We start from the raw sequence: 288358 nt of genomic DNA on the forward strand, positions 1-288358 counted from the left end.
CCTTCTCAGTGTTCCGTTCAAATCACATCGGAATAGCCACACGTAAATAAAATGCTGATTTTCGATCTGTCCGCTCCCTGCTCCGGCCCATTCTGCAGCGTCAATAGCATCATCCCTCCAGATCAGTTCTCCCTTCACCATGCCTCAGTGGATAATGCAATAAAGATGATCAAGTTCACAGGGCACGGAGCTCGGCTCTCCAAAGCGGACATTACCGATGCCTTCAAATCATCCCCATTCATCCGTCTCAGTGGAACTTGTTCGGTATTAAGTGGGAGTCCAAACTCTATCTTCGCGTTCGCACGACCTTCGGGTGCAGAAGCAGCCCCTGCATCTTCAATTCCTTCTCGGAAGCGCTCTATTGGATCCTGCTGAACATCGTCAGAATCCCCTCCGTCCTTCACCTACCGGACGACTTCCCTCCCCATAAACCCGCCACAGGACAGCTCAGGGATCTCACTGGCCAAGCTTAAACACTGCTTCAGGAGTGAGGTGTCCCTCTCTCCAAAGAGAAAACGTTAGGTCCCGTCACACGCTTAGAGTTCTTAGGCATCATCCTCGACTCCATAGACATGAAGGCGTCTCTCCCCTCCGACAAATCGCAGCGCATCCAGGACATCACCAAGTCATACTGCGAGCAACAAGTTATCACAAAACAACAGTTGCTCTCCCTTCTCGGACACCTCAACTTCGCCATGCACGTCATCCCCCAGGGGCGCTCGTTCATCTCCCGCCTCCTGGACGCAGCATCAGCGGTCGACAACCTCCATGACTGCGTTTTCTTAGACGAAGGCTGCCGTTCAGACCTTCGGTTCTGGTCCCTCCTGCTCGCCCACTGGAACGGAATTACTTTATTTTACGATGGCCTCGTGCGTTCCTCTGACTCAATGAGGTCTTCACGGATGCCGCCCATCCATGGGTTTTGAGGGGTTTCTTCCAGGGAGAGTGGTTCGCAGGGTCATGGCCCCGTCAATTTCTACCCAAGCAAGTTCTCACTAAATCCAGCCTATCACCCATATCATACCCGGGCATTCCTTCAGGATAGGTGCAGCCACCTCTGCTGCTAATCAAGGTCTCTCTACCTCATCCCTACAACAACTAGGACGGTGATCCTCCTCCGCCTTCACAACCTTCATTCGTCCGGACATCAGCGCCGTACGGGCTTCCCAAAGATCTCTCAGACCCTAACTATGGTAGTTATACATATAACTGGTGGTGGCTCAAACACATTCACAAGTATACATGTCTCACTAAGGTTCCCGATATTCAAAACTGCATTCCTGTCCTAATTCCGCGGGCCCCGCCCACAGGGAATAATGTCTCGTCTCACGCCGCAACTACAGGTAACGGGCTTCATCTCCGGCACACAGGTATTTCATTCCCAGGCCTTGCTCAAACGCATCAGTGTAAAATGTATTTCCTGCAGTCCGCGTGGACTCGGGCCACCGTACACTCCGGTGTCAGTTACAAAACAAAGGAAATAAAGAAAGAGTAAAGATATATATATATATATATATATATATATATATATATATATATATATATATATAGCCTGCGAAGTCAGGCGTGGCGGAAGGCCACCGTACACTTCGGTGCCAGTTACAAAACAAAGGAAAATAAATGAAGAGTAAAGAAAAAAAAAAAAATAATATATATATATATATATATAGCCTGCGAAGTCAGGCGTGGCGGAAGGCCACCGTACACTTCGGTGTCGTAGCGGAAGGCTACCGTACACTTCGGTGTCAGTTACAAAACAAAGAGTAAAGAAAAAAGATACATATATATATATATATATATATATATATAACCTGCGAAGTCAGGCGTGGCGGAAGGCCACCGTACACTTCGGTGTCAGTTACAAAACAAAGGAAAAAGAAATAAAGAGAAAAAAAAAAATATATATATAGCCTGCGAAGTCAGGCGTGGCGGAAGGCCACCGTACACTTCGGTGTCGTAGCGGAAGGCTACCGTACACTTCGGTGTCAGTTACAAAACAAAGGAAAAAAGAATAAAGAGAAATATATATATATATATATATATATATTAGGGCCGGGACTTTAACGCGTTAATTAAGATTAATTAATTACACAACAATTAACGCGTTAAAAAAATTAACGCATTTTAATCGCACTTATTTTTGCACCGCGGAACGTTTCTCACTGGATGAGTTTCAGGCGTACCGATTATACTGGAGCACCAACTAACGTTCATGACTTCAGACAACAACAAACCACAGTGAACAACAGTGGGAAATGTTGTTTTAAAAAACGGACGGATGGAAGCGTCGATAAGAGCACGGTTGTGTGCAAATTATCCAAAAAGGAATTCGCATATCACCGCAGCACATCAAGCCTCAAGTATCACCTCAATGCAAAACATATAGCAGCTAGCGTGGACGTTAGCCTCTTTTATCGCGTTCACACCAAAAAGAGCCGGTACTAAAATTAGTTCATGAGAACCTTTTTACCCTCACGAAAGTCCCTGCTAGAGAGCAGAGAGCTGCTAGAGAGCAGGGACTTTCGTACGGCTCTCTTGTGAGAAAAGAGCTATATTTCTGATTGGCTGGGCGGATTGCAAACCACGCCCCGTAAAACTCCCAAAAAGTTTTGTGAAGCCGCCATTTTATTATCCTCGCATTAGCATTATTAGCATTAGCCCAGCGCAGAAACGCAGAGAGACTAACTTATGGCAACACAACATAAAACATGGGAGCGGTGGAGATGAGGAGGTGTCGGCGTTCTGGCGATTTACTCGGAAGGCTGCTGGGACTCCCAGCAGCTTCTACTGAAGCCAGTCCCCAACTCCGGGGACTTCCGGCCGGGGACTTTGGGCGGCAGTATACGCCGTGAAGTGGTTTGCGGCCTGCCAGTAAACCCAAAGCAGAAGAAGAAGAAGTGACGTCAGCGGCTTCATTTGCCTAATCCACCCCCAGGTTCAAAGAGTTCTCATGAACTAAGTTCTCATGAACCTTTGTGGGAAAAGTACTGCGGTGTGAATGCGCATAATGGTATACTAAAATCCATGTGAAAAAAATTGCTTCTCACTGTTCTCAGGTCAAATATTTATATGTGATTAAAAATGCGATTAATTTCGATTAATTAATTACAAAGCCTCTAATTAATTAGATTAATTTTTTTAATCGAGTCCCGGCCCTAATATATATATATATATATATATATATATATATATATATATATATAGCCTGCGAAGTCAGGCGTGGCGGAAGGCCACCGTACACTTCGGTGTCGTAGCGGAAGGCTACCGTACACTTCGGTGTCGTGGACGTTGGGCCACCGTTACAAAACGAAACCGCTCGCTCCTCGGCGTAGTCAAGCCCTGCTGGTCAGGCATGCGACCCGCAGGTCGTTTTCAGATAAGACCGGCACTGATTTCGGCAGTCAGAGTCTCAGCATGACCAGTAAGCTCCGGCAGTGATTCCGGCAAAGTGTCGCTCATATACGTGTTAATCTATTATCTCTCCTCCCCAGATCACCAGTCACCCCACAAGGTAAGCAACTCAGTTCATCTCAGTATTCATACTTCACTGGTTTTGGGGATTTCATCGGAGCGGTGCTTTCCCTCCTGAATGATTATCCTGCAAACCGGGGGCCTAATCGCCAAACACCATTACATTCTCCTGTTGTACTATCATGGCAATCATTTCATTCATATGACGTGTAAACAATAAATATGTAATTCTTACATCACGTCTCTCCGGTTTGAAATGAAAGCTTTAGCGCAAGTTCAATAAGGAAGACCTAACTCGAGTCACTCACACGTCACTCTATGGCTCCCTTCCCCCCTCATTAAATATGAGGGCGTCACGCCTCAGCAGCCAATCGCTGCACATGCTAAATGCCTTAAATACCTGCTCTTCCTCCCTGTCAGTTGTCATTGCAGATGATCACACGCAACCCGCCTCCACCCCTCTCGCCTCCCGTCTCCTTCAGGACAAAGCTAAACCTTCCTCCTTCAGACTGGTCTCACCTACTCATCACCACCACCAGTGTCTAGACCCCGGGGATTTCATCGGAGCGGTGCTTTCCCTCCTGAATGATTATCCTGCAAACCGGGGGCCTAATCGCCAAACACCATTACATTCTCCTGTTGTACTATCATGGCAATCATTTCATTCATATGACGTGTAAACAATAAATATGTAATTCTTACATCACGTCTCTCCGGTTTGAAATGCATTTCTCCAGGTTTGAACAAAAACATTAATTTGATGATGTCATCCAGGGCTGTGGGAAGCACTGATCAACATTTTGCTGATAGATTGATCAAGAAAATGATTGACAATTTAAGATATCAATAGATGGGTTAAATCTCCCTTTACACTTATAGTAAGGTCTAATGTAATTTCATTGAGGTAAATATGTTAAGAGCAATTCTACAAATGTTTATTTAGCGCTTTTTCAATTGCCAAACAGAACGATTGCAAAACATGATTATGAATCATCAAAAACAACTACAGCATAGTAACACCAGTAACCTTGAACCAGCCACTCGTTATGCTTATACGCTTAGATTGTCAGGGGACTTTCACCTTTCATCTCTCTTCTCTTTATTTGTATGAACTCATGTCCTCTCTATCTCTTTGCACTCATGTCCCAGAAATGCATATTACTAACCCAGCTTCCCTCGGAGTTTGTGTCTCTCACCTGGCAGCTTGTCAGTATTAAAGGTTGTGGTTATGAGTCATGGCTGTGCCTGTTGCCGTGGTCCTGCCTGACGCACACATGCTTTTGGCAGCACCTGGAAGATTAATGACATCGACTTAGATCCATCTTCTTATGATACACATTATCTGTTCTAACATTTGGACTGAAATGTTTTTTCTATTTTCAGTTTTTAAACATCTATTGCACGTCTGTCCATCCTGCGAGAGGGATCATCCTCTTTGCTCGTCCTGAGGTTTCTAAAATGTTTCCACAATAATTGTGGGGATTCATGGCTTCATACGCTGCAAGGATATTAAGACATACGCTGTACACACTGTTAAGTCCCCTGAGAAAATGTGTAATTTGTGATATTGGGTTATATAAATAACGTTTGATTGATTGATAAGAAAGATTTGATTATATCTCTTTTTGTCATGATTCATCTATAAAACCTGTCTGAAAATGAGCTCATCAGATTTTGCCACTTTGTGATGTCACAACGTTTTATGGGTTGTGCAAACATTAACCAATAACCAACCAACGTAACACTTGAATCTCCTCGAGCATCATTGTGTATTTTTAAACCAATCACTTCTCAGAGGGGCGTGGCCAGCAGCAGCTCATTAGCACGTAAAGCTACAGGCACAGAATCAGCCCTTTTGGAACAGGGCTGAAACAGAGGGGATTACGGGATGCTGCAATGATCTGTTCAGCATTTCAGCCAAACACTTCAGAGACCTGTTTTGTATATATCTGAGACTTATAATATATTGAGTTTAAGTTACCACTGTAAAACGTACAATTAAGGTAGGCTATATACATACATTCTGAATACTTTCTTTTACATATATTGCAAATCAATAATATATAAATCTTAACATATTATCTTATAATGCATTTTTTTTTTTAAATACATGTACCCCGGCCCTTACAATGCAGCTCAGTGTTTTATAAATTGGCCATATATTTGTAACAATTCCTGCACATAATGGCTAGTCTGGTTGTCTTTTTTATCTTGCTGTCCTTGTTTTATCTAAAGGTCTTCTGCATGTGTGTCCCTGACAGGCATGTAGTATACATTCAGAGCTCCTGGAAACATATGAATGTGTTCAAACATAGTGAAAGCTGATTCTGTTTCTGAATCACGAGCTGGTGTGGAAGAATTCCGACGTCCGTGAAGGCAGCAGGGATGATGCTGCCTTACATCCATGATATTACCTTGTGAGCAGGTTGCAAGCTAGCAAGCGGTGCAGAGCAGCTAACAGGGGATGTGCCGCGTTCGTGTTAACACAGGCTGAGGACTCCAAGGTGTTTTTACAGGCTCTAAACAAGAGGGACTCACTCCCAAACTTTGGCGAAATGACGACCCGCTCAGAGAGAGAAAAAGCCCAGAAACTGAACGAGCAGCATCAGGTCATTCTGTCTCAGCTGCTTAGGGAGGAAGCAAACAAGCACTGTGCTGACTGTGAGGCGAAAGGTAAGGAAGACAGTGTTTTCTGTTAACCTCCATGTTAGATGTGTGAACAGGTGAAATTATGTGGCAGCTAACGGCTCAAGCTAGCAATATCATAACGCTTTCCAGATGGGAGTCACTTATGAGGAGCTATGCTTTCCTCTTAGCCTATTGTTTAATACCCAGAATGTGTCATTTCGATTAAAGATGTTTATTTTATTTTTATTTTCAATATATGTATGTTGTACAATGCAAACAAATACATTGCCGTTCAGTTAGGGAATCAAAATGCATACTATTAAGCGACATTTGTGCAAGCAATCCATGAAGCAATCTTAACAACCAACAACTTCCGTTTAAGAATTTCAAAATAAAATACCCATTGCTGTTTGATTTGATCTGATAGTTAGGAGAACAAATAATATTCTTAGGGCAATCAGTACTTTAATACATGAGCTATTACAGGATGTTATCTGCATAATTATGTCATACAATTCAGATGGAAGGTTAACACCTTATTTGTCCTTTTTGTTGTTTGTCAAGTTATTATTATTTACATAATATATGCTAAGAAATGTTGGGATTTGGATTGACCAGTAAGCATACTTTGTTTATCTTTTTATTTCTCACCATGTTTGCATTTATGTGGTTTTCAAAAATGTTGACTAAACAATTCATTCTTATTTTGAAATCAGATGGCCTCTACTTCCGTTTTTGTGTTTGTAGGGCTGCGGCTAACTTGACGAATGTGTTGCTGACGCTATCGATGTCATGTCCTTGACTGTTTTATTTATGACCGGAAAACGTGCGTGTGTTGCGTTGGCAACATTACATTAAAGGTGTCGTTTTCTCGTTGAATCTCTCTTTGAGAAGCAGAAGCCAACATGAGATGCTGTAGGTATGTTGCAGCTGCAGAACAACACCTTTCTGCATCTGACATTCCCTCCTTGGCATATGCACCCCAAAACCCCATACACAAAATCTGATAGTTTCTGATTCTAACGCACATATTCACAACATACATATTCCTCAAAGAGTGTGCTTTAATCTTAAGGAACCACGTTCAATTCAGCATACTTCTAATACATTACATATCAATTTCCATTTTAGAATTTGCAAGCCATAATTTGAGAATTCCCAAATATCAGCGGCATCAACTTAAAAATAACATATTATAGTAAATACATTTTCCACAATTGATCTTGCAAATTGCCACAGGATCGTAACTGTTACTTAAAGGGGACATATCATGCTATATTTGAACAATATATTGTAGGGCTATACCTATAAAGTATATAAATATATATATTTTTTCAAAATACCAAACAGATCCTGCATTTTAGCCATGCCTCATTTAGCTCTATTTGCTCTTTCCAGCGCTGTTTTTGCAGGGGGCTGATTCTGTGAGCTGCAGCTGATCACGCCCCCCTGCAGGAGAGGGGATCTGCTTTGAGATCAGCTGCTGGGCTGTCAGAAGAGGGGGAGCAAAAGAGATCTCCGTCCTCCGTGTTTTATTCTTATAGAAGTAAGAAGAGAAGTAACGGGGCAGAAACCCTCCTTTTTACGCAGCGGTCCAGACATAGACATCATACGGCGACACATATTCAGTTGCCAGTTCCTTTGGCATTAGGGCAGGGATATCTAGATACTTTCCAAGGTTTGACATAATGAATTGTGCTACTTTTAAAGCAAGCAACGATGTTTTCAAATCTGTAATCAAAAAGCTCCTCAAAAACGCTATCGAAGCAGTTCCTGCAGTTGCTACGTTAGTTCAAGCAGTAACAACGGACTGCTTTTCTTAGCGGATGTATGTCAATTTAAATCAATATACAACTATTTTTTTAAATCAATAAAATCATTTTCTAAATCCATAAAAGCATTTCAATTAATATTGGGAGTCATATCGTTACTTTGTTGAGAATGTGGCCATGTAATAAGCGGGATAATGTGCAGCTTCGCGTCGGACTCCTGATCAGCCTGTCTGTGTTCTTTTCCCCATAATGACTGCGTCGCTGCACATTATCCCTTACATATGATTATATAGAGTCATTATTCATTTGTTTTAAAGCAGGAGGCGCAAACGCTTGCCTCGGGGAGGGAGAAAAAGAGCCACAGCGGGGGATAAACAGAAGGGCAACCATGGCAACCATGCAAGTGAAGTCTTCTTCGCTGCTTTTGTGGCAGACTACAGCGCCACTTACAGGCCTGGCATATGTAGCTACCAGCAGGCACAAAGTGGAAGGTTAAGACAATTTCACATAAATCACACAGCCTTTTTGAAGAATATAGTTCAATAATCGTTTCAGACTTATATTTAGTGCAGGTATCAGGTATTGCAAATCAACCATATTTTAAACTCTTTCCTTCTGTTACTTTTCTTTGGTGTGTGTGTGTGTGTGTGTGTGTGTGTGTGTGTGTGTGTGTGTGTGTGTGTGTGTGTGTGTGTGTGTGTGTGTGTGTGTGTGTGTGTGTGTGTGTGTGTGTGTGTGTGTGTGTGTGTGTGTGTGTGTGTGTGTGTGTGTGTGTGTGTGTGTGTGTGTGTGTGTTGTGTGTGTGTGTGTGTGTGTGTGTGTGTGTGTGTGTGTGTGTGTGTGTGTGTGTGTGTGTGTGTGTGTGTGAAGGTGCAGCTTTTCGATGAACTGAAATAATCTGTATTTGAACTGTACTGTACTAGTACCTAAGCAGCCAGTTTGACATAATGACTTGCTTGCTTGTCATTGTATTTTCATGTTTTTTTTAAAGAAAAGTTAACTTGTCCACATTGCTTGCCGAAAGGGCAGATCTGCTGGCACTAACAATGTCGGCTCGTCCTTGGTCCGCTCTGCTGTCACACACACAGGAACACTGCCACCGGCCTTCACACGCTAATGTGGAGCGAGCAGCTTGATACACACCTGTAGGGACACACTTTAGAGGCGTGAAGGACGAGTTAGCATGGCACTGTCGAGGGAAGAGACGTGCATCTGTGAGAGGCTGTGATAGAGGCTGGAAGGCTCAAAGGGCTTCATGCTGCAACATTATTAAACATTACTGCTAGTTAAGATCATATGGCACATCTGGAGATTTCTCTAGAGAGACCATCCCAGTGTTTTCTTACCCAGGTGTGCTGAATGATGAATCCAACTTTATCATAAATTACAGGGACATTGCAGATGTTTTATTATTGAGAAAGGTAACACCAGTATAACACTATATAAGAGCAGTCGTGCAGATGCTCTGGCACATGAGATGAGTGATGATGTATTTTTGTTGGCCGACCCAGAAGTTAGCATCCCAAGGGTTTCCTTGAAAAAAAGCAATGAGATTTTTTTCTGTTAGATTTCAGAGAATTGCAGAAAATAACATCTGCTGCAAACGTGCTTTGATCAAACTCACTCGTTTTGTTCAGCAGGATAATCGCCACATATTAAAATCACGTTTATATTAGTCGAATAGTAAATGAAAACACAATACAGTAAGTAAGAGGCTAACAGTAGGCTATAAACAAACTAAAAGCGGCTAATGTTTATCGTCATGACGTAGTCTCATTTAGTCAATTGTTGGCAACCACCGTTTTTAAGACGCATACAGGTAGCAGCATTTAGTGAAACACCGTACTAAGTACAGTTTTTAAGAATATACTAAACTAGTGTATTCTATCAATATCTATATTATATCAATATTTCCAAATGTTGAAATGTTTTTTAACTTAATATGTTATATATAAAGTGTGCTTACAAGGCCCTTACACTTATATGAGGTTTGAAAATATTTTGAAGGAAAACCAACTAATAAGCTACTGTAATTGATACTTTGTGTGAGGATAGCTTGTGGAAAAAGAAAGAAGATGACTCATTTGCATTGTTCGCCAGGTCTAAAAAGAAACGCAAACATTTCCAAAACGCTTCAAAATTGAAAATGGTGAAAAATGAAACTTCCTTCCCAAGGCACATTTTAAAATTACAAAATGTTACAAAATACTTAACACCATGTGTGTGTTTTGTTATGTTTCGTTCTGTTTTTTGAAATGTTGTGTTTTGAACTAATAATAATACTACATTGAGCAAACCTGTTTGTAGTTCCAGTAATCCAAAATGCGGCTCACAGATAGCAAATAAGCTTGACTCGGACAAGATACGTCTCAGGATAGTTTGTTTTTTACTTCCATAAAAGGGTATCAAATACAAACACATATTCTCTCAGTTCAAAAAACTATGTTGCTCGGTGCTTCTTTCTCCTTCTCACACCCCCATCACCACCAGCAGCTGCCGTCGGCTATAACGTCTCGTAATCACGAACAGCTGCGGTCGTCTATGCCGTTAATTTCACACGGCTGGTTCCAATAAATGATATAATAGCACTAACAACAAAGGATTATAATATTCAAAATATCAGACTATACATTTTAACATATGGCTCCAACATTTCCAGCCCCTAATTGGCTAGGCGGGGAGCATACCAATTACTAAAATTAAACTTAAATAGGACCATATCATCTAAACATAATCAAGCAACTTTACGAACTTATATTCTTTTTTTTTACTGGAGGTCCGTTTTTGTGTCCTTGGGGGGGGGGGGGGGGGGGCATCACACTGCTTCGAGAAGCAGACAGAGCTTCGTGATCGGTCTCACTAAGACACTGGTCTTGGTCTTCACGCTGACGCTGCGTACAGCGCCTTTGGCGTCTGACATGGTCTTAAGGACTCTTCCCATCACCCACGAATTACGAGGGGCTGAGTCATCCACAATTAAGATGATGTCTCCTGGCTGGAAGTTTCTCCTTGGTGTGGTCCACTCTTGGCGCTCTTGTAGGAGAGGTAGGTTTTCCCGTGTCCATCTTGACCAGAACAGGTCAGCCAGATATTGTGATTGTTTTCATCTGCGTCGTGAATACACATCCTCCTTCCTGAACACCCCTGGGGGCACGCTTGATTTAGACTTGAATAACAACAAGTGGTTTGGTGTGAGTGCCTCAAGGTCATTGGGGTCATCAGAAATCTTTGTGATGGGGCGATCATTGATAATGGACTCCACCTCACATAGCACGGTCTGAAGGCCCTCATCATCCATGGCTTGCTGTTTGAGCACTGAATTAAGAATTTTCCTAACAGTGCGTATTTGTCTTTCCCACACTCCTCCGTGGTGGGAAGCACCTGGGGGATTGAAGATCCACTTGACACCTTTTTGTAACATTGCATTGTGTATTTTGGACCGATTCAGCTCTTCAATGGCTTCACGTAGCTCTCTTTCTGCTCCAACAAAATTGGTGCCGTTATCAGATCGTATCATCGCCACCTGTCCTCTTCTGCTGATAAAGCCGCGCAAAGCATTGATGCAAGAATCGGTATCAAGGGAGTAGGCCACCTCGATATGCACTGCTCTGATTGCCAGGCAAGTGAAGATCACGCCGTACCGTTTCACCAGGCTGCATCCCCGCTTAATTTCAAAGGGTCCGAAGTAGTCTACTCCGACGTTGGTAAAGGGGGGTTCATCTGGCAATACACGATCTTTGGGCAGGTCGGCCATTTTCTGCTGTCCAGCCTTGGCATGTAGTCTCCTGCACACTGTACAATCAGTTATGATCCTTCTTACTGCTGCATTAGCCTTTGGAATCCAGTACTTCTGCCTTAACTTTGAGAGTGTATGATTCCTGCCTCCATGTCCAACTTCTCTGTGGATGTGTTGCAAAAGAAGAGTAGCGACACGTTGATTTTTAGAGAGGATGAGAGGGCGCTTAGCCTCTTCTGGCATAGCAGAGTTGTTTAACCGTCCACCTAATCTAAGTACGCCGTCTTCCAGAACAGGATCGAATCTGCTGAGTGGACTACTCATCTTGACATGTGTCTGTCCTTTCTCCAAAGCTTTGATCTCCTCCAGATATGCCTGCCTTTGGCTGAAGCGAACAAGCGATTTTTCAGCAAACTCCAAATGTTCCACGGTGAGCAGATTCTTGTTTAGTGTGGCTCTGTATTTCTTCATCTGCTGATTTAAGAAAGGTTTCTTGATTTGCAGGGTTGTCTTCTGACTTAATACAGGCGGCTTGGAACACTTTCCTTTTTCCACTGAGTTGCAGCAGCAGATCTTTAATCCGAAGAAACCATCCCACTGCTCTGTTCAGCTTACACAATTTTGAATAATGATCAATGAGCTTGTTCACTGTGGCAACTCCTTCGTCTATTATTGTAAGACAGACTGCAGGTGCCTTCTTTAACTCATCGTCATCTTCCAGAACATGGCTTGACAGATCTGGTCTTTCTGGCCACTCCCTTTCATTTCTCCACAGGAAACGTGGGCCGTGTATCCAGTTCTCACTTTGGATAAAACTCTCAACTTTCAGACCTCTTGAAGCTTGATCCGCAGGGTTCACAGAGGTGTTCACATATCTCCATTGGCTTGGTGTAGTAGCCTCACGAATGATTGAGATCCTGTTTGCGACAACAGTTTTGAAGCGAGACGTTTCGTTCTCAATATATTTCAGTACAGTAGTACTGTCTGTCCAGAAGATGGATTGCTCCAGCTTAACCTGAAGCTCTCTTCTTAGCATCTTGTCGACCTTGACGGCGACGACTGCTGCTGTCAACTCCATTCTCGGAATGGTGATGTGTTTCAGTGGAGCGACTTTGGACTTTCCGATCAGCAAGGAAACCTTTCTTTTGCCTTGGTTGTTTGTCTGCACGATGTAGGTAGCTGTTCCATATGCATCCATGCTGGCATCGGAAAAGTGGTGGAGCTGTGCCATCTTCATGGGTTCAACCTCTGCCGGTTTGACGCATCTCTGCACATACAACTTTGACAGCTGCTCAAGGTCGGCCAACCACTTCATTCATTTCTGGGCCTGCCCACTGTCTATCTTCTCATCCCAACCTCTCTTTTCCCTGCAAAGGTCTCTCAGAAGGAGCTTCGCTGGCAGTACCAATGGGGCCAGGAACCTGAGGGGGTCGTAGATGGAGCTAACGATGGACAGGATTCCTCGTCTTGTAGCTGGTTTGTCCTGTGGTTGCACTTTGAACCTGAAGGTGTCTGATTCAGTGCACCACTGAGTACCAAGGGCTCTTTCCATAGGAAGCTGCTTATGGTTCAGGTCAAGATCTTTGACTTCTGTTGTTCTGTCTTCTTTAGGGATGGACGACAAGACGGCCCTACTGTTGCTGACCCACTTTGTAAGCCTGAAACCTCCACTGGCGCACAGATGTCTGAGGTCCCTGGCCAAAGCAACAGCATGATCTTCTGAATCCACAGACTTTAAACAGTCATCCACATAAAAGTTTCTGAGAACCGTTTCCACCACCTCGGGTGTTGTTTTGCTTCCTCCATCCTGTGCTGTTCTTCTTAGTGCATATGATGCACAGCTGGGAGACGAGGTAGCGCCGAACAGATGCACTGTCATTCGGTAGTCTTCCATCGGTTTGTTCAGATCACCATCCTGCCACCTTAGGAAATGCAGAAGATCAGCATCTTGGTCAGGGACTTTGACCTGGTAGAACATCGCCTCAATGTCGGCCATCAAAGCAATAGGCTCTTCTCTGAACCTCAAAAGGACACCAACAAGGGAGTTTGTGAGGTCAGGTCCTTGTAGCAGCTGATCATTAAGTGAGGTTCCTTGATATGTGGAGGTGCAGTCGAACACTACTCTTATCTTGTTTTTCTTTGGGTGGTAGACCGTGATGAGGTATGTACCACACGCATCCATCTTCTCGGCTTAACTGTTCTATGGGGATTTTGACAGCGTAGCCTTTTGCAATTATACCCGTCATGAAGTCCTTGTAATCTTTGTACAGGTCCGGGTTTTTTCTGAGCTTTCTTTGGAGACTTGCGGCACGCTGCTCTGTAGGGGTGTAACGGTTCACAAACATTTCGGTTCGGTACGTACCTCGGTTTTTAGGTCACGGTTCGGTTCGGTACGTTTTCGGTACAGCAGAAAAAATTATCACAAAACATAAAATCTATATATATATTTTTTAATTATTATTAAACTGTGAATAATGTATTCACTCAAATAAATATAAAATATAATAAAATAAACATTAAGGTGAAGCATTTCGATGAACTGAAATAATCTGTATTTGAACTTTACTGTAGGCTACTAGTACTCACAAAACATAAAATATTAGTTTTGGGTTTTTAATTATTATTAAACTGTGAATATTCACTCAAATAAATACAAAATAAAATAAACATTAAGGTGCAGCATTTCGAAATAATCTGTATTTGAACTGTACTGTACTAGTACCTAAGCAGCCAGTTTGACATTAGGACTTGCTTGTCATTGTATTTTCATGTTTTTTTAAAGAAAAATGAACTTGTCCACATTGCTTGCCGAAAGGGCAGATCTGCTGGCACTAACAATGTCTCCTGCTGTGGAGAACACCCTCTCGCTAGGGACATAGGTAGCAGATACAGCCAGGTAGCGCTTTGCTAACATGGCAACATAAGGATATTTGGCGTTTGTAATAGCATTGGCTCGGTCTGAACTTTTTGCGAGTGGTGGAGGCTTAAATGCTAGCGGGAGTTGGGTTTGCACTTCAGTCTTTTTTCTTTTGGTACCGGTGATATTCATATTCAGGTGATGCCTTTTCAAATGAGTGTGAAAGTTTGATGTATTGCCAGCCGCGTAACCAACAATGCCGACAAACAGCTTTGGTCCCTGTCTTTGTCCGTCATCCTTGTACGTAACTGCAAAACCAAAATGTTCCCAAACCGGAGACTTCAATGATGCTGGAGGATTTTCGAGCTCAACTTTATCTGCGTTCGCTATTTCGACAGTTCCTCAAATTACTGACTACATTTGAACGCATCCCTGTGACCAGCTCTCATAATATGCCTCTCGTCCAATGAAATGACTTGCTCGCTCTATGACGCGTTGAACCCAATGTGAGCAAATTACTCTGAATGCTGCGACGCAGCACCTGAGATTACTTCCAAAAAGTTGTTCACGTTCTCAATTTTTTACGTTTAACGTTATATTCGTTCGGGACACACGTGTACCGAACCGAAGGGCCCGTACCAGAATAATTTCTTCTTTGTCTTCACAGCTGAGTTCTGAGAAGTCTGTGTTATATGCTTGATCAACAGTTCCTCTATGTTAGCTATGGAGATGTGGTGGCTGTAATGTGGCTCACAACTCCATCTGCTGCCTTGCTGCCAACATCTGTCCTTTTCGGCCCATTCACTACCCATCCAAGGGCGGTCTTAACTGCATAGGGCCCATCTCCGATGCTGTTTATCACTTGCCATGGCTCCAAGCTTTAGGGGTGTTGGTTCCTATAAGCATGGTGACTTCTCTTTTTATCTTTGGGATTTTCACCTCCTTCAGATATGGCCACTTCTTTAGGTCTTCCTGCAGGGGGATATTTTCTTTCTTGACCGGTATATCTTTACATGTAAAAACCTTAGGGAGTTCAATGTACTTCCTTTCTTCAAGTCCACACACTTCCAGGTCCGACAAGATACAACTTTGGGCTGGCTTCTCCTGACCCATAGTTCTGAGTAGGATCATAGTTTTCTTGCCTCGAACGTTCAGCTGTGTCTTCAGTGATTCAGTGCAGAAAGTCGCCGTACTTCCTGGATCCATGAAGGCATACGTCTCCACAACCTTCTCACTTTTATCGGACTTGACTTTTACCGGTACTATAGCAAGTACACATTCTCCGGCCCCGGTGTATCCACATGTTTCCTGCGTCAGTGACACAAGACCATTTGAGATGTTCTCATCTGGCTTTCTAAATGTAGCACTGTCCTTCTCAACATGCAGAATTCCTGGGTGTCTTAGGGAGCAGACTTGACAGGTCATCCTTTTATTGCAGTTTCTGCTAAGGTATCCCTGTGTAAGACATCCAAAACAGAGGCCTTTAGCTTTCAGAAACTCAATCCTGTCTTTCGGTTGTTGCTCTTTGATGCTTCTGCAGGAATCGAGTGTGTGGTCTCTATGGCAGAACAAACGGGGTTTTTGAAAGGCATTGATAGGATTTGTAGCTGAGGAGCTGTACTTTAAGTTTGAGGGCGGTGTTTTCTCTTCACTCATTGGAGCGACAGCTGTGGCAAAACTGCTTCCCCTTTGCCAGCCTGACTTCAAAGCTTTAGAGTCTGTGGCCGAAGCTTTTACTTTTCCCTCCGTAGTTGTCCTGGTATCATGCATGCTTCCAAAAAGGGGGTCGTTAGCCATTTGTGACTGTCTGTATATATAGGTCACTAGGTCTGTAAACCTTGCTCTTAGTCCCTTTTTCTCTTGAACCTCGAAAGCAGCACTCCTCCATCTTTCTTTCACTTTGTATGGGATCTTTGAGGCGACGACTCTCATGTTAGTTGGATTGTTCATTTCGTCCATACACTCTATGTCCTCCATGGCATTACGGCACGTAATCAGGAAAAGGGCATAGGCATTCAGAGCTTTTCCATCTTCAGATCTGATCTATGGCCACTTTAGAGCTTTATCCATATGCGGTAGCAATCTTAAATTCATCACCATAATGTTTCTGGAGTAGAGCCCTGGCGCTCATGGAAGCACGGCATTCGTTTGTGTCGGCTGCCCTTAAAGGCAATGGGAGCGTCTATTCCTATTGGTTAACGGAGAATTGTACACCCTGAAGTAAGTATTCCCCTACTGTCGATTGTTTTTACAGTGATATCTGCACTACTCATCGACTAAAAAACACCAGATTATCCTTGTTAATTACACAACATTGATTGGTTTAAATTGTGTGCAATGCTTTTGTATTTTTCCCCTTCGATTCTGAGAAACAACTATTTTTTCGGAGTAAAGGATGGCAGAATATACTACCCAGAATCCCCAGCTATCGTTTAGGACAGCGGTGGGGAACCTTTTTCCTCTCAAGGGCCATTTAAATGTTTTCAACATCCTCCGAGGGCCGTACAAATTATTGACCTCTGCTTAAAAATACTAAAATCACAGCCCATTCATTTCGCCTTTCTTTCATGCTGTGCAAAGAAAAAGCAACCTCTTAATCCAGATATTTTACCATGACTCGCGCATGCATGCACGTGCACGGTTGTGGCATGACCACCAAAACAGAAATATATGGACACAAGATGTGTGCAATTTAGTTTCCTATCCATGTGAATATGATTTAAGTGTGGGGGGGGGACCTAAGTTAAAAGCATCAATCTGGTGCACTTTAAGAGTTAAGAGATTTATGGATACATCTCTCAACACCCATATGAAACAGAACAGTAAGCAGATTTTCTTTATGGATATTTTACAAATCACTCCCCTTTCAAACTGTATTGTTTATTAATAACAACTTTTTTTTACTGTCATATAGTAGCCTATTTTACACCGGTTTACATTATTCTCTTATTTTTTTATAACTATAATGATCATATAAAGATGTGCCTTTACCTCACTGGTTTTAGAAAAAGCGCCTTATATTCGTTAGCATAGCTAGCTAACCAGATGCTAATAACAACAAAGTTATTGACTGTATGATCAGTATGACAGATGAACAGATCGCCACTGGGCTTACAACTAAAGACACAGCCACGCAAAAACTGCGGCATGTGTACGGCTCCTTATGGGTACTGACATTTGTGAAGTCCCGGCCAGAGCGACGTCCTGGTGCTCTCCGGCAGCTCTAAACCCCTGTCGGACGAGACATATACCACGTGATGACACGTTAGGCTCGTGTTGTGTTCAAGGACCCTGACCTTGGCCTTGAAAAACAGGCACTCGCTTGTTTAATTATTTTGCGGTCTAGATTTAAAAAAAAAAAAATCTTTTTTGCGTGAGTTACCTCGAGGGCCGTATCGAATTGTCTCGCGGGCCGTATACGGCCCGGGGGCCGGAGGTTCCCCACCCCTGGTTTAGGACTACACCATGTGCTCTGTTTGACAAGCCCCGTGATTAGTTCTCAAGCTCTGTGATTGGTTGACCTCCAACTGCATTCCATTCATTCCAATGGCTGGCGTCTATGTCACGTGATCTTCAAATTTCTCCCTGCAGAAAAAAAAAAACATGGCCGAACTTCGTTTTATTCTCGGTGGAAAATGCCTATTTTAAAGTTAGTTTGGCCATTAAAATGCGTTTTGATGTCATTTGATGCGAGAAATACGAGTTAGTATTTCAGATTATGTGTGCAGTGGATGTTCATGATCTTTAGTTTGCTAGTTATTACGAAGATTACTTCAGGAAATTGCGTCCATAGAACGTTCTCATTGTTACCAAGGTGGTTGCTAGGGACGCTGCTATCGATAATATTTCTGTTATGTTGTGTAACTGTTTAATGGTGTTATCTTTATTGCTACCCCCTTCCCCGTCAATGTATAGTGTTGGTCCACTGCGCAAACGTATTAGTTTAATAAAATCCGCATCTAAAGATACGTTATTTTCCCCTGTGCAATTCCAGTCTCACATCTCACAGCACATCGTCATTAACAAATACCGGAAACAGACCGAAAACATTTAAAAAAAATAAAATAATACTTTATTCCGAGTGTGCTTGCTTTTCTCTTTGAAAGTCATCACATAACGGCATTGTAATACACGGTTCAGCTGCATTAAATATTACATATCTGCCGTAGTTCTCTATTTATAGAGCCCTGATGAGAAGACTTCTAGACAAACATGAGGAACTGCAGCCAACACTGAAAATGAATATATAAGCAATTAAACAACATCTTACATTTCTTTTCACACAATACGTCTCCTTGCAGTATCAACACTAATTCGGCTGACTTTTATATTTGATCCAATTGGTAGATAGGCTGTATTTACACCATAAAGGTGCACAGCTGATATAAAGGGACACCTAGTGGTTAAAGCATGTTATTGAATTTCATTATTTTTATTATTAGATATTAATAGGATCCCTATAAAGTATATTCATTACTCGTTATTCTCTACTAATTAAAGACTGTATATAATGACTATTTTGCACATCCCTTTCAAGATTTCAAGATTTTCTAAGGTTTATTGACATATCATATTCACAAACGGTGTAGTTATGCATTGAATGAAAAACTTGGGTCGCAAGTCATCTATCAATATTTGTGCATACCTCCAGCAATGTTAACTATGTTGAAGCACTTATTTTAACTGATATTATACATATGTATTATACTCTTATAAGATGTATGTAGATATTTCATCTCCGGCCTTGTCAGGTATTGAACAATCAATAAATAAAGAACACAGAATTGTTAAATATAAAAAAACAGAATTTGTGTGATTATACTAAATGATGTAAATAAACACCACTGCATATTTACAACTGCTATACATGCTGATGTAATGCAAATGTTTCCAACTTGGGATCAATAAAGTATATCTTATCTTAAGCTGATTTGCAAAATTTGCCTCTGAACCTTGACAAGTGCATGTTTCAGGCTTATCAATTAATGTAATGTAATGTTATCAATTAACAACAGGAGGGGTCACAAACATAAGACCAGCTGTTAAATAAAGCTCTTCTGACCTTAGCTAGCATGTGGGTATATATATATATATATTAATGCTATCCCCTAAACCTCCAGGGATGTACACAGTTTAATACTGACAACTTCTTATTATGGGAAATACGAAAACGTCTTTTAAAACTACAACTCCCAGTAGAGACGTGCCATAGATAGAGAACATGTTGCGAAACACAATAGCCAGCATGTGTAGTTCTGGGGATGGGGTGGACCCGTTCAAATCCAGTTTTGGACAGTCTGCCGTGGTTCCATCCCATTTCAAGTGCTGTTCGACGCTCGGCGTAACCCTCGGAGCACACTCTCCAATCACAGAGCTTGAGGACTATCACGGGGTTTGTCAAGCGGAGAGAATACTTACTTCCCGGTGTAATATTCTGTAAAGCAAATGAGCTGCTCCGACCCTCGGTCCTGACGGACTCCAACTTGTGTTTATTAATCAAACAAATAAATAAACACAAGGATAATAATGTGTTATTGTTGAGTAAATGGAGAATTGCACAGGGGAAAATAACGTAGGCTATCTATGCCACAATTTTAGATGCGGATTTTGTTAAACTAATTCGTTTGCGCTCTGGACCAACACTATACATTGACAGGGAAGGGGGTAGCAATAAAGATAACACCATTAAACAGTTACACAACATAACAGAAATAATATCGATAGCAGCGTCCCTAGCAACAAGTAACAAGTAGTTAATAATAATAAAATACATTAAGAAAAAGGCATTTTAAACAGTCATTAAAAAGCAAAACAATCTACCTGCATTGCATTACTCTAAACGTGTAATAACGTGCTTTAACCAGTAGGTGGTTTGGGTTAAAAAGCTGTCAAGTTTACAGTGTTAACAAAATAAAATATACTGCTGTTTCTGGTTTAGTTTACGACGGATATATTTAGTTATTGTTTTGATATTTGTAACACAAAAGCGATGGAAAAAACCCACAGCAACACAGAAAAGATGGTCTTAACATGACCCAGCGGTCTAGTAGTTAATACAAAACAATAATATCAAAACAAAATATTACTACTAACTTTATTGTGAAATTCAAGAATTCAGAATAGTTTCCAGTCTATTCTGAGCCCGATCTCTGTAGATAAATAAAAATAAAGAACTATGACAGATGTGTATCTTTATTGCAGCCGAGCCATTTATTACAATGCATTCATGTGATGACTTTCAAAGAGTAAAGCAAGCACTGCTGAATAAAGTATGATTTTATCTTTTACGAAACGTTTTTTTTCATATGGAATGCAGTTGGAGGTCAACCAATCACAGAGCTTGAGAACTAATCACGGGGTTTGTCAAACAGAGCACATGGTGTAGTCCTAAATGATAGCTGGGGATTCTGGGTAGTGTAGTGTTTTATGCCATCCTTTACTCCGAAAAAAATATTTGTTTCTCCGAATCGAAGGGGAAAAATACAAAAGCATTGCCCACAATTTAACCCAATCAATATTGTGTAATTAACAAGGATAATCTGGTGTTTTTTTAGTCGATGAGTAGTGCAGATATCACTGTAAAATCAATCGACAGTAAGGGGAATACTTACTTCCGGGTGTACAATTCTCCGTTATCCAATCGGAATGGACGCTCACATTGCCTTTTTAAGGGCAGCCGACACAAACGAATGCCGTGCTTCCATGAGCGTCAAATCCCGCCGCAGATGGAAATACGTTGCAATCAGTTGAAAGCTATTTGCGTCCCTTTATGAAGCTGAAGGAGCCTAGGAGCGTCACAACTGCACACCACGGACACTGACCAAACGTCGCTCCTGGACGATTATGGAGTGAGAGTGTGTTGTCTTTGTAGCCTCTCTGTGCTGCCATATGCTCACAACTGCGGACGAGCTCTTGAGGTTCCCCTCCGGTGAACTGTTCCAAGTAGTACAATTTATCGCTGCTGCTCTCTGCCTTGCTGTCGATTACATGGTTGAAGACTCTTATAAAGGACTTGTAGGTGAGCGGGTCTCCCTTGAACACCGGCAAGTCTCGTTTAGGAAGATAAGACAGGTTATGCTGCTTTACTAGCATCTCAGTAATCTGATTTTGACGCTGCATCACATCGTAGCTGTCCCTCTCCTCTCCTCTACAGTGACTTTCCCTGGGGCCCGGTCTATGTGCTGCATCAGAAGCTCTATCCTGCGTGTCCATCCACATGCTTGACTCTGTTGGGCGTGGCTTGACAGTTCCTTTTAGCAGGTGTGCTGAGGCAAGTTTCTCACCATATTTAGTTCTGGATCCGTTGCCAGATGTCTCTGACTTGACATGACGTTGGCTGCGATTGAGGTAGCTGTTCATACCATCCTGCTGGTCTTCATACCCTTCAAGCACCTTTAACTTTGCATCACATTCAGCTACAGCTGCATCCATCTCTAATTGTTCTCTTTGAGTTTTGAGCTTTGCTTGCTGCTGTATTAGAGAGGCTTCTTCTACCTCAAGAGCCTGCTTCTTCTTTAAAGATGCTGCTCGAGCTAGCAGTACTGCCTTTTCAGCTTCCGCCCTTCTGCGAGCAGAAGAGACAGTAGAAGAAGCCACTGTGTGGTGACTGGCTCTGGAGGCGCTGTCTTCAGGCCTGATATCATCTACTTCAGACGAGCAGGCTTCCTCTTCATGGTCCTCTTTTGTGCCTTCGCATACTCCTTTAATCAATTTTTCAGTTATGCGTACAAACTGTTCAATGTTTGCTGACTTGGGATTAAACCAGTGTTGCTGGTCTTCAGATGCCTCATCTTCAGGTAAGAGAGTTACAAACTCCTTGTTAATGTCATTAAACTCTCCATATAATTTAGCAGTCATTCAGGATTTCTTCTTCCACTTTATCCACATTGCTATCATTTTCTTTAAGACGTTTCAGCTCATTAACCTTCTTGGTGAGCTGGCCCAGCTTCGCTCTCCTTAATCCATTTAGCCTGTGGAGCCTCTCCTCTTTGGCCTTTTCTGTGGGCTTTAGCTCCCTCTTGTGGCTCCTTTCGGTTAGTTCTTCCATGGCTCTTTCAAATTAAACTTACTACAGTGCTTAAACTCAACTAAAGGTGTCCAACAATAAACTCTTCGTTTTTATAGAAAATGTCTTTGTTGCACTGTCTTTCTTAAAGAACAACTTATTTAAATGTCTTTTACAAACCAAAAGCAAAAGGTAATCAGCTGGTAGTTGGAATCAGCTGATCCATTCAGACTCCCTCTTCTGTCTTAGCGATCTCCCATCCGTCTTCAAACATTAACATAACAACAGGCCACTTCACCGTCTTTTGTTCCTCGGATGTCCCACTTAATGCGCCGATCTCCGTGTGTGGAAGAGCAGTCTTTTGCCCCGGCCACACGAGGACGAAAACGGTCGTTTGCGTTACTGTTTAGTGTCATATAGACCGTTCGGCCACACGAGGACGACCGAATACGGCACTAAACGACTGCGGAAACGATAACGGGTCCCAAGGTGGATAGAACGGCATACGCAACGCTCTGGGGGGTCCAACGGCTCCGTGTGTACGCCCTATACGATCATTTTCTGATAATGATGAGGCAATAGCCCCGCCTCTCCCCACCTCTGCTGCTCACCCCCACGTCAAAGTAAACTGCACACTGAATTCAGATTATTTGTCTTTCTCTCGATATGGACATAAACGCGAGTGAAGTCTAATCTGACAGGACGGAGACACCTCTCAAATTACCTAAACTAGTTAAATATAAAATATAAATATGTTTATTTTTACTGTCGGCCGGGTCACTCATTACTGGATCAGCTGCTGCATGAAACAGACACTGGCGCTGTCCAAGAGAGGGAGGAAAAAGAGAGGCTCCGTGTATTTTATTATTATATTATATAGAGTCGTTATTCATTTGTTTTAAAGCTCAATAAATAACAAAGAAGACCTTGACCGGCACTTTTATAATTTTGTCCGGAAGATTTAAACTTTAATACACGTTGACTGGCGAAAAAACTCTGCCCGGTTCCCTCGGCCCCCACCGCGGAGAATAAACAGAAGGGCAACCATGACAACCATGCTTCTTCGCTGCTTTTGTGGAGGAAGTTACAGCGCCACGTACAGGCTCCTACATATGTACTGCAGCTTCTCCAGCGGTTGGAGCTAAATGGAGCGGTCTCGTGTGGACAGACACTATCCGGATGACTATTGCGTGTGGACGGAAGCTTTTTTGCGTTTGCGTTAATCCTATGCGTTTAGCCGTTTTCGTCCTCGTGTGGCCGGGGCATTTATCTTCACCTTTCATGCATGCCGTCACTGGAATCCCTCCTTCATAGCTTGGCTTCTCCAGAGCATAGTTTTTTTGACAAATGTAGTTCCAGTAATCCAAAATTCGGCTCACAGATAGCAAATAAGCTTGACTCGGACAAGATACGTCTCAGGATAGTTTATTTTTTACTTCCAAAGATAAGCCAGCGCCTGCATTTTCTGCGTCGGCTCAGGGTTCATGGAGTGGATAAATGTATCACGTTAATGTTCTACAGGGCAGAAATTGAGTCTATTATTCATTATGGCATCACAACATGGTTTGGTAACTTGTCAGTTAAATCTAAATCACAACTCCAGAGTTTGATAAAAAGGGCTGGAAAAATAATTGGCATGCTTCCACCATCCTCTCTTCAGGAGATATTTGAGGAGATAGTGAGAAAGCAAGGCCGTAAAATCACATGCGACCCCAAACACATCCTGTATAGAGAGTTTGAGTTGCTGTATTTGACTCAAACCATGTGTCAAATACTGATCAAATAGTCAAAACAACACTAAAGGTTTCAACAAAAGCTGATTATAATAATCTAAAGGAAGGGCTGATGTGTTGGCAAGGTGTTAAGCTCCTTACACACCAAGCCGATTTTCGGCGTCGATAGATGTCGGGCCGTCGATGAGCGTCGTGTCGCCCTACTCAGGCCCCGGCCACACGAGGACGAAAACGGCTAAACGCATAGGATTAACGCAAACGCAATCGCAAAAAAGCTTCCGTCCACACGCAATATTCACCGGATAGAGTCTGTCCACACGAGACAGCTCCGTTTAGCTCCAACCGCTGGAGAAGCTGCAGTACGTATGCAGGAGCCTGTACGTGGCGCTGTAACTTCCTCCACAAAAGCAGCGAAGAAGCATGGTTGACATGGTTGCCCTTCTGTTTATTCTCCGCGGTGGGGGCCGAGGGAACCGGGCAGAGTTTTTCGCCAGTCAACGTGTATTAAAGTTTAAATCTTCCGGACAAAATTATAAAAGTGCCGGTCAAAGGGCTTCTTTGTTATTTATTGAGCTTTAAAACATATGAATAACGACTCTATATAATATAATAATAAAATACACGGAGCCTCTCTTTTTCCTCCCTCTCTTCGGTCTGTCTCATGCAGCAGCTGATCCAGTAATGAGTGACCCGGCCGACAGTAAAAATAAACATATTTATAACTAGTTTAGGTAGTTTGAGAGGTAATTAAAATAGATAAGGGTGATGATCTGACTTGAAGTGTGTGTTTTGCTGCATCACAGCGGGAGGAGCTGCAGGTGAGCAGAGCTGCGTATCTCCGTCCTGTCAGATTAGACTTCACTCGCGTTTATGTCCATATCGAGAGAAAGATAAATAATCTGAATTCAGTGTGCAGTTTACTTTGACGTGGGGGTGAGCAGCAGAGGTGGGGAGAGGCGGGGCTATTGCCTTATCATTATCAGAAAATGATCGTATAGGGTGTACACACGGGGCCGTTGGACCCCCCAGAGCGTTGCGTATGCCGTTCTATCCACCTTGGGACCCGTTATCGTTTCCGCAGTCGTTTAGTGCCGTATTCGGTCGTCCTCGTGTGGCCGAACGGTCTATATGACACTAAACAGTAACGCAAACGACCGTTTTTGTCCTCGTGTGGCCAGGGCCTCAGATTGGTGTGTACTGCACCGTTGTGTCTTTTCGGCCGTGCCGACACCTTCCGCCGACATGTTGAATCAGGAGGCCGACGGCCTTTGGCTCTGATTGGCTGTTCAGCTTAGCAAATCAGTGCATGAGAAGCGAAACGGAAGTGAGGGACTCAAACTATTAAGAAGGCAAATCTGAGATTTCATTTAACTCCAGCTCTAGACACAGGTTCGGGAAAGCCCCATGAGCTTCTCGCTGTAGAGTGAAAATGGAACACACGCGCTATTTGTTGTTTGTTTATATCACGCAGTCTGTTCTTGTTCTCTCGGTTATCACGCAGTCTGTCTTCCGGTTGCCTCTTTTGAATCGTGAATACACACTACCGCCGCCTGCTGGTAAGGAGAGTTATTGCCACTCACGCATGCGCAGTTAGTACGTGCAACTTGGCCGTCGGCTGAAGTCTTTGCGTTGTGTTTCAGTGCGACACATGGCCAAGACGACGGAGACGTTAATATAGCTTTTTATTTAAATTAAATAAATAATATTTCACATAAAAAGAAACAACAATGTTTTAACAAATCGTATTAAAAATAATGTGATAACATAATTGTAAACAGAATAGCTGAAACTTTAACAAAATAAATAACTCAGTTACCTCTAATCATTAACCCATGTTTGTATAATTTTGTTAATTGTGTTGCTGACGTGGAAAAGTTACTCGTGGATGGGGGGGCTACAGAGCAAGACAGTCGAACCCGGTGCATTCCTCCATCTGGATGTGGAGCACTTTTTCTAAATGTTTTGACAAATTGCTCGTGTTACCGCCCTTACATGCTAAACTCTTATTGCACTATTGGCAACGAGTATTGTCCACATCGAGACGGGTAACATTTAACCCCACCTTGGAGCGCTTCTCTCCGCCATCCCCGCCGTGTGTTGCATGCATGTAGCAGCCGTGTGTGTGTGTTGCTGCATGTAGCAGCCGTGTGTGTGTGTTGCTGTATGTAGTAGCCGCGTGTGTGTAAACTGCCCCTCCCCCTCCCACACATACGGGGGAGAGAGAGATCTCGTCTCGATTGGAAAGATCGAAAATACACCATAGATGCATTTTTTTGTCTTTTTGCATATTATAAACTAGTTGGTGACACTAAGACTACGATATAATGTTTATGTAGCAATAATACATATGACATATCTTTTTTAAATGTCTCCAGCACCGATAAAAATACCAATAACGTTGGAGTTTAACGGCGCGTAAAACACACGTGATGACGTCACCAACGAATCGACGACTGAATTCGTTGGCAACTAATTTGGTCATTGATTTTAATCGATTAAGTTGATTAGTTGTTGCACCCCTACTGTCCAGGGTAAACATAGTCTGGCTTTATCCACTTTTCTGTATTAAGCAGCAGGTGGAACTATCACTATCTCTATGCATCCATCCAAGATGCTGAATCCTGTGGCCCACAGGCTCACTAATGCTGCTATAGTATCATTCATCTCCTTCCTATTGAAAACATTCTGAGGGTTTTGTCTAAACCAGGTAACAGGGGCGTCCTCTTAACAAAATACACATTTCCCCCCGTAAAAATGTAAAGGGATGCGAGAAAACAATATCTCTGTTAGTCAAAAGCTGTATAGTCATATCGTGTCAAATAGACCATCAAACGGCATAGACATATATATATCTTATAAGATCAGCGCCACAGTATTGCCCTCATACTATATTTTTCTAGAAAAGCCCCTGAATCTTACAGACATAATAAACCATGTCCCAGATTGTAGACTAAGTTATTTTATTCCCTCAAACACTCTAGCTGTTTCAGTATTTATTTCCTCCGATAATGTTTCCTCAGTGTCCATGTGTTGTGATTTATAAACTGTGTGGACCATAATGTTCCTCTATTTGTTACAATAAGACTAGATAATGAGTTTGTATCTGTAATAATAGAGAGAAAAGCATTTAGTCCCTTTTTATAAAAGCAGTCTATCATCCCCATTACAGCCTCACTGAATCACACTACTGGACCAGCAGAGAGCAGCACTGCGCTTCTTTATTTCCCCTCATCGTCCTGCTCCTCACTCAATGTTTCTCCACTCTTCTCCGGCATGTTCTGTAGATTTTGGCAGCCTTCCTCTCAGTGACCTGCAGGTTAACCTTTTTAAAGAAGCATAACACTGAATCAGCGCAGCGAGGGTTTATTTTCTGGCCGGTGGAACCATTCAGCCTTGAGATGCTTTAATCATTTTTGTTGCTTATTCCCAGAAGTAGAAAGTAGATATATTAAATTGAGTCATGAGTCATGGATGAGTCCATTCAGACAAGGTTCAAGTCCACAAAGCCTTCAAGCTTTAAACTTTGTACTCCCTGAGCTATCCCACTACAGACTTTTTATTCTTTTTCCTCTAATATTTATTGTACAAGCTTGCAGGAATCACATCAGGAAATTCAGATGTTTCTTGCTTATTTTTTTATTTGTTGCTTGAGAGCATTTTCACAAAAAGCATCAGCGTATGTTCTGCAGGATAAGGGCAAGAAACGCTATGACACATAGTGAGTGAAGATGGGGGATTTATTAATGCATAGCCATGACCTCACCAAATCTGTCTACACAATGAAAAACATTTCTAATTCTCCTAATGTTCATTTATTTTTTCTAGTATAGAACATCCCAAAAACGTGTAATGCATGTTGTTATCACGCTCTCTCTACTGGAGTGTGTACATGGTGCGCTCTAGTCCCTGAAAGCAATTTGGCTTCATTATCGGCAAAATGTACAATTATAGATTTCCCTTATCTGCATACCTAAAAATTATTCAGTGAAAATGATATTGCCTATATTGACCTCTATAGACTGGTGCAGGGACAACGTATTTGTATGCCGACCTGAAAGATAGCATCGCGAGGGCTCCCTCGACTAAATCTAATGGGATTTTACTAGGGATGCACGATATTGGTTTTTTGAAACCGATACCGATAACTTACTGCTTCTCAAGACCGATACCGATAACCGATAATAAAAACAAATGTACGCCACTAATTATTTTAACGCGATTAACGCATGTGTATTTTTTTTCCTCGGCCGCCCCGTAGTTTCCGAGCGCATCGAGTTTAAAATACCATCTACAAGCTGATGCTGACAGCCCCGCTCCTGTCGCCCGCTTGTGGCAGACCACACTTCCACGCTCACCGGCAGGCACCGACTGGCCATCTGGAGGACCGGGAGGGTGTGTGTATGTGTGGCCCGAGCGAGCGAGAGAGAGACCTTACGTGCATTGTTGTTGTTAGCATCTGGTGCTAACTAGCTGCGCTAACGGAAATACGGAGCTGTTTAAATGAAAACAGAGGAGCGACATTTCGCCACAACTGCGCCGAGCACTTGACTTTATGCAGGAAGCCAGACAGTGGGACATTGTACGAAAAGTCAGCACACTCAGCACGGATAGTGCGCAACATGATTGCAGCGTCCAGGCAGCTCCGGTTCGAACATATGCCTTGAGTTGCACATAGCTCCAACGCCCATACCACCGACGACATGTTTGTTTACTGTCCTGGCTTCACGGCCGCACACCATTTACGTCACAGCCAGGCATGAGTTAGGGAGCGCTGGATTTGTGAAAAACTCCCCTCTTCCTAAACCACTAATACCACAGTACAGGCAAAACGGGAGGAGCCGAGTGAAAAACAAGCGCCCCTCATCCCAATCCACCCACACCGCAGTATTTTTTTCTTTTTTTTTACCCAAAAAATATATTGTATATTATCGGGGCTATTAATACTGGTATCGGGTTTATCGGGATGACGTCATAATTCCTAATATCGGACCGATAATTATCGTGCATCCCTAGATTTTACCATTGGATTTTGGAATATTGCAGAAAATAAGCTGTGTGGCAAACACACATTTATTATACTTGCGTCTGGCCGAGAAGGATCATCTCCACATATAGACACCACATTGTAATTTTTGTAAGCGTAAATGCAATCTCGACAAGTAAAAGCCAACGCTAGGCTACATCAAGGTCACATGGCTGCACATCACCACGGCTAAGCTAAAGGCGGCTAATGTTTGGCATGATGAAATTTAGTCGTCTCATTTAGTCACTTGGCTACTTACATTCTTGAGTGGGGTAATAACTGATATTTCATGTCCTAGAGAACAAGCTGAACATTTGTTCAGGTTTGTTTGAACCAAATACCCTATTTCAGGCCTTTTACCCAAAAATAAATTTAAAAAAAACGTTGACTTCAAGACAAATAAACTGGATGTGGTAGAATGCTAAGTAATTTCTGGGTTTTAGGACTTGTTTTTCCACTGTTCTGAGCAAACATTTTAGCTAATTTTCTAAAAACTGAAATACTTTAGCAAATATGGTTTTGTTATTACATGAAACATCACTCAGTATCATTTTAGTTTTGAACAGAAAGAGAGCAAGTGTCTATCAGAAAAAGACAAGCTCTCCCTTCCACACAGTACAGTACAGCATGTGTCTTCATCCTCTCCTCGGGATGACAGTTGGGACTTTCATGTCATGCTTGGCCGCCCCCCCCTTCCTCTCCCAGTTGGAAAGTTCCACTGTCACTCACCCAGACTGTCTGTCAGTCTGTGTCTCAGCTTGGAGGACTCTGTCTGCTCGTGTCTGTGTGTTTTTGTATATGCAGGTAAAATAAAAATCCATGCTGGAATGTTGTTTCTACCCCAAAATGATTGATGGACTGGTTTAGAAAGGTCAAGAGATAATCAGCTGATCCACAGTACGAATGCATCCAAACAGACAATGATGCAGTAAACTGTAGGTTAATATACAGACCAGTGCAGTGGGTCAGCAGTCATAAATCAGAAGGGCTTCTACCAACCGAAGTCAAGGCTCCACTTTGAAGGAATCTCTATCATATTGCACATGCCTCCACATTACACCAAAGTGCATGTCATTAGATAACAACACATTGTTCACCCGACTATAAGTATTGTTCACACCATTGTTAGAAACCGTTCACATTTGATTCAAAACCTGTACCACCCCCTACTTCCCCTTTATTTGTCAGACTCTTTATTATTGAGGCATTTTAACCAGGGTGAGCTCTTAAGAGCTTCACTGTTTTTCACATTATAGTGCCCTCTGTTAGCTTTCTCTCACCTGTATTGACTTCAAAGTGAGATATTTCTCTCTAGGATAATTGGCTTCTTGAGGACTGATGTATTTGTGACGGATTGGTCTAGATTATAGCCTGACCCATACCAGTGTCTGTGTTCAGAACATTTGAAATGATCCAACAGAGATGGTCCTGGGATGATTCAAAAACATTTTTCGATAGAAAATGTACTACACCGCTACCACAGGGATTCTTAAAGTAATAAAGGAATTCATTCCTCAGCAGTAATCAGATTACACTAAGTGGCTCGGTGGGATTTCTGATCATTATCTACAGGCAAGGGAACGCGTCAGTCAGTGCAGCAAAGGTTATCAGTCCTTATCATCTCAGAGAGGAATCTGATTGGCTGGTTGAAAAAGCACAGCACAGATTAGCTAAAATACTTTTTATAGAATACCATACTAAAGATTTAGAGTATAAATGTGTTTGGATGATCTGCGGTGTAATAAAAAATGATTTTCAGCCACGCATACATGTTTCACACGTGCTTTTTATGCCACTATATGTAAATGAGACCTACTATATGTTTATTTTATTGCGTGTTTTAAAAGTTTATCTAAGAGCAGACCAACGGGAAGTCCAATCGCTGCAGATAGAGCTCAGCTTACAAAGGCTGTGCTGCTTTATTCAGGCTTAACACTCAGTCATCCCTGCCTTAATGCTCCTTTAGGCCTTCTAGCACATTAGTGCCACTGCATTAACACACTGATGCTCTTACTCGAGACGGAACAAGCCCACTAGACTGCGTGCATCCCTGCTGCCATACAAGTGTCCCGGCTGAACCACCGCTATGTAGCCCGGATCTATAAAAGCTGATCCTTTCAATCGTCAAATTGACAACATTCTGGAGAGGGATGGAGCCAAGAGTGGTGCTGAGAGGCTGTAGCCACCAGCCCATTAAAATGATTTGACTGTCATTTCTGTGCCATCTTCTATCCATTTATCCCCATGGAGATTTGGCAGAGCTAGGGTTGTTCTCTGCTTTAAGTATCATGGGTGATGCATTTGGACAACAGCTTTCTACAAGATGCTCCTAACCTGAACATACAACACGAGATTCTGTAAAAATGCACAAGTGTGTTTTTAATTCTCACTTTCAGTAAGGTTAATGAACTTAAAATGCTTCAAAAGGCTGGTCATAATGTCGTACAGCATTTTAAACCCCTTTTCATCAACTTTGGAGTTCAAAGGAGCTGCCAAGTAAAAATGTTAACTATCCATAACAGAAAATCGGACAATCATTCCCACTTCATGCTGCAATTGGTCAGGTTTGCAGGGATGGAGAAGGCAAAGTTTAAACTACTTCTGTCTCAAAACTACTTTAATTTTTTGTCTTTACAAAAATAAAAGTAGTACCGGTACATATAAAACAAATTTGATGTGAGAATAAAAAAAGGCTATTGTTTAAGTGTAACCATTCTGAGAAACAGATTGAAAACATTTTCTTTGAGACATGTTCAAGAACATGGGCTTTGTGACAGTCTGAATAAGTCCTAAAACCTGGATGTGAGTTAGCATGTTGCCACTTCCGGTTCCATTGTCTTGAAGTCAGCATTTTCTTTAGCATCTTATTGGTTGTATAAGAATACGTACAAATATGTAATTACTGCCTTGTGTACAACTGATAGTTTTTCAAGCCCCTACCCCCTTTGGTACTTTTGCAACAACGGGTCCTTGATCCCAGATTGAGTTAGACATAAGCAGGCTTTTTAAGTTCTTTTTTTTTCTTTGCTGGAGTGAAAGCATTAACAGCTCTAGCTGGTTAGCTATTTTGGCCTACTTTAGCTCAGTTGACATGTCTCTGACTTTTTAATGTTTCCAGCTGAATAGTTTAAAACGGTAATCTTATAATATGCTCCTACATTCACATTTGTTGGCTAAATACATGATAGGATTATATTGTTCCAAAGACTGAGGCTGTTGGCCGGGTTGGACTTAACAAGTAGTGATTTGATCTGGAGAGTAACAATTATGGCTAACAAATTACCAATTCTCAAACTGCCTTCTTATAGATTGTTCAAATGAAAATTGTTTAACAATGTGTGAACCAAGAAGAAAAAAAACACTACATCGAAAGGTGTGTGTGACCACTTAACATGAATAGGGTTGAGGATACTTCATGCTCCTGTGTTTTGGTAAGGAAACGCATATAACTTATTCTAAAATCATCGATGCGCAAAACTTTAGATGGTTTTAGTGTCTTTTATATTTTATCCTGATCTACTGTAGTAAAGGTTTGAGAAAGCTGTTGTCTCAAAATATCAACAATAGCACTCAACAAAAAGGTTGATATCAGACTTGCGTCAGTTGCTTGTGATGTTATTAAAAATGTCCATGGCTCTTTTCAACTGACATCGGTGACAACAGGAATACAATGTTATCCTTAGGCGCGTTCACACCGGAGTACTTTTTCCCGTACTTTTCCCGTTTAGATCCGATAGTGCCTGGAATTTTGCGTTCACACCAAAAAGAGAACTTAGTTCAGAGAATGTTTACCCCCATTTTTAGTGCCTGCTAGAGAGGTGGTACTATCCTAGGGAGAAAAAAGTACCAATTTCTGATTGTCTGGGCGAATTGCAAACCACGCCCCGTAAAACTCTTTTAAAGCCGCCATTGTATTTGCTGGCATTAGCATTAGCCCCGTGCACCAACGGATAGAGAATAAATTATGGCAACACAAAAAAAACCATGGAAGCGGTGGAGATGAGGAGGTGTCGGCGCTCTGGCGATTTACTCGGAAGCCAGTCCCCAACTCCGGGGACTTCCGGCCGGGGACTTCGGGTGGCAGTATACGCCGTGAAGTTGTTTGCGGCCTGCCAGTAAACCAAAAGCAGAAGAAGAAGAAGTGACGTCAGCAGCTTCATTTGCCTAATCTTCCCTCAGGGAACTTATTGCGGTGTGAACGTGATCTGTAACTTAGTTCCATGGGGGCACTAAGTGCTGGGCACTAAGTGCTGGGCACTAAGACCCCGGCCACACGAGGACGAAAACGGTCGTTTGCGTTACTGTTTAGTGTCATATAGACCGTTCGGCCACACGAGGACGACCGAATACGGCACTAAACGACTGCGGAAACGATAACGGGTCCCAAGGTGGATAGAACGGCATACGCAACGCTCTGGGGGGTCAAACGGCTCCGTGTGTACGCCCTATACGATCATTTTCTGATAATCATGAGGCAATAGCCCCGCCTCTCCCCACCTCTGCTGCTCACCCCCGCGTCAAAGTAAACTGCACACTGAATTCAGATTATTTATCTTTCTCTCGATATGGACATAAACGCGAGTGAAGTCTAATCTGACAGGACGGAGACACCTCTCAAACTACCTAAACTAGTTATAAATATGTTTATTTTTACTGTCGGCCGGGTCACTCATTACTGGATCAGCTGCTGCATGAGACAGACACTGACGCTGTCCAAAGAGAGGGAGGAAAAAGAGAGGCTCAATGTATTTTATTATTATATTATATAGAGTCATTATTCATTTGTTTTAAAGCTCAATAAATAACAAAGAAAACCTTTGACCGGCACTTTTATAATTTTGTCGGAAGATTTAAACTTTAATACACGTTGACTGGTGAGAAACTCTGCCCGGTTCCCTCGGCCCCCACCGCGGAGAATAAACAGAAGGACAACCTTACTTCTTCGCTGCTTTTGTGGAGGAAGTTACAGCGCCACGTACAGGCTCCTGCATATGTACTGCAGCTTCTCCAGCGGTTGGAGCTAAACGGAGCTGTCTCGTGTGGACAGACACTATCTGGTGAATATTGCGTGTGGACGGAGGCTTTTTTGCGTTTGCGTTAATCCTATGCGTTTAGCCGTTTTCGTCCTTGTGTGGCCGGGGCCTAAGTACGGCAAAGTACTTGGTGTGAAAGCGACTCTTGTTCTGCCCGGAGGTTCTTCTCTTCTTCAGCAACCAAGGTAACCCCCCCCCCCTCCAATCTCCTCCATTGTGTTCTTTGTAACCAAATCTCTCTCAGAGGGGCGTGGGGAGGGGCTCCTTATTTTCATCCAAAGTAACAGACAGAGAATCAGCACTTTGGAAACAGGGCTGAAACAGAGGGGATTATGGGATGCTACAATGATCTGTTTGGTGTTTGGAGCCAAACTCTTCAGGGACATATTTTGTATATATCTGAGACCTATAATATATTGATGAAGAAGAGTATAATAGGGGACCTTTAAATTACACAGACTACACAATGTCCTTTATGTTAAATCCAATTTAAAATGCATTGAAGAGATTTTGGGATACAACTTCCCAAGCATTTTGATAAGAACATCTTCAAAATATCTCAGGATAACATTTAGCTGAAGTAGGTCTATGTCCGTTCTATTAAACTAGGTTTTTAAAGCTAGACATATTTGTTCTATTTGGATTTTATCTTTTTCCTATTAACTTCCTGAGTTCCTGTTCATCTCTGATTGTGTATTGCACATGCATTCTTTTTCAAAGCATTACAAAATCCCTTGTCAGTCAAATAGTTTGTCCAGTTTATGGAGGTTACTTTTTGAATTTCTAAACACATTTTTGATGGACTGCGTTTGGTGAAGATTTTCAAAGTTCACACACGTTTGAATTCATCAAGTCCTGCTGTTCTTTCACTCCCATCAATTGGATTTGAATGAAAAAGGCAATTGCAATACTGAATTTAAAATGTTGGGCTGGAAGTCTCGTCTGTAGCTCACCAAATGCTAGTGAGTAACGCAGCAGGAACGTCACATAACAAATTGAACATTGAATCTTTAAAGCACATCTCACTTTTTCTATCTGTTTCCCTTTCTTTCCCATTCCAGGTCCTCGATGGGCATCATGGAACCTCGGTGTGTTCATGTGTATCCGCTGTGCCGGCATCCATCGCAACCTGGGTGTCCACATCTCCAGAGTGAAATCTGTCAATCTGGACCAGTGGACACCTGAGCAGATCCAGGTAAAACTCACAAAACATTCCAAAGCGCTTTTGCCACGGGTTGGTGTTACCTGGGGATCTAAAGTCATCTGTACCTAGAGACCATTTGGAGATGAGATCACACCAGCTGTAAATCCAAATGGGGCCAGGGGCGTAGAGATGCTCGGACCATCTTCAGAAACTTACCTGTCAAGTTTCAGGCTCCCTGGAGATTGAAGTACAAACCAATACAGTCTTTGTATAAAATAAACACTCAAAATACTTGATAATAAATCAATATTTAATCACTACCAAATACCTAACATATACTACCTATAGAGCTGGGAAAACATGTTTAACTTTTTAAATGCTTACGTAAACTCATAGACACTCAAGATGAAAACAGTGCCGGTAATAATCGTGGATGTTGTATTTGATCCTTCCTCATGTGAATCGACCTTATCCTTAATGTGATAATGTAGATTTAGCATCTCTGTGATTAAAAGAAAAAATAGATTTTCTTTGTTCTCAACACCATTTTCTGCCTCATTCCCGGTTAAAAAGAAATATGAATGGTGTGTTGGCAATTGAACTTTTAAGTTTCACTGCATTTTCGGTGCAAATTCCGAAGACACCGCTCACTAAAATGCATTGATTTCCTTTTGCATGTACAACTCTTAAAACCAAATTGACCCTTTTTATGAGAAAACGTTCCCTTTCTTCTTACCTTCATAGTCAAATAGTGATAACAGTGTATTATATTATGTTATGATGTAATGATTGCCCTAATTATAATCCCATTTAGACGTTTTTTTTCTATCTGTAAATCCATGGTTAAAATAGGACATGAGCTGCAGCATGACCTTTTATGGTGCAGACTTAGGCCTTATCTTTGTATTACCCAAAGCATGGCAATGGTTGTGTAAATGCGAACACAACATCTCTGCAACTCGTGGAGGAAATGTCTTTACATTTTGCAAAAAAAACGTTTAGACCCAAAGATGAACTGAATAGATTTTGGTGGACGCAAGATGTAATACATAATTATGTGAACATGACAATAAGGACAATAGGTTGAATGAATACTCGCATTAAAATCATGTACTGGAGTACTAATGCTCATCATGCTTGCTTAACAACACACATGGGAACACACGGCCATGCTTAAGGAATATAGATTACTGTAATTACTCTGTAAAGGTGTTTTTTGTGGGTAACTAGCATGTCTCATTGATTTAATTACACAATAATTTGTGTGTCACCTGAGCATTGTGTGTGTGTGTGTGTGTGTGTGTGTGTGTGTGTGTGTGTGTGTGTGTGTGTGTGTGTGTGTGTGTGTGTGTGTGTGTGTGTGTGTGTGTGTGTGTGTTGTGTGTGTGTGTGTGTGTGTGTGTGTGTGTGTGTGTGTGTGTGTGTGTGTGTGTGTGTGTGTGTGTGTGTGTGGTGTGTGTGTGTGTGTGTGTGTGTGTGTGTGTGTGTGTGTGTGTGTGTGTGTGTGTGTGTGTGTGTGTGTGTGTGTGTGTGTGTGTGTGTGTGTGTGTGTGTGTGTGTGTGTGTGTGTGTGTGTGTGTGTGTGTGTGTGTTCCTATCCATCAGCTGACTGAGAGTGGAAAGGATCTCACTCTGAATGTTAATCGCTGTTTTCAATGACTAATTAATTCTGGATGGCTGATTATTCCGACTCGGTCTCCTCCACTTCTCCTATCAACGCCCCATTTATCACCCTCCTCTTAATTTATCCTCCACACATGCAGCCAGTGTGTCCATGACCCTGTGTGAGAGCGTGCATGGAAAGGAGTTGGCGGGAAGTTGAGTCGAATGCAAATGAGATGAATGAAAAACTTACTGTGTTTGAAATGTTCTCTAAGGGATTTTACCTTTTGCCCTGCTAGTATTAACAACACATATATCATTTTAACTCTGCTGCTCTATTGAGTCAGATCAGTCTAGAAATAAATCAATGCACACAGAAGGATTCACACATTTAATCCTGGATTTAAATATAGACATGTCTCTCTCCACAAAAACAATTTTCAGTGCACACACAAATATTAATCATTCTATATAAATGTAAAAATCGACCTATATAAAAATAAATTTCACAATTTCATATATATATATGTTCAACACATACATATCTTGTTTTAAACAAATAGAAATCCATTTATTGTTGAATGTGCATTTACAAACTGATTTTTGTGCATGAACCTCGCTGCGTTTTTGTGTGGGAACTTCTAGACTCCCATCGTTTGATTCACAAATGCATTATTTTTCAACAGGGAACTGTCTGTTGCCAATCAGATGTCTCATTCATCACATGATAGCATGTTAGGACTGTCCTAACCTTGTACTTGTCTCCTTGCAGAGTATGGTGGACATGAGCAACAGAAGGGCAAAGCTGCTGTACGAAGCTCACCTACCAGAGAACTTCAAGCGTCCACAGACAGACCAGTATCCTTCCTGTGTGGCTCCTGCTTTTAGAAAATAATACATTTTCACTGTTTCTGGTTATAGGAAGGTCCAAACATCGACCAAAAATAATAGTTTTGCAGTAAAATATTTTGATGCAACCATCCATTTAAAGAACTACACAAAATAAAGTAATGAAAACACATGGTTGGGCTTTGTTCTACCTCAGCTAGGGTTACTTTAACTTTTAGGGACCTTAGTTCCTCTACTTCTATAGACTATAGTCAATACCAAATGATAAATGATGAACTTACCAGTATGCTAATGGAAATACTACCTGAAATCACTGCTGCACTGGATCTTTTCCTGTGTCAACAGTACAGAAATTGCTTTGTCAAATCCAACTCATTGTCGTCATCAAAATTCAGCGACTCAGCACATCTCTGCTCATTTCCAGCAGCAAATAAGACCTGACAGGCTCCGCTCAGTCAGCGCCATTCAGCACATTAAATCAGGACACCTCTGACAGTATCTGCGCCTACAGCGGTGAAACAGCGTTATCCAGTTTGTCCTTTTCCTCGATACAAGACGAGACAGCTGTGTGGTTAACACAGGAGCATATGTTCATATTTCCACCAGCAGACTGCACAACAAATAATCTATTTGAAATACGGCTGTAATAGCCTCCGTTGTATCTGGCAGGCCCATTGGTGCGGGTGGTCATCATTCTTCACTCTTTTGAAGTCCATTAGTCGTTCCGACAGCAGCTCTGTTATCTGCTGAAAACAGCAGATAACAGAGGCAGGATTAGAGGAGCAACCTCCTCAGAGTGTGCTCCTGTGTTCATACTCACATCATATAGGCCCTGTTAGTTACTGTGCTATGTATGCAAATGAAATATTGAGTTTGATTCCCTGTCCATATTTGCTACATCAGTATACAATAGAGTTGAACTTGTATGCTTTTCTTTCTTCCGCTAAGAAAAATGTGTCTGGAGAATGAGCAACGGCTAGAACTGCGACGATAGCAACGTAGCTTCAAATTACGGATTGTGGTTTTCTTCCAATCAATGTAAAGGTTTATGTTACATCAAAGCTGTCCCCGTATGGAAACTCACAGGCAACAGCTCTACAGTATGTCAGGGGTACATATGCGGTCTTTTACAGTCACATGGCCAGGGTTACAGCATCTGTTATTAATAAAGACAGCAAGTCCTCCCCCTTTCTTCTGGGTACTCTGTTTGTCTCTGACGGCTTGCACCACGGGGAATTGTTAAGTTTGGAACCAAAGAGTCCGGTTCAGCCATGTCTCAGTAATGCACAACAAACTCTCGTGTTGAGAGACAACAAAAGGCAAATAGGGTTTAAATCTTCAATTTCTCTATTTATTTTTTTCACGAGTGCTCAAGCTTTTGTTTGTTTATCGGCAGGTAAATCCTACAGTGGCACTTATACTTGATCGTAGCTGTAGCTGTGTCCATTTTAGTATTTTAAAAGTATTTAAAAAGTATTAACATGTAGGAAAAACACCACCAACACAATCATGTGTTGGATTTTTCAAGACGCAGTTTGCAATAAATCTCCAAAAAGCAATTACAGGAGCCAAGCAATCAGCGTGTTCGGAACCAGTACCGCACCAGTTCTCTAACAATTCTAGAATGTTTCTCAAAGAGTATCTAAATTCATTAATATTGTTGTCATGCAAAGATACCCAAATGTCCTTAGTGGCATTTTTACAACCAGTTCCCTTTTAATTGCTGACATCCATACATTTGTGTTGAGATATTGAAAAGAATATGGTGAAGATTAACTATGAAAATGATACTTCATTTAGTGTCTGGCTTGTATGCAGTACTCAAGTTGTAAAAAAAAATCAGGGGGGATGGTGGATTTTATCATATGGGGACATAATTTGTGCTGATAGCCCGCAGAGGATGGGAGACCAACCAGCATAAAGATCATTATTATACTCCTAAAACAACATGCATGTTATGGATGTTCAGATACTCCTTTCATTGCTCTTGACCAAGGCACCTCAGAATTAGAGTCGGTCCCCGGGCTGCCATGGCACCACTAACATTTAGGGTCAAATGCAGTGCAAAATCTTTTTTTCACTTTAATTTAAAGGGGGGGAGGGAATACAAAAATGTGGTTATAATGGAAATCTATGGTACAAATCTCGTAGGTTAACAGTCCCTCATGTATTATTCAGATGGATCAACTGATTATACTAATAATAAAGTCAAAATAGTTTTTAGAATATTGAATTATAGTGTATTTTTTCAAAAAAGCAGTTACTGGTATACGATCAAAACTAGTATCTAAAGGGTTACATTTGTATCATAATTAATTAAATCATTATGTAAATTCTTCATGAAAAATGTGAGGAAAAAAATTGATCCGTCATCATTTTATTGCAGTTCAAATACAAATATTTTGTGTTAACATTCCCAATGTTACTTTTTTTAACAAGGCATTAAGTGCAAATTGAAATTGTTTACAAAATATGAAAATATATTAAAAGATTATACAGATAATACAAAATAGGACCAATGTTGTCAATGGCTGCCTACTCCACTCTCCCCCATCTCATAGAAGTTTCCAAAGATTTTCATAATCATGCTTTTTGGTCTCAATTTTTCTGGCTCTTGCTTTCGGATTGTTAGCTAAGCAATGGCTTTGAAGCCAAGTCTTGACATATACCTCTGGTCTGAACTTGTTCAGTGGAGGGCCAACACACTTGATGAAAAGCAAGGCTGACATGCTTTTTACCTCCAGGGAGCTTCTAGTTGTGGTTAAAATGTTAATTTGACTAAACCCACGTTCACACTCAGCTGTGGAGATGATCAGAGTGTTCATTGCTTGAAGGAGGGGTTTCAGCTCTTCTGGTGCTGGTGGTATCATTTCATCAACAGTTTTGAGTCTTACCAGCTAGCTAACACGAGAGAAAAACGTAGCTAAACTCCAAACTAAGTTGTTATTGCTGCTTATGTCTATAGATTCCACCTTTGGTGACTAAAGTAATGAGTAATGACTAAGATTACTGATTCTTGACTTACCTGAAATATTATTTTTAGTATTTTTAAATATGAAGTCCCTCAGATCGCGTTGTCCTCCTGTTGCTTGGCCATTGTGATGACCGTTACCTGTTACCTGCGCTTCTGGCATCGATTAAACAGGCGCATCACGGCGCCCTCTAGGGCACTCGCATAGTATAGCGTCAGTGACTTGGTAAAAATGTCATTGCGTGTGTGCATGCTCCATCGCCCACAGTATTTTACTCAATATGCGCAAAATTAATGTTGAAATAGCAGTAATACCAGTTCCACGTTCATTGATAAAATTACATAAGGGATGGAAAGGGGGAATGGTAGTTTTAGAAGGGGGATGATTTTGACCATTTTTATTTCAGGGGGGATGCCATCCCCCCTCATCCCCCCTCAACTCGAGTACTGCTTGTATGGCTCCACCATGTGATTTTGTTCATTCATCCTACAGTGGCTATAGTGATGTGCTGCCGTAGCGTAGCCTCCTATCTGTTCTGCTGTTTCCAATCAACAGTTATAAATGCTCTGTGTTTGAGATGCAGCTCAGCAGCCTGCCTCTTCTATCTCGCGGCTCGGCTCGTGCCGGTGGTCATCATTTTTCAATCTTTTGAAGTCTCTTACTCTATCTGACAGAAGCATTGCTGCTGAAAATAGGCAGATAAGAGTCTCGGGATTAGCCTCCATGTAGTGCCTGAATGTAAGAGTGATGTGTTTGAATTGCCATTTGTGTGTGTGCAAGTCTGTCAGGCGGGAATCCAGATATAAACAGCAATGCTGTGTCTGAATGTGTGAACTTCTTTACTTACGTTTGCTATTTTGAGTGCATAAGTGCATCTGTATGGCAAATTGCAGTGCACTATGAGTACTGCTTAATCGGAACAGCCAATCGGAGTGATTTATTTTGCCGACATCAGGGCCGAAAAGTGCAGACAGTACAGAATCACTTCTAAAACTAGACAGACGCTACAGTCTATAACTCCAACCAATGGCTCCATATTGACAGACGGCCAAAAATTGGTTTGTGTGCCAAGTTCTCAAATCCATTAAACCATTAAATCACTGTTACACAAAGGTTTCACATGAACCTTTCCCAATCTTTTGCCACCATTATTAAGGTTTGATTGGAAGCGAAAGCTTGTGGGTTTTGATAGAAACCTACATCCAGCCATTTTTCTAAACAAACAAACAACTGATGCTCTTGTTTTGTTTTGGAGATCTTGTCTCTTGCAGGCGGAGCGTGGTGGACCAACATGCAAATGGGGGAAGAACTTTACAGATAACAACACACAAGGATCTAACAAACACTAACAGAAAACGTATACACATTCAGAACTTATAACAAGAACAAGACAAAGCTGGGGAGGGAGGGCAGGAAAAACACATATCATATCATGACTAGGGTGACCACGTGCCAACAAGCAACATGTGGGACAAATAGGACGTTTTTGCGGGACATGTTACTGCATTGCTAAGAGCTAGATTAGATGTATATATAATGTCTATCTAACCCTTAAGAAGAACATTTCTATTAAACTATTAGTTCATAAATATGAATAACAACGCTTTACTTTGGTTTCGGGGGCGGCGCCAGGCGGTAGCTTGCAGTTGCTACAGCAACACCAACATTTGGCCTAGCAACTGCTAAGCAACCCCAAGAAATGTATGTATTTTATTTTAATTTGAAAAACGATTGATTCGAAAATGATATGATACAGTACAGTACAAATACTTCTGGGTGTTTCATTCAAGCTCGGCTCTGTGTGTGTGGCACGAGCGCATTTTGTTTGAGCGAGAGCACCGGTACCGGAGATTGTTGTTGTTGAGCTAACAGATATTAGAAGCTGTTTTTACAACAACGTGAAGGGAGAGTCCTCTCCTGTCAGACACAGGCTACTTCTCAGGTCGATTAAATGGAATCCTTGCTTCCCTCACTTGCGTTGTTTCCCTGCGTTTAGTCCCTCCCACCAGGGAAGCATGGAGAGATGCAAGGAAACCACGAGAAGCAGGGAAATGAGTTTTAAGAGCAATGGGACGTCCTTTCTTCCAGAGCGTCACGTGAAGCGACGTCCGTTTGTGATGACGCCGCCAGCCAGGTCTGTCCCCGTTATTTTCACAAACACACTCTGTTAGTACACATTTACTGACACAAATATTTGTATCATCTGTTGTAGACCCAAATACATTAAATAAAATAAGAACTCATTCTCAAAAAAGATAAACGCCATTCTTAAAATGTATAAACAAAAAAAGCGATCATGAAAATGTTTCCAATAAATGAATAAGAAATGTTTTGACCACTTTGTTGTTCAGATATATCACATATTTGTAACTAAATGATACATTAATTGAAACAAAACACAGTATAGACTGAGGAGTGACTCTCGTGAGTTTCATGTGTTTTCTTCACTCTGGGAAACGGCTCTCATGTCAAGAAGCATCAGATCAGTGCATGCACTGCATCGTCCAATCAGTGAGCGATACACAGTAAGGGGGCGGGGAGAGTATCTGAGGATTTAATCGGAGGATGGTCTGGTGGTTCCTCGATTATCGCTCCTCGCTCCTCGATCCTCGCTCCTCCGGCAGAAATAAGCGCCATGGGACGGTACTCAAGATGGCGCAGACAAATCAACTTCTGATGATACCGAGGAGCGAGGAAATGAAAATAATCGACCTGAGATGCAGCCTGAGAGGCTCAGGTGAGGTAAAGGACTCTTGAGGGTTTAGTTAACTTAGTCTAAGTTATCTCAGTGGGTCTCCAATGGTTTGATCACCATTTATATAAAGTATTTCTGAGGGACACCTTCATATGATCATTATAGTTATAAAGAAACATAAGAGAATAAATGAAAAATTGGTCTGAAATACTATATGACAAGAATGCAGTTTAAAAGGGGAGTGATTTGTAAAATATCCATAAAGAAATGACAAATTATTATGACCATAAAAAACTGACCGGAGCTAGCTTACTACCACAGTCTGCTGACCTGTGTGCTAAACGTTAATTAAATCAGCTGCTGTTACCTCATCTCTTTTGGTTTCAGGAGGAATATATCCATACATCGATATTTTCTTCATGAGCCAGGCCTTTCTTGAGAGTTTCGGGGAAGTGTCGCTTCAAAACAGATTCACCTCTGTGCGCAATTTTAAAAATAATCTGACAATAACTGTCTGGGAATCGCCCTCCACCGGCTACCCATAAGTTAATACATTTCTCTGTTGATTGATTGACATCTGACACAGCTAATGGTGATGATATAGCCCTCTCGTTTTCTACACACCTTTGTATAAAACCTTGTTTAGGACTGTCAATGAAATGCGGGACATCGGCTAAATGTGTGGGACAAATGATAAAAATGCTGTGCAGTCCCGCACAAAGCGGGACACCTGTGGCCTGTACTACGAAGCAGGATCTGAAATGACAGGAGAGTTTAGATGAGCCACCAAACAAACAATAATATAAGTGTCTAACTTGTGACACGTATGCAGAGAAGACGCCGACGTGTCGCACTTATCATTCATATCACATCATCAATCAGATCATCGATCATATAATATCATAATATATCATATACAGTATGTCCTTATCTGTGTCAGCTTCTCGAGCCGTGTCTGGACATGCAACACTTACATTGTCACATACTGTATGCAGAAGTGTTATTTAAAACAACACATTAAGTTGACGAAATACTCGAGTCAAGTGTATAAAGTTAGATCCACTCATGTCTTAGATGGGGCAGTGATATCATAAACCTGTTCATCTACGCATTCATACACTGCACTTTTTCTTTTTTAACCAGCTGCTCTGTGTTCACCTTGCAGGTGCAACCATGTGGCTTTTATCCTGGATTATGTGTTTAAGTCATGGATGTTTAAGTTTAACTTCTTCATATTTGTCTAATGTCAGAGAATATTTTAATCCGATCTGTGTATTTAGAGGTTCTCAGTCTTTCTGAGAAACTGTTAATCACAAAGATATGCTTTTCGTTAAATCACAGATTCTCCTGCTTGTAATGTGATCCTGCGTGTAACCTCAGGAAGACACAGGTCAAGAGGTCCTCTGACTTCCTGTGGGGGTGAGGGGTTTGGGCACATGAGGAGTTGCAATACAAAGGTGCCTTTGTTCCGACGTCTGGCAATCATTAAGTAAAAGCGCGGGTTTTCTTGGTTCCTCCCCTTTGGAAGGAGTGTATCGGCGCTATTTTCTCTTTGTCTCCAGAGTTGATTTGGTTGCTTCCATGACAATATGTGAAATGCCTTGTGAACTCTCCGGCTGTATTTCTCTCTCAATAAATAACAGTGTTTGGCTAAAAACGATCCAGCTTCCATCATTTCACGACCATTGGCTCTGCATTGCTGTACAGAAGTTTCTTTCACATCTAATATTATAGTTTACTTTTCATTCATGAAGTATGACGCTGCGCTGTCAGTACGCTTGTCCCTGTTTGTGATTGGTCAAATGTTGCTAACCCCACCTCTTACACGTGAACGCGCTCTCAGCCGGACAGAGAAACCCTGGCTTGATTTACTGAGTTGATAACCAGCGTCATAGGACCGCTTAGCGAGATCTCGTTTGTTAGGGTTAGTTAAGCCAGATAACTCAAACATATCCAGGGTCTGTTGAACTGGCTTCGTCGTACAGGCCACTGGTCACCCTAATCATGACAGACGTTTCTCAACTCTGTCACAATAGTTTTTTTCTTGTATCTAATCTTCTCCAGGAATTCAAATGTACAAACTCCTAATCACTACTTTTTTTATTTATGTCGGTGAGGATTTTAGCAAACTGTACGTTTCTGTCGGTCTGCATTATGGAGATTTGGATATTTTTGTGCATTATTTCTGTCCTTAACCCTGACCTTTAGAGCAGTGGAGGTCTTCATCCGGGACAAGTACGAGAGGAAAAAGTACTACGACAAGGAGGCGCTGGCTGCAGCTACAGTGAGTGTCACCAGGTCTTCCTTTTACATGTTTGTTTTAGCCAGTCAGTCCATGTGATTATAACTGTATAGAGCTGCTGTTTCATGAACATGTGTATCAATTGTTGCCAGTACACTGTATGCAAATTATTAGGCAAGTGTGAATTTTGACCATACCATCATTTTTGTGCATATTTTCCAACTCCAAGCTGTATAAACTTCAATGCGTATTAGATTTAAGCACATCAGGGGATGTGTATTTGTTCAATGACGGAGGGTATGTCCTAAGGAGATCAACACCCTATATAAAGCTTTGCATAATTATGAGGCAGCTTATTTTCCTCAGCCAAAATGGACCAAATAAGAGATTTAACGGACTTTTGTCAAACGTTTTTTAAAAGTCTTTCAGCGGGGTTGCAGCACTCGCTTGCTAAGATATTGGGTCCTGATTATATGGGATTAGTTTTGTGTCATAAAGATAAAGCAACACTTTCTCAGAATCAAGCAAAACTAAGAGTTTAAGAGAAAAAAAAGAAAAAATAGTCAAGAAAAAATAGATTTAATTTCAAAAATAAAACTATAAGTTGCAAACAAATCATTTGTGTAATCATGAAAACTATAAGTCTTTTTTCTTTGTTTTAATATATATTTTTGTTTGCAGTTCTCTTTTTCAATGATCAGACTTTTGCTCTCGCTGCAGCTCTTCTCGTTTGCGCTCCGTCATTTTTTGTTTTCAATTCTGACAAACGTCCCAGGTGGGCGGGACTTTCAGGGGTGTGTCCCCATTGGCTACTCAGTTTTTGAGTGACAGCCCACTACACCACAGATCGTACAGTGCAACTCATGCAGCAAACTCCGGAGTCCACTCGGCCACGTTTGTGTTGGTGCCTCCTGCCTCCTGTTTCATGAAAATATCGGACTTAACTTATGGATTGCTGTGCATTATACTTGTGTTGTGTAGTTTATACTTTATTCCAACTTTAAATATTTTAATACCTGAACAGTGAACACCTGAACACACTGATGCTGTAAAATAATTTCCCAATTTGGGATTGATAAAGTGTCTGTCTGTCTATTTATTTTATAGATTAAAAAAACTAGAAGCTAAAGGTGATACACAATATAAACTGTATACTGTTATTTTTTCAAAGACATGTTACATTTCAAAAAGCATATATTGCTATGTTTAGGACAAACAATTAAAGACTGCTTCAATTTAACTAATTCTACAATATAAAAGTGGCAGATTTTCTTTATTAAACAGACCAGACCTAATTAGGAACATGCTCACATCTTACTATGTGGGTCTGAAGAGCTGAAGCATTCATACACAATGGATACAAACTGTGTTGTCTCATTCTATATCCTGTGAGAAAATGATATACATTTAGCATAACAAATTTGACATACTATTCCTAGCCTGAGGAAGATATGAATAATCAACAGATTTGAATGGAATCTCTAACATTTTCATGTAGAATAAAGACAAAAGAGTGATTATACAAATTACATTTATTGAAATTTGAACCAGAAGATGAAGTCTCAAAGAATGTTTTAAATAAAAGGACATAAAACAAAAAGGTGGATAATAACATCTATTAAATATACAGTTGCAAGAAAAAGTATGTGAACCCTTGGGAATTACCTGGATTTCTGCATAAGTTGGTCATAAAATGTGTTCTGATCTTCATCTAAGTCACAACAATAGACAAACACAGTCTGCTTAAACTAATACCACACAAACAATTATATGTGTTCATGTTTTTATTGAACACACCATGTAAACATTCACAGTGCAGGGTGGACAAAGTATGTGAACCCCTAGGCTAAAGACTTCTTCAAGAGCTAATTGGAGTCAGGAGTCAGCCAACCTGGAGTCCAATCAATGAGACGAGATTGGAGGTGTTGGTTAAAGCTGCCCTGCCCTATAACAAATACACACCAGTTTTGAATTTGCTATTCTTAAGAAGCATTGCCAGATGTGAAGCATGCCTCGCACAAAAGAGCTCTCAGAAGACCTACGATTAAGAATTGTTGACTTGCATAAAGCTGGAAAGGGTTACAAAAGTATCTCTAAAAGCCTTGATGTTCATCAGTCCACGGTAAGACAAATTGTCTATAAATGGAGAAAGTTCAGCACTGTTTCTACTCTCCCTAGGAGTGACCGTCCTGTAAAGATGACTGCAAGAGCACAGCGCAGAATGCTCAATGAGGTGACGAAGAATCCTAGAGTGTCAACTAGAGACTTAAAGAAATCTCTGGCACATGCTAACATCTCTGTTGACGAATCTACGATACGTAAAACACTGAACAAAAATGGAGTTCATGGGAGGACACCACGGAGGAAGCCACTGCTGTCCAGAAAAAACATTGCTGCACGTTTGAAGTTTGCAAAAGAGCACCTGGATGTTCCACAGCACTACTGGCAACATATTCTGTGGACAGATGAAACCAAAGTTGAGTTGTTTGGAAGGAACACACAACGCTATGTGTGGAGAATCCAAAGGGTTCACATACTTTTTCTTGCAACTGAGAGACTGAGAGGCCAGGTGGAGGTGGGCTACTGGTATGGGCTGGTATTATTAAAGATGATCTAGTTCGACCTTTTCAGGTTGAAGAAGTGAGGGTTGACTCAAATCCAGTCTTTGATAGTGTTACGTTATTATGAGAGTGCTCTCATGCTTGTTTGAATCTGAAATTGTATATATTTATGTCCGCATCTGTAGCCTGTTATTTTCTCATTATACCGCACTGTCAATTAATTAAAAAAAGTAAATATATGTCATCATGAACACAGTTCTGTCCATCAGACAGAGGGCTGCTGTGCCTCCTGTCATCATTAATGGACGTCTCTTTAAAATGACTGCTCAGAGGAGAGGATTTCTCATTTCTCTAACCGCCTGCTGCTTCCCCTCCTCTCTCCTCGGTTCCCCTCCTCGAGTCCTCCGCTCACATCTCCTGTGGGCGGGACTAAGACACGAGAAGGGGAGTCAAGGAGGGGAGTCGAGGAGGGGAATTAGAGAAATGAGAAACCTTCACAGTATGTGATAGGCTAAGGGGCGGGACATCTCTAAGCGGTTGACAAATGACAACGGATACAGCCAGCTAACCAATCGGAGCAGACTTGGTTCTGGTTTCAGACAGAGGGTGAAAAGAGGTGCTGCAGCACAGGCAGTATGAGAAAAATAAAGAGCTTTTTGAACATTAAAGCATGGAGACATGTCACAGTAGAGACCAGAGGTTGCGTTAACTGAATATTTTCCGTCTATGACTGATTTTTTTTAACAATGACTGACAAATCTGAAAGCAGTCCATTTTGACAGATTAGAACAAACTCGGAACAGCGCCAAAGTTTCCCCGCAGCGAGGCTCCGGTGTTATGCCGTGTTATACATGCCCTCCAAAAAGGAAATCATACCGTTTCCAAACCTAATAGTGCCGTACAAATCATTGACATGTCTGTGAGTTTTGGCTTTACGCTGTGCACGCTCCCGCGAGGTGCAGCAGCCATGCACAACACGGCGCATGTGAACTGTCCCCCCCCGTTGACAGTTCACGAGCATGCTTCCCCCCCCCCCCCTCGTCAGAGTTGTATTAAGGCCGACGGGTAATTCTGGATTTTGACAGACAATTTACGATCCTGTCCGTCAAAATGACGAGCAGCGAAAAAGTCTAGCGCAACCTCTGGTAGAGACACTACATATATGAACCTGAAAATTAGCATGTTAAACTCATAAACTCAAACGCTTTGTTATGTTTTCAATTTTTATTGGAGGTGCGTTTTCTAAAAGCAGTAGATATATTTGCAGGTTTTTATTATACCATATTACTGATGAAATATACAGTGGGGCAAACAAGTATTTAGTCAGCCACCAATTGTGCAAGTTCTCCCACTTAAAAAGATGAGAGGCCTGTAATTTTCATCCTAGGTATACCTCAACTATGAGAGACAGAATGAGAAAGAAAAAATCCAGAAAATCACATTGTCTGATTTTTAAAGAATGTATTTGAAAATTATGGTGGAAAATAAGTATTTGGTCAATAACAAAACTTCATCTCAATACTTTGTTATATAGCCTTTGTTGGCAATGACAGAGGTCAAACGTTTTCTGTAAGTCTTCACAAGGTTTTCACACACTGTTGCTGGTATTTTGGCATGCAGATCTCCTCCTTGGGCAACACAGACTTTCAACTCCCTCCAAAGATTTTCTATGGGGTTGAGATCTGGAGACTGGCTAGGCCACTCCACGACCTTGAAATGCTTCTTACGAAGCCACTCCTTCGTTGCCCGGGCAGTGTGTTTGGGATCATTGTCATGCTGAAAGACCCAGCCACGTTTCATCTTCAATGCCCTTGCTGATGGAAGGAGGTTGTCACTCAAAATCTCACGATACATGGCCCCATTCATTCTTTCCTTTACACGGATCAGTCGTCCTGGTCCCTTTGCAGAAAAACAGCCCCAAAGCATGATGTTTCCACCCCCATGTTTCACAGTAGGTATGGTGTTCTTTGGATGCAACTCAGCATTCTTTCTCCTCCAAACACGTCTAGTTGAGTTTTTACCAAAAAGTAATATTTTGGGTTTCATCTGACCATATGACATTCTCCCAATCCTCTTCTGGATCATCTAAATGCTCTCTAGCAAACTTCAGACGGGCCTGGACATGTACTGGCTTAAGCAGGGGGACACGTCTGGCACTGCAGGATTTGAGTCCCTGGCGGCGTAGTGTGTTACTGATGGTAGCCTTTGTTACTTTGGTCCCAGCTCTCTGCAGGTCATTGACTAGGTCCCCCCGTGTGGTTCTGGGATTTTTGCTCACCGTTCTTGTGATCATTTTGACCCCACGAGGTGAGATCTTGCCTGGAGCCCCAGATCGAGGGAGATTATCAGTGGTCTTGTATGTCTTCCATTTTCTAATAATTGCTCCCACAGTTGATTTCTTCACACCAAGCTACTTGCCTATTGCAGATTCATTCTTCCCAGCCTGGTGCAGGTCTACAATTTTGTTTATGGTGTCCTTTGACAGCTCTTTGGTCTTGGCCATAGTGGAGTTTGGAGTGTGACTGTTTGAGGTTGTGGACAGGTGTCTTTTATACTGATAACGAGTTCAAACAGGTGCCATTAATACAGTTAACGAGGGGAGGACAGAGGAGGCTCTTAAAGAAGAAGTTACAGGTCTGTGAGAGCCAGAAATCTTGTTTGTTTGTAGGTGACCAAATACTTAGTTTACCGAGGAATTTACCAATTAATTCATTAAAAATCCTACAATGTGATTTCCTGGATTCTTTCCCCCCATTCTGTCTCTCATAGTTGAAGTGTACCATAGGATGAAAATTACAGGCCTCTTTCATCTTTTTAAGTGGAAGAACTTGCACAATTGGTGGCTGACTAAATACTTTTTTGCCCCACTGTAAATGATTTCCTTTCTCTTGCCTGTTGGCGAGAAAATGCTGAAAGCCTTATAAATTACAATCTGGTTTTGACTGATGTTCTGTTAAAAGTGCAAATGAGCTTACGTTTGGCATCTTTTCCCCACACAACAGTGACTGGTCGGTGCCAATGCCTCATGGTTGTCTTCGCTATCTTTTACTCATCAAGCCTGTAAAGTTTTTTTATTTGGTGACCTTCTCTGCACTTCTGTTTATCACACTGGTGATGTTTTCTTAGCTTACATGTGTGGAAAGGCCTTTCAGCCCAGACATCACAGTCTCATTGGATCTGATACCAAGACGTGGTGCACACAGTAGAGAATAACCTTTCAAAAACACTGTTATCATTCATGTCTTTATCAGCGGCCTGAGATGTGTACACTGTATGCCTCTTTTGTGAGGATAATGGGAGTGAGAGGAAGGTAGTGTGTAGGTGTGTGTGGGTGGTTGGTTGCACATCTCAACAGAGAGTTTATCTTTGCGAGGTGTGTGTCATACAAATGTAACTTAAATTCCCTCTATCATAAACCTTACACTCGCTAGTAGTTTGACTCACTCTACTGTGTGTAAGGTAGAGCTTTTATTTTCCTAAAAAATATACAAATGATTGTTTCTTTTTTTTTTAAGTTTTAAAACTGTAGCTTCATGTGCTTGCAATCGAGATAATTATAGAACAAATTATGTTCATTATTAAATCATATCTGATAAATGATTGCTCCTAAAACAGTGGTGCAGCAATAACAGTTCAGTCAGACAACTCACGTGTTTCTTTATATGTTTATTAGAAGCAGCATATAGTTTGAGTTTGACGTCTAGGCCTCATCACTCCACAGATTTACAAAGAACATTGAGCAGGGCTCGACATTAAGGACCGGGGCCATCTAGTATTTAGCTCGGGCAATGAAGCCTCACCTGCTGGTTGCCCTATCGGGCAATCTATTATGCCAGTATCATGCAGCTCGCGGATCCAGTAATGAGTGACCCGACAGTAAAACTAAACATATCTATAACTATTTTAGGTAGTTTGAGAGGTAATTAAAATCTACGTGTGATATTCTAACCTGAAGTGTGTGTTTTGTCCGCTCACCGCTGCATGTGATTATGCAGAGCTGCTGTCGACTCGTCAGCAGCAGCTGATCTCTCTCTCCCGTCAGATTAGACTTCACTCGCGTTTATGTCCATATCGATCAGATCCAGCTAGTTCTAGCTAATGATAGGACTACCTGCTTATTAAAAGACACCTAAACAATAAGACCCCGGCCACACGAGGACGAAAAGGGCTAAACGCATAGGATTAACGCAAACGCAATCGCAAAAAAGCTTGCGTCCACACGCAATATTCACCGGATAGTGTCTGTCCACACGAGACAGCTCCGTTTAGCTCCAACCGCTGGAGAAGCTGCAGTACATATGCCGAGCCTGTACGTGGCGCTGTAACTTCCTCCACAAAAGCAGCGAAGAAGCATGGTTGTCATGGTTGCCCTTCTGTTTATTCTCCGCGGTGGGGGCCGAGGGAACCGGGCAGAGTTTTTCGCCAGTCAATGTGTATTAAAGTTTAAATCATCCGGACAAAATTATAAGAGTGCCGGTCAAAGATCTTCTTTGTTATTTATTGAGCTTTAAAACAAATGAATAACGAATCTATATAATATAATAATAAAATACATGGAGCCTCTCTTTTTCCTCCCTCTCTTCGGACAGCTTCAGTGTCTGTCTCATGCAGCAGCTGATCCAGTAATGAGTGACCTGGCCGACAGTAAAAATAAACATATTTATAACTAGTTTAGGTAGTTTGAGAGGTGTCTCCGTCCTGTCAGATTAGACTTCACTCGCGTTTATGTCCATATCGAGAGAAAGATAAATAATCTGAATTCAGTGTGCAGTTTACTTTGACGCGGGGGTGAGCAGCAGAGGTGGGGAGAGGCGGGGCTATTGCCTCATCATTATCAGAAAATGATCATATAGGGCGTACACACGGAGCCGTTGGACCCCCCAGAGCGTTGCGTATGCCGTTCTATCCACCTTGGGACCCGTTATCGTTTCCGCAGTCGTTTAGTGCCGTATTCGGTCGTCCTCGTGTGGCCGAACGGTCTATATGACACTAAACAGTAACGCAAACGACCGTTTTCGTCCTCGTGTGGCCGGGGCCTAAGTGTCGCTATGCAACTGGGTGAGGCCACAAAGTATAGCACAGCATTATGCATTTGTTCACATGCCCACCGGAACCCCGAGGCATTACCAACAGATCAACGCACAATCAACCCATACAGGACATCTCTTTCTCCACATTACGTGTTAGACATTAGAATTGACTATTCTCGTCTGTCACATACTTTCTTGTCTGTCACATAAGTGGCGCAACTGAAGCGGTATTGCGCTAAAGGGAAATTATTTTGACCGGACATTTTGACCGAAGAGATTTAGATTTGCCGGCTAACGGGAACTCTGACATCCCATTTTGTGTGCTTCGCGGATGCGCTCGGCTCCTCTCGACTGCTGCTCGGGTCTGCTCGGTCAGCTTCCGGATGAGGAGGCATTCGTTCGACCAACTTACAGTAGACAACATTACAAACATTTTTAACAGGGGCCATAATAGTGTAAATAATGTTTGTTTTGGCAGTTATAACTGAATGTAATGTTTTCTACTTTTTTACATCTGGGAAGGCATTTGCCTTCATCAGATGGAAAGTGTCTTGACCAACAACAAAGTGTTTCTTATAGCTATGCAGGGCATGCAAGCGAGCAAACACAAACAAGAACAAACAAACAAGTGAAATGAAGAATACAATTGAAATTGTACAATATAATATTGTGGTGGTTCATCTTATAATTCAGTCTAGAGAATGCACCAGACAGCATCTAAGACCTGCAAAAATCTAAATGTTCTAGGGGGAGGCCCCCCAAACCCTTCGTGCGTCATTTCGTCCGCGCGCATTTTTCAGAGCAATCTCCATTGGGCTCAGGGCCATCTGTAAATTAGCTTAGATGGCCCACAGGGCCATCTCCCAAAATCCTTAATGTCATGCACTGTTGAGTGATGATTAGATAACTATCCCCCTGAGCCTACAGGTGGAAGCTGGGGTGGTGGTGGAGCAGGCGAGCAGCAGCAACATGAAACACAGCAGCATTAGCAATGTGAACGCAATAGCAGGGCACACACGCAGCAGCAGCAGCAGCAGCAGCAGCAGCAGCAGCAGCAGCAGCAGCAGCAGCGAGGCAGAGGCAGGCAGATCTGGCAGCTTAAATAGAGCAGCATGTTTAGGAGAATGCGTTGGTTGGTTGTAAGAGGGACGAGGTGCGTCACATGTTAATGTTCATTGGTGCTCGAGTTGACTGCCTGAACTAGCTCGCAGGCTTCGCCCCATTTAATTGTAGACCGACCTTGAAGTTAGCATCGCGATGGCTCGCCAAAGAAGAAACAACGCAATTATTTCCCTTGGATTTTTGAATATAGCTGAAAGTAAGATCTTTAGCAAACACATTTTATAGATAGGATAATCTCTCCACATATTAAGACCACTTAATTTTTGAAGCGTAAATGCAATGACCTCACGAGAGCCCTTCACACCAACATCCTGTTTAAGGTTATAATTGCAGAAGAAAGTTTGACCAGTTATTAAATCCAAGGATTCACTTACTTTTTCTACCAGAGCTTCGAGTGTTTAATGGATGTGTTCAAAAAAGACATGAAAGATTACAAATGTTTGTGTTATCATAAGCACATTGTGTTTGTCTATACTTGTGACTTGAAGATCAGATCACTTTTAATGACCGATTCATGCATAAAACCAGGACATTCCAAAGGGTTCACATACTGAATGATAATCACTCAGCAAAATCAATGATTCTCCTTTGATTTGCACTCCGACTAAATATTGTAAAGTGATACGAATAATGCAGGTATTTCTAACCCACCCACTCCACAGGATGCTTCACACACAGACAAAACAGTGTTTAAACCACAAGTTGCAGGAATATAGATACACTCTGAACAACAAATGTGTTACATTATACAAAATGACTTGTCTCAGTCGTTCTCAGGCAATCTTTCTTTCATCCCTCTGTTTCTTCCCTCGTTTTGTTTCCCGTCTTGTGTTTCTCACTTCTCCTTCTCCCTCCTGCCGCTCTGTGAAGCGTTGCCAGCAGCCAGACTGTGATCTCAGATCTGTTTCTGCCAGCCACACAGCGGCTCGGCTTTTATATGCAAATTAATTATTAAAAACAACTCATTATCACTTTAAGCAGTTTGGTGTGTGTGTGTGGTGTGTGTGTGTGTGTGTGTGTGTGTGTGTGTGTGTGGTGTGTGTGTGTGTGTGTGTGTGTGTGTGTGTGTGTGTGTGTGTGTGTGTGTGTGTGTGGTGTGTGTGTGTGTGTGTGTGTGTGTTGTGTGTGTGTGTGTGTGTGTGTGTGTGTGTGGTGTGTGTGTGTGTGGTGTGTGTGTGTGTGTGTGTGTGGTGTGTGTGTGTGTGTGTGTGTGTGTGTGTGTGTGTGTGTGTGTGTGTGTGTGTGTGTGTGTGTAAAAAAAAGTGTTTCTTGGGCACTTATAGAAGAGAAAACGTTTGTGTCTGTCTTCGCTGTAGTTAAGCCATCTGTTTAACACAATGTCTGGATGTTATTGCCAGTTAGTTTAACACTGGCTATCTTATATTTTAATAAGACGGATACAGTAGAAAGTAAATGTATGCAGTACTTCTTAGTGTAAATGATAATTACATTGTTGGAGAAAAGCTCGCTCACAAAACAGTTGACAAGGCTTCATTGAAAAGGCGTTTTGTAACTTCTTTGGGAACAGCCACTGTGGGCATTTTTTCCAATCAAAAGCACATTGATTTTCACTTAATTTCACAAGCTTCTCTTCACCTCTTGCTGTGCATCTGCATTTACACAAGCAGGTCTAAACCCTTTTGTTCTCCTTGTGTGAAAATGCTTGTATAACCTCAACCCTGTAATGCACAACCAAGTATTATCCATCTTATTTTACAGGACAAACATGCTGAGGTGATTTCAAACAATACATAGTTTTATGACCAGAAAGAGAAAATAAAATTAAAAAACTACATGTAAATGTATTCAAACAACACAAGGTCAAAATATTTGTGCTTTAGGCAACATTTTATCTTGGGAACCAGGATTAAAAACCCATACTATCTTCTTATTGAGGTTATATTACAAAACATTGATTTGCGTATCATACATAGTTGTATTACATATGCACCGGTTTCAGTTGTTCAGTACATTTACTCAAATACTAAAAGAAAACGAGCTATTAAGCAACATATTGGTATCTAGTTTATTATTGAAATCCATGGTGAATTGATATTTAAAGAATAATTAACGTGTATGTTTTATGTAGATATGCGTAACTGTGAAGTTCTTTCATATTAAAAAAAAAGTGCTCTCTTTGTATGCTACGTTAATGCGGAAGTGGGCGTGGTTACATTTCAACCGATAGACACGACCTGGCAATTCCAAATGTTGCCATTTCTGAATATTTATTTAAACAGGATATACTATGCTAATTTTCTTGTTAATATTTGTATTTTGTACTCCTACTGTGACATGTCTCCATGCTTTAATGTTCAAAAAGGTCTTTATTTTTCTCGTGCTGCATACAGCACCTCTTTTCACCCTCTGATTGGTTAGCTGGCCGGCTCTGTTGTTATTGGTCAACTGTTTAAAAGTTTCCCGTTCCGTAGCCCATCACGTGAAATATGTTGGAGCGCTAGCCAATAGAAGAACAAGTGTTACACAAAAAACACAATAACACACTACAGGAAAGGGAAAACCCCAAAAAGCATAATAAAAAGCACCTTTAAACATTTCTTATTAAATGAAGTGATAATTTTCTTTATTCAACATATTTAACTATTCCAGGATGAAAGCGCAAAATAACTTTATACATATCCGACAACACGTTTGTTTTTTGTCCACCTGGCACAAGTATGTCCTTAATTCATGAACCTGGGTCATCGTGTAAATAAACACATTTGTATTCTTTCAAAATGAACACAGTCTTCCCTTAGATGAACCAGGGATGGTTTTGGTAACATAACTCACATTTAAAAGTTCCCATGATGGTCCTCATACTGGGAATGGACATCTTAGCAATTACAATTCAGAAAAAAACAAACATTTGTATCTTCAGACCCGTTATGTGCATTCAAAATGCCTTATGCAGACATGTTCTTCATTTCATGGTGCATATAATGCTTTGGATCTGTTTGCATTGTATAAGTGACGAGATGTTTTCTATTGGACAGCTTGCACTACTTTGTTCACGGTACATCTACACCATGTCCATTGCCAATGCAGCATGAGCTGTTTGTTCTGCCATGAGTGCATTAGTTGTGAGTGTCAGTATCTGGACCACACATTATTTCAATGTTAGGGGAATCAACAAGACATCACATTGTGTCTTGCAACCCCTGTGTGATGAGCCCAGTGATTGGCCTAAAAACGTCACAAGAGAGCAGCGCAGTCACCCCGGAGGAATGGTTGGCTGATTCCTCCCCTTGTTTTCCTGTGTTAGTCATACGGATGTCCTGTCTGCTGTGTCCACAGTGCTTGCCAATGTTCTGCGTGTTCCTGCAGCCATGTGGCAGTTTGCTTAACGTCTGCCATCCAATGACACTAACGACATCATCACAGCACCGCTAGCAACGCTGTAGCAAAAGTTCAGTGCAGATTTTCTCTTGGATTTTTGACAGTTTGACAAAAGGCTGGACCCCAAAAGACAGCTTTTAATTAAATAAAGCTAATAACAAGGACAGTTTAACACACTGGGGGACCAAAACAAAGAACACAAAGACAAACTGAACGACAACAGACCAGAGACGGCACATGGAACAAGGGTCGAACGCGGGGAATCAGCCAGGGACAAAATAACAACACACATCAGTAACCAGACGGGAACACTAGGGAGACAGTCATGTACATACAGGACTAATCACAAAGACAAGACACAGCTGGGTAGGGCAGGCAAAAACAAGACGGTAATAAGTGCAAAGAATCATACAACCAAACATGTGGGAAAACACAGGAAATAGACGACACAGGATTTTTTTGTTATTTTCTGAAATGTTTTATTTTCTCTCTTTACCTGGTAATAGCCATAAAATGAATAAAAACAGCATACTGGTGCCCCACTGCATGAAGCTGGTGGTTTGTGTTGTCAATTCCTCTCAGACATCCACTTAGTTTTTTTGGGGTTCTCTATCGGTCAATATTTGTCCATTCAAAACCCCAAAACGTCTTCTTTAAATCATTCACCAATTCGATTTTGGGGGTCAGAGGTCAAGGTCGCTGTGACCTCAAAAAACATTTTGGCCTTGACAGTTCACATGATAAATGTACACAAATTAGTAATAGGATAAAAGAATCAAATGATGACACTTTAGACTTGATGGACGTTGGCTGAGCCCATTACCCTCAAGGCTTTATGTCTTTGCTTTTTACTATGCATCTCTTCTTATTCTGTTTTTGTGCTACTGTTGCTGCAAGAAAACTGAGTTTCTCCACTGGTTATTCATAAAAGCTTATCTTAAAGGTGGGGTAGGTAAGTTTGAGAAACCGGCTCGAGATACACTTTTTGTTATATTCCATGGAATGCTCTTAACATCCCGATAGCAATGAATATCTGAAGTGCTTTGACAAAAAATCCATAAAAAAATGTTCACCTGTGGAAGCCGTAGCGCTGTAAAAAGCACGACCAATCATCTGAGCCGGCCCGGCTAAAGTAACTGGATGGCCTACCTGCCTGTCAGCCTTCCATCTGTGCACAAACTTATCTCGTGCCCTCATTGGTCATGTGCGCGTTCCTGTGTGTTGGAGGAGGGGCTCTGTGAGGAAGTGGCAGATTTTTTCTGGCTATGTATTTTCAAATTCTAGCGCACTCGAGCCGGTTTCTCCAACATTACCTACCCCACCTTTAAGTTATCACATGTTATTACACGCCTTAGTTGAGTACTCGATTCTGATTGGTGAATTTGGACATCCCAGAGGTGATTGATTCTCGCTTTCCGAATGCTGCTAAGGAGAACACACCATATATTTTATTCAGTCAGAGAGTGCATCTATTGGAGATGCAGAATTGAAATGGGGGGATAAAGGGGGTTACATTGCTTTAAATGTTTGTCGGGCTTGGGAGTCAAACCTGCTCGGCAGTGAACACCACATATGGGAGCGGGAACAGCAGCAGAAGAAGACAGACAGGAAGTAAACACTAAAGGGAACAGCAGAAGAAGACAGACAGGAAGTAAACACTAACAGGAACAGCAGAATCTTATCTGCAATCATCTCACAAAGCATAACTCAAGGTCATTCAGTTGATATTCTTTTAAAGCACAGTGGGAAAATATTACAGTTTAAACATCTAAAACATCCCTCAGCCTCCATACTACTTGTTTTATTCATCTATGTGCAACTACTGTAATTTACTGCAGCGAGTGTCCTTTATAAGAGTATAAATTGATCCATTAAAGGTGCCCAGTGTCTCAGTTAAGATGTTAACCATCGCTCTGTTTCACTATCAGTGTACACACAGCCAGACACCTCTATCTCTAACTCCCAGTATCTGTTCGACCTCTATTCATCCTCTTCAGCCGGCTCGCACTCTTGTTATCCATCTACTCTTTATCATTCTCTCTCCCCCTTTACCCTCCAGCCTCTTTTCTCTTTATCTTCTCCATCAGCCCATCCGTGCCTGTTTAGTGCTGCGTCGACAGTATCAAAGTCGGAAGAGGAGCAAGATTTAAGAGAGAGAGGGGTTGGAACCTTAAAAGACATCAACAGAATAATTAGGGGAATAGCAAATGATTTCACATCCCTTCTGTGCCGCGTTCACCACCACAGGCAACAAAAGCAAGCAGTCGTTTAATGCCTAAACAGCTGAGGAAAGGGGAAGAAGGATTGAAATAAAAGAATATGAAAAATGGAGAAAACATTCCTCTGTTCAGCCCTTAGAAACACAGTCAGTGTTAGTTTTCACCTAAGGTGTCGTAGAGAGCAAAGGAGGGGGAGAGAAAAGGCAGTGAGAAAGTAAGGCAGGTGGTTTCCTGTTAATGATGTCACTTTTTAAGTTGCTTGTAACAATGGTATGGACATACAGCATAAAAGTCTTCAGATGATTTCTACAGATGCATGGGTACTGAAGAGGCCTTAACAAAGACCAATTGCACCAAACCAAAGAGGTATGAATGCAACATGGAGCACCTTAAAGGCAGAAGGTCTATACTTGGAATACAAAAAGAATACACCAACACCCAAAAGTCTGGACCACAACACATTTACCAGCCAATGGCACGTTAGCCTGCAACAGCACTTTGACAACCCTGGAGTTTGACTGACAGAGAAGACCTTCCATCTGAAAGCATCTTAACTCTTGACAGCAATAAATGTCAGCAGTCTGGTAAACAAACTTTTTCAGGACAGTGCAAAAGGTACAAGAGCAGTATGACAATCACACAAGAACAGGACAGCGTCCAGAGAGGCCGGCCAGCTCAGGACACAGTAAATTAAATGATTATCCTGTTGCTGTGCATTTCAATGATACAGAGCTGGACAACTGTTTTCACAATTGAATGGTATAAATAATAAAGGTAAACATGCCAATGAGAGGGGTTGATATTACAGTATATGTCAAGCCCTTAGAAGTGCTCAGATCATTGAAGCAAATGTGTAGGGGCCTCTAACACTGTATCCAGTTCTCATCATACATCCAAGGTTTGTGTGACCTAAACACCCAGTGTAGTATTTTCTAGGGATGGGAATTTGAAAGCAAATGTATATTCGAATATTCGACCCCCCAAAAAAACGGTTAACCGGTTAACCGAAATGTACATATCCTATAAAAAATAAAATAAAATTGGGTAAAATTTCTTTTTTCAATTTCAATTTTTTTTTTACCCAAGTTTTTTTCCAATAATTTTTGGAAATAAATACATACATGTTCAAATAAGTGTAGACAACCAAGTCCCAATTTGTCAAATGTATTGAACTGGTGATCACAGTTTGACAGCTATAGGCATACAGCTTTCATGTGCAGAGGCGATTCACAATCAGCCCAGCTGTAGAGAAGAACCTCTCAGCTGGAACGGAGGTTACGGGTATAGCAAGGTATAGCATGTAATCTACGTTTAATTTGGCATAGTTTGCCCTCTTACACCGCACTCACTCACCTGGTCGAAATATTTCCACACATTACTCCTTTTTGACGCCATGTCTGTTGTGTAGGACTCTTCTTAGAGTGTAAATAATTACCGGACTGTGACTGGTAAAATATGTTGAATACCGGCAAAACTAAATCTCTCCAGCTTCAAAATGTCTATGTACTTTGCGCCACACACGTTGCCAAGCAGCGCTTATTGTTGTATGAGGCTGGCCACTCATGTGTCGGCGAGTGTTGACAGGGGGCGGGGGGAGCACGCTCATGAACTGTTAGCGCTGGAACCTCGCAACGGCTGCGGAGCGCATTTGCGGCACATTTGGGCCTAAGATGAGTGTTTGAGTCTGTGTGATCTGCGTGTAGGGAGGGGCAGCAGCCATATCATTGGCTAGACTAGCTAGATCTGATGGATTTGGACATAAAACACGAGTGAAGTATAACCGGACTCGAGAGATAGAGATCAGCACCTGCAGCTCTGCCGCTGTGAGGGACCGGTGAGGCGGAGCAAAACACACCTTTAGACGTCAACTAACACATTTAGCTATGGCACTTTCGTATTTATATACATTGAATTATTAAATTTGATAATATGTAATCAACTTAGGCATCACTCCCAAAAAATTGAAATAAATAATAAATAAAAATATTCATAACTCATATTCAAATACATGAATAATTATTCGAATACCTGAATAATTTCGAATATTCGAATAATCGTTCCCATCCCTAGTATTTTCTCCCCAATAATAGACTACAAATACATATATTTATCCTTATTTTATGACCTGACTTCGTTCACATATTTCTGGCTTTCATCGATCCGTTCAGCTGCTGTGTGGAGAGGCAGTAAGCAGAGACAAGGACACATCTAGAGGGAGTAGCTGTATGCATGAAAGAAAGGCAGCAAACAGCCAGATGGCAGAGGACATAAACAAGGAAATTATAAAAGGTTAGAACTGTTTAGATCAATGTGTTAACTGACAAGTTCGTGTTAGCGAACTGGAAATATTTAAGTCCTGTGCCAAAGCAGCTAACGGTATATTTGTCAGATTGGATTGATATGGATTTTGAAGAAGGATTGAAAATGGGCAATAGTGATTGTACAAAGAGTGTGTTCATTTTGGATGATGGCCTGCTTTCATAATAGATTGGTGTGCAACGAGCTGTAGAAGGCATAAGCCGAGCTTTTCGCCATCGAAGAAAAACAATACTTACTCGGCTTGAATTCTCATAAGTCTTCTGAACATGAAAGAAGTGCTATCCTATGCATGCAAATGTGATATTTGGAATGATGTTTTCTTGACTTTTTCCTTTTTGTATCTCCCCGCTGCCTCCATCCGTCCCTCTCCATCGCTTTGTGGCCCAGTCCATCTGCTACTTTAATAATAGCCGTCAGTGGAAAAATGCATATTGAGACCGACTGTCTTACATCTGAAACCAGGGAATTGCTGTACAGACATAGTTTTGAAGCCACAGTAATCAATCATTTTCATATAAACTGATCAAAATATGTGAAAGCGATCAAAAGGATGGATACAGCTCGTCAAAAAGTAGGCAAAAACTGAATGCAGGTTTTAAATCTTACAGCTACTAATATTGATATAATCACAATAGCAATGTGAATAGTGTCACAATGAGTTGTTAACCTACAGATCTCCTGAACTGGCAGCCTCCCTATGCTACAGAGCTGTATAATGAGTATGAGGGTTAGGTCGGGATTCATTATGTATCCATTTGGCCCAAAACGTAATTGTTTTGGTTCATTTCCATTGCATTCATAGCATCGTTTTCTGCTGCCGCAGACATCTCATTCAGCGAAAAATGCTCCAAACAGCCACACAAACAACCTGCTCAGCACCAACAGACATAGTTAGGGTTGTGATACTTAATCAGCAGCTAAAGAGCCAGATTTGTTTCTCTAAAATAAACATCTAAAATGTAGAGAATATTGGATTCTTATCAGGTGGACCCAATCACGCCTCCTGATAAATACATCAAACAGGGGCTTTGCATCAGTTCAATCAAGATGATCCTCTTCACCTCCTCAGACCATAGGACCATGTCAGGCCTCAGGGATGTTTGGACGACATGGGGAAAATGTAATTTCCTCCAAGTTCCACCCTTACCTCTCAAGATTGTGCCGCCTGCAGGAAGCTCTTATTGGACTTCCTACAAGAGGCTGGCTTCTCCCCTGCTCTGATGAACTGAAAGCTGGTCAAACTTAGGTCTGACCCTTTTTCTGTTTCTCCTGCTCCAAGATCTCAGCCCATACTCTTCAGACCTTGTCATGATGCCATCTGTATCTCCCCTGACAGTCTTGCATCCCGCCAGTATGCCTCGACACAAATTAATGAACATGTTGCCAATAACAGCTGTATCCAAGGGCGCCGGAAGCGGGGGGGCCAGGGGGCTATTGGCCTCCCCACTTTTCAGCCCTGCCCCACATTTTCGCAGCGGCAGATGCCTCGGAACACTGTACAATTCCCGTTTCAATAATTCCCCTCTACTCTAAAGTCGCATCTAAAACGCGATCTGATAGCTGTGTATATTTTGTTATTTTTGATTCTTATATTCAATCTCATTAGTTACGGGCATTTTTTAAGCTTGTAAAGGGAAGATGACAGCTCGCCTCTCACTCGCCACTCTGCTGTTCCTCAGCGCCGCTCCCCCTCCCTCCGGCTGAAATTATGAATGTAAGAGTATAGTAATCATAGATAACACGGCAGGGTCCGTTACAGTTTGTTTTCATCTGATTTCAATTAAACAAAGTCTTGGCTTTCAGAATATTAAACTTGTTTCGGCAAATTCAGATGATAAATACAACTTTGAAGCTTCGGCATAATTACAAGCGGAGAACGGAGTAACTTGACGTCACAGCAGGCATAACAACAGCCGGTGTTTCTCGTGAGTGTTTTCCCCGGGAAACAAACACAATACACACAAATGCAAAAATACACAAACACACACACTTATACACACACACACACACACACACACACACACACACACACACTCGTGAGCTTCACCCAGACCAGTAATCCAAACGAAAATATCTTCCCTCCGTAGTATTTTGATCATTTGCTCCGCTAATAATCAATCAGATCGATGGATTCCAGAGAAGAGGAAACTTTAAAGGCCTTTTTCTCAAAATGATGACTCTGTTACAGTCATTATATAATGTGACATATTTCGCTTAATATTTGGAGTACAAAAACAATCCTGATATCAATAGAAAGCTAGGAATCAAAATGTGTCTTCGGGTCAATGCGACTGATTTCGATGGAGCAGGTCACTTTGCATTAGGTAAAATAAAGCAGGCAGACATAACAGGAAGAATATGTACATTTTAACCCAATCAAATAGGACATTGTCACACCATTGAAATGTATCCATGTAAATTACAACCAATAAAAAAGCTTAGATTTGTTTATTTGTTACGTTGTTTACTTTATTTGTTACGTTGTTCTGTGTGTGTCGTTAACAGATAGAAAGAATATATACAACACTTGCAAACATGTCAGAAGAACCAGCGCAGAAGAAAACTAAATACAGTCAATCTAAACTTAAATTTAACAACTGGAAGGTCACATCCCTGACATCCACATCTCCGGAGCCTGGACCTTCTTCAAACAGCGAAGCAGCGAAGCCAGATGAACCCAAAAGCAGCACCTCTGCTCTGCGGCCGCAGAAACTGTCAAAACCGCCGCCGCCCCCACCGTTGATGAACCGAAACAGGCTGGTTCCGACTGCATGGAGGTTTGTTGTCGGGACATTGAGGCAGGTAAAGCTGTACAGCTAACTGTTGGAAAAAGGAGACCGCTAGATTATTTGGGCAAAGAGAAGGTACTTCAACGCAGAATGGTACACAAACAGAGAGTGGTTCATTATTTGCAAAACCACTAAACGATAGTGATAAACTGCGATGTTAACAACCTCATGATAACCTCATATGTTTTAACTTAGGATCATACCTGTGTTTAGTCTAGAAAAAGGTAAATGTGTGCATTTTATTATAAAGTTGTGTATATTTACAGACTGTTGCAAAAACTAAGCTTATAAACATCAGGTTTAAAACTAAAAGAGCTTTACAAAAAAGTAACACAATTAAAGATGTTTGGAGTTTTATTTGAGTTATTCATTTACATTTTTTGTCAAAGGGATGCTGATTTGAAACCGTTGTTACATACAGTTACGGCATTTCCTGTTTCTGCCGGAGAGAGGGGAGGCCGTCCCAAAGCTTGCTGCTGTATTTACTCCCTCCATCTGACAGGAGGGAGCCTTATGTGTCACTCCACGGAGTTCACTCCGTCTCGGAGGGGGAGTGTACAGTGTAGGGGTAGGGTGTAGGGCGTGGTTTGAGATTGGGCCATACACACGCACTTTTTTGGCCCCCCACTTCTAAAATGAATCCGGCGCGCCTGGCTATATCTCACTGTTTCCTACCAAATACATAATATTTTTGTTCCCGACTTGTTTTTGCTCCACTCAAGCAGCAATAACACCTGTGATTATAGGTGTAAATGAACGACCGACAACATTTCAACTTTACCGTCCAAGCCTTTTCAAGGTGTATTTGGGGAGCTGTTGCATAGACAACAAGATCACTTTCTGTTTCCTCAGGGCCTAGAAACTACCAACACCAAACCAATCAATCAATCAAAAAACTTAATTAATCCAAGGAGCACACGTATTGTATGCAATTTCCTAACAGTTGCACCATATTAGAACAACATACATATTTAATTAAACATAAGTTGAAGTAAAAATGCTCAATAAAAGTCCTTGTAGCCACTGGAAACAGCGTCTTAAGCATGGGAATGAGGCAGGACATCCTCCACAGCACAGAGACTCTCTGAAGACTTAGGCTCATGGTGAAGATTTGGTGATGCTCTCGATGCAATCCTTGTTGGCCCAAAAGTCTGGAAGCCATAAAAGAAAACCTTGTAGATGGAAACGTTGCCCAAACAGTCCGGAAGTCATCGATAGAAACATTGTTGTCGGATATATCCTGCTGCAGCCTAAAGAACATTAAAGGTGGGGTATGTAATTTATTTCAGAAACACTTTTTGTTATATTCCATGGAATGCTCTTAACATCCCGATAGCAATGAATATATTAAATGCTTTGACAAAAAAAAATGCGCTCATTTTAGCCGACCCTACTAAAGTAACTGGATGGCCGACCTGCCTGTTAGCCTTCCATCTGTGCACAAACTTATCTCGTGCCCTCATTGGTCATGTGCGCGTTCGTGTGTGTTGGAGGAGGGGCTCTGTAAGGAAGTGGTAGATTTTGTTCTGGTTGTGTATTTTCAAATTCTAGCGCACTCGAGCTGGTTTCTCCAAAATGACCTACCCCACCTTTAAACTACACTTCAGATATTCCATCGGACTCCAAGCTAATGCCATTAGCTTGTCAATATTAGTCAGCGATCTTACGTTGCCAATGACGACAGGGTGGAGATACAGCTTTTATCTCTTTTTCTTAATAAAGACACTGCATTTTTCCAAGATGACTTTGGTTGTTCCACCACAACTATTTCCACCACTGGTGATATGTTTGCATGAACTTAAATTGATAACTTTTGTTAAAAGGGGATTGTTCTCACACCTACAAGGGAACAAAAGCACTATCCTATTTCTGGAGATCTTACTCTGTGACGGAAAATGCGATGAGACCAAAATCAGTGCCAAAATATATAAAACATCTGACCTACATTTATCAGGTGGATCCAAATGAGTGAACATGTTGCTGTAACTGCTGAACGCAAACTAGAGATCTTACCAGCTGACACAGAATTGCACGGTTGCAGTTAAGAGAACCTGTTATTGTACAGCCACAACATTTACTTCATAATGATGTTTAAAGCAGAAAAATATGTCCATTGCCACTTTTCTCCATAATGTTAATTACGCATTACTAAATAAGCAGCCATCATGTCAAAGCTTTGAGGAAACAGCTTTTGATATTTAGGATTTAAAAATGTAACAACTAATCTGCTCTGTCAGGACTGTGTGGGTTTTGTTTGATCTCATGTGACAGTGCCCTGGCTTTATGTTTTTGTTCTACATTTCGGTTTGATCCATGTTTTCCTCTCTTCAATACCTTTGATGAGCTGGGAAATAAAAAAAGCCTTGTAAAAAAACAGCAACCAGCTGGTGTTTGTAGACTGCAGAGTTTGAGCAGTCTGTCTCACAGGTCAATGGCAGGTTAATGGAGGTCATCCCTACACACTATCTTTTTGTGTGTTTGTGTGGGTGGGTGTGTGTGACCTATCTTGATAACATTCATTCTGTTCAGCTTTGAGGCTGAACATAACCTTGACTTGCGGCATTCATTGAAGCGAAGAGCACTCTGCTGTGGAAGAGAAAAGACTCCCTTCCGTCTAATTAACTCTGCTTCTCTTTCCCCTCTCTTCTCCTTGTTCCGTCTGTCTTTATTTCTTCTTCTCCGCTTCCTCTCTTGTCTGTGTCTAACTGTAACGGAGGTGATCTCTGGGGCCGTAGATCTCGGTCTCCGTTACGTATTATATAGCTTCACTATTGGCGAAGTATATTAATTTGCTCCACGGTAAAACATTGCACAGGAAGCATTTTATATAAAAGAGGACAAGAGCTTGTGTGGCGTTCAAACCCGTTTATTGAATGGTTGACGTCAGTATGAGAACACATTCATCCTTAATGTCGGGGGCTGGATTGGCACGCCAACCTATGGGTGTACAAAGTGTGATTAGTAGTGATGTTACGTATTGCGCCGAGGCTTCGGAGCGTGTGTCGAGTAATCCCCGAAGCTTTTTGTGAAGCATGTACCGAGGCTTGTATCGTTTTAGGCCAGTGACGTCACCGATGACAAACGAAGCCTCGCTGCCTGTCGATACCACGTGACTGCTTCAGGAAGCGATTCAGATCGGTTGAACCGTTGAACCACAACGCTCATAATACCCATGGATGTATAATAAGAACCATATTACCCCTCCTGTACCCGGGCCCGGTGACACGATGGAATCAAGAGAGCTCAGACCCTCACTTATATAGAGGTCGGAACATGTCATAAGTATAAATAGATACAAGCATAAATAAATATAGGAATAAAAACATCAATAAATACAGGAATACATATCTTACAGTGTTTTCAGGGAGCTTTAGTGTGTGTGCTGTGGCTCAGCTGGAAAGCAGTTGACTCATGACCGCAGGGTCCCTGGTTCAATGACTGAACAATACTTATTTTTTGTTGTTTATAAAAGCTACGGCTAAATGAGATAATGTAGTTAATGAATGTATTCTTTGATATGGTTTAGCCTTTCTCAGGCTACAACATGGTTACGTTTATGAATATTATTAAGGAATACAAATCTCTCTTTGCAATGTTTAGCAGCCTCCTTAGGATTTTCAATCACAATCATTAAACTGTAATAAATACAATATTGTTAACATGAAAATATGATTTAATGTTCGTTGTTTAGAGTTATTCTAAGGCTTTACTCATTGGGAACTCGGTATGAGAGAGCACACTGTTGAGATGTCCAATCTGCCTGTTTTACACACTTTGACCAACAGGGGGTTTGTGTTCAAATGAAGCCCATGATGAAGCCTCATGAGATGAACCCTTAGCGTTTCTAGGAATTCATTAGATGTTTAGACTAAGCAATTTACATTTCTGTTATATATTTGTCATATCATCCCTGCAGTAGTTAACATCATAACACTCACCTCCACCTGTTCTCCCGTCTCCGGTCCCAAGGTCCGTCACCGTAAAGATTCCCCAGGGAAACGGCGAACCCTCTTTTATCGTTCCGGATGGGGTTAAAAGAGCAGGGTGGAGGCAGGGGTGGTTTTATATCATGTACATTGATCTTGTTGGTTTATAATATTTTTCTTTTCATACATTAATTCGGTATAATTTTATTAATGGATGTTTGTTATTCTCAACCAAATGTTTATTGTTATTTAACTGGTTTCCTTATCTGAGTTAACCATCTCTGCACATGCCACCCCTTTTGATGGTACGGTCCAATTGATGGGCCTATAAAGGGTGGCATGTTAGGCTCATTGAGCAGAGGGATAGTGTTGGAGACAGTCATATGGGGATATTGATGTTGTCCTCCATGTACCAATGATGAATACATTCCCACACCGGGTTGCATCAGGACGTTCTGCCTCTGCGTCCTTACTTGGTCGGGCCGCTCACTAGTGATGGCAAAATGAAGCTTTGAATGAAGCGTCGAACCACTTGGACAATTGTGTCGGAAATAGGTTAATTTCTCGAAGCTTCAGTTACAGCGACCTCTCCTGGCGAAGTGCAAGGCTGCAGTGGGTTTAACGTATCTTTGCCTTGAAAAATATTCGATGCACACACACACACTAAGACTGAATATCATGTTCTATTTGCAATTAAAGATTGATAATTGTGTGTATTGGGTTATTGAGAAGAGACTAGAGAGTGCTAGACATGTTTTTGGGCGGAGAGGGCCCTTTATCAGTTATTAAAGTTGAAAAGCAATGATTCAAATACGTCCATTCCGGGATTTGAACCAGCTGCGCGGAGGACATCGCCGCATTCGGGCCGCCGGCTGTACCCACTGGGCTAACTATTCCTTGAAATATTTAACTGTTTTATATTACTGATAATTGTCTTTTTGTTCACAACTTCTCCACATTTCGAAGTGTTTCCCGAGCCAGAACGACCTATCTTTCTTCCTGGCTTGCTCTATAATGATATCAAATCCAATAACAACAACAACTCAACAGCAACAACGCAAACTACGACAACAACCCACATATTGTGCATTGTTTAGAGCGGTCATAAAGTGTTGAAGCACTCAAGTTTGAAACTGTTTGAAACTGTTTGTCACCTGTCAGAATCGAGACGAGGCAGTGCATTGAATCGCGTGAATGGACCGTGAACCAGTCAAGTGATTCATTCAGGAAATGAAGCAGTTGCTGCTTCGGACGTCACATGTCACGTGATTTGAAGCAGTTGCTGCTTCGGACGTCATATGTCACGTGATTTGAAGCAAGCTTCGAAGCACTGCTTCTATGGAATAGGAAGTCCAGGGTTGAAGCTCCGTTCGAAGCTTCAGTGTCAAACTGCCATCACTACCGCTCACTTGTCAGCCTCACACTAACCCTCTGTCTAAAATTCTCTGTCTTCCAGGTGAAGTCCTCTGAAGCCGCTCCACCCTCCAGCTCACCGTCTTCCCAGGCTGACAGGAGCAGACAGGAGGTGAACCCTTTGCCTCTCCTCTGTGTTGTGGTTGTGTTCTAATGCAAGATATATTGTGATGTTGTCATCCTGTGCTTTTTCACTTTTGTGGGGCATAGTAAAAGGTCACAACAGTCTGCTAGTAAGTCCATTGTGGTTTGTTTGACTACTCGGCCTATACATGTTTTTCCCTGTGATACTTTTATTGGCTAATTTACATCATACAATATGTAAAATTCAAAAAGCATAATAGGGCCCCTTTAACACTTGACTGCTAATGCCCCCAATGTGGGCAGAGGGTCATATGACATGTAACTGTGATAGCATTAGTCCTTTCTGTAATTAGTTGTGTTGTGGAAGTGATGGTCAGAAGTATGATTGCATGCTAATGCTGCTGGAGTAAATGTACCAATGCTAGTCTCATTAGATCAAAGTTAATAGACCCAAAGACTTGATCCCTGTCAGAGCCTTAATGATATCATCCTTAATCTTGCAGATTGATATGTCAACAAAAGTGCAGCCAGAATATAAGGGCCAGCATATTTAATCATGTACTTATGTAAAAGTAGCAACTGTTGCTTCCTTATCCCTTTCATAAAGCCTTTAAATAGTGTATCATATTCACTTTCAAATAGGCCCATTTATTGCTTTAGGTTTGTGGGGTTTTCCGATTCCTGTGTGTTATATCACACTATATGGACAAAAGTATTGGGCCACCTACAGGAGCTTTTATGACACCCCATTCCAAATTCTTAGGCATTAATATTAAGTTGGTCCCCCCTATAACAGCTTCCACTCTTTTGGGAAAGCTTTCTACAAGATTTTGGAGCATGTCTGTTTTTGCCCATTCATCCAGAAGAGCATTTGTGAGGTCAGACACTGATGTTGGACAAGAGGGCCTGGTTAACAATATCCATAGTTAATTCCAAAGGTGTTCATGGGGTGGAGGCCAGGGCTTTGCGCAGGCCAGTCAAGTTCTTCCACACCAAACTCATCCAACCATGCCTTTATGGACCTTGCTGTATGCACTGGGGCACAGTCATGCTGGAATAGAAAAGGGCCTTCTTCCCCAAACTGTTTCCACAAAGTTGGAAGCATATAATTGTCCAAAATGACTTAGTAAGACAAAGCATTAAGAATCTCCTTCACTGGAACTAAGGGGCCTAGGCCAACCCCAGAAAAACAACCCATAGCATTATCCCTCCTCCACCAAACTTTACAGTTGGCACAATGCAGTCAGGCAGATAACGTTCTCCTGGCATTCGCCAAACCCAGACTGGTCCATCAGACCGCCAGATAGAGAAGCGTAATTGGTCACTCCACAGAACACGTTTCCACTGCTCCAGAGTCCAGTGGTGGCTTTACACGACTCCATCTGACGCTTGACATTGTGCTCGGTGATGTAAGGCTTGCATGCAGCTGATCGGCCATGAAAACCCATGCCATGAAGCTCCCTGCACAGTTTTAGTGCTGATATTAATGCCAGGAGCTGGTTTGTAACTCTGCAGTTATTGAGTCAGCAGAGCTTTGGCCACTTGTACACACTATGCGCCTCAGCACTCGGCGACCCCGCTCTGTAACTTTACGTGGTCTGCCACTTCGTGGCTGAGTTGCTGTGGTTCCTAAACATTTGCAATTGCAATAATAATACCACTTACAGTTGATCGTGGAATATCTAGCAGAGAAGACATTTCACAAACTGATTTGTTGCAACGGTGGCATCCTATTACAGAACCAAGTTCAAATGCAGTGAACGACCCATTCTTTCAAAAAAGTTTGTGAAGGCAGACTGCATGGCCAGGTGCTTTATTTTATACACCTGTGGCAATGGGACTGAATGAAACACCTGAATTAAATGATTAAGATTAAGTCCCAATACTTTTGTCTATATAGTATGTACATGTAAATGGTCTGCAAAGGTTAGAATCCCAAGGTTCCCTCCAGAGGAAGTTTCTCTCCCACACACTCCCCTGCCTGAAACTCCTCCATTGGATGAATTAGTTTACTTCCATCACATAATGACATCACTATGTAACACTTGCGCTTCTATTGGCTAGCACTCCAACACATTGTATGTGATCAGCTATGGGGCGGGGCATTTTCAACACATCTCTAAGCGGTTGACCAATCAAAACAAAGCCGGCCAGCTAACCAATCAGAGCAGACTGGGCTCTGGTTTCAGACAGAGGGTGAAAAGAGGTGCTGCAGCACAGGCAGTATGAGAAAAATAAAGAGCTTGTTGAACATTAAAGCATGGAGACATGTCACAGTAAGGACACTACATACTGATATGAACCTGAAAATGTGCATAATATGTTCTCTGTTGATGCCGATTTACATCATTGTAAATATAGATAAGTTGTTAGTTAACAACACAAATAACCACGCACATAATCAGCCAGTCGATTAATTGCATCGAGAGTAGAGACGCAGAGAGAAACAGACTGTGATTGTTACTATAATGGCTAGATTGTAGGCTTCTCACGCTAAGCTAAAGCGTTTCTCTTTGGCACCCTGACAGTCATTAGCTAATGCTGGCATCAGCAGCACCAGCTCATTTACATAAAACAAAACAAGACAGCACCATTAACCTGAAAACACTCCATCAACTGTTCGTCGCTACGCTAATAATGTCTGCACATTAAATCTGCATTGTGAGTTCATTAAAATCACATTAAAGAAAGAGACCTAATTGTTTTCAACCTGCTATTAGGAACAACAAATCACTTCCATTAGGCCTCATGTTTCCTCCTTCAGAAAATTCTAATAGTTGTTGAATTGCTATTTAATGAAGAAAACAACCATTTTCGGAATGCTTAAGCAGTATAGTATTGCAGGAGTCAGAGAAACAGTTAATGTGATATATGTTCTGGAGTTATCTCGCTGTTAATTACTTAAAGGTCCCATGTCATGCTTTTCCGGTTATTACCTGTCCCCTTGTGTGTTATGTAGCTTTTTCTGCATGTAAACGGTCTGCAGAGTCACAAACCCTCAAAGTACACCCTGTAGCGAGTAAAACTCTAACACAGAAAAGACCTGACTATGCTGCCCCAGAACGCCTCGTTGGAGATTTCTCATTTTCTTCCTGGGTACAGTGACGTATTTGGGTATAGTGACGTAACGTAACGTTAAGTCCGCGGAGCCGGTACGTTTCCACACACTAGTGTTAATTTCGTCAGCTATTTTCTTATTTAGTTTTAGTCTTAGTCCTGTGTTACATTTCCTTTTTAGTTTTAGTCATATTTAGTCACCTTCATCCTGTTTTTATTTAGTCAAGTTTTAGTCTGAGCATTTTAGTCTTATTTTAGTCAAAGAAAACTAATTATTTTAGTCTACTTTTTGTCAATGAAAACTGTTGATTATATATTATATTATTATATATTATATAGAACATTTCAGTCAAACTAGTCTAGCCAAAACCAATAATTTGTCATTTTAGTATATATAAATAAATAAGATTATATCTTGTCCTTATTTGATGAAAATCACAGGTTGAATGATTAAGAAGCTTTGCAGAGAGTATCTGCTCAGGTTTGTGGTGTTTTCTGTGTTATGGCCACATTGCTTCCCTTCTGATGAAACAATGCACTCGCTTTTTTTCTCCGCCTCATTGTAGCGAAAATGGGCCCAAATATCACATCGTTTCTTTCTCCCAAGCAATGGTGGCTTTAGACTTTTTCGTTGTCAGTCATTTTGACGGACAGGATTGTAACATTTCCGTCATAATCTATTATTACCCGTCGAGTGCACAATTTATCACTCACTCGCGCTGACGGGGGGGTATTCGGTTAACGCGAGTGCGACCACTGCTCCCAAGCCCTGTTGTTGCCATTTTATTTTCTGTTAAATAAGGTTAGTTAGACCAGGGGTTCCCAAACTTTGTCATGCCAAGGACCCCCATATAGCATTATCGTCTGGCGGGGACCCCCCTGTTGCAATTTTTTTTTTAAATAATGAGTACATTATGATGGAGAATATGACAAATTAATCATACAGCTTAATACATTTTCTTAATATATATTTGTATTAATAATTAATAATCAGTTATTCTTCTAAACATTTTTGTATTTATCTTTTGTTTGTCATTCATTACATTCATTGTGTCTTCTGTTATAAACATTCTTAACACAATATTAAACAGTAATATCAACAGTAAAGATATTTTTAAAGCATTTTTAAAGTTATTTCTGTCTTTATAATATTATATAATTTTGAACAGTAATATGAACAATTAACATATATTTTTAGCATTTTTAAAAGCTACATATGCCTTTATAGTGTTATATATAATATTCAACAGTAATATTAACAATACAAATATTTATATTCATATATATATAAACATCAATATTTGCTACATCCGTGCTCTCATCCAGCTGCAGAGCGAAATATTCACTAGCTCTCACTTGCTCCAAAAGCTTGGACTCTCAGTAGTGGCAGCTCGATTCTGATTGGCTTGAAGGGCGGTCGTGTGATTTAAAAAACATATATATGAATAAGTAAAGTACTTCACCGAAAGTAAAGAGAGATTTTGGCATAGTTTTTATTTAGTAAACTACATTTTCGTCTCGTCACTTTTCGTCAACGATATTGCATGATGATTTCGTTGCAGTTATTGTTTACTGCCGTCGGTGCCGTCTCGTCATCGTCTCGTTTTCGTCATGGAAAAAAAGGTCGTTGACGAACATATTTCGTCATAGTTTTAGTCAACGAAATTAACACTACCACACACACACACACTCAATCTTTTCTCAGCAGCAGCTCCGCCGATTTATCCGCCTGAGACAGCGGGACGCGGTGAGGCTGTGAGTCTGTGTGCTCGGGCTGCTTTCGGGCTGGGTTTCGCTGTGTCTCGCTGTCTCGCAGACGGCCACTGGGCTCACAGGGAGGGGGGGGCAGGACAGGCCCGGTTCCAGAACAAAATGACTCAGGGTGCATCTGAGATTAGAGAGGGTGCAGTGGTAAAGTGCTATTTTTATAAGTGGGGAGTGGACCTAACACCCTCTAGGGGGGTCCTCACCTCCTCTGGGGGGGTCCGGGGGCATGGTCCCCATGGAAGATTTTTTAATTTTTTATATTGAAGTTAAAACCATCAATCTGGTGCACTTTGAGAGCAACATTAAGAAATCTATGGATCTATGTGCTCTTTGCTTGATTATGCCTTCCCAGTCCCTTATCACATAGCCTATAAGAGCATGGCGCCAGTTGTTGTAGCCGTAATGTCCCCATGATCTGAACTGTTATTACCTGCAGTAGATGCAGTGTTACTGCTGGCGATAAGGGCTGGTTGTTTTAACCATTTTCTGATGTCCATCATTGACTGCTGTGTAAGCACCTTGCAGATGATGAATGTGCAGCGGCACAGGTCACACGCACCTGACATAATAACGTTACTTACCGTTTAAATTGATCAAATAAATGCAGCAGACAATGCTATTTAACCACAATTACAATTTATTTTATTTCAACTATATTCTTCTTATTACTACTATTGTTAGTAATAGTAGGAAAAATGTAATATTTTTCACTTTTTTTTTTACTTTTCATTTTTCAAATGAGGGTGCATAACGACTCAACAGAGGGTGCAATGCACCCTTATGCACCCCCGTAGAACTGGGCTTGGGGCAGGAGCTCCAACAACAACAAGTGAATACACATACTATACAGAGATGCTGTATGAGAAACCAATGTGAGTTTGGAAAATTGCACAGTATAAATGTATTTTAGTATACCTCAACAATGGAATCATGATCAGTAGAAATGGCCATGACATGGGACCTTTAAATACATAATGAAATCACATTTAGCCTGGTTTCTGCTGCGGCTTCATATTTGCCAACGTATTACACCACCTCGTTCTCCTTTCTTCACAGAAGGAGCGTGAGAAGAAGAAAGAAAAGGATGGTAATTCAGTGGATAAGCACAATAACACAAAGGTACAACCTGTTTGTCCAAATTAATATTGTATTAGCAATCTTGGTTCAACACTCCAAGTCCTAGAGATCTGGAGACGGATGAACACTGACAGGTTGATCTGATAATACAGCCAACCAAACTAATTTAGTGTTAATAGAGATGTTGGTCAATCGCAGCCACAATCTGTTTTCATTCTGCGCTCGGCACAAGTATTGAAGTTGAATACGAGCAGCCTGTTCCTTTCACCGAGGCTGTTTATGGAGTGCTGCAGGAATAAGCAGAGGTGGGACCAAGTCATTGTTTTGCAAGTCCGAGTCAAGTCTCAAGTCTTTGCGCTCAAGTCCGAGTCAAGTCTCAAGTCTTTGCGCTCAAGTCAAGTCTCAAGTCAGGTTGGGCAAGTTCAAGTCAAGTCCAAGTCCTAAACTTTGACAAAACGAGTCATAAACAAGTCATTATGTGTTTTTCACCAAATGTAATGACATCGATCAACAGAATAATACTTAATAATCAAATTGCTCTTTATTAGTCACATTAATAATTTAATAATCCATTTTCTCTCTGCTGGTAAAGTAACGTGTGTTTTTCTAATTTAAGAGGGATCAGTAAGGTAAGGCTACCGTGACGGTTTGATTCAGAAGGAGTTTAATGTATAAGATCCCTGATGTTGAGGTAACCAGAATGTTTATTTCCACTGTGTACAACATGTTATAAGGGACCCACAATCTATCTTTATGCAAGGGATAATGTGCAGCCAGGCCCATTATCCCCTATGGGGAAGAGAACACCTGCATCTAGATCCCTCTGCAGGTGGTACTTTAAGTATATTTTGATGCTAATACTTTTGTACTTTTACTTGAGTAACATTTTGAATGCAGGACTTTTTATTGTAACCGAGTATTCCTACACTCTGGTACTTTTGTACTCAAGTACAAGATCTGAACTTCTCCCACCTCTGACAGTAAATCCTGAGTGGTTACCAAAATAAAGGTAACCAAAAAAGGTTATTTTCATTTTACAAATCCTGCACTCAGCTTTGCTTTCTCCAATATCATTGAAAAGCAGCAGATGCTGCTTCTTTTTTCGGTTTTCGCTCATTTCTTGACTTTTTCCGACACACTTGCATTTAAATCCGTCGCTCTGTACAGCTGGCCTGTACCACTACACCTGCTGTGCCCCCCACCCTTCTTTCACATAATGGTATGATCCTAGTGTGTCCTCGCATATGATTGGCCGCATGGTTCAAGTCCAAGTCGAGTCGCAAGTGTTTTGTGATTTTATCAAGTCGAGTCTCAAGTCATCAAATTGGTGACTCGAGTCTGACTCGAGTCCAAGTCATGTGACTCGAGTCCACACCTCTGGGAATAAGTACAAAACCTTGGAATGAGTAGGCATTTTTGCATATCTCAATTTTTCCGCTTAGTTAGATGCCTGGAAGTAAATAACATGTCTCCATGCTTTAATTTTCAGAAAGCTCTTTATTTTCCTCATACTGCCTGTGCTGCAGAACCTCTTTTCACCCTCTGTCTGAAACCAGAGCCCAGTCTTCTCTGATTGGTCAGCTGACCGGGTCTGTTGTGATTGGTCAACCGCTTAAAGATGTCCCACTCCTTAGCTTATCACATACAATGGGTTGGAGCGCCAGCCAATAGAAGCACAAGTGTTACATAGTAATGTCACTATGTTACGGAAGCAAACGAAGGCGTTGCAGGCAGGTGTGTTTGTATTTTTAGCTTTTGCTTATATAACCAATATAACACATTACAGGAAAAGGAAAAAACCCAGGGACATGCTCACCTTCAGTTTGGTCTCCAAAATGTGTCCGACCTTTGGAGGGAAAAAAATGACTATTCTAGAGTATTTAAACTCCGACTAGATTTAGCAAATGGAGTAGAAAGGCTCGAACTGTCCACCCTGTCATTATTGATTAGTGCACTCAACTGTAATTTAGAAAATTGAATAAATATACATTTTTGAAAGGGTAATGACAAAAAGAGTCACAGACCACAAACTAATGCGCACGTCATTCAGTCATTTATATAGGTTCTTGGTTCTCAGATGTTATCTCTAAGAGCTCTTAAATGCAGTTTTAGACAGGAAGTGCTTCTGGAATTACAACAAGAGAAGTAATAATTGGAATATAGCCCGCAGATATTGATAAACGCTTCAAGCGTTGAATAAGGTCATAGAGTAATGCTACTTTCTTTGCATGTGTCCTTGTGCCGTTAAGAATTCATGATGTTTGACAACACAAGTCGCTCCACCGCTGTGCTGCAGGAACTCAATCCTCTAGGGAAACCCCTCATAAACCTTCATGTTGTTCACAGATGCTCTGCTTTTGCTCGGTGCATACTTTGAGTATGGATCATTTCCCATTCATGCACATGCATAAACATGTTAACTACTTTATAAAAACCATGATATAATCTACAAGTTTATGTTGAATAGTGTAAATGGAACTGCATCTGCATTAAAGAAGTTATCTGTTTAAAAAAAACTGTAACATCACTCATACCCCTTTTAAAAGCTCTTTAGGTAAGAGGGTTATATCGCAAGCTGGGGTGAGAGTAACCTGATACAGATACAGAAGCAGTAGAGCCGAAAATTGAGACATACAGTACATACACTGTATAGCATACTATATCGTTTTTCGTGTTTCCTTTAATAATTTTTACCATATTTTGAATGCCCAACTGTTCGCTATATTGCCCGTTTTCAAAACAAGCCGTTTTTTAATGCTCGCTATCGGGTGTAGTCATACATATGCTTAACAAGATGTCATATCATACTATCAGAAGTTAGATCATAGTGAAAAGATGCCGGTATAATATTGCATAAGCTACAATGATTCAAATAATCTATGGTGAATAATTATTATGCCACACATAAACCCTGTTAATGTTCCGTGACCTGGGGTTCTATATACTGTAGTATCTAATGCATTCTCTAATTGAGTAAGTTGGCTCTAAATCTTGTTAATGATAAGTCAGACTGGCTTCGTGGCTATGCTAACATCAACCATGTAATACGAGATCAACTGTTTCTGCGACTATGTTCCCAACCATTGCACATTAAAGCTGAACAAAAGGATTAATTTATAGGGAAACATGCATCGGGACGTTGCACAGTCAATCATTATTTTCCATTTGCTGCTAGTAGCAAACCTTATGTTAAATGCTGGTGGATAGCTCTCCAGCGGTCGGCAAATGGTGCTGAATCATAATGGCAATGCACCACGTCACTCAGTATATATGAACAGTATAAAGCTGGAGAAGTCGTTCGTCAATTTTTATTTTTTTTTTATAGAAGAATTTGGAGGGATGAAACCCTCTTTATAGAGAGGTGAAGTCCCTCCCCTTCCGGTGGACCTCCATGGGACCTTATTTTGGAAAAAGTATGTATTGAAGTCAATGGGGAGAGAAAAGTTATCTTTCGATCCCATTTGAATTGTGCCACGAATTACACATATGATCTTTGTCAATTTAAAAGATAATTTTGCAAGTCAAAAAAATAAAATGTGTCGTAAAACTGTGAAGTAACACATTTTTTGTGTGAAACGCTCAATGAACTACATCTCCCGTCTCGCACCACAAAGACGGTCGTCACATTGGCACATTTCACTTATTTCTTTCAGAATGAGGCGAAAAGTATTAAAAGAAGTAAAAATCACTACAAGTCTGGGCATGTTGAGAACTGTACATACACACAAGGGGAGTTAGTCGGTTCGTAAGACCCTTACGAACCGACTAACTCCCCGCATGCTGGCTCGACCGGGACTCTGGGATTTGTAGTCTTTCTAGTTGCGTATTTTTCATAGTCTTATATTTCAACAGTTTTACGACAAACTGTGACTTTTTTTACATGGAAATTATTTTTTAAGATTGACAAACATCATATGTGTAATTCGTGGCACAATTCAAACGGGATCGAAAGATAATCTTTCTCTCCCCATTGACTTCAATACCTAATTTTTCCAAAATAAGGTCCCATGGGTCGAAAGTAGATGGGCGGGACTTCAGCTCTCTATTACATGGTTTATATTAGTTGAATACTCTATTCTGATTGGTCAATTCAGAAAACGTGACGCGTTATTAATCCAGAACAGACAGACCGCTGTCAAGCATTTATTGACCGTTGTTAAGGACGCTCACATCTGCACAAAGAAGTCCGTTCGATTTAACTGTATACAGTTTGGCTGAAAAGCATTTTGAACGGACAAGACAAGAGCGACAAGAAAACAGCGGAGAAGTAATGGGGCAGAAACCCTCCTTTTTACGCAGCGGTCCAGACATAGACATCATACGGCGACACATATTCAGTTGCCAGTTCCTTTGGCATTAGGGCAGGGATATCTAGATATTTTCCAAGGTTTGACATAATGAATTGTGCTACTTTTAAAGCAAGCAACGATGTTTTCAAATCTGTAATCAAAAAGCTCCGCCTTCCTGCTGTTGCTACGTTTTTCAAACGGTAACAACGGATTATTTTTCTTAGCGGATGCATGTCAATTTAAATCAATACATACAACTATTTTTTAAATCAATAAAAACATTTTCTAAATCCATAAAAGCATTTCAATTAATATTGGGAGTCATGTTGTTAATTTGTTGAGAATGTGGCCATGTAATAAGCGGGATAATGTGCAGCGACTTGGTCATTATGGGTAAAATAACACCGACAGGCTGATCAGGATCTTGATCTGCATGAAGTGGTCACACATGCAGAGCACACAGCATACACAGTGAAATGTGTTCTCTGCATTTAACCCATCCTAGTACCAGGAGTCTATTACTAGGAGCAGTGGGCAGCTATTGTACAGCGCCCGGGGAGCAATGGGAGTAAGGGGGATGTCCGGTGCTTTGCTCAAGGGCACCACGGCAGGGCAGGAGGTGAACTGGGACCTCTCCAAGTAGCAGTCCACACTCCATATTTAGTTCTGTTTGGGGACTTGAACCGGTGACCCTACGGCTCACAGTCCAAGCCCCTACTGATTGAGCCACTGCTGGATATTCAATCTGGCTTGGTGTGAATAAGAGCAGCATGAGCACAGCTCCGACGCGGTCCACCCTTGTTATTATCTACGATGACGTGGCTCGTACAGGGCTGTAGTTGGTGGAAAAGCAAACTGGAAACTAGCACCAGCACGGAACTAGAGCGGAACTCATTTCAGTGGCAAACGAGTATAAGTGACATAAGTGAAGCTTTTGCTTGTGGCAATGGAGCTCCATTTCCCTGCTTAACACATGTATATAGACAGCTGTGTCCCACTGCACCAGACAAAGATGACCTCACATCATTAACTTGCTTAAAAAATAAAAACTGGAAATTGATGCGAAGATAAGCTAAAGAGCAACTTATCGCTCTGTGCCAAGATAAGTGATTTGAGCTTGGCCAGCATGTAAATCCAGCTCAGTCGGAACAGAATGACCTGGAACAGGGATCAGCGGAAGTATGGAATGCCATTTAAGCCAAAATAAATAAATACATAAATAAATAATTAAATAAATACATATATATATATATATAAATATGCCTATGAAATAAATTCTGAAATAAATAAATGAGGCAATAAATATGTATACATGTACATTTAAATACACATTTATTTATTTCATGGGACTTTTATTTCATAATGACACATTTATTTATTTCAAGAGACTTTTATTTCATAATGACACATGTATTTATTTCAAGAGACTTGTATTTCATAATGACACATTTATTTATTTCAAGAGACTCGTATTTCATAATGACATATTTATTTATTTCAGATGACTTGTATTTCATAATGACGCATTTATTTATTTCAGGTGACTTGTATTTCATGATGAGACATTTCCATTCCTTACATGCAAATGAACGGGGCGTGGTTAGCTCCCAGATCCAGACCAAAGCAACAGCACCACAACACTGACTCAATAGCTTTTGTTTCACACTCCAGTGGTGAAACCACCACTTAAGTGGTTTGCAAACTGCCAATAAACCAAACCGGTTCAAGAACCATTCTTGTGCTTTTCTGGTGCTTAACTGGTTCTTCTCTGGTCTTCTCTGGTCCGCCCAATGCTGCTCTTCTGAGAGCAACCGCTCTGACAGCTCTCTCTAGTCTCTACTGGGAAACAGCTAAAAGTCCTTCTGGAGGTAAGCAACGCTACACAATTACACCCAGTCTGAGAGTAAAAGATGTCTCGAAGGTTCGTTTTGTTTTCTTACAACGTTAAGTTAATGTTAACATAACCTTAAGTTTGCTAGGAGGCTATTGTTACGAGCTAGCTGTCTTAGCTAACAACAGTTAGCAGCTAACGTTTTCTGCAGTTTGTGTTGCCCCTGAAAAACGTGATGTAGTTATTTAAGGGTATGTTAAATTAACGTTATTTTACAAGTTGAGAGAGTTAAGTTGTGTTTAAAATCGTCAATGTAATGCACGTTAGAGGTTTTTAGTTAGACATGAAGTTAGCTAACGTTAGCTAACTCTACCAGGTTAGCATGTTAAGCTGTACTTTCTGTGGCAGCTAGCTTAATACAAAGAGGGGTTTTGTGCTTCATTCCAAACTTTTCTTTGTTAATCTACCTGAAACTGTAGGGACATTTTGTTTCTACTCAACTATACAGACCATTGTTGAGGAGATGCAACACATACTGTACATTAGTTGGGTCCAACATATACCTTGAGTAATGTTACTTTGCTGCTAAAAATGAAACATCATTATCAGATGAGGACATCACCAAAGTGTGTGAGCCTGTCAGGGGATTTGATCTGTTCTCTGCATGTCCTAAACACTGCTCTGGTATTACTTATCTTGTAAAATGTAAGTTTCGCTCTTGTCATCGTTCAGGCTTTGCATTTGAACTCCTATGACTGGTTGCGGAAAAAAGGTGAGATTCTAATACATTTGAATGCCAAAAGCAAGTTATTGTTTTTCACTTTTTAAATATGATTGTTTTGGGGCATTTCAGTTTTATTGGACAGAGGCAGTAGATATCTACTGGAAACAGTGGAGAGGGAGGAGATGATATGCAGCAAAAGGCCCAGCCGGATGGTTGCTGCTCCGTGTGGAACGTGTTCTATCAGGTAAAGCACTTTGGTACCCAGTTATTTATGGTATTGAGTTTGAATTTAGCCTTTGGAATGTAATTTCCAACAGTGCATTGTAAAGACTGAAAGATGTAAAGCTTGACATGATTTCGTCTTTTACTTAAGAAGATGTTTGTCCTCCTGTGTTGTCTTATTTCCTTATCTTTCTTTCAGGTGTAACATCTACCAATGGTTGTACATGACAGAGACCTCCTCCACCTCTTAGCCCACATCAAACACCTGATCAAGAGCTTGTGAACCTCACTGCTGCGGACACCTGTGTGATATTCCACTCTGACTGGAAGTTACCCTCAAAATGACCTGCAGGTACGATATATATATCTGCTCTGTCTGTCCTAAAGATAGTTCAATAGGGCTACAACAACAACAACAACAACAACAACAACAACAACAACAACAGTCTTTCCGTTTATTCCCTCGGTTCTTTAAGTGTATATTATTTTCCCATTTAATGCTTAAAAACGTTGAACAGCAGCTGCACATGATGTTCTTTTGACCCCTCTTTTAATTTTTTATTTCAGGCTCAAGCTCGGTGTCATCGTTTTGGCCAGTCTAAGGCGGTGAAGGTGTACCGTCTGATCACTAGAAACTATGAGAGGGAAATGCTGGATAAAGCTAGTCTGAAGCTCGGGCTGGACGGTGCCGTCCTGCAAGAGCATGAGTGGGAACAAAGAAGGCAACAACAACGGGGTGAGAAAAATAAAATGTCATATTTCTAGATGCCAAGTCATTTTTGGGTCAGTCGCTGTTGCAGTACGCTTAGTTTATTTTCAAAAAGAATTTTCTAAATCCACATGTGTAAATGTCTCTCTGCGTCGCCTTTAGCCGGTCCAGCAGTTCTCCAAGAAGGAGATCGAGGACCTGCTGAGGAAAGGAGCCTACGCCGCCATCATGGACGAGAACGACGAAGGCAATCGCTTCTGCTAGGAGGACATCGACCAGATCCTGCAGCGAAGAGCCACCATCACCACCAGGTATGTTCTTAGCAGCACTAGCCACTTGCTCTTTGTGAGACACCAAGTACTTGGTTATTTGAAATGTAATATTGATGATGTAATAATTAAAACTAGGGATGGGTACCGAGCCCCAGTATTAAACGGGCCCCGGGCTGAATTATTAAAGAATGTGGTACCGTTAACGTCCAACGTTATCGATCTTTTTATCGGTACGGGAGACATTTAAAAAATAGATATCATATGTATTATATCTACTGTAGCGGCAATAACTCCCTATGAGTTAGCTGCTGAGAGGCTAAAAAGTGCTCTTTGCTGTGACGCGTTCCATGTAAGAGTCCGTAGTCAATGGTGTTTAATAAAGATGAAAACAAACAATATACAACTCCAGACCTGACGGTCAACAGACAGTATCGGAGCAAATTCACCCTCTTCCTACATCATATCCTCCCAACCGGCATCCAACAGGTGACTAAATACCAATAAACCACACCCACGTGACCATTGCCGGAAGTGATAAACAATAAGAATTAAACGCGATGCAAACAGAAATACGATAAGATAATAATACAAATAATAAGTAAGGCAAAAACAAGCATTTTGGCTCCTACATCTACATAAACATTATATCGCAGTCTTACTGTCGCCAACTCCGTTTCTAATATGCAATAAGACTACAAAGTGCGTCTATGATTTATTTTCGATCTTTCCAATCCAGACGAGAGATCTCTCTCCCCTGTCGGTGTGCGAGGGGGTGGGGCAGTTTACACACAGAACCTGCTACATGCATGCATGCAACACACACACACACGCACACAAACGCGCGTGCACACACAAACACATGGCGGAGAGAACTAAGCGCCCCGAGGGTAGTTATGTTACCCGTCTTGAGCATGGATGTATAATAAGAACTGGATACAGCGTCGGAGGAGGGGCCTCGTTCTTTCCTATGAGAGCTGCTCATTGGCGCATGAAGTCAAAATGGCCCAACTTTTGAGAGAGCGAATCGTCACAGATTACCCGTCATGCCTGGCTGTCAGAGCAGAAGAACCCGTTTGTGCGCTCACAGAGCATGCGCCCCTTAAGCCCCGCCCCCCGAGCACACACTCTCGGCTCACTAGAAAGAATGGAGAGAGAGAGAGAATAAATCTAGATTCGGCTTTTAGTGCATTTTACAACTTTAAGGACTTAATGATTCTAGGGCTATACAATAGTTCATACTGGGTCGTTTATTTAGTTTAAAAAAAATTATCCACCGAGTTACAGACGTCTCTTTCCCCATGTTAGTCAATGGGAAAAAGTATTTCTGGGCCGGTCGACGTCACAGACTGATAAGGAAATTGTAGTACCGCCGTTTGGACACAACGAATATTTTCCTCAGAGTCCGGCGCACTTCCTGGGGGCTTGGTCTTGAGGTGGAAAATGCTTGTTGCCAAAAGTGCAATAAGAGTTTAGCATGTAAGGGCGGTAACACGAGCAACTTGTCTAAACATTTCGCAAAAGTGCACCACATTCAGACGGAGGAATGCACCGGGTTCGACTGTCTTTCTAGTAGCTCTGTAGCCCCATCCACGAGTAACGTTTCCACGTCAGGTGTTATGTATGCTAGCAGCAACACACAGAGTTAACTCAATGATACAAACATGGGTTAATGATTAGAGGAAACTGAGGTATTTATTTTGTTAAAGTTACAGCTATTCTGTTTGCAGTTCTATCAGCACATAATTGAATACGATTTGTTAAAACATTGTTGTTTCTTATTTTCAGTTTGCTTCAAGCAGTGGCTGTACGAGAAAGACGTGGAGGACCAAGAAATGCTGGCCAGATTGGCAAAGACCGGAAGATACATAACAGAGAAGATAATGGATATTAACAAGAAAAAGAAAAAAAATGTTTATAATTTCTTTGTTGCTGTTTACATTTTGAATTATATTTGTTATTTTTAAATCAAATGCATCTATTTTAGATGATATATTTATTTAGATGTAGGTTTTTTTTTTAAATATTATTGTATTAAGTATAATTTATTAAATAAAAATACTGTTATGAACACTATACAATGTCTTTATTTTGATAGTTACCAGAATACATTGTATATTTAATACTAACATAAGCTGGTGATAGATAAATGCTGGTCTGATGGTATGCCAGCAGACAAATATTTATAAAGACAGGGTATGGCTGGGGTAGGCTACACCCATACCAAGAAATGGCTTAGCCCCACCATGAAAAATGATGTTAAAGTAAGCAAAATAAAGTCCGCCAACTCGCGCCGAGAATTGCACAGACAGCAGTTAGTAAGATTGATTTCAGTAGCCACTTGTCTGGAAATATGGAAGACCAGAAACGGTTTTGAAAACTTTTGTCACGTAGTGATCGTCTTCCCAATAGAACATCTTTGATAATGTCTTCTGGCCAATCAGAATCAAGATAACGGCGTGGTGTTGTTGCAGGAAGTCCCGACGGAGAATACTTTAGCTGTAGTACAGGTAACACATAACTGGTACGCAGGTTATGTGCGTAATCTGAAATGCGTACCGTCACTTGTGTCACAAAGCGCATTTGCTTACCGACGTACTTGTGAAGCTTTTCCAGAAGGCGGTTAGATCACCGGACGACAGAGTCGGTCTCCGTGTGCACAGACAGGGCTGCTGTTAACGTCGGTCTGTACAACGGAATTGTGCCAAAACTACGCAAACCGGCTGCGGAGGGAGACTCCCCCCTTCACTGGAGAACTGCGCTAAAACAGCTGATCACAACGTTTACACTGTGGTCACGAAGTACTCCACTACCCCCCCCCCCCTGTCGACTTTCCTGAAGTACTCCCCCGTTGATAGAAATCAACACGTAATGAATTAAGACCCCACGGTTTGATGATTGATAGGTGCTCTCTTTCATTTTGACACACAGAATTTTTTTACAATAAACATGTTAAATGGATACATCCTTCTTCTTTCATTTATCTTTCCATTCCCACAACAATACACATAAAGAAATGACATATTTTGGACATAGTTCGAATGGTGATTAATCATGATTAATTCATTTTTAAGCTGTGATTAATCTGATTAAAATTTGTAATCGTTTGACAGCCCTAATTTATTTATTTTTGGATTAGATCATAGATACGTCCATGAGTTAAGAGATGGAATGATATGATGATTCACACTCATAGGTGGCGGTATGCACCTTAAAGTGGTTTGCAATCCGCCAAAAAACCGAGAGAAGAAGAAGTCAACTGGTTTGCCAACGGACAATTTACACCGAAGAAGACGAAGCGAACATTTCTGGCGGGTGAAATTTAGAGTATCAGATTACATGCGATGTGTGACTCTGAGAATTTAGTAGTTTGCCTTATAGTCCTTCTCCTCCATTTTCTTCCTCTTCTCGAGTAGTCAGTGTGGTGCTGTTGCTTTGGTCTGGGTCTCTGGATCTGTGAGCTAACCACGCCCCGGTCATTTGCATATAATGAATGGAAATGTCTGATCATGAAATACAAGTCACCTGAAATAAATAAATGCGTCATTATGAAATACGAGTCTCTTGAAATAAATAAATGTGTCATTATGAAATACAAGTCTCTTGAAATAAATAAGTGCGTCATTATGAAATACGAGTCTCTTGAAATAAATAAATGTGTCATTATGAAATAAAAGTCAATTGAAATAAATAAATGTGTCATGAAATAAAAGTCCCATGAAATAAATAAATGTGTCATTATGAAATAAAAGTCCCATGAAATAAATAAATGTGTATTCAAATGTACATGTATACATATTTATTGGCTCATTTATTTATTTCAGAATTTATTTCATAGGCATATTTATATATATGTATTTATTTAATTATTTATGTATTTATTTAATTTTGGCTTAAATGGCATTCCATACAGAAGTGTGTACTGAACAGTACATGCCCAACACACACACATTCTGTATGTGTGTGTTGGGCATGGCTTTGTGTGAAAGCCAGGGCTGGGGCGTGTGTGTGCGTGTGCGTGTGCGTGTGTGTGTGTGTGTGTGTGTGTGTGTGTGTGTGTGTGTGTGTGTGTGTGTGTGTGTGTGTGTGTGTGTGTGTGTGTGTGTGTGTGTGTGTGTGTGTGTGTGTGTGAAGAAAACAGAGCCAGCAGGAGAGAATGTGTGTGCTTCTGGGTCATGGTTAAGAAATTGAGAATTTATCATGGCCTGCAAAGCTGTGAGGAAATAATGAAGCATGTGAGTTTATGTGAGTGTGTGTGTGTGTGTTCAGATGCTCTACAGGGAAATGGAATGTAGGCTATGGGCAGCTGTACCCACTGAGGGTGAAATGGAACACAGTGGTTGGTACTCTGCAGCATTCAGTTCTTACTCTACCTCCATCTGCTCATAAACTGAACTCTTTAACCTCTCATGAACTCTAACGTTACATTATCTCTGTCCCCATTATTTCTTTTGCACCTCTCATCGTTACATACTGTACTGTACAGTGCCTTGCAAAAGTATTCACCCCCCCCTGGCATTGTTCTTGTTTTATTGCATTAAGATATTTCCTTTAATTTGTATTATTTGATGTACACATACAACACGCCTAAAACTTTGAAAATGCAAAACGTATTTTTGTATACATAACTATTCACCCCCCCTAAAGTCAATACTTGGTAGAGCCACATTTTGCAGCAATTATAGCTGCAAGTCTCTTAGGGTATGTGAATATACACAGTGCTGGAATTGGGCCGGTACTCACCGGTACGCAGTACCGGCACTTCTGGTTCTGACCCATGGAGTACCGGCACTTCTTGCTCAGTACCGGCATGCTGGCGGTACTCCGGTACTCATGCACCGTGCCAGTACTCAACACTCTCCCGCCGTTCTTATTATACATCCATATATATATATACAGCCGCCCGGTACTCAGTAGATGCGTCATGAGGTGCCGAACGGACATTCTCATCGCTCTAACCGCTGGAGTTTCACAGCGGCTGTCAGCTGTTTACTCCTGTCATTCAAACAGAACGTGCTGGAGAGGGGGCGGGGCTTATCTTCTCCATGTAAATACTGTGGTGGAAACGACTATGTCAAATTAACCTATTTGACCGTGATTTAATAGTAATACACGTTTCAAAATAATAATAATAATAATGCCGAAGTAACAACATACTGAAAACTGTTAGTAAAACCATGTTTTAATGCTTTACAATTTACATACCTAGATGCACGTGTGTTGTGTTTATGCAGTGCAACTCCCACCCAGTGGGTGGCTATGTAGAGTGATAGAACAGAGCAGGCACGCCCCCGAGAGAAGGAAAGTAAGGCACGTCACAAATTAGCATTTCTAAAATGTTAGGGTGGATTAATAAAAGTGCAAAAAGACAGCGGTTGTCGCCGGAAGAAACTTCAAATACAGAGAATGCTGTGCCTGTGTTGGAAATTGTGTCTGATGGGGAGCTTTCTTTGGTTGATCCTCCTGCTCCAAGTTCTAGTGCATTAGCATTAGCTCCGCCGCCTCCTCCAGAGCCTCTAAGGTTAGCTGCTGCTGGCTCAACTGCCACCACCAACACCGGGCAAAGCGATGCACCTGACTGCTGGACAACGGACAAGGTGCAATATTTTTGCAAGACCAATGCATGGCTCCTTCTTAAAGATAAGAAGCTAGGATGTCGAATATGCAGAGATGTCAAATCTTTGGGAATACACACTGGACAAGGACTGAAACTGTCAACTGAATGGGGTGAGTGTGCAGTGTCTCATTTCGGTGTTGACAAGGGCAAACAACAAGCTAGCCTGAGAAAAAAAATCAAAGAACATAAAGAATCACAAGCCCATGTAAAAGCTGCTGACATCCTTACATCTGCTTCACGTGAAACTATTCAACATCAAGTGCAGTCTATGCATAAATCTGAATTAGACACCACTATCAGAGTTTTTCGAACGGCATATAAAATTGGCAAACATAGCCGGCCATTCACAGACATGCCAATTGATTTGAATGTACAGAAACTGAATGGGCTGAACGTGGGCAGGGTTTTGCACTCCAATAAAACCTGTGGCGAAATCATCGACCACATAGCTCATGAGCTGAAGAAAAAAATGGCAAAAGACATTACAGAAAACCAAAGAAAACTCTGTGTTTTGGTCGATGAATCTACCACTATTAGTGGTAAAACGGTGCTTGTTGTGTGTCTACGCTCAGCATTAGCTGATGCTGAGCCCGAAACGTTTTTTTTGGGAGCTGATCGAGTTGGATGGAACAACGGCTGATGACATCACAAAGGCGTTAATGGAGTGTCTTGGAAGAGATTTTAACGAGGACTTTTTAGGTCAGTGTTTCGTTTCTTTTGCATGTGATGGGGCTTCAGTCATGCTAGGGAAGAGAACAGGCGTTGCTACCCAGTTGTGTAGTAAATTCCCAAGCCTGTTTGTGTGGCACCGCTCCAATCATCGTCTAGAGCTGGCAGTTGGGGATGTGGTCAAGGAGGTCTCAGGGCTCAATCATTTCCAGATCTTTTTTGACAAACTCTATTCCTTGTTCCATGCCTCCCCCAAAAATCAGAGGCAGTTAGCGCAGTGTGCGCAAGCAGTCGGACAGCGTCTCCTGGTGATAGGGCGTGTTTTGTCCATCCGCTGGGTGGCTTCAAGTGAAAGGAGCGTCAGAGCAGTCTGGGAAAACTACCGAGTGCTTCATGATTACTTCACAAATGCTGCAAACGACACGAGCAGGGATTCCAGAGACAGAGCAAAGTACAAGGGCCTGGATGATGTGCTCACATCTGCAACGTTTGTCAGCAATCTGGGACTGATGTACGATGCGCTCACAGAGCTCAGCGACCTCTCTCGGCAACTCCAAAAAAGAGAGATGACACTGCCTACAGCAGATAGGCTCTTAACTCGATAAATACGAGTTTTTGAATCCATGGTCACCATGCCTGGCCCACACATGACTACAGTTCATACAGCTCTAGCTGAGAAGTCCTTCAAGGGTGTTGCCCTGCGTGAGAATGGCAGGCTTGTACAGATTCATGCAGGTCAGTTTTTCCGCAGTATGGTAGAGAATCGGAGACACAGAATGACTTCCACAACCTCCTCTCATGTCAGCACAAGAGAAATCCTATTACATGGCCGGGAGGCCCGGGACAATCAGCTAATCCAGGACATGAAAGTTATCCATCCTGGAAGTTGGCCTGAAGAGGAGTTAGACGTACAGTATGGGGACGTAGAGGTGCTACGTTTGTGCGAAGTGCTGAAAGTGGACAGAAGAGAGACTGTTCAGGGCTTTCGCGAATACAAGGAAACCAGGGCATCCCGTACACCTGCTGCCATGGAGCCTCTACTGAAAGCAGTCCGAACCATCGCTGTCTCCACTAGTGAGTGTGAGCGGGCATTCAGCTGCATGAACGATATCCTTACAGCAAAAAGGAATGCTCTCTCTGTCAGCCGACTGTCCAGCCTGGTTTTCATTAAATGTAATGGACCATCACTAGGACAGTTCAATCCGGAACAGTATGTGAGGTCCTGGCTGGCAAAGGGAAGGAGAAGTGCTGATGAAAGAGCCTGTCCAGCTCCAGCCCCTGATACTGATGTCCCCAAGGCCTTCTGGAGCCTTTTCTAACAATGTGAAGTATATTGCAAAGCAGCTCACCCAGTGAGAAGACTTTTGGCATAATGTGCCGATTTGTACAGATCCTGGAGATAGAAGGACTTCAGACCAACCAGGGAGTTATCTGATCAGCTTGGTGTTCAATGTAACTCTTTACCATGGCTCAGACTTTGTTACTTGCAGTTACAGTTTCTCATTTTAGATTGTGCAAATTTTGCATTTGTTTTTACATGTTCTTTGTTCATGCTCTTTATCATTTTTCTGAGTTGGAAAGTTAGATTGCATCATAGTTTACTTTATACATATTTGTATTCTTCAGTGGTGAAGTATATTGCAAAGCAGCCATGTGAGAAGACTATTGGCACTTTTTCGTTTTTCGTTTTCTGAGTTGGAAAGTTAGATTGCATTCAAAATGTACAGAAATACTTAATTTTGTTAAAGCTTTTTATAAAAAATGCTTCTGACCAGAGCTTTGTTTCCTTGTCATTAATGTTGAACACCACCAGAGGGGCTCTCACCTGAAAGGTCTCTGCTTCATGTGTCTTCAGCAGAAGATCTAGACTTTGATTGCTATATTTTCAGTTAATATTGACCTTACTGTACTTTAGCCATATCCGCTGCCTATCATAAAAAATGTTAAGTACAGTGAACCTTTCTAAAATATACAGTAGTAAAGAGACAAACCCACCAGCATTATAGTAGCCAAATTCTTGTTTGTGGGCTGTATATATAAAATTGACTTGAAAAAGTTGCTGATTTTAGAGTACTGGCACCTTTTTCATTCCAATTCAAGCACTGAATATACATGGTTAAACCGTACACCCCAGCACGTGCACTCTACTCTGCATCAGCCAAACGGGCGGGTTTGCTATCCTGGCTCCAAAATGGTGGAATGAGCTCCCCATTGACATCAGGACAGCAGATAGCTTACACACCTTCCGGCGCAGACTGAAAACTCATCTCTTTCGACTCCACTTCGAGCGATATAACTATTAACAAAGCACTTATATACTAATAAAGGACTGGCTTATCTAAAGCCAGTTGAGTAGCACTTGAAATGTTTTTGCTCTATTAAAGCTGATGTACTTATATGATTCTGTTTTCTTCAAGTTTGTATTTTGTTGGTCGTACGCACTTATTGTAAGTTGCTTTGGATAAAAGCGTCAGCTAAATGCAATGTAATGAATATAAGAAGATGAGCTTAACTGTGTGTATTAAACTAAAACGGAGCATTTTCTGTCAGCTCAGACTTTATTTCTGCTTTTTCAAACTGTAGTATGTGCTCATGTGTTTCATTGTTGGTGTGCAGGCTACTGCCTGAATATGCTGAATGAGAGGCAGGTTTTCCTTTAAATTACACATTTTTCCTCCAAAATATCTTGGTGGCTGATTACATTTTTTTAAACATTTTTTACATGCGTTTTTAAACGGAGATTGTGTGTGTGTGTGTGTGTGTGTGTGTGTGTGTGTATGCGTGCGTGCGTGCGTGCGTGCGTGCGTGCGGCCTAGCATTACTATACTTGTGGGGACCTAAATCTATTTACACAGTCACGTGTGGGGACTCGCCTCCCTTATGGGGACAAATTGGAGGTCCCCATAAGGGGAATCATTAATTTTAGGGTGAAGACTTGGTTAGGTTTAGGGTAAGGGGTTAGGCATGTGTTGGTTATGGTTAAGGTTAGGATAAGTCTCCAGGAAATGCATGTAAGTCAATGTAATGTCCCCTGAAGTGATGTATACATGGTGTGTGTGTGAGCTGTTAGTCCAAGTGTTTGCTGACATACTGAAAGCTGTTTAATCTCCAGTGTAGCAGTAAACAAGCTGACAGCCAGGTTTCTCTCTGTATTCTGCCTCCCTCTTATTATCCTCCCTGTTTCACCTTGAACTTAATTTACTTTCTCCTTGTGTGACCCTGGCTGTGGTCAAATAGGCTGTGATCAAATAGTAGTAAAAAATCAGGTCCTACTGTATGTCTTTCCCCAACTACCTTTCCTCAACCTCAGGGGAAAATGTCATGGTGTTAACTAAGGATGTGAAGGGGAATTCAGTCGGAGTAAGGAAACAAGATTTCTGTGCTGGGAGAAGCGGAGCTCACTTACAATAGGTGATGTGATTCTAATGCGCCAACAGATGTAATGGATTTACGTTTACTGTGAATAAAATAAAATGTTCCGTATGCGGACTACTAAAGTGCATCTAGATTCTTGTCCGTGTGCGTTCTTATCGTGGTTTCTATGCAGGCTTTATAAACGTGGACAACATTTATTACAAATGTATTAATTAACAAGGTTTGAATTGAAATAAAGAAGCGAAGTGAAACGTAATGATTGCCTGTGCTCTCCCTCCCCATCCTGTCCACTTGTGTTAATCGACATGAATCCCAATTAATATGATAGTACGAAACTATTTTAAGAAATAATGCTTTTTACAATATATGCATTACTACTGAGGCCTACACATATACTGTGCATACTACCATTCAAAAATGTCGAATATAAAAAGAAAACATCCAACACCTTAAAACTAACTATTTGATCATTTTACAGTAATTAGTGTTACGTTGATATTTCACCATTTGGTTTAACATAGTGAAGTAAACAATATATAATGACTAAGGTAAGATATGTCTTAAAGAGGACATATTCACCCTCTGTTTGAAACCAGATCCAAGTCCGCTCTGATTGGTTGAATAGGCTCTGTTGTGATTGGTCCACTGCTTGGAGATGTGTCTCCTGCCTCTTAGCCTTTCCCGATCAATGTGTTGGAACACAGCATCTTCTCCTTTCCTTTCTTAAAGGATGGTCAAGTGTATCCTAAAATAGATAATAAAGGAATAATTGAAGCTTCTTTCAAGAGAATACGAAAGCTCTAATCATGGCCGCCACTTAGGCCAATTAGGTATGCAATAAAAAAAACGTTCAGCCATACCTTCAGTCTGCTGTGTGCCTTTCTCTCTCTTTCTCCCTTTAACAGAGACATACTGTAAAATCATGGCGTGAGCTTTGCACCCCTTTCATCTTTTCAATGCAGATAATACACTGTAGATATCTGAAGAGGAGAAATGGGATTCAGCAATCGGAGCTTTAATCAGCAGCACTATTTAATTTCCTCTCACATCACTTAATTTCCTTTTTCCTCAGAGAGGTTTACCCAAGCAGCACTTTGGATTTTCTTTCCTATTATAAAAATGCTAACATAAAATAATAAAATGCTGTGGATGCAACAGCTACTGAATTAATTTGACAGATGAAAGTCTGAGGAAAGATTAAATCAATATGTACATGTCAAGGCTGATTCTTATATTGTCGGATGGCAGCTGCAGAGAGAATATTTTCTGATGAATATTTATCAATTGTGATATAAAAAAACCCAGATTTGAATATTTCTGAAAGTCTATAATCTGCTTTCATCCTTAAACTAGGGAATTGCAGCTCACACACATTGCAGTATTAGCTATCTATCTTATCTGTCAATTTTCTGATCATACCTCAATATAGGCGATTCTAGAGGGGGCCTACAGGGGCCAGTGGCCCTGTTACACTGAGCTTGACCCCCCAGTGGCCCCCCTCTGAATAAAGACTCTATGATAATGTGTGATTGTGTTGCAGCAAAAACAATGCTTCAATTTAAGCTGAAGTTAACAGAATTCTTTGTTTCTAAAAATTCAATTTGATAAGATTTTAAGTTAAGTTACTGACAAAACAAACAACAAATACAAATAATACTGAGTTTGTTAATGTGCCCCTCTCATAAATAACTGGCCCAAACTCTTGAAGACGAGCAACTAAATGGAGATCGGATCAATCAGATTAGGCTTAGCAACCATTGTAGCTTCCCCGTCAACAAATAAATGTAATTTGACATGAATAAAAGAGCGACTTTAGTCACAGTTTCTACACTTACACTCAAAAACATCTATTTTTGCTTGGTTTCGCAAAATAGCGTCACTTGCTTCATTTGCGCCACTTCATTTGTGGTATTTGAATCATTTGCTTCACCCTGTGCTAAATCTTGTCTAACCGCATCTTTGCTTTGACTTTATATATAATCGCGCCACGAGAAATGTGCTTCCTGTGTGAACACACTATTAGGTCTCAAAGGCTAGTTACTTTGCATACAATTATGTTTTCCTTGTTCCTCGAATACATGCAATATTGAGTGGATTCAATAAGATAGCATTTAGAGCTGGAAAGATTTGTCCCTCAATTGGTTGTTGATGGACAAAAAATCAATCAGCAACTATTTTGGTAATGAATCAATCTTTTCCTTTTCCCTTTTCACCGGTAACAAAATAAAATCACTGCACCAAGTGTCTCCAATGTAAGAATAAGCTATTGTTCTTTATTTTCTGGGATTTTATAGGCACAATGTGCAATTCATGGGAAATAATATTCTGATTAGTATTGAAAAAAGTGACTTATTCTGAATCTGGAATCTAGAAATAATGAATCTCCAGAGGGGACACTACTGTAGATGGTCCTCCACGAACAATTTACAAAATGTACGTAGACTCGAAGATACAAGTCTGAGTTGACAGCCACTACCACAGCTTCCAATAGGACGCTGTACTTCAGGTGACTCTACATGTAATGAAATACAATAAGAATTGACTCAATTATAAAACGCCAATCAAAAGTAATGCTGTGTAATTATGTCTCTTTACTACTGCAAACATATCCCCACCATACACCTTTCAGTGAATCATTCAGTGTTTATTCAGTAAGAGTTCTGAAGACCTTAATATGTCTTAAAGAGCCTGTGACAGCATCCCAACAACTGTTGTGCAATGAAATATTGGGCTACTAGTAATCTCGAACGAACCGTCAGTTTAAAAAAGAAGGTGCGATACCGTTCCGTTAAATATCAATCATTTCGAACATCGCGGGGAAATTCCTTCGACTCATTTTGAAGTTTTGGGGGAAGCCGGAAGTGACGTCAATGCGGGAACGCTTCACTGTGCGGCGAGAGAGCCAAACACGGACAAAGTGTGTTGTTATGCGTAGAAATGGTGAATTACTGAGTTTAGGCACGTTAATAACATTTTAATGAAGTTGACTACAGTATATTCATATGTGTCAGTGCTTTCATGTCAATTCGGCGAACATAAACATAAATTATCGTGGTGAAGATGATGATTACATTAGGATTAAAAATCGGTAGTGAGAGCTGCTGAATTTCCTCCCGTAGGATGTGATATAAAAACAAATCGATTATTTTTGTAGTTGTAAACTCAAGTGGATGAAACTAGATGTATTAGTGCTTTCATGTCAATTCGGCGAACATATGATACATTAAATGATCGTGAGAATGATGATTAAAATCGTTTGTTTGTGCCGGTCTGCATTTCCTGATGAGAAAACCACCCGATGCTTTTTGTAGTTGTAGTACACCAACATGGATTAAACGTGTGGTTTTTTGACCACAATGTTGGGGAAATTAATGGATAAATGCACGGATTATTATTATTATTATTCCCACTCCGATCGGGACACTAGGTCCACCGTTTCCCCGCAGCGAGGCTCCCCCCGTTGACAGTTTACGTGGGCTGGGTGCAGTGGCGGACTGGCCATCGGGACGAATCCCGATGGGCCGGTACCGAAGTGGGCCGGTCGGATAAGTCACTAGCACATCCCCCATAGGCGGCGCGTGAGGCTCAGGTTTGGGAAGGCTAAATAACTTTTTTTACCTGACGCTGCCCGCCCCCAGCGTCTATAGAAAAGAGATCAACTCAGTGTGCGGAGTTTAAATCTCTCAAGTCATATTTCAGGATAAAGGAAATACAGTTTAAACTGCCGTATGCAGAGAAGACGCCGACGTGTCGCACTTATCATTCATATTACATCATCAATCAGATCATCGATCATATAATATCATAATATATCATATATCTCCTTATCTGAGTCAGCTTCTCCAGCCGTATCTGGCCGTACAACACTTACAGTGTCACATACTGTATGCAGAAGTATTATTTTTAGCAACACATTATGTTGACGAAACATTCGAGTCAAATGTAATTAAAGTCAGATCCACTCGTGTCTCACGTGAACGTGCTCTCAGCTGGAGAGAGAAACCCTGGCTTGATTTACCGAGTTGATAACCAGCGTCGTAGGACCGCTTAGCGAGATCTCGTTTGTTAGTTTGTTGTTGTTGTTAGTTTGTTTGTTACTCAAACATATCCAGGGTCTGTTGAACTGGCTTCGTAGTACAGGGCACAGGTGGCAGCAGCGCTAATGTCAAAGACACAGACATTGCATTATATTTGTATTTTACGAGGATGCAGTGACACAAATATTTACATATTTACATTTACTATCTACAGCACCCGCCGCCCCTGACATCCCCCACTCCCCCCATTGACAACTTACTAGCGGTACCGAAGTGGGCCGGTCGAGAGTCCCGGGATGATTTTTAGTCCCAGTCCACCACTGGCTACATGACCGTATGATCGCCCATATTGATGCACCTAATTCCTAAACTTCTAACAGATACAACATAAACCGATCCTTCAGCCTCATATGAGCTCTCAGACACGTTCAACATTAAACTGTCATCGCTGTCTGAGCTTGCTGCTGTGTGCGCCATCGTGCGTTTACATGCAGATGCTGGGATCCTGAACGGTGCAGCTGGAGCGCTGTGCCCGCAATGACGTCACACATAATTTGGCGGGACTTGAAGAATCCCCGAGCAGATCCAGGAAATGGTCAACATTGAAGGGCAGATTAATGGTTATCAAAGTACAAATATCCAAAATCAGTTCAGTAACGGTTTTCAAGGGGACAATATTTACTCAAATTGATGGGTTTGGATGATGGGGGAAACTCGTGTCACAGGCTCTTTAAGTTCAGTTGTCTTAGAATGCATACACCATGATTTACCATTGAAGCAATAAACTAAATACAGTCAAATAGTTGGTTCTTTGGATTCTTGCCTCCTGGATTTAATGTGCCTACAATATTCTGGCGCTGTTAAACCTACAGCACCGTGGACTATACTGCACTATACTATCCACTGTTCAGGACATTGAAAACTGAAACAGATGGCACATTGCTCTTATGTAGACTATATCTGCTGTTGATGTTATAATTGATGCCTTCTTCTCTTTAATCATGCAAACTGAAGTGTAGTTGTTCCCTAGTGTACCATATACAGGTGCTCAGACAGATGTTAGGCTTTGTTGTCCCTTCAGGGCACGTCAATCCAGTGTAATGGATGGAAAGCTTTCCTCAGCATATCTGCCCCTAACAGACCGAGACTGAGCAACAAGGACTGAAGGGCAGTCATAGGTTGCGACAAAGTCTATTTTGCTAAGGAAGGTTCCTGAATAAAATGACCCAGAAGAAGCTCGGTGGCAGCCATGATAAGAGCTGTCCGGATGCTCAAATGATAGGAAAGCAGCTTTAATGCTTCCCTTTGTTATCTCCTTAAGCATAGGACCATACATTGGACCATTCAGCCGTTCACTGAAACAACCAATCGTTACTAATAAACGTGGATCATATAACATAAAAACAGTCTCATGATAAAGAGAAAACGTTATCAAAAATAATAATATACCTAAAGAAAATGGATAAAACTTCATACAGCGACAACATTTAGCCTGAATACACAGTGGAATATCAAGTAGTCTGTATTTTCTCTCTGTATTCAAATGAGCCATTTTTTATTCAGCTTGATTGGGGAATTCAATGCTCAACTTTGTCTCTTGTTCCACACTTTCCACCCAATGCCTATAGGCACTAATTAGACTAGAGTTCTGATTGAAGGCTGGTGTGTGTGTGTGTGTGTGTGTGTGTGTGTGTGTGTGTGTGTGTGTGTGTGTGGGTGTGTGTGTGTGTGTGTGTGTGTGTGTGTGTGAGAATGTTTTATAAAATCACCATTGGCTACATCATACTAACTGATTGCCGTTTTCAAATGACTTCATCAGCTAACGTTACAAAACAACCAACGGCAGATCCATGCAGATTGATAAGTGCTGTTTCTCAATTAATCCTTAAGTAAAATCCATGTCGTACACTGTAAACACCCCCCCTTCCTGAAACGCCTCCATTGGACTCCTTTGTTCACTTCCGTAACATAGTGACATCACTATGTAACACTTGCACTTCTATTCGCCAGAAATCCAACACATTGTTCATGATATCGCAACTATCACAACAGTGCAGACTGGGCTCTGGTTTCAGACAGAGGGTGAAAAGAGGTGCGGCAACACAGGCAGTATGAGAAAAATAAAGAGCTTTTTGAACATTAAAGCATGGAGACATGTCACAGTAAGGACACTACATACAAATAATATATGAAACTGAACATGACCATTATAGGGCCCCTTTAAGTTACATTACAATTGGTTTGGAATGTAAAGTGATCAATATAAGTATTTTTTTAAACAAGAACTATGATTACACTTAACAAGTGTAGAGGCTTTTAGACGTATTTCATCATGATAACTTGTAATTTGACTGGTATTGTCTTTTTTCACCGGAAATATTCTAAAAACCTAATCTTTTATGTTTACCATGAGTTAAATCTAATATTTATTTATGATGTACACATTCATGGTTGAAGTGCAAACATGTGAAAAGAAACAGGACAAAAGAAAGGGGAGAAAAGGGGCAGAGTGTATTCATCAGACACTAGAAAAACACACAGTGCTTTCAGGGAAGAAATAATCATCTCCCTAGTTGTCTTCACTCTCGTTTCGCCCATTCATCTCCATCTCTCCTTCATTTGTCCCTCCCTCTGCCTCCCTCTTTTCTCTAGCTCTTCGAGTGTCTATCGCAAACATCAAACACTAAATCACTGTTGTCTCGTTGGACTGCCGGCATATGTTGTCTTTTTCTTTTAGTCCATGAATAAATTATCAAAGGGAACAAGAGGCTGCTTTTCCTTCATGGAGAACACTGGTGCCTGCCTTTGTTGAAGATAGAAATAAGAGAGTGTGATTTTCTGTTCATTCAGTTCAGGCAGGGATTTGGGGAGTGTGTTATCGCTAGGTGCTCTGTACATGTGGACTGAGTTGGGCTCTCAAAGGTGCCTGAGATTGGGCAATAGATAAAGCATATCTGAGGTCGATTAGTTTGAGCGGATGATGTGAAGGGCATCCAAAGGAGCAGCGTCCTGTGACTAATAACGTGACACACAAACACACACACCACACACATAGAAAGTGGCGCTCTATAGCATTCATTGGATCAATAGCGTAGCCACAAGACCAATCAATAAGGTGAATTTGCACAGCTAAAGAAAAAGTATCAAGCCTGTTTTCCAAGTAAACACAGCTACATACAAGACTCACAACCTCACCCACTAAATCAGTGTCTCTCAAAGTAGGGGGGGGGGGGGCGCAGAGGCATGCCAGGGGGGGCGCGAGAGACCAGGAGGAAAAATACTTATGACAACAAAAAAATTATATGAGAGAGAGAGAGAGAGATCTCGTTGTTAGCTTCTGGTGCTAGCGAGCTACTTCAACGGCTATAAGTAGCTTTTTCAACAACAAGGTGAAAGAGAGTCCTCTCCTGTCAGACTGAGAAGCTCAGGTGAGCTAAACTTTAGCTAAAGGACTCTCTGAGTGTTTAGATCAGGGGTGTCAAACTCAAATACACAGTGGGCCAAAATAAAAAAATGGGTACTAGTCGAGGGCCGGACTGGTTCAATGTTTATTGCAAAACTTATTGAAATGAACTTATTGCACATATTAAACCTGGAACTAACAAAGCTTAAATTATTGCCTAAAAAAACAACATTAAACATTAAATAATCAGTTGCATTCATTTCTTATGGCTCTATCTGCAGCTTTTCCGGAGTCATTTCTTATTATTACATTTTTCCACAGGCCAACAACAGTTTCAAAAAAAAAATTTCCCTCAAAGAAAAAACCAAACATGCCCTGTTGTCGTGAGAGAAAGTGCAGAAGGAAGCATCCATTAAACTCAGTGTGCTGCTCTGTGATGCTAGTTCAAGCAGATACTTGGCATCTCATCTCGGGTCCAAGTTCATCAATGTTTGGGCTCAGGCTCTGAGCGGAGGAAATCCTCAGGATTGAGTGAAGGTGTGCGTGCAATATACCGGCGGGCCAGATCTAATAGTAATTAGAAATTATCTAAGGGCTTGATTTGGCCCCCGGGCCTTGAGTTTGACACATGTGGTTTAGATAGTTAACTTTAGTCTAAGTTATCTCAGTGGGTCTCAAACGGTTTGGTCACGATTAATGTAAACAATTATTTCCGAGGCACACGTTTATATGATCATTATAGGTATAAAAAAACAAGAGAATAAAGGAAAAACAGGTATGAAATACTATATGACAGTAAAACAAGAATAGAGTTTAAAAGGGGAGTGATTTGTAAAATATCCATAAAGAAAAAGTAAATCTGTTTACAGTTCTGTTTCACATGGATGTTGAGAGATGTATCCATAGATCTCTTAATGTTGCTCTCAAAGTGCACCAGATTGATTCTTTTAACTTCAATATTTAAAAAAAAATCTTCCCAGGGGAGCATGCCCTCGGACCCCCTGGATGTGAGGACCCCCCTAGAGGATATTAGGTCCACACACCACCTATAAAAATAGCACTTTACCCCTGCTAACACCTACAGTGGGGCAAAAAAGTATTTAGTCAGCCACCAATTGTGCAAGTTCTCCCACTTAAAAAGATGAGAGAGGCCTGTAATTGTCATCCTAGGTACACTTCAACTATGAGAGACAGAATGGGGGGAAAGAATCCAGGAAATCACATTGTAGGATTTTTAATGAATGAATTGGTAAATTCCTCGGTAAAATAAGTATTTGGTCACCTACAAACAAACAAGATTTCTGGCTCTCACAGACCTGTAACTTCTTCTTTAAGAGCCTCCTCTGTCCTCAACTCGTTATCAGTATAAAAGACACCTGTCCACAACCTCAAACAGCCTTCCTCTCACTCCCATTATCCTCACAAAAGAGGCATACACATCTCAGCCTGCTGATAAAGACATGAATGATAACAGTGTTTTTGAAAGGTTATTCTCTACTGTGTGCACCACGTCTTGGTATCAGATCCAATGAGACTGTGATGTCTGGGCTGAAAGGCCTTTCCACACATGTAAGCTAAGAAAACATCACCAGTGTGATAAACAGAAGTGCAGAGAAGGTCACCGAATAAAATAACTTTACAGGCTTGATGAGTAAAAGATAGCGAAGCCAACCATGAGGCATTGGCACCGACCAGTCACTGTTGTGTGGGGAAAAGATGCCAAACGTAAGCTCATTTGCACTTTTAACAGAACATCAGCCAAAACCAAATTGTAATTTATAAGGCTTTCAGCATTTTCTCGCCAACAGGCAAGAGAAAGGAAATCATTTACAGTGGGGCAAAAAAGTATTTAGTCAGCCAACAATTGTGCAAGTTCTTCCACTTAAAAAGATGAGAGAGGCCTGTAATTTTCATCCTAGGTGCACTTCAACTATGAGAGACAGAATGGGGGGAAAGAATCCAGGAAATCACATTGTAGGATTTTTAATTAATTAATTGGTAAATTCCTCTGTAAAATAAGTATTTGGTCACCTACAAACAAACAAGATTTCTGGCTCTCACAGACCTGTAACTTCTTCTTTAAGAGCCTCCTCTGTCCTCCACTCGTTAACTGTATTAATGGCACCTGTTTGAACTCGTTATCAGTATAAAAGACACCTGTCCACAACCTCAAACAGTCACACTCCAAACTCCACTATGGCCAAGACCAAAGAGCTGTCAAAGGACACCAGAAACACAATTGTAGACCTGCACCAGGCTGGGAAGAATGAATCTGCAATAGGTTAGCAGCTTGGTGTGAAGAAATCAACTGTGGGAGCAATTATTAGAAAATGGAAGACATACAAGACCACTGATAATCTCCCTCAATCTGGGGCTCCACGCAAGATCTCACCCCGTGGGTTCAAAATGATCACAAGAACGGTGAGCAAAAATCCCAGAACCACACGGGGGGACCTAGTCAATGACCTGCAGAGAGCTGGGACCAAAGTAACAAAGGCTACCATCAGTAACACACTACGCCGCCAGGGACTCAAATCCTGCAGTGCCAGACGTGTCCCCCTGCTTAAGCCAGTACATGTCCAGGCCCGTCTGAAGTTTGCTAGAGAGCATTTAGATGATCCAGAAGAGGATTGGGAGAAAGTCATATGGTCAGATGAAACCAAAATAGAACTGTTTGGTAAAAACTCAACTAGACGTGTTTGGAGGAGAAAGAATGCTGAGTTGCATCCAAAGAACACCATACCTACTGTGAAACATGGGGGTGGGAACATCATGCTTTGGGGCTGTTTTTCTGCAAAGGGACCAGGACGACTGATCCGTGTAAAGGAAAGAATGGATGGGGCCATGTATCGTGAAATTTTGAGTGACAACCTCCTTCCATTAGCAAGGGCATTGACGATGAAACGTGGCTGGGTCTTTCAGCATGACAATGATCCCAAACACACCGCCCGGGCAATGAAGGAGTGGCTTCGTAAGAAGTATTTCAAGGTCCTGGAGTGGCCTAGCCAGTCTCCAGATCTCAACCCCATAGAAAATCTTTGGAGGGATTTGAAAGTCCGTGTTGCCCAGCGACAGCCCCAAAACATCACTGCTCTAGAGGAGATCTGCATGGAGAAATGGGCCAAAATACCAGCAACAGTGTGTGAAAACCTTGTGAAGACTTACAGAAAACGTTTGACCTCTGTCATTGCCAACAAAGGCTATATAACAAAGTATTGAGATGAACTTTTGTTATTGTCCAAATACTTATTTTCCACCATAATTTGCAAATAAATTCTTTAAAAATCAGACAATGTGATTTTCTGGATTTATTTTTTCTCATTTCGGCTCTCATACTTGAGGTATACCTAGGATGACAATTACAGGCCTCTCATCTTTTTAAGTGGGAGAACTTGCACAATTGGTGGCTGACTAAATACCTTTTTGCCCCACTGTATATGCCGTGAGCTGATTATCGAGCCTTCATTGTAACTGTCGTGGGTACACTGTTATTTGCGTGGGGAGTGTTGAAGTAGAAAGTTCCACTGTAGCGCCCGGTACATTAATGGGAAACCCTACATATTTGAGCACCCTCTATGAAACGTCAAGCTACCCCACAGCACCCCCAAAAGAAAATCTCTGGCGCCACCACTGAGCCTGCAACCCCGTTTTGAAGAAATGTGCAGTGCAGAACAGGCTCATTGCAGCCACTAATGCTGTGATGAGACACACTTTTCTGCCAAATATCAGCATTTTCTTTATTTTCATTTGTTTGCACAGATTGCATAGTGGCAAAGTATTGCAACTTATTGTTCTAGCAAAGGGATTGCACAATTGTATTATGTATTTATTTTTTTGAGCACACAGAATTATGGAGCATTGTTTTATTATCAATGTTCTAGCAAAGTGATTTGTTTTGTTGTTGTTGAAAGGAATGCTCACATTCATATTGATGTATTTTTAATAAATGTTAACTTGGCCCATTACGTGACTATTTGTGTTGGGGGGGCTCGACTTTTTTTTTCTAAACAGAAAAAGTTTGAGAACCACTGCACTAAATGCACAGATACACACGCAAACATGGTCCACCTCCCATCCCTCACACACCCATCAACACAAACCCATGTCCCTGTGATGCAGCAGTCTATATGCTACTGAGGCGGTGTTTACACGAGAACGAAACGGGTTGTATCTGCTACTTTTCTCTCGCGTATTGACCGTTCGTTCACACAAGGCCGTAACGGACACGCGGAAATGGACACCGCAAATGATACCGGGTCCCAAGGTGGATAGATCTGCAAACGGAACGCTCTGGGGGGCCAAACGGCTCCGTGTGTACACCCTATACCAGGGGTATTCAACTAAAATTCAACGAGGTCCAGTTAGAGAAAATCTCCCCATGCAAAGGTCCGGAACCTCAAAATGTCTAACTTGCTTTATGAATTAGTGTGATATATATTGAAGTAGCCTGTAGCTTTATCAAGGTCTGCATATAATCAACAACTGACTGCCAATCAAATAAAGAAAGTACAATTCATAAACAACAATATGTATTGTCAATTATTACATGGTTTAGTTGAATACTCGATTCTGATTGGTCAATTCAGAACACGTGACACGTTGTTAATCCAGAACAGACAGACCGCTGTCAAGGACTTATTGACCGTTGTTAAGGACGCTCACATCTGCACAAAGAAGTCCGTTCGATTTAACTGTATACAGTTTGGCTGAAAAGCAAACTGCATGCAGTTTTTACGCAGCGGTCCAGACATAGACATCAAACGGCGACACATATTCATTTACCAGTTCCTTTGGCATTAAGGCAGGGATATCTAGATACTTTCCAAGGTTTGACATAATGAATTGTGCTACTTTTAAAGCAAGCAATGATGTTTTCAAATCTGTAATCAAAAAGCTCCTCAAAAACACTATCGAAGCAGTTCCTGCCGTTGCTACGTTAGTTCAAACAGTAACAACGGACTACTTTTCTTAGCGGATGCATGTCAATTTAAATCTTCGCGTCGGGATCCTGATCAGCCTGTCGGTGTTCTTTTCCCCATAATGACCGCGTCGCTGCACATTATCCCTTACTTAACATTGAACTATACAGATATACAGTAAAATACTGTGGATATGTGTAATGTTCCTCTCGGGCTGCATTTAAAAATAAAATAGAGAAAATAGATTAAAATAGCTTTTGAAAATATGTGCTTAATTTTAGATAAATAAAATAAAGTGTAGCAGCAGCTTGAGTTTCCCTTTTTCTTTGTTAACCGTTTCACATCATTACCTAACAGTTTCAGACGATTATAGAACAATATCAGTCTTTACATCATAACAATTGAACAGTTTTAAAGTTTCTCTTTCTTTCCCTCTTATATTGCAGTCCCTCACTCACTTTTTTTAATTCAGTGCGAGAATTGAGCTCGAGCTCATACACACATGCAGGTGCTCATTGGTTAGCCTCGGTTAGCCTGCCCTGGAACGATATTTAGTTTTAATTTTGATCCTGGTGGACTGATCATGGGCTGCTTATTTTTTGTGACCTCAGTTCTGACTTGAGAGGGAATGTTTGGTCAAACACTTTGTGTTTTGTCTCATAGTGGCGTGTTGTCTCTTTTAATGAGCGCCACGGTCTCTGAACAAATGAGACACTGGTTCTGTGCTCCCAGTGGGCAGGATGAACATGAATGAGTCCGTCCACTCAGCGTTAAAAGCTCTGTTCTCACTGTCCACTTTCCTCTTCTTGGAGAGCGCCATGTGTAATTATTTGTCTCTCCCTGTCTGCCGCTAACACGCCTGTTCACTCTCCTCTCCGCTTCTCTCTCTGTATCGCTAATTATTCTCTTCACTCACTTTCCTCTCCGCTTCTCTCTGCCGCTCTCTCATCTCTTCTTCTGTGTTTCTCTCCCTGTATCGCTCACTCGTCTCTTTTGCCCCCTGTCGGCGGCGGTTAAAATAGAATCGCCCCTTCAAAATTGAAATCCCCTATTAATGTATTGATTATAGGTCCGGGTCCGTATAGGTCAGCGTCTGGGTCCGGATCCGGACACCGACCTATACGATCATTTCCTGATAACGATGAAGCCATAGCCCCACCTCTGCTTCTCACTGCTGTTGCATGGTCAGTAGCTACTGCTGCTAGTGCTACTGCTACTGACCATGCTACAGATGTTAGTGCAACATCTACAGCTCCTCTACCACAACCATCAGCAACAAGTGGACATGGAGAATTACATGAACTACATGTTGCTGAAACTACTGCGGGGCATAAACAGAAGGGCAACCATGGCAACCATGCTCAGGGATCTTCTTCGCTGCTTTTGGTGTATTTTGTGGCAGAAGTACAGTGCCACTTACAGGCCCGGCATATGTACTACAGCGTTTCCAGTGGTCTGGTGTGAACGGATACATTAAATAAGCCGCATGCGTGTGAACGGAAGACTTTTTTGATAACGAATTCGGTCCGTTTGCGCTCCCGTGTAAATGGGGTCTGAGATAGTTATATCCTATCTCACACCTCTATACAGAGTGAGCTGTTTCCGCTGAGCTGGAGGGATTCACAGAGCTCAAAAAAGGGTTATCAGATGAATTGTCAGTCATAGAATTGTGTCAAGTCCCTGCTGACATGTGTATTCAAGACAATCCATAATCCGATCTCCGGTACCGGTGCACTCTCTCTCTCGCTCGCACAAAATGGCTCGTTCCACACACACACAGAGCCGAGCAGGAATGAAACACAGAGACCCAGACGTACTGTAGCATATTATTTTCGAATCAATCATTTTCGAATTAATTTTTTAATAAAAAAAACTTGTTTTTTTTTCATAAGTATTTTTCCTCCTGGTTCCCCCCCCCCCCCCCCCCCCCCCCCCCCCTGTCATGCCTCTGCGCTCCCCAGGGGGGGCGCGCCCCCCACTTTGAGAAACACTGTCCTAAACCAACTGTGTGTTTTCTCTGAATTAGTGAGAGTGTTTGTGTGAACATCAAATCCAGTTTGTAATGTGTGTCCTCTAGAGAAGTCTAGACAAGTTGGGCATCGGGTGTGTTCCCTGAATCAAAGCAGCTGCACTTCTGTGTGTTCTCTAAATCTACCAAGCAAATTCTCACATGAAGCCGGCTGCCACTTAAGCAACAAATAAGATTCACTTCTGAAAACAACCAACAAATGCCCTTTTTAAATTGGTATGTGTGTGTGTGTCTGTCTGTGTGTGTATTTTGATTTGATTAGGTATTCTTTCCCTGAACAGCACCGTCACGCATCAGCCGTCAGACCAAACCGTGACCTTCCTCAAACACTCGAGTGTGTGTTTGTGTCTCTGTGGATGCATACATTCATAGTGTATGTGTGTGTTTTGGGGTTGTTTGCGTAAGATTGCATGCATTACCCAAATTTGTGAGGGTTGTTGCTTTTAAATTTAAGTGGTTTTTACCTCTCAGTGTTTATTTATTTGTGTGTGTGTGTGTGTGTCAGATTATATAACTGCTTGGCAGAGATGCTTGCAGGAGAGATTCTCTCTGTGACAAAACCCTTTGGATTTTGTGTGTGTGTGGGTGTGTGTGTCACATTGTGTGACAGTGGCAGGCCACCAGCTGAGTGACAGATTGTGTCGAATGGTGCAGAACTGCAGCAACCAGGCACACTAAACAGACTCCAACTTACTGCAGTGCCACACACACACACACACACACACACACACACACACACACACACACACACACACACACACACACACACACACACACACACACACACACACACACACACACACACACACACACACACACACACACACACACACACACACACACACACACACACATAGGGACTTTGTCGAGTAGAGCAGGGGACTACAGTATTGTATTGATATGCATTTTCAACACATTTCACTTAATTCACCATCCCTTTCTTTGTATCTCCCTCCTTCCCTTTGTCACACTCTCCTATTTGTCTTCTCTGCTTCCTCTGCTCTTCCTTCCCCCCAAATGCCTCCTGCCCTCCTCACTATGTTTCCTCTCCTGGCAGTTTGACCTCCTTATTTCCCCTTCCTCCCCGGGAAACACCTCTCTCTCTTCCTCTTTCCTTCACTGCACCGGTCTGTCTTCGGCCTCACCTGCTCATCCAGCCATAGTCAGTTTTATTTTCTCTTTCACTCTGATCGTAAGGTCCCATTCAGCCACAAGGAGAGGATCCACTTCCAGCAGCTACTACTTTTACTAATGCACCACAGTACGTATGTACTATAATAAGGAAGGATTGTACTGCTGCAATCTTTAGCCACTCTACTACTGCTGTCAACAACAACAACAACAACAACCAATTATTGCAATCCTATATTCACACATTAATGAACATGAATCTTACATTTTTGTTGAAATCACGATATGGACTATTGCAATATTCAAATTGCAAGAAGGACAATATTTTGTAAAGGTTTTATTAAGTTTGGCACCATTATAGAATACAAGAAAAATATAATACAAATATTTACATAAACATAAAACAAGTTAAAGTAAAAATGTCCAATAACAAAAGATACAAAATACATATATTTATATAAACATATTTTTTTATTTCATTTTTTTATCACCAGTAGCTTAACGTATCAGCATTTGCACTTTGCAACACAGTAACAATAAGAGTTTGTATTACAGTAAGGATTGTATAACTTCCCTAAATCACATAAACAAAATGTTTTAAGTTAACAAAAAAGAGATTAAACTATTTACTGTACATGAACATACGAAGTTTAGGTAGCCATGTCCAATAAAAGAATAGATCAAATAGATATTCAGATCGATATCTTTTTTCTTTCCTTTTATTATCATCATAAATAGAAAACAGACTTATGAATAGAATATAAATAACAATAAAATATGTATTTACTGAGTATTGTATATCATCTATCAGACAGAGTTGTACAGTAGTACTGCTCTCCTCCTCCTCTGCTGCCCTGACAGTCAGCTGTACCCTCTGTACTCATCTGTTTTCTGTCTCTCTCAATCATCTTCAGGTTTGTTTGACCTCATTCCACTCTCCTCTGTTTCCTGTCCTCTGTATTTCTCCTTAACTCTGTCTCCCACTCTCCCTGCTTTCCAATTTGCAGTCATCATCTCACCTTCCACTCTATTTGTTTCCAGTCTCCCTCTGTAAGTGTTGTTTTAGTTTTTAGTTTTATCACCTCACTCTGCCTCTCCTCAGAGGATAAGACGTTTGTTTCATCTGCCTCTCATGCGGGTTAGGGAGGACAGTTGGTTTCTGTGTTGTTTAAGGCTGAGTGTCTTGGTGGAGGATTGTCTTTGTACCAGGTGTTATCCTTTGTGCAGAAATAGTTATTGATGCAGTGCTCCCCAGATTCTGAAATATATTAGTCAAGCTCAATTATACATAGTATGAGAGCTGGCATCTTCTGGTAGTGAAAAAACTGTGTCAGAAAAAAGTATATTAGCACTAACAGATTATAAAATTCATGCTAGTTTGTTGTATAACGGAAGTGATACGTTGTCGTTGTCATAGAAACAATTAAAGAGCATTGGGACGGACGTTCCCCAGTTCCACGCCTTTCTGCCAGAAAAAGGCGCTATGTGTACACGGGCCCTAAATTGCTGGGGAGACAGTTAATTTGAATGGTCTGTACCCTACAAAGGGTACAGCTATCACAATATCAGGTATAGATCACATGACCCCTTTTAACATTGCAATACATCTCATTTAAACTTAGTTACATCCACACTCTCAAACATACCGCAAAACAATCTCTTTAAATGCAGCAAAAACAATACAGTATATTGAATGATCTGTTTATCAGTAAGTCCATCTGTCACGATCAGTCTTTATGGTGTTTTGTCTTGTTTCATGTTTTATGTTGAAAGGTCTTCACTTCCTGTCTTGCCTGTTTCTGTCTGCGTTGTGTCTTGTTTAAATCTGTCTGTGGTTCCCGGTCGTTAGTTTCCCTGGTGTGTCTAATTTACCCGATTGTGTTCACCTGGTGTCCCTGTGTTTTCTCCTCCCTCCTCATCTGTGTCTTGTTTCTGTGATTAGTCTTGTGTGTATTTAAGTTCTGGTTTTTCTGTCTGTCTTTGTCGGTTCGTCTTTTGTCATGACTAGTTCGTCGGTGAGTGTTCTGTTTTGTCTTTGTTGTTCACCTAGCCTTGAAATAAAGGAATTTGCACTTTAATCTGCATTTGGGTCCTACCTGCTTCACACACCGTGACAGTACGAACCGACCACATTATGGACCCAGCAGACTCAGCCCTTTTGATGCGACAGGCGGAAAGTCTTGGATACTCTATGGAGTACATTTTTTATACATGGAAAGGCGCCTCATCTAGACGGGGTAGAGAGGCTGCGTTGAAGGAGGCACGTCAGGAGGTTGCTCGCAAGCCCTGGCTCTGGAGCTTGTTGCCCGAGTGGCTTAGGGTTTTCTCACGTAGCCCTGAGTACCAGGCTTCATGTTCTGACCCTTTCCTGGGGTCTGGTCTGGCGTTTGGAGGTCCACGAAGCCTCCAAAAGACTCCTAAAGGACGAAAGGCCAGGGTTCCAGCGCCAGTTCAGGCTCCAGTGCCGGACCCAGCAGCCATGGTTCCGTGCTCCAGTACCATCCCACATAGCCATGGTACCGTGCTCCAGTACCACCCCACACAGCCATGGTTCCGGCTCCAGTGCCGGCCCCAGCAGCCATGTTTCCGGCTCCAAAACCGGCCCACACAGCCATGATCCAGGCTTCAGCTCCGGACCTTACAGCCATGTTTCCGGCTCCAGAACTGGATCTTACAACCGTGGTCCCTGCACCAGAGCTGGCCCATACAGTCATGGTCCCGACTCCAGCACCTCGTCTCCTGCTGGCTCCCCAGCCGACGCCAGCTCCCCGAGTCTTGTCGGCGTACCGGCCGACTCCAGCACCTCGTCTCCTGTTGGCTCTCCAGCCAACACCAGCTCCCCGAGTCTTGTCGGCGTACCGGCCGACTCCAGCACCTCGTCTCCTGCTGGCTCCCCAGACGACGCCAGCTCCCCGTGTCCTGTCGGCGTGCCGACCGACACAAGTTCCCTCTCAAGTCCCCTCTCAAGTTCCTACCCGAGTCCCCTCTCAAGTTCCTACCCGAGTCCCCTCTCCAGTTCCTACCCGAGTCCGCTCTCCAGTTCCTACCCGAGTCCCCTCTCCAGTTCCTACCCGAGTCCCCTCTCCAGTTCCTACCCGAGTCCCCTCTCCAGTTCCTACCCGAGTCCCCTCTCCAGTTCCTACCCGAGTCCCCTCTCGAGTTCCTACCCGAGTCCCCTCTCGAGTCCCCTCTCGAGTCCCCTCTCGAGTCCCCTCTCCAGTTTCCTCTCCAGTTCCCTCTCAGGTCCCCTCTCGAGTTCTCTTCTCTAGTTCCTCCTTTAGTCCCTCCTTTAGTCCCTCCTCTAGTCTCTCCTCTAGTCCCCTCTCGAGTCCCTTCTCTAGTTCCCCTCTCGAGTCCCCTCTCGAGTTCCCCCTTGGTTCCCCTTTCGAGTCTCCTCTCGAGTCCCCTCTCGAGTCACGTCTCAAGTCCCTACCCAATGTCCTGGTCCGTTGGAGGTTCCGCTGGGGGTTCTGCCAACTCCATGTCCTGTCCCGTTGGAGGCCCCGTCAACTACTCCTCTGCCGGGGGTCCTACCAATCGTATGTCTGTCCCGTTGGAGGTCCCGCCGTCTACTCTCCTGCCGGGGGTCCTGCCAGCTCCTTGTCCTGTCTCGTTGGAGGTCCCGCCAACTACTCTCCTGCCGGGGGTCCTGCCAACCCTTTGTCCTGTGCCGTTGGAGGCCCCGCCGACTACTCTCCTGCCGGGGGTCCTGCCAACCCTTTGTCCTGTCCCGTTGGAGGTCCCGCTGTCTACTCTCCTGCCGGGGTCCTGCCAACCCTTTGTCCTGTGCCGTTGGAGGCCCCGCCGACTACTCTCCTGCCGGGGGTCCTGCCAACCCTTTGTCCTGTGCCATTGGAGGCCCCGCCAACTACTCTCCTGCCGGGGGTCCTACCAACCCCTTGTCCTGTTCCGTTGGAGGCCCCGCCATCCTCTGTCTCGCCGGGGGTCCTGCCAATCCCGTGTCCTGGTCCTCTTCCGTGGGGGATCCTGCCGAGGCCTGTCCCACCAGCTCCGGTTCCTGTCCGGCCGACACCGGGTCCTGCCCGGCCTCCGGCGCTGGCCCGTCAGCGCCTTCCTGCCCGGCCTCCGGAGCTCTCTGGTCTTCGCCCTCGAGCCCGGCCCTCTGTGAGCCGTGGTCTTCGCCCGCGAGCCCGGCCCCCTGACTCTTCCTGCCGCTGCCCTCGCCCTCGAGCCCGGCTCCCTGAGAGCCGCGGTCTTCGCCCTCGATCCCGGCCCCCTGAGAGCCGCGGTCTTCGCCCTCGATCCCGGCCCTCTGAGAGCCGCGGCCCTCGTCCTCGAGCCCGGCCCCCTGACTCTTCCTGCCGCTGCCTTCGCCCTCATGCTCGGCCGCCCGAGTCCCCCACCTTAGACTCTGCCTTGCCCCCGGGCCGTCCGCCCGAATCCCCCTTTTTGAACTCTGCCTTGCCCCCAGGCCGTCCGCCCGAGATCCCTTCCTGGTCCTCTGCTGTGCCTCTGGGCGGTCAGCTCAGTCCCGTCCTACTGATCCCCTCCACCCACCCTGGTGGCCTAGTGATACGTCCCTCCTCCGGACCCCCTCCACCCACCCTGCTTAAGGTTTTGGACTTTTGTGTTTTTTTTTGGGACGTCTGGGATCCGTCTCTCGAGGGGGGGGGGGTACTGTCACGATCTGTCTTTATGGTATCTTGTCTTGTCTTGTTTCATGTTTTATGTTGAAAGGTCTTCACTTCCTGTCTTGCCTGTTTCTGTCTGCGTTGTGTCTTGTTTAAATCTGTCTGTGGTTCCCGGTCGTTAGTTTCCCTGGTGTGTCTAATTTACCCGATTGTGTTCACCTGGTGTCCCTGTGTTTTCTCCTCCCTCCTCACCTGTGTCTTGTTTCTGTGATTAGTCTTGTGTGTATTTAAGTTCTGGTTTTTCTGTCTGTCTTTGTCGGTTCGTCTTTTGTCATGACTAGTTCGTCGGTGAGTGTTCTGTTTTCTCTTTGTTATCACCTAGCCTTGAAATAAAGGAATTTGCACTTTAATCTGCATTTGGGTCCTACCTGCTTCACACACCGTGACACCATCGTGTGTGAATACATTTAACAGTTGCAGCCAGAAAAATAGTACAAAATATATAATCCACATGGTCACTGTTCCAGGTTTTCTCAATAGCCACTGGAATGGGTCCCACTATAGTCATGTCCATATCCTGTTCTTTCCGTGTTAGATCAGTTCAACGAAAGACATCTTCATGCAAACAAATAAATCAAATGTATCTACTCAATATAAAGGCTAAACTGGCCCAAATTTAATATTTAAACAAATGTAAGAGTTGACACTGCATGTTTTGGCTGTTTCGAATGAGGGTTGAAATATGTTCAAAATCATATTTTTTCAGTCAAAGCCAGTTGTCATTAATCATACTTTTTAGTCATAGATTATTGGTTGTGGCAGATTTGTTGCAATTTTTTTGTTCTATTTACACTGTAGCTTGTCTCAAACTTGATATGTTACACTGTGGCACTCACGCATATCTTGTTAGCTTGCAATGATTCTGCAAGATCCCTGCAGTGATGTTGTTGCCTAGTGCCCGTCATTCTCAACAACATGTGGCCTTGTTTATCTTTTTACAAAAATGTTGTTCTCATTTAAGCTTGTTCATTAGTGACCTTGGCATGATGCATGTTATCTGGAAGACATAATGTGAAATGTCTGTGCAGGAATGGCATTTAAATGTAGAGTAAAAACACTGGATTTATAAAGTGATTTTGTACTTTATCAGGCACATAATTCGCCCATTCACCCGGGGGGTTCCATGTGTTTCACATTAAAAGCCTAACAGCATCTTAAACGTCAAAATATCCCCTTTTTTTGCAGGCTTTTATGTGGAAGACTGAGAGAAAGTTTTTTGTTTAATTTGCATTAGTTTTAGTTTAAGATAATGATATTAGAATTAAGCCTCCAAAGACTGGATATGTTGCATTGTTATATCCATGTCTGTCCAAAATGACTTCACCTCATAATTTCATCCAATTACATATTTGTGTGAAATTGTCCTGATTGGAATATGATTTCTTGAGTTACAGTATGGCCAAAAAACGCCCAGAATGAAAAGGGTTGAGTACAGTAGGGTTTGTACTCAATTAGCCATAAATGGAATTTATCATTGATCACCTTGTTGCTAATTAACTGCTGTGGACTTTGTATGGTAAAAGAAGATACAACCATTTTGTCTTGGCTTCAGTAGTCCAATGTGACTGTTGGCTGATGGCTTTGTCTCGTGTGTGTTTGACTCGATCTAGAGTAACAGCGGACATCGACAGGTTTGTTTTCTTTGTGACTTTTATTCAAACTGGCATCACCTTCATTGCCAAAGACTCTATTCACCTCTTGGTAGGTGTGGTGGGGGGTTGTGGTTATCGATTGTTGGCCTCCATTCCAGTTCCACTTCCTCTCCTTTTCAAACGCAACTGACCCTGACACCCAATCACAGTCTGCCGCAAGCCGCCTGTCAGCCGCATCGCTTGATGTCATCCCAGATAACTAATGGAAAACCCAACACGTCTCCAAGCGTCTCAAGAATAATATTGGCAGCATGTCTGTCCAAATCTTTCTTAACATACAACGGGGAATTTAAGCTTGTTGCGCTGAGTGACATTTGGGATTTTTTTTATTGTTTCTTCTCTGTATGAAAGCAGCTGTGTGGGTTGTAGTATTGCAAGATCTCAATGGTGTTACACTGTGCATGGTCTAAAAGGTTTGTAATCAAAGGAGTGGCATACCAAGGAATGTATTTCGGGCCGCTCTCTCTCAGCACGACGATTAACAGAAGTGTGAGCTTTTCTGAGGAGAATTCCTTATTGTGGTTCGACCAATATGAGTCTGGTTGATAATGACACATATATGTTTTTGTTGAGAATTGGTCATTAAAGGAGCACTTTTATGCTCATTTTCAGGTACATAATTGTATTTTGTGCCTTACATTGACATGTCTCCATGCTTTAATGTTCAAAAAGTTCTTTATTTTTCTCATACTGCCTATGCTGCAGCACCTCTTTTCACCCTCTGTCTGAAACCAGAGCCCAGTCTGCTCTGATTGGTTAGCTGACCCGCTCTGTTGTGATTAGTCAAACGCTTAAAGATGTACCGCCCCTTAACCAGTCATGTACAATGTGTTACTGTGATATGGAAGTAAACAAATGAGTGCAAAGGAGGCGTTTCAGTCAGGAGGGAGTGTGTGGGAGAGAAACGTTAGTCTTTGCAGACCATTTACATGCACTAAAACATATACAACACACTATAGGAAAGGGAAGACCCCCCAAAAGCATTAAAGAGCTCTTTAATATTTAATGCTACAGCTTTTCTATGGATACACACATATTTTATTTGAAGATGGTTTCACTTTGAATCTTATAAGAAGCGTAAGGTTTAAGGTTAAGGATGAATATATATGCATAGAATATCTCTATAAATATTAAAGATGTAGCTTGGTCAGAAAACTTTCTTTTTGTAGTTGGTTGGTTTTAATAAACACAATATCTCATAAAATCAGTTATTTAATGCAAAGCCCTAACCAAGTTTTTGCTGCTGTACATAAACGACCTTCCTGCTGCGACTCGTGCTGCAGTCCCATCAACATCAATAGGCAACCAATGCATTCTTGATTAGGCGTGGACACGGTAATTGTTTTCATTGCCTTGGATTGGAACGACATTGAATTTAATGTGGTCCATCGATCTTTTGTTGCGGGGAAATTGGGTTTGTTACCAGCGTTGTACATCTCTCACGGCCCACGTATTAACCTTTTGTACCCTCGTTTCTCTCACCAAATGTTTCTCTCCAGACTTGTCTCTCTTTATCTTGCCCCATCCTCTCTTCGTTCTCCTGTCTCATTCTCCCACTCTTTGACTTCTTCATTTATATATCTTCCCTTCTGTTTTTCACTCCCTCCTTTTTCTTCCATTTTTCTCCCCTTCATTTTTCTCCAATCATTTTCTTTCAATTTAATAACTCCTATTGCTCACTAAATCCATACTTGCCCAGGCGGTATATTACTAATAAATAACTGATAGTTGTAATCACCAAACACTTTTTATTTTTGTAGCTTTGAAGAAGGGAATTAATCAATATTGTTGATGTTCTGATTTTGTTGTCTGTCAGCTAATTGATTTACTTAAAGAAAGCATTTAAAATGGTCAATCTTTCTGACTACTTACTAATACTCTTTCTAGTCTCTTTCATCGCCAAAAGCTCCAGGTTCTTTGTACAGGGACATTTCTGTCAAGTTTTTAAATGAGCATATGACAATAGATGTTTGAATTTCATACGAAAATGTGAAGTTTCGAGCCACTGTCATTGTGATAACACAAATGACACTATGGCGCCACCACATCTAAGTAATAATTGGTAACACTGCTTGATACTACCCTGAGGAGGTAGAGACCAAAACACAGCCTAAAGGGTTAAGTTGTAAAGAGTGTCAATAGTGGACTTACATTAATACTGTAGGTCGGACAGGAGTATTACTCCAAATTAATACTTCGTTGGGCGACTTTTTGATGACTTGTTCACCATATCAATATACCGCGTTATAGACTGTGTTCAAACAAGGTCCCTTTAAAAAATAAAAAATAAACTGCAGAATTAAAGTATCATTGTTGAGATTATGATGGTTTTGACTTTTTGGTTTGCTTGGTTTTCTCTTCTTGTGCACTGATTTTCTTAAGCTGAACAGCCGAGAGTGATTTCTCACACTGACGGGCTCCTCAGCTGCTCAACATATCAGTCGGTGGGGGTACTGGACACCCTTAAACTAAAGCGACATTGACCGGGATCCTACTGTTAGATTTGTGTGTCAGGTTCTTGAGACATATGACCATTTATTTTGAACTTTGTCTTTCTCTTTCCCTTTGTCTTTCCCTGCAGTCAGAGAACCGAGCCAGTCCAAAGGACAGCGCAGAGCCAGCTGTGGACCTGCTGGGCCTGGGTAAGACATTACCAACCTTCTACCAATGCAAAATATACAGAAACACCCTCGGACAATATAATGACTTGTAAAACTGTATTCACACAACTGCCTCACATGCCAGTTTTTTTTTATAAAACAATATGTGCTGGGTGATGTAATAACATTTGTAGTTTGATATTGTAACAATTGAAATTAAAAGGGAAAGGATCAATGTTGTCAGGCTTTATTTTAGTCATGTACAGAGATCTTTTGATGCACTTCAGTTACTTATTATTAGGGGTGCACCGAATGGGAAATTCTTGGCTGAAACCGATACCGAAAATAGGAAACAGTTGGCCGAAAACCGAATGCCGAAAGGCCGAAAATGATTAATATAAATATATATATATAATGTATACATTTTTTACCAATGTTGTTCAGCTACCTGATTATGGAAATAGACATGATTATGGCAACACTTAACTTACATAATAATCACTATTATGGGTCCATAAAACATTTATTCAGCACTTTTGAATGCATACAGTACATTTATATATGTCATGTATTATTGCTAAAAAACATTATATCGCAGTCTTAGTGTCGCCAACTCGTTTCTAATATGCAAAGACAACAAATGCGTCTATGATGTATTTTCGATCAGACGAGATCTCTCTCCCCCGTCTGTGTGCGAGGGGGCGGGGCAGTTTACACACACGCAGCTGCTACATGCAGCGGAGCACACTGCGGAGATGGCGGAGAGAACGCGCTCCGAGGTGTGGTTAAACTTGACCCGTCTCGATGTGGAGAATACTTGTTACCATAAGTGCAATAAGAGTTTAGCATGTAAGCACGAGCAATTTGTCTAAACATTTAGCAAAAGTGCACCGCATGCAGACGGAGGAATGTACCGGGTTCGACCGTCTTTCTAGCAGCTCTGTAGCCCCATCCACGAATAACGTTTCCACGTCAGGTGTTATGTATGCTAGCAGCAACACACGGAGTTAACTACATTATACAAACATGGGTTAATGATTAGAGGTAACTGAGTTATTTAGTTTGTTAAAATGTTAAGATTATTTAATACGATTTGTTAAAGGCTCAGGGCAATCTCGATGACAAAGGTCAATGTCCCCCCCCCCCTGTGAGCCAGCCGTGAGCATGGTCGCCGTGTCTTTATTACGTCATCACAACAACACGTTAGGTTACCAACGTAAGCCTGTTCTGACATTCGGTGATATTTTTTCGGCCGAAAGCCGAAAGGGCCTTTTTAACCATTTTCGGCCGATAATTTTCGGTGGCCGAATATTCGGTGCATCCCTACTTATTATACTATCTGGCAGCTAATACATCAATGGTGGCTTCAGGCCGACATGTCTGACACAACTGTGAGAAGAATACTGTTGGATCCACTAAATAGTCTATTAATGTCCTTCACTATTTAATTAGAATTTATGAGAATTCCAAATAAGAAAAGAAAAACAAATTCTCCTTTTATATCTGAAACACAGATGATGGTGTTTCACAACCCGTCATACTCACTCGAGGATAAAATAAATGTTGCCTTTTTTGAAAAACCAATGCAATGATCAATTTCTGAATCTGGGAACATTTCAATAGTTTAAAGATAAAAAGTAACATTTTAGAGGATCATTGTAGAAAATATGTTGTCAGCTTGGCTTAATTGGAATGGCTTGATAAGCAATTGCCATCTCAAAAGCGTACTGAGTAAAACCACGCTATAGCACTAGCAAGGTGGTTGGAAGGAGGGAATTTATTATGCTCAATCGCTTTTTGTGGCGTTAGATCTTAAATCTACAGAAAATAAGGAAAAATAAGTAAGAGGGTATTCGTTTTCTGGTGTCTAGACTGAACTTTTAAAGTAGAGAAGACCATGGTTTGTTTTAAGCATACTCCATACAAACTATGCCTTTTAAAATATGCACCATCTGGCTAATGTTAATTTGTAATGACATTCATCATTGGCATCATATTCTTGTAGCTCTCCAATTCTTACACTGCATGTTTCTACTGAACTCGACTCGCCATTGTTGGTCTTCTATTAGCAAAAGTTGTGTCCTGTACCTAGAATTATTTTGGTACCACCTCAGTCTCTAGAGTCAGATCCAGACGAGCTGATACTTAAAGGTGAAGTTATTCTACTGCAGACCACTGACTGGTCAAAAAGAATTGCCACCAGTGTGACACGAATAGCCTTAAAAAATCAGCCATTTCTTCTGGCACACCATGGGGATCAGTTGAGAATCCCGCCTACCCTAAAGGAGAACGATCTACAGTGGTTAGTTTAGTCGAGTTCAGCCAAACCCAGCAGTGGAAAGTTTGGTGATATTGAACAATCATGCTATTACTAAAAACACCTTAAACTGAAAAGGACATTGCGTGCTGGTGTTGGTTAACCTTAGTGGATTAGGGTTAGGGTTACAGAGAAAACACAGCAAGTCATGGTTGGCTCAGGGTTGTAACCATCAATGTGTAGTGGCACCTTATCTCCCAATACAGGTCTATACTTTATCTATTGTTTTATTTAGACTATGCTGAGTTCAAGCTGCACTGACAGTAGAAAAAGAGCCATTGGATGCAACATTGATAAAACATTCCCAAGTGTGAACGCCCTGCTATAAATAACTATGCTACATACCTTCCAGCCACGTCGAGTGGATGAGATTTCACACATAATCAATAAGTCAAACACGTGGCAGTACGCCTTCAGCACTCACACTTCCCCCCGTCTCTCCATCCATCTCTTCTCCGGTTACATTACTCTGCTGCTATGAAAGAACTGCTTTAGTTTCTGTATCAACAATTTTTGTTCATTTAAATTCAATTTAGCAGGCTCTGCTCAAACGAAAGTGTAAACAATATTGCGAGACCAATTATCTTTCCATCCATGCTCTGTCTGCTTGGTATGCCAAACAATATTAGCTTTTTTCAAATATTATTAGTAATGCTTTTTGTTTTTATACATAAGAAAAACACTTCACACATGTTTTTTTTTCAGGTGTTGTTGGATAGCTTTGGAGTCCCGCTATGATAAATGCTTTCTCAAAATAGCTCTCTTCAGGAGCCACTGAATCAATTTCAGAAACGTTTGTAGATGGAGCTGGCTGTTCTTCCTGTCTTCACCTTTACCGTGGTCTTTCCCTGCAGTAATGGTCCTGATGAGCTGAATTAACACTCGTGTTCAGACAGAATAATCAGGATTCTTCCTCAATGTTGTCTAATCTAATCAACTGTCCTTGTGTTGTACCTGTCTTAACCTCTAGTCACATGTGTCTCTCAGTATTGTTAATTGGGAGAAGGACTACTTATATTAAAGGGACCCAGGATGGGGCATTTTGTTTTTTCTGCTTGTTTCCATTCAATAAATGTTTTGTCCGAACCTTTGAAATATGCATGATCAGACGTAACGATTTTTTGCCAAAGAAGCCAGAGGCGGCTTCTGTACTCCAGACAGAGACAAATATGGCAGAAGAAAAAGTTAGCTGCATCATTAACAAATCTGGTTATCTAAAATAAAGAATTACCATTTTAGCCTCAAGTCAACGTTTTTTTTTCAACATGTTTTGGTTAAATGCCTGAAATAAGATCTGTGGTTCACACTAACAACTCTTTGGAGTCAGGCTCACCTGAGCTCTCTGGACATGTAATGGTTTCCCTTCACTGCGTTGTCCCAGAGAAGCAATATTCTGCAGGTTCTGAAAGTTCCCCGTGTTCATAGAACTTCGTGACTTCATCACCCACTCTCGGCCAAGCTTTATTTCAATTTTTGTTCTACAACATAAAATATGTTAGTAACCCAACCCCACTCGTAAATGCCCGAAGCTTCTACCATATGTGTCTTAAAAACAATGGTTGCTTACAAGGGGCAAAATGAGACTACTTAATGTCATCATGCAGAACACGAGTCCCCCTTTAGCTTAGCGGTGGTGACAAGAAGTCAGGTGACTGTGATGTTTATGGCCTGACATCAGCTTTTTACTTCTGCCGATTCCATTTACGCTTCAAAAAACCTTAAACAAACATGAAGTGCACAAATATGTCATGTTATGTAATGTCATATAATGTAATGAGAGACTGGGCTTTTTGGGCCACTGGTGGTCTCCATGGCAGTTCCTCCTGTCTCTGTTACCAAACGTGTTGTTACCAAAGCAAATGTTGAATATTTGTGTCTGTTGTTTTGTATTTGTTGTGCATTTTGATTAAATCATTCTTCAACTCTGAGAAGTATGGCAGCAGCAACATCACTATAGAAACTATTAAAAAATGTTCTACCATTTCAATGATTGAGAGATCATTCTCACATTTATTAAAACATATATTCACATGCAGTTAATAAGGTCAAGATGTATCCCTTGTGCAGTGGCCTTAATGGGACAGCCTCCCACTGCTAAATGGATGTGTGTGTAGGCAAAAGGGGGTGGGGGTGATTATAAAACACCCCCTATCCTGGACTGTAAGGGTTTCCATGGTGAAGTTGAGAGTGCTCTAAGGAAACAGCTATATACCCGTAATAAAGGACGTGGGCTCATTGCCCAAAATGGTAGTGATGATAATGATGGGCTCTTTTCTCCCTGTGGCTCATTTCCATGGCAATGGGTGAATGAGTTTTTGTTGAAGAGGGGGGCGTTGAGAATAGAAGGGTATTCAATGCACATGGAACCCTTTTTTTCTCCTTCTCTTTGAAGGAGACTTTGACTTACACCTGTCATTCTTGTTAACCTCTAATATGCATGATCATACCAGGCTTTGATCTTCTAGCAGCAATTTACAAATGCATTTTCAAAGTAAAAGCCAAGGTCATAAAGGACATTAAGGTCAAGTTAACTCATTTATTTAAACTGGCCAATTTCAGAAATGTGCCTCAGGATTTGATGGCTAGAGAGCGGGATGAAGAAGCTCCTTTCCAATTAATTCTTTGAAAACTGGTTCTAATAAGTGTAGAAGTAAGATGAAAATGTAATGGTTTTAAAAAGGATGTCAAATTGTCTTCCCAGCCTTCTAGCAGTAAATGCCTTTCCTTTTACTATGCTGTCCCACTTATGGTGCTCAGTCTTGTTCACACTTTAAAAGGGCTAAATTATGGATGTTTCATCGCTGTGGTTATATAAATGACCTCTGCTACTCGCTGGCTCTTAGCCACACACACAATTCACTCTTTCTTCCCTTTCACACACTCTCTCTCCTCCCCCCTTCTGCCTCTCCGTCACACTCCTTTTCTCTCTCTGTGTGGTGACTGTACATGATGTAGTGGGGGTGTCCTCTCATGCACCATGGTGAGGGGTCTCTCTCTGGCACTCCCAACCTCCATCCATACAGGGAGGCATTGTCAGGAAATGTTGGCTTCTCTCGTGTCAATTGTTTTATGTGCAGGGTAGTATGATAAACTTCCACACGTTGTTAGCAATGAGACTAAACCAGTGGTTCCCAAACTTTTTCAGTCGGGACCCCCTTGGGTATTGGAAATATTTTCGGGACCCCCCAACCCGGTTCCCATCTATATTGGTAGGAATAATTGTATATTGTTGTAAAAACATTACATTTTCTCTGCTAATAATAAGAAGATACAAAGATCCAACTATCATTTTATATTTTTATTATTGATTACACATGAACAAAAGTGCTTGTATAGATACTGTGAATTAATTTGGCCTAATTAAAACTGGTTGGCCATCTTCCCTGAGTAGTAGATTTTTTAATTCAAATTTCTTTAAGGAAAATATATGAATTAACTACTATTTCTACTGCAGGTTGCAAACGATCACATCACTTTACCATTCCTATTCCACACATAGCTTATCAATGACTTGTGTGTGCTTGCTTTCCCTCACAGATCTTCTCAAAGCGGGGCTGTTGTTTTGAGACTGCCCCTCAGTTCATTCTCAATGTTCAGCTTTGATCTGTATTTTGTTTTGATGGCAGCAACAGCAGAAAAAGCCTATCTCACACAAGTAGGATGTTGCAAAAGGCAGCATTATGCCCACAGCTCTCTGACCAATGAGATATTTTCGAGCAGTGTTTGTTTACAATTGAATAATAATAATAACAATGCATTTGATTTATATAAGTGAACTTTAGAAACAACGTCATCTCAAGGTGCTTCACAAAGCTAAAAGGAGAAAATAATAAAATAAAAAAATCTTCCCGCGACCCCCCCTGCAGTACCTCCGCGACCCACCAGGTATCACTGGACTAAACTATACAGTTATTTTTAGGAATATGTTCAGTTTAAAATAAGTATGTTGTCATAATGAACGAATTCCTGTTTCCTGGTAGTGTTTGTTTGACCCACCCATCCACTGTGACATCCTCTTACAGAAGTGCAGAAATTAGTCCTTAACCCGGAAATGAGTTAGCATTTTAGCTCTCCCTGGTTTCACTGTCTCAAAGTCAATGTTTGGAATGAGTATTTGGTTAGATTCCCAAAAAAAGGTCTGTAGTTTGTACTAGCTCATGAGATTTTCCCGTTTGTTCTACGACATAGAATACCTCAGTAAATGGGGATTTTGGTGGTCTAATGGAGGGGTTCCCAACCCCCGGTCCGCGGACGGGTACCGGGCCGCGGAGGTGTTACTGCCGGGCCGCGAAATAGCTGTGAGTTTATCGTAATATTTGCAGAATTATAAATATATAAAAATATTTTATCAAAAAAAATTGTATTTATTTTCGTATCTATACCATATCATATTATTTCATCTGAAACATATCAAATAAATCAAAATTGGTTAGCATAAAGTCTCTCGTGCGCAGAGAAAGTTAAATGGCAGTGCATACATTGTTTGAGATATATTTCATTTTAAGGACATTGCGGCCAGGGGTGTAGAGTTATTTTTTTATTTGTAAAACTTCCTTCACTTCATGAAATGGCTGCAGCATCAGGAGGCAGCCTCTGAGAAGTGCAGCACCAGCGTGACACACCGCCTTCACTGTGTTCTCCACTGCAGGCTGCTACGTTTCAACCACACACACCTCTACACACACACACACACACATCGAGCGGCCCGATTATTCCCCCTATTACTCATTGTATGAAGGAAATGTCCGGTCACAAAGGCGCATGATGTGTGTATATGTGCTCTACTCAGCTCCGCTGTGTGTGTGTATGTTCGGTGTGTTTGTGTGTGTCCAACAACGGCATTTGTTTTCAAATGACCATGAACAGTAATTTACACACATCTGGCCAACTCCATAGGTATGTGGGAGTTCCCAAAATAAGTTAGTTTAATCTTAATCTCGATGTAGTGCTAAATGCTGTCGGAGTGCACCGGAACGAACGCCCCGGTATGACGTTATTATGGCTGGCAAACAGGGGTCTCACTGACATTTCAGTTATATCAATATGTGTACAGTGGTCCTAATTTGTTTTAATTGTATCCTGGTTTTAAACTTTGTTAATATGTTTTGGATGCATATTGTTCTATTCTTTGTTCAGGCTGTTACATATAATTAGCCACTGTTGCCACCTATATTATATTATATTAATATTTGTAAAGCGGCCCTAATTTTTAGTTTTCATTGTATCCTGGTTTTAAACGTTGTTAATATGTTTTGGATGCATATTGGTATTTCTTCAGGCTGTTAAATACAATTAGCCTCTGTTGCCATCTGGTGAGTAAATATTAAAATCAGTTAAAATTGACAACCGGTCCGCAAATTTATTTTAATGTATCTGCCGGTCCTTGGTACAATAAAGGTTGGGAACCCCTGGTCTAATGGATAGTGAGGTGGGCTGAAGATCGGAAGGTTGTGAGTTCAAATCCAGCCAGGAACACCACCACTAGTGTGCCCTTGAGTAAGGCACTTAGCCCTTAGTTACTCCAGGGAGAATGTCCCTGTAATCGGTATTTTTAAGTCGCTTTGGATAAAAGCGTCAGCTAAATGAAATGTAATGTAAAGTAAATAACCCCAACTCCTGAAGCTGAAATGTGTGTGAGAGAAATGATTGTACGAAATGTCGCCACACTGGACAAGAGTCTGCCTTTAGCTCAGCTGTGTTGACATGAAGTCATACAATTATCAATTTGCCGTTTATTGCACGTTAGCTTTTTACTTCAGGTGATTGCATTTATGCTTCAACTAAAATAAAGGTAGTGTTAATATGTGGAGATGATCCTGCTGGACAAAAAGTGTAAGACTCATTAATGTGTGTTTGCCACACATTTGTTTTCTTAAATATTCTAAAATCCATTGGAAAGAAATCCCGCTGGCTTTTAGACTTCAGGGTTGGCCTACAGAAAGACATCATCACTGCACCACTCTATAACTACTGCCACCAGGGGCAGCACTGCACGTACATAACTGATGCTACAGGGTCAGGTGGAGGGTCATAGTTTGATACATAGGGTGACTGACCATGCTGCCGCTTTTAACAAGGTAACAGGATTTAACAAGATGCTGTACTAAATGATGCTATAGTTTAAACTGCATACTAAGATCAGCTCTACCTTTATTTAACCTATGTGTTTGAAAAAAGACAACACACCCAGCAGTAAGGACACTAGTCTTTGTCTTCTAAGGTAACAATAAGGCTCTTACATTGCTGATAAGTAGCTGACTGCAGATAGCTTTGTCTCTCTTCTTCCAGCCGTCACTCTAAGCTAGGTTTTCAGAGGGATTTTGATTGGTCTTCTCATCTTTGAAAAGGAAAATAAAAGCTACAAACTTTTTATTGACTTTTAAAAGTGATGTATATTCAGGTCTTCTAATACAAAAGATAGTTAATATGGCAATCAGTTAAATCAACAAATTCCTATAATATAATATTTAATTGTAAAATGACTATGGTATCAGAACTTCAGGTACATTTGACATGACATTATATCACTGGTCATATTGTCTATGGTCCATGGTCACTTGAGACATTTAACACAATTGCTTTCTCTATAGCAGGAATTTTGGCATGTAAGAATGGCAAAATGGAAAGTTGTTAATAATGATATTAATCATACCTTTATTACATTTGTTTGGTTTGAGTAAACAATGGAAGTGAGCCAGCAGAGACAATAGACCTACACATTTAAAAAAAAATATGGAACAGATACAAATAATGGTGGTAGCTGCATTACATTTTATGCACCAGGAATCCATGTCAGTGGGTCGCCATGCGCAGCAGGTCCCTGGAACTGGCACACCTACATGGAAAGTAGACATTAGTTATTCAGTCAGACAACTCACATGTTTCTTAATATGTTTATTAGAAGCAGCATACAGTTTGAGTTTGGCGTCTAAGCTCGGGCCTCATCACTCCACAGAATTACAAAGAACATTGAGTGATGACTAGATAACTATCCCCCGAGCCTACAGGTGGAAGCTGGGGTGGTGGTGGTGGGGCAGGCGAGCAGCAGCAACATGAAACACAGCAGCAGGAACATAAACATAGCAATAGCAAGTGAACACAGCAGTGGCAGCAGCATAGCGAGGCAGAGGCAGAAAGACCTGGCAGCTTCAATAGAGCGGCATGTTTAGGAGAATGTGTTTGGTTGGTTGTAAGAGGGACGAGGTGCGTCACGTGTTAATGTATTATTGGGGCTCGAGTTGAGTTGCTCGCAGGCTTCGCTCCATTTATTATTAATTACACCTGGGCTCTCTGTGCTACAACTTTAATCTCAAAATGCCTGTTGTTTCACCTAATTGTGCCTTTTTAGAGTTGTAGAATATCAGACTCCCCAAGCTTACATTTAATTAAAGCACCCAAAAATAAACCAGCTCTGTGACACAGTATCAAATATATTTGTAATTAAACACCATTTTTTTTCAAGGGCAAATTAAAAGCTGAAATGAATTCATTTCCCGGGTAAAGCTCGGTAGTGAAGGAGTTCAATAATCATAATTGTCTTGAGGATGCTCCAATTAACAAGCATAGTAATTGAAAATTAAGAAATGCTTAATTCCATAGGCATGTAGAGGTCAGATTGTCAGTGACTTCACTTTTACTGGGTTTCTGTCTTTATTTATGTCCCATTAATATATCTAATTGTTCAGTACAAGTCATATTGTTTCGATTAAAACAAAGTCTGTTAATGTTGGATTCATGTTCTAAATGTGGTTGAATGTATTGTATAGTACCTCATCACCAGTTCTATTTTGTAGCTCTTCATAGGCTTTCAATAATATTGCATGATTCCTAAAAAGCCAGGTTTACAGTCGATGGTGAGCTTCTTGGGAACAGATTATTAATCTGTTTCTATCCCTGTCAGATCCTCCAGAGGGTGGTGGGAATGGCTCGGGTGGTGCTTCACCAATCAATAAGGACCTGGACATCTTTGGACCAATGGTGTCCAACCCTCTCCCCTCCAACAACACGCAGCAGGTAACAAACACCCACACACACAAAAACACACACACACACAGAGTGGCAGGCTCTTTCATCGTCTGCTTATCACCACAGGCAGACCACAGCACAGGGAGTCTGACTCCCCTGTTGCATACACACACACACACACACACACACACACACACACACACACACACACACACACACACACACACACACACACACACACACACACACACACACACACACACACACACACACACACACACACAAAGGCATATCCTTTCTACGTAGATATACACACTCTCTGGGGATCAGATCACTTTCATAGACCCTCATTTATAGAAATAATGTCACCAATTTCCCTCAAGACAGAAAGAGAGATGTATTGTGTATTTAATAGGGGAGTAACGGTTCACAGAAGTCACGGTTCGGTTCGTACCTCGGTTTGGGGGTCACGGTTCGGTACGGGTTCGGTACAACAAGAACAAGCAAAAAAGAGGTCCCAAATGCATAATTCCGGGTTTATTATTATTTTTGAACAGTAGTGCAAGTTTCAGTTTATAAATAAGGAACTCTAACATTTTGAATAATTAACTGTAAAAAACAAACCACAAACAGTACCACACACACTCAGATGCCCAGATTATCTATAATGGCTGATGTCAAACAAAAATGTTCAATAAACTGTAAAACTAAAAAGAATGTCTTGAAAATATTACATCATAAATAATAAGAAATTGTTTCTAGAGCGCATAGCCGTTGAAATATATATGCCAATAGCTTCCGTTATTTATTCGGCTTTCATGTCTATTGGCTTCTTAAAAACAGCGGGGATCAGCTGTTGAACTGCTGTTGTCTTTTGCCGGGCTCCGGTGATTGGCAAATCTGGGTGATGCCTTCTGATAGGATTTAGCATGTTTGGCGTGTGTTACCAGGGCCGCCCCTCCCTACAGGCCAATCACGCAGGCTGCATGGGGCCCCACCTTGCGCAGGGGGCCCCGCCCAGAGGGCCTCAGCTGCTGTGCGCAGTTCTCCGCTCAGTTCTCCGTCATTGCGGTGACAAGGGGAGCACGTCTGTAACCCGACACCGTTGCAATGAATCGACATCTGACCAATCACGGCTTTGATACGGCCACTACTGCAGGTGAAGAGATGTCGGTGAAAAGACAGTTTCAGTCCGGGGCAAGCAAGAGGGGAAAAGAATAATACATGAAGAAACTAGAGCATCACTCGAAGGTGGGTTATTGTTTGAGTTAAATGTACAACTTGCGAATGTTGTATAAGTCAAATTGCTAATTGCCATATTAAAACATCAGCTGCAATTCAGGACATGAAGAAGGCAGTCTCTGCAGAGCATATAGGCTAATGGAGATGCAGTTATTTCCAGCATTCTTTATTTACCATTCATTCAAGTATTGTATGCCTTTTATCTGCTAATGTACAGGAGGAAGAGTGATAAACTGTCTAGTTGGCTTATGTAACAGTTAAAGTTTACAGCCTAAAAAACATGGAGCATTTTTTCCCCTTTTATTCATTTTTATGTCAATTTGCACATTTCATGGTGATGCTCAGCCTCTCTCCTTAACTCCTAACAGTCATCATCATGGTGATGCTCAGCCTCTCCCCTTAACTCCTAACAGTCATCATCATGTCAACCACAACACAGAGAAATACTGATAGAAATGTGTGTGTAGTTGTTGATACATTGCTGACAGAGGGAACTACATTTGAATACAGATTTAAGAAATATCAGTTTTTGAGCATGTCATAAGCATGTTTTGTATTACAACTATATTATAATAAAATAATATAGTATTTATATTATTGAATTGATTATGATTATTATTATTCGTAGAAGTAGTTTATTTGCATTCATTATATTTTAATCTTTTTGAGGCTAGTATTTGGCAGGAAATGCAGACGTATTCACCTGTAAACGCATACTGAACATGCACATTTACCATTTACCTCACTGTATACAAAAGTAACTGTGTTGATAATAATAATAATAATAAACAGGAATGATATTTGCAAAGTAGCCTACTTTGTTTCCAAAACTTTTTTTTTCACTCCTGTCGGTTGGGGGGGGGCCTCATCTCACAATGTCGCTTGGGGCCCCAAATTGGCCAGGGGCGGCCCTGTGTGTTACCATTAGCATACCGCACCGCAGTCGAACAACGGCGACACACCGTCCTCGTCCGTTCCACCACTCGCACTCCATCGTTATTGTAGTCCACAGGGAACCCGAAATGTTCCCACACAGCTGATTTAAAAGAAGCAGGTGGGTTCTAGCTCCTGTGTGTTATCTGAAATCGCCATACTAACTTTTCTTCTTCTTGTATTTTGTTCATTTTGTTGTTGTGTTTCTTCTTGTTCTTCATTTGTTGTTTACAGAGGTCGTTACTAAAAAAAAGTAATATATTACATATTACATATTACTTTAAAAAAAAAAAAAGTAATATATTACACTACTTCGTTACTCTCTACATAAAGTAACTCGTTACTTTACTCGTTACTTTACTCGTTACTTTACTCGTTACTTTACTCGTTACTTTACTCGCAGGGCCGGCCCGCCCCCCCCTACAGGCAGATCACGCAGACTGCGGCGCAACCTACAGTGTAAGCGTGCCACAGTTTTGCCTCTGCGAGACTCCACTTGCACCCGCAATTACTATTGCATTAAGGAAGACATAACAAGACACTAATTAATGAAACCAGTTCAAGACGCATTATTCTTATCATTCTTTATGAGCGCAGTAACGGTAAGGTATCTAATTACTTATTTATTTAGTATTCCATAACTTAGTAACAGAGATGGTCAAACTAAAGTGGTAGAGACATGGCAGAATTCCTACAATGAAGCGGGGCATTGAACTGTTCACCCGTGAGAGGGCGATCAACAAAAGAGAGCGAGCGGCCCGTTGAGGGAGTTTACAGATGAAAAGACTCATCCATGTTTATGCAGCACTGCACGTGGAGATGTGGTCTCGCAAATCGCGCAGATTACATAGGCCTACATGTATATAAACCTGCGGCGGAAACCCCTCTTGTCTGTCAGTGAGTGTGATTATTTTATAAAAGTAACGAAGTAACGCGTGTCGGGGCAATGTTAGTAACTGTAGTGTGATTACTGAATTATAAAAGTAACGCGTTACACTACTCCGTTACCGACAAAAGTAATATTATTACAGTAACGCGTTACTTTGTAACGCGTTACACCCAACTCTGGTTGTTTAAGGGCGGTTGGCAAACAGCTTTTTGGCGCAATACCGCCCCCTGGATTATATAGTGTAATGGATACTGCCCTGAATGACAGACTTTTTTCCCACTGGTAAAAAAAAAGGCGTATTCGTCGTGTGACTGCATGTGCCGAACCGTGACGTCCGAACCGTGACGTCCGAACCGTGACGGTACGGGGCGAATACGTTAGGGGTGTAATACCGTTACACCCCTAGTATTTAATGTATTTAATGTATTTAACTAAATGTGTCTGATACTTCTTTAACGTAACCATTCCAATAAATATAACCCAAATGAATAAACTGGTTTGGGAAATGTTAGTATTTAGTGCCTCTACTGCAAGCGGCAAACTCTGGGGCAGAGCCAGGTGGCCAATAAGGAAGTGCCTCAAACTGCAGTTCATCTAGTGGCCAGTAGGAGCAGTCTGCAGAAGGGAGCAATTTCCATAGACTCCCATGTTAAAATGCCCAACTTTACAGCAGAAATAAACATGTTTACATAGTGGTTCAAAAAACCACATTCTCTGTATAGTTAGATCCCCCCTTCATGACTTTACCGGCCACACCATCCCCAAAGCACACAAACAGCTGTTCAGTGCGCCTAATGGAAGCCGTGCGCCCTACATAACATGCCAGCGCACGCACCGGGCAGAGGAGTTGCAATTTAGCCTCCCTGTCCCCAGTATGGGGTGGAAGACTAAAGCCGTCTAACTGTAAAGCCCTCGACCTGAACAAACTCCTTAGGTTCTTGGGAACAAAGGAGGGGTTCGTTCTGAGTGTCGCGCCGCTTCGGTCACCCAGAATCAAAAGGCAAATCGCGTGCACCGACAGAGCGGTCAGCTCGCACACTCTCTTGGCCGAAGTTAAGGCAAGCAGCAAAGCTGTTTTCCATGATAGGGCCTTCAGGGAGGAGAGCTCCAGAGGCTCAAATGGTTCTGTGACCAGAGCCTTGAGCACCAACGGCAGATCCCATTGCGGGGTGGAGACATGCACCACTGGGCGCTGTCTCCTGACCCCCTGCAAAAAACATAAGCGGTTGGCTAACGGTTGATATGGGACTGCTCTTCTTCCAATTGACCGCAAACCCCCAACTTGGTTAGGTGTAAGATCAATTGGGCTGTGTGGAACATCTGCCCATTCCCTGGACCTGGCCATGACTACGAGGTCATTGAGATCAAATAAAACCCTCATGCCATGGCCACGAAGCGGCTGAAGCGCTGTGGCCACACATTTGCTGAACGTGCGTGGGGACAGGGAGTAGGCGAACGGTAGTCTGTTGTACTCGTAGGCTATCCCCTGGAAGGCAAACCGCAAATACTTCCTGTGTGTTGTGGCCCTCTCCTCCGCCAAACCTTCCATGAAAGGAAGATTGGCTTATGGGGAACCGACATTGATTTTCTGCGGAGGTCCTTGAACGCACCGTGGCCACCCTCACGCCTTCGTATTAACGCTGTGTTTCACATTAACGGTGAAATGCATTAATCGGAGCTATTATACCAGGCGAGGTGTGTTTTCTGACAACAACACACCGGCTATAGCGTCTCTGAACCCGCACAGTGCTTTGACAGCACTTTGACAGCACTTAATGTGGTTTATTCCACTCACGTGCGCGCGCCCACCTGCTGCTTCCTTTACTGGAGTTACAGCGGGGCGGCGAGTGTGGGACAGTGTTCTGTCCTCTGAGGATGAGCAAGAAGCAGCATACGACCAAGCTGCGACTTCTCCTCATCCACGTGACCAAGGAAAACGATCCAAAGAGCCCTTCCGTAGACACGGGGACTCCCAGGAGATCATCACGGCCTTTTTTTGGAAAGTGCCACGCGGCGTGATCCCACTGTGGCCAGGGACATCACACGGCAAGCAGTGGCGGCCACACCGTGGACTAGGATATTAATTTGGCCGATGCTGCGGCCATATAATCGCTCTGATCCGGTGAGGTGGGGTCAGATATCTGGCAGATATCTGGCAACGGGGGCAAAATGAAGGCTGGCTGCGCCGGGCGGACCGGGCCGCAGAACCCCTGGCGGAGGCGGCTCACCGGTTTCGGTGGCAGTGGTGGGGGGAGCGGTAGCCCTACACGCTCAGCCGCCATGGTCATCACCAGGGGGAAGTCCTGGCGGACAGACCTGGGTGGTGGACTTCCAAGGACGCCGGACCCGGAAGTGCCCACCAACGAGAAGTCCTCGTCATCCTCCTCCCCGGCAAATAGAGCCATCCGCCCCGCTGGTACGGCGAACGTGAATGGCACCGCCTCGGCCATATCCTGGTCCCCGAAACACTCGAAGCAGAGGTGGTGGGGATCGGCGCCCACTATTAAGCCAGGGCACGAAGGACAGGCCCGAGTCTCTAGAAATGGCGACTCCATGAAGGTATGATAACTTCTTTCTTCTTCTTTCAAACGTTTTACTTTTCTCTGTCAGGTGTTGTCCTGCTCGCTGAAGAGAAAAGGATGACAGTCAGGAGGCGTAGCCACCTTATATACTGTGTGCCTGCGTGCGCATTCAGGTAGGCTCACCCTGATTGGCCAGCTACGTTTATACAACTTCAGTGTGTGAACGCTTGCGTATCATTGAGGAGAGTAGTACCCATAGAGTTTAGTAGAGGGCGGAGCCTGTGTAAGATAGAACTGTCCCTGAGTCTGGTGGTTTTACTCCTGATGCTACCGCAAATGACAGTTTTTGACTTGTGAATAATTTTTGTTGCAATTACCACATCAGATTTCTTGTGCCAGTATATCTGACTTAATAATGGGGCATTGCCTGAAAAAGCGAACAAATATGAATGCCTTACAATAATAGCCCAATTGTATACATATAGTGCTATATTGTGTATTCACATTACTGTAAACCCTTATGCTGCAAACAAATCTTGAGTTGGGCTGTGAAAAAAACAATATAGCAATATATAGGTTTCTGCACTATATATTGTGATATGAAAACAAAATGTATTCTGTTACAATTGTTAGTTACATGTAAAACATTTTTATCAGTAACCCATCCAAATATATAAAAGTAAGGTAACCTGATTGCTTCTGTTACATTTGGATTACCTCAATATCAGATGCAATGCCAATACATAAAAGAAAGAAAAAAATAACAATAAGATGTTTTTTACTTAAGTGTATTACATACAGTAAGACGATGTAATGTAACCTCTGATCCTTTTACAACAAACACTATATCCTCTTTTTAGGTTTTTAGTAACATGTTATTCCTGCTAGTAATCCCCCAGTTTTCAAGAAACGCAACAAGAAACATCTTCTTTCTTTTTTTAACCTATTTTTTTGGTATCCTGATTACGTAATCCTGTTACATGTAATCCTTTACTCCCCAAACCTGGACACATCTAGTGTTTTATACCAAATAACTTCAATAACTCTATTTGGAAGTATTCATTTCAATTATTGGAGTGAGTTTTTAAGAGTGTGCATCAGCATTAAAAAGTGAAAATAATATTAATTTTAAAACGGAACAAAGTGTTACATTCTTTCTAGTAATTTGATGTTTCAGATGTATCATTCCTAAAAGGTTTGTACGTAACATTGTATCTAATTGTTGTTATTCTGTTATATTGCTACACCATGGCTTTTCCATCCTTCAAGTAATGCTTTTTTTTCGGACGTGTAATTAGCTAAAGTTTTGTTGTTTATTGATATCAGACAATGATACTACAGATTATTCAATTATTAATTCAATATTTCGTTTTGTTATTGCATTCATTTGTAGAGTAGTGTATCATGTCTGTATCATCTTTTGTTTCATTTGTATTTTCTTTGGTTTTTCCACGCTCGAAAAAAATAAATAAACTAAACTTTTTCTCTTCCTTCACCTCAGAACATGTATTTTTCTGCACTCTATAATTCTCTCTACTCTACTTTGTCCTTCAATTTTTCCCCCACCTTTACTGTCACTCACCATTTTCTCCCTCAAGTATATATTTTCCTTGAATCTGCACAAAGTGTCCTGTTCTCCTCCTCTTCACCCTTCATATGTCCTCCTCCTCCTCCTCCTCCTCCTCCTCCTCCTCCTCAACTTGTTCCCACCAATGTCCTTTACTCTCCCTCTCACCTTGAGCCTCGTTAATCAAAGTTAGTTGTGTACAGATATGTGGCTCAATAAATACTGTATAAGCATTTCTAAGAGACATTTATTCATTTGGATTTATGTTGAAATGTGCAATAATTGACATGCAGGCAGGATTAGTTCAGAATTTCTTCAAATACCAAGTATAGGTTACATTTGATCTACCTATACAAAGACATTTATAAAAAAAATCCTTCTCTTGCTATTTGTATCTGTATGGCAATAGATCAGATATGTAAAAAGCAAACAGTAGAAATTGTGATTTTGGTTACCTTGGTTGCTGATTGGCTAATGGGTACACAAGAAAAAAAAAATACTTATGACATCATAAAGTGGCCAAAATCTGATCAGCTCATTTTCAGACTGGTTTTTATATAAATGGATCAGGACAAAAACAGAGATAATCTTTTTTCCTGAAACTTTCAGAATCTCTTTAAAAAAAAAAGGCACACATGTTTATGTATAAAAGACATGAGAAAATGGATTTTGCACAATAGGTCCCCTTTAAAACATTAAAAGACATTAAGATATTAACAAATGACTTATGTACTGTACATACACTGAACACAGTTTGCACATAAATAGAAAACAGACACACACAACGACGTGTAAGCATTTCTTAGAGTAATTGACTAACTTTAAATGAATGGTAATGTTCATTAATTCAAATGCAGCCAGTATCTTTCAGAATGTATTTAACACTTGTAAAAAAAAACAAGGCCATGCAAATGATTAAGTATTACAGACTTCAACCACTGTCTGTCTTGGAAATAAATATTTGAATGTGAAATAGATTATTTGTTTCCACCACAGCCCTTTATACAGTGAAGGAGGTTCACTGCAGCTTTCAATGCCAGGACTTTTTCCTTCTTCGTGTGTTTACAAACCAAGGTCAAAAGACGTTTCTCACATGTTCTAAACTCAACAGAAAGTTGTTTTTTTCTCAGCCATGTCAAGTGAATCATAAGGACTTGAACTGACATTTCCAGCATCATCTCAAAGAGAAGCATTTTCCATGGATGTTTCTGCTTCATAGAGGGAAGAAAAACAGTGGTTAAGATGATTTTTCAGCCTGGTCTCCTAAGATCACTCATACAATAAGACTGCCTCGTTGGACGTTCAACCAGAGCAGGGATACTGCTTTACAGCTGTGATTAGCTTGCTGCGCAGAAAAAGGGTTGCTGACAGCCTGCTGGTTCGTGCTGCTGTTAAACAGCATCAGAGAGCACTAGCCTATTGACGAACACATCAATTACAAAACATATGATTACAACCTTGCAGGAGAACTCCTCCGCCCTTGTTCTCTGTCTCTCTATAAAGACATGTAAGGAGTATGCATTAAACACTTGATCTGAATTGGAGGTCAGGGAGGGTGGAAGAAAAAGGCGAGGGATGAGATAATTACACGTTAGGGGAGAAAATAGTTTCTGGGCAACAGTTGGATGGAGACAGGGAGGAGTGGGTGGAGAGCAGGTTAAGAGAGGGAAATGGGAAGGTGAAGGTTAAGGACAGGGACACACTAGAAATGGAGCATGAAGTCCCACCAGCCAGAGAGAGTGAGTGCGATGGTACAGACACACCTGAAGCACTGCCTGGAATCTCCAATCCTATTTCTATTTTTTTACCTGTTCCGAAGAATCAATAAGAGACCCAGGGCCAGATTTACTCTGCAGTTGATGTGGCGTTTATGTCTGCAAGCTGTGTCTCTCTTTGCACAGCATTAGCATTTAAAGGAACAACTGGCAAATAAAAGGAGACTTGATAGCAACAGTAGACTATGTCTCACTGGATTTACGAAGATTTCCTTTAAAAGTTTTGTGGGAAAAATGCTCCTCCCAGCCTCTGAAAAAGATCAGGTGGGATCAACATAAGCAACAAGATTGTGGTGATGAAAAAAAGACATGCACTAGTAATTTGGCTATTTGTATTATTGTTATAACATTTCATCTGCTTACTGTAACACAGACAAATATTGGACAGGGAGATCTGCTTTGTGTTCATCACTCACTTGCTTCAGGCTACAATTACATATTTATATCTGTGGCTATTTCATTTGAGTGTGCACTTGGCTTCATGGACCTCCTTTTAAACATCCATATCAACACCATATCCACCTCCACCTGCTTTGATATCCTTCATATTGCTCTCTCATAGATTCAAATATACAAGTAGCCTACAAAAGTATTAAGCGCTTTGATAATGCTACGTCCTTGCTACATGAGTGGTCTGATTAATTATTGCATTATTCTATTTCAAATCAAAAACACTTTGTCGGTATTTGACTTTCTGAGGCTCTTGCCAAGATTCTGCATGGATGGTTCCACAAAGTGGATGGTGTAATTTAGTCTACACTTTGATTTATTCACACACACTTAAAAGATTAATTGAAAACACATGAGATATTTTCAATTTTTTTTAACATTAGTAAGAGGTTGATATAATACCGAAATGGGCTATAGTCCTGTTCAATCAATCAATCAATCAATCAATGTTTATTTATATAGCCCAATATCACAAATGTTACATTTGTCTGAGTGGACTTTACAGTTTGTACAAAATATCAGTATGACAATACGACACCCTCTGTCCTTAGACCCTCACATCGTACAAGGAAAAACTTCCGAAGAAAACCCACAGTTTAAAGGGAAAAATGGGAGAAACCTCAGGGAGAGCAACAGAGGAGGGATCCCTCTCCCAGGACGGACAGACGTGCAATAGATGCCGTGTGTAAATTGAAAAGATAATACATTTGCAACATAGGTAGTCCAAATGTTTGGAAATGCATGTGTGTATAATAGGAAGATGAATCCACGAGGATATCCATCCAGGACCTATGATCCAGGACCACAGCCACGACTCAAGATCCAGGGCTCGCGATCCAGGACAGAGGAGCGCAGGATCATCCATGACTCTGGATCCCGGCGTATATAGACACCAAAAAGAAAGACATTTGGGGAAGCTGGGTTAATCGGAACATGAGAGTACACAGGTATAGACAGAGAGAAGGAAGAAGTAAGATGTCCCCCGACAAACTAAGCCTAAATCAGCAAAACTAGGGGCTGAATCTAATCAGCCCTAACTATAAGCTTTATCAAAAAGGAAGGTCTTAAGCGCACTCTTAAAAACGGATAGGGTGTCTGCCGCCCGAACACAAACTGGAAGCTGATTCCACAAATGTGGAGCTTGATAAGAAAAGGCTCTGGCTCCCATTGTACTTTTAGAGACTCTAGGAACAACCAACAACCCTGCATTCTTGGAACGCAATGCCCTAGTAGGACAGTAGGGTACAATGAGTTATTTAAGGTAAGATGGCGCCTGCCCATTAAGGGCTTTGTAGGCGAGAAGAAGAATTTTAAATTCTATCCTGTGTTCTATAGGGAGCCAGTGTAAGGCAGCCAGAACAGGAGTAATGTGGTCCCTTTTCCTAACTCTGGTTAGTACACGAGCTGCAGCATTTTGAATCAGCTGAAGCGACTTGACTGACTTCTTGGTACACCCTGATAATAAAGAGTTACAATAATCCAGCCTTGAAGTAACAAATGCATGGACTAGTTTCTCTGCATCGTTTTGAGGCAAGATATGCCTGATTTTTGCAATGTTACGTAGATGGAAGTAGGCGGTCCTTGAAATTGATTTTATGTGGGCGTTAAAGGATAAATCCTGATCAAATATAACACAAAGATTCCTTACAGTCTCACTGGAGGCCAAATTAATGCCATCCATAGTTAGTATATCCTTAGATAATTTGTTTCGTAGATTCTTCGGGCCAAGTACAATAACTTCAGTTTTGGTCGTGTTTAACATCAAAAAGTGTAAGGTCATCCACGTTTTTAAGTCCTTAAGGCAGTCTTAAATTTTATTTAGATGATTAATTTCATCAGGCTTGATTGATAAATATAGTTGAGTATCATCCGCATAACAATGAAAATGTACAGAATGATTCCTTATAATATTGCCTAACGGAAGCATATATAATGTGAACAAAATAGGTCCGAGCACTGAGCCCTGTGGCACTCCATGGCTAACTTTGGTTTGCGTGGAAGATTCATCATTGACACGTACAAACTGAGAGCGTTCAGATAGATAGGACCTAAACCAGCCTAAAGCAGTTCCCTGTATGCCAACTAAGTGCTCTAGTCTTTGCAATAAGATATCATGGTCGATAGTATCAAATGCAGCACTGAGATCGAGCAAAACAAGAATAGAGACACGTCCCTTGTCAGAGGCTATTATAATGTCATTTGTGACTTTAACCAGAGCTGTCTCTGTGCTATGATGTGTTCTAAAGCCAGACTGAAAATCTTCAAATAAATCATTGTTTTTTAAGTAATTACACAACTGTTTTGCGACCGCTTTCTCAAGAATTTTTGAGAGGAACGGAAGATTGGAAATAGGTCGATAATTGGCTAAAACTTCTGGATCGAGGTTGTGCTTTTTAAGAAGCGGTTTTATCACTGCTACTTTGAATGATTGTGGAACATAGCCTGATAATAAAGACATATTCATAATATTTAATAAAGAAGTGCTAATTCATGGATAAACTTCCTTCAACAGCTTAGTTGGAATTGGGTCTAACATACACGTTGATGGTTTAGAAGAGAGAATCATTGAATTTAATTGTTCAAGGTTTATGGCTGAAAAGCATTCTAGTTTACTATCTAGTGTAATATTAGAACTTACGTTTCCGGGAGCTGTTGATAACACTATACTGGTCAAAGGCAAGAGGTCATTAATTTTGTTTCTAAGAGCAACAATTTTATCGTTAAAAAAGCACATAAAATCATTACTACTGAGTGCTATGGGAATAGAAGGCTCAATCGAGCTGTGGCTTTCTGTCAGCCTGGCTACAGTGCTGAAAAGAAATCTTGCATTATTCTTATTCTCATCTATTAATGAAGAATAGTAGGCTGCTCTCGCTTTACGCAGTGCTTTCTTATATTCATTGAGAGTAATATGCCAAATTAAACGAGATTCTTCAAGTTTAGTGGAACGCCATATCCTGTCAAGTTGTCTCGACTTTTGCTTTATTTTGCGGGTTTCAGCATTATGCCATGGAGCTAATCTATGTTGTTTTATTTTCTTCTTTTCAAAGGAGCAACAGAGTCTAATTTTATTCGCAGCGCATTCTGTAGCACTATCAACAACATGATCAATTTGGGGTGGTGTACATTTTGTTTAAGTTTCCTCCCTTACATGCAGACATTGCTATCGAGTTAAGTATTGGTGGAATCTCTTCCTTAAATTTGGCTATAGCACTAACAGATAGGTTTCTGCTGCAGGAGCTTTTGACTAATGCTTTGTAGTCTCGTAACAGTACTTCAAAAGTTACTAAGAAATGGTCGGATAAAGCAGGATTATGCGGTTCGACTAATAGTGATCAATTTCAATACCATAAGTCAGAACAAGGTCGAGAGTGTGATTATAGCAGTGGGTTGGTTTATTTACACTCTGACAAAACCAACAGAATCTAATATAGAGTTAAATGCAACAGTAGGCTATTTTTATCATCGTCAACATGAATATTAAAGTCACCTACGATTAATTACTTTATCTGTTTTTAAGTACCAAAGTTGATAAAAACTCAGAGAATTCAGATAGGGAATTCTGAATAAGGACCTGGTGCACGGTTACACTGTAACAAATAAGATTGGCTGCAAAAGTTTTCCAGGTCGGATGCGTAAGGACTAAAAACGAGACTTTCAAAGGACGTATAATTTAATTTTGGTTTAGTATTGATAAGCAAACTTGAGTCAAAGATTGCTGCAACTCCACCTCCTCGGCCCGTGCCTCGGGCAATATGAGTATTGATATGGCTGGGTGGAGTGGCCTCATTTATGCTGACATATTCTTCATGTCTCAACCAAGTTTCCGTGAGACAGCATATATCAATATTATAATCTGATATTAAATCATTTACCAATATTTCTTTAGATTGCTAGAGATCTTATGTTTAAGAGACCACATTTAATATTTCCTGTTTTGTTGCACTGTAGTAGTTGTTACATTTACTTTTATTAGGTTATTATGTATGACAACCTTCTATTAGGTTTTTACCTTAACTTGTCCTTGCAGACACCCACACCGCTAATATTGAGTATTTATTGGATTCGGGATTCCTATGGATGACTGCCTAGGAGAGAGCGCAGAGAAGCGTGTAAGACTTGCGACTCCGCCTTCTGGTCTCAACTCCAGTTTGTCATGGATTAAGTCCACAAAGCCCTGAAATGTTTGCCGAAATGAGATTTGCACCTTCCAAAGTAGGATGAATGCCGTCTCTCTTAATCAGACCAGGTTTTCCCCAGAAGGCTGTCCAATTATTTTACGAAGCCCACATTGTTTGCTGGGCACCACCAATACAACCAGCGCTGAAATGATGACATGCGGCTATACATGTCATCATTGATCAGATTGGGGATGGGACCAGAGAAGATTACGGTGTCCGACATTGTTTTAGCATAACTACACACCGACTCCACATTAAGTTTTGGTGCATTCTGATCGGCGTATACGAACATCATTACCACCGACGTGAATAACAATCCTACTGTATTTACGTTTATTTTTAGCCAGCAGTTTAAGATGCGCCTCAACGTCGCCCGCTCTGGCCCCCGGAATGCATGTGACTGTGGAGGCTTCGGTCTCTAATTTCACGTGTCTCATAATAGAGCTACCAATAACCAGAGTTGGCTTCTCAGCGGGTGTCTCGCTGAGTGGGGAATATCTGTTAGATACGTGAACGGGTTGGTGGGACCTTGCGGGTTTCGCGTTATGCCCCTTCTGAACAGTCACCCAGTCTCCCTGCTGCTCGGGAGTTGCCGGGGGACGGCTAATAGGAGCTAACCTTTTGCCGGTCCGCACCGGCTAACATGGGCTTACTGTAGCTGAGTTACTTTCTAAGATGCGGAGCCGGGCTTCTATGGCTATGATTCCCGCCTCCAACCTAACAACTATACTACATTTAACACATGTACCGGTACCAGTAAGGAGGTAGGGAAGTAACCAAACATGAGACAGTTAGAGCAGGAAATAGCACCCGAGGGTGGGGAAAGAGCCATGGCTAGCTATCAAGCTAAAGTAGCTACCGTTAGCAAACCCGAAAAGAGTGTAGGCAACTGTGGAGTTACAGTCGCTAAGAGAAGGAGAGTTGTGAGTGCTTAAGCTATAGTAACGTGTGATTACAACGTCAGGCAGTTGCCGTGATCAAGAGTTTTAAAACGATCGATTAAGTTAAGATAATAAGCTATCAGCAACAGAACAGGCACACGGGATACCCGGAGATGACAACAACCGCAAGTTACAACATGCTTACCGCAATAGTGGTCCGTGTAGAAACTGACAGACCTGCGACTGTTGACTTTTGCCTTTTGTTTGTTATCCTCACAGCCATTTCTCTTCCCATTTGCTCAATCGCTTAAACTGAACAACCAATCAGTGTGGATAATCTTCCCGACACACTCGGCTCAACATGCTTAGGCGGTTGCGGGGGATGTTGGAAGCGGCGGAAAGTTCTGAAGAGGCCGCCAACACATGGCCAATAGATGCTCATCGACATGTCCAACTTGACCGATGTCCGTTACTCGACTTGGAGAATAAGGAACTTCTTTTATAGTCATGCTATAGTGACTAATTCTTCTTATATCACATTAACTATAACTGTTTCAGTTATATGCTCAAACTTCACAATTCAGTAGATTTGGTCTTTTAAAATATAGCACTCTGTATAAATCTGTACGATCCTCTTGCCATAAATGTCCCTATTACTGGGGCTTTTATCACAGTGTTTTTAATGATGTTACAGCTGCATTAATGAAGCAGACGGTGACCAGATTGTTCACCTGAGTTCTGGAAAACAACCCCAGTGCCAAATTACAGCTAAAGGGAATGTTCCTAAGTGAGCAGTGCAACATATGCTGGAGACATTTGTATCCAGAGCAAAACGAGTAGACATAATATCAGCACACCGTACGATCAAAGAGCACCCTACTCAAGTAGATTCTTTTAAAAAGACTGAATGAAGATCAGAAGAGAGTTTTACCAGAACACACAATATTAAAGCAGGTAGGTTTACCTGTTTGCAGGTTATAAAGTCAACCACATTTACAATCGTCATTCATTGGTTTTGGGAAGTTCTTAAGGTCAGCACTACAAGCTACAAACACAACAACCATTTAGATTTTTTCTGGCCATTCATCCATTTTGAAAATAAATATCCAGCAAGTTAATAACCACTGCTTATTACACGGCTTAATTGAATACTCGATTCTGGTTGGTCAATTCAGAACATGTGACACGTTAATACGGTAGTACAGACCGCTGTCAAGGACTACAGATGTAGCACCTCATTTCAGACTCCAGCTTACAGCTTCCTGCCTACGACCTGCCTAAGACCAGTATCGAGGAATGTTAAGCCCTCCCACTATTTTCCAAGAGGGCGTTGCCAGATTTTCAATTTCAGGTTTTAACCAGGAGATGGCACTTCATTCACAAATACAGAAAGACAAGTTTCATGGACTTGCAGTTGTGTTTTGAAGAGCATTTGAACACATCAATATTTTAGATCAACTAAAGTATATCTAATATTGTAATTCAATAATATATAGTCTTCATATATTAAAGGTGGGGTAGGTAAGTTTCAGAAACCGGCTCGAGTGCACTAAAATTTGAAAGTACACAGCCGAAAAGAATCCGCCCCTTCCTTCAGACTTCCTTACAGAGCACCTCCTCCAACACACATGAACGCGCACATGACGTCAGCAGACTGGTGAAAGTGGCCGCCTGTTGCTGGCGAGTCATTGAAGTACTGCTGCAATGCACGCCCAATGACGGCACGAGATACATTTGTGCGTGCACGAGATGGAAGGCTGACAGACAGGGTATTTTTACAGTATTACGGCTTCCACAGATGACATTTTTTTATGGATTTTTTGTCAAAGCACTTCAGATATTCATTGCTATCGGGATGTTAAGAGCATTCCATGAAATATAACAAAAAGTGTATCTCGAGCCGGTTTCTGAAACTTACCTACCCCACCTTTAACAAAGGATAATCATCAGGTTTCCTGTGTTTCTTTACTTTGGCCTTTCCTATGGCTTCCTTTCTTCTGGCTCCAAAAAAAAACCATGTGCCTACTAGTGCTCTGTTCACACCTCCACCTGTCTTTAATATATACACAATTACACCAGGTGCTCTAATCACCCAGTGCCCAACACTGCCTTCAAAATAAAAGCATAGAAACTACTTCAATAACAATAACTAAGAATACATTTACTATAAACAGCAAGAAAATAAACGTTTAAGTATTAAATAATATGCACGAGATGGAAGGCTGACAGACAAGGCGGCAATCCAATTGGTTGAACTTTTTACAGTATTACGGCTTCCACAGATGAAATTTTTGTATGGATTTTTTGTCAAAGCACTTAAGATATTCATTGCTATCTGGATGTTAAGAGCATTCCATGGAATATAACAAAAAGTGTATCTCGAGCCGGTTTCTCAAACTTACCTACCCCACCTTTAAATAATCATAATAATAATGTAAATGTTTACATGACACTTCTTTATTTGTTATGCTCATACTTTTACCTTTACAATCGTTTGCTTTAATATACAGTATATTTTTTGTATATTTTTGTGTATGCTTCCTCCTGCTCCCTTTCGGACACATACTGTATTATTTATTATTATTATTAATATGAAGATATTATTAAGATAAGATAAGATAAGATGTTACTTTATTGATTGAACATTTTAGTTTAGAATGTGCTGTCCCACGGTAATTCAGAAGGCTCACAGGTCACATTCCGACCATTATTTAAAACAATAGGTGCTTTCACACCGTCTACAGTTTGATTTGTATAGAGGGAGCTGTGTGGCTGAATGGCCAGCGATTAGGTGTGGCGCATTTATCATAGGTGATCAGAGCTAACTGCCTGCCGTCAGATTTCATTTAAAAAACAGGTCTGATTTTAAGACTATTTCTGCGCTCATAAAGAATGATAAGAATAAGAATAATGCGTATTGAACTGGTTTAATTAATTAGTGAGTTTATTTAACACTAGAACCGCCAATCTGGTCAATTTGTGTGATGTGTGTTGTGTGTGTGCAATGTAACTTTTTTTCAATAAAATATTAAAGTCTCCCAGTCCGTGACTTTTCCTGAAAGTGTGTTATGTAGCACCCTATGTTGTTAAAAATTGCATTCTAATAGCGGGATTTGACGGTGTTAGGTAGGCCTATACAAAAACCTCTGGCGGTTCTAGTGTTAAGGTAATTAGGTACAATAGAAGCCGTTTTTTTATCAGTAACGAATTTAGCAGTTGAACATAAAAGTCAACTAACTGAGGGTCACTTGCAATGACAGTGTTGTGTCTAACTGTAAGCTTGTCACTCAGAGAAACCTACAGTTAATTTAGCTGCTGGAGAAGAAAGATCAGGGGGGAGGGGGGAGAGAGCTGTGGTTGATGGGCCATTAGTTGTGTAAATACCTATGGTAAATGCACAGCTGAGAGCTGCCGTTTCATTCAGACTGTTTAAAAAACGGTAACAACGGACTATTTTTCTTAGCGGATGCATGTCAATTTAAATCAATACATTGTAGTGCCGAGAGATATGGAGTCAGAGGCGGTGCAAGGAAGGTGCAAGAATAGTGATTTATTCACAAGCTGCAAAGGACATGTTGTCGGGTCGCAGCCCGGGTCGACAAGAGAGAGAGCCAAGAGGGCACACACTATTTATAGGTAACCCATAACATGTCCGTGTGGGAACAATAACCGCAACTGTAGTTCCAAGTTTGAATGATGTCCCAGTGGTTAAATAGGTGGTCACCACAACATACAACTATTTTTTAAATCAATAAAAACATTTTCTAAATCCATAAAAGCATTTCAATTAATATTGGGAGTCATGTCGTTACTTTGTTGAGAATGTGGCCATGTAATAAGCGGGATAATTTGCAGCAACGTGTTCCTTATGGGGAAAATAACACCCTTCATGCAGCTCAAGATCCCTCCGCTACGCGTTGGGATCCTGATCTGCCGACGAGGCTCCATTAAAATATAAATATGTTTAGTGAATTACTGAGTTTAGGCACGTTAATAACGTTTTAATGAAGTTGAATACAGTATATTCATATGTGTCAGTGATTTCATGTCAATTCGGCGAACATAAACATAAATGATCGTGGTGAAGATGATGATTAAATTAGGATTAAAAATCGAGAGCCGGGCTGCATTTCTTCCCGTTCGTTTTTTTCGACTAAACAACATTATTTTGTTAAATAAAAACATGCTGATGTTTTGTAAATGGTTACATGTCTCTTATTTAGCACAGAGTATGATATCCGTGACATATGGATCTTAACAAAGTTCCGCTGTACATCCAGCGTACTGTAGCCTATCTGACTTTATTTCACATGAGCTCCAGTGTGAAACCCCACTGCACCCCCTGGTGGATTAATGATCCATTGCAGCTGGCTTCATAATAATTACATTTATTTATCATGGGGGAGGTCTCAAGTCAAGCTGGAGGTTTTCCCTTGAGCGAGGGCAGATCACGTACCAATCACGGCCCTCGCGTTTCAAACTGTCTGAAATTAAGCGCTACATCTGTATAATGACTGTTGCTAAGGAGGATCAAGAAAGAGAAAGTAAAAGACGGAGCGCTGGACGTCAGATAAATCACCAGAAGAAGGCAGACAGGAAGTAAACACTAACAGGAACACGGTATGGGCTACAGACAGGAAGTAAACACCAACAGGAACACGGTATGGGCTACAGACAGGAAGTAAACACTAACAGGAACACTGTGGGCTACAGACAGGAAGTAAACTCTAACAGGAACACGGTATGGGCTACAGACAGGAAGTAAACACTAACAGGAACACGGTGGGCTACAGACAGGAAGTAAATACTAACAGGAACACGGTATGGGCTACAGACAGGAAGTAAACACTAACAGGAACACGGAATGGGCTACATACAGGAAGTAAACACTAACAGGAACACGTATGGGCTACAGACAGGAAGTAAACACTAACAGGAATACGGTATGGGCTACAGACAGGAAGTAAACACTAACAAGAACACGCTGGGCTACAGACAGGAAGTAAACACTAACAGGAACACGGTATGGGCTACTGACAGGAAGTAAACACTAACAGGAACACGGTATGGGCTACAGACAGGAAGTAAACACTAATAAGAACACGGTGGGCTACAGACAGAAAGTAAACACTAACAGGAACACGGTATGGGCTACATACAGGAAATAAACACTAACAGGAACACGGTATGGGCTACAGACAGGAAGTAAACACTAACAGGAACACGGTATGGGCTACAGACAGGAAGTAAACACTAACAGGAACACGGTATGGGCTACAGACAGGAAGTAAACACTAACAAGAACACGGTGGGCTACAGACAAGCCCCCAGGAAGTGCGCCGGAGTCTGATGAGAATATTCGTGCTGGTCAAACGGCGGTACTACACTTCCTTTAGGTTGCTGGGCCCGGAAACACTTTTTCCCATTGACTTACATTGGGAAAGAGTGGTCTGTAACTTGTTGGATAATTTTTTTTTAACTAAATAAACTACCCAGTATGAACGTTTGTATAGCCCTTATTAAAAACATTCGGTCCTCAAGTTGTAAAAATGTGCTAATAACGTTATTCTGAGAGTTATTTCCCTCGGCATTATGAACGCGCATCTAACCCACGGGACCGCGCCGCCCGGCACGTTCATGTTCATGTTTCTCTTTACCCATGGATGCACAATAACAACGGACCATATCGCCTTACTGCCAGCCCACGGAGCTGTAATAATGGATATATTGCACATGTTTGCTGTAATTCATCATTTGTAAAATATTATACTACATGGGCTGTATGATGTCAATCTTGTACCGTAAATGTTGTATTAAATAAAGTTAATATTACCGACGTAGATTAACGTTCCTGTAGCTTCTTATTGCACTTGCAATTGTTTTAGTTACTTGTGGGCTACTTAACATGAATAATCACAGTTACTATCCTTTTACTCCATCACATTTCAAAAAGAAATAGGCTATTGTTATTTTAACTCCACCACAGTAATCCATCATCAGCTTTACTTTTTAGATAAAGTTTTAACTCACAATTGATCATAACAGGCTTCAACATATACATTTGTATATATTACCAAGTGGTTTCATGTACAACCCACTAGGGTTGCCAACCGTCCCGTATTAGCCGGGACGTCCCGTATTAGCCGGGACGTCCCGTATTTGAGCCAAAAGGGGCGTGTCCCGTACGGGACTTTGTTTGTCCCGGACTGCCGTGTAAAGGGAAAAATAAAAAATATGTTTCTGTTTGCGCGCAATGCAGTGTGTCTGGCTGCGTGTTTGTGTGCTGTATGGGAAGGGCACTAGGACCGCTCAGTTGACAGGGCAGGCACAATGCTCGCACGTGTGTGTGAGATTTTCTCCGGTGGGCCGCGGGCGCGGCATCATTGTTTGTGTGGCATGTCAGCCTGTTCAGTCGTGTGGGAAATTGAGCGCTGCCGGTGGAGGAGGTGATAATGAAAGAGGAGAAGAGAGAGAGGATGTGGTTCTGGGCCCTGGCCCTTCTAAAAAGAAAAGACTTGTGTCTTACAACAAACAGTGGAAGAAAAACAAAGTTGGGTAAAGCCTGTGAGTGGAGATCTGTCTCGGGTCTCTGCGTATGTGTGTGTGTGTGTGTGTGTGTGTGTGTGTGTGTGTGTGTGTGTGTGTGTGTGTGTGTGTGTGTGTGTGTGTGTGTGTGAGAGAGAGTCAGTCAGCTGATTGATGGGAAAATGCTGGGAAAATGGTTGGTTGAAGGATAACATTAAGTCTAATAATGATGTACTGTGCATGTTCACATCATGTATACTTTGCATTACTTAAAGGGATAGTGGAAATCCGTGAATTTTGGGTTTAACTTATGTATTTTCATTAAAAATAAGCATAATAAACAATTTTTTTTTATTTCATGCACCTAGTTTCATTTTATTTTCAATTTTACTGCGCCCTCTCAATGAAACGAAATACTTCGGGAATCGTCGGGAATCTTCGGGTGATGACGAGAGCATAGGAAGACGGGCACAAACAATGGCGGACATTCAATAGCATTTGCATGTGAATAGCCGACCTTTATTATGGTGAATAGATGTGTCAATACTTTATACCGAGTATATTGCCATAAATATGATGATTGATTATCAGTAAAAAATTCTACGTGACACAACGACATTGGATTAACCTTGAGATGCGTTTTTATTCCGTTGAACACAACTTTTGATCACAAATCAAAAAAGGTAAGACGTAATTATTGTAATATTTTTGGAACCGGATGTTGTTTACTTTCTCTTTTCTGGCTGATAGCTCCAGGAATTCGAGACATTACACCTGGGGAGTCTCAGCTTTAAATCGTATATCTTGTTTGTGCAGTTAAGATAGTAATAAGGGCATTTCTACCGTGTGTTGTGTGTAAAAAAGCGTTAGCATTAGTTAGCATTTTTTCGCTCAATGCTAATTCAAAGGCTTGGTATTACTCTTGTGTTTTTTTCTAGCTAACAATTGTTCTTATTGTCAGTTAGCGGAGTTTCTTACCTTTAAAAGGGTATGAAACATTAATAGTTTCATAAATGTTAAGAAGCCCTGAGACATGTGAGAGAAAAAAAACTGTGGGAGGGGTCCACTGGGGGGACCTTCGGGCTTAACTGGTTAACAATGATTCATATTTGTAAAGGCTACAGGTGATCTTAAAATGCGTGAGCTATGCTTAGGGACCTACCAGTCAAGATTATTTGTGCGTAGGGGTGCATCATCTGGCGCCTGGTCCTGGTCATCCTCGCCATTGCCCATGCCGTGAACCATCACCTCGGGCTCGGGCTCGAACAAATAAGGACGTAATGGTCCATCGTCTGGCTCAATATTGTCACCATCGTCGCTTACTGAACCGGATTCAGATTCAGTTCCTAAAACGACATTTTCGTAGGAAAGCCGAGAGGATGTTTCTGACTCGCTATCATCACTGGATACCTCGTACAATCCTTCTTCTTTGTCTGGTATATTTGCCCTTCCACGTTCATTCTGCATAAACGCCATGGTTTGTTATCGTATCGTCTTCCTAAGTTTTCGTCACTTCCGGTTTGGCTGAGTCGAACATTTCGTTTCTAAAAAACTTCGGGGAAGCTGCAATAAAGTGCTTCTAACATGCGTAAGGCAATTATTATATTTTTTTAATCAGGTGTGATTGTTTTGGTACGTAATTATGCTTGTATATAAGTTAAAACGAAAATATTTGAGGTTCCATTTCCACTATCCCTTTAATACCATTTTTCAAATATTTATTTTTTAACATTTTGGACAAAATAGCCAATTGTACATCGAGGTGCCCAGATGTCCCTAGTGCCCACCTATCCGATTTGAACATGCTGATGTACAATGTGATGTAGTAGCCTAATGCAGGTGTAAGATCATTGTGTTTGTATTGTGTTATAGGTATGCATAGTTTTCTATGCATTTTGAGGGTTTTGGGGGGTTTGACCCCTCGAACCCTAGGGGGCTGGCTCCCCCAAAAGAATTAAATAACATAACCCTAATCTGACCCTAACCCTAAAACCGAAATAAAGTAACAAAAAAAAAACTAAATCCGCCAGAAACCCGAAAATCTTTGCGCGCGCGCAGGGGACACATGCATGTGTCCCGTTTTCTCCATTTCTGGAAGTTGGCAACCCTACAACCCACACACGTATCATGCTAAATGAAGCTCTGTTGCTTGGATATCACTAGATCCTGATGTCAGCGTAATATAAAAGTAAATAACGATTGATGTGTAATTTAGCATAATTGACTAGCTAGCCGCTAGCTGCTAACTGCCGCCTCGTTAATATAAATCCAGTACCATGCTGTTATGAACGCGCGGTGCTGTTACGTGTACGCAAATTCACGTGCTTAATGTGAACGAGCCTTTTGGGCGGCGTGGTCAAAGTTGCACATGCTCTATGAGTGCACATACGGGTACTTCTCAGGCATGCCGGGTAATCTGTGACGTTTCGCTCTCTCAAAAGTTGGGCCATTTTGTCATCATGCGCTAATGAGCAACTCTCATAGGAATGAATGAGGCCCCGCCTCCCACGCTGTTTCCAGTTCTTATTATACATCCATGGCTACAGACAAGAAGTAAACACTAACAGGAACACGGTGGGCTACAGACAGGAAGTAAACACTAATGCCCCTTTCACACCAACGCGTTTTCAGCTCCGGCTCGAAGCTGGAGCCTGAAAAGTACCAGTTTTTCCTGTTCACACCGCAAAGGCGGCGCCTCTTAGCTCCGGAATCCGGTTCACTTCCAGCTCCAAAGAATTGTCGGTCTAGAGGCAAGAGCTTCGGAGCTAAGAGGCGGCGTCGCTTACGCCTCTCTTACGTCGAGGCTGGGGCAGGGGCAGATTCGTCGTTGATGCTGAAGACCACAAAGAAGTATTGCATTTCGCATGTGATGTTTGTAAAGTTCCAAGTAAAGTCGTCCCTTGTAAAGTCGTCCGATGCCTTCCATTTCGTTTCGTAAGAGGACAACCAAAGCGAACAGCGCTTCAATACAATCGGCCATTGTTGTTGTTGTTGTCGATGTGAGGGATTTCCGCGGTTTGAATTTTATGAAGCAGGCACGTAAACGGTGACGTCATGACGCAGCAGCAGCAGCTCTGGGCGGTGTGAACAGAGCGGGAGCAGAAAAGGGAAACCGGAGCTGAACCAGAAAAGCTCCCGCTTGGAGCTAGAAAGGGAAAAGCGCTGGTGTGAAAGCCGCATGACAGGAACACGGTTAGTGGATCAGAAACTTTGAACAGAGTTGGACAGTGCTGCCGTAAAGTTGTTCTTGTTGCAGTTCCAGCCATTGGTCCGCCATGGAACAGAGTTTTTTTTTCTTAGCTTTAGAAATACGATCATTTTTTAGTCAATAAAATAATATTAGTTAATATTAGGAGTTGAGTAAATAGTTTGTTTAGTATCTTTTAGAAAACCTGCCTGCTGCTGGACTTAAGGATTAAGCAGGATGAATGATAGAAGAGGAAACAAGATAAATGATTTTGAAAAAGAGCGTATGAAGAAAGGAGGAGTGAAGGGGGAAAGGAAGAGGAAATGCTGTTGATTGCTGAAGAAGGGATGAAGGCTGAGAGGTTTAGAGAAAGATAAATGCAGTTTGTTTAGAGCAGAACAAAAGCCTGGGAACTAGAAAAGCAGTGAGGTAATGAAATGAGCAGCAATTGATTTATTCCTTCTTTTCCTTTCTTCCCTTCACTCATCTCCCTTTACTTTGTTTTTGTCTATCCTGTTCCATATTCTCTTTCTTGGATTTAGATTTCCAAGGTGAGCTTTGCTGTTGTTAAATACACCCCAATCCCTTTGCAGACAAACAGAACTGTGTGTGTGTGTGTGTGTGTGTGTGTGTGTGTGTGTGTGTGTGTGTGTGTGTGTGTGTGTGTGTGTGTGTGTGTGTGTGTGTGTGTGTGTGTGTGTGTGTGTGTGTGTGTGTGTGTGTGTGTGTGTGTGTCTGTGTGTGTGTGTGTGTGTGTGTGTGTGTGTGTGTGTGTGTGTGTGTGTGTGTGTGTGTGTGTGTGTGTGTGTGTGTGTGTGTGTGTGTGTGTGTGTGTGGCTGTGGCTGTCGAGGCCTATGAATAGCGACAGTGAGGAAGAGGCTGTCAGAGTGGTAATTCAGAGCTCTGGCTGCACCCATAAACACCAACATTGGCTGAGAAGAAATGGAGCCTTGTTGAAGAGGCTTTCCACGGCACAATGTGCTGCTAGGAGCCCCGCAACATATCACACACTATGTGGATGGTTGCATGACTGAGAAGGACAAAGAAGCGGATAGATGCACATGTGACATACTCTGCTTAAATGCATCTTCTTTTAGGACTGAGGTTAGACATCACTGCTTTTCACATAGTGTGCCCCTAGCCTGGCTTTGGCAAGAAATCTGCAGTGTGTCACTGTTCTTTCAAAACAAATGGAGCTTATACTCCTTCAGTGTTTGGCAGTCACAGTCACAGTCAGCGGAAGGCCGATGGAAAATGTGTGCCAAAAGAGGCCTTAACTTCCAAACATCTTGTCTATCTCATTTACTTAAGCATTTACTTGAACACTTACTTGGAAATTGATATTGACGTTTTAAAGAGGCCCTATCAAGCTTTTTTAGATTGCCATTTCCTGTAGTGTGTTGGGTTAGATTAGGGCGGTGGTGGCGAAGTCCATAGGGACTTGGCTTGGCAACTGGAAGGTCACCAGTTCAAGTCCCGGAAAGACCAAGTGCTACCGAGGTGTCCCTGAGCAATTCACCGTTCCCTACACTGCTCCCCGGGCGCCGTACATAATGGCAGCACACTGCTCCTAACACTAGGATGGGTCAAATGCAGAGAAACCGTTTTGTTACATGGTACCTGTACTGTGTAATGACAATAAGTTGAATCTATCTATCTATCTAGATTAGTTTTTGTGCATGTTAATGGTCTGCAAAGGCTACAATCTCCCTCCAGAGAGAGTTTCACTCCCTCACCCTCCCCCCAAACTGTAACATCTCAATTGGACTCCTTTGTTTTCTTCAGGATCATAATGACATCACTTTGTGACACTCGCGCTTCAATTGCCTAGCACTATAACACATTGTACTGGTAGGCTAAGGGGCGGGTCATCTCTAAGCGGTTGACCAATCACAACAGAGTCGGCCAGCTAACCAATCAGAGCAGACTGGGCTCTGGTTCCAGACAGAGGGTGAAAAGAGGTGCTGCAGCACAGGCAGTATGAGAAAAATAAAGAGCTTTTTGAACATTAAAGCATGGAAACATGTCACAGGAGAGACACACAATACAAATATCTCCTGAAAATGAGCAGAATAGGTCTTCTTTAAAGACTAACATCTGAGTCTCTCTGTGACTCTGATACAGCAGTTCGATTTCCTAAGTGTCTCTCAGTGGTTTCCAACCTTTTTCTATAATAGCCTCTTTGGAGACCAAACAAACCTTGATAGCAATAAATTGCTTCTGTTGTTCCTCAAAAACCACCAGACATATTCATGAGTCATAACAGGGAAACCACAAATTGAACTAATGACATTGGCAATTGCTTCATTCCAGCAATAAAAGCAATGCAGTACAGCAATGAATGCCTGTCCCTCATTTTCTGTCCACTTTGGGGGATGGTTATTTTGGTGCGCTCAACAGTATCAAACGCATAATCATGCAGTACACACAACCATAAATGCAATACAGTAACAACAATAATAGTGCAACCATATGGCTCCATAGTGACGCTGCGTGACATCATCTTTCAAATGAAATCCTATCATTGACAACCAAACAGAGGAACATCTGCACTTCAATTAAATTGACATTTTGCTCAACAACACCCTCAGATGCTTCTCTGTCAAGCTGTCTGAGATACACACAGTGACTGTTACCTTCAGATATCAGCTCAGCTTGCTTGGAACCTGAACTACATTGTTCTTATGAAAGAACCGGCTAAAAATCTCCATGACTTTTGCTTATGTAAAACCAAAATAAAAAATAGTTGAGTTAAATAGAGCCATGCTTTGCAATGCAATGACATGCATCAAAAGTCAACTTGTAGAGGCAACCTGTAGAAGGCCTGTTGAAATCAGTTGCTAAAGTACTAAGTCAGCAGATATGGAGCATTCATTTGAAGTTGTGTTTCAGGTCACCTGGCAAACATAAATCCAGTATGTGATTGTTTTAGCTCTGTTTGGTCTCCACCAACCACTGAGAAAACATCTGCCTCTTTAGCTCATGAATGCTACACTAGCTAACCTCTAATTGTGTCTGTGTCATATTTTGTGGTAGGCAGGTGGAATAAAGTGAGCTTTTAGTATTTCATACCAACGCAACTATACTCACATTACGTTGTAGTAGTTTTCATTGGTTAACATTCCTCATGCTCCACATGTTGCTGCTCCCTTTCCAAATCATTTGATAGATGGTAGTATCACTAAAGCTCAAAGCTGGTAGACTCTAACTGAGGCATGCCTTCCATTCTACAGATACGGTTAGTCTTGAAGAAGGAAGCTGGTCATTACCGCAGTCTGAGGGATTTGGAGTCTGTTAGAGATATTTCAATGTGCACCTTGCGAACAAGCTTAACAGCAAATAGGCTCAGCCCCATGAGGGATTTCAAAGGTTCAATGGTATATAATGAAAAACTTGAAAGACATAAAACAAATGTAAAATCTGTATGTTGAACTTGTCAAAAAACTGCAATTACAAAAAGTTTGCATTGGATGTCTGTTTGGACTGGTATACTTGTTTGCATATTCTTTTGCGTGATATATTTGATTTTCAATAAATGTCTTATCAACTTTTTTCAATTTTTTTTATTTAGTCATTGTTATTGAATGGCTGCTTATGTTACCACACCATTTTACATTCAAGAATCATGGTTCTTTGGTTAAAAAAATCGAAGATAACGTGTTTAAATAGTAGCAAGTATTACAAAAATTACCAATGATACTATTTTGTAGTAGCTTCTACATTTCCATTTGTTTTTCAACAGTTTTTTAAGATGTTCTACTTTGAGGTTCTTTCTGGTATTGTTCATCTACCATAACTTCCATCGATAAACGTTCCAGAAAAGGGATGAGCTATGCCTTTAGCTGCTAAAAGGCTTAAAAATATATACTGTATTAATAAAAAAAATAGGCTTAAATGTCTAAAATTTAAAAAAAATTCAATGGCCTGCTGATTTGGTTGGTTGATTCTTTTTTATATTATTTACTAAGGGAGTGGAAATGTTCGGCATTAATATGTTTTTGGTATAAATGTCAAAACTGATTAATCCAATCTGCTCTAGTAAAATGACTCAGCCTTATACAACTACAATGTATCTCATATCCATGTGTGAGGTGACCAAGAGCATGTACTTCACACACCTTCAGAGGAAAGATGTGTGTCGGTGAAACCATACATATGCCAAAGCCATTTATCTTCATCCCACCCCCCTTCTGTCCCCCTGACAGTCTGGTTCCAGTCCAGCCCCCCCGCCTGCGGACCCCTCCACCTCTTCCTCTGCATCCTCCTCTACCTCCACTGCCACCACCACAAAGGCAGAGGAGAAGAAGCTTTTATCCAAAGACTCCATCCTGTCCTTGTACGCCAGCAGCTCAGTGGGCAGCCAGAGCCAGCAGCAGCCTGTTACAGGACAAGGTGACACACACTCACACACACCATCTGTAGTGACTATATAGTCAATTAAGCTTGATCGCCGTGTGCATATTAATGCTCAGGAACTTGCCCGCTGAACATGTGGTCACACCTAACCAATTTCCAGGAACTTGTAAGCATATATTCCTTTTATTTATTCAACTAAAAGAAATAAACCTGAAAGGCTTTCTTTGCCTACTGTTGCAAACATGACGTATACTGCTCACTTCTCAACTGCTCAACCAAAGCTTTCATACTGTAGTGTATACCAGAGGTGTGGACTCGAGTCACATGACTTGGACTCGAGTCAGACTCGAGTCACCAATTTGATGACTTGAGACTCGACTTGACAAAATCACAAAACACTTGCGACTCGACTTGGACTTGAACACCAATGACTCGGGACTTGACTTGGACTTGAGCCTTCTGACTTGAGGTGACTTGATACTTTAATTCAGAGGTCTCCAACACACCGATCGCGAGCTGCCGTTAGAAGAGAAGACTCCCGTCGGGGAGAGCAGAATCTTCAGCCGCTCCTACTCTTGCTGAGAATCCTTGCAGGCAGGGGCGGGTCTTTATTTAGCTGGGCCACCATGCGGCCAATCATATGCGAGGACACACTAGGATCATACCATTATGTGAAAGAAGGGTGGGGGGCACAGCATGTGTAGTGGTACAGGCCAGCTGCACAGAGCGACGGGGAGCCGGATTTAAATGCAAGCGCGTCGGAAAAAGTCAAGAAATGAGCGAAAACCGAAAAAAGAAGCAGCATCTGGCTGCTTTTCAATGATATGAAAGCAAAGCTGAGTGCAGGATTTGTAAAATGAAAATAACATTCAGAGCAGGGTTTTTTTTTCTTGGTAACCACTCAGGATTTATTGCCAGAGGTGGGAGAAGTTCAGATCTTGGACTTGAGTAAAAGTACCAGAGTTTAGGAATACTCGGTTACTATAAAAAGTCCTGCATTCAAAATGTTACTCAAGTAAAAGTACAAAAGTATTAGCATCAAAATATAGTTAAAGAACCACCTGCAGAGGGATCTAGATGCAGGTGTTCTCTTCCCCATAGAGACCGCCTCGCTGCACATCATTATCCCTTGCATAAAGATAGATTGTGGGTCCCTTATAACATGTTGTACACAGTGGAAATAAACATTCTGGTCACCTCAACATCAGGGATCTTATCCATTAAACTCCTGAATCAAACCGTCACGGTGGCCTTACCTTACTGATCCCTCTTAAATTAGAAAAAAACACGTTACTTTACCAGCAGAGAGAAAATGGATTATTAAATTATTAATGTGACTAATAAAGAGCAGTTTGATTATGAAGTATTATTCTGTTGATGGATGTCATTACATTTGGTGAAAAGCACATAATGACTAGGGATGCACGATAATTATCGGTCCGATATTAGGAATTATGACGTCATCCCGATGAACCCGATACTCAATTAATTATTAATAGCCCCGATAATATACAATATATTTTTTGGGTAAAAAAAAAGAAAAAAATACTGCGGTGTGGGTGGATTGGGATGAGGGGCGCTTGTTTTTCACTCGGCTCCTCCCGTTTTGCCAGTACTGTGGTATTAGTGGTTTAGGAAGAGGGGAGTTCTTCACAAATCCAGCGCTCCCTAACTCATGCCTGGCTGTGACGTAAATGGTGTGCGGCCGTGAAGCCAGGACAGTAAACAAACATGTCGTCGGTGGTATGGACGTTGGAGCTATGTGCAACTTAACGCATATGCTCGAACCGGAGCTGCCTGGACGCTGCAATCATGTTGCGCACTATCCGTGCTGAGTGTGCTGACTTTTCGTACAATGTCGCACTGTCTGGCTTCCTGCATAAAGTCAAGTGCTCGGCGCAGTTGTGGCGAAATGTCGCTCCTCTGTTTTCATTTAAACAGCTCCGTATATCCGTTAGCGCAGCTAGCTAGCACCAGATGCTAACAACAACAATGCACGTAAGGTCTCTCTCTCGCTCGCTCGGGCCACACATACACACACCCTCCCGGTCCTCCAGATGGCCAGTCGGTGCCTGCCGGTGAGCGTGGAAGTGTGGTCTGCCACAAGCGGGCGGCAGGAGCGGGGCTGTCAGCATCAGCTTGTAGATGGTATTTTAAACTCGATGCGCTCTGAAACTACGGGGCGGCCGAGGAAAAAAAATACACATGCGTTAATCGCGTTAAAATAATTAGTGGCGTAAAAAAAATGTTGTTATCGGTCTTGAGAAGCAGGAAGTTATCGGTATCGGTTTCAAAAAACCAATATCGTGCATCCCTATGACTTGTTTAAGACTCGTTTTGTCAAAGTTTAGGACTTGGACTTGACTTGAACTTGCCCATCCTGACTTGAGACTTAACTTGGACTTGAGCGCAAAGACTTGAGACTTGACTCGGACTTGAGCGCAAAGACTTGAGACTTGACTCGGACTTGAGCGCAAAGACTTGAGACTTGACTCGGACTTGAGCGCAAAGACTTGAGACTTGACTCGGACTTGCAAAACAATGACTTGGTCCCACCTCTGGTGTATACAGTAGCTACACTTTGCCAACAACGTTTATTGTGTTGGTCCCAAAACTTTACTGTTTTGGTTCATTCTCCTAAACCTTGTGTCCAGCAGCAGACAGATATTATGAGCAAAGATAAATGGTGGAGCAGCTAAAGAGTCAGATATTCTACTCAGGAGTTTAGTCTAGTGAACACGAAGTTATTCAAAGTGAGTTTTGAGCGATTTCACAATTACCATCCTGCATCATTAGAAACCCAGAAGCGAAAACTACCTGCTGGTGACTGACAGGAAGTGTATGCAAGAAAAAAAAGAGAACTGTCTGCAGCACTTTCATTATCAGAATGTGCATATTAATGTTCTTTGGTGTCACAAAGAGCTCACAAGGTAACAACTGCAAAATAATTAGCTTGTTGTAATGACTTAAGGGTTATTAGGGAATCATAGTCACACACTTATTAAAGACTAATTGTAACAATGTGGTTAGGTTTAACACTTAAGGCGGTCTTGGATCAGTGTGTTTAGTATGATTGGCAGCTTTCAGACTTGCCCAAATTAACCGCACCAACCAGAAAAAGACCTGAGTTTGTTTTAACAGAAACAAACAGTATGAAATGGTAAATAGACTGCATTTACAAGGCGCTGTTCCAGTCTTCATGACCCCTCAAAGCAGGTTTAAATATACAAATCAGCCATTCACACTGGAGTAAATAATGTGTGGTTATCCCAAAAGCTTTAAGTCACCATTTGATAAATGTTGAGAGAAAGGAGCTGACAGGAGCTAGACTGAAGAAATATAGTAGAAACAACATGAGTTTTTCTATCATTCAAAAGTCTGCACAGATTCTGTTTGTAGCTAGCTACCCACAGCTGTTTGTTTGTCTGTAAGTACTCAGTCTTAAAACCTGGAAATGAGTCCTCATCTGAAGTCAGGGTTTACGGGCAGATGCCTAAAGTAAGATCTATGGTTGACAAAACCTAAAGAGATGTTCACATGTTGTTCTACCACATTAAAACGATGTCAGTAAATACCCTACAGGTGAATGTCTGAAGCTTCTATGCCATCAAAACAGCAGTATCTAACAACTGTCCAGAGGTGGAAGAAGTACTCATATCTTGTACTTAAGTAAAAGTAGAAATACCACTGTGTAGGAATACTCTGTTATAAGTCCTGTACTGCAATTTAAACTTAAAGGTGGGGTAGGTAATTCACTTCAGAAACCCTTTTTATTATATTCCATGGAATGCTCTTAACATCCCGATAGCAATGAATACATTAAATGCTTTGACAATAAATATATACAAATATTTCATCTGTGGAAGCCGTGGCGCTGTAAAAAGCTAGACCAATTATCTGCCTCGGCCTACCTGCCTGTAAGTAATTCTAGCTTACTTGAGCTGGTTTCTCCATTCTTACCTACCCTACCTTTAAGAGTACAAAAGTATTAGCATCAAAATATACTCAAAGTAAAAGTTCTCATTATGCAGATTGTCCCATTTTCTAATGTCTTATTTTAATGTTGATTATATTTCACATCATTAATCAAAATCTTCAAAGTAACTAAAGGTATTAAATACATGTAGTGGAGTAACATTACACTATTTACCTCTGAACTGTAGTGGGGTAGAATTAAGAAGTAGCAACACATTGAAATACTCAAGTAAAGTACAAGTATCTAAAATGTGTACTTAAGTACAGTACTGTATTCAATGTACTTAGTTACTTTACACCAATGCAACTGTCCACTTGAGTCTACTAGTTGTCATCTAGCCAAACATTAGCCGCCTTTAGCTTAGCGGTGGTGATGTGCAACTGATTTAATTTGTTTATAGCGTTAGCTTCTTACTCCTGGAGATTGCATTACACTTCAAACAATCATTAAGTGGTGATCCTGCTGAACAAAATGTGTAAGGATCATAAAGGTGTGTTTGCAACAGATCTTTTATTCTGCATATACCAAAATCCATGCAAAAATCTCATTGGTTGTTGTCGAGGGAGCCCTACTAAAAGACGTCATCACTGAACCACTGTAGAGTCTCATAGGCTGGGGAAAGCAGACCGTAATATAAACACAAGAGTGCACTCTCGGCTGTAGGTGCATACACTCACATACATCACAGGAGAGATGCATCATAAAAGTGGAGGAGAGTAAAGGCAGTTGAAAGGTCAGCGTGGGGAAACGCAGGCGGGTTTTACTGCTGCTCCCCCTGCAGCAGTAAAACAGGTTCACACTCATCTCACAGTTATTATGTGGAAACACGGAGCGCCAAGACTGTTTATGTGAGCGTACGTGGGCTGTTGTTTATCCACACATGCTACATCAACCTGACAGTGGAGAGTGAGGGAAAGCGCCTCGTGTTTCTGATGGGTAGAAGATAGTAGGCAGCAGATTTGCACTTGTGTTGCAGCACGATAGAGGATTAGGAAAGGAACTCAGGATGAAGCCGAAAGAAGCTTGCCAGGCTAATGCCACAAATCCTGTGTGTGTGTGTGTGTTTTACTAAGTGAGTGGGAGCATATTGTCTATATGCAAAAAGGCTGGATTCTCACGTTCCACTCCTAAAGCGTAGTCTTTTTTTCTGTGGAGACAGTATTTTGATGTGGAAAACCAACAGCAAACAGTGGACTCTAAGATAACTTTAATTGACAATGTGATCAATATCGTTGAGAGTTGAAGATAAACACATTATCCTTATATCTGGAGTTAAATGCATCAACTCAAATGTATATATATATTGTTATAATTAGGGATGCACCGAATATTCGGCCACCGAAAATTATCGGCCGAAAATGGTTAAAAAGGCCCTTTCGGCTTTCGGCCGAAAAAATATCACCGAATGTCAGAACAGGCTTACGTTGGTAACCTAACGTGTTGTTGTGATGACGTAATAAAGACGCGGCGACCATGCTCGCGGCTAGCTCACAGGGGGGGGGGGACATTGACCTTTGTCATCGAGATTGCCCTGAGCCTTTAACAAATCGTATTAAATAATCTGATGACAGACTGTAAACAGAATAGCTGACATTTTAACAAACTAAATAACTCAGTTTCCTCTAATCATTAACCCATGTTTGTATAATGTAGTTAACTCCATGTGTTGCTGCTAGCATACATAACACCTGACGTGGAAACGTTACTCCTGGATGGGGCTACAGAGCTGCTAGAAAGACAGTCGAACTCGGTACATTCCTCCGTCTGCATGCGGTGCACTTTTGCTAAATGTTTAGACAAATTGCTCGTGCTTACATGCTAAACTCTTATTGCACTTATGGTAACAAGTATTCTCCACATCGAGACGGGTAAAGTTTAACCACACCTCGGAGCGCGTTCTCTCCGCCATCTCCGCAGTGTGCTCCGCTGCATGTAGCAGCTGCGTGTGTGTAAACTGCCCCGCCCCCTCGCACACAGACGGGGAGAGAGATCTCGTCTGATCGAAAATACATCATAGACGCATTTGTTGTCTTTGCATATTAGAAACGAGTTGGCGACACTAAGACTGCGATATAATGTTTTAGCAATAATACATGACATATATAAATGTACTGTATGCATTCAAAAGTGCTGAATAAATGTTTTATGGACCCATAATAGTGATTATTATTTAAGTTAAGTTTTGCCATAATCATGTCTATTTCCATAATAAGGTAGCTGAACAACATTGGTAAAAAATGTATACATTATATATATATATTTCTATTAATCATTTTCGGCCTTTCGGCATTCGGCTTTCGGCCAACTGTTTCCTATTTTCGGTATCGGTTTCGGCCAAGAATTTCCCATTCGGTGCACCCCTAGTTATAATCTATTTATGTAGCTCAATATCACAAATTACACATTTGCCTTTGGAAGTACCCTCTGGGAGAGTAACACAGGAGGGATCCCTCTCCTAGGACAGACCTGTATGAGATGTTGTGTGTATAAATAAAAAAGATACCATCGACAATCCATAGAGAGTCCAAATATAAGAACATTGTGTATATATAAACAAGGAAATGATGTTGGATCCAAGCGGATGTCGACAATCTTCCAGGTGTTGGACAACATTTCTTAAAGGTGGCCATGATGTAGGGCCACAGCAAAACCTCCTGAAACCTTAATACTGACCTGCTGCCAGGTGAAGGCACAAACATTTCTGTGATGATGCCCCAGATGCTCAGTTAGTCACATGCATTTTTGGGACATCAGTGCAAAGAGATAGAGGGAAATAGAAAAGAGATGAAATGTTAAAGTCCCCCAACAGTCTAAGCCTGAAGCATAACGAGGGGCTGGTTCAAAAAGTAAAGTATAAAGCCTATTAATTGTGGAGACGGTGTCTGCATTGTTAGCAAAGGACTCCTGTTGTTTTCCATTCTTTTAGAGCCAATACAGTTCATTTCAGGGTGGAGGTTTCCATCCCAACAACACATATAGACTTCAGAAAAATCTGTTTCTAGAAAGGGTTCATTTATGTTAGGATTTTGTCAATGGAAGTCATTTTTGTACCCTTTTCAACTGGAGTGTTTCCCAGTAATCTCATTTCACAAGGCAGCGGAAATCAACGCAGTGCCGGAAAATCACCTGCCATGTTCAACTATTTCTGAGGTTAAAGCAAAAAAACAGATCTTCAAAGGAAAGCTGCAAAGCTGAACTGCAACATTCACCCATTATGATCATTCAATATGAACTATTTCTTATGGTGGCCCTGAAGTGCAAGACACTACAGCATTTCAGAAAACACCACAGCATTTCACATTGGACGGAAAGGGTATTCCTTTAGTGATGTTTGTGATTGGACAGAGCCAGCCAGAGAAGCACTGCTGTGATTGGTTGTTTTTGCTGCCTGTCAAGAAATGACACTTCGCGATTGGTCAACACCCGACAGCGGAATATGTCCCAACACATCAGCCGATAGCACACACTCAGAGCTCACAGCTCCTCATATCTGTTCAGAAACTGGACACAAGTTAAACATGTACAAACCACAGACTGTCTATGTCATGGCGAATACAGTCACTGCTTTATTTATGTCTGTATGACGTTGTTGTGAGTATGGACGGAGCAGCTACAGGTTAGTTTAGCCTGATGGATCCGATTCCATTCAGAAAACACGCATTTTAAAAGCTTTTCGTCTGCCGTCTTATCTGCAGACTTGTCAAAGCGTTAATTCATGGTTTTTACTAACCGTTATCAGTATGTAGTTACTTCGGCATCACTTTGAAACGTGTATTACAATTAAATCATGGTCAAATATGTTCATTTGGTTGTAGTTGGTATCTCCCATAGGATTTACATGGAGATACGCCCCGCCCCCTCTCAGCGCCTCTTGTTTGAATGACAGGAGCAAACACAGCTGACAGCCGCGGTGAAACTTAAGCGATTAGAGCGATGCGAATATTGGGTGGTCTACCATAGTATTTACATGGAGATAAGCCCCTTAAAAAACATGAATTAATAAAGCATTAATTATGTGTTTACTCCTGTCATTCAAACAAGATGCTGGAGAGGGGGCGGGCCGTATCTCCATGTAAATCCTATCGGAATCGGATCGATCAGGCTAAACTAACCTGTAGCTGCTCCGTCCACACTCACAACAACATCATACAGACATAAATAAAGCAGCGACTGTATTCACCATGACATAGACAGTCTGTGTTTTGTATATGTTGAACTTTTGTCCAGTTTCTGAACAGATATGAGGAGCTGTGAGCCAGCTAACGGCTGATGTGTTGGGCCAATCACGAAGCGTCATTTCTTGAAAACAATCAATCACAGCAGTGCTTCTATGGCTGGCTCTGTCCAATCACAAACAAGAAGTGTTCTCCCTAAGGAATACCCTTTCCGTCCAATGTGAAATGCTGTGGTGTTTTCTGAAATGCTGTAGTGTTTTCTGAAATGCTGTTGTGTTTTCTGAAATGCTGTGGCGTTTTGTGAAATGCTGTGGTGTTTTCTGAAATGCTGTGGCGTTTTGTGAAATGCTGTGGTGTTTTCTGAAATGCTGTGGCATTTTGTTAAATGCTGTGGCGTTTTGTGAAATGCTGTAGTGTTTTGTGAAATGCTGTGGTGTCTTGCACTTCAGGGCCACCGTCATTTCTGTCTTAAATGTCTTACATTTCTCTTTTTACCTGCTCACTACTCTGAAAGTTAACCTGAAGAACTGTGTGTGTTTTTGCCGCAGCAGGGATGTTCGTGGGCCAGCCTCAGATGCAGTTCTCTCCGCAGGGTTTCACTCCAGGGATGGGTGGGGGAGCCATGATGTCCGGCATGTCGGTGCCTAATGGCGGCTACATGAGCATGCAGCAGCAGGGGGGGGTGTTAGCCAACCAGGGGCCGCAGCAAGGACAGTGGGGCATGAACCAGGTAAGCCTCACAGACATACAGCGCCATTGAAATCATTCACACCCTTAGTGCTTTTCCTATATTATTGCATTAAAACCTGTCCTTTGAGTTTATTTTTGGAGAGATTGTATTATTGGATGTACACATGCTTAAAGATACAAAGTATTTGTTGATGTAAAACTATTTGAGCATGCGTTGGTATTTGGTGAAATCCAAACATGATTTGAGCATTGGCTTTTTTTCTGGCCACTCTTCCATATGCACACAAATATAATTTTTTCAAACCAGCATTGTCTTTTTCTAAATTCATTAATTTTGACTATTTTTTGTGGGTCCATCACATAATATCAACATAAAGCTTAATTTAAATTGAAGTTTATAATTCAATAAAATTGTAAAAATCCCATGGAGGGAGGGGGGGGGGTGAATACTTTGCGCTGGGTATCATTTTAGCATCATGATTAAACCATTTTCACATTTGGCTGATTATAATTCCACTCCAGTTCCTGGGTGCATTCATCTTACAAAGCCTATTTATATGTTAACTGTAGTATCTGTTAAGAATGTACTTTCCTTTCTGTCAGAGAGTTCCATAATCCTGGTGCTATACAGTAGTTTATATACAGTCTTATACATTAATGTGCTCCCTCTGCGAATCCCAGTGCAGTAATATGCTCACTCCGGCCTTTAGACTCTCTAAAGGGGCGTGGTTAATTCACATATACATAGCCAGTGGTCAGTCGGACCAATAGACGCTGTGGTGCAATACTTAGATAGGATGCATTTTGGAACAGACAGAGCCAAAGTGTTGGCGGTATATATTGCCTTATATTATTTAATACTTAAACGTTTATTTTCTTGCTGTTTATAGTAAATGTATTCTTAGTTATTGTTATTGAAGTAGTTTCTATGCTTTTATTTTGAAGGCAGTGTTGGGCACTGGGTGATTAGAGCACCTGGTGTAATTGTGTATATATTAAAGACAGGTGGAGGTGTGAACAGAGCACTAGTAGGCACATGGTTTTTTTTGGAGCCAGAAGAAAGGAAGCCATAGGAAAGGCCAAAGTAAAGAAACACAGGAAACCTGATGATTATCCTTTGTTAAAGGTGGGGTAGGTAAGTTTCAGAAACCGGCTCGAGATACACTTTTTGTTATATTTCATGGAATGCTCTTAACATCCCGATAGCAATGAATATCTGAAGTGCTTTGACAAAGAATCCATAACAAAATGTCATCTGTGGAAGCCGTAATACTGTAAAAATACCCTGTCTGTCAGCCTTCCATCTCGTGCACGCACAAATGTATCTCGTGCCGTCATTGGGCGTGCATTGCAGCAGTACTTCAATGACTCGCCAGCAACAGGCGGCCACTTTCACCAGTCTGCTGACGTCATGTGCGCGTTCATGTGTGTTGGAGGAGGTGCTCTGTAAGGAAGTCTGAAGGAAGGGGCGGATTATTTTCGGCTGTGTACTTTCAAATTTTAGTGCACTCGAGCCGGTTTCTGAAACTTACCTACCCCACCTTTAATGATATTGGATCATATAGTAAATGCACAAACGGAGATTCTTGTCTGGACTTGGATCATTGCCCTGCGTAAGATCCACTAACTAGTGCCTCAGCGGCAGTGTTATTTTAAGTTAATTATCTGTTTAATTTCTATATGATTTTGTCCGCTACACCAAGCCTGTTGGTTCGGAGGTTGTGGCTCAGTGGATAGTTCGCTGATCTTTGGATCACGGGGGCACTGGTTCGAATCCCGCTGCAGTCAACATTCCGGTGTGTCCTTGAACAAGACACTTCTCCCCAAATTGTTCCTGTGGGGATTGCCCACAGTGTTGAATGTATGTAAGTTGCTTTGGATAAAAGCATCTAACAAGTGACATGTAATGTAATGCTCCATTTGTCCGATTCAGTTATTCCGATCCTCATGTGTTCTGTTTGCATCGAAACTATCTTAAAGTAACAAGCTGCATATCGTTAAGTTGTTGCTGTATCTCCGAACAGATGGCAGTAGACGAAGACACTAGGTATAACGTTTTATTTTGGTCTACTGGGACTCGAACCACTGACCATGACCGCCGAGAGATTCCCCCAGTAATGTGAACGGTTGGCTCCTAGGGTGATCAGTGTCCTTTGTTATAGTGAGGCGTTTGATCGCTCTGAGGTCCATTTCTAATAGACCAGTGAGAGGAAACTAGCTGTGTTCTAGTGACAGCAGGTCGATCTGCTACGTCCTTTTTTCACCTTCGTAAACAGCCTTGAATTCCCCATTTACTCAAGGTGATGTAAAGAGAACCAAAGCTGCTGCATGAACTTTATTTGGACCTGATGCATTTTTGCCTCATTCAGACAACTCCAATTAATGAAGTTCAATAATATTTACAGCTTACAAATTCAAGTCAATTTAATTTATGCAGACCAAAATCACAAATGTATCAAAGGGCTTAGAGTGAAGCTGAACTACCAATTAGGGATTTAATTAAACAAGACGTTAATTATAAAACCCAAGTGCCACCACCACAATGTTTCAATACATTAGCTAAGTTAAAGCTAACGGGAAATGTAAGTAGTCTGGGTGGAGACAGTTTGTTGACTTATGACTTACTCTGTTAGAGCCTTGAATTATATATGGCATAATCCATTGTTGTCAGGTGAATAAAAGTATGTTTGTTATTGTTGCCCCGCAGGGCTCCCGTAGATATGATCTGTCCATGTTAAATCTATTTAATATGCCCAAAGTGTTAACATAAAGACAACCAGCTGTATTTATAATGGACCAACACTCCCGTCAACACCTCTGTCCAAGTTGCTCTCACACACACACACACACACACACACACACACACACACACACACACACACACACACACACACACACACACACACACACACACACACACACACACACACACACACACACACACACACACACACACACACACACACACACACACACACACACACACACACAGTCCTTATACAGTGTTTGTGTTAGCACTCCAAACTCTTGTGGTGACATTTAGGGAGGCTAATAAGAGATCATACATATCTACCCACACACACGTGTGTTTGGCTGCTTGTATGTCCAGGTTCGGCTGATAAACACACACACTCACCTACACACACACTCTCTCTCAGCTGTGAGATGACCAGATAAGTTCAAGTAGCGCTGCACCAAAACACATTCATAATAGATAAGGCAGAATGGAAGGAGGAGGAGGAGCAGAGGAGGCAGAAAGGGGCGAAGAGATGGAGGTGAACAGAGAAGTGGGGAGGGTTGGGGGGGTGGAGAGGGCATTGAGCTGGGGGAGCCGGAAGGCTTTAAGAGCAGAGGCGAAGGTAAAAGCCGAGGCATGGAGTTAGGGGAGTGTGCCTCTGGGAGGAGCTCTCTATTTTAGCTCTGATGAATCATAACACTGACTTCCTGTCTTCTTTCTCTTCCCACTCAGATGACCCAGCAGATGTCAGGCATGGCAGTGAGTGGACAGTCAGGCCCCCTCGCGGCCGGCTGGCCCGCCGCCCCACCGACGGCTTCTGGCCAGACCCTCAGCACTCAGCTGTGGAAGTGACGAGGGGGGTCTCCGGAGAAGGAGTGGGGAAACAGGGCTGTCTAATGACAACAAAATAAGCTCCTGTCCCACCGTCTCCTGACAGCTCAGAATAAAAAACGCACAGTGGGGGTACCTCCATACCCCCCCAAAACCTTATAAACATCCATATTTCCTTTAAAAATAGAAGAAACTGAATGAAGGGGATAAAAGAAAAGACGAGAAAGGTGTAGCTGCAGAGCTCCTGGCCGTAGAAGGAAGTGATGTCTGAAATTGTGAACACCAGAGATGACCATCAGGATATGATAGCTTGCATTTATTGCTCCAAATATAACCTCCACCAATCACACTGAGGCCAACAATTCAACCTTAACATTTCAGTGAAGCTAGATTATTAAAGTTACGAAGCAGTTAATAACTTGTATTAGCCTTATGAGTTTGCTAACATAAGCTAGCTATGCTAATGTCATTCATTGTTTTGTTATCTGAAATCATTGCATTAAGATTTAGAATTGTTTCCCTGTAGTTTTGTTGCGTTAATGTTAGTTTTGTTATAATATTAGCATATCTAGCTAATGTTAGCAAAAGCATAAGGTTAATATTACTGCCTTTAGGTAACGATATTTCATTTTTATAAATTTCAGTTATATATAACTATTGAGATTGTATTGTTTGCTTAAATTGTTACATTAAGCTTTTTAATGTGTTTCCAGTTTTGCCAACGTTTGTCAGTTGTTGACAATATTAGCCTAGCTAGCTAATTTAGGCAAACTCATAAGGTTAGTAAGTTATTTGATGCCTATTGTTACGTTATTTAATTTGACAGGTTGTAGTTACATCTAAATATAAAAAATGTTTTGTTTGCTTAAACTATTACATTAAGCTTTTTGCATTTGGTTCCTGTTGTTTTTGCTAATGTTAATGCTAGTTTACTGGCAGTATTAGTATAGCTAGCTAAAGTTGGCAAATAAATAAGGTAAATGAGAGTTACTACTTAATGTTAGGTTACTTCATTTTATAAGTAACACTCATTCAAATGTTACGGTTGTGTTGTTTACCTAGAATACTTTAAATACAGTGCTATGTAATAATTTCTATTGATAAACGTGAATTTAACAAAAGTGCTTTTTGTCATGTCATGGCCATTTCTACTGATCATAATTCCATTGTTGAGGTCTACTAGAATAGATTTACATTGTTCAATGTTCCAAACTCACATTGGTTTCTCATACAGCTTCTCTGTATAGTATGTGTATTCACTCTCTGTCCTAAACGGCTTGTTGGAGCTCCTGCCCCCCTCCCTGTGAGCCCAGTGTGCTCTGATTGGTCAGCTCGCCCACTCTGTTCTGATGAGTCTACCACCGTTACAGCGGAACATCAGTGATTATGTGTTACAACGGCATTAGCAGCCAGTAATGACAAACAGATGAGAATGCTGCGTGGGGTCTGGGTGCCGTGTTGGCAGGACGTTGCGGGGCTTGCTGCTGCGAGGAGCAGACAGTGTGAGCTGGTGTCATTTCCTGGTTGCTGCGTGGGGGAAGGGGGGGGTGCTGAGGGGGCTGCAGCACCCCCATCTGCGGGGCTCCACTAGCACCCGCATCCCCCAAACGCGGCGCACCTGCAGTGTAACCCCCCCCCCCCAGCGTGTCACAGTTTTGCCGCTGAGAGAGTGTGTGTGTGTGAGGAGCTCCACACGGATTGGTCCATTTGGGTCCATTTGGCTATGGGCACGTCACTGTACCCAGCAAGAAAAAAATGAAAAAAGAGAAATCTCCAACGAGGCGTTCAGGGGCAGCACACACAGGTATTTTCTGTGTTAGAGTTGTACTCGCTACAGGGTGTACTTTGAGGGTTTGTGACTTTGCAGACGGTTTACATGCAGAAAAAGCTACATAACACACAAGGGGACGGGTAATAACCGGAAAAGCATGACATGGGATCTTTAACCCACATGAATAAACAGTAGGTTTTCCACCATGGGTCCCAGCATGGAGCAGGCCTGAGCCTGGAGCTCTGCAGCAGTTATCTGTTGAAGAGTGGCAGCTGTTGTTTCTCATCTTTGTTCATTTCCCTTTTGAATTTCCTTTGTTGTTGTTGTTGTCTGAGGAAAGAGACAAATACAGCAGAATCAAAAAGAAAGCTACTGGACCAATATGTGTCTATTATAGTAATATTATATCATTACCAAAATTGGTAGTTAGTGAATAGTCTGTTAATACCTACAGTAGATATGGCTATCTTGTGGTTGGTCTAAGCCATCATGTCCTCGCCCTTCTCTCTGCGTTATATATTGTAACCCTCCCATCTCTGTAGGGCGAGTGTTGTAGCAGATAGTTGTCTGAACAGTACTGTATTTATGTGATTATGATGTGAACCTCCCACTATTTCAGAGCCATAGGTGAGGGGTCGATGCTCCAACTCTCAATGGCTTCTCTCCATAAGATCTGGGGAGGAGTTTCTCCAGTTTACTTTTGAGCATCCTGTGGAGTTGCTAAATGGGATTTGACTGGTCTAAAGTTGCTTATACATCAGATGTGATTTGCATAAATGAATGATCATAAATGTCAAACATTCAACAGTCAAAAATAAAGTCTCATTACATCTACTGATCGGCTCTACAGTAAAGAGTCTGTTACCAGCTGCTCACACACTGCATAAACAAGTCCTTATCATACAGTGTGTGAGTGTGGTTGTATTGGGCACTCAAAACTGTTGTCACTGTCATGACTTCTAGGGAGTTAAAGCAGTGGTTCTTAACTTTGAGAGGTATGAAGCTACACAACAGAAGGGTTGCAAGATAGAATAGGAAAAAATAAATGTATATCTTGTTGGAGTCCTACCTATTGGGACTTATTGAACTCCTCCCAACTCATAAGCATATACAAACTGTGACACAAGTAGGTGATACAGCCAAAAGAAAAAACATTCTTCCACCCCGCTAACTGTAACTGATTTGAGAAAGTGAACACGAACTGGCTGTCATTTTATTAACAATATGGATTACCCCATTCAGACAGGACCACCATTCCAGATATTCCAATAAAAATAAATGATTCCATCTTTGGGGATTTTCCTTTTTGCTGACAGTTTGATTAGAAGATTTAAACTGATCTCATATCACACTAAACTGATCTCATATCACACTAACCAACTTGTGTCCATCATAAGGATATTCCCATACAACAAAAAAGCATTGTCATGGTTAATTGATTAAAGGAAACACATTTTCTCCTGGGTTACGTTTGTTTTTCGGCGTTTATAAAATGGGGGACTTTTTTGGGACGGGTCAAATAAATAGAGGACGTCTGGAACTCCCTTCATGTCTGACACGATTACTGTATGTTCAGCCATCTTTACTGTGGTGTTTTGTTGTGTGCAGTACAAGAGAAGCACAGTTTAGTTTGATAAGCAAATAAACCTGGAAGACCAATCAGATCAGCCCGTCATCGGGGTGAGGAGGAACAGGATTGGACGGTCCTTGCAGAAGAGGACCTGTATGAAAACTCTGGATGGGTCGCATCCCTGTCCGGTCCTTGTTTATTGGGTGATACATATATTAGTTATTGTCCTCCAGGTTTATTTCCAATGTGTTTACAATTTCTGGTGCCTAAAGTTCACAGAACGGTGGTTTCCGTGCATTTAAAAAAAAATCCAGGGATTATTGTTCACTTTGTCCGATGACTCTTTCAAAAACTTGTAAAACTTTTATCATCATGGAGATGTTTTGTTTGCTCCTTCTTTTCTGTTTCAAGTTTAACAACAGGGTCATTTGAAATAAATGCTGTTGAATCCTGGATTTAATCCTGTCTCGTGTTTTTATCATCCACCCACATGTTGCCCTCTAAACTTGATTTAATGCTTTCCTCAAAACACACTGAAGGTCTATAGAACTAGCAGCCTGTCTTCATTGTGCTTTCATTTGCTGTCTATTCAGTTAATTCACATTTATTCCTCCACTGGCAAGTGCGTCGTATTGTGAGACAAGATTTCTTTGTTGCAGACTCTGCATTATTGATGGCAGCTTGTCAGGAGAGTCATCTCTTTTTGTTACTTCACGTCAGCCGCGTCCAAACCTGATCACAGAGATACAGATTGAGAGGACAGCAAAGGTGGTTTCATTTCATTATATGTAGTCATTTCAGCGTGATGATAAGGAGAATGAGATAGCATTTACGCTAATCATTACCATTTGAGACACTAAAGAGATACATTTAAACAAAGATTGTTTCAGAATAAACAGACCTTTTGGCATGTGTTTAAATGGTTCTGATGCAGAAATAAATCCATTCCAACATTTGAATTAGCTCATGAGCGTAGCCTACAGAGCTGGAGATGGGCTGGGGTTAGCCTAGCTTAGCATAAACATAAACTGGAAAAACTGCTAAATTGCTTTTTCTGTAGTTCCAAAAAGGCTATCCGCCCTTATTAACCAATTTAATCTAGTTTGTTTAAATGGAAACACGTTGGAGGGCTGCAATTTGTGATTTTACAGATATTTATGGGTGAACAACACCCAGGTTATCAGTCAGTAATTCTTAAAACACTTTCATGTCATCTACCCCCCACACTTTAACATAAGGTAAGAACGAGTGGCATTCAGAGTGGCCAATCAGAGTGGTACTCAAACCGTATACGTCACACGGGATGAGGGTTCCCAACCAACCAGAATTGGTTGCGTAATTCATATACCGATAGCCAGGGATGGGTATCGAGAACCGGTACTAAGTCAGTACTGGTACCTGATTGGACGGTATTGGTATACCGTTAAGCCGCTGGACAAACGGTGCTGCTATCGGTATATGAATTACGCTACTTCCTTAGTTTAAACAATTCTGGTTGGTTGGGAACCCTCATCCCGTGTGACGTTTCCGGTTTGAACTGTGAATGCCACTCGTCATCTCTCCTAACAGCGCTCTTATTATTGTGAGACTCACAGGGGCAGACCACATGACCGTATTATCGCCCATATTGACGCACCTAATTCCTAAACTTCTTACAGATAAAACATAAACCGATCCTTCAGCCTCATATGAGCTCTCAGACACGTTCAAAATGAAACTGTCATCGCTGTCATAGCTTGCTGCTGGTGCGCCATCGTGCGTTTGCATGCAGATGCTGGGATCCGGACGGTGCAGCTGGAACTCTTGGCCCGCAATTACGTCAGACATACTTTGGCGGGATTTGAAGAATCCCAAAGAAGATCCAGAATATGGTGAACATTGAAGGGGAGATTAAAGTAAAAATATCCCAAATCAGTTCAGTAACGGTTTCAAGGGGACAATATTTTTTTATTAAAATTGATGGGTTTGGATGATGGGTGAAACCCGTATCACAGGCTCTTTAAGAAAGAACATGTCAAGCTATGTGCTGCATCAGAAACAATGCGCAGAGTGTTTTGGGAGTAATATTGTGTGTGTTTACATTAGCAAGCATGCTAACACTCAGAGCTAACGCTGTACTGGAGAGAATATATGTCCTTGCGGTAAACCCTGTGAGAGAGAAAGGTTTGAGCTCCATACTGTTTCAGAAATAATGCTTGAAGTGGTTGGGAACATAAGATGGCATTTAATCAAGGCAGCGTTTAGCTGAGTTTCTCCCGGTAGAAAACTCTCTTAGCAGGGGAAAGCGGCGTGACGCTACAAAGGAGCGTGGCTAGCAGCAGCTGTTCCATTTAAAGCTATGGTCACAGAATCAGCCTTTTTGGAACAGGGCTGGAATAGAGGAGAATAGAGGGGTATGAGGCATGGCTACAATGGATGATCTGTTTGGTATTTTAAGCAAAAAACTTCACAGACATGTTTTGTATAGGTATGGCCCTACAATATATTTTTCAAATATAGCATAATAGGTCCACTTTAAAGTCATAGACCCCAGCCAGAGTTGGAGAAGTTTTCCTCCTGGCGACCTGGGTGCAGCACTAATTGCACATTAGAAGTCTAGCTTTGTTTATTTAAATGTAAAGTGCAATAATGAGCAAGCGTTATAAATAATCATGATCTTGATATCGATCAAAATAATCATGATTATCATTTGGCCATAATTCTGCAGGATAACGTGTATGCTATTCAGTGAGCGGCAGTGAACTACACATGTAGCTTATGTTCACTGTTCTTCAGCAAGAATGCAAAGAAAAGGCAATAGAAATTGACATTTTAAAGGTCATGGACAGGTTTAGATATTTGATATGGTCAACAATATTCGAAAAGACCCCAATTTAACCCCCAAGGGTTAGGTTCTTCCCGGTCTCTGACTCCTGAGGTAAAAACAGCATAGCATACCACATTCATACACATTTATTATCTGGACCACAAGTCGCGTTTATTGTAATTATTTGTACAGACTCAGTTCATTTAACAATAATGTATTAATGATTAAATGACATGAGTTATTCACATTGCAACATTTTTGACGTTTATACTTCTGTTTTTTCACATCAAGAGACCCGTGAGTGGAGGAAACGAGTGGTCCCAGTCTTTCCAGTGTGAAACATATTCAGTGTTGTCTTAGTTCCTGCGAAGCACTGTTGACACACAGCCTTGAATCATGCAGCTCCTCAGAGTCAGTGAACAGATTGCATCAGTCCCGGGGGGGTGGGGGGGGCTGCCGTTTGTCCCAGCCAGGAGGAGACTGGCAGGTGCATTCAGCTCTGGATCTGCTGCTCACACCTCGATGACCACAGTGTCTTTCCGATGTTTGGGCTCATTGGCGAGGTGCGGTTTCTCTGTGCGAGTGTGCCAAACCAGCACCTGAAAGAGAGAAGGAGACGAGGAGTGAGAAAATGTGCTGACAGAGGAAATGCAGCGCACTAAATAAGGCATGAAGAGGCTGCCATGCTCGGATGACTATAGCACGGCAGGTGGAGGCAGAGCGGCACTGAGTGAGAGTAAAGACTGGAGAGAAGACATGTTGTAAATGTAAAGAAATGTTTTTGTCAAATCATGGGACATTCAAACTGACAAATAAAAGTGCTCGGATCGGACCCACACCTCTCTCTTTACTCCTTCATCAGCCTCTTTCTCCCAGCCTGCTTTGCTTTCTCTTCACGGCTCTGCTATTGTTTTTACCTCGTGCTCTATCTTTCTGTTCCTCCCTGCGGCATGTGGAGGCAGGAAGCTTTAATAGGTATAGAGTATTTTTGCCTTAACAGCGACAGAGAGGACAGGACTGTTTCTCCCCATGGGAAGCAGGACTTTGTGGAGAAGCAGTGGAGAGACTGCTGGGAGCAACAGTTTCACTTTGGCAATGAAATAGGATACTTCTCAGAGAATTGCACTTCAACTTTGGTTTATTGGAACCCTGGATGTTATTTTAGTAACTTTAGCCATAATTTCCAGCAATGCTGATGCTGTTTTCAACTTGTGATTCTGCTTTACTAGATGCAGTCACAAAACTTGATCGATCTGTAGTTGGGATCAGAATGAAAGTCCAGTTTGCAGATTGGCGCGTCAGAAAAAAATGCGGTTTGTCAGTCTTCCTTCCTCCAGGCTCAGGTCCACTAATGTCCCTTTTCCACCAAACCGGCTCCAGGGCCGGTTCCGGGCTAGAGCCTGATTAAGCTCTGGTTCTTCCTGTTTCCACTGCAGTGGGGCTCGCCCCACTTCACGCTTACGTCGGAGGGGGGCGAGATTAACCTTAGCAATAACAGCTCATGGCGAGTAATGCATCAACTGCGTGTGTGACAGTCAGACAGTGAATACTTTCCAGCGGTCGGTAAATGCCGCTGAACCACATTAATAAACAATGAACCACGGCACTCAGTATAAGGTTGGACCCGACGCAGTCCCCCATTGTTGTTGCTGTTGTGAGCAGTGTTGGGGAGAAAATCAGCGGCGTAAATGGTGATGTCATGACACAGCACCAGTCGGGCTCTGGGCTGTGGAAACACAACTGGGGCTAAAAGAAGAACCAGTTTGGAACCAGAAAGGCACAAGCACGGAGCTAGAACTGGAACTGGTTTGGTGGAAAAGGAGCATACCAGAGGCTTTGGAGCCCGAGGGTTCTGTACCTTGTCTTAACTCTGACTGCACTCTTCTGGACATAGATCTTGGATGTTGTTCCTGCGATTTGTTACATTACATTACATTACATTGCATTTAGCTGACGCTTTTATCCAAAGCGACTTACAATAAGTACATTCGACCAGGAAGACACAACCTTGAAGAAAACAGAATCATATAAGTACATCAGGTTTCATAGAGCCAAACATTTCAAGTGCTACTCAACTGGCTTTAGGTAAGCCAGTCCTTTATTAGTATAAAAGTGCTTCGTTAATAGTTCTAACGCTCGAAGTGGAGTCGAAAGAGATGAGTTTTCAGTTTGCGCCGGAAGATGTGCAAGCTATCTGCCGTCCTGATGTCAATGGGGAGCTCATTCCACCATCTTGGAGCCAGGACAGCAAACCCACGTGTTTTCGCCGATGGGAACTTGGGTCCCCCTCGCAGCGAGGGCGCAACGAGTCGTTTGGCTGATGCAGAGCGTAGTGCACGCGCTGGGGTGTACGGTTTAACCATGTCCTGGATGTAGGAAGGGCCAGATCCATTCGCAGCATGGTAAGCAAGTACCAGTGTCTTGAAGTGGATTCTAGCAGTTACCGGAAGCCAGTGAAGGGAGCGGAGGAGCGGAGTGGTGTGGGAGAATTTAGGAAGGTTGAAGACCAGACGAGCCGCTGCATTCTGGATGAGCTGCAGAGGTCGGATGGCACATGCAGGTAGACCAGCCAGGAGGGAGTTGCAGTAGTCTAGGCGTGAGATGACGAGAGCCTGGACCAGAACCTGAGTCGCTTTCTGAGTCAGCTGGGGACGTATCTTCCTGATGTTGTTGGAGCCAATGTCCCAGTTTGGGTGTTACTGCCCGTAGTGCAGTCCGACCCTCACTGGAACCACTGCTGTCTTCACCTTCCTCATCTTCTCTAGCTCCTCTAAGCCCTCAGTATTTTCCAAGCTTCTCGTGTTCCTCCTTCCTGGTGTTGCTGCTTGGTATTGCTATCACCACTGGCTTCTTCTGCTGTTCGTCAACCACCATGATGTCTGGTTGGTTGGCCATCACCGTTCTGTCAGTCTGGATCTGGAAGTCCCACAGGATCTGAGCTTCTCAGCCTCTTTTGAAGGTGCTGCTCATTTTGACCTTGGGACTTCCAGCCCATACTCGGCACAGATGTTCCGGTACACTGTGCCAGCCACTTGGTATGCTTTTCCTGCTAGCATGTTACACACTGCAGTTATGTGATAGACTGTCTCAGGGGTCTCTTTACCCAGCCTGCTCCTGGGGTACTGTACGGAATGGTAGACCTCCAGACCAGGTGTTCTTGTTTATTATAAATAAATAGTATTTATTAATCTCATAGTAAACCATACATGCCGATCTCTAATAACCTGAGAAACCAATTCTGAGATCTAGAAGGTTTACCACTTGATTTAAAATGAATGTAATATTCAAAGTTTTAAAATAAGCCGTTACTCTGGTGTATTGTGAGTAGGGTTGGGAACCGAAACTCGGTTCCAGATGAGAACCGATAAGAAAATGCCGGGTACCGGGTACCCATACAAAATACACAATTTCGGTTCTGCTTAACGGTTCCTAAACGCGGTAGACCCTGTATTCCAGCGGGTCCGTCTGCACCGCGGTGCTGCGGTGACCCGGTGGAATACAGGGCGGACCTGGAGAATCACAGAACGGCCGGTCGTCAGCGGGCCGTTGACGGCCGGCTCGGTTCGCTGACGGCCGGCACCGCCCTTCATTTTTTTAAACGGCATCATATAAATTGCGCTGACAGGCGACAGAGGTCCACAGTTGCCCCGCAGCGATGCTCCCCCGCCCTCCCGTAGACATTTCACGAGCTCAGTCACTTCATAACACCAAAGATAGGTCGCGGTAAACACTCTGAAGTGAGGCTCCACTACACTAAAAGAGAAAAAGAAAAGGCAAAGTGTAATGCCTGTTAATAGCTTGCCACAGGCATAGCTCAGTTAAAATAAAGCACAGCTATTGTGCAATACATTTGTATTGCATGTATATTTTTTAGTAACAATTTCAGTTAAAGCTTTTAAGAATAAATATATTTTTGTTATCTAAACGTTTGACCTCTTTATTTTACAATTTTGGAATCGAAACGGGGAATCGATAAGAACCGGAATCGATAAACAGAACCGGAATCGAAATCGGAATCGATAAATTTCAAACGATACCCATCCCTAATTGTGAGTCCTATTGCTCCACCGGTAAACTAGCCAAACTACACATCTGAGAATAAAAATCATTTTGGATTGGACGCCATAAATTACACTTTTACCGGTCAAATTAACAGAGTTTTCTGATATTTCTTATAAAAAAATAAAACAGCTTATTTTTGTATGAAAGGGAATACTGTAATCTATTTTTTAAAACAATCTAAGGCAAAAATAATTTTAAATATTGTAACTAATACTAAAAAGACGCACTAAATATTTGTCGAAAAGTAGGAAACAAAACGCAATAAAAACGCTGCCGCTTCCAGGATTCAAAGAATAAAGTTTGAAATACAAAGCCGAAGTGCCACCAAGAGGAACAAACCTTTTGTAAGTGCCCTCAGGAAGCTTGATCACATCACCCAAACAAGATAAAGTGGTGGTCAGAGAAGCATTTAGCGACATAGATAAATTACAATTACGTTAAACAGAAACCTGAGATCCAATGCAAATGAAATAGACAATGGTAAAGTGTTTCAGTCCATATCAGCAGTGTTTCTTTTGTCCCTTTATAACGGCTGTCATTATGTCTGTTTTTCACTCCATTTTCAGTCAAAGCATCAACCTCTCCTCTTTACTTTCCCTCTTCTCTTTCTCCTTTTCCTCCTGCTATCATCTTCTTCTATCTGTACCCCCCCTTTCTTTCTTGGCTTGGCACTGCGGTCTGCTGCCATTACTCTCCTGTTTTAACTACATTACAGCGTCAGTGTGCAGATACTGACCCGGCCATCAGATAACCATGGCTGCCCTCCTCTGTCAAGGTTGTACGGAAGAGGATTAGGACCTCATCTGGTGATATGGAGATCTGAACAAAAGTGGATATTTAATTGAGTTCTGAGAATACAGTCAGGATAAAAAAAGAATAACATTGTTAAATTCACTTTGAAGCTTATATTTGGAAATATAATTATTTGTTTGCTTGCTGAGAGTTATGTAGTATCTGTTTAATCTAAAGATACAGCAACGGTTAGCTTAGCTTTAGCTCTGTCCAAAATTATAACAGGTTTGCTGGTCCTCTAAACTATATATTAATTTCAACATGATTTTTTTACATTAATTAAAACTAATTGGATAGACCATTATCATAGTTAGTGAGTTTAGAGGGGTTGCTTTAGTTTGTTTAACTGTTAGGAGTCTTTTTGCTAAGCTAGGCTAGTCATATATTTCTGTATTGAGTTGTTTTTATCTTCTATGCTTAAAGGTGGGGTAGGTCATTTTGGAGAAACCAGCTCGAGTGCGCTAGAATTTGAAAATACACAGCCGGAAAAAATCTCCCACTTCCTTACAGAGCCCCTCCTCCAACACACGAACGCGCACATGACCAATGAGGCCACGAGATAAGTTTGTGCACAGATGGAAGGCTGACAGGCAGGTAGGCTATCCAGTTATTTTAGCCGGGCCGGCTAAAATGATTGGTCGTGCTTTTTACAGTACTACAGCTTCCACAGATGACTTTTTTTAATGGATTTTTTGTCAAAGCACTTCAGATATTCATTGCTATCGGGATGTTAAGAGCATTCCACGGAATATAACAAAAAGTGTATCTCCAGCCGGTTTCTCAAACTTACCTACCCCACCTTTAAGAAATAAGTGAAATATGCACCTTTCTCAAATAGGCCATACAATACATTGTTGCCATTTCCATTTAAAAACAAATATTTGACTGATTTAAAGTTTCTTCTCTATTGATCCTTTATTATTATACAACCAAATCTAGTTATGAGTTATGAACACACACCTTTTCTCGCTGCTGCATGATCAGTGATGTCATGGATCACAGAACTCTGGCACTGAGTGTCTCCTCTCCTAACTTCAGGACAGTTTCTATGAGTGATGATGTCACGTCTTACTCCTTATATAACTGACGCGATAAATGCTGATATCACGCCTATTGTCTATGGCGTGCTGCTGGGTGCTGACTGATGATGTCACAGCCCCCTAATGGCCTGTCTGAATATCAGCGGCAGGCACCTCCATTAGTGTAATGGTGCTGATAATGATGATGATGGTTTCAACTCAGCAGCCGCCAGCTGTAAATGATGATCCAGCAACTCCGGAGGTATTTATCCTATTCCCTGAAGGAAACATTTACCCATAACCCACCAGGGACTATGTGACCCACACACACACAGTGGAACAGTAAATTGAGATTTCACATAATGTTTATTCCAGATGAAGCAGCTGCTTGCTCCACAGAGAGAGCTTAAAATAATGTGTGCAGAGTAATAGAGGGATAGACGCATGATTGAATAATTAGGTTTATTAAGTCTACAGACCTTTTTATTCATTAACAACATTTAAAACACTTAGTTCTGCTCGTTCCCCAGATAGTGTAAGTCCATGACACTCCACTACTTGAAATGACGAGACTTTTTTGGGCTGTAGTTCCTTTTCCTGTAGTGTGTTGTATAGGCTTTCTTTTTATGCATAGAAATGGCTTCCAAAGGCTAAAATCCCTGTGTTCCCTCCAGAGGGAGTTTCTCCTGCACATTCTGCCATCTCCTCTACAGATCTCCTGACCCCCATCTAAAGAAATTGTAATGGTTAAGGCGGCTCTGGAGTAGGTGTCAAGAGGGTGAGGCTTGAGGGCCAGGGTCATTTGAGATGAGCTGCATCGATCTACGCTGTCTGAGCACACATCTAGAATTGATAGTGCTTTAAAGCCAATTCTATCACATTCCAGCTCTGTGTGTCTATGTTTAGCCAGCTGCTCAAAGCATGACTCACGCTGTGAATAGTGGAGATCTATTCCCTAAGGTTGGTTCCTGTGAGATGGTACGTTATTATGACAGTCTGCAGTTTGATATCACACACAGACACAGACACACACACACCAACAAACAAGACAGAACAATTTGCCTTTTATTAAACCCTGTGCCATTTACCTCCAATACGAAGGGCCGTGCAGCATGACAAGGTATAACTGATCGAGCCTAAACCCTAATGTCAAATTTAGAAAAACCACTTTCGTTTGATAGAGAAAACAACCCACATATTGCCTTATTGTTGGAATTAAATCTTAACTGTAGAGAGTGGAAGTTTGTAAAGTAATCGGAGGAGCATCACAGACCTACTATCTGCTTATTCATAAATGTATTTGTGCAAGACAATCCTTTAGAGAATAATACTCCTCATCGGAATATGATTTAGTTAAATTGCTAACAGAGTTAACGAAATAAATATATTTGTATCCATAACCCTGATTGAATCAAATACATCACAATTGGTGTATGGGTTAGGGTTAGTGTTATCTTATTTGGTTTGTACTTATTTTTGGTAGCCTGTACAAACCATTTTGTCTTTTGCATTTTTCGGAAACTTTTACTTAATGTTCCGTTTATTTCACCGCTTAGTTGAATACTTGATTCTGATTGGTCAATTTGGACAATCCAGTGGTCTGCTATTTTTGGATAAAAGACTGCTGCTAAGGAGGACACTCTGATCAAGGGACAGTGCAGTCATATCAATCCACAGAAAGAAGCCCCGTCAATTTAACAGCAGCTGTGGACAACAAATATTCATCCATCAGAAAACACCATGGAGTACTTTTTGAATATGAATGTTTTGTTTGGGTTAGGGTTAGGGTTTGGGTATAAACTGTGTACATGTAAATGCTATTGGTGGAAATGAACAGTGAAAAACATGATCACAAGTTAGAATTGGAATAGTGCTCAATGTGTTCAAATCTGACCTGAGGTGTCTGGGATGTAAAACAAACAAACAAACAAACCAAACAGATATTTACAACAAAATAGGCGTCGCCTGGTTACTGACCCGGGTGCAATTTTTGGCTTTTGGCTCCAGCTCGGTAACCTTGGTGATCTGCTTGAGGAAGTCAGACTCCTGCATCCCCGGCTGGGAGCCGCGGCGCTTGAACTGAGCTCGCGGGTTGGCCAGGATCACCTGGAGGTTTACTGCAAACCCTGGGGGGAGGGGGGGGGGGAGTAGAGTGGGAGGAAACAGAGATAAATGGAACAGGAGGTGAGCCAGCTTGCATCAGAAGCACATTTTATTCTAACCACAGCAGAACATGAGAGCATTGTCAGTGCATCTAATGATTAAGATAGGGCTGATATGAAACCCATTTACTGCAGGGGTCGGCCATTATCCCGGGTTAATTGCACTATAGATGAGAAGGAAAGCACGGCAAAGTCAGAGGGAAGTCACAGTAATCATGATGCATGAGTGTTGTAACAGATGTGAGGATTAATGGCTGGCATCCAGATTTAATCAATCCGATTAGAAACATTTGAAACAGTAGGAGAAATTGTGTCACTGCATAATTACTCTAAAGAAATGAGCTGTCCTACAATCCTACAGAATGTTGATAAGATTTTAAGTCAAAAATAAATACAATGAGAAAAGCCTTCTAACCTTTTTATATCACATCCCTGGTCAAATCGTGCATCAATGCAACAAGTAAACTAAGTGACACAACACAATCAATGTGGGCAATTCTTAATAATCCACATGATGATGAAAATTCCTCTGTAGATTTGCACATTTTTGTTCAATGCCTAATCTGTTAAAACTACTCTGCCTCTTTAAATGCTGACATACCACGCTCATTTAATTCACAGAGTAAATGATCATTTACTTGATGTACCTTTTTTATATTTATATTACTCATACTGTACACATTTATTTGTATTTTGTTTAGTTGTTATCTTTTAACTTCATTATGTGCACAAGTTGCTATTATGCACTCTGAGGTCATTTATTCACTTTATGTTATTTTCTTTTGCTTTTTCTGTATGTGCCTTTGGATTAAACTTGTATCTTTAGGCGCTTTCACACCGCAGTACTTTTCCCACAAAGGTTCATCAGAACTTAGTTCATGAGAACTCTTTAGTTCTCATGAACTAAGTACAGATTGCGTTCACACCGGAATAAGTCCCTGGGGGAGGATTAGGCAAATGAAGCCGCAGACGTCACTTCTTCTTCTTCTGCTTTGGGTTTACTGGCAGGCCGCAAACAACTTCACGGCGTATACTGCCAGTCCCCGGCTGAAAGTCCCCGGAGTTGGGGACTGGCTTCAGTAGAAGCTGCTGGGTCTCCCAGCAGTTTCTACTGAAGCCTTTAGAGTAAATTGCCAGAACGCCGACACCTCCTCATCTCCACCACTCCCATGTTTTCTTTTGTGTTGCCATAAGTTAGTCTCTCTGCGTTTCTGCGCTGGGCTAATGCTAATAATGCTAATGCGAGGATAATAAAATGGCGGCTTCACAAAGCAAAGAGTTTTACGGGGCGTGGTTTGCAATCCGCCCAGCCAATCAGACATAGGAACCTTTTTCTCCCACGAAAGTCCCTGCTCTTTAGCAAGAGGGGGTAAAAAAGTTCTCATGAACTCATTTTAGTTCCGGATTTTTTTGGTGTGAATGCTGTCACTACCAGATCTGTCCCCCTGCCCGATCTGTACTGCGCATGTGCGAGATGGTCCGCCATATTGGACAACTCTGGACGGCAACCCAAGTAGGACACTTGACACAGTGGCCATTTCTCAATCTCGAGGAAACAGGCTTCCAAGCCAATATACGGGCTAATGTTGCCCGGGCAACGGCCCGTTTGGCCTTTTTGGCTGACCTGCCCCTCTGGAGAAAGCAAGAGTTTGTTTTTATTTTTTCTGTTGTGGCCGAATCAACATGATAAGCCCACAATTAGTATTGTAGCGTCTCGCTGCGGGAAACACACTTTGTCAGCGCTGTCATCTGCCGGTGCGTTAAGACCACCTCAGTGTCGGATTTTGGAAACTTGATTTTGAGTTGTCTCATGGCTGTTAGGGTATAAGGGACAAACCAGGGGACTTTACTTCCTCTTGATACCGTTGGTTATTTACAAAAAAACACCTAAATATAGCCTACTTGTTGTTGTTGTTGTGCTTCTGTATTTCTGTGTCTTTTCATCTGTAAACTCCCTCTATGCTCGCTCTCTTTTCTTGATCGCCCTCTCACGGGTGAACAGTTCAATGTCCCGCTTCATTGTAGGATTTCTGCCATGTCTCTACTACTTTAGTTTGACCATCTCTGTTACTAAGTTATGGAATATTAAATAAATAAGTAATTAGATACCTTACCGTTACTGCGCTCATAAAGAATGATAAGAATAAGAATAATGCGTATTGAACGGGTTTCATTAATTAGTGTGTTTATTTAAGGTAATTAGTTAGAGGCCCTATTTTATCAGTATGGCTGCACAGCAGTTACAATGGTCAAACTACATTAGAACAGAATTGTCCCCATTTTGTCTTTAATAGTTACTATCATTAGATGTTTCTAATGAGATATGGACCGCAAAAAAAAAAATGTCCCTGGTTTTTCATTTTTAAAATCAAGTTACCGAATGCAAGTAGTCGCCTTCGCTTATTTTGTTATGAGATGTGAATTACTGTTCAATTTAGTTGATGTAATAATCGTTTGGTTGCTTTTACATTAAAAACTATTTACAATTTTCAAAAGGTCTTGTGTTTTTTATCGGGGGGAGGCCTTTTTTCCAGTTTAGAGCAATAGCCCCACCAAATGTCTGTGCACGTCCCTGATACAAAGACACTCACGTTCTAGAGTGGGGAAAATATATATAGATAGTTTAACAAATATTCTCAGTAGTCTTTTCCTTTTTAATAACAAACATTTAACAAAGCCACCTTTTCTCACCACGACCAATGCACTGTGCACGCTGCTGACTCAGTGTCAAGTGTCTGCAAGTTCATGTTTAAATAATTGAACACATTCATATTCAAACACTATGTGGTCATTAAAGGCCCTGTCACACTGTCCCGAAATTGACACCCGATGGACACACGAATATGGAATTGTGAATTTCGCACGAAGATGGCCCCGAACCACACACGAAGCCAACATTTACATTACATTTAAGACATACAACTGCAATGAAAGTACCAAAAACAATTATGTTACAGTACTATGATACTGTACTGATATCTTCAGACTTTGTTCTTTACTTTATCCGTCGTTATATGTAGAAAATATTACGTTTTCTCCGTAATGTTGTTTCCATAACAACAACAACTTCCTGTCAACTGTCCTTCAAAATAATATATTATATCCTTTTTAGTTTCACAGAACACAAATTGGGTTATTTACATAATATATTTACATGATTTTGTTGTGCAATAAAACAACCCGATGGACACACGATAAAGGAAATGTTCAAATTCGGCTGTGATCGTAGCAACATCGGGCCATTCGTGAGGGCATCTTAAGCCTTCGTATGACCGCCGGTGGAGTTTCTCAGGCTCCGGCAGCAACTTCGTGAGCGGTGGCAAAATCTTTGGCATGCCAAAAAATTGCCGAAGGACCTTGCGAAGGTTAATTTTCGTGTTGAATTCATGTGTCAATTTTGCCCTTCGTAAGGCCATCGTGAGGGCATCTTGTTATCATCGGTGTCATCAGGCATTCGCCCCGATCAGAGTGAGGGTGAATGCACCGATGATAACACGAAGATGACACGATTTGACAAGATGCCCTCACGAGTGCCTTGCGAAGTTGCCGCTCACGAAGTTGCTGCCGGAGCCTGAGAAACTCCACCGGCGGTCATACGATGGCTTAGATGCCCTCACGAATGGCCCGATGTTGCTACGATCACAGCCGAATTTGAACATTTCCTTTATCGTGTGTCCATCGGGTGTCAATTTCGGGACAGTGTGACAGGGGCTTTAAGGACATATCCAACAGGTTCAAATGCACGTCTCCTCACGCATACCAAATCATGGCATCACATCACACCAGTCCTCAAAGACCTTCACTGGCTTCTTGGCTCCCATCGCATCAACTACAAAATTCTGGTCCTCACATACAAAGCACTCCACCATCTGGCCCCCCCTTATCTCACAAGCCTTCTCACCCCTTATCAACCCCCACGGTCCCTCAGATGCACCGCAGCCGGACTCCTCTCCATTCCCACATCCACACTCTGCAGCATTGGGGACAAAGCCTTCTCAGTGGCAGCTCCTAGGCTCTGGACTTCCCTCCCCCAAGATCTCTGTGACTCTGATTCCCTCACAGTCTTTCAGTCACGCCTCAAAACACATCTTTTCAATCTGTCTACCCATAAGCCCCCCCCCCCCCCCCCCTCTCAATCAACTTCCTCTTGACTGCCTTTTCTGTTTATTTTATTTTACTATATTCATTTGTTTGCCTGTCCTTGTTTGTCTACCCTCCCTCATACTGTAAAGCGTCTTTGAGTTGTAGAAAAGCTCTATATAAATATAATGTATTATTATTATTATTATTATATGCTATTTGTAGAAAATGGGTTGGAACATTGGATCGGTCCTTAAATGCCCCATCAAGACAGAAAAAGTTTCTATTTTGAAGCAGAGAAGAATCCCCCCATCACGGAGACATTTCAGAAGGATATTTTCAGATATTTCTGCAACACAAATTGCAAAAGGTCTTGCTATAATTACTGGATATTTATGTATGTAAATCATTAGTGGGTGGCACGCCTTGGTAATCACTTCATTACTACCGAGGTTTTTCACCATCCTTGGCTCCTCTTCGTCTCTCTCCCTCCGGCTGTGCAGCAGACTGCAGCTATCCTGAAGTACTGACACATGGCCAGGCTTGGGGAGTAATGGATTACAATAAAGGTCATTGTATTCCATTACAATTTTATAAAAAATATGTTCTCTGTCAGCTGTACTGTTCTGTAGGCTAATACTTTAAGTGTGAATCTATACGCCTACTGCCTGAATCTGCTTTATGGTTTTCACTTTCTTTGCTTCATTTGTTCTTTTTTAATTCAGTAGGTGAACCTGTATGTTCATAAAATAGTGTGTGTGAGTTTAACAGTTTGTATTAAACTACAACGGATAATTTTCTGTCAGCTCTGATTTTATTTCTGCTTTTTAAAACTGTAGTATGTGCTCATGTGTTTCAGTGTTTGTGTAGTCTGCTGCCTGAATATGTTGCATGAAAGGCAGCTTTTCTATCAATACATTCCCTGAGCAGACAGCAGTTGAGTAATGCGAATATATGAAACAATAACCATCACAGTCTCTAGTGCCTATTGATTTCTCTTATTGTGTTGTAACCTAATAATCAGTAATCGGGGTGATTTTGGCACAGTGGGTTAGAATTCTGTTCACTGATTCGCTGTTAACTTTCACTGAAGTTATGAGAAAACCGTGTTTCATGGCGAGCATTTGAAGAAATCTCAAAACTGTCCCATGTCTTCACAGCTGGACTGTTAGCACACATTTTGACAATTTTCCTAGGAGTTATAGCAATATCGTGTTTTATTGCAAGGGATGCATTGCCATGGCAACAGCTTTTGAGGAAAACTCACTAATGGCACAGACATATTGAGGGCTGGACCATTAACTGTCATCTGAAGTCTGGTGGTGTTTTGACCATTTTCATATCAGTTACGACAACATCGTGTTTTTTGGCGAGGGATGCGTTTCTATGGAAACAACCTATGGTGAAATCTCAGATTTGGCGTAGAGCTGTTGAGGCATGGACCGGTGATATACAAGCAAAGTTTGGGGACGATCGGACTGTGTCCATTGGAGTTACAGCGACATCGTGTTTCATGGCGAATTATGCGTTTCCATGGAAACGGCATATGATGACACCCCATAATTGACATAGATCTGTTGAGGGCCGGACCATTAACCATTATCTGAAGTCTGGTGCTGTTTTAGACCATTTGCATAGGTATCACGACAACATCGTGTTTTCAATCAATCAATCAATGTTTATTTATATAGCCCAATATCACAAATGTTACATTTGTCTCAGTGGACTTCACAGTTTGTACAGAATATCAGTATGACAATACGACACCCTCTGTCCTTAGACCCTCACATCGTACAAGGAAAAGCTTCCGGAGAAAACCCACAGTTTAAAGGGAAAAATGGGAGAAACCTCAGGGAGAGCAACAGAGGAGGGATCCCTCTCCCAGGACGGACAGGCGTGCAATAGATGCCGTGTGTAAGATGTGTGTAAGATGTCCCCCGACAAACTAAGCCTATATCAGCAAAACTAGGGGCTGAATCTAATCAGCCCTAACTATAAGCTTTATCAAAAAGGAAGGTCTTAAGCGCACTCTTAAAATGGATAGGGTGTCTGCCGCCCGAACACAAACTGGAAGCTGATTCCACAAATGTGGAGCTTGATAAGAAAAGGCTCTGGCTCCCATTGTACTTTTAGAGACTCGAGGAACAACCAACAACCCTACATTCTTGGAACGCAATGCCCTGTTGTTTTTTTGGCGAGGGATGCGCTTCCATGGCAACAACCTATGGTGAGATCTCAGATTTGGCGTAGAGCTGTTGAGGCATGGACCTGTGATATACAAGCGAAGTTTGGAGGACGATCGGACCGTGTCCATTGGAGTTACAGCGACATCTTGTTTTATGGCGAGGGGTACGGCATATGATGACACCCCATACTTGACGTAGAGCTGTGTTAACCATTATCTGAAGTCTGCTGCTCTGAGCATGTCAGTTGGAGTTATGACATCATCGTGTTCCATGACACAGGTGTTTATATTTGAGCTAACGAGGTGTGCAGAGATCACAGGTTTCCATGGTGATGTCTCATTCATTGTGCTGAATGAGAGATAAACCTCTTACATGTGAACATTTTGTTGAGGAACCGTAACAGATATCGGTGAAATTTCAAAGCGTGAAGCATGTCAAGGAACTTGAGCATCTGAAGTGTACTTTGTGTGTACTTTTGGGTTAATAATGTTGCCTTTTTGGCAGATTAACTAAAGGTGTGCGGCTGCTGTGGTGGGGAAAGATGAGGCTGAATTTACAAACGGGTTTAATGGAGACATGTTGAAAGTTGTTGTCACTTCATGCCCTCAAGAGCCATTTTATTTAATTATTTTGCTTAATTTCTTTAATTTTTCTAGCTACGAGATGTTTTCCTACGTTTCTCATGAAAAATTATGTCTCAGGAATGTAGGGTTTGGGAATTATGGCAGGTTTAAAAGAAAATATGAAGGCAAAATTAAATCTGTCCTCCACTCTAGCTGTGACATCACACACTCTAAAATCTGAACAAGGCCTCTTTACCAAGGTCTGAACAATGTTTAATATCTCTAAAAGTAGAAATCAGATTTAAAAGTTGTGTTACTCGATTAATGTCAGAAAGATGTGTAACATTTTAAAGTAGGAATGAGGTTTATGAGTGAAAGTATGAAGGAGCAGTTAGCAGTTGAAGAAGGAGCAGTTAGCAGTTGCATGAAGATTGTTGAAGTCTGAAGAGTTTCTCCATTGACTTCCATGTTAAAAATGTGATGAATTATGGGATGTATCTCTGGAATTATGAAAATGATGAATGATAAAAGTAATAGCCATTGATTCCCGACCGAGCTGAACGTTTTGATGTTTCAACGGAGTTTCTGCGATGTTTAATGTGGGAGAAGAAGTAGCGCAAAATAACCCGGCGGAATAATAAAGAACTTTGTGCGTAGCATAACAGATAGTTGGAATGCTGTGTCAGCATTCCCACTAAATGACTGAGCGTGTCAGTGGTAGACTGTTTTTGTCCATACCTTATACAAGATCCAAATTATCCTTCTAGACAAAAGTAGCTTTGATGTATGCACTAAAACACAATACGATAAAGCTTTATTGTCAGATTAAGTCTGACATTTTTCTTGCATCACAGTGCCTCCATTTGCAACGTCAAAAAGGAAGAATACCAAGACAAGATACAAGGGAAACAGACATTTAACATAACATCACTGAGGAGAATCATGCACGAGACCCTTAAATGTACACATTTCCGGCAGTGGCTCAGTCAGTAGGGACTTGGACTGTGAGCCGTAGGGTCGCCGGTTCAAGTCCCCGACCAGACCTAAAAATGGAGTGTGGACTGCTACTTGGAGAGGTCCCAGTTCACCTCCTGCCCTGCCTTGGTGCCCTTGAGCAAGGCACCGGACAACCCCTTCCCCCCTCACTCCCATTGCTCCCCGGGTGCTGTACAATAGCTGCCCACTGCTCCTAGTACTAGACTCCTGGTACTAGGATGGGTTAAATGCAGAGGTCACATTTCACTGTGTGTGCTGTGTGCTCTGCATGTGTGACCATTAAAGAGGGTTTCATCCCTCTCAATATAAAAACATGTGTAGGCCTGCAAAACTTCCATTAACAAGCTAAGCTTTAGGAAATCAGCTCTAATGTGCTTCTGGATAAATTGCAGGTGTGTGACCGTGTCCTGAAACACGTGCACTTGCAGGCAGGTATGAAGGGCCGTGTAGGCCAAAATTCAAACTCACCTCACACACACACTACTGAAAACATCTGGCCTTGCACACACACTACTGAAATCCTCTCACATTCACTACTGAACACCTCACACACACACACACACACACACACACACACTAGTGAAAACATCTGGCCTTGCACACACACTACTGAAAATTAACCTCACACACACACACACTACTGAAAATGCAAAGGTGAGATAGTTCCAAATTAGATTAAATAAACTACAAATCAGTCATGTGTTTTGTCACAGCAGTATGTTGACAAGGCATTGGAAAAGAAAAAAGAAAATCCAATTAAAATAAACAGAAACAGAGAAACATTATAAAAACATGAATGGTACAAAAATAAATATCTAGATTATTACCAAGAATGCACAATATAAACATACAGACATAGTTATTACGTTATAATAATAGTACAAAAATATAAACATTAAGTACAATATACATTATAAATGTGCAAATTGTTTAGGGTTATTAAAAGGGCAAACAAGTACAGTAAAAGAGGCAACTAAAAAGCTGTGGTTACAGAAATGTGTTTCTACTGCGCTATTCCTGCTGTGACCGGTCCAAATGCCCGCAATGAATAAGGTTTATTGATTATGTCACTGACAAGTGGCAACCATTTGGGGCTTTAAGAAATGATATCAGACAAGTTTCCCAATTTTTAGACCAAAACAAAATCACATTACTTTTTGTTCCTTTTGAGTGATTAAATGAACACTGAAGAAGAATATTACATTAATCTGCAGCCTATAGGACTGTGGACATAGTTATTTGAACGTGAAATAACAGCTATTTTCTTTTGTTATTTCCTTTAAAGAATCATGCTTTGTGTTTGAGCGGGTATTATTATCTCATCATACTGTAGTGTCCTTTATGTGTATTTCTTGCCTGTACAAACAAAGATAAACTATTTTAGACATTGAAATATTATGACAGAATAGGTGTGAAAAAATCTTAAGAGATATTAACATGGTAATACACAACAATATGGCATAAGTAAAGACAAAAAAGAACAAAAAAAACTATTAGGAAGTCAATGTGATGTGTCAATGATCGAATGCCACCCAGAAGGCCTTGAGTGCACTGAGAACGCAGAACCCCGACATATGCAAAACAGCCGTGTGTGTCCTCACTTTTTAAATGGTGTGAGCCACACTTTGAATAGAGGCAGCATCAACACCTGCTCTCGCCACTCGGCCAAGGACAGTTGGAGAGACATGAGGGGAAACACCAATCGTAACACTGGAGCTTTTCTGACACACCTCTGCACATATGGGGGCACACACACAAACACACACACACACACACACACACACACACACACACACACACACACACACACACACACACACACACACACACATAAAAAAAATCAGGTATCATACAGTTGTCAAATGATTTTGCTTTAATGTTCAAAAACTGTCTGAAACAAGAGCCCAGTCTGCTCTGATTGGTGAGCTGACCGTCTTTGTTGTGATTGGCCAACCACTTAGAGATGTCCCGCCCCTTAGCCTATCATGTACAATGTGTTGGAGCGCTTGCCAACAGAAGCGAGAGTGTAACACAATGATGTCACTATGTTCCGGAAGTAAAAAAAGGAGACCAATGGTGGCGTTTCAGGCGAGAGGGACTCCCCCTGGAGGGAACACAGTGATTTTAGCCTTTGCAGACCATTACAATGCACCTAAAAACTAGGGATGCACGATAATTATCGGCCCGATAATTATCGGTCCGATATTAGGAATTATGACGTCATTCCGATAAACCCAATACCAGTATTAATAGCCCCGATAATATACAATATATTTTTTGGGTAAAAAAAAAGAAAAAAATACTGCGGTGTGGGTGGATTGGGATGAGGGGCGCTTGTTTTTCACTCGGCTCCTCCCGTTTTGCCAGTACTGTGGTATTAGTGGTTTAGGAAGAGGGGAGTTCTTCACAAATCCAGCGCTCCCTAACTCATGCCTGGCTGTGACGTAAATGGTGTGCGGCCGTGAAGCCAGGACAGTAAACAAACATGTCGTCGGTGGTATGGGTGTTGGAGCTATGTGCAACTCAAGGCATATGCTCGAACCGGAGCTGCCTGGACGCTGCAATCATGTTGCGCACTATCCGTGCTGAGTGTGCTGACTTTTCGTACAATGTCCCACTGTCTGGCTTCCTGCATAAAGTCAAGTGCTCGGCGCAGTTGTGGCGAAATGTCGCTCCTGTTTTCATTTAAACAGCTCCGTATATCCGTTAGTGCAGCTAGCTAGCACCAGATGCTAACAACAACAATGCACGTATAAGGTCTCTCTCTCGCTCGCTCGGGCCACACATACACACACCCTCCCGGTCCTCCAGATGGCCAGTCGGTGCCTGCCGGTGAGCGTGGAAGTGTGGTCTGCCACAAGCGGGCGACAGGAGCGGGGCTGTCAGCATCAGCTTGTAGATGGTATTTTAAACTCGATGCGCTCTGAAACTACGGGGCGGCCGAGGAAAAAAAATACACATGCGTTAATCGCGTTAAAATAATTAGTGGCGTACATTTTTTTTTATTATCGGTATCGGTCTTGAGAAGCAGGAAGTTATCGGTATCGGTTTCAAAAAACCAATATCGTGCATCCCTAGCTGTGATTAATCTGATTAAAAATTGTAATCGTTTGACAGCCCTAATAATAACATATATTTTAATGTTGATTAACTGCAGACTGTTCATTCATAATCTGATTATCTTTGATGAATTTAAAAAACACATTTAAAAAAAAAAATATTTTATTTCTACAGCCGCTTAATAACAAACACCTCTTTCATAAATAACACACTTACTCTGCAATAATGTCATAGGTTTGATGTTTCTTGTCATTTTTGTTAGGAAAGGACATACCTGAAGGACACGACTGCCTCACCGTTTTCTCAGAGGGGCCAGAAGAAAATGAAAAGCTGATATTAGATTAAAGACCAATACAGGACATTCACTAAAACTACTCTTTTATTGTGAACAGAAGGTCAAACAGGACCATCATTTGTTTGTGACAGCTGTGCCCAGTATGGGCTCACAGATGCAGTTAGGTGGTTTCTTCATCAGGCCTGGTCCTCCTCCATCAGGCCTGCTCCTCCTCCCAGAGAAAGACCTCTCCACCCAACACACTCTCACTCTATAATCGTCCAGGAGCGACGTTTGGTCAGTGTCCGTGGCGTGCAGTTGTGACGCTCCTAGGCTCCTTCAGCTTCATAAAGGGACGTAAATAGCTTTCAACTGATTGAAATGTATTCCCATCTGCGGCGGGATTTGACGCTCATGGAAGCACGGCATTCGTTTGTGCCGGCTGCCCTTAAAGGCAATGTGAGCGTCCATTCTCATTGGATAACGGAGAATTGTACACCCGGAAGTAAGTATTCCCCTTACTGTCGATTGATTTTACAGTGATATCTGCACTACTCATCGACTAAAAAACACCAGATTATCCTTGTTAATTACACAATATTGATTGGTTTAAATTGTGTGCAATGCTTTTGTATTTTTCCCCTTCGATTCGGAGAAACAAATATTTTTTCGGAGTAAAGGATGGCAGAAGACACTACACTACCCAGAATCCCAAGCAATCGTTTGGACTACACCATGAACTCTGTTTGACAAACCCCGTTTTTTTTCACCATTCATTCCAATGGCTGGCGTCTATGTCACGTGATCTTCAAATTTCTCCCTGCAGAAAAAAAAAACATGGCCGAACTTCGTTTTATTCTCGGTGGAAAATGCCTATTTTAAAGTTAGTTTGGCCATTAAAATGGGTTTTGATGTCATTTGATGCGAGAAATATGAGTTGTTATTTCAGATTGTACATGATCTTTAGTTTGCTAGTTATTACGAAGATTACTTCAGGAAATTGCGTCCATAGAAAGTTTTCATTGTTACCAAGGTGGTTGCTAGGGACGCTGCTATCGATATTATTTCTGTTATGTTGTGTAACTGTTTAATGGTGTTATCTTTATTGCTACCCCCTTCCCCGTCAATGTATAGTGTTGGTCCACAGCGCAAACGTATTAGTTTAACAAAATCCGCATCTAAAGATACGTTATTTTCCCCTGTGCAATTCCAGTCTCACATCTCACAGCACATCGTCATTAACAAATACCGGAAACAGACCGGAAACATTTTAAAAAATAAAATAATACTTTATTCCGAGAGTGCTTGCTTTTCTCTTTGAAAGTCATCACATAACGGTATTGTAATACACGGTTCGGCTGCATTAAATATTACATATCTGCCGTAGTTCTGTATTTATAGAGCCCTGATGAGTAGACTTCTAGACAAACATGAGGAACTGAAAACGTGACGTGGATCATAAATATATCAGCCATTAAACAACATCTTACATTTATTTTCACACGATACGTCTCCTTGCAGTATCAACACTAATTCGGCTGACTTTTATATTTGATCCAATTGGTAGATAGGCTGTATTTACACCATAAAGGTGCACAGCTGATATAAAGGGACACCTAGTGGTTAAAGCATGTTATTGAATTTCATTATTTGTATTATTAGATATTAATAGGATCCCTATAAAGTATATGCATTACTCGTTATTCTCTACTAATAGTTCATTAAAGACTGAATGAAATCTTGAAATCTTGAAAGGGATGTGCAAAATAGTCATAATGACTATTTTGCACATCCCTTTCAAGATTTCAAGATCCCTTTCAAGATTTTCTAAGGTTTATTGACATATCATATAGGCCTACACAACTATGGTGTAGTTATGCATTGAATGAAAAACTTGGGTCGCAGGTTCCTCAATAGTGCATTACAAGACATCTATCAATATTTGTGCATACCTCCAGCAATGTTAACTATGTTGAAGCACTTATTTTAACTGATATTATACATAATGTATAATACTCTTATAAGATGTATGTAGATATTTCATCTCCGGCCTTGTCAGGTATTGAACAATCAATAAATAAAGAACACAGAATTGTTAAATATAAAACACAGAATTTGTGTGATTATACTAAATGATTTACAAATAAACACCACTGCATATTTACAACTGTTACACATGCTGATGTAACGCAAATGTTCCAACTTGGGATCAATAAAGTATATCTTATCTTAAGCTGATCGATGGCTACTGCCATATTTGCAAAATGTGCCTCTGAACCTTGACAAGTGCATGTTTCAGGCTTATCAATTAATGTAATGTAATGTAATGTTATCAATTAACAACAGGGGTCACAAACATAAGACCAGCTGTTAAATAAAGCTCTTCTGACCTTAGCTGGCATGTGTGTGTAGATATATTAATGCTGCCCATTATGGGCACAAGCAATTATCACCCATTTATTAATTATATGTTTTAAATTTGAGTGTTTCCTATCCCCTAAACCTCCAGGGATGTACACAGTTTAATACTGGCAACTTCTTATTATGGGAAATACGAAAACGTCTTTTAAAACTACAACTCCCAGTAGAGACGTGCCATAGATAGAGAACATGTTGCAAACACAATAGCCAGCATGTGTAGTTCTGGGGTGGGGGGGGGGGGGGACGCGGTGGACCCGTTCAAATCCAGTTTTGGACAGTCTGCCGTGGTTCCATCCCATTTCAAGTGCTGTTCGAGGCTCGGCGTAACCCTCGGAGCACACTCTCCAATCACAGAGCTTGAGGTCTATCACAGGGTTTGTCAAACAGAGCACATGGTGTAGTCAAAACGATAGCTGGGGATTCTGGGTAGTGTAGTGTCTTCTGCCATCCTTTACTCCGAAAAAACATTTGTTTCTCCGAATCGAAGGGGAAAAATACAAAAGCATTGCACACAATTTAAACCAATCAATGTTGTGTAATTAACAAGGATAATCTGGTGTTTTTTAGTCGATGAGTAGTGCAGATATCACTGTAAAATCAATCGACAGTAAGGGGAATACTTACTTCCGGGTGTACAATTCTCCGTTATCCAATGAGAATGGACGCTCACATTGCCTTTAAGGGCAGCCGACACAAACGAATGCCGTGCTTCCATGAGCGTCAAATCCCGCCGCAGATGGGAATACATTGCAATCAGTTGAAAGCTATTTGCGTCCCTTTATGAAGCTGAAGGAGCCTAGGAGCGTCACAACTGCACGCCACGGACACTGACCAAACGTCGCTCCTGGACGATTATGGAGTGAGAGTGTGTTGCTCCACCTCAGTCCTCTCCAGCCAAACCCACAGACCGTCCGTCACACTGAGGTTTCTCCCAAAGTCTCTGCACGCTGTCTCAATTGATCCACACTGTGAATATGAGAGGGGAAAACGTGTGTGTAATAAATGCTTTAGACAATAAGAAATATGAAGTTAACTGTAAAGAATGGCTCATTATTTTTAAATAGACAAAACTATTACTGTATTTCAATATCTCACGTCTGAAATTTTAATTTAAAAGAAGAAGAGGCCCCAAAAATAAAGATTGGTATATCAATAAATGTAGTTGATTTTGTCTTTTTAATTGTTTAAAGTAAAGTAGATAGAACTGGTACTTAAGAGTTTGAATACAGTCTGGTTGTGGAGGAGGCACACAGGTAAGAGCACTAACTAGCTACCATCACATGTAACTAAGCTTGACTTGAATGTATTAAAAGTATAATTAAGTAACAGCAACAAATCAATAACTAAAATCATGCAAAAATGTGAATCTTTGCTGGATCCACTGTTGAATTTACCACATATTGTATATTTTAGAAAACTGAAGGCATTTATAGATTTGTATGCAAGTAATAATATCCCAAAACTCAATACCTTAGATTATTATTGAAAGTTTTGCTGAATAGTTTCATGTTCACTTACCTTAAGCAACGTAAAACGTGCAGACCGGGAGCAACAGATGTAGGTTAGCCGGCTAGCTGGAGTAGGCCTACATAGGTTAGTCTTAGGCTGCAGCCACACAAGGACAAAAACGGCCGTTTGCGTTACTGTTTAGTGTCATATAGACCATTCGGCCACACGAGGACGACCGCATACGGCACTAAACGACTGAGGAAACGATAACGGGTCCCAAGGTGGATAGAACGACATACGCAACGCTCTGGGGGGTCAAACAGCTCCGTGTGTGCGCCCTATACGATCATTTTCTGATAATGATTGCGCAATAGCCCCGCCTCTCCCCACCTCTGCTGCTCACCTCCGCGTACCCCGCGCCATTGCTGATGTGTTTTGCCACCAACAACAACAACAATGGCGGATCGCAGAGTTGCTATCGTGCTCCAGACGCTACTGACCATGCTACAGTTCTTTGTGCAACATCTACAGCAGACTTACACATCCGGGGGGGATCTTACTCGCTGCTTTTGTGGATATGTACTGCAGCTTCAGCGATCATTTTCTGATAATGATTGCGCAATAGCCCCGCCTCTCTCCACCTCTGCTGCTCACCCCCGCGTCAAAGTAAACTGCACACTGAATTCAGATTATTTATCTTTCTCTCGATATGGATATAAACGCGAGTGAAGTCTAATCTGACAGGACGGAGACACCTCTCAAACTACCTAGTTATAAATATGTTTATTTGTACTGTCGGCCGGGTCACTCATTACTGGATCAGCTGCTGCATGAAACAGACACTGGGCTGTCCGAAGAGAGGGAGGAAAAAGAGAGGCTCCGTGTATTTTATTATTATATTATATAGAGTCGTTATTAATTTGTTTTAAAGCTCAATAAATAACAAAGAAGACCTTTGACCGGCACTTTTATAATTTTGTCGGAAGATTTAAACTTTAATACACATTGACTGGCAAAAAACTCTGCCCGGTTCCCTCGGCCCCCACCGCGGAGAATAAACAGAAGGGCAACCATGACAACCATGCTTCTTCGCTGCTTTTGTGGAGGATGTTACAGCGCCACGTACAGGCTCCTGCATATGTACTGCAGCTTCTCCAGCGGTTGGAGCTAAACGGAGCGGTCTCGTGTGGACAGACACTATCCAGATAACTATTGCGTGTGGACGGAAGCTTGTTTGCGATTGCGTTTGCGTTAATCCTATGCGTTTAGCCGTTTTTGTCCTCGTGTGGCCGGGGTCTTATATTTACTTACTGTTAACTAACTCATGCAAACATAACTGTCGGCTAGAAGTACACAGCTTAATCAACCATATTTAACAGGCCATTGTCCTCTCAGCCTGAAATATCAATTACTTCAATAAATGGTAAAACAAAAAAAGGAAATGTTCTGGCTCAATTAGCTTGTTAGCTTATTGCAGCTGTGCATGTTGCTAGCGGGTTACTTGCTAGGCCACCTCACGAGCTGCGCCAGGTGATGTAAACAAGAAAACCTCGATAGACCAGACCGTCTCAGTTTGTAGACCGCTCGGCCCGGGGTCCAGCCTACGGCTGCGGTGCTGTTTCTCTATAAATCTATGCTGAATTCAACCTTCTGTTTTCGTTCTTCTTCTTTTAATGGCGACTTGCAACCAGACGAGCATTATCGCCACCTACTATATCACTGCAGCATTGTTCTTCGTTAGTTCCGTTTCATTACAATGACTTCCATTACATTACAATGACTTCCGTTACAGCAAGAATCCCCCTCTCACACACATAGGTGAAACACATGCACATTCCCTACTAAGAACCTTTCAGTAAAATGTTTTCAGTTCAGATGTGTGGGTGTGATAGCAGGATCATTATTTGGTCAGTGTGATGAATTATGTTTCCAACACTGCTCTGATTAGATTTTTACACTAGAGATATGGAGACGTAGATATATTATTGGAGATGTTTTAGTCTTCACTCTCCATTTCAATCAGAAAACAATTCTTTCTGAGTGTTTGTTGTTAAGCTAGCTTGTGGAAGACATTTGTGACATGACGCAGGAATGAGTCCTAAAAACAAAAAAGGAGTTAGCATTTAGCTTTACTGGTTCCCTCGTCTCCTAATCAATGTTTGTTTGAACGTGTTTATGGTTCGAAGTCTGAAATAAGCTCTGTGGTAAACACAAGCTAAAAAGATGTTCAAGTTTTGTTCTACGACATAAAATACGTCAGTAAAAACCCCACAGGTGAATGTCCAAAGTTTCTGTTTCATAAAAACGGTGGTTGCTAACAAGTGACTAAATGAGACTACTACAGTAAATGCCGCATATAATAGTCAGCTTTTTACTTCGGGAGATGGCATTGATGCTTAAAAGTTCATGAAAGTGATTTTAATATGTAGAGATTTTTCAGATGAATTAAACGTTTGAGTATCATAAACGTGTGTTTGCCACAGATCTTAATTATAAAAAAAAATCAGAAATCCAATAGAACTATTACTACTACTAATAGACTATTTCCCACCGATGTGCTTTGTTATCCTTGTACATTGTATTATATTGTATGTACCGGAATTTTTTCATATATCCTTGGTTGGACAAAACCTCAATGAGCAATCATCCTTGTGAAGATCTGGAATTAAGGGGACGGGTGGGGAGGGTTGGGTGGGCGGGATTGGGTGGGATGCAATGATATTGAATGTATATTTCTTCTGATTTTGAAATCTCAATAAAAACTGTTAAAAGAAAAAGGAAGAATACCGTGACAAGATACAAGGGAAACAGACATTTAACATAACATCACGATCACTGAGGAGAAACATGCACGAGACCCTTAAATGTACACATTTGTAGGCCTGCAAAACGTCCATTAACAAGCTACGCTTTTGGAAATCAGGATATTTCCCAGGAATTCTCCGCAATGCCACTTTATCCCTGAAAAATGTTTGCGTCCTTGTAACAAGTGACACAAATGTTGCATGTGAGTTTAGTTTATTCATAACAAATTCAGACTTAATTACTAAATTGCAGAGAAGGCTCTTACTCCTGCACACTGTCCCTTTCTTATCTCACCATCTCAGCAACATGGTATAAACACTGGGGTTACTAGGGGTGAGACACTTTATGTCCCTATCATGGACAACACTTCCGAGGCACTTCCACCAAGGTATGACCGTCTTCTGGGGCGCCACCAGGGATTTTGGGCCCCATGAAAAGATATCACATTGGTTACTTAAACATTTTTTTCTTAATGTTCTAAAATAGTTGGGGCCCCTGTCAGTCACGGGCCCTTAGAATCGTCCTAACTTTTCACCCCCTTACGGTGCCCCTGACCGTCTTTGTGATGCTTTGTCTGGTGTGTGCACACATACTTATTCCCTTTGTTTTGTAAAGATGCAGCTCTAATGTGCTTCTGGAGAAATTGCATGTGTGTGACCGTGTCCTGAAACACATTCACTTGCAGGCAGGTGTGTTGTTGCGTGTCTTTGAAATCTATGGCGTTATATGTGTGCCTCTATCCTGAGCACGCAATGAAACATGTTGAGCATAGAAAATGCTATTGAGCGCGCACTTGAACATTTTTGAGCACAGAAAAATATATTTTCTCTCATAAAACTCCTGCTCCGTGCGCAAGCAGACCGCTGCACGCGCTCTCTCCCCCGCTCGCTCGACCTCTCCAGCCTGTGCGCGCTCAGCTTTGCCTGCGCTCGCTCAAGTTGTCACAGCGTTACAAATGTGCCACAAAACCAACCAATCAGTGAACTCGAGAAGGTCAATTCTGATTGGCTGGTCGTCTCCAATCATATCTTCTATCTGAGATGAGAGAGGGATTTTCGGTTGCCATCAGGCTGTTGACGTTCTTATTACACATCCATCGTTGACATTTACAGGAGTATTGACGAGATCGATAAGATCGACAAGATCAACTAGATCGACTAGATACTGCTAATCCTATCACCACTACAAGCAACAGTTACAAGCTACAAAACAGCCACAAGCTACGCTACAAGCTACGCTAGCCACAAGCTAGTCTGCACAAGCTACGCTACAAGCTACGCTGAAAGCTGTAAGTAAGCCAGAGAACACCAAGAGAAAACACCATGACTGGAGATCAGCTGTGGCTGAACCACATCTAACCAAGCCCTGTAACTGACTGCCTTGTGGACACGATAAGAAGAAGATTTACAGGACATGACAGACTCGAATGAAGAGAATAGTACGCCACAGTGTCAGGTGAGTTATACATTTCTAGTTTTCTGATATCACGTTATTGTTTGCAATGCCTGAGTTTGCTAGCCGGCAACATAGCTATAGGGGTAGTTTAAACAAACAGCTAACAAACCGTAGCCTACATGTACATGAACCCTTCTGAGGTAGGCCTATTGATTACTTGCTGTAAGCATTAGAAGTGGCAGAATGACAAAACATGTTTTTCTCTCTATCACAATTTTGGGTTGACCAGAACCTGGACCAACTTCTGTTTCCTGTTCTACAATGGGCATAAAGCTTGCGTTAATTTTCAACCGGACAACTAAACAGATTAGGCTAGAATACCGGAAAAGTTAGCAACACACGTTATCCATGAACAGCCTATTAATCCAACGTTGTGGAATTAGAGAAAAGGGGCTTCTTAACGTGCTTTTATCCGGGGTGGAGGGAGTTACATATTAGTTAAATATAACATTGGGGCGTGTGATTGATATGGATTTAGAGTGGATATTTGAGACTTCTAAACAGTAAACAAAAACGTAACTTATGGGTGAGTGTTTTTATCACAGCCATATTGTCCTTGTGATTCTGTTGATTATTACCTGTCTGTATTATGTTGCAGCTCAGCTGATTTTGGATTGATGGCAAAGGGAGAGGGACTTAAGTGAGAGTGAAAACACAAGGTAAGTTTCAAATAGGTCAGCAATTTCCCATCCTATAGGTTGCTAGATGTATCTAACCCTTTCTCCTGTCTCCCTCTTTCAGCACAAGAACCCCAGGGGGATTCAATGGAGCCTGAATACCTGCAATGAGACCCTCACCCTGACCCTGAGTCTCAGCTCTCAGAGCTTTGCAAGCCTCTCCCTGTTCCTTATTTTTGATTAAACAGACGTTAAGCTTCCCAATGGTGTGGTCTTTGTTTAGTGAAAAATATGATTACCTCACATGTTGTTGCTGTTGTTGTCTTTTGTGATAATTAAATTGCTCCTGCTGACTTGAGCCAGCCATTCTTTCCTCCTCTCTGTGTCAGTGGGGAAACTTTGAATTCATACTCCTTTCTCTGAGCGATTGGAGCATCCCCAGGCAGCACATCCAACCATCGGGGAGACTATATGCCAGGACAACACAGAGGAAAAGGCACAGACAAACTGCATGCATGCTATTCAATGTGTATTGAATTCCATTTATTTAAAATGGATGTTCCTAAAACAACACATGTAACATCATCATCATGCTGCTGCTGCTGCTGCTAGTCCTTTGACTCATTGTGCTGTCAGTTGACAATCATTGATAGGCACCTGTCGGTCTCCTGTCCTTTCTGAAAGTCATAAAGATTACATTAGTCATTTAGATTACTTATGTCCTCAATTACCAGGGGATTACTGAACCCACCATGAATTAAATAAATGGTAGAAATGTATCTAATCTGAATTTTGAAACCTTCCCTCCCTCTAAATATATCAATAAACATTAGGATGTGATGTTCTTGACTACCATACAGGTTTAAGAAGATAATATTTGTTTTAAAGAATTTAAAGCAATAAACAACAGCAACAGGCTCTGTAACAAAGGCAACGTTAGCCTAACATGTATATGTTAACAGGTAAAATAGCTGTTCACACTATGTATATTTTCTACTTTTTGTAATGCTATGTTATTTATATTTAAGATGTTTACATTTTCGATTGTTTAATTCTAGTCTTTTAACTGTCTAATGTACAATGCCTTGTCTTTTGCTGCTGCAGCGTAAACATTTCCCCAATTGGTATCAATAAAGTACTTCTTATGTTATCTTAATCCTCAAATATTAGCACATTTTACTTTAAAAAAAACAAAACACATTGATGTAACTACATACACATATCGATATGTTGTCTACATATTGCAAATCAAAACCTTTATTGACCACGAATTAGCAAAAGTTGCATTTCTATCCTATTATTAATGCATTCAAATCGTGATTCAAATGGGCCGCCACGAACTTCCGGGAACTTTCTGAGTCTCTCTGAACCACGTGACGATCAAGCATTTTGGACTTCCGCTGTCGCAACTCTTCTCTCTACATGGCGCTGGACCAGCCAATCAGAATTGACCTTCTCGAGTTCAGCGATTGGTTGGTTTTGTGGCACATTTGTAACGCTGTGACAACTTGAGCGAGCGCAGGCAAAGCTGAGCGCGCACAGGCTGGAGAGGTCGAGCGAGCGGGGGAGAGAGCGCGTGCAGCGGTCTGCTTGCGCACGGAGCAGGAGTTTTATGAGAGAAAATATATTTCTCTGTGCTGAAAAATGTTCAAGTGCGCGCTCAATAGCATTTTCTATGCTCAACATGTTTCATTGCGTGCTCAGGATAGAGGCACACATATAACGCCATAGAATCGAAGCATGATATAAAAATGTAGTGTATGTGCGTCTATAACCACAGAAACACACACACAAACAATGAAGGGAACACGTCTCTGCATTGTCCTTGTCCAGGCTTCATTGTGTCTTGCTCAATGAGACAAAGCAGGATATGGGAGGCTTAATTGATGTGCTAACAAAACAGCGTTGTATAACACAATGCTATTAGGACACGCACCGGCACTCATTCAACGCTCTGTGGACAACCAATTGTAAATTCTATGAATAATAATTTAAACACTGAATTACATTTTGGGCGCCGCGTGGCAGAGCCATTGTTGTTCCTGGAGAATTTAAAGCAAAAAGCTCGCTAATACAGCCCTGGCACTAAATCTTAGTGCTGCAAATTGACAGCGTAATTATATAGTGGAGTCTTAAAGTTATGCTTATAATTACAGTGTGTGCGTGTGTTGTGTGTGTGTGGTGTGTGTGTGTGTGTGTGGTGTGTGTGTGTGTGTGTGTGTGTGTGTGTGTGTGTGTGTGTGTGTGTGTGTGTGTGTGTGTGTGTGTGTGTGTGTGTGTGTGTGAATGAGAGAGAGAGATTAGGTGAATGCGATGGTTTGGAGGAGTAGGGGGAGGTTGACATTTTGTCCGTTGTGAAAGAGGAAAGGTTGAGGAGATTAAAAAAAAGAGAAGCTTGTTCCTGTGATAATTTAATCAGCAATAACCTCAAGGGCAGACCTGTTTGAATGTGTGTGTATTTGTGTGTATGGTGGGTACATGCATGCTATCACACACAGAGAAAGCTGTGTCCATTATATGTGTTTGAAATGGAAAGCAATTATAATTTCTGATTAACTTTTGTATTTTGTGCTTCTATTATGACATGTTTTTTGTTCCTAAACCAGAACCCAGTCTGCTCTGATTGGTTAACTTGCCTGCTCGGTGGTGATTGGTCAACTGCTTAGAGATGTATGAGAGATGTCCTGCCCCTTAGCCTATCACGTACAATGTGTTGGAGCGCTTGCCAATAGAAGCGAAAGTGTTACATAATGATGTCACTTTGTTCAGGATGTTAACAAAGAAGTCCAATGGAGGCGTTTCAGGCAGGGGGGCGACAGGGATTTTAGCCTTTGCAGACCATTTACATGCACAAAAACCTATAGAACACACTACAGGAAAAAGCAAAGAGCATATTAGGGCCCTGTTGGAAACATAACGTGTTTCCAGCAGAGGTATGGGTGTGATAGCAGGATCATTATTTGGTCAGTGTGATGAATTATGTTTCCAACACTGCTCTGATTAGATTTTTACACTAGAGATATGGAGACGTAGATATATTATTGGAGATGTTTTAGTCTTCACTCTCCATTTCAATCAGAAAACAATTCTTTCTGAGTGTTTGTTGTTAAGCTAGCTTGTGGAAGACATTTGTGACATGACGCAGGAATGAGTCCTAAAAACAAAAAAGGAGTTAGCATTTAGCTTTACTGGTTCCCTCGTCTCCTAATCAATGTTTGTTTGAACGTGTTTATAGTTCGAAGTCTGAAATAAGCTCTGTGGTAAACACAAGCTAAAAAGATTTTCAAGTTTTGTTCTACGACATAAAATACATCAGTAAAAACCCCACAGGTGAATGTCTAAAGTTTCTGTTTCATAAAAACGGTGGTTGCTAACAAGTGACTAAATGAGACTACTAAATGCCGCATATAATAGTCAGCTTTTTACTTCGGGAGATGGCATTGATGCTTAAAAGTTCATGAAAGTGATTTTAATATGTAGAGATTTTTCAGATGAATTAAACGTTTGAGTATCATAAACGTGTGTTTGCCACAGATCTTAAAAAAATAAAAAATTCAGAAACCCAATAGAAAATCCCATTGATTTAAGGCAAGGGAGCCATGCTAACTTTCGGGTTAGCCTACAGAAATGTGTCACTTTAAGGTTTTCTTGTCCCATTTTCACAGACTTGACCTACAGAGCCACAGAATTTTTTTACAGCCATTTGTAAAGGCTAAATTCAAATCCAGGTGAACTGATTTTCATTCGTAAAACATTTGGAGTACTCTCCGGTTGGTATAGGTATTGTTTCTTACCTGCCATGTCTGTGGCGAAGGGTCGGTCCGGTCTCCAGCCGGTGTACCAGCCCACGACTTTACCCCCAGATACCAGGGGCCGCTCGTACGCTCTGCCGCCTACAAATCCCACAGGCCAAACTGAAACACCTCGAGTACTACGCATCTGCAAAGAGAGAAGAAGAACAGATTTTAGTTAAGGGTGTGGTGGGGGTCAGATATTGCAGCGGTTCTCAAACTGTGTTGTGCGGACCTGCAGGTGGTCCATGAAAAAATAAATAATAATAAAGTACTTAAAAATAAGTACATATAAATGCAGATATTTGTTATTGTTAATTATGGACAACACTTAATTTCACCACTGGTTACCCATGGTTACGTGTGCGCGTGCAAAACCACAAACATAGATCGGTGGCTAGCATCAGGTTCTCTGAAGAGAAAAGAGGTTAACGTTACCATTAATGAAGATAATGAGAGTGAGTCGGAGGCATCTACAAGCCAGTTTGTTTATATATGTACTTATTTTTACGTTTAACATATGAGGTGGTCCGCAAAAATCCTTGATAATAAATAGTGGTCCACATAAACAAAACGTTTGAGAACCCCTGAGATATTGGACTGTTTATGAACAGCTGAGTTATTGTGTTGGAGTATCAGACGTATTTTTATTGTCTGTAGATGCATGTGTGTGTGTGTGTGTGTGTGTGTGTGTGTGTGTGTGTGTGTGTGTGTGTGTGTGTGTGTGTGTGTGTGTGTGTGTGTGTGTGTGTGTGCGTGCGTGTGTGTGCGTGCGTGCGTGTGTGACAGATTCTATTTTCCAACCCAGGCCACCCTGAAGCTTTTTTCAGACACCGCTCCTCATCACTCACTCAAACAGCCTCCAGCCAGTCGCTAATAACAAAACAACAGAACCAAACCAAATCAGTGAGAGCAGCACTGCATCACTGCGCACCGACATCACACTCCCTGCTAGCTTTTAACACCATGGGTTACCATGATTTTATACAGCACAATGTATAGAGAGGAGGATCAGTTCTGTTCCAGGCAATCCAAGCAATCCTACAGGAGGAGACTGGGCTGTATGCACAGAATAGCTAATTGAATAACATGGTCTGTAGAGAATTAAAAACACTAGCCAAAATACTGATAACTGTGAGCAAAAACCACAAGTTTGTGGGATATTTATCCAACCAGGTGAAGAAAATGTTCATTTTGATGTTTTATTGATTGAGTAAACTTTCAATCTGCCATTGACATTGTAATTAACGTCTGCTGCCTCCAGCAAAGTGCATACTTGTCAGAGCTCGATGAAGAAAATGAAGCAAATCTGTAGACAGAGCTGCAGGGCAAGCAAATGTAAAACACACAGTGACTGCTGACGGTAGTCTTGGCATTTATTCTTATAATACCTACTGTGCAAATGTCAGACAGTAACTACATATATAAAATAGTAGCACTGAGTTATAAAACACACACTTTTGAGTGAATAACAACAGATATTTGTGCTTAGGCCACATGCTGCAACAGCTAATCAAGAGCAGTACAAATCTCAAAATGCTAGTCAATTATTACATGGGCAACATGCTATAATGATTGAGATTTGTTTCCCCGCTGTTTTACATTACGAATTTCATGCATGATGAAGGGCCATGACTAAAACCCGACATCTCTAATTAACTCAATGCTAACAGTGTGCAGTATTTCATTTTCCTACACTGCTCCAACAGATGTGAAATTATTCTTATTCTCCCAGTCTGTGACTTTTCCCGAAAGTGTGTTATGTAGCACCCTCTGTTGTTAAAAATTGCCAATATGAAGTCAGATTGAAAAAATTGCCAGCGGGTAATATTTACCTTATAGTGATTCTTGCAGTGATTCTCGCGCTATTGATCTTGCCGCGAAAACATAAACATGACAACACCTGTTGTTTACTGCAGTTCCTCAGAGAGAGAGAGAGAGAGAGAGAGAGAGAGAGAGAGAGAGAGAGAGAGAGAGAGAGAGAGAGAGAGAGAGAGAGGTTCTAGTGTTAAATTGGTGCTCTCAGACACAATGGTGAACCATGGTTCTAAAGAGTTTGCAAATTTTGTTGTAGACATCTTGTTTTTTTTAAACCACAAGTGACCATTGATGTATAAAGAGAACTCGATACAGAGTCTATGAAAGTTGATGAGTGGCGCATGAAACCCAAAATGGATAAACTGTCGATTCAAATAGTGCCATGATCATCTGAGGACTTGGGCCCATAAAGCATGCACTCATGAGTTTTACTTAAGCCACGCCTCCAATCTGCTGGGTTCGCCTCAGACAAATGAATGGAGACAGAAAATAGATCAGGATTCGGCTTTTAGTGCATTTGGCAACTGTTAGACCCTAATCATTTAAGTAAGTGCTATAAAAGGGATCATATTGGGTTGTAGATTCAGCCCATAAAACATTATACGGTGATTTGCAGACATCTCTTTCTCATTGTAGAGATTCAAGGGTTTTATTATCATATTAGCATATATTATTAGCATATATTATTAGCATATATTATTAGCTACAGTGTAGTTATGACAATGAAAATTGTAGGTCCCATGCTCCTCCAACAATGGAACATATTATATAGGACATGGTGATTTTCGTCTTTTTGGGTGGAAACAGTATTTTTGGGCCCAATGACATCACAGACTGACACGAAATGATGTTAAGTACAGTCAATTTAATTGTTTATATTTATATTAAAAAGGACATATTATGCTTATTTTCAGGATCATATTTGTATTTGGTGCCTCTTCTACTTAATGTTCAAAACGCTCTATTTTTCTCATACTGCCTGTGCTGCAGCACCTCTTTTCACCCTCTGTCTGAAACCAGAGCCCAGTCTGCTCTGATTGGTTAGCTGGTCGGATCTGTTGTGATTGGTCAACCTCTTAGAGATGTGTTGTAAATGTCCCGCCCAGTATCACGTACAATGTGTTACATACACAATAGAAGTGTTACATATGATATAATTATGTGACGGAAGTAAAGAAGAGAGTCTTAGCCTTTGCAGACCTGCACAAAAACCTATATAACATACTATAGGAAAGGGAAACCCTAAAGAAGCTAAAACCGGTCTCTTTAAATCGTGACGGACCTGAACTCCTCCTCTCCTTTCTCTTCTCCCCACCTCTTTTGCCCCGTACCCTAACACCCCGCCCCTGAGCGACACCAGCAGCTTTGAAGCCCTCTTCCTGTTAATTCTGCAGCTGCTTAAGTTTGCCTGTCTGACAGTGACACACTTAGTTTCTCATTTGCTGCCGTCTACCTTTCTCTCTGAGGTCATTTTTCAAAGAATCCAGCTCCTCTGCTTTGTAGAGAGAACGATGAAAGGAGAGAGAGGCTGACTCGGTGTGTTTCCCAGATCATTTCTGGAGTACAATCGTTATTTTGGCTTAGTGATTAAGTCCTAGTTTGAATGCGTAAGTTTCCCTCAAAGCTCAGCACAACCTGATAGGATGGAAACTGGGTTCATCAGTACATGAATATATTTGAAAATGCTGGCTGGATTTACTAACATAGTGCCCACAAAAACAATTTACAAATAAATCTTATTCCCTGCAAGATACATCTGTCTTCTTTGAGCTCTGTCTTTTCCAAACACACTATCAACAAACACTTTGATTTGTGCTTGATAATGAAAATGGCCATTAGTATCTATAAATGCCAACTTTTCTTCAAGTTTTTATTTTATTGACATTTATTGATGTCATTCAATGATGTCAGAGTCTAATCATTATATGTCAGTATGATGGAGACAAACATCCACTGCGAATCAACCACGCTCAATCACAAAATGTCAATCAGAGACACAGACTCCTGAAATAACTATTTAAAGCTGCATTGATTGAATGTCACAAGAATCTAAAAATGACACATTAATGACCTGAAAACATGATCTCAAGGGGAAGGCTCATAAATAGAATGAAACATTTCAAGAAATGTTGCGTGTCAATTCGGCACATTTGAATTGTTCCCGTGTCGTAGTCAACTCAATAAGTTGGCCTTCCATCCAGCCTTACAAACTGTGTATACTTAAAAGGGCCCTATTATGCTTTTTGAGGTTTTCCCTTTCCTGTTGTGTGTTATGTGGGTTTTTGTACATTTAAATGGTCTGCAAAGGCTAAAATGTTATCATACAGAACAGTGAGTTTTGATCGCACAGGGATGACACTTATACCAATAGAATCTGTGGACTCTCTGCTTTTCATATGATATAGTTTGTGCAGATAGCATGAAGTATAAAATATCGCTACCAGTGCTGATTTAAACGCTTGGTGTTGGACTTGTGTTTTATTTAGGTACAAATATCTCTCTCTCTATCTATCTATAACTATCTGTCTATCTATCTATCAATCTATCTATCTATCTCTCTCTCAATCTATCTCTCTATCTATAAGGAACCGCAGTAGACAAAAGGTGTTGCTATAGCAACACGTCATGTTTACGCTGCATTTTCTATGAGGTAAATATTACCCGCTGGCGTATTTATATAGGTATAAATGGCAATTTTTTGGGCAATTTTTTCAATCGGACTTCATATTGACAATGTTTAACAACAGAGGGTGCTACATAACACACTTTCAGGAAAAGTCACGGACTGGGAGACTTGAATATTTTATTGAAAAGTTACATACAATCAAAAAACAGCTGCGGGTAAAATTGACCCCTTGGCGGTTCTCGTGTTAATATATCCTCTTTAAAGACTGATATATTCTCCTTTAAGCTCTTTAACAATAAATATGTCTCGAGCTGCTATATGTTAACAAGCTGCTCTCTAACTGTTTCTATCTGTCTTTTGGTAAGCAGATAGTTTACAGTGGGATTAATAAGAGATGTATTACTGTAAAAAGCTGCTTGCTGCTGCATGGAGACAAGATTGCTAAGAGCTACAAAAGGAGGAAACGCAATAAAATGTTTAATAACAGTCCATTGTATAGCCTAGTTATAGACAAATCTCTCAGAAAACTGCCTGCAGAGCATCTCCAGACTGCATTAACCAAGCGGGAGGAGAACAGTGCTCTGGCTATGTTGACAGCACATTTTGCTTACCCTCTTGTTGACTTTATTGCTTTCATGAATCCATTATAACTGGACTGTGGCCAGGCTACAGTTATCACTGTGTAATGTAAGTCTATCTATCTATGGTGGCAGTGGCAGAACATGGAAAATCATATCGAGGTGACAAGTGAATATTTGCTCCAGCATGTTTGAACAAGCAATCGAGACACAGAAATGATAAAGGGTGTTAGAAAGTCCGCATCAGTTTGATCAAGCTTGAAACTACAGGATATTACAGGAAGATAACAACGTTATATTAAATCAGCTTTGTAGACAGTTTTTAGGGTATCAGAAAGATACTGTGTTTAGGTCCTGATGCTGACTACAGAAGTTAGCTGAACGTTGAAGGATTTCCAGACAAAGCTGTGGGGTAATCAGTGTTTGAACAGATGGTACATTATTCAGCTTGGTGGCAACTGCTTTGCTTTTTTATGCCACCATCTGAGGATTAAAGCTGGGAACTGAAAACCTTCAAAGGTAGAACTAAAGGTGACAGAGCAAACGGTACATGCTGTTAAACAGTGATGCCGTGTTGGCAGGTAAAATGAAAAATAAAATAAAAAATCTGTCGAAGACCAGACACTAAGAGAACAGTACATAGAAAAAGGGGCTCACTAAAAGCAATTACAGGCAGGTACGGGCTTGTTTTGGAGAATAGTCTGAAGTTCTAGAGAATGTAAGTCTATTGATTTTGACTTGAAGCGGCTGGGATGAGGATCAACACCTCCAAACCTGAGGCCATGGTTCTCAGCAGGAAACCGATGGACTGTCCACTCCAAGTAGGGAATGAGTCCTTACCCCAAGTGAAGGAGTTCAAGTATCTCGGGGTCTTGTTTTCGAGTGAGGGAACAATGGAGCGTGAGATGGGCCGGAGAATCGGAGCAGCGGGAGCGGTACTGCAGTCGCTTTACCGCACCGTTGTGACGAAAAGGGAGCTGAGCCAGAAGGCAAAGCTCTCTGTCTACCGGGCCATTTTCGTTCCTACCCTCACCTATGGACATGAAGGATGGGTCATGACCGAAAGAACGAGATCGTGGATACAAGCGGCCGAGATGGGTTTTCTCCGCAGGGTGGCTGGTGTCTCCCTTAGGGATAAGGTGAGAAGTTCAGTCATCCGGGAGGGACTCGGAGTTGAACCGCTCCACCTTCGCGTTAGGGGTTTCACCAACTAATCGACTAGTCGACTACCTTTACCACTAGTCAGCGCTAGTCAACTAGTCGTGAAAAAAATTGAGGTAAACGAGGTGCTGCAAAATGCTCCAAAACATGTCCGATATTCTTATGTATGGCAGTACTTCAACAAAGATGTAACCAACTCCACAGTGAAGTGTCAGTTGTGTACAGCTGTACTGAAGTACAACAAAAATATATCTGCTATGCGCAACCATCTGAAGATGAGACACCCGATGCCGACAGCTAGCACTAGCAGTAATGCTAGCACCAGTGAGCAACGGACCGGCGTCAGCACAGGACAGAGGCAGACGAGCAGCAAGAAAAAACGGGTCTACAGTGATGCGGATGATGAGCTAGGGTTTACTGCCAGCGGACACTGCTTATCCCCACAATGGATAACCCACTGGAGTGGTGGGCAGAAGACGTGCACCGCGTCCCCCTTTTAGCCAAGCTTTCGAGGAGCTATTCCAGCCACAGGCACCCCGAGTGAGAGGGTTTTTTCCCTGGCAGGCAACACTGTCACCCGAAAGCGGTCAAGCCTCCTTCCCTCACATGTCGATGCGAGTTTTTTGCTGTCGATTTTGGTGAGTCCAGTTACTGTTTGTTATTTACTCAGCCATGTAACACAAATTAAAATGCAGTGTTTAATGTAACTGTATGAGTTCCAATATAAAAACAGTTGTACACCTCTCTTTGTGTGTCTTTATTATGACGTAACGACTAGTCGACTGCTATTTTGAAAAACGTGTCGACTAGTAAATATTGGTAGTTGTGAAACCCCTCCTTCGCGTCGAAAGGAGCCAGTTGAGGTGGTTCGGGCACCTAGTTAGGATGCCACCTGGGCGCCTCCCTAGGGAGGTGTTCCAGGCACGTCCAGCTGGGAAGAGACCAAGGGGTAGACCTAGGACCAGGTGGAGGGATTATATCTCTACGCTGGCCTGGGAGCGCCTTGGGATCCCCCAGTCAGAGCTGGTTGATGTCGCCAGGGAAAAGAAAGTTTGGGGCTCTCTGCTGGAACTGCTACCCCCGAGACCCGACCACGGATAAGCGGGAGAAGATGGATGGATGGATGATTTTGACTTGCTCATCTTGGCTGATAATTCTTCATATTTTGCTGAATGAAGTCAGGCTGGTACTTATTTCCACACCTAAAATATTGTTTTTCTAAGGAACCTTCCATATTAAAATAATTGTAATTAAACTGGTTTGAAGTGTTCTCATGTGATGCAAGATGAAAATACCAAAAATGACATGTACTGTGATGGAATATTTTGGATATATTGCCCACCCATACGTTTTTTTACTGTAGATACAATTTTAATCAGAAACGCAATTTCTATTTATTTAATTATTTTTAAAATACCTAACTCTTATCCACTTTAGAACTTCTTTAATGCACTTGCTCTTAATTATGTCTTACCGCCTGTATGATGTTTATGTTTGTCTGCCCTACTGCTTTCTATTACATTCTATTCTCATTATCTGGTGTTAAAAAAAACGTGTTAAAATTACATCTAACTAATTCTGGGACATAATGGATAAGTTATTAACTGTTATAACTATGTTGCAGTTTCTTAGTTGCATCATCAGCAGTTTCAATCTGAGATCAAACAAATGGTCAGCATCAATATGTCTGTTGAAAGCTGACCGCAGAACATTATGAATTAAAGATAACCAGATGTAATATGGAGCTGAAGATTTATTGAAATTGCCAGCAGAATGTATCTACTCTGAGTGAGGACTTGTGTGAAGCGAGAGCAGCATCCTGAGTTGGCAGCTCTGACTGCAGCTGTGCATTCATCCCTTTATCGGCTGAGTGCTAACGAGTGACTTGGTCCCCCTGTTTCTGGCTGCTTCCTAGGGTTTCTTTACTGCCAACTCAGGAGCTCAGGCCATGTTTTATTCATCCATTTGACTACCAACGAAAACGCTAACAAAACCGATTTCAAAACAGTCACTCCCAGTCTCCAGCTCTCATAGTTGGGAGATAAGGTAATTAAAACACATTCCTATTAACCCTATAGCTCCTGGGCTCTGCTAAGGTGTCCTTGAGCAAAACACCAAACTCCCAACTGCTCCCTCAGCCAGAACATTGGCAGCCTCTTCGCTCTGACACCTCTCCATTAGTGCATGTCTAGGTCCTGTGTGTGTGTGTGTGTGTGTGTGTGTGTGTGTGTGTGTGTGTGTGTGTGTGTGTGTATGTGTGTGTGTGTGTGTGTGTGTGTGTGTGTGTGTGTGTGTGTGTGTGTGTGTGTGTGTGTGTGTGTGTGTGTGTGTGTGTGTGTGTGTGTGTGTGTGTGTGTGTGTGTGTGTGTATTTCGGGCCTAAATCTTAATATTTACACAAATTAAACAGCAGTTTCAAACAATCCCCACCACTGCATGGAGCCACTGTATTGAGCCAAAGAAAAAATGTATACAATCTGTAATGTACTCCTGCAAAAAAAAGGCTTATATATTGGGAATACCCCTGGGCTTATCCTCATGATCATACTTGTCATCAAAACCAAACTCTGCAGACTCCCCCAGGGACTGGGTAAGGTAAATATAGTAACTGATGCTCTGAAAGCTTACAGTGCAGGGTTTTCTTGATATTAGGTATTTCTAGTCCTGAAGTGCCAAGGCTCCACAAGAGTACATTTCTCCCTGGGCTGGAGCAACATGACAGATTTGTAGGGCCCACACAATAAGTAATTTTTTCCCGTGAAGCAGGTACACCTTTTTTAATTCATGAACATACAGTTATTTTTATTCTATCCATTTTGGATATTATGTGACTTTTCCTGAGTTTTATCTTCAAAGTCAAAAATCATTAGAGCACACAACACCATGCCTAAGCTTTTTAATCTGTATACACACAACAATGTCTTTCCTTAAACTCTTGATTAACCTTAAAGCAACAATACAAACCAATTATCATTCTCACTCTGAACTCATAAAATACTGTTCCTGTGAGAAGTAGGCTAAAGTAACACACACACACACACACACACACACACACACACACACACACACACACACACACACACACACACACACACACACACACACACACACACACACACACACACTTTGTTTTAACCTTAAGCCCCCTTTCCAAACCTCAAGGATCCTTCATACAGTAGGACATTCTACCACCAACACCATCAGCTATTTGTATTGTTTATTTGAATACAACTGTGTATCAGACTCTGTTGTGATATTGTAATGTACCACGCACTAGTGAACCACTTAGCACTTTTAAAACGACTGCCACTTTAAGAATTTAAGATGCCGTTTTTGTGTGTGAGCCATATGTTGTGCTGTGTATGTAGAGTGTTGTTTAATTAGCCGGTGACATCAAGCATGTGCAACTATTAACTTCTGTCTCATACTGTATGCATATACCTCTATTCTGGAGCAGTTAATACCCTGACATAAGTTCAATTGAAAATACACTTTCAATGGAACAAGAGAAAACTGACATGTCATGACGCATCCATAACTTTCACAAGAAGAGAACCAGAGCATTGCAATAAAAACGTAAAGACCCTGGCCAGGCTGCCGTATTTAACGAGTAAGGAGTAGCAGCAAATGTCAGCACTAAACCAAATGTCTGGGTCTTACTCGCCAAGTAAAGATATTTTAGATCACATTATGAGTTTAGATTAAGGTATTGTGACACAGGCTCTTCCATGTGCTGACGATGCGCACTGGAATTTTACTCCGGGACGCTTAGAAGGAAAAACAATAATTGTAGTTCAGATACACACACACACACACGTTATATCTCTCACAGGCTCCGCCCTCTACCGGACTCTATGGGTACTACCTTACCCTGCGAGCATTCTCCCACTGAGACTTCTATAGACGTAGCCGGCCTTGGGCGGGCCTACCTGAATGCGCGCGCATCACACCGTATAAAAGGAGGCCTCACCTCCTGACTATCATCCTTTTCTCTTCAGCGGCGGAAGTGTTTTCACGGAGCTTAAAAAGACGAGAGAATAGAGAGTTATGGAGTCAGTTCTTGACCACAGGACCTGTCCGAAATGTCCTAACCTGATCGCGGGAGCGGATCCACACCCCTTCTGCTTCCTATGTATGGGGCCTGACCACGCCGTGAGCTGTATGGGCCCGACACCGGCATGCTCAGCCTGCCAGATGCTTCCTCGGCTCACACGTGAGCATCGTGGGCAGCATTTCCTGTCGGCGGAGGCCCCGCAGGAGGAGGTGGAGGATTCGGAGCTCGACGTCGTCGAGATGGGCGAGTCAGGAGAGGAGGAAGTGCCGTTCCGGTTCTCCCTTCCGTGGGGCCAGTCAACCCCGATTCCGGAGGAGGAGGACGAGGACGAGGACGCCTCGGTGTCTGGAGGTCTGACTCTCAGGTCTGCGCGGAGGGATTTCCCAGCGGTGATGACCCTGGCGGCGGAGCATGTAGGCCTACAGCTCCCCCCACCGCTGCCACCGAGGCCTATAAGCCGCCTGAGACAGGGGTATTACGGCCCGGTGCATCCAGCGCAGCCGACCTTCGTTTCGCCCCAGCTGCCTGATATATGGCGGTGTGTAGAGGCGACATGGCAGCAGTCATTTAAAACGAAGGCCCCAGTAGCCGCTATGGCAGGCATCATCAAGGTGGAGGGCCGCGCGGACACAGCGTGTTCGGGTGTGCCCCCCCCTTGATGAGAGCCTGGCGGCCCATCTGCTTCCGGGGGCGGCTGGTTGGGCGGAGGGTAAGCGACCCCTGCCCCCGCTGCCCCGGGACCGAGACACTCTGGAATATCTGGACAAGATGTTCAAGCTCGGTACGCAGATGGCGGCTGCAGCAAACAATCTCGGCGTGTTGGGCGTCTCCCTGATCACCCCTCAGGCAGTCGCCCCCGCCCTCCTTTCTCAAGAGGGGAGCGATTATTCGGACCGCGCTATAGGTCAGATGAACAATCTGATTCATGGCGTGGCCAGCTGCAGCAGGGCGGGGTGATTTCCTTAGGCCACAGTGGCGTCTCGTCACGTGTGGTTGGGACTCACTGCCCTATCTAAGAAGGACCGAGAAGATCTCCTCGGAGCCCCCGTGTCTACGGAGGGGCTCTTTGGGTCAATCTCCTTGGTCACCCAGCGCTTCAGCCGCCTGGAGGAGGAAAGGGTCCAGCTTAGCCGGATGCTACCTCCGGCCCCGCTACGTGCTCCTCCATGCATTTCCATGCAGGCGAGGGAGCACAGCGCGACAATGAAGCGGAGGGAGAGGCGCCGGCACGGGGGTCCCGTTGCTGCGGCGCCCTCCACCTCTACGGCCCATCCCGTGGTGCCGACATATCGGCAGCCACGGGGACGGGCTGCCCGACCTCGGCAGACTCCTCAGCAGCAGAGAGCGGCCGGGTGGTGTGCGCCGTCTGCCCGGAGCTGACTGGCGGGGGGAGGTAGCGTCTCGGCGGGGGGAGAACAACTCTTCACCCAGGACGCAAGGGTGAATCCCGCCTCCTCCCTATTTAATGCACAGATTCCGAGAAAAACTTTCAAAAATAAAGAAAGGGTTAATCTGTATCCAAGTCTAAGTGTCCTTTGTTTCCACAATGCTACACTTACACATGATGTCTGTACAAATTCCCCACTCGCCGCCCCAGTCATAACTCCTGTAAGAGAGGAGGCTAGTGGGAGTGCGCAGATGAGTGTGATAAAACGCAAGCAAAACTATTGTAGTGCTATACGTGTACAGGGGCATTATGGCCGGCGTATTGCTGTTAGGGAACACACTAAGCCTGGGGCTAAGACTCCAATTAATGCAATTTACCAGAGTGGTAAGAGTTGCATTATGGCAGCGCCCGCACTCACAGAGGAGCGCGTGGCGGTGCGTTCAGGGGCCTTAGTAGAAAGCACCACTCCTATAGGGACTCCAATTAATGAGGTCCACCGTAAAGGTGAGAACAGCATCATAAGGGAGCGCGCGCTCACACATGAGCGTGCGGCGGTGCGTACAAGGTCCTCAGTAAATAATCGGCCCTTTCTGTGTCGACCCTCCATGGGCAAATCTTCCCTTCACGGGGAGTTTTGCGGCGGGACGGGTCGCCAGAGGGTACCACAGCTTTATAGCTGCGGCTCCACAGCTGAGGGCATGCCCTTTAACACGGTGTTATGGGGAATGGAAACTCAGCTGTGTACTATCAAAGTGGATGGACAGGACGCTGAGACGGGGTTATTCACTCCAGTTTTGCAGCCTCCCACCCCCTTTTATGGGCATGCGAGAAGTGAATCTAGTCTCTCAGGAGGAGATGGGTTTCCTCGCAGCAGAGATTCAGGCTCTGGTGCAAAAACAGGTGGTATCTGTTGTGCACCCTCAGCGCATGGAAGAGGGTCTTTATTCCATGTACTTCCTGGTTCTCAAGAAGACAGGGGAATTCAGACCTATTCTAGATCTCCGCGGCCTGAATCGCCACATTTCCCGCAGGAAATTCTGCATGTTGACTGTGAAACAGTTACTGGGGCTTGTGCAGCCGGGCGATTGGTTCACCACCATCGACCTGAAAGACGCGTACTTTCATGTAGAAATTGCTCCAGAGCACAGGAAGTATCTGCGTTTTGCCTTCCAGGGAATAGCCTACAAGTACAACAGGCTGCCGTTCGGCTATTCCCTATCCCCACGCACATTCAGCAAATGTGTGGCCACAGCGCTTCAACCGCTGCGCGCACACGGCATGAGAGTTTTCTTTTACATAGACGGGAACCAGCAATGTTTTGCCCAGCACAATTGATCACACACCTGACCAAATTGGGCTTTGCGATCAATTGGAAAAAGAGCACCCCCATACCTCACCAACGGGCGCTGTATTTGGGTGTGGTGCTCGATGCAGGCGCGTCGCGCGCCACCCTGTCAGAGAGCAGACGTGCGTCCCTTCTTCAGGGGGTGCGCAGGCTGCGACAGGGGGCAATAGTGACAGCTTTTATTGTCATGCAGACATTGGGTCTCATGGCGGTTGCTCACATGGTGGTCCCGTTAGGGTTACTACATATGCGCCGCCTGCAGAGGTGGTTCTCCAGCCTGCGCTTGGATCCCAAGAGGCACAGGCGGCGGCTGGTGACCATCCCCCCCTCAGTGGAGGGCAACCTCCGGTTTTGGGGGTCTCCGGATCACCTCCGGAGGGGATCTCCACTGGGACGGGTGACCTCCTACATCACAGTGTTCACGGATGCATCCAGAACAGGATGGGGGGGGGACCTGCCTGAAGAGGGCTATAAGTGGGCGCTGGGCTCTAACAGAGTCTCGACACAGCAACCTCCTAGAGCTACGGGCGGTAGTGTTAGTCCTCCAGCATTTCAGGCCCCTAATTCAAGGGAGGCATGTAATGGTCAGGAGCGACAACAGCACCACAGTGGCTTACATCAACAGGCAGGGCGGAGTTCGATCTGCCGCCTTGTTGACCACAGCAGAGGAACTGTGGTTATGGGCTTCAGAGGTGGTGTTATCTCTGAGAGCCCTCCATATCCCAGGACTGGAGAACAGAGGGGCCGACCTCATGTCGAGGAGCGGCCCCCTGCCAGGCGAGTGGGTGCTTCACCCGAGGGTGGTGAAGCAAATCTGGGCCCAGTTCGGGAGAGCGGAAGTGGATCTGTTCGCCAGCCGGCGAAACAGCCACTGTGCCCTGTGGTTCTCCGTGGCTCGGAGCGACGACCCACCCTTGGGGGTGGACGCGTTTGCACACGAGCCATGGCCAAGGAAGCTGCTATACGCCTTTCCACCGCTGCGTCTCATTCTCCCCCTCCTGAGGAGAGTGAGGCGAGTGAGGCGAGAACGTCTGTCAGTCATCCTAGTGGCTCCGGATCGCGTTGGGGCGCCGTGGTACTCAGAGATGACACAGATGAAGGTGGGCCAGCCCTGGGCGGTTCCCCAGTTCTGGGGGACGATGTCTCAAGAGGCAGGTGCAATCGGGGCGTTACCCACTCTCGGCCGTCCTCTCCAGGTTTGGCTCCTGAGAGGGACAGGCTGAGACAGGGTGGATTGTCTGATAGTGTTATTCAGGCTATCCAGGCAGCTAGAGCTGGATCCACCACAGCCTGTTACAGGCCAAAGTGGCTAGGATTCCAGCGATGGTGTGAGGAACGGAGAATAGAGCCCCTATCTTGTGAGTTAGGCTCTATTTTATCCTTCTTACAGTTACTGGTGGACAGAGGGCTTGCGCATTCAACAGTGAAAGTGTATGCAGCAGCCATCTCGTCCTGCCATGAGGGATTTGGCGGCAGGTCAGCCTTTAGTCAACAGCTGGTGTCGCGGTTTTTACAGGGGGTCAGGAGGCTGCGCCCAGTAGTGCACGCCTCCACCCCACAGTGGGACCTGCCCCTAGTGCTCGAGGCTCTGGCCTCGGGGCCGTTTGAGCCTCTGGAGCTCTCCTCTCTGAAAGCATTGTCGTGGAAAACAGCTTTGCTTCTTGCCTTAACGTCAGCCAAAAGAGTGTCCGAGTTAACTGCTCTGTCGGTGCACCCGAGCTGTTTACAGATTCGGGGTGACCAGAGCGGCGCGACACTCAGACCGAACCCCTCCTTTGTGCCCAAGAGCCTAAGGAGTGCGTTCAGGTCAAGGGCTATTCAGTTAGGGGTTTTTAGTCTTCCCCCCCATGGTGGGACCAGGGAGGCTAAACTGCACCTCCTCTGCCCGGTGCGTGCACTAGCATGTTATGTGGAGCGCACGGCTGCCCTTAGACGTACCGAACAGCTGTTTGTGTGTTTCGGGGGCGGGGTGATCGGGAAAGCTCTGTCCAAGAAACGCCTGGCAGGTTGGCTCTGCGAGTGCATTGCACATGCCTACGGACAGGCAGGGAGAGCCTGCCCCACGGGGGTTCGTGCACACTCCTGTGGCTGCGTCAACAGCCTTATTCAACGGTGTGAGTGTGGAAGATATATGCACAGCGGCGTCTTGGTCGACGCCAGGCCCCTTCATAAGGTTTTATCTCTTGGACATGTCGGGCTCTTTCTCCTCGTCTGTGCTTGCGCGGGCAACACAGGACTGGTAGGGGGGAGGGGGGTTGTGGGTCAGTTGGCATCTGACCCCCTCCCCGGACGTAATGCGCCTTCGCTGTTCTCGGGCCTTCTGAGGGTCCCGGGAGGGGCAGGGGGGGCGCACTGGGCCCTTACAGGGCTGGAGGACTACTCTCCTCCTGTCGAGAGGCAGGAGGGGGGTAGCCCTCCACACTTTAGTCCACACACTCTGCACGTCAGTGTTTGAGTGTGGGACGTGGGCTCTGACGCTCTCCCTGTTATCCTTAGGGATTCAGGGAGGCAGGCGTGTAGTAAGCCCATTCGGGGCCGAGGGGGCTCTCCCCATCCGTCTATGGGCGGGGGGGGGGTCCCCCGGCACTGTTTTTTGAGCACACTTTCTGCGAGGTAAGCGCAGCAGGGTGTGCTCTGTCAGCCACAGCCCAGATTTCTCCTCGGTTACAACCGGGTTAAAGGAGAATGTGGGGCAGCAGCTGCTGACCATAAAAGCCGGTCAGGGGCAGTATGGTGGAATATTGTTGTTGGACGACAGTGCGCGTATACATCACGGCTCCACCCACTGTACCCATAGAGTCCAGTAGAGGGCGGAGCCTGTGAGAGATATAACGTCGGGTTACGTATGGTAACCCTTGTTATATTAGCACAGGCGGAGCCCTCTACCCAGGGCACTGTCTGTCCTATTCCGCTCGCTGAAGAGAGGTGTAGGATGATAGTCAGGAGGTGAGGCCTCCTTTTATACGGTGTGATGCGCAGGTAGGCCCGCCCAAGGCCGGCTACGTCTATAGAAGTCTCAGTGGGAGAATGCTCGCAGGGTAAGGTAGTACCCATAGAGTCCAGTAGAGGGCTCCGCCTGTGCTAATATAACAAGGGTTACCATACGTAACCCGACGTTTTATTAAGTGCTCAAGCCCACTTTGTCAATGTACATGTTGGCACTAAGGCTGTGCCCAGATCTAATGAGGGTCAACAGTGTGTAAACAGCTCTGAACGCTGGCTCGGCACAACTCAAAGGCTGCAGGTTCATCATTCTTTTTGCCTTCACATGCTGCAGGAATGTCATGACGTGAAGGATTTTTAATATAAAGCGGCTGAGAACAGCAGATACTGTAAGAATCACCCACATTTAGTCATAGATTGCAGACTGGTTTACTGACTCCTGCTGCGCTGGTTCTGGCTGGAGAGTGTTAATCGACAGCGGTGACATAACATTCTAAACTAGCCGCACTAGCGTGGATGCATGCGGCTCATAGGTGTGCTCCGGTACTCTAACATCACTACACCTGTTGTTGGAAGCCGGGCTGGGTCAGAGTCCCAGTCCTGCATCTGTGCATGTCCTGCTATGCCAAAATGTGTGCAGTGAAAAATGCCTATTTGGGTATGAAAAAACTCACAATAAAATCACAATATCAAGAAACTGAATGAGATTTTGTGAGTTATATATATTGACTTTGAGCAACTTCAAGAGGACCTGGAGCTCTAAACTTCCTCTGTGTCTCATCTGACTCCTCAGGTCTTTATGATTGCAAATATTTCAGAGCTACACCATGTTTCTCTCACATTGTTGCCGATAGAGTAAGTGTACTTTGAAAAGAAAATGTCCTTGAAAGATCTTTGAAGGAGTTCACGTAAGATTAAGCACACCTATGAAGAGCAATGATATGGAATTCAATCCATCATTTTTGGATCTGTGTGCTGATGTGAGTCAAAGACTAGAATAATTGTGGGAGGAAATATAATGTTGTTATTCTACTCTATTCTTCCTCTGATCAAATGTGCTGCGATAAGAAGTCTCTGGCCTCACTCTCCACACTCTGTTTGCCTCACTGATGAATCACGGTCAATATCTTCACCAGAGGGCAGACGCTGCACTGAGATAATAATTCATCTTCGCATGTTTTCAGATGCCGCTGTGTGCACAACATCTCACAAGTCCTGACAAATTACAAAACGGACAGCTCCGTGAGTAAATGGGTGTTTTAAACAAAGTAAACAAAAGAAAAGCTGGAGGTGAAAAAAAGCCTGCTGAGAGGAATCATACTCAGCCAGGATGTCTGGAGGCACTGAGACTCATTTGGTATCTGACTCCCTTTCCTGCAAACAAATAAGGTGAGAAGGGAATGGTGTTTACACACAGACACCCCTAATGATGGAGTATATGAATTCCATTATGGATTGTCTCGCTTCCTGCCTACTGCCACATAGAAAGAGCCGTCATGTGTCGCCCGCGCACCGGGACAAGTGTTGGGTGGCTGCGTGTGATTTTAATCAAGTGTATTTTTATCTGTGTGTCATTAATATGCATGGCGGAGGCAATCGGAGGAATGGAGGGAGGAAATGAGCTGGAAGAAAAATGAATGCATCAAATTAGAGTGGCTGAGGTGGTGCTATGAGACTGTGATGCAATAGAGCATGATGATATGTGTGCAGGTTTAATGTGTTATGGGAGGACGGTGCGTGCTTATTGGGTGTGTATGTGTTTGAATCAGTCTATAAGGTATATATACTGTAACCTCACAGTGTTTCTTTCCCAGGGGGGAACTACCTGATTGTGGGCATATTATATACATGCTCAGGTGTATTTTACGATTATGTATTACAAAATTATTTTGTAATTTGGATTGCTCATTGTTCAGAAAGTTCAATATTTTGTAAATCATCCTATTGGACAAAACACCCATACACAGTCTGTTCTCCCCAAAAAACATGCATTGCTCTGAAGGCTGATTGCTCAGAAGATCAATCTGCTTTTAAGACTCTTAGCTTTTCCCGTTTGCCAAATCCTTGATTCCTCTCCTCAACTCCTCTCCTCCTGTATAAGCGCCATTATGGGATCCTAATCAGACTAATGCAATGCCTTTCCGAAAATTGCGACAAATAAGAGAAACCTAGATTTGTTTGTGTTTTATACTACTGTATGTGACCTGACTTCCTCCTTTGCTCCTATTATAATTACTACAACCTAAAAGTAGCTGCCAAACAAAAAGCATTAATATGGGTCATAATAGAGTGGTGCAATGATGACTATTTTTGTAGGCCGACCCCAAGGTTAGAATCGCAAGAGCACCCTCGACAAAAAGCAATGGATTTTGGTATATTGCAGAAAATAAGCTCTGTGGGACACATGTTTGATATTTATCACGTTCTGGTAAGCAGGATGATCTCCACATACTACATACATACAACACCACTTTGTGATTTTTGAATTGTAAATGGACTTGGCAGAAATCTAAATCTAACGTAATGCTATTAACGAACCGCTAAGATTAGGACGGACTCTTGATGACGTTCAGCAGTTTATTTGGTCAATTGATAGCAACTGCCGTTTTTTGCAACGAAGAGAATCTTGGAACTTCAAGAGTGGGTATTTACTGAAGTATTTTTTGTTGTAGAGCAAAACAATCACATCTGTAAGCTTATGTTAACCACAGACCTTGTTTTAGTCATTTGACCGAAACACGTTACAAAAAAACATTGACTTGGAGACGAGGCGAGGCAAGCGGAAGTGGTAAAGTGCTCACTAACCGGGTGTTTGGACTCATTCCCTTACCACTCTATAAGGCTTATAAGCTGTCTTTGGCCTTGTTTTTAGAGGGAGGACTAAAGCAATATTTCACAAACAGATCAAAACGTTTGATCGCCATTTGTTTGGTTTGACCTAAAACTGAACTTTATAACTTTCATACATTTATATCAGGCCTGCTAAATTAGCAACAGAGTGTACATCACATAATAATAATAATAATAATAATAATAATAATAACAATAATAAATGATATTTCTATAGCGCTTGTTGTAGACTCTAAGTCGCTTTACAACAAGGGGAGGGTGACACAGTACATTGATGGGGTCACAAAGTTGACTTATAGTCTTCAACCATTACAGGTCAGCGTGAAAGTTTGCTACACTAGGAATCCTTGTATGTAGGCGAATTTATCACAACACATGATAGACACAACATAAAGAAAGCCAAAAAGAACGGTTTAACATTTTTGACAAATAACACCTTTGATGACCTTGAGGACTTGACAAGCTGTGAAGACATTGGATAAAGTGAGAAAACATTTTTGGGACATTATCTCTCTCAAGGTGGACCTTTCACAAGTCCTGATAAGAAAATGTGTCAAATTCATAATTTATTTTGTTGAAACAGGTTCAATGAATGTCAGATTTAAAAAAGAAAAATGCATCAAATGTCTTTCACACAAAGTGCTGATAAAGGGCAAAATGGGGATTTGATGAAGGAGCATTGGCAGTAAAGCTGCATATTCAGAAAGAAAATCAGCGGAAATAAGCAGCCAGATGGTGCAGAGCGCCTTTTTACATTCCCACTAGCCCTTAAAAGCCTTATACCTTTCTGTCGACTTCCTGTCTCCCCTTCATTATCCTCCCACTAACCTCGACATGGACAATTTCTCCTGGCGAGGTTCGTCTCCTTTCTGCTTCGCTTCCCTGACATTACAACCCCCCCCCCCCCCACCCTCGCTTCTCCCACTACACTATGTAATTATGATAATTGCTCATAGGGGTTTGAGGAAATTGAATTTCCAATTTCTCCAATTTCCCGTTGCTCTACCTTCATCCCACAAGTGCCTCTTTGTGCTGGTTGTCTCTGCCATCAGACCCATGAGGCTTTGGAAGACTTGAGGCTGCCGCTTGGGCACTTTAATCAAATATATCCTTAATGTTGCATGTACCTTTGGATCACTGATTAAAAAGGAAACACTTACATCCATTTTAACCAATACTAACACTATGAATGCAAAGCTGGGTTTCAACCACTAATACACAATGTGAAACGAAGCAGAAGTAGAAAAGGTTGCATGACTTCATGTCAGCTTAAGACATTCACCATTTACCAGTGTTGAGTGTAACACTTTACAAAAGTAACGGAGTTACAGTAATATATTACTTGTTGCTGTAACAAAGTAATGTAACGCATTACTCATGAAATGTGGGTAATATATTACCCGTTACAATGCTCAGTAACGCAGTTACAACACATTTTAACCCGAAATGAAAATTGGTGTTTTGTTTTTTAAGAATGTACTAACATAGCGAGACATTCCGACACCAGAGACAAATTGTGCGGGTAGATTAGTAAACCTGGTGTGTTTACTCTTCAGGCTTCGCGTCGGGATCTTCGGGGCAGTTGAATGTTATGCACCCTCTATTCAAAATAGAGAACGGAGCGAAAAATACCAACAACAAATTGTGTCAGGTGCGCGTGACCTGCTCCGCTGCGCGTGCATCATTTCCAAAGTGCTTCCACAGCAGTGACACACATCTGTGGATAATCATTTATACGAAAATGGTTAAAGCAACCATCACTAAACGCCAGCAACACTGCATCTACTGCAGACAGTAGCAACAGGTCGGATGGGGACATCACGTTACCCTCCGTTGTATGAGGTGTGATTTGTGCCAAAGAACGAACTAACTGAGCAGCAGACAATCGTGTCGATCGTCGCCTACCCTGACGTGAACTATGCCGCGAGAGAAGTAACGTGACACTCTCGTCGCCACCCCTCTCGTCTGAGAAGCTACGTGACGTCTGAAGTTACTTTACTTTAGTAGTTATCACCAAATAACCCAGTAATGTGACAGCTACGTTGCTGTTCAAGCAAGACTCTAGTATTTCAATATTGTTTTGGAATTAAAATAATGTTACACCCCTTGTATGCCCTGAACGCAAAAACAACCACAAACAAGAATATATATGTTTAATTATTAAAATGATAACAAAGGCTGAAAAAACAGGAGAAGCCTGTCTTCCCTTGGTCTCAGGAGAAAACGCCACTGTATATCACCAAGTTTTAGTTTTGTGTGTGAAATAGATCGTTGCAGGGAACACGACTTTATGTATTTGTTTATGGTTTATTTAATATGGAGGGATGCATAGAAGTTCAAAGAATAACCAACCCCTATATATTGTTTATTTTATTTCATTTCATTTCGGCCCCATGGCAGAGGCACATATAGAGTTAATGTGCGGAGATTATAATGTCCCGTTTACTAAAATATGTATTGTTTTATGTTTAGTTGACAAAATAGTCACTGAGCTACATTTTCCTGCACTCAAGCATACATCTGAAGACTAGAGTGGTGTCCCCCTTTGGCCACAAGGGGGAGTATATATATATTGTATATATATTTTGTATAGATGTTGCAACTATACAGAGCTTTGGCAATACTATATGTAACTGAGGTCATGCTAATTAAGCTATTGAATTGAGTATACCTTTAAATGAGCTGTCACTTACACATTACTCTACTGCTGAGAAAGGCTGTACAAAGACGTGAAACAATGTTCTGCAATGTCTGTGTATTTTTGAAGAATGCCAATAAAGGAAGAAAGTAATAACTCGCACTGAGTCTTAAAACATTACTTTATTTCATTATTTCCCCCCTTCATTTGAGAAACACTATCCAATGATGTATTATGTTTGTGTTACACACACACCATTGCCGTCAGTTTCAGTCGGTCCAGTCCACACTAATGTAAACAGCAGCGCGCTGGTCTCGTGAGAAACGGAGAGTGGAACAACCAATCACATCTTCATTATTCTCATTAAATTCAAATGTGCCCATTCGTTAGTCTGACAGGTGCGTGGTTCTCACTGCGCCTTATACCGGTGCAACTTTGAACAACTTCAATATATGCCGCATTAATGGATTTGGCCTGCAGTCACCGCATCTGGGCTGAATTAAACACGTATTATTTTAGTCCTGTGTGTTTATTAGAGGCCATGTCAGCAGGCCACATCATATTATGCTAGCGTTGCATTCACAAGACATACAAGCCACAAACTGGCCATCGAAACATGCCACAACCTGAGGGACAGTGAATGAGACACACAGACACAGACTGTATAAAGACACAGACACACCCACACACACCTTGAGGGAGGGAGGGACAGCTCTGACAGCTTTGATCGCAGTGCAGCGATCAGCTGTTCCCGAGAGAGAGAGAGAGAGAGAGAGAGAGAGAGAGAGAGAGAGAGAGAGAGAGAGAGAGAGAGAGAGAGAGAGCTGCTAGACACAACTCTTATTAATCCCCGTACCAGATAGATACTATACAATGCTAACGGAGGCGAGACGTACGTTATCCACACGTACGTTATCAACACGCATATCTAAGATAGCGCTTTCTAAGCTACGCCGCCGCCACGTGAGCGCGTACTTTGAGCGCACCTATGATACGTCGCCGTGACGTCTGACGTCTGACATCGTCGTGACGTCGCCTGTATTCTACGTCAACCCATTCAAAATTGATGGAGGCGTTGGCGCACATTGACACGTTAGTTCTCTACTCAGTCAGCTTAGTTATCTGTTCTTTGGCACAAGTCACACCTCATACCGTTGTGGACACTAGCTTACTCCCGCCTGACTCGCCGCCCTCGCCCCCGGAGCAGCAGTCTTCGTCATCCGAAACTACGCCGCCCCTCTGCGGCTCGCAGGTGCCAGGATACCATGGCAAAACAGAGCCTGCCCAGGTATATCTAAACAAGTACCCGCCTGTACAGTGGGGTTAGGCAGTCATTTTGCAGCTCGTGGTATACAAATAGACTGGCTAGAATATTCATGTGAAAATAGTGCCATATTCTGCCATGCCTGTAGAAATGTTGGGTCAAAAATAATGCATACAATAGCACAGATGCCTTCACCACGAATGGCTACAAAAAGATCTCATATCCCAAGCTTATCAACGAGCTAATGTTGCAGCTGAAATGTTCTCCAGGTCACAAAGTCAACCTCACATGATGATGTGATACCAGTTTTCAAGCACAGTAAATATTCTCTTCCCAGAGTATATGATGGGACCAAAGTGATGTTTAGTACATGGTTTTAATAATACTTTTGCTTTTCAATGTTTGCCATTTCAAACCATGAGCTGGTTCAAATACCATTTGCCTTGATTTACAATATCTTCTCATTTGTTTTATCAGTACAGCTTTGAAGCTTTTGTGCTTTTCTTTGCCACAGTCCATTTTGGACTATATGAGATATTTCAGGATTGCACTTTTAACCCACTTGAAATGTTCTCACTTGCTTGGTTTCAAAACATAACAAATGCCATAATCTGTTCATTGGGGACCATCAATGCTATTTTTCATTGCTGTTGCCGGGCAACACTATTGCTCATGTAAACCTACTACCGCTGCGCCCCCTGTAACCTCAGAGGCACCCTGAGTCATTTTGTTCTGGAACCGGGCCTGTACACGGCCATATGCTAAACACACTAGAGCCCATTCCGTGTCCTGTTATTATTTACTTCCTGTCTGCCTTCTTCTGGTGATTTACCTGACGTCCAGCGCTCCGTCTTTTAACCTCTTTTCCTTTCTCTTTCTTGATCCTCCTTAGCAACCTTCATTATAGTCCTTGACAGTGGTCTGTATGACTGGATTAACAACGTGTCACATGTTAAGAATTTACAATCAGAATCGAGTATTCAACTAAGCCGTGTAATAAAAGTTGTTAGTAGCATTAAGGGCCTACAATTGTTATGCTATACCACATTGCCCTTCACTGGATGTATAATGAGCAGCACTAAACTACATTTTAGCATTTCAAATACCTAGTCATTCTTTTGCGGTTATTTTGGTGAAAGTAACTAAAAAGTAACTAAAAAGTAGTGTAACTCATTATATTTCAGAGACAGTAATATTGTAATACTTCCAAAAAGTGGATAATATCGAAGTACCTGCTCCCTAAAAAGTAGTAGCTGCGACTGTTATGTTGCAGCTACTACTGTTATGTCCCCCCTAATTATTTATAAGAGTTAAATAATTAAAAACATAAGGTTGCCTGGCAGACAGGCTGCTGCAGCTGAATCAAACAGCTCTGTCATGCAGCCGTCAGCTAGAGAACCCTCTTTGCTTAGAGTCAGCCTTTCAGGAATGCAGAGGGTGAAAAAAGCACCGCTTAATTTTCCTGATTGCTTGTTACTCGTCCAAGTTTAAATGGGTACCTTCAATTAAAAAGTGACCCGAGTTGGGGTCAAAATAATAACCTCATGACCTGCGAAGTGCCAGATACTCCTGTCACTTTCTCTAAAATTAACTACAATTAGCCAAATTCTGTTTTGTTTTATTTGATATGTCTTCACAGCAAAGGATTGTTGGTCGGAATCAATCCCCAGCTGCTGAAGAAAGGTCTTGTCACATGGTGTGCACACTTTAGACAGGCAACAGCTTAAGCCTTAAAACAAAGCTGAAAGGAGTTGCATAAGTCAGATTTTCTTTCAGACCATAACAAAGTATTCTGATTAGGTTATAGGAAATTGTAACCCACTGTGGCCATATAGGCTTTAAAAAATTATTCAGAAACCAATGGTTTAATGTGGTGCAGATGTTGATGCAGTTGGAGATACATAGGTTCTGATAACTTTAACAACTTTAAGTCCATATCAAGCCCCTAGGAAGTGTTGAAGCTAATTTGTGTACAACTCATTGGGTCCAAAAAAAAAAGTTCACATCTGACAAAAGGAAAGAGATGTCTGTAAATCAGTCTTAAGCTAAACGCAACTCTGGGCCCAGTTAGGTTTTTTTTTTGTACTCGAGGGTTAGGCCATTCTGGCTTCATGAGCCACAGAGTAACTTTCATGGGAAGGAACAGGGCCCTGCCTTCCACGCTGTATCCATTTCTCCTTATTCATCCATGGTCCAGCGTCATGCTTGCTGGCATACGTTTTCTAATACGGTCAACTCTTAAAATACACTATTGGACCCAGCAGATTTACTCTGGAACCATATGGACACCCAGGGTGAGAATTATGAGAATTTCGTAAAACATCCATCAAGAATAAGGTAAAAGAAAACAATAAAAGTATATTTATGTAATAAAGTAAACCATGTATTGATGAACGACAATGTGCAAGCATTATGTTCCTATGCATAAATTACATTAAAAAAACTTCTCTATTTTATTACGTTCCACACCCTACATCCATTGTTTTGTATCGTTTGTGCTTGCAGTGTTTTACTTGTGTCTTGAAAAATATAAACTCAAATATATATATTTAAATGGTGTCTAAAGTGAAAGAGCTCCCGATGACGGCAGCACACTGTCCCCACATCATCTTGGGGAACTGACAGGAAACAGTGAGTGTTAAGAGGAAATCAAGGTGTAATTGCAGGAGCTGCATCAGATGAACAGTCTTGCGTTTTGCAAGTGGGTGACTCAGCCGGAATGTGTCGTGTGCATAATAAACCCTGCCAAACTGAGACCTGACTAATGTTCTAACAGTTAGAGGATGTATTCTCTGCTGCGAACATTAGTTAGAGTCTAACTCAGGGGTTCCCAACCTTTTTTTCCAAGAGCCCCCCCAAATGACTCCTGTTGGAAGTTGCGCCCCCTCCCCCCCCCCCCCCCACACACACATACCTTTGACCAAGGTATTTATTAGATCTGCTTTTAACCTATGAACCCTCTAAAACCCACAGGTCTTTTGGTACTGACCTTAAGTGAAAATAAAGACCCAACGTGAGGCGTCTAGTTTTATTAATACAGTGGAATAGAATCCCAGGAGACCTGAGGGCGGCCAACTCAAGACAAACCTTACTAATTTAGCTTTACATCGAAATGTGTATCTATTTTTATTCTTATTTATTCAGTCCTGTGTTATTTATTTACTTATATTGGTTTTTAAGAATTGTTATCAATCACAAAGTTATGTGTTACTTGGTATTTATTACCTGGAAAGGGGTGGGTAGTATTGATTTTATTTTGGGTTTATCAAGCACTTTGTGATAGCCATTGGAAGATGGCACAAATGTCTGGGTTGTTAGAGAAATGCAATTGTACATCTACAGTATTGTGAGTGTATTGTGAGTGTGCTGTGTATTTTTTAACACTGTATTTTATTGGAATACATTACTCACATGCCATGTGTATGTTGTACTAGTTATTTGTTGCTATAATCCTCATAAAAACAGGACATAAAACAGGACAAGGACTATGCTGCGTTTCCATTACAGTTTAGGAACTGGAGTAGTATCTATAGTAACGCAGTGTAGGCGGAGCCGTGACGTCATCTTCAATGCGAAACACAAAACCAACACAGCCGTTAGCTCTTAGCACTCAGAGCTCACAGCTCCTCATATCTGTTCAGAAACTAGACAAAAGTTAAACAAGTACAAACCACAGACTGCCTGTTTCATGGCGAATACAGCCGCTGGTTTATTTATGTCTGTAGGCCGTTGTTGTGAGTATGGACGGTCGGAGCATATACAACGTTAGCTTAGCCGAACTCCATTCAGAAAACATGCATTTTAAAAGGTGTTTCGCCTGCCGTCTGTCTGCAGACTCAGAGCATTAATTCATGGTTTTGACTAACCGGTGTCAGTATGTTGTTAATTCGGCATCATTTTGAAACGTGTATTACAATTAAATCACAGTCAAATATGTTCATCTTGTTGTAGTTGTAGCCCCCTTGCCAGCGTTTCTCACACTAGTTGAGAAGACTCAGCCCGGTTGTTGGCCCGGAAAGAACCTGGATTTTGGAGGGCCAGAAAAACTGTGAAAAAGTACCCGTTAGCCGGAACCACCCATAGTGGAAACACAACAAAAAAAGGGTCGGTTTTGGCACGGCACGCTTAAACCGTGCTACGCGCTGCAGTGGAAATGCGCCATAACTGTCATCAGCCTTCAGACACTTTCCTCAGGTTATTACTGCCGTATGACAGCTTATTATCTCTTTATGACAGGCCATTACCTGCACAGAGGAGCTGGGTAATGAAAAAGGTAGGAGGAAAGGCTGTGCCATCAACAAATCAAAGAGATACTTTTACACTGAGATGCAAGCCAGATATATTATGCTGAGACTATGTGTAAAGCTGCACATTGTGAAAGATGTGCATTTTGCCCATCTGTTACTATGGGTACTTCCCCTGCTTCATACAGCTGATCTATGTCATTGGTTGCACTTTCAAAGGTCAAGGTCAAAGTTGAAATAATTTTAACTTTGATCATAGCACTTTTTGAGCAGGATGGAAAACAATGAAAAATATGGCAGCTTCAGGGTAATGTAAGTCACACTACACTGGGTTCAGAAGAGTGAGTACTAAAGCTTAAAAATTAGTTAGCATTTTACCACTTCTTGTTCTGTTGTCTCAAAGTTAATTGTTTTCTTAACGTGTTTTTGGATGGATACATATGAAATAAGGTCTGTGAATAAAAAAAGCTGAAGAAATGTTAAAGTTTTGTTCTACGACATAAAGTAAGACAGTAACTACCACTAGTGAATGTCCAAAGCCTCTCTCTTAAAAACACTGGTTGCTAACAACTGACAAAAGAAACTACTAAATGTCATGACACCGAACACTGTCCGCCTTTAGCTTAGCGGTGGTGATGTAAAGCCATGTTACCGTTCTGTCGTTTTTTTTAATAGCCTAACGTTAGCCTAACTTCTGGCCATTGCTATTATGCTTCAAATATCAATGTTGTGTAAATATTAGGGGTGTAACGGTTCACAAACATTTCGGTTCGGTACGTACCTCGGTTTTTTGGTCACGGTTCGGTTCGGTACGTTTTCGGTACAGCAGATTTTTTTTTCACAAAACAAAACATATATATATATATATTTTTTATTATTATTAAACTGTGAATAATGTATTCACTCAAATAAATACAAAATATAATAAAATAAACATTAAGGTGCAGCATTTCGATGAACTGAAATAATCTGTATTTGAACTTTACTGTAGGCTACTAGTACTCACAAAACATAAACTATTAGTTTTGGGTTTTTAATTATTATTAAACTGTGAATATTCACTCAAATAAATACAAAATATAATAAAATAAACATTAAGGTGCAGCTTTTCGATGAACTGAAATAATCTGTATTTGAACTGTACTGTACTAGTTCCTAAGCAGCCAGCTTAACATTATGACTTGCTTGTCATTGTATTTTCATGTTTTTTTTAAAGAAAAATTAACTTGTCCACATTGCTTGCCGAAAGGGCAGATCTGCTGGCACTAACAATGTCTCCTGCTGTGGAGAACACCCTCTCGCTAGGGACAGAGGTAGCAGATACAGCCAGGTAGCGCTTTGCTAACATGGCAACATAAGGATATTTGGCGTTTGTAATAGCTTTGGCTCTGTCTGAACTCTCTGCGAGTGGTGGAGGCTTAAATGCTAGTGGGAGTTGGGTTTGCACTTCAGTCTTTTGGTACCGGTGATATTCACGTTCGAGTGATGCCTTTTCAAGAGTGTGCAAGTTTGATGTATTGCCAGCCGCGTAACCAATTTTAGTTGAACAATGCCGACAAACAGCTTTGGTTCGGTCCACCTGTCTTTGTCCTTCATCCTTGTACGTAACTGCGAAACCAAAATGTTCCCAAACCGGAGACTTCAATGATGCTGGAGGATTTTCGAGCTCAACTTTATCTGCGTTCGCCATTAATTTTCGACAGTTCCTCAAATTACTGACTACATTTGAACGCATCCCTCTGACCAGCTCTCATAGTATGACTCTCATCCAATGAAATGACTTGCTCGCTCTATGACGCGTTGAACCCAATGTGACCAAATTACTCTGAATGCTGCGACGCAGCACCTGAGATTACTTCCAAAAAGTTGTTCACGTTCTCAATTTTTTACGTTTAACGTTATATTCGTTCGGTACACTTCGGTACACACCTGTACCGAACCGAAGGGCCCGTACCGAATAATTTCGGTACGGGTACGTGTACCGTTACACCCCTAGTAAATATGTAGAGATTATCCTACTAAGCAAAACGTGTAAGTATCTTCATGGTTTGTTACGAATAGATCTTGTTTTTGCAATATTCAACAATCCTTTTGCTTTTTACAAATTTCCGGGTCGGCCAACACAAATACGTCATCACTGCACCACTCTATGCAAACTGATCCTACCCACACGCTATGTATCGCATTTAAACTAAAGCAGTACTACTTGGCTAAGTTAAGGAAAAGATCAGGATCTGTGTTATAATAAATATGTTTGAAGAGTTAAATTGTCTAATCAATACCTAAAAGAAAAGAAAAGTATTCTGCAGCTGTTGTGATGATTGCTCTTACTCATTGATAAAGCAAAAACGTGTATTGTGTTAACTGATACACTGGCTTCAAACTATCTTTAGGACAAAAAGAACATAATCAAACAAACAAAAGTCCAGAGTCAATCGATGGTGAAACTAAACCTTTACTTGAACTGCTATTCTCCAGTGTTCATTGTCTCTCCTGCGGAGACAGGCTATGTTCTCAAGTCAGAACCAACTAATGGGATAAAGATGAGCTAAAGAACAGAAATAAATGGGGTGCGCGAAAAAAAAAAAAAGTTTTAACAACATTATTTATTGACTTTTCATTCCGGTATAATCATTTTGCGCAAAGATGGCACTGTTTGTCAGAGCACTTCATCCTTCTGGGATTTCATGAAGAACAGCTCCAACGCCTGTGTGTATGGGAATGCCTCTGGTGCTGGTCCATTAACTGCCAGTGTTTCCCACAGATCTGAAATATACTTTGGGGGGGTGGTGGTTAGCGGGGGGGGGGTTGAGGTGACGTGCAACAACATTAACCTTTCTGTTGGTCGCTTGTTAGCAGACCCTTCACGCGATGGCAGAGCGAACAGGTACAGGCAGGGTCCATAATGATAGCCCTATAGTTTAAATCTACTACCCACACATGAACATATGGAAATAGTTACTATTTTAAAAAATAAATGTATTTATTAATGTATTTAGGAACCTATCCATGTGATTTTTAGTGGGGGTCGACCTCAAATCCTCTAGGGGGGTCCAGGGGCATGCCCCCCCGGTAAGATTTTATTTTTTATTTTGGAGTTAAATGCATCAATCTGGTGCATTTTGAGGGGAAAATAAAGAGACTAGATCTATGGAAACACCTATATTAAACAGAACTGTATACATTTCAATAATCATAAAATCAAGGCCATAACCAATAACATACCATTTCCAATATGAAAAAAACACTGAAACTTGTTTATTAATTTAGTTTTGGTTCATTTATAGTTGTGAGTGTGTTTGTGCTCCTGAATCAGCCTCTCCTGTCTCCCTCCTCTCCCCCCTCTCCATCCTCTCCCCCTGCTCCTCTTTGAGGCAGCAGCAAAGACTAGTTTTCTCTCAACAAGTTTTAAAAGTGTATCTTACCTTTTTTCACCTAGTTAACTTTTTATTTATTTATTCATGCATATTTTACTAATCACATTACATTTCATTTAGCTGACGCTTTTATCCAAAGCGACTTATAATGACCGATTACAGGGACATTCTCCCTGGAGTAACTAAGGGCTAAGTGCCTTACTCAAGGGCACACTAGTGGTGGTGTTCCTGGCGGGATTTGAACTCACAGCCTTCCGATCTTCAGCCCACCTCACTATCCATTAGACCAATCACTACCCTCTCAAATGGAAATATGTGTTTACATAAATGGTGACCACACCGTTTGAGACCCATTGAGAACTTAGACTAAGTTAACTATCTAAACACTCAGAGAGTCCTTTAGCTCACCTGAGCTGAGGTTATCCCGAGCTTGAATGACACACAGAGACCAATCAAGGGCTTTGATTTATGATCTGTATGACAGTGGCCATGTCGGCAGGCCACATCATGTGGACAGCCAGTCACCCTGTGTGAGGCAGGCCACTTAACAGGCCAGAAGGAGGCGAGATCAGAGCAAGGGAGCGAGGGATCATTGTCTACAAGTTAATCGATCGCAGATGGCGTCGTGGTCACGGACGAATAAAAAAAATATATATAAAAAAAAAACTTATAAAAAAAAAAAAAAAAAACTAAATGGGTCGCGAAATATACTTGGGCGGCCGTTAATATACCTGGGCGGCCCGCCCAAGTATAGTCTATGTGTGGGAAACCCTGCAGTAATCAGAGGGAGCAATCAGAAATCAGAGAAGATTCTTTCAAAGTGTTTGTGCATTTATGAGAGCGAGAAGATGTTTTGTTGTTTCTGCAGCTGGTCTTTCTACATTATCTAGAAGTCAATTGAATGTTGTCCCTAACCCTTGGAGGGCGGCTGCGGCCGTTTGATGTGAAAGAAGATACATTACCTTACAGAAATGTACTCTTAGACATAAATAGACTTGAGTTGCAGTACATTGAGGTATCAACCAGGTTGATGTATATCATCAAGCGTGTTCCAGAAACTAACAATTATTTCTTTAAAAATCATCTGCGGATCATTTTCTATATCGTTTCACTGTTTGATCTATAAAATGTGACAAAATAACGAAACATTTCTGTCTCAGTTTCTCCAAGATGAAGTCTTTAACACTCTTGTTTTATCAGTCCAAGACCAAAGTATATTTATTGATATAAAACTGAGAAATCTAGATATTTGAGAGGTTGAAACAGCTTTTTCAGACATCCTGATGCCTATACCCGTACCTTCCAGCAAATCCCAAAATGGTCATCTTCTGAGGAGTTGGGGCAGCCTCTTTGACACGAGTGGGAGTGGCTACTGGTCTAAGAAGGCACCGCCCTAAAGCCACCAAAAAAACCTAATACAGTTTTTCTCGATTGCTAACGCACTAAAATTATACATAAAGCACAATTATTTTAACTGACACTCAAAGAGCAAAACATCGGCTCAAATCTCCAAAACTCTAAACACGTTTTCAGCTTTTCACACAATTTACAAATCAACATGGTACTTTCTGCAAACCACTGCACACGTTTCTCTACGTAAAACACAGGAATCTGACATAAAGTCACGTGTGAGCAGGTTTAAAACACTGATATTCAAAATGCCTCACACATGGACCAATGATCAAGAAACACGTTCCACCTGACCAAACACCTGATAGCATCATTGTTGGCTCCTCAATCAGGATGTTAGCACTATGAAAAGACCACAGGTGAGTACTCTCTTATACAGCAACAACATGGAAGCCAACATGGAAGCAAGAGCAAGAGGAAGAGCAAGAGGAAGAGCAAGAGGAAGAGGAGAGGAGGAGGAGGAGGAAGAGGTGGGTGAGAGTGAGAGGAGGAAGGATGAGAGGTAGAGGTAGAGCTGGAGGGAGAGGACGTGGACAAAGAAGAATACTCTCTAATGAAATGAAATGTTATCAACCATGGTGTGACGATGAGAGAGGCTGGACGGAGTGTTCAGCCTAATCCAAGCCGATGTACTGTCGCCTCTGTAATCCGGACACTTAGACTTGAAAACAGGTTAGTTACCAGTTTTTAGCTCTGCCTAATTCATGATATATCAGTGCTTATATCTGTTGTGTGAGACGTATTTACTTCATTACTGTAATTGAATTATTGGCATGTTGCATACTATAACTGTACACACATCCTGCACAATGTACTGTGGTAAACTTACTTTTATGCAACACAGACACTGAGCGACCACTATGTCTTTGTTGTTTATCTGAAGGACTGAGAAACAAAGAGGTGGAAGGCTAAGGATTTCCAATGAGGCACAGGAAGCAGCAGTTACAAACTGGGTTTTGGCAAACAATGCCATCACACTTAGAGAGATCCGAAGCAGAGTAACTATGTGCTGAGATGCATGTTGCACAATGTTATCTTTGAATAAAATGTGATTTTGTTTCAACAACTCATTTGTATTTCTTCATTTACTGTATTTCTGTAAACTCAAGCAATCTTTCTCTGCAGAACCCTCTCTGTACAGAGCATAGCCCATAACAGAGGAAAGTGCTTTAGAGTATGCTCAGCAGTGTGTAGCTGGGTGGTCAAACCATCCAGTATTATGATGAATGAAGTGTGTTATATTTGGTGCAAAAGTTTGCATTTGGTAAGTGTTTATGTAGTTTTGAGTGCAGTTCTTCACTTAGCAGGAGAAATTAGGTGTTTTACACTTTGGGTGTGTGGTTTTGTGAATTGTGTTTAATGTTCTGAAAAACTGAGCAATTAAAAAAAAAAAGTGTGTTAGCAATCGAGAAAAACTGTAGGCCTAACAGTTAAAACAAACAATTTATGCGGCTCGTATCGCTGACAGCTGGGACAGCTGGGCCCGGCCCGGCACCGCCTTTTTTTTTTTTTTAAGCGGCCTCCCTCCCCACTTTTGGCAGCACCCCCTGAGCAAAATGACTTCCCGCGGCTATGGTGTTGACTTAAGAATATTAAACTCCATGTGGATGTTTGTGTTTTTCAAACTAAAACTCTTAAGTTTAAAAAATAGCTTACAGCTAACGTTAAAGGACACATGTTGTAACTCCATGATGCTCTTGGGAGCTGAGCAGGACAGACAGTGACAACAGGAGGACTGAGGGGGTGATTAAATGTCGCTTACCTCCTCAAACAGCTCGAGGCTGTATGTGTTGTCATCATCCGCGAAGAACACCACCCCGGTGTCCCGCCTGTTCCGGTGCTGGCGGAGCCACGTTAGAGCCGCATTTCTCTGTTCAGTGGCGCGTGGCATCCCGGTGCGCTTGAACCTGCGGGGAGTGAACACGTGCAGGTGCGTGTACGGCACGCCGCACCGCGCCAAGAAGCGCGCCACCAGCTCCGTGTTAGTGGTCGAGTCCTCCACTACGATCCAGTGCAGCCGGGGCACCTGCCTGAAGGCGTGGGACAAACGGGTGAGCTCCGCCTTCTGCACCGGACGGGTGTAAGTCGGGGTGATGGCGTAGATAACCGGGAGAGCGGACTGGTTCTGGGTGCCGGTCCCCCCCGGTGTGCCGGTCCGGGCAGCCCGCTGAACCCTCCCGCTCCGCCCGACTCCTGGAGTCCGGATCGCCCTTTTACTATCGATATCGATCATGATGATGACAATCAGGACCCAGGGCAGCAGGATGAAGAAGCGGCTGAAAAACACTGATTTCATGGCGAGGCTTAAGTTATCATAGGCTCCTCACTCCATCACAAACAGAGGAAAGACACTCCAAGAACCCTTCGTTTAAATCCTTTGATGTTCTCAACCAAACAGCAGAAATAGGTTCATTTAAAACAACGTAAAACCGTTCCCCCGTCCCAACGGGACCGTTTCCCCGGACTCCCCCTCCTCCTCCTCTCTCCTCTCCTCTCGAATGGGACTTGAGTGCTTCTTCGTCGTCCTACCCTCCTCCAGCTCACTCTCTCATGAGCCCGGTTACATTCCCATGTTGTGCCGTCCTTCACTGCTATTTCCAGAGGAGAAACAACCAGCCGGAGCGGAGAGGTCCTCCGTGCAGCGGGCGGTGAGAAGCCACCGATGAGCGCCGCCTCGGAGCATCACTTGGCGGGGACGGAGCCCTGCTCTGAGTGAGGAGGAGGGCGGAGCAGGTGCACAGCGAGGAGGAGAGGCGGAATAGAGGAGATAATCTGGGGAGGGAGAGAGCAAGCCAGAGCAGAGAAAGATGGGAGGAGGGGGGGGGTTCTGAGCTGATAGAGAGGCCGAGAGACAAAGAGACGCAGAGAGAGAGAGGGAGAGAAAGAGAGAGAGAGAGTCCACTCCTATCTTATACAGTGTTTGTCAAATGTTTAATAATGAAAATTGCACCTCGAGGGGTCTTTAGGAAAAGTTCCGAGGTCAAAAGACACATTTCATAAATTGATCACTCCATCATTAGGCAGTTTATTCTCAAGACAATACTATACTATAAGGCAGAGAATGAAGAAGTACTCAGATATTGTACTTAAGTAAAAGTACAAGTACCAGAGTGTAGGAATACTCTGTTACAAGTAAAAGTCCATGTATTCAAAATGTTACTCAAGTAAAAATACAAAAGTATTAGCTTCAAAAAATACTTAACGTACCAAAAGTAAAAGTAGTCATTGTGCAGATTGGTCCATTTCAGAATAATATATATGATGTGTTTTTTTTTATAATTGTTGATCATTAAAGTGTTCTCAAAGCAGGTAATGACTGTGTATACTGCAGGGTAGCTTGTGCATTTACTGCAGGTGGAACTAAAGTCTGATTTAACACTTAGATTAGATTTCACATTACATTACATTGCACATCATTAATCCACATCTGTAAAGTAACTAAAAGGTATTAAATAAATGTAAAAAGTACATTATTTCTCTCTGAATTGTAGTGGGGTAGAAGTACAAAGTATATCATAAAATGAAAATACTCAAGTAAAGTACAAGTACCTCAAAAGTGTACTTAAGTACAACTTGAGTAAATGAATTTACTTACTTTACACTTCTGCTATATGGCAGTATGTTACTGTTGGACCACGATCAGGCTTGGGGAGCAATGGATTATCAGAAATCCTTCATTAGTCCCAAAGCGGGGAAAATGACAGCGAAGTTAGAATACATGTTTAAAGTAACCTTCCAAACCCGGCCACGATTAATCAGACAGCCATCTCACTGATGGAAAAAACGTGTTGATTGCAGCCCTACTTTAGATTCAGCTCTTTGGAACTATCACTTGTTCTATTATATAACTATTTGTACTGTAAGTTAATAAAATGTTTAGTCATTATGTTTGACTTTACTGGATATCTCACCGTGTATGTACAGACATGAAACATGCGAGAAGATTGAAAAAGGGTTTTGTGGTGTAAGCTGAAGTAAGTACTGAGTCATTAAATAGATTAGTTGATTTTCAGAAAATGTATCAAATTGCAATTTTTCATGGAAGCTAAATACAAAGCAAGCGCTGATTCCAGCCTCTCACAAGTTATTTTTCTCAGATTTTCGATTAATTCTAATGTAACAGTAAAATGTCTTTTAATTTGTGGTTTGGACAAAACAAGCACTTAAAGGCTGCCCAAAGCACACCTTGGGCATTTTTGCCTAGTTTTTCAAATAAATAGATGTGAGTCCTAAACCCCACGGCCCCGCCGAAGGGGCCGAAATCACAACATCTGCAAGCAAAAGTGTCTGAGGGCTTCTTAAGATGTAATAAACTATGAATGTTGTATGTCCATGAAGAAACTCAGCTAACTGATCTTTTTTTTTTTTTTTTTCAAATAAAACCCACAATGCTAACTGAAAGCCTCTGAATTAGCAACGAGCGGAAATGCTAACAGATTACTGCACAGAAAATCACTCATAAAACCCTTATTATTTATATTTTCTGCACATCCAACCCATCAATTCGCATCGTGAGATGACACAGAATCGTTTGGTACATACATTATCACTCTATGATAAGAAGTCGCGACTTTATAAACAAAAACAGACATCAAAACATGTGGCGCTAGGTAGCTAAAAACGCTAACATGGCCTACCTTGGTCGTTGTCTGGTCAAAACTGGTCTTCAATGGCATTAAAACGATAAAAACGCTGCTGACGTTAATCCATAGGTTCATCCAATGTGTCTGTGTCCCTTTGAAATGATTTCTGATAATCCATAAGCAATAAACCTGCTTTTCCGTTTCTAGATGTCAGAGCGAGAGATAGCTTCACTCATACAAAACTACATGCGCAAAGCCCCTACCTTTTTGTGTTAACGTTGGTGTATATGTGAAAAACCCCCTTCGATTCCATTGGCTCTAGTGGTTATAAAGAGATGTCATTCGTCAAAATCGACCAAGGGGGGCCAGAGATATGGAAAATCCACCCAAATGACCCCAGAAGTGTTGTTTTTTTGCTAAATCTCTCTAAAAAGGTCAATCTTGCATCAATCTTGATACAGGGTACTTATTATATGTTGTACTTTGGATTCTTAAAGCTTTTAGTCTACTAACCCATCATCCAAGGGTAGTTTTCACTATAAGTAAAAAAGAATTTTTCGACGGACACTATAATTTACAGTTTTTTACTATGTTCAATCTGAATTTTCTTTAAAATAAAAAACATCTATATTGATTCTGATTTTCGACATCCAACTCACAGGTTTATCATTACTTTGAGAAAAAAGATTATTAATTATCCCCTTTTAGAAGTGTAGTTATGGTCATTTGTTCTAGAAATGTCATTTTCGAGCCTGAGACCTGAAAAACAGGCTTGGGGTCTATCAGGTTAAAAAAACTGAACTCATGAAGATGTCGTGATGAGACCAGACGGGTATATGGAACAAAAAGAAGTGTTAGAAATCCAAATTAAGGGACACAATAAATTGTCACGGGCATTTTGTTCGAGTGCGACCTTTTCTCGCCCCCTTTTCCAGACATTTCACGATAGTCACAAAGGCCAAAAAAGTTGTATGACAAATACACAACATGCAAACCAGACAATCCCGTAGAAGGAGCCGGTCACAAGGTAGCTATACTCTTAGGGATTTCCTGCTTTATCCTTTATTTGACTCTAAATGGGATCATAATGTTTAATGTGTTAGTGTACACTGCCCGTCCAAAAAAAAAGTCACCAACTGGATTTAACTAAGCAAATCGGTGAGAGCCTTCCACTGGATAATTACTGCAGTGACTAATATGTTTAGTTCAAGTTATTTAACCCTAGCTGATGCGGTGAGTAGCTTCTCATTTCTTAAACAACCATGTCGGGTGGTCGTGGAAAGGATGTTAATCAGTTTCAGAAGGGTCAAATTATTGGCCTGCATCAAGAAAGGAAAATAACAAAGGAGATTGCTGAAACTACTAAAACCGGGTTAAGAATTGTGAACGCATTATTAAAACCAAATCAATGAATCCAGATTGACCCTGTTCCAGAGTGATGGGTGCATCATGGTAAGAACAGATACGGATTAAGTGATGTACCCATCATGCCTAGTGCCTACCGTAAAGCCTGTGGGGTGTACAGTGTTAGGATCTGGGGCAGCTGAAGTTGGTCAGGTCTAGGTTCAGCAACATTCATTTCCCAAAGAATGAGGTCAGCTGACTACCTGAATATACTGAATGACAATGCAGTTTTTCTTCCCTGACGGCCATCCATATTCCAAAATGACAATGCCAGTAGTGAATGAGTGCTTCAGGGAGCATGAGACATCCTTTACACATGGATTGGTCACCACAGAGTCCAGACCTCTATTGAGAATCTTTGGTGTGTGCTGGAGAAGACTTTGCGCAGCGGTGCAACTCTCCCATCAGCAATACAAGAACTTGGCGGAAAATGTATGCAACTCTGGACAGTTTGTTTGTTTTGAAAGAATGAGTGGGGATTCTACAGTGAACAAAAATATAAACGCAACACTTTTGTTTTTGCTCCCATTTTTCATGAGATGAACTCAAAGATCTAAAACATTTTCTATATACACAAAATAACCATTTCTCTCAAATATTGTTGACAAATCGGAATTTTTTTATTGCGGCCATTCTAAGGCACACCTGTGCAATAATCATGCTGTCTAATCAGCATCTTGATATGCCACACCTGTGAGGTGGGATGGATTATCTCGGCAAAGGAGAAGTGTTCACTATCACAGATTTTTTCAGATTTTTTAACAATATTTGAGAGAAATGGTTATTTTGTGTATATAGAAAACGTTTTAGATCTTTGAGTTCCTCTCATAAAAAATGGGAGCAAAAACAAAAGTGTTGCGTTTATATTTTTGTTCAGTGTATAATGACAACCGTTTTGCCTCAACTGTTTGGTGTTCTATCGTTTCCTATGTGCCTTTAAAAAAATGTATTCATTATTCATTAAATATAGTGTTTGTATGTTTCTTTTATTTGTACGAAATGAAACTTTCTAACATGTTGAAAATGCCGAACGTAGAGTATTCAAAGCCCCACTCACTCAGTAAAAATAAAAGTATAAGGCATGTCTACGGTTTTGAAGTGAATCTGGGTCGCTTTGGTTTTGAGCGTCAGCTAAAAGCATTGTATTGGGATGTCATATTCTCATGGATTTCTAGACATCCTGACTCTTTTTGCACTCTAACTCTTTTTTTCTCTCTTTTTGCATCCAGTGGATTCACCCCCCCTGCTGGAGATTAGAGCAAATGCATATTTAAGACAGTTTGAGAACTTCTGCAATATGCACTGATGTTGGCCCAGCGAAGACTGTCACACAGCAGAGCAAACAGGACTGATGTTTGCTGCTGTTATGTGGAGGAGTGTTATCAACAAATAATGAAAGAAAACAATCTATGACCGGTCACGGCCCCGTGTTAAGGGTATGCATGACTCTTCGATTTATGACGCCAACCAAAAAGGCACAAATATTATGAAAAGAATATATGTTACCATGGTATTATAACGTACATTATAAAACCACTTTTATTTTCTTTAGCAAATCCATTGAGCATGATGATGGAAAAATATCCTCTGAATAAATTAAAGTGATATTTTCATTTTAGTTATGTGACCAAAAGAGTGTCTCTTCAAAAGTAAAAACATATTTGTTGTACTGTATATGCTAACTTCACATTAATTATATGGCAATGATGGTGTTCCTTTAAAAGTAAAAACCTTATTTTCATACAGTAAAACATGGAATCAAATTAAAAAATGATGTTGGCAGTACTAACATACTTCTACTGTGATAGTAGCAAAAGTTATTTATATTTTTTACTCAATATTGTATTTGCAGGATATTCTTTTGCGGAATAAATGTGTAAACTATTGAATCAACTCCAACGTTAAATATTCAATCATCATTATTAAATCCTTTTGGCATGATGGAAGTAATTTAAGTAAATAGTACAACTGCCTTTTTTTAATGATAAAACAACACAATCTTTTGTTTTGTACAGTGTAGTTTCTCCTATTTCTTGCATCTATCTGACTATACAAGGTGGTATTTACGTACAGCATGGGGTCAGCGGGGCCACTAGTCCATTGTGAATCCATGCAGAGGTTCCAGAAAGCTCTGAATAGGAGAGGGAGCTCCTGGCTTACTGCTGTTCTCCCCTTCAGACGAGAAGCTAATCATTGATGGTTAATTAGACACACCGTGGATCAGGAGATCTGTCGGGAGGAAAGCGGAGAGAAATCCCTCTGTCTCGCTAATGGAGTCAGTTCACACCAAACTAATTGCAGGCAAACAAGTTCATAATTTAACTGGATGAAAGCAGCTTTAAAAGCCTGGATTAGGTAACAGCCTGGGGAAAAGATTGTGTTTACTGGCAGTACTTTTAAAGCACTATGTTTGGCACTTCCACCAAATTACTTCAGGAGACTTCATATCAAACTAATGCTCATTGATTTGGGTGAGTGATTTAACCCAAGTAATAGGCCTCTTAATGATGAGTCACTATTAAGAGACTGATGTGATGATTGCATCCTGGGCTCTATTCCAGTATTAAATTGACATGCTTTATCAAGTTTGATTGTGTGTCCTTTCTTCTGTTTACACACAAGTAAGATGACTCATGAAACATTGTAATGTGCTTTTCATGAGATCATTCTGATTGGCATGCTATACGAATATACAGTGGGGCAAAAAAGTATTTAGTCAGCCACCAATTGTGCAAGTTCTCCCACTTAAAAAGATGAGAGAGGCCTGTAATTTCCATCCTAGGTATACCTCAACTATGAGAGACAAAATGAGAAAAAAAACCTCCAGAAAATCACATTGTCTGATTTTTAAAGAATTTATTTGCAAATTATGGTGGAAAATAAATATTTGGTCAATAAAAAAAGTTCATCTCAATACTTTGTTATATACCCTTTGTTGGCAATGACAGAGGTCAAACGTTTTCTGTAAGTCTTCACAAGGTTTTCACACACTGTTGCTGGTATTTTGGCCCATTCCTCCATGCAGATCTCCTCTAGAGCAGTGATGTTTTGGGGCTGTCGCTGGGCAACACGGACTTTCAACTCCCTACAAAGATTTTCTATGGGGTTGAGATCTGGAGACTGGCTAGACCACTCCAGGACCTTGAAATGCTTCTTACGAAGCCAGTCCTTTGTTGCCCGGGCCGTGTGTTTGGGATCATTGTCATGGTGAAAGACCCAGCCACGTTTCATCTTCAATGCCCTTGCTGATGGAAGGAGGTTGTCACTTAAAATCTCACGATACATGGCCCCATTCATTCTCTCCTTTACACGGATCAGTCGTCCTGGTCCCTTTGCAGAAACACAGCCCCAAAGCATGATGTTTCCACCCCCATGTTTCACAGTAGGTATGGTGTTCTTTGGATGCAACTCAGCATTCTTTCTCCTCCAAACACGTATAGTTGAGTTTTTACCAAAAAATTCTATTTTGGTTTCATCTGACCATATGACATTCTCCCAATCCTCTTCTGGATCATCTAAATGCTCTCTAGCAAACTTCAGACGGGCCTGGACATGTACTGGCACTGCTGATGGTAGCCTTTGTTACTTTGGTCCCAGCTCTCTGCAGGTCATTGACTAGGTCCCCCCGTGTGGTTCTGGGATTTTTGCTCACCGTTCTTGTGATCATTTTGACCCCACGGGGTGAGATCTTGCGTGGAGCCCCGGATCGAGGGAGATTATCAGTGGTCTTGTATGTCTTCCATTTTCTAATAATTGCTCCCACAGTTGATTTCTTCACACCAAGCTGCTTACCTATTGCAGATTCAGTCTTCCCAGCCTGGTGCAGGTCTACAATTTTGTTTCTGGTGTCCTTTGACAGCTCTGTGGTCTTGGCCATAGTGGAGTTTGGAGTGTGACTGTTTGAGGTTGTGGACAGGTGTCTTTTATACTGATAACGAGTTCAAACAAGTGCCATTAATACAGTTAACAAGTGGAGGACAGAGGAGGCTCTTAAAGAAGAAGTTACAGGTCTGTGAGAGACAGAAATCTTGTTTGTTTGTAGGTGACCAAATACTTATTTTACCGAGAAATTTACCAATTAATTCATTAAAAATCCTACAATGTGATTTCCTGGATTCTTTCCCCCCATTCTGTCTCTCATAGATGAAGTGTACCTAGGATGAAAATTACAGGCCTCTCTCATCTTTTTAAGTTGGAGAACGTGCACAATTGGTGGCTGAATAAATACTTTTTTGCCCCACTGTATGTAGCTAACACAGAGGAAGGACAGCATTTCTAATTCGTATAGGACATTAGAAACAAGCGGATCTAAAAATGGGGATCGCTCTAAGAACTGGAAATCTTGGAAAATGTACAACATTTTTTAATCAACGGTTTGGAAACTTTTTTGTAGCAATGATTGACATTTTTTCTTGTTGAGACTAAGTCTTAGCAGCAAGCCAAATCATGTTTACGTCTTTGGAATGAATCAACAACTACATCCTCCCCTATGGAATAGTACAACAATGAGCATTCTCACTGTCCCAAATAATCCTTCCATCAGAGGTTGCACTTGTCACGTCAGTCCAGTTTCAAATCCTTCCCTGGTCCATCAATCTTTGACCAAATATTTTCCCATCTCTTCCTTTTGTCACACCTGTCGATCTCTTGTAAAACTGGCTTGTCAGTCACCTATAAAAGTTCGGTGTTTAAATGACAACTGAAAGAACTGCTGTGTCAAAGACAATTGGCATGTTCTAACTATAAATAATTAGACAAATAGATTTGTGCCAAAATGTGACTTTTGATGAAACCCATTTCATCAACAACCTTCTTGTTTGGTGTTTAAAAAAAAAAGATTTCAGCTTTTGGCACCTCAATGTTGTACCTTGGGTTTCCAGAACAGATGGAAAGAGACTGTGTTGATGACAGAAGATAATCCATATAAAAAAAAAACTACGACAGAGAAGAGAAGCTGTTCGTGTTCATGTGTATGTTATGAGGAAGGTATAACCCTGAAGTCACCTCCGTTTTATAACTTAGAGCTGATAAAGAAGAGCACTGTCTGAAGGGGTAACTAGAAGAAACAACCAAATAATGAATATATTAAAGCAAATGAGACAGAAAGAGAGAGAACGAACAAATGAGTGGGGGAAGAAAAGAGCAGTTAGAGGAAGAGGGGCAAGATTAATGTTCACTGGTGGAGAAGCATCCTGCAGTGTTTGGAGTCAGACCAGATGAAGAAATGCCAGAACCAACTAACAACAGCGCACCGACCCGGATGTTCCCATAAATCACGGTTGAAAATGCAACTTTATGCTAATTCACAGTACAATTCAATTCAGGGAGAGTATTACAAATCTACTCAAAATGGCAACTGGATCACAACACATTTGTCAACCCCATTAGCATAGAAATATGTTTCTGGCTTCTAGAGGCTGGTGGGTAACGATACATTCTGCAGCATGATGGGAAGGGTTGCTTGACATTTAATGGAAACGGCATTAAATAAGCCAAGAGGGAATTACAGAGTTATATCCTTGCATGATACAGCACTTCTCAATTCGACTCACCCTGAAAAGTACCTGGTATTTTTTTCGAGTTACTCCTCAGGCAATGTTCTAAGCACCGTAACCGATGCTTGAATTGGGAATAAAATACTGCAGACCACTGATTGGTCAGAGACAATTGTGCATGCGGCCAGTTGCAGTTGCTCCGTACATTTTAAACTGTTTAATGCGTTTTACAGAAACAAGGCTGCACCAGGATATATCTGAGGACAATGTTTCCATCGATGGCTTCCGGACTGTTCGGGCAACTTTTCCATCAACGTTTCCATCAATGCTTCCACCAGACCAGATTGCAAACAATGTTTGCACAGAGACCTTCATCATGAGTTCACCATAGGACTGAGTCTTTCTCACGTCTTCACCATGAGCCTGAGTCTTCACCATGAGCCTGAGTCTTCATCATGAGCCTGACTCTTCCTCATGTCTTCACTATGAGCCTGAGTCTTCCTCATGTCTTCACTATGAGCCTGAGTCTTCACCATAAGCCTGAGTCTTCACCATGAGCCTGAGTCTTCATCATGAGCCTGAGTCTTCATCATGAGCCTGAGTCTTCCTCATGTCTTCACTATGAGCCTGAGTCTTCCTCATGTCTTCACTATGAGCCTGAGTCTTCCTCATGTCTTCACCATAAGCCTGAGTCTTCACCATGAGCCTGAGTCTTCCTCATGTCTTCACCATGAGCCTGAGTCTTCATCATGAGCCTGAGTCTTCCTCATGTCTTCACCATGAGCCTGAGTCTTCACCATAAGCTTGAGTCTTCCTCATGTCTTCACTATGAGCCTGAGTCTTCCTCATGTCTTCACCATGAGCCTGAGTCTTCACCATGAGCCTGAGTCTTCCTCATGTGTTCACCATGAGCCTGAGTCTTCATCATGAGCCTGAGTCTTCCTCATGTCTTCACCATGAGCCTGAGTCTTCCTCATGTCTTGACTATGAGCCTGAGTCTTCCTCATGTCTTCACCATGAGCCTGAGTCTTCACCATGAGCCTGAGTCTTCTTCATGTCTTCACCATGAGCCTGAGTCTTCATCATGAGCCTGAGTCTTCCTCATGTCTTCACCATGAGCCTGAGTCTTCCTCATGTCTTCAGCATGAGACTGAGTCTTCCTCATGTCTTCACCATGAGCCTGAGTCTTCACCATGAGCCTGAGTCTTCCTCATGTCTTCACTATGAGCCTGAGTCTTCACCATGAGCCTGAGTCTTCCTCATGTCTTCAACATGAGCCTGAGTCTTCATCATGAGCCTGAGTCTTCCTCGTGTCTTCACCATGAGCCTGAGTCTTCACCATGAGCCTGAGTCTTCCTCATGTCTTCACCATGAGACTGAGTCTTCCTCATGTCTTCACCATGAGCCTGAGTCTTCACCATGAGCCTGAGTCTTCCTCATGTCTTCACCATGAGACTGAGTCTTCCTCATGTCTTCACCATGAGCCTGAGTCTTCCTCATGTCTTCACCATGAGCCTGAGTCTTCCTCATGTCTTCACCATGAGCCTGAGTCTTCACCATGAGCCTGAGTCTTCCTCATCTCTTCACCATGAGCCTGAGTCTTACTCATGTCTTCACCATGAGCCTGAGTCTTCCTCATGTCTTCACTATGAGCCTGAGTCTTCCTCATGTCTTCACCATGAGCCTGAGTCTTCACCATGAGCCTGAGTCTTCATCATGAGCCTGAGTCTTCCTCATGTCTTCATCATGAGCCTGAGTCTTCATCATGAGCCTGAGTCTTCGTCATGTCTTCACCATGAGCCTGAGTCTTCGTCATTTCTTCACCATGAGTCTGAGTCTTCATCATGTCCTCATCATGAGCATGAGTCTTCATCATGTCTTCACCATGAGCCTGAGTCTTCATCATGTCTTCATCATGAGCCTGAGTCTTCAGGGTCTCTGTGCTGTGGAGGAAGTCCTGCCTTGTTCCTTTTCCTAAGACGCTGTATCCCAGTGGCTATAAGGACCTTATTTGCAAATTTTAACTTCAACCTATTGTTTTATTTTAATCTGATATGGTGCAACCGTCACAAACCATAATTTCCCCCTGGTATCAATAAAGTATTTTAGATGTATTGATTGATTTACCTGGTTTATTCCCATATTTCCTTTTAAATATCAGCCTGAAAACGATGCTGTATAGAGTATCGTTTACTATGCCTGGGACTATGACTGAATCACTACGGATGTTGTTCTAATTCTCTTCCTGTTACAAAAGTGCTGATTCTTGGTATAAGCAGTTCTCTCTTGAGAATGAGACCCTGTGTCTCAATGAGATTTTCACCTGTATGTATGAGCTCAAAGGCTTTCTCTCCTGCCGGTTATAGACACAAGGTGAGTTCCTTGTTATTTCCTTCTTCTTCACACACATGCTATGTGCAGTACAGGTTAGCTCTGAGTGTTAGCGATGCTAATGTAAACACCGACCATATTACGTCCCAAACAGTCGGGCATTGTTTCTGATAGCAACGTTTCTGATAGTGCTGTGCCGCCTCCGATTTGACGTCATATCGGCGGCAAATCTGGATCAGCTCCGTTGTACCCCCGTTTTTACAGATTTGGGTACGGAGGAAAAGAGAGAGGGTTTTATTTGCTGACGCTGCGTGAGTTCCCTGACACACCCGGGACACGTATGTATACAAGACATCAAAAAGTGCATTTTGCATGATAGGTCCCCTTTAAATGAAAAAATAAATAACGGTAGACAACACGGCTTTTGTGTGATTTCTTCAAGAAAACAGTACAGTTTTGAGGGGACTAGAGGTCTAGAAAAACCCAGCACACACAAACCTTTTTCACAATGAACATTTTTGAAGACTTATCTAAGGCCTGAATAAGGCAGCAGCATCTCTCTCTATCACTCTCTCTTGATTTGTATCAAACACACACACCACAGCGCTGTTCCCTGAATAAACTCTGATGGCTTGCAGCCTGGTTTTTCCATTGTGTACAACACAGAGTTGGGCAAGGAAACAAATGCCCTACCCCGCGCTGTGTTCTGACAGTGATGGCTGTAGCTCCGCCAGCCATTTCTCTAGCAAGTACAGGAAAATCCCTCAAGCAGGCACAACAGCACAACAAACTGCTGTTTGATTAACCTTGAATTACTGGCAATAACTGCACTATTGGCTTAGCAGAGGAGACCTTTAGAATAACTGCACCAATTTAAAGTCTAGTCACTGTGTGTGTGTGTGTGTGTGTGTGTGTGTGTGTGTGTGTGTGTGTGTGTGTGTGTGTGTGTGTGTGTGTGTGTGTGTGTGTGTGTGTGTGTGTGTGTGTGTGTGTGTGTGTGTGTGTGATTACGTATTACAGTAAACTAGTACTGGACTGTTGGTGATTCTTTTGCTCAACGACATTTTGGACTGATACTGATACGTTGGTTAGCTTGCCGACTTAGAGATGTGTTGGAAATGTCTCCCTCTTTAGCATATCAAGAGGAATGTGAACACACTGGCACAATACAACCCAGTCTCACGGCATTTCGTGTTATAGTCATGACATTTAATCTATTGATTCGTGTTCACCAACACGAATCTATGGTATTATATTTGTGCCTCTATCCTGAGCACGCAATGAAACATGTTGAGCATAGAAAATGCTATTGAGCGCACACTTGAACATTTTTGAGCACAGAGAAATATATTTTCTCTCATAAAACTCCTGCTCCGTGCGCAAGCAGACCGCTGCACGCGCTCTCCCTCGCTCGCTCGACCTCTGCAGCCAGCCTGTGCGCGCTCAGCTTTGCCTACCTGCTCGCTCAAGTTGTCACAGCGTTACAAATGTGCCACAAAACCAACCAATCGGAGAACTCGAGAAGGTGAATTCTGATTGGCTGGTTGTCTCCAATCATATCTTCTATCTGAGATGAGATTGCCATCAGGCTGTTGACGTTCTTATTACACATCCATCGTTGACATTTACAGGACATGACAGACTCGAATGAAGAGAATAGTACGCCACAGTGTCAGGTGAGTTATACATTTCTAGTTTCTGATATCACGTTATTGTTTGCAATGCCTTGACGAAACCTTTTATCCGATCGTTTCAGATAAGGGTAAGTTTGCTAGCCGGCAACATACTGTATCTATAGGGGTAGTTTAAGCAAACAGCTAACAAACCGTAGCCTACATGTACATGAACCCTTCTGAGGTATTGATTACTTGCTGTAAGCATTAGAGGTGGCAGAATGACAAAACATGTTTCTCTCTCTATCACAATTTTGAGTTGACCAGAACCTGGACCAACTTCTGTTTCCTGTTCTACAATGGGCATAGAGCTTGCGTTAATTTTCAACCGGACAACTAAACAGATTAGGCTAGGATACCGGATAAAGTTAGCAACACACGTTAACCATGAACAGCCTATTCATCCGTTCTCCTAATGTTATTTCATCCAACGTTGTGGAATTAGAGAAAAGGGGCTTCTTAATGTGCTTTTATCCGGGGTGGAGGGAGTTAAATATTAGTTAAATATAACATTGGGGCATGTGATTGTAGTGGGTGGAAGTGGTGAAATGAGGATATCCATTTTGGAGTTCAAGCTAGTATAATATAGTTAACGTTACACAATAATAAGGAAGAGAGCTATTTTTGTGATACATTGCTATTGATATGGATTTAGAGTGCATATTTGAGACTTCCAAACAGTAAACAAAAACGTAACTTATGGGTGAGTGTTTTTAGCAGAGCCATATTGTCCTTGTGATTCTGTTAATTATTACCGGTCTGTATTATGTTGCAGCTCAGCTGATTTTGGATTGATGGCAAAGGGAGAGGGACTTAAGTGAGAGTGAAAATACAAGGTAAGTTTAAAATAGGTCAGCAATTTCCCATCCTATAGGTTGCTAGATGTATCTAACCCTTTCTCCTGTCTCCCTCTTTCAGCACAAGAACCCCAGGGGGATTCAATGGAGCCTGAATACCTGCAATGAGACCCTCACCCTGCATCTGAGTCTCAACTCCCAGAGTTTTGCAAGCCTCTCCCTGTTCCTTATTTTTGATTAAACAGACATTAAGCTTCCCAATGGTGTGGTCTTCGTTTTGTGAAAAATATGATTACCTCACATGTTGTTGCTGTTGTTGTCTTTTGTGATAGTTAAATTGCTCCTGTTGACTTGAGCCAGCCTTTCTTTCCTCCTCTCTGTGTCAGTGGGGAAACCGTACATTCATACTCCTTTCTCTGAGCGCTTGGAGCAGCACAGCAAACCATGGGGGAGACGATATGCCAGGACAACACAGAGGAAAAGGCACAGACAAACTGCATGACATGCTATTCAATGTTTATTGAATTCCATTTATTTAAAATGGATGTTCCTAAAACAACACATTTAACATCATCATCATGCTGCTGCTGCTAGTCCTTTGACTCATTGTGCTGTCAGTTGACAATCATTGACAGGCACCTGTCGGTCTCCTGTCCTTTCTGAAAGTCATAAAGATTACATTAGTCATTTAGATTACTTTTGTCCTCAATTACCATGGGATTACTGAACCCACCATGAATTAAAGAAATGGTAGAAATTATTCTAATCTGGATTTTGAAACCTTCCTTCCCTCCCTCTAAATATATCAATACACATTAGGATGTGATGTTCTTGACTACCATACCGGTTTAAGAAGATAATGTTTGTTTTAAAGAATTCAAAGCAATAAACAACAGCAACAGGCTCTGTAACCCAGGCAACGTTAGCCTAACATGTATATGTTAACAGGTAAGATATCTATTCACACCATCCATCCATCCATCTTCTCCCGCTTATCCGTGGTCGGGTCGCGGGGGTAGCAGTTACAGCAGAGAGCCCCTAACTTTCTTTTCCCTGGCGACACCAACCAGCTCTGACTGGGGGATCCCAAGGCGCTCCCAGGCCAGCGAAGAGATATAATCCCTCCACCTGGTCCTAGGTCTACCCCTTGGTCTCTTCCCAGCTGGACGTGCCTGGAACACCTCCCTAGGGAGGCGCCCAGGTGGCATCCTAACTAGGTGCCCGAACAACCTCAACTGGCTCCTTTCGACGCGAAGGAGGAACGGCTCAACTCCGAGTCCCTCCCGGATGACCGAACTTCTCACCTTATCCCTAAGGGATAAGGGATCCAGCCACCCTGCGGAGAAAACCCATCTTGGCCGCTTGTATCCGCGATCTCGTTCTTTCGGTCATGACCTCCTTCATGACCATAGGTGAGGGTAGGAACGAAAATGGCCCGGTAGACAGAGAGCTTTGCCTTCTGGCTCAGCTCCCTTTTCGTCACAACGGTGCGGTAAAGCGACTGCAGTACCGCTCCCGCTGCTCCGATTCTCCGGCCCATCTCACGCTCCATTGTTCCCTCACTCGAGAACAAGACCCCGAGATACTTGAACTCCTTCACTTGGGGTAAGGACTCATTCCCTACTTGGAGTGGACAGTCCATCGGTTTCCTGCTGAGAACCATGGTGTTACGGTGTGTGCAGGAAGCAGGAGACTCGGGGATCTGGCGTCGGCCGATGAGTCAACAGGTAACGAGGAGCCGGAGTCGGGACCATGACTGCTGGGGCCGGTACTTGAGCCGGAACCATGGCTGGAACTGGGGCCGGAACCATGGCTGCTGGGTCCGGTACTTGAGCCGGAATCATGGCTGCATGGGCAGGACCCCCGGCAGGAGAGCAGTCTGCGGGACCTCCAACGGCACAGGACATGGGGTTGGCAGAACCCCCGGCAGAAGAGTAGTCGGCGGGACCCCCAACGGGACATAGGGTTGGCAGGACCCCCGGCAGAAGAGTAGTCGGCGGGACCCCCAACGGGACAGGACATCAATCAATCAATCAATCAATGTTTATTTATATAGCCCAATATCACAAATGTTACATTTGTCTCAGTGGACTTTACAGTTTGTACAAAATATCAGTATGACAATATGACACCCTCTGTCCTTAGACCCTCACATCGTACAAGGAAAAACTTCCGGAGAAAACCCACAGTTTAAAGGGAAAAATGGGAGAAACCTCAGGGAGAGCAACAGAGGAGGGATCCCTCTCCCAGGACGGACAGACGTGCAATAGATGCCGTGTGTAAATTGAAAAGATAATACATTTGCAACATAGGTAGTCCAATGTTTGGAAATGCATGTGTGTATAATAGGAAGATGAATCCACGAGGATATCCATCCAGGGCCTATGATCCAGGACCACAGCCACGACTCAAGATCCAGGGCTCGCGATCCAGGACAGAGGAGCGCAGGATCATCCATGACTCCGGATCCCGGCGTATATAGACACCAAAAAGAAAGACATTTGGGGATGCTGGGTTAATCGGAACATGAGAGTACACAGGTATATAGGGTCCTGCCAACATAGGGTTGGCAGGACCCCCGGCAGGAGAGTAGTCGGCGGGACCCCCAACGGGACAGGACATAGGGTTGGCAGGACCCCCGGCAGGAGAGTAGTCAGCGGGACCCCCAACGGGACAGGACAAAGGGTTGGCAGGACCCCCAGCGGAACCTCCAACGGTACAGGACAAAGGGTTGGCAGGACCCCCGGCAGGAGAGTAGTCGGCGGGACCCCCAACGGGACAGGACATAGGGTTGGCAGGACCCCCGGCAGGAGAGTAGTCAGCGGGACCCCCAACGGGACAGGACAAAGGGTTGGCAGGACCCCCAGCGGAACCTCCAACGGTACAGGACAAAGGGTTGGCAGGACCCCCGGCAGAAGAGTAGTCTGCGGGACTTCCAACGGCTCAGGACATGGGGTTGGCAGGACCCCCGGCAGAAGAGTAGTCTGCGGGACCTGCAACGGCACATGAGTAGGGACTTGAGTGGGAACTCGAGAGAGGGCTTGAGAGGGAACTCGAGAGGAAACTTGAGAGTTGACTTGAGAGGTGACTTGAAAGGGATCTCGAGAAGGAACTTAAACGGAGACTCGAGAGGTGACTTGAGAGGGAACTTGAGAGGTGACTTGAGAGGAATTTCGAGAGGGAACTCGAGAGGAGACTCGAGAGGTGACTTGAGAGGGAACTTGAGAGGTGACTTGAGAGGAATTTCGAGAGGGAACTCGAGAGGAGACTCGAGAGGGGACTCGAGAGGGAACTCGAGAGGTGACTCGAGAGGGAACTCGAGAGGAGACTCGAGAGGGGACTTGAGAAGGAACTGGAGAGGAGACTTGAGAGGGAACTCGAGAGGGAACTAGAGAGGGAACTCGAGAGGAGACTCGAGAGGGAACTTGAGAGGGAACTCGAGAGGGAACTCGAGAGGGGCCTCGAGAGGGGACATGAAAGGTGACTAGAGAGAGGACTCGATAGGGAACCCGAGAGGGGACTCGAGAGGGAACTCGAGAGGAGACTCGAGAGGGAACTCGAGAGGGGACTTGAGAGGAAACTTGAGAGGGGACTCGGGTAGGAACTTGAGAGGGGACTCGGTTAGGAACTTGAGAGGGGACTCGGGTAGGAACTTGAGAGGGGACTTGAGAGGGAACTTGTGTCGGTCGGTATGCCGACAGGACACAGGGAGATGGCGTCGGCTGGAGAGCCAACAAGAGACGAGGTGCTGGAGTCGGCCGGTACACCGACAAGACTCGGGGAGCTGGTGTTGGCTGGAGAGCCAACAGGAGACGAGGTGCTGGAGTCGGCCGGTACGCCGACAGGACACGGGGAGCTGGCGTCGGCTGGAGAGCCAGCATGAGACGAGGTGCTGGAGTCGGCCGGTATGCCGACAGGACTCGGGGATCTGGCGTCGGCCGATGAGTCAACAGGTAACGAGGAGCCGGAGTCGGGACCATGACTGCTGGGGCCGGTACTCGAGCCGGAACCATGGCTGGAACTGGGGCCGGAACCATGGCTGCTGGGCCCGGTACTTGAGCCGGAATCATGGCTGCATGGGCCGGTTCTGGAGCCGGAAACATGGCTGTAAGATCCAGTTCTGGAGCCGGAAACATGGCTGTAAGGTCCGGAGCTGAAGCCTGGATCATGGCTGTGTGGGCCGGTTTTGGAGCCGGAATTGAAGCCGGAACCATGGCTGCTGAGGCCGGAACTGGGGCCGGAACCACAGCTGCTGGAGCCGGAACCATAGCTGCTGGGGCCAGAACAGGGGCCGGGACCATGGCTGCTGGGGCCAGAACTGGGTCTGGGACCATGGCTGCTGGGGCCAGAACTGGGTCTGGAACCATGGCTGCTGGGGCCAGAACTGGGTCTGGAACCATGGCTGCTGAGGCCAGAACTGTGGCTGTAACCATGGCTGCTGGGGCCAGAACTGGGTCTGGAACCATGGCTGCTGGGGCCAGAACAGGGGTCGGAACCATGGCTGCTGGGGCCAGAACTGGGGCTGGAACCATGACTGCTGGGGCCTGTACTGGAGCCCAAAGCATGGCCTCCGGGGCTAGGGCTGCTAGCCTGGCGCTGCGACTCCTTCTCTTAAGAGCCTTTTGGAGGCTCCGTGGACCTCCAAAAGCCAGACGAGTTCCAGAGAATGGCTCCTGGACAGGAGCAGGAACTGGGGAAGAAGCAGAGGCCGACTCCAGACGGAACACACCGAGGCGTACGGCGCCAGGTTGGGAAAGGAAGTCCAAAATCCAGCCAGGTAAGAACTTCACTACCCCTGGCTTCTCCATAGCCATCTGGTGTGCCTCAGCCATAGCAGCCTCTCGCTGCTGAACCCTGACCGCTCCTATCCATCGATGAGCGCAGACAGACAAAGAAAAGGTAAAATCCAATAGTTCCTGCTCAAACGGATCTGCTGGGCCCATATCTCAGGTCGGTTCGTAATATTACGGTGTGTGCAGGAAGCAGGACCCAAATACAGATTAAAGTGTCAAAAATAACTCCTTTATTTCAAGGCTAAACTATTCAAAAAGACAGAACAGAACACTCACCGAAGACCTAGTCAAAACACAAGACGAAACCGACAAAGACAGACAGAAAAACCAGAACTTAAATACACACAAGACTAATCATACAAACAAGACACAGGTGAGGGAGGAGAAAACACAGGGACACCAGGTGAACACAATCGGGTAAATTAGACACACCAGGGAAACTGACAGGGAACCACAGACAGATCTAAACAGGACACAACACCAACAGAAACACAAAGACAGATCTAGACAAGACACAATGCAGACAGAAAACCAAAAACAGATCTAGACAAGACAAAACACAACACAGACAGAAACAGGCAAGACAGGAGGTGAAGACCTTTCAAAAATAAAACATGAAACAAAAGACAGAAAAAGACAAGACAAAATACAACACAGACAGATCTTGACACATGGCCTCAGATTTGGAGGTGCTGATCCTCATCCCAGCCGCTTCATACTCGGTTGCGAACCGATCCAGTGAGTGCTGAAGGTCGCAGACCGATGAAGCCATCAGAACCACATTATCTGCAAAAAGCAGTGGTGCAATCCTTAGTCCACCGAACTGCAGACCCCCTCCCCCGTGACTACGCCTCGAAATCCGATCCATGTATATTACAAACAGGATTGGTGACAAAGCGCAGCCCTGGCGGAGGCCAACCCTCACCGGAAATGGGTCCGACTTACTGCTGAGGACCCGGACACAGCTCTCGCTTTGGGAGTACAGAGATTGGATGGCCCTGAGTAGAGACCCCCTCACCCCATACTCCCACAGCACCTCCCACAGTAACTCCCTGGGAACTCGGTTATACGCCTTCTCCAAGTCTACAAAACACATGTAGACCGGATAAGCGTACTCCCAGGCCCCCTCCAGGATCCTTGCGAGAGTAAAAAGCTGATCCGTCGTTCCACGACCAGGACGGAATCCGCATTGTTCCTTCTCAATCTGAGGTTTGACAATCGGCCTGACCCTCCTTTCGAGTACCTTAGAGTAAACTTTCCCGGGGAGGCTGAGTAGTGTGATGCCTCTGTAATTGGCACACACCCTCTGATCCCCCTTTTTAAAAAGGGGAACCACCACCCCGGTCTGCCACTCCTTCGGTACTGTTTCCGACTTCCACCTAATGTTGATGAGACGTGTCAACCATGACAGTCCCTCAACACCCAGAGCCTTCAGCATTTCTGGGCGGATCTCATCCACCCCCGGGGCTTTGCCACTGTGGAGTTGTTTGACGACCTCAGTGACCTCCCCCCGGGAGATTGGTGTTGATCACCCGTCATACTCCAGCTCTGCCTCTAACATAGAGGGCGGAGTTGTCGGGTTCAGGAGTTCCTCAAAGTGTTCCTTCCAACACCCTAACACTCCATCAGTTGAGGTCAACAACGTCCCATCCTTACTGTACACAGCTTGGATGGTTCCCTGCTTCCCCCTCCTGAGGTGTGTTGGAGATTAAAAGGGATATCTGATCCGCTTTTCAAATCTCCGCGCGTTCCTATGAAGCTGGTTATAATACAGGAAGGAATCGATATCTACAAAGTAACCGTTAACAATAATCTACTTTAATGGTAATATGACAATGCAATACAATCATTACAATACAACATGATATATTACAGTTATATTGTAATGCTTAAGGAGTAATGCCGGCTTACTCCTGCACTGGTTCACATACTGCAGAGCTACTTTCACCCGAGGGCAGCATGTGAAGAAGAGGCCGAACGCCAGGGATCCACCGGATATATACCAGAGTAAGAAGGAGGGGTTTGGTGTTAGGTCAGCTGGTCATCTTTTCAGGTCATCTCATTGGGAGACGCAACGCTGGCCAGCAGGAAACCAAACAGGCTCACTTTACAACAAAAGGTCTCAAGGCCTGCATACCTACACCTCCCCCACAGAGCAATAAAACCCTGTTTACTCCAACCAGCCCAGAATGTTTATAGCCATTTGTAGTCCTTACATTTATGAAAGGATAAAACAGAGAAATCAATATAAAACACAAACACAGGTATTGTTTGAACAGTATTCACTTAACTGCTACTGTTGATAACCACCAGAGAAACCCAAGGGACCTCTCTTAATATCACAACCACTGTAGCTTGTTCTAAGTTGAATGAAAGTCAGGACATGCTCTCACCTTCCCCCATCTTCCTTTGTCCTCAAAAACACATGTCAACAGGCCCCATATCCAGCTCACAGTTTTACCCAAATTATTCCCATTTTAAGCTTATCCATAGTTTGCTAACATGAATAAATACAAATATAACTCTACAAATCCCCCTTTTTATCTCCTTCTCCAGAGATAAACTTAGACAAGGCATTTTGAAATATACCCACGGTCATTATTTTCTACTGTGTCCGTAAATCCATCCGAAGCTGGTATTCAGAGTACTTGAAACCTTCATGGAGACAGAACACCACTTTCCATGGCAGTGAAGGAACCATGAGGGGGTAGCTGAGTGCTAGAATCATCAGCCCCCCCCCCGGAGGAATAGCCCACAAGGACAGCTAATAGGGAGGGGGAGATGCAGCTTTCCCTTCATGGGTAGAACTGATCAGAGCGAAGTAGACTCCTCTGCTGCCTCGACAAGTCCCCTGTGCCGTCCTGGCTTGTCGTGTCTTTGTCCCCCCCAATCCGCTGACAGCAGCTTCTGGGCTGCCTGCTAGAGAGATGTCTTCCTCCTCCTCGTCCTCCGGCCCGCTGATGGCGGCTTCCGGGTCGATGCTGTAGAGATGTCTTCCCGATCCTCCTTCTCCGGCCCGCTGATGGCGGCTTCCGGGTCGATGCTGTAGAGATGTCTTCCCGATCCTCCTTCTCCAGCCCGCTGATGATGCCTCCCGGGTCGTCTGCTGTAAGGATGTCTCCAGGGTCCTGCTCCTCCAGTCTGCTGCTTCCGAGTAGTCCACGTCTGTCCCCCTTTTCTCCCAGGCAGACGGCATAAGAGGTCCGCTGGGTCACTCGGTCGGGGTCGGAGAGCCTGGGGTTGAGCCACTTTGTCCTGATGACTTTCAGCCAGACGAACTCTGCTGTCGGCCTCGTGCTTCTCGGGTCCCCCTTTTAGCGCCAGCGACCTGTGTGGAGAAATCTGATACAACTCCCTCAAGCCTACGCTCAGCTGTTTTGACCCACTTGGAGCCTGTTGGTGGGGTGTCTTGAAACAACAGCCGTCTGTAAACAGGTTTTCCAAATTAATTGTAGACCTCCTATCTGCCAGTGCAGCTTCAGAATCTTAATACTTGGACTGTGCCAACTAAATAAGAACCCCAACATCTTTAGGTAAACTAAATAACATATTTCAATAGCTCTGAATTTCTGACAAGCATCCGTGTTTATTTTTAAATGAAATCCTATTTAAAATTCAAATATAATATGAACTGCTAATGTTTCTGGTAAAGAAACACACTAATGTTATGGATTCAAAAACAACCAAAATCACGATGCTAACAAAGTGAATGATTTCCTGGTGATTCTGCTTCTACCTGTCAGTGCTTAGATATTATCACGCTGAAAAAATGAATACAGAATTCCAACAAACTGTCATCAAATGTCTTTCTATTATAAATTTAGGTGAAATGTATATCCCCATAATGACCTAAACAATAAAGTATATGGCTTTTACTTCTTTACCAGGCTAGTTACATGATGTTGTCTAAATTAAATTCTGTCTCAATACACTACTATGTTTTAGCTTTAACTATAATATGTTCTTTCTACATTTCAAACCTCAGTTACTCTAATGTCTGTTAAAATATTACAAAATTGTTTCATTATCACAGGTCAACTTCTTCGGTTTCACAGTAGCCCCTTGGCCACTGCTTCTTTGTTACCTGTTATAATTCAAATCAATATTTAGAAACATCTCAACATTCATCAAACAGTATCTTATCCCCAGATATGGAGCAGGTTAATTACATTCAATGCTCAGTTTGAACATCTGGGTTGGGGCGGAAGGTTTCCGTCAATCCTTAAAAGAAAAATTTAAATTGTGAATTTTACAGCCATGTTGAGATTTATACATTATACTCACTCCCCCTTTTTACACATGAAATAATGTGTAACAAAACCCTGTAATGGGAGGGGAACAAAAACTGTCAGGTAATTGGTTAGGGACATAACGAACATTATTTTCAATTTGACATCATTATCATTATTTCCACAGTGAACACTTCAGTGAAAAGAAGTGTTCCTCTCCGTCCTTCAGGCCTAAAAGAAACAGAATCTTCAGATGTTAGTTTTACATTTGCAAACCACCAACTCATGTGAGAGTAAAATATCACCTGTGTGGTTTCCCCTTTTTGTGGAATTTTTAGGAAACCTCTCGTTTCCCTTGGAGCTCCAAAATAATATGTTAGTCCAAAAACATGCTTGGTTAGTTATTGTTTTAGAATCATGCAGTTACACTGATCACATGCCGGCATACATTCACACTCACACTGTCTGGTTGTCATGTCAAGTTTGGTCAGGTTCACCCCAGAGTCAGTCATCCACAGTGCCTTGTCAAGTTACACTGTCGGTCAGGGTCAAAGGTCAGTTGGTCTCCGTCTTTTTTGGCCATGTGTCGTGCTCTGCAGAGACTTTGACATTTCAGCATAGGCCAGTATCCTTTGTCTACAAAAATATGTTCAAGATGATTCTCACTTGTCATTGGGACTTCTGCCTCCCACTTTTCCTGAAACTTGGTACAAAACTCACTTCCTTAGAGTACTACTACTACTGCAATCCATTTACACCTAATTAGTATTAAAATGTCTAATGATCTATTTCAGAAACTTGTCTACAATAACTATTATCTTGAGTCAAAACATCACTAGGATCTGTGTCGCTCTGCATTTCATAGCTCATTATTAATCTGGTCTACTTAAAAAACAATGAAAAACTCTTTTAGCAGTGTGTGGAACCTTGGGTGTCCGAACATGCAACAATTACTCCCTCCTTTATCAAGGATTTAAAACCGAAGTCTGGTAATAACTATGCCACAATGGTGAAATCAACACTTTAGATTGGAATTTAATATGTGGCTTGGCACCAGCCATTAATACAAACAAAGATTTGTCCTATAGAGTGGTTCCTAAAACTATCCTTATAATGGTGATCAATATTGTAACCAATGAGATCGCTACTTCATTCACACGTGAATAAAAATCTCTTAAAGAATGATTTGTTAACCTGATGAAAATATTGAAGAATAAAGTTCTACTCTCAGTATGTTTTAGGATGATTCTCATTTCACCTTAATATTTTCCTCTTTACTGCCATTTTCAATTGACCAATTGATTAACAAATCCTTCTGTCTTTACGTATTTATGAAGTTAATTCAAGTTATTTAAATGTGCGTTTCGTGAATAAGTGTGTTTATGTGTAACTCACTCATTCCCGTTCTCCTTTCCTCCTCCCCTGGTTTTCTCAAGCCATGACCCCGGCCTCCTCACTTCTAATCGACCCTGCCAACTCCTCTGATTCTGTCTTCTCTTCAGTCCATCAGCTGTTGAATCCATCCGCTGTAACTTTTGTAGGCCGCCATTGGCCCAGTCACATCTGCAGCCCCATCATGCCACTGTTGTTGCACTCCTCCTTTACAGTCTCTCTGCTGTTTTTATGGAGGGCGGATTCTGCTCTCATGTCTATTGTGCCAAATCTCGCGGCGCAGTTTGGAACTTCATGTCCTGTTTGAGGGACCGATGAGAGTTTGCCTCTTTGTCAGCATGCTGGTTTGGTTCTGGATGCCACAGGTGGAGATAGTTCTGGCTGCAGTCTTGATGTAGTCTTGTTGTTGTTGTTGGTTCAGCTCTGGTTCTCTGTCTGTACGATGGAGAAGGAGGAGTCTCCTGTTGGGTTAGGTCTTTTTGTCTGCTTGGAGGGTCGGGATCAAAGCCTTTCTAACTCAGAGGGGGAGTCCAGGTCCCGGTACACATTACCTATAAGAAGTCTAGCCCACTGATGTTAAATAAATCCAACCCTTTCCACTCTGTCTCTTTCTAATCATACTATCTGTCTTAGTTGTTAAATGCCATCTAAACAACATAAATAATGTCTACTTATGATATTACAAAAACGCACTCCAAAAATTGTTTCATCCATTGTTACATATTTACCCAACACAACTCCGAAATACTTACATGTTTCCAGCATCACATATTCCACACACTATGAAAGAACATCTCCATATCTTCTCTCATTTTAAATCCCACTGTTACTTCGAACAATAGTAAACCTGCAGAGCACACCAATCGGATCACAGTAATGAAATTTGAATCAAGTGTAGGCCTATGTCTTAACATTTATTTATATTGTCTAAATTCCTTGTCTATGATGTGCAAACAGTTCGAGTGTAAAATGTGTTTTGCACAATGTATTTACACTCTACAGATTCTTGAGTTTACTCATCTCCTGGTGCTGTCGTTGTAAAAAATGTTCAATCCCTTATTGTTTTGTACCAGTTTTCCAAAATCAGTTATAATTAATATACTGGGAACGTGCTTCCCGTCTTCAATACCGGCCAGCAATGTAATGATTCAACTCTAAGCTCGCAGAAGTTTCAAGGGTGTGATACCCCCTTTCAGCCACTAGATGGCAGCAGCAGAAGTTTCAAGGGTGTGATACCCCCTTTCAGCCACTAGATGGCAGCAGCAGAAGTTTCCAGACAAAGGGAAACGCTCTCCCTCGATTTAATATATAACAGACCTCTGGCTTTAAGCTTTTAGCATTGGTCTGTTATTTAAACCCCAGTTTTAAACGGCGACTCGATCTGATATATCGAGTTTCCAGGTTTTGTCGTGCAGGAATCAAACCTCGCATTCAAACAAACTGCACCATCTCCACGCCACTCAGGAATAAACTACCTGCAGATCCACGCCAACTGCTCTATTTACGTCACGCAGGACTTTCGTCTACCTGTCGATCAACGTTTACGTTTTGTATATAACTTTCCTAACATAGTAAAATATGCATTGTATATTCCATTTAAACTATAAAAACACTGTGAAACGCCTACAGACAATCCTAAAGTTTTAGCGTATCCAATTACAGACAGGCGACTTTCATCGTCTGCTTACCTTATTTGCAAAGTTGCAGAGTCCTGCTGATTGTCTGAGATGTTTGAAAGCGTCTGAATTCTTCCTCAGCTTCGTTATATCTAGACGTCGGGTCACCATTTTGTTAGAGATTTGGAGGGATAACTGGTCCGCTTTTCAAATCTCCGCGCGTTCCTATGAAGCTGGTTATAATACAGGAAGGAATCCATATCTACAAAGTAACCGTTAACAATAATCTACTTTAATGGTAATATGACAATGCAATACAATCATTACAATACAACATGATATATTACAGTTATATTGTAATGCTTAAGGAGTAATGCCGGCTTACTCCTGCACTGGTTCACATACTGCAGAGCTACTTTCACCCGAGGGCAGCATGTGAAGAAGAGGCCGAACGCCAGGGATCCACCGGATATATACCAGAGTAAGAAGGAGGGGTTTGGTGTTAGGTCAGCTGGTCATCTTTTCAGGTCATCTCATTGGGAGACGCAACGCTGGCCAGCAGGAAACCAAACAGGCTCACTTTACAACAAAAGGTCTCAAGGCCTGCATACCTACACCTCCCCCACAGAGCAATAAAACCCTGTTTACTCCAACCAGCCCAGAATGTTTATAGCCATTTGTAGTCCTTACATTTATGAAAGGATAAAACAGAGAAATCAATATAAAACACAAACACAGGTATTGTTTGAACAGTATTCACTTAACTGCTACTGTTGATAACCACCAGAGAAACCCAAGGGACCTCTCTTAATATCACAACCACTGTAGCTTGTTCTAAGTTGAATGCAAATCAGGACATGCTCTCACCTTCCCCCATCTTCCTTTGTCCTCAAAAACACATGTCAACAGGCCCCATATCCAGCTCACAGTTTTACCCAAATTATTCCCATTTTAAGCTTATCCATAGTTTGCTAACATGAATAAATACAAATATAACTCTACAGGTGTCGGACAGTTTTCCAGAACAACTTTGGTGCCGCCCGAAAGTCCTTCTCCATGTCTTCTCCGAACTTCTCCCACACCCGCTGCTTTGCCTCTGCCACGGATGAGGCTTCTGCCCTTCGGGCCTGTCGGTACCTTGCAACTGCCTCGGGAGTCCCCCGGGATAACAAATCCCTGAAGGCCTCCTTCTTCAGTCGGACGGCTTCCCTGACCACCGGTGTCCACCAGGAGGTTCGAGGGTTACCGCCCCTTGAGGCACCGAGGACCTTGAGATCACAACTCCCCGCCGCGGCTTCGGCAATAGAGGCTTTGAACACCGACCACTCTGGTTCAATGTCCCCAACCTCCACAGGAATGCCCGAAAAGCTCCGCCGGAGGTGTGAGTTGAAGGCCTCCTGAACTTGGGCCTCCTCCAGACGTTCCCAGTTCACCCAAACTACACGTTTGGGCTTACCAGGTCTATCCAGAGGCTTCCCCCGCCACTCGACCCAACTCACCACCAGATGGTGATCAGTTGACAACTCCGCCCCTCTCTTTACCCGAGTGTCCAAAACATACGGCCTCAGGTCCGATGATACGATAACGAAATCGATCATGGACCTTCTGCCTAGGGTGCTCTGGTACCACGTACACTTATGAGCATCCTTATGTTCGAACATGGTGTTTGTTATGGCCAATCCATGACTAGCACAGAAGTCCAGTAACGAACCACCACTCCGGATCAGCTCAGGGGGGCCGTTCCTCCCAATCACGCCTCTCCAAGTGTCTCCATCATTGCCCAAATGTGCGTTGAAGTCTCCCAGCAAGATTAAAGAGTCCCCTTCAGGAGCCCCAAACAGGACTCTTTCCAGGGTCTCCAAGAAGGCCGTATACTCTGAACTGCTGTTGGGTGCATAAGCACACATAACAGTCAGAGTTTTCCCCCCCATAACCCGCAGGCGTAGGGAGGCGACCCTCTCGTCCACTGGGGTAAACTCCAACAACGAAGCACCCAACCGGGGACTTGTGAGTATCCCCACCAGGGTGGGATTTTCACGGCGGCCATGACGGCCATGGCCGTCGTAGCCCCTCGGTCTGGCCGTTATGCCCCACAAATAATTGTACGTCCTATGGCCACCATGGCCTTTGGGCCCCACGCACTGTTAACAGTTGCTTTAAAAGCGTCAGAACAGTGGTTTCTGAACTGCATTATGCTGCGTTCACAACGGCCGCGATGCGAATACTCGCATTGCTCTAACCGCTGGAGTTTCACCGCGGCTGTCAGCTGTGTTTACTCCTGTCATTCAAACGGGACGCGCTGGAGAGGGGGCGGGGCTTATATCCATGTAATACTGTGGTGGAAACCAACTACGACCAAATTAACCTATTTTATCGTGATTTCATTGTAATACACGTTTCAAAATGATGCCGAAGTAACTAAATACTGATAACGGTTAGTAAAAACCATGCTTTAATGCTTTGACAAGTGTGCAGACAAGACGGCCTTTCGAAAAACCTTTTAAAATGCGTGTTTTGTGAATGGAGATTGGATCGATCAGGCTAAACTAACGTTGTAGCTGCTCCGTCCAAATTCACAACAACGTCCTAAAGACAAAATTAAAGCAGTGACTGTATTCGTCATGACACAGACAGTCTGTGGTTTGTACATCTTTAACTTTTGTCCAGTTTCTGAACAGATATGAGGAGCTGTGAGGAGTTGATTAAAGAGACACACGCACGCACACACACGCACGCACACACACACACACACACTTTTGCATTTCAAAGTATTGCTTGTTCATACAGTTGGATGTTGGAGCTTCACTGTGCACTGCTGAATGATGTATGTGCAGAGTTTGATCCTTGAAGGCTGTTTGTTCCGCTCTGAAATTGAATATATTTGTTACATATTAACAGAAATGTTGATTTTTAGATTTCATTTCGGATTTGTGAATGGGAGTAGCAGTAGATGGAAAACCAAACACAAATTATTCAAAGTAAAGTATTTCATTTTACATACGGTAATACTAAGGAGGCATAGGCCTATATGATGATACGATTATTGATATTAAAAAAGTGATTTGTTTTTTGTCATTAGAAAGTGAAGTTATTTATTAGTAAGCTCCAAATCCTAATTTTTCCCTCAATGGCCTTTGTGCCCTGGCATGTGGCCTTTCCGCCCTGAAAAAATGTGTGACACCAAAGGCCAAATGGCCTTGCCCCTAAAATGACGAAAATCCAAGCCTGATCCCCACACACGCCCGGCGCCTCACACCTTGAGCAACTCCGGAGAAGAATAGAGTCCAACCCCTATCCAGAAGTAAGGTTCCAGAGCCGACGCTGTGCGTAGAGGTGAGCCCAACCAGATCCTGGTGTGCTGTTCACACCATCTATGTATATTTTCTACTTTTTGTAATGCTATGTTATTTCTATTTAAGATGTTTACATTTTCAATTGTTTAATTCTAGTCTTTTAACTGTCTAATGTACAATGCCTTGTCTTTTGCTGCTGCAGCGTAAACAATTCCCCAATTGGTATCAATAAAGTAGCCTACTTCTTATTTTATCTTAATCCTCAAATATTAGCACATTTTACTTAATTTACTTTAAAAACAAAACACATTGATGTAACTACACATATCGATATGTTGTATACATATTGCAAATCAAAACCTTTATTGACCACTAATTACCAAAAATTGCATTTCTATCCTGTTATTAATGCATTCAAATCGTGATTGAAATGGCCTGCCACGAACTTCCGGGAACTTTCTGAGTCTCTCTGAACCACGTGACGATCAAGCATTTTGGACTTCCGCTGTCGCAACTCTTCTCTCTACATGGCGCTAGACCAGCCAGATAGATGTTAAGGACTAACGTTTATAATAAATACATTTGTATTTATTTTAAGATCTTTAGTTCATACAATAATACGTATTGGGATCATTTGTATTAATGTGGACCGGAGGGAGAGGGTGTCGAGCATAAGTTTCACTTTCCTTTTTTATTTCAATTCCAACTTTGGTCATGAAGAATATGTTTCTCTGTTGTCCACGTTCATAAAGCACAAAACAACAGCATCAGAGCACGGTGCAGAGTCTCTAGATGAGTTTACAGTAGTCCCTCGTTCTTATTAAACATCCATGATGTAGTCCGCTGTATAGAAAACTGTAGTTTCCATAGTTTCCCCAGAGCAGAAGACGCACATTTATGACGTCCGCTGGCACATCATAAACACGTCGGATAGTGAAAGTGCAGTCGGATTCTCTAAGTACCGCTGTCTCTTCTCCTAAGTCCTTTTGAATTCTCCTATCCACTATCCCTTAACCCTGTGACGTTTCACACAGAGGTCAAGGGATAGACGATAGGAGCTGATTTTTGGATTATCCGACCGCAACCCAGATGTATAATAAGAACTGGATACAGCGTGGGAGGCGGGGCCTCATTAATTCCTATGAGAGTTGCTCATTGGCGCATGGATGACAAAATGGCCCAATTTTTGAGAGAGTGAGACGTCACAGATTACCCAGCATGCCTGAGAAGTACTCATATGTGCGCTCATAGAGCATGCGCAACTTTAACCACGCCCCCCAAAAGGCTCGTTCACATCAAGCACGTCAATTTGCATACAGGTAACAGCACCGCGCGTTCTGGATTGTTATGATGGATTTGATATTAACGAATAACGAGGCGGCAGCTAGCTGCTAGCTCTGGCTCCCTCTCAGAAAAGTGCCATCTTCTGTCAACAGGAAGAACTGAGCATCCCAACCAGTATTCTGACCATGAGTCTGTCTGACTCACTAATGCCCCTTTCACACCAACGCGTTTTCAGCTCCGGCTCGGAGCTGGGGACTGGAAAGTACCGTTTTTTCCTGTTCACACCGCAGAGGCGCCGCCTCTTAGCTCCGGAATCCGGTTCACTTCCAGCTCCAAAACATTGTCGGTCTAGAGGCAAGAGCTTCGGAGCTAAGAGGCGGTGTCGCTTACGTCTCTCTTACGTCGAGGTGGGGGCAGGGGCAGATTCGTCGTTGAAGTAGATGCTGAAGACCACAAAGAAGTCTTGCATTTCGCATGTGATGTTTGTAAAGTTCCAAGTAAAGTCGTCCCTTATAAAGTCGTCCGATGCCTTCCATTTCGTTTCGTAAGAGGATAACCAAAGCGAACAGCGCTTCAATACAATCGGCCATTGTTGTTGTTGTCGATGTGAGGGATATCCGCGCGGTTTGGATTTTATGAAGCAGGCACGTAAACGGTGACGTCATGACGCAGCAGCGGCAGCTCTGGGCGGTGTGAACAGAGCGGGAGCAGAAAAGGGAAACCGGAGCTGAACCAGAAAAGCTCCCGCTCGGAGCTAGAAAGGGAAAAGCGCTGGTGTGAAAGCCGCATAAATGAAGCTCAGCGCAAGTTCTTTCAGGAAGACTGGGTATGTATACATTCACTCTGCAGCGGCTTATAATCAGCTCATCACGGGCACTGTCTTTAACCTATTACAATATTCACCTCATTCTCCAGCAGCCAATCACCGAGCATGTGTCAATAAATGTTCTTTAAACAAAATGAAGTCTCTCCTGATTGAACTGTCTGGACCCCATCCTCAACTTTTTTTCAAACCATAAAATGCCTTCATAGGGCTTTCCTGTTGATAATGTTTGGTGGATTTTTTAATATAATAATAGCAATCAATATTATATATATATTACCTTTTAATCTATATAAATTGTATTTACATGTTGTCACTATTTTTTCCACCTAGTTCTACTATGCCAGCCATCAGAGGTATACATGTGTTAACATCTCTTTTAGGTTTCATTTTTTATTTTTGTGAATTTCTATATAAAATGCTGATTTCTACCTGAAATGCTTATGTATTTTAATTACATTTTCATCGAGCTTTGACTTATCGGCTGAATAAATATTATAACTCTACATGGTTTTGTTCAGCATTGCTAGCTTCACTGTTGAGCTTTATGTTGTGCCCAGCATTCTCCTGTGCTCTGAAATCAAAATGTGGATAAGCATAAAACAACACTAAAATAAACACTACAATACAACTTGTTATTTGACACACAAGATTGTTCATTTGTGTGTATAAATATACAACACAGGCTATATAGATATATACATATACAAGTATAATTAATACAACTGTTAATTGTATTAGAGCTTTGACACATATATCTTTATTTATATAGGCCTATGTATTGACGACTTCCTCGGGCGATATCATATGGTATAGCTAATTAATCTGGGTCAAAACGTGTTATGCAAAGGTTGTAAACTCTGGCTTATCCCTGCGTGGTATTATAGTAATAGCAAACAGCAACGTTCAACCGAGGAGAGAGGAGGGGAAGCAGCAGGCGGTTAGAGAAATGAGAACTCCTCTCCTCTGAGCGATGAAAGCAGTTAATAAAATAATATCCAGGGGATGCATGCAGAGCTGTCATTGGCTGAGATAAGTCCGGCCGTGCGTCACGACTCTTTGAAACATCTCTGTTCCCGGAAATGCATCCACGAAGGAGCCGTGGAGGACCGTGGAGGACCCATCAGTGTATCCTCGGTTATAGCTCCTCCAGAGAGCCTCCTCGATGCTCGATGCTCGGTCCTTGAAGTGTATTTAGAGAAATGAGATGTCCTTCAACATGGCGCGCTGAAATTGATTGAGGAGGGGAAATTAGAGTATTGAGAAACCTCTATGGAGAGTGAATGTTGACAATGTCGTGTGATCATTTTAGCCTCCTCTTCTGCATGTCCAGATCGTTAATAGTAACAATCAACTGATTCTTATTACATTACATTACATTGCATTTAGCTGACGCTTTTATCCAAAGCGACTTACAATAAGTGCGTTCGACCAACAAAACACAAACTTGAAGAAAACAGAATCATATAAGTACATCAGGTTTCATAGAGCAAAAACATTTCAAGTGCTACTCAACTGGCTTTAGATAAGCCAGTCCTTTATAAGTGCTTTGTTAATAGTTATATTGCTCGAAGTGGAGTCGAAAGAGATGAGTTTTCAGTCTGCGCCGGAAGGTGTATAAGCTTTCTGCTGTCCTGATGTCAATGGGGAGCTCATTCCACCATTTTGGAGCCAGGATAGCAAACCCACGTGTTTTTGCTGATGGGAACTTGGGTCCCCCTCGCAGTGAGGGTGCAGCGAGCTGTTTGGCTGATGCAGAGCGAAGTGCACGTGCTGGGGTGTACGGTTTAACCATGTCCTGGATGTAGGAAGGGCCAGATCCATTCACAGCATGGTACGCAAGTACCATTGTCTTGAAGTGGATTCTAGCAGTTACCGGAAGCCAGTGAAGGGAGCGGAGGAGCGGCGTGGTGTGGGAACATTTAGGAAAGTTGAAGACCAGACGAGCAGCTGCATTCTGGATGAGCTGCAGAGGTCGGATGGCACATGCAGGTAGACCAGCCAGGAGGGAGTTGCAGTAGTCTAGGCGTGAGATGACGAAAGCCTGGACCAGAACCTGCGTCGCTTTCTGGGTCAGCTGGGGACGTATCCTCCTGATGTTGTAAAGCGTGTATCTGCAGCAGCGGGTTGTAGCAGCTATGTTTGCAGTGAAGGACAGGTTGTTATCTAGGATCACACCCAGATTCCTTGCAGTCTGAGTCGGGGAAACAATATAGGTGGCGATGTTGATTGTCAGGTCAAGAGTGGGACAATATTTTCCCGGAAGGAAAAGCAGTTCAGTCTTGTCAGAGATTATGTATGTTATGTATTACACTTTCAAAAATAATTTATGCTGACATTGTCAGCCCACTGACATGGTTTGAAATCAATATATTATCCAATTTGTGAACCCCCACAGGACTTAAAAAGCACCTCACTAGATCATGAAAATCCCCCAAATCTCGGGGGGTATCCCCCGAACCCCCCTAGCATGTTTGGACCTCGGTATTTAGGAAATCCTGGATACGGCCCTGACCGGAAGCTGTGTGGTTAATAAAAACATATTCTTTATGTGAGGGATTAATTTTGTCTTTACTTAAGATATTTGACCTTTCGGCCTGTTGACGTTTACGACGAAGCCGAAGTCTGTTATCTGTCTTAAGGAATGGGAAGTTTCACCTATTGCTGACATTATGAGTTTTGTGACCGGTCAACTCTCGGTCACAATAGCCATAAAGTCAAATAAGTGATTTAGTGCCTCCAGGTGGTCACGTACACCTTCCCCATAGGTGGGTTGACTCTGAGTGAAGCTAATTAAAAGGTCTGCCAAGATGAGAAGGGATTCAGAATTGACATGACAACCCACCCGTGCAGTCAGAACTTTCTGCTGCTGTGACTTGTGATATGAATTCTCCGGCCGATGCTTGTAATAAACTGCCAGTGTTTGACATCAGAACTCCTGCTCGTCCCGTGTCTCTCTGAGTCCTGACTCTCCATTACTACAGAAGTTTCCCTTACACTTTATATATACAGTCTATGGTTCTTACTCAATATCAAGCCACGATTATTGTTTTTACTTTTTTTGCCGTCCGTGAGGAAAATAAATGGGGCTCAGAGCCTCAGAATACTGAGGCTTCAATTTATCTTCACACAATACGTCTCCTTGCAGTATCAATAGTAATTTGGCTGACTTTTATATTTGATCCAATTGGTAGACAGGTTATATTTACACCATAACGGTGCACAGCTGATATACAAGGACTTGTAGTTTTTAAAGATATTACTGATTTTCTTTGAATATAAGAATGTAAATACTGAGTCTGAAATAGTATAGCAATATGCTGTAAAATTATGTGAAAGCATGAATAAAACCACACATCTTCAGATGTTGTACATACATAAGTGTCCTACACTAATAATACAATGTTATTATGGCTGTGTGTACCTTGTGTGCACCGCCTAGTGGTTAAAGCACGTTATTGAATTATTGTTTTTATGTGTTATATTTGATTAAAAAAATATTAAGAGTACATACTTTCATAGGGGGAAAGAAGAAGGTCAATGATAGAAATATAGAATATAAAAAATCAAGAAGATACTATAAGTGATCTCTACAATAAAACAGTTTAGAGCTGGATGTACAAAGATATTAATAGGATGAGGTGCAAAACAGAAAAACGAATTAACCTTTAGTTAAACATTAAATAATACTTTAGATTAAGGTCTTCTTTTAAATAAGAAAAAAGCTTTGGGGTATCTACAGATAAATATTAAGCCTGACAAAGTACTTAACGTCTAATATATTGCTTTCCTGCAATGTTAACTATGTTGAAGCACTTATTTTAACTGATATTATTGATTATACTCTTATGTATGTAGATAGTATAAGAAATGTGCAGAATATGACAGTTTAATGGTGGAGGTATACACACATATTGATAGATGTCTTGTAATGCACTGTTGAGGAACCTCAGCTGCGACCAAAGTTTTTCATTCATTGCATAACTACACCGTAGTTGTGTATATGATGTCAATAAACCTTAGACAATCTTGAAATGGATGTGCAAAATAGCCATTATACAGCCATTATAAATAGCCATTATATAGTCTTTAATGAACGATTAGAGAATAACGAGTAATTACTATACTTTATAGAGATCTGCAGATACATGTTTAGTCTTCTCAAGCACCAACTATCAAATATCTCTCCTGATTGTTGGCACTTGACAATGACCTTCCCTGAATTTTACTCAGGTGTAACTAAAGTCTGATTTAAGGGTTGTTTATATTTCAAATATAACTCAAATAAATGTAGTGGAGTAAAAATACCAGGTTAACCTCTGAATTGTAGTGGAGTAGAATTACAAAGTAACAATGAGCTGTCATGTCACGTCAAAGCTAATAGCGGACATTACAGATAGTATCCATAAACAGACCTCAACACTTGAGATTCTTTGAATGTGTTGTGAATTAAAAATATCTGTACATTTGACAATTTTAGATAAAGTTGGTGGGCATGCAGCCAAAAGCACAACAATGTGAACCTGATAGTGTCAGCTAGCATCTTAGCCAAGGCTTGCACTGTGTTTCCAACTCAACTTCCACAACAGCTCCACACTTAAACCGCCAGTAGTAGCTCAATGTTTGCTTTAAACAACAAATCCACAATAAAGTGTACTTACAGGTTGTGACCCTAAATCGGCATAATAGCCGCATCACAATTGTAACTACTCCGACTTTCATCAGTAACTGTGAATTGAGCAGGAGGCTTGAAGGAATCCTGTTATTACACATTGGCTTCTCACATGTAGGGGCGATTATTGCAAATTCTTATTTGTTGAGAGACTATTCACTTTTATTCATTGTATAATGGTATAATCTATAATGCTTTAAACTTATTGTTTAGGTAATTTGCTTTTTCTGGGACTAGCATCGCTAAATGGAAAGCTAACACGCTAACCTTGCTAAATAATTGTGTATGAATGTGTACACAGTTAATGGGGTTTTAGGTGTGTTACTATAACAAAGCTTACTCTATTTATCTGAAGAATGGAGAATTTGTTCAAAGTCCTTTGAATATATTTAGGAAATGCTGACTTATGATTGAATTACCTGTACCAGGTGAGTGGTCATCAGAAATTACAATCACAGTGAGTGAATATGTGTGAAAATACTTTATTAAAAAAACTTAAATGTAGCTCTTTACAGGAATCAATAACTTAAAATAGAATAATTGTTCAATTACATAAAACACAGTCTGACCAATAAAAGCCTCAGTACTTCCAGTTAATTACAGCTCTACTGCCTCTCAGCATCTCCCTCTTTTGTAGAGGTCAAAGGTGGAGCTGGCGGAGCAAGTCGAGGGGCGGGACTTGTAGTTGACGGGCGGCTCCTCTTGTTGGACAGGCTTCTGTCGGATGTGGTCAGAGGTCATGAAGAGGTGAAGGGAAGGCCCTTCTGCTGCCCTGTTGCCAGTACAGGGGGACTGCAGCACCCTGTGAGGCAGCACCTGGCTGATCAGCTGATCCTCCTGCACCTCCACACAGACCAATGAGGTGAAGAGACGCTGAGAGCGGGACACATTCACTTCTACAGACACAGGAAGAGACAGAAGACACTTAACAAGGTTTTGAAATCCAAATGTATAAAGAGCTTTTTAGAGGGGATTACTAGCAGGATTACAATGTTAGTAAAAACTCTAAAGATCATATAGTGATAGTACTTATTTGATTTGAGGCTTGATATTAAGGTAATCAAGGAAGTCATCAGGTTACTTTTATATTTTGATACTTAGATTTTAGGTTAGTTTTAGTTTACTGATTACATTTTTTACAGGTAACTAGTCATTTTAATGGAATACATTTTTAAAGTAACCCTCCGAACCCTTGCACTTTAACATGCAAGCTCAGTCATGTCCTCAGTCTGGTTGTTCAGAGACCAAATTGGGGTTCCATACTTCACTGAAACCTCTCACTTGTGTGTGTGTGTGTGTGTGTGTGTGTGTGTGTGTGTGTCTGTGTGTGTGTGTGTGTGTGTGTGTGTGTGTGTGTGTGTGTGTGTGTGTGAGTGTGTGTGTGTGTGTGTGAGTGTGTGTGTGTGTGTGTGTGTCTGTTGTGTGTGTTGTGTGTGTGTGTGTGTGTGTGTGTGTGTGTGTGAGTGTGTGTGTGTGTGTGTGTTTGTGTGTGTTACCTTCAGTAGCTCTGGTGTTGATCAGGACTTTAGTCCTCTCCGACCTCTCTAAAGTCTCCTGAACGGCCTTCTGGGAGTTAAACTCCGCTTCCTGCAGGACAACAAACAGGTTACCATGGGAACTAAGTGATGACCTATGAATGACATACTGATAAACTGTGTGAACCTTCAGTGACTGAAGCTCCGCCTTCAGAGCAAGAGTGGTGTTCAGCGCCGGCCTCTCCAGATAACCTGGATCCTGATTGGATACCGTAGAAGGAGGCTTCACCCGTTGTCTTGGGGCTACACCTGCAAGGAGAAGAGTTAGAAATATTGATTGATCCTTTAATTTTTATCAGCGACCAAGGATCCAGTTTGCTGTTGAGAAATACATTTTATAAACTCTATCGTTGACAATAAAAGTCTGACTTCACAGTAAGAATCCCAACACTAATAGAGGTGCAAAGACTGAAAGTCGGTTCTAACATGAACTGCACACTAAAGGAGCCTAGCTAACTTAATTCTGAATATTTTGTTGAAATGTAAATGTTTTTAATAAAAAATGTCTCTGCTCTCTTTTCAGAGTTTTAAACAGATGAAAATATTCATTACTAATCATAATGCATCATAAGCGTGCAACGATGAGTCGACCCATCGCCTGAATTGACGCCTACTGGTCGCAGCCCTACTACATTCTGACTTCATCATGACATGTCTAACAACACATGATGTAAATCTACAGGGGTACTGCCCATATTTAGGAGATGAAAAGGAGGGGCAGGATCTAAAGAGACTATACATATTTCACTGCATAGTTGACTGGAGACATACTCAGGGTTTAACCTTTTCTTTTAATAAAAAAAAACTCCTGTGCATCAAACTGTGAACTCTGTCTTCAGTGCAGTTTGTAAACCATTGAAGACACCAAATGCCTTTTAACCGTACTGAAGATTAAAATGTTGGTGAGGAACAGTGTTAATTTTGGCAGCTATTTTTTATTTAGTCTTAGTCTTAGTTTTTAGACGAAAGTGGTTATTAGTTTTAGTCACATTTAGTCCTTTTTATCCTTCATAGTTTTAGTCTAGTTTTAGTCGACGAAAACTCAAAACGATGAGCCTTGTAGAGTGTCTCTATACTCCCTGAACACTCCGTCCCCGGCAGATCTCTGTGTCTGCTGCAGCGTGTCTGTTAGGCCCCGCCCCCCACACACAGAGAGACACAGGGAGATCTCTCTTCTGGAGTGAAGAGAGCGGAAATAATGATATTGCAAGTTAGAAACGTAAGATGCATTTTGACAGACAAGACGGACAATTGGGGGGAAATACCCTGCAATTTGAATGTCCGATAGTCCACCATTAACACCTTAGTCACGTCTCGTCAACGAAAACTAAATATACATTTCGTCACAGTTTTTATTATCAATAATCTATTTTTAGCTCGTCATCGTCTCGTCTTAGTCATGTAAAAAAGGTTGTTGACGAACATTTGTCGTCTTAGTTTTCGTTGACGAAATCAACACTGGTGAGGAAGTGCTTGTTAATTTACTGGCCCAAACATGGATTTGTATTCCTCCATTACATTACATTACATTGCATTTAGCTGACGCTTTTATCCAAAGCGACTTACAATAAGTGCGTTCGACCAACAAAATACAAACTTGAAGAAAACAGAATCATATAAGTACATCAGGTTTCATAGAGCCAAACATTTCAAGTGCTACTCAACTGGCTTTAGATAAGCCAGTCCTTTATTAGTATAAAAGTGCTTCATTAATAGTTCTATCGCTCGAAGTGGAGTCGAAAGAGATGAGTTTTCAGTTTGCGCCGGAAGATGTGCAAGCTATCTGCCGTCCTGATGTCAATGGGGAGCTCATTCCACCATCCTGGAGCCAGGACAGCAAACCCACGTGTTTTCGCCGATGGGAACTTGGGTCCCCCTCGCAGCGAGGGTGCAGCGAGTCGTTTGGCTGATGCAGAGCGTAGTGCACGCGCTGGGGTGTACGGTTTAACCATGTCCTGGATGTACGAAGGGCCAGATCCATTCGCAGCATGGTAAGCAAGTACCAGTGTCTTGAAGTGGATTCTAGCAGTTACCGGAAGCCAGTGAAGGGAGCGGAGGAGCGGAGTGGTGTGGGAAAATTTAGGAAGGTTGAAGACCAGACGAGCCGCTGCATTCTGGATGAGCTGCAGAGGTCGGATGGCACATGCAGGTAGACCAGCCAGGAGGGAGTTGCAGTAGTCTAGGCGTGAGATGACGAGAGCCTGGACCAGAACCTGAGTCGCTTTCTGTGTCAGCTGGGGACGTATCTTCCTGATGTTGTAAAGCGTGTATCTGCAGCAACGGGTTGTAGCAGCGATGTTTGCAGTGAAGGACAGGTTGTTATCTAGGATCACACCCAGATTCCTTGCAGTCTGAGTCGGGGAAACAACTGAGGTGCCGATGTTGATTGTTAGGTCAAGAGTGGGACAATCTTTTCCCGGAAGGAAGAGCAGCTCAGTCTTGTCAAGGTTGAGCTTGAGGTGATGAGCAGACATCCACTGAGAGATGTCAGCTAGACAAGCAGAGATGCGTGCGACGACCTGGGTCTCTGAGCGGGGAAAGGACAGAATTAATTGGGTGTCGTCAGCGTAGCAGTGGTAAGAAAAACCATGCGGGCTAATGACTGATCCGAGCGAGTTTGTGTACAGTGAGAAGAGGAGGGGACCAAGAACAGAGCCCTGAGGGACCCCTGTAGTTAATTGACAAGGGTCGGACTCAGACCCTCTCCAAGTCACCCTGTAGGTACGGTCTTTCAGGTATGAGGTGAGGAGGGAAAGTGCAGAGCCTGAAACTCCAAGTTTTTGGAGAGTGCGAAGGAGGATCTGATGATTCACCGTGTCGAATGCAGCAGACAGGTCCAATAGGATGATGACGGAGGAGAGGGATGCAGTTTTGGCAGTGTGCAGTTCCTCCGTGACAGCAATGAGAGCAGTTTCTGTGGAGTGACCTGCCTTGAAACCAGACTGGTGCGGATCCAGAAGGTTGTTCTGATTGAGATAACAGGAGAGTTGTTTAAAGACAGCGCGTTCAAGTGATTTAGACAGGAACGGGAGGAGAGAGACAGGCCTGTAGTTTATAACATCAGACGGATTGAGAGTGGGTTTCTTTAGGAGAGGGTTTACTCTTGCCTCCTTGAGACTGTTTGGAAAGTGACCAGAAGTTAGAGAAGTGTTGATGAAATGGGTGAGAAACGGTAGAATATCAGGAGCGATAGTCTGAAGGAGGTTTGAAGGGATAGGGTCCAGAGGACAGGTGGTAGGGCGGGCAGAGGTAATGAGGGTAAGAACCTCACTTGGAGAGAGAGGGGAAAAGGAGGTTAGTGTGTGGGTGGAAGGAGGGTCTGGTGACCCAGCGGTGAGTAAAGGTGAGTCAGAAAAAGAAGAGCGAATATCATCAACCTTTTTTTCAAAGTGGGTAACAAAGTCGCTTGACAGAAGTGAGGAGGGGGGAGGAGCTTTTGGAGGGTCCAAGAGGGCGGAGAAGATGGAAAATAGTTTTTTAGGATTAGAATAGGAAGATTGGATCTTATCTTGAAAGAAAGTGCTTTTTGCCTGAGAGATCGAAGCAGAGAAAGAGGAGAGGAGAGCTTGATAGGTTAGGAGGTCGTCACGGTGTTTGGATTTCCACCGTTTCCGCTCTGCTGCCCTAAGGACAGTTCTATTAGCACGCAGTGCATCATTTAGCCAGGGAGCAGGAGGGGACTGACGAGCCTGCCGAGATGTGAGAGGACAGAGCGAGTCCAGAGTGGATGAGAGAGTAGAGAGGAGAGTTTCTGCAGCAGAGTTTGGAGGCAGGAGTTGGAACGAGTCAGAGGAAGGGAGGGCTGAGAGCACCGATGAGGCAAAGGTAGAGGGGCAGAGGGAGCGAAGGTTACGGCGGACAAGTGCAGGATGAGAAGAGATTAGTTTGTTATGTTTGGAAAGGGGTAGAGAGAATGAAATGAATTAGTGATCGGATGTGTGGAGCGGGTTTACAGAGAGGTTAGAAGTAGCGCAGTTCCTTGAGAATATGAGATCAAGGACATTGCCAGCTTTATGAGTCGGTGGGGACGGAGACAGTGAGAAAGCAAAGGCGGTTAACAGAGATGTTAGTTCGTCTATCTTCCCTGTCTGGAGGTTGAAGTCTCCGAGAAGTACAGCAGGAGGGCCAGTTTCAGGGATGTGTGAGAGGAGATTATCTAATTCCTCCAAGAAGTCCCCCAAGGCGCCTGGTGGACGGTAGAGAACAACAATGGTTAACTGTATAGGATGGGTTACTGTGACGCATGGAATTCAAAGGTGGAAGGAGTGAAATTAGGTAGTTTGAAGAGGGAAAAGCTCCATTTGGGAGAGAGCAGGAGACCAGTGCCACCTCCTCTGCCAGTTGGTCTGGGTGTATGGGAGAAGGAATATGCAGTGGAGAGAGCTGCTGGGGTGGATGTGTTGGATGGAGTAATCCAGGTCTCAGTGAGAGCAAGGAAATCCAGAGACTGCAGGGAGGCGTAGCCAGACATGAAGTCAGCCTTAGGAACAGCTGACCTCCATCAAGATCTTAATTTCATCTCATCATTTTGAATAAATATATAACACCACCTGCTCTTTGGGGTGTTACTTCTTCTCACACAGAACCAAAACGTAAAGGATGGTTTTGACAGTTGTCTGTGAGGTGTGTTCAAATGCCTTTTGGACAAGAAGTGCTGTTTTTGAATATTTAGAGCTGGGCACCCTTTAGAGCAGGGGTGGCCAACCAGTCAGAGGTTAAGAGCCACATGTTTTCTATGTTACTGCAAAGAGCCACATCAAACACACAGTCACTGATATTGTTTCAGTTTTTAGTTTTCTGGAGACAAGATTTCAACCACGTCACTGATGCATTTTTGTGGCATTGGGATATTTTTTTTTTAAATCCTCTGGAGCAGAGAGAGGAGCTGTGGATTATTGTTATTGATTAATGCATCAGTGTTTCTTAGGGTCAAAAACACTAAACCCACAACTTAAGATGAAAGCGTTTAGTTTATTTAATAAAAGAGCACATGTTCAATGTGAAAAGTGACAGTAGTTATAGATTATTTGCAATTTGGTGCTATATATATATATATATATATATATATTTTTTTTTTTATTATATATATATATATAACACCTTGAATTTCATGTGGGGCGCGGGGCTCCGTTGGCGGGGCGCAGCGCCCCTCCAAGACAATGGTAGGGGAAACACTGGATAGTGTTTAATCAACGATAGGTTTCCCCCCCTCAAAGGTGATTGGTTCACTGCATTGCAGGTATTATTGTGATTGGCTCTTGGGCCACATCAAAATTAGACGCCTGTCATCCTCTCATACTGACACCTGACACCACACATACACACGTAGGGAGAGCCGGAGCGATTTTATCCGAGCCCAAACAACTTTGAGCGGCCAAATTACTTCAGAATTATCAGCATTCAATACTTAACAGACCTACTAAATATCAGGTTTAACTGTCAGGAGTAGTGTTGTCACGATACCAACATTTTGGTTTCGATACCAAGTCAAGAATTGCGATTCCGATTCTTTTTCTTAAAAAAAGGGAAACAGTCTTAAATGTAATTGTGCTTTATTTCACACCAGAACCATAACCATAACACAAACTTTTAAACAATGAGAACAATAAATAAAATAAAGGACAAGAATTCGTATTAAATCAAATTAATACATGTCTGACAGACAGGCCTCGTGGTGTCCGTAGGCTTGCCCTCACTGTCAGAGATATAGCTAAAATACATCAAAATGTCGCTTCTGGCGTCTTTTTTGTCAACAAGCCGAGGCGCAGCAGCAGCTGCACTCCCACTTGCAGCCATGCTTCTCGTTTTCTCACATGCTCTGGCAGCTAGCGCGTGGCCGCGTGCACGAGAGAGGGGAGGGACTTAGAGCGTGCTTGAGAGGGAGGGACTACAGGCACGGCTGCAGTGCAGGGAGTGAAAGCAGAGCGCTGAACACACACGGCTCTTATTAAAACAGCGCTTTCTCACCGGAGTACTTTCCCCCGTCACTCTTAAAGTACCGATACTAATGAAACGGAGGAATCGTAACGTTTTTAACGGCAGGGTATACCTTTCAAGTATCGGTACACCGTACAACACTAGTCAGGAGTCAGTGTCTCTCCCCCAAACTCACACATACAATTCGATATGAACTGAAGAGCCACATGAAACTAGGCAAAGAGCCGCATGCGGCTCGAGAGCCGCGGGTTGGCCACCCCTGCTTTAGAGAAATTACCCCTCAGAATTCCCTGTAAGTCTCTGGTTACCTTGGTGACATCCTCTGCTCCTTCTCTGACCTCTGATTGGCTGCTGAGGTGGGGCGTGCGTCTCCACTCTGCTCGTCAAAACACACAGAATGAGAGTGATGTTGTTTATAAAAAAAGAGCATTGTATTTTTATAAGAAATAACAAATTGATAAGTTTCAATGTATGCAACAAAAATCTATCCATATGTGGAATAAAAAAGGTAATGCCTCTTGTTTGTCAACGAGGAGGATAACGTAACAGATGATAGTGATGCGACGTGATCTAGCTAACACTAACGTTGGGAGTTAAAGAAAATGTAAGCTAGTCTAGCTAAACGTTTTATTAAATAATATAGCAAAGAAATTACTTTTACACATTCACTGTACATCTCGCTCTGAAAGTGAACTGCTCTGAATAACCGAACGTCTTCCAAAAGGGCTCTGTGATTAGGAACGGTCCAGTGTGCCAGAGTGCGCTCCTGTGCTCGTTGTGACTATTTACAAACACACTCAAGGACTACAGGATGATGTCATCAAATACACCCCAGGACTACAGGATGATGTCATCAAATACACCCCAGGACTACAGGATGATGTCATCACACACACATCAGGACTGCAGTCAGTGCTCCAGATAGCTCCACACCAAGCACCAACCTACAACTGCCTTGAGAAGAGCTTTGCCTTGCTGCTCCACTGGGCTCAGCTAGGAGCCGCTTTGTTTGGCCCACAAACTCTCTGAAGAATATAGTCAAATAAACGTTAGTCGGGTAAAAAAGTCTTGGTCGAGCAATTAGTAATTAGTCTATTAGACGAATAAACAAAAACCATCGGGGGGGGGGGGGGTGTGTGCTCATTAGGTACTTCTGTTGGTTAGGAAATCCAAAGTGTGGGATCACTAGGAGCGTGTAAAGGACTCCGAGAAGGTGACATGCAAACTCTGTAGGCAGAAATTCGCCTTCGCATTGGAGCACATCTTTGAGGGATTGATTGACACGGAGCAAGGATTCCTTTCTCGATATGAGAAAACCGGGATCGAAGGATAAAAGCAGCAGTGAGTGATAGTGAGCCAGGCAGTAGCCTAGCCTAATATTAATATAGTTGGACACAGAATATATAAATGTATACCAAAGAAAATGGGAACGTGAGACCAAAATGCATTTTTCTTGGCAGCGCAGTCCGGAGGGTTGTTTGTGGGTGCTTTGGAAATTACACATTTTCTTTCTAAATTATTTGTGGAGCTCAGTGCCTCCACAAAGTGCAATCATCTTTGAATGTTGCCCCCCAAATGTTAACTGGTTACCGTGGTGACATCCTCTGCTCCTCTTCTGACCTCTGATTGGCTGCTGTGGCGGGGGGTGCATCTATGCGTTGGTCTTCAAAACAGACCTGAAGACACAGCATTATGTCAACACACACACACCAGAACTACAGGATGAAGTTATCACACACGCACACACACACACATACCATGTATACATCACTTCAGGGGACATTACATTGACTTACATGCATTTCCTGGAGACTTATCCTAACCTTAACCATAACCAACACATGCCTAACCCTAACCCTTAACCTTACCCTAACCCCAAACCTAACCAAGTCTTCACCCTAAAACGATAGTTACGGCTGTAACTACGGTTCTATGAGTCCCGGATGACCGCCAGAGGCGGTGCTTTAAGCACTGGATATGTCCATCGCGCGCATGCGCAGCTCGAGTACCAATAACAACAAAGTCACCTGTGACCCACGTGACACCGGCTATATCAGCCGGTGTCGTCAGAGGATCTGTTCCCAGAATCTTCTCGCGAGCACACAAGAATTCTGAGTGACAGGAAACTCTGGCGGTCATCCGGGACTCATAGAACCGTAGTTACAGCCGTAACTATCGTTCTATTTCGTCCCTACTGACCTCCAGAGGCGGTGCTTTAAGCACTGGATGACTTATACCAACAATGTCATGAAGAATCCAATCCCTTGCTCACCACTGGAAACAGCGGAGCTCGGCAAAAGGACCGCGCCCAAAGAATGGGGTGTGGCGACATTGACCTGATGACAACTGGAGAATATGCCAGAAGACGCCTACGACACCGCGGCGCAGATGGTCTCCAGGGGCACCACCCTCAGGGCAGCCCAAGATGTTGAGATGCTCCTTGTAGAGTGGCATCTCAGCCCGATGGCAGGGGGCGGCCACTGGCCCCGTAAGCCTGTGAGATGGTATCGACAACCCAGTGGGGCAGCCACTGGTTAGAGGGCATAACCTCCTTTAGTGCCGCCAGGGCAAAATCAAGAGTTGCTCCTACTGCCGTATAAAGGCAGTAGCCTTGATATACGCCCTTTGGGCACCCCCAGGGCACAGCAACTTCGACGTGCCGTACTCCTGAATGTCAAAGCGTGCCAGCTGGGCAGGCTGATTGAAGTGGGTTTGTGGAAGGACCCCGGGCAGGAATGCCACATTTGCCCAAAGGGCAACGCCTGAGAGTCCCACCTCGGGCATGTATCGTTTATGGAGAGGACATGTAACTCCCCGACTCGCTTCCCTGAGGCTATGGCAAGCAGAAATGCTGCCTTCGTGGGCAGCCACCTAAGCCCCACCTGGGCCAGGGGCTCGAAGGGAGGAGATGATAGGGCATCCGGCAGCAGGGGCAGGTCCCGAGCCGGAGCCCTCGGGGTGCTAGGGGGACGCTGCCGTAAAGCCCCTCTCATAAAGAGGGACACCGACCTGTGGCACCCCACCGTGGCGCCGTCGACCCGAACATGTCGGGCAGAAATAGCAGCCACATAAATTCAGAGTGGAGTGAGAACGTCCACTATCTAGAAGGGACTGTTGTCTGTTGCTAAGGTCGCT

At 42.3% G+C, this 288358-nt stretch overlaps 3 protein-coding genes and 1 long non-coding RNA gene across 7 annotated transcripts in view; 2 read left to right on the forward strand and 2 right to left on the reverse strand.

Annotated features, from left to right (window-relative positions):
• The first annotated feature begins 5782 nt into the window (after positions 1-5782).
• Positions 5783-171110, forward strand: LOC117551287 (stromal membrane-associated protein 1-like). 3 transcript variants are annotated; one of them, XM_034224111.1, is made up of 11 exons: positions 5783-6144; positions 35320-35453; positions 37777-37862; positions 45729-45804; positions 70524-70592; positions 76445-76507; positions 118575-118635; positions 128811-128923; positions 157234-157420; positions 166087-166265; positions 169695-171110. In XM_034224111.1, exons 1-11 carry the CDS (start codon positions 6027-6029, stop codon positions 169812-169814), a joined length of 1206 nt encoding a protein of 401 aa, XP_034080002.1. In that variant the 5' UTR covers positions 5783-6026; the 3' UTR covers positions 169815-171110. The 3 variants fall into 3 exon arrangements, with proteins under 3 accessions (XP_034080002.1, XP_034079992.1, XP_034080011.1); XM_034224101.1 differs by having other exon boundaries at positions 5785-6144; positions 166084-166265; positions 169695-171109; XM_034224120.1 differs by lacking the exon at positions 76445-76507 and having other exon boundaries at positions 5787-6144; positions 166084-166265; positions 169695-171108.
• LOC117551301 lies at positions 82537-86796 on the forward strand. 2 transcript variants are annotated; one of them, XR_004569768.1, is made up of 6 exons: positions 82537-83357; positions 83439-83553; positions 83731-83883; positions 84099-84267; positions 84403-84551; positions 86298-86796. It is a non-coding gene; the product is annotated as an uncharacterized LOC117551301 (long non-coding RNA). The 2 variants fall into 2 exon arrangements; XR_004569767.1 differs by having other exon boundaries at positions 82537-83553.
• Positions 171111-176083: 4973 nt separating the features above from the next.
• On the reverse strand, positions 176084-242173 carry b3gat2 (beta-1,3-glucuronyltransferase 2 (glucuronosyltransferase S)). Its single transcript, XM_034222539.1, has 4 exons — positions 241129-242173; positions 207676-207820; positions 183791-183939; positions 176084-176539 (listed from the first exon to the last, which is right to left on the reverse strand). The coding sequence occupies exons 1-4, from the start codon at positions 241660-241662 to the stop codon at positions 176453-176455; spliced, it is 915 nt and encodes a 304-aa protein (XP_034078430.1). The 5' UTR covers positions 241663-242173; the 3' UTR covers positions 176084-176452.
• A 36044-nt stretch (positions 242174-278217) lies between these two features.
• Positions 278218-288358, reverse strand: part of ppp1r35 (protein phosphatase 1, regulatory subunit 35) — a 34037-nt gene continuing 23896 nt past the window's right edge. Inside the window, exons 3-7 of the mRNA XM_034222629.1 lie at positions 286814-286899; positions 285532-285599; positions 279414-279535; positions 279248-279338; positions 278218-278647 (exon numbers count right to left, since the gene is read on the reverse strand). Coding sequence (XP_034078520.1) covers positions 278367-278647; positions 279248-279338; positions 279414-279535; positions 285532-285599; positions 286814-286899 — 648 coding nt within the window. The 3' untranslated portion in view covers positions 278218-278366. The remainder of the gene's footprint in view (positions 278648-279247; positions 279339-279413; positions 279536-285531; positions 285600-286813; positions 286900-288358) is intronic.

Source organism: Gymnodraco acuticeps, unplaced genomic scaffold, assembly GCF_902827175.1.
Source record: "Gymnodraco acuticeps unplaced genomic scaffold, fGymAcu1.1, whole genome shotgun sequence".
NCBI lineage: Eukaryota > Metazoa > Chordata > Actinopteri > Perciformes > Bathydraconidae > Gymnodraco > Gymnodraco acuticeps.

Coding starts and splice junctions, on each gene's coding strand:
- b3gat2 (XM_034222539.1), bottom strand. CDS start 241,662: ATGAAATCAGTGTTTTTCAGCCGCTTCTTCATCCTGCTGCCCTGGGTC. Junction 207,821..241,128: donor GCCTCGAGCTGTTTGAGGAG/GTAAGCGACATT, acceptor CTCTCTTTGCAG/ATGCGTAGTACTCGAGGTGT. Junction 183,940..207,675: donor CTTCGCCACAGACATGGCAG/GTAAGAAACAAT, acceptor CCCTCCCCCCAG/GGTTTGCAGTAAACCTCCAG.
- LOC117551287 (XM_034224101.1), top strand. CDS start 6,027: ATGACGACCCGCTCAGAGAGAGAAAAAGCCCAGAAACTGAACGAGCAG. Junction 35,454..37,776: donor GGACACCTGAGCAGATCCAG/GTAAAACTCACA, acceptor GTCTCCTTGCAG/AGTATGGTGGACATGAGCAA. Junction 157,421..166,083: donor GCAGCCTGTTACAGGACAAG/GTGACACACACT, acceptor TTTTTGCCGCAG/CAGGGATGTTCGTGGGCCAG.